The sequence below is a fragment of the Nothobranchius furzeri genome, chromosome 6 (assembly GCF_043380555.1).
Source record: "Nothobranchius furzeri strain GRZ-AD chromosome 6, NfurGRZ-RIMD1, whole genome shotgun sequence".
Lineage (NCBI taxonomy): Eukaryota > Metazoa > Chordata > Actinopteri > Cyprinodontiformes > Nothobranchiidae > Nothobranchius > Nothobranchius furzeri.
The window spans coordinates 61,920,160-62,143,300 of record NC_091746.1 but is presented as its reverse complement, the minus strand read 5'-3'; the positions used below and the strand labels follow the sequence as shown (position 1 = coordinate 62,143,300).

The 223,141-nt window shown below is 41.8% G+C and overlaps 10 protein-coding genes, 1 long non-coding RNA gene and 4 other non-coding genes across 23 annotated transcripts; 6 read left to right on the top strand and 9 right to left on the bottom strand.

Annotated features, from left to right (window-relative positions):
* Positions 1 to 691: 691 nt before the first annotated feature.
* Positions 692 to 3,722, top strand: st6galnac4 (ST6 (alpha-N-acetyl-neuraminyl-2,3-beta-galactosyl-1,3)-N-acetylgalactosaminide alpha-2,6-sialyltransferase 4). 3 transcript variants are annotated; one of them, XM_015943058.3, is made up of 4 exons: positions 692 to 1,143; positions 1,540 to 1,949; positions 3,146 to 3,253; positions 3,341 to 3,722. In XM_015943058.3, the coding sequence occupies exons 1-4, from the start codon at positions 922 to 924 to the stop codon at positions 3,525 to 3,527; spliced, it is 927 nt and encodes a 308-aa protein (XP_015798544.3). In that variant the 5' UTR covers positions 692 to 921; the 3' UTR covers positions 3,528 to 3,722. The 3 variants fall into 3 exon arrangements, with proteins under 3 accessions (XP_015798544.3, XP_070408516.1, XP_070408517.1); XM_070552415.1 differs by having other exon boundaries at positions 692 to 1,179; XM_070552416.1 differs by having other exon boundaries at positions 841 to 1,143; positions 1,581 to 1,949.
* Positions 3,723 to 8,887: 5,165 nt separating this feature from the next.
* On the top strand, positions 8,888 to 15,449 carry st6galnac6 (ST6 (alpha-N-acetyl-neuraminyl-2,3-beta-galactosyl-1,3)-N-acetylgalactosaminide alpha-2,6-sialyltransferase 6). Of its 3 annotated transcripts, none has more exons than XM_015943050.3 (6): positions 8,888 to 9,007; positions 9,287 to 9,347; positions 10,362 to 10,553; positions 13,011 to 13,423; positions 13,507 to 13,614; positions 14,659 to 15,449. In XM_015943050.3, the coding sequence occupies exons 2-6, from the start codon at positions 9,330 to 9,332 to the stop codon at positions 14,843 to 14,845; spliced, it is 918 nt and encodes a 305-aa protein (XP_015798536.3). In that variant the 5' UTR covers positions 8,888 to 9,007; positions 9,287 to 9,329; the 3' UTR covers positions 14,846 to 15,449. The 3 variants fall into 3 exon arrangements, with proteins under 3 accessions (XP_015798536.3, XP_054600484.2, XP_015798537.3); XM_015943051.3 differs by having other exon boundaries at positions 8,942 to 9,077; XM_054744509.2 differs by lacking the exon at positions 13,507 to 13,614 and having other exon boundaries at positions 14,659 to 15,058.
* A 246-nt stretch (positions 15,450 to 15,695) lies between these two features.
* spout1 (SPOUT domain containing methyltransferase 1) lies at positions 15,696 to 21,073 on the bottom strand. Of its 2 annotated transcripts, none has more exons than XM_054744508.2 (12): positions 20,810 to 21,073; positions 20,700 to 20,739; positions 19,564 to 19,677; positions 19,341 to 19,500; positions 19,169 to 19,258; positions 19,043 to 19,092; positions 18,642 to 18,772; positions 18,489 to 18,561; positions 18,315 to 18,413; positions 18,096 to 18,198; positions 16,333 to 16,480; positions 15,696 to 16,256 (listed from the first exon to the last, which is right to left on the bottom strand). In XM_054744508.2, exons 1-12 carry the CDS (start codon positions 20,855 to 20,857, stop codon positions 16,176 to 16,178), a joined length of 1,137 nt encoding a protein of 378 aa, XP_054600483.2. In that variant the 5' UTR covers positions 20,858 to 21,073; the 3' UTR covers positions 15,696 to 16,175. The 2 variants fall into 2 exon arrangements, with proteins under 2 accessions (XP_054600483.2, XP_015798534.3); XM_015943048.3 differs by having other exon boundaries at positions 20,822 to 21,073.
* A 74-nt stretch (positions 21,074 to 21,147) lies between these two features.
* kyat1 (kynurenine aminotransferase 1) lies at positions 21,148 to 26,754 on the bottom strand. The gene is made up of 13 exons (XM_015943047.3): positions 26,548 to 26,754; positions 26,407 to 26,465; positions 24,626 to 24,773; positions 24,383 to 24,532; positions 24,197 to 24,283; positions 24,001 to 24,123; positions 23,811 to 23,931; positions 23,599 to 23,675; positions 23,267 to 23,356; positions 21,776 to 21,962; positions 21,620 to 21,696; positions 21,453 to 21,539; positions 21,148 to 21,382 (listed from the first exon to the last, which is right to left on the bottom strand). The coding sequence occupies exons 1-13, from the start codon at positions 26,617 to 26,619 to the stop codon at positions 21,323 to 21,325; spliced, it is 1,338 nt and encodes a 445-aa protein (XP_015798533.1). The 5' UTR covers positions 26,620 to 26,754; the 3' UTR covers positions 21,148 to 21,322.
* A 578-nt stretch (positions 26,755 to 27,332) lies between these two features.
* Positions 27,333 to 31,749, bottom strand: surf6 (surfeit 6). Its single transcript, XM_015943049.3, has 4 exons — positions 31,521 to 31,749; positions 30,763 to 30,957; positions 30,092 to 30,162; positions 27,333 to 28,109 (listed from the first exon to the last, which is right to left on the bottom strand). Exons 1-4 carry the CDS (start codon positions 31,609 to 31,611, stop codon positions 27,420 to 27,422), a joined length of 1,047 nt encoding a protein of 348 aa, XP_015798535.3. The 5' UTR covers positions 31,612 to 31,749; the 3' UTR covers positions 27,333 to 27,419.
* Positions 31,744 to 36,185, top strand: surf1 (SURF1 cytochrome c oxidase assembly factor). Its single transcript, XM_015943054.3, has 9 exons — positions 31,744 to 31,905; positions 32,010 to 32,067; positions 32,387 to 32,514; positions 32,600 to 32,682; positions 35,000 to 35,191; positions 35,270 to 35,342; positions 35,597 to 35,759; positions 35,862 to 35,943; positions 36,016 to 36,185. The coding sequence occupies exons 1-9, from the start codon at positions 31,843 to 31,845 to the stop codon at positions 36,080 to 36,082; spliced, it is 909 nt and encodes a 302-aa protein (XP_015798540.3). The 5' UTR covers positions 31,744 to 31,842; the 3' UTR covers positions 36,083 to 36,185.
* Positions 36,186 to 36,573: 388 nt separating this feature from the next.
* On the bottom strand, positions 36,574 to 39,407 carry rpl7a (ribosomal protein L7a). The gene is made up of 8 exons (XM_015943055.3): positions 39,318 to 39,407; positions 38,468 to 38,588; positions 38,136 to 38,285; positions 37,776 to 37,916; positions 37,452 to 37,531; positions 37,077 to 37,207; positions 36,797 to 36,866; positions 36,574 to 36,713 (listed from the first exon to the last, which is right to left on the bottom strand). The coding sequence occupies exons 1-8, from the start codon at positions 39,318 to 39,320 to the stop codon at positions 36,609 to 36,611; spliced, it is 801 nt and encodes a 266-aa protein (XP_015798541.1). The 5' UTR covers positions 39,321 to 39,407; the 3' UTR covers positions 36,574 to 36,608.
* Positions 37,294 to 37,370, bottom strand: LOC129164502 (small nucleolar RNA SNORD36). Its single transcript, XR_008564071.1, has one exon. It is a non-coding gene; the product is annotated as a small nucleolar RNA SNORD36 (small nucleolar RNA).
* On the bottom strand, positions 37,610 to 37,682 carry LOC129164504 (small nucleolar RNA SNORD36). Its single transcript, XR_008564073.1, has one exon. It is a non-coding gene; the product is annotated as a small nucleolar RNA SNORD36 (small nucleolar RNA).
* On the bottom strand, positions 37,992 to 38,061 carry LOC129164506 (small nucleolar RNA SNORD24). Its single transcript, XR_008564075.1, has one exon. It is a non-coding gene; the product is annotated as a small nucleolar RNA SNORD24 (small nucleolar RNA).
* On the bottom strand, positions 38,354 to 38,426 carry LOC129164505 (small nucleolar RNA SNORD24). The gene has a single exon (XR_008564074.1). It is a non-coding gene; the product is annotated as a small nucleolar RNA SNORD24 (small nucleolar RNA).
* A 434-nt stretch (positions 39,408 to 39,841) lies between the features above and the next one.
* Positions 39,842 to 57,413, top strand: usp20 (ubiquitin specific peptidase 20). 2 transcript variants are annotated; one of them, XM_015943045.3, is made up of 25 exons: positions 39,842 to 40,068; positions 40,232 to 40,330; positions 40,482 to 40,535; positions 40,820 to 40,882; positions 40,985 to 41,125; positions 41,223 to 41,322; positions 42,035 to 42,104; positions 42,208 to 42,321; positions 42,425 to 42,503; positions 42,648 to 43,155; positions 43,248 to 43,397; positions 44,458 to 44,570; positions 44,810 to 44,982; positions 47,458 to 47,552; positions 47,629 to 47,662; positions 47,741 to 47,786; positions 47,868 to 48,048; positions 48,203 to 48,329; positions 48,412 to 48,581; positions 49,028 to 49,109; positions 51,481 to 51,589; positions 51,676 to 51,778; positions 51,861 to 51,929; positions 56,837 to 57,005; positions 57,185 to 57,413. In XM_015943045.3, exons 2-24 carry the CDS (start codon positions 40,253 to 40,255, stop codon positions 56,992 to 56,994), a joined length of 2,817 nt encoding a protein of 938 aa, XP_015798531.3. In that variant the 5' UTR covers positions 39,842 to 40,068; positions 40,232 to 40,252; the 3' UTR covers positions 56,995 to 57,005; positions 57,185 to 57,413. The 2 variants fall into 2 exon arrangements, with proteins under 2 accessions (XP_015798531.3, XP_015798532.3); XM_015943046.3 differs by having other exon boundaries at positions 39,876 to 40,068; positions 40,235 to 40,330.
* Positions 57,414 to 64,432: 7,019 nt separating this feature from the next.
* On the top strand, positions 64,433 to 68,715 carry LOC139070345 (uncharacterized). Its single transcript, XR_011520888.1, has 2 exons — positions 64,433 to 64,585; positions 67,128 to 68,715. It is a non-coding gene; the product is annotated as an uncharacterized lncRNA (long non-coding RNA).
* An 8,687-nt stretch (positions 68,716 to 77,402) lies between these two features.
* Positions 77,403 to 81,033, top strand: ptges (prostaglandin E synthase). Its single transcript, XM_015943044.3, has 3 exons — positions 77,403 to 77,601; positions 77,689 to 77,771; positions 80,213 to 81,033. Exons 1-3 carry the CDS (start codon positions 77,494 to 77,496, stop codon positions 80,460 to 80,462), a joined length of 441 nt encoding a protein of 146 aa, XP_015798530.1. The 5' UTR covers positions 77,403 to 77,493; the 3' UTR covers positions 80,463 to 81,033.
* A 10,203-nt stretch (positions 81,034 to 91,236) lies between these two features.
* garnl3 (GTPase activating Rap/RanGAP domain like 3) lies at positions 91,237 to 222,385 on the bottom strand. Of its 3 annotated transcripts, none has more exons than XM_015943039.3 (31): positions 221,854 to 222,381; positions 165,136 to 165,205; positions 129,736 to 129,810; positions 128,830 to 128,929; positions 125,776 to 125,894; positions 124,278 to 124,342; positions 120,928 to 120,991; positions 120,738 to 120,764; positions 120,423 to 120,498; positions 120,211 to 120,309; positions 120,019 to 120,122; positions 114,197 to 114,305; positions 114,067 to 114,112; positions 113,880 to 113,986; positions 113,687 to 113,802; positions 113,088 to 113,192; positions 110,685 to 110,759; positions 110,486 to 110,600; positions 110,356 to 110,382; positions 110,172 to 110,276; positions 109,417 to 109,533; positions 105,842 to 105,999; positions 104,956 to 105,114; positions 104,585 to 104,651; positions 104,355 to 104,462; positions 103,715 to 103,833; positions 100,991 to 101,126; positions 98,594 to 98,653; positions 95,065 to 95,283; positions 94,852 to 94,972; positions 91,237 to 94,785 (listed from the first exon to the last, which is right to left on the bottom strand). In XM_015943039.3, exons 1-31 carry the CDS (start codon positions 221,949 to 221,951, stop codon positions 94,635 to 94,637), a joined length of 3,117 nt encoding a protein of 1,038 aa, XP_015798525.3. In that variant the 5' UTR covers positions 221,952 to 222,381; the 3' UTR covers positions 91,237 to 94,634. The 3 variants fall into 3 exon arrangements, with proteins under 3 accessions (XP_015798525.3, XP_015798524.3, XP_015798529.3); XM_015943038.3 differs by having other exon boundaries at positions 113,088 to 113,210; positions 221,854 to 222,380; XM_015943043.3 differs by lacking the exon at positions 98,594 to 98,653 and having other exon boundaries at positions 221,854 to 222,385.
* Between the last annotated feature and the right edge of the window lie 756 nt (positions 222,386 to 223,141).

Genomic DNA, 223,141 nt, shown 5'->3' with positions numbered 1-223,141 from the left:
TCCGGAGCCGGTCGAACCTGCAACCTTCCAATTACTGGACAACCCGCTCTACCTGTCCAGTCCAGATTTCACATTTCAAACTGAATTTTGTTACACATTTGCTGGAGTGTTATTTGAAATTTTGTTATCAAATGCCTTTTTCTTTATCATTTTCATGCAGTCACAGAATAAGCAACGATGAAGAAGAAAATGAAAAGGCAGTTTTGAGAAATGCTTTTTCATTTTAATTGTGAGTCACAAAGTAAGCAGTTGTGTAGTGAATATGAAAAAGCATTTCTGCTAATGCGGTTTAATTTTCAAATTTGACATTTCAAATAGAATTTTGTTACATTTTTGCTGGAGCGTTGTTTGAAAATTAAATCTTAAATGTTTTTTGCTTTTTACTTTTCATTAAGTCACAGAATAAGCAACGATGATGAAGAAAATTAAAAAACAGTTTGGTAGATTGCTTATTAATTTTTTTACGAGTCAGATTTGGCAGTGGTAAAATGAAAATGAAATATAATTTCTGCTACTGCATAATAAAATGATTACACATACGCTTCCATAATAATTCACATCAACCTGCAAAATGTATTTGATGACTTTTGTTGTGAAAGGGCCTTTCCGGAAGCGGTAATCTGTATAAAGGAAACGGTGCAGCTGAGCTAACAATCAAAGCGGTAAAGTTTTTGGCGAGAGAAGATGGCAGCAGACAGGTTAATATATTGGGTTTTGTAAACAAACACAACAACAAAAAAAGAGAAGAAAAATGGACCTAATCTACCGCGCGATAAAACAAAAGTTATGACGAGTGGAGAAAAGGCTGCAGTGTGAGTTAACCCGAAGACGCTACGGACATATTTGAAAAACGTCTTCTTGACCAATGAAAGCCTCCGTTCCCCGTGATCCTGAGCGGTGGGCTTCCCCACATGCCTTGAAATGAGCACTTTGGTGAGAAAGTCTGGATGTACACCTTTCAGCCTGCAATCGTGGCCGACGCAGATTTTTCGCCGCTGGCTTTGCCTGCTGAGCCTGAGCTTACTGCTGCTGTTCTGGTTCGGTCTGCTCATCACCACACGGGACGATGCGTCCTCCACTGCGGCTGCACGCAGCTCGGGTCTCCGGGGCTACATGCGGATCAGCCCCGCCAAGAGGAGACTGGTGAGGAGGTCCCACATTCCAACAGAAAACAGTCAGGTCTCACGAAATGATCGTGTATTAAAGTAGAATTTTTTTAGATAATGTGTTAATATAATTTAAAATTCGATATCAGTGTGTAAATAAATGATATATTTAGTTGAAACCCCACATCTTTAGCACTATTTTTAGTCTGATCTAATACAAATCAATCACTTTACACTGTTTTTCATTCTGTCATTCACACAAAAGCTCATGTAGTTCTGCTTTTACTTTCCGGTTCAGCATCCACCCACCCTGAAATTCCTGCCTGCCTAGCATATTTTATTTATTTATTAATTTTAAAGCCATATACTAAGTTTAAATGGCATAATTTTATAACTTCAAACTCCATTTTCTGTAATTTTTTCTTATTAACAGTTTCTGAACATCCACTGTAACCAGTGTGCCTTGGTCTCCAGCTCGGGCCAGATGCTTGGTGCTGATGCTGGAGAGGAGATTGACCAAAAAGGATGTGTGATCCGCATGAACAATGCACCCACCAGCGGGTACGAGAAGGACGTTGGGAGCCGCACCAGCGTTCGGGTCGTGTCCCACACCAGTGTTCCCCTATTGGTAGAAAATGAGCAGCACTATTTTCATGAGCTGGCGGGCACAACATATGTGTTCTGGGGTCCTGAGAGGAATATGAGACAAGATGGGAAAGGAAAAATTTTCAATGTCCTCTTGAAGATGGCCTTGAAGTATCCAAATGCCAGATTATACGCTTTGACCAGAGATAAGGTCCAATACTGTGATGGCGTGTTCCAGAACGAAACAGGAAAAAACAGGTATGGTTTGGGTTTGTTGTCTACTGTGTTGGGAGTAGCAGAGTTTAAGTATAACAGCGTTATTTTTTGTAACGAAGCAGTGATGCACCGTTGTAATAATATCACTGTTATGGTTGATAATCGATATAGTGACACTAATGCGTCTAAAATCAGCAGATTTTGCATAGAATGAAAATTATTAAAGCTGAATTTACATTATGTTCACACACCACACACATCTATGCTTCTGAGGTGATTACAATCACTTGTCACATGACTAAACAAATACACATCACCCCTCTCACCATCTAAAATACTTAAACAAACCGGCCGGTTGAAGCTGGCTCTTTCTTGGAGGAGCCGGAGTGAGTGACACAGACTCGGACTCCCCATCCTACCCCGAGCCGGTGTTACAAAATGAACACAAGCACCGAACACACCAGGCTGTTTGCAGATCAGAGATACGTGTGAATTAGTCTTGTGGATCAAATCCACAGATTTCATATACGTAGACACCCTGGACTGGCGCTGCTTATTAGAGCTGGCATAGCAGCAGGCTGCCATCTTGGATGGGCCCCCATTTGCCCCCAGTGCATTTATTTCTACTGAGAAAGGTGTTTACCCAACTAAAAAACACATTTTATTATTATACTTTTTCCACAAAATCAGACATATGGTATGGTATAATAAAAATATAAATATAATTAAACAAAATAAATTAAATAATCCCTGTAATAATGTTTTCAATGGTGCGCTGGTGGTTGCAACCATAGTATGCACAATAAACGGGCATAGTTGCTCACTCTGCATTGGCTCCACTTGGGTTTGGAGAGTGAAAAACCCACCCAATATGGCGGCGATGCTGTTATCCTCTCCAGTGCCCAATGGAGTGTCTACGTATTCATGTTGATGATCAAATCAGCATTTTTTGGCAACATTCATAATATACCAACACAGTATACAGCTGAAAACATTCAAAATGTCCCCCATCTCTCATATCTTCGTTAGCATCTTTATGTTAATTTGAACCTTTTGAGCAAGAGCGTAGGCTTGGCGTGGACGGAGGTCACATAACCCCACCGATATCCAGCGATGACCAAATAGTCCCCACCAATAATTTGACCACCCCCGCTAAAAAGCAACCAGCAGAAAAATGGTGCGTTATTACCCTTCTATGATATTTTTAATAAAGAATATGTCACTGCTTTCTCCTTCAGAATGAAAACTGGGGCCTATCTCAGCACAGGTTTCTTCACAATGATCCTAGCTCTGGATATGTGCGACAGCATCAGCGTTTACGGAATGATCGACAATAACTACTGCAGGTGAGACTTTTCTTTTACTCTCATGTGTAATTGTAAAAAATTAATAATTGATCACTTGGATGTAAATCCGGTGCCTTCTCCTGACAGTCGAGCCAACCACAGCGTTGTACCTTACCATTACTATGAGCGAAACCGTGTAAATGAGTGCAGGATGTACAAATTCCACGAGAACGCCAAACATGGAGGACATCGCTTCATCACTGAGAAAGCCATCTATGCTAAATGGGCAAAGCACCACAAGATGCATTTCAAACACCCGTCTTGGAGCATATGAGGGAAACAATTCAAAATCTGTGAAGTACTTTATTAGTATTATTAGTATTACTACATTCGTTAAAATAATTTTATATGCTACTGGATTCCGTTTGTTGATTACAAATATGTAAGCGAGTACATAGACCCTGGATACGCCCGATGTGCTTCTTGCTACTGAATATTCCTCTCATGTGTAACGGTGTAGATGCTGGAAAACCCTGATAAGTAAAGTACATGTATGCCAAAGCTTTCAGGTTGAAGTTATATTAGTTACCCGTGCCTTGACTTTTAGTTTTTTCTCTGTTAAATGATTCACTTTAAGCTGCAGTCTGTCTTACCCCGGGTTTCCACGGGAGCCGACAGCAGCACGTTACTGCAGCAGCACGTCTTGCTCGCGTAAGCTGCTGCTTGGCCCTTCCCACGAGATGCGAAGCAGCAGGGGAGCAGCTGTCACCGACCGAGCACAAAGTCACACGAGTGACTTCGTCATTAAACACAACAACAAGCAGGAGAAAATTACAACATGGCTCCAAAAGGTTTGTGTTTTATGTTCTGTCCGTTTTATAATCGCCAATACGGACCTGAAAAACAGGAGATCGCTAGCTAGGTGATAACTTCTCACGGGGCCGCACATTTAGTAACCTTTTTTAAAAGTAAAGCAACCGGAAGGCAGTACGTTTCTTTATTCTGAAAATCTCGGAAGCTTCTCTCCATTTCCACGTCCGATTTCCTGTCTTTCCTTCCCCAAAAATGTCGAACTTGACCCGTTTCAGAGGCGTCGCGCGTAGAAAATAGAACCGGCGCGTAAAGGCCGCGACATGCTGCTCCTGAGACGCGGCCGACTCGCGCTGCTGACGGCTCCAGTGGAAAAGGTTCTGTTGACCACAGCGGTTCCTATCAGCAGCTATGACGTGCTGCTGCAGTAACGTGCTGCTGACGGCTCCTGTGGAAAGCCGGGGTTAGTCATTGCAATTTAAAGCTACAAAACATAGTGCACATGTACTCTTTGAGACGGCAAATGTATTGTACAGGAGGCTTGAGATTAACTACATGTATTATTTTCTGTGCATTTTTATTAGAAATATTTGAGGTCATAGAGATCTCTCCATGGAAGTGTACCGTTGGTGGGGAGAAAACTATACGTGCAGTAATTCGTAATAACACGAGTTTCTCGTTATAACAAGATATGGGTTGGGCGATAAATCAAAAATGTATCGTAATTTCTGACTATCATTTTTTTACATGTCAATACATTTGGTAGTAAAGAAGTGAAAAGATGTGTGTATGTTGGCGACGTTCATGTCCCTTCAGGAAACTGTACCACCTTGAGTCACATGACAACGTGACTCAACTTTTGTTTTTGAGCATACATGTAGGTATCGTCCATTTATCGTTATCGAGGTGAACTCCTCAATATACTGTGATTTTGATTTTAGGCCATATAGACCAGCCCTATAATGAGATATTCAGTTATTTTAATGTGAAACTATCTCATAATAATGACAGTATTTTTAAGTATTTTTAATTAGTTTCTCAATATAACTTGTTAAAATCTCATAATGGGCTCATATTGGTAAAACACACAAATCCTAAAAGGATGTTTGAATCTCGTCCAGAAAAGATGGAGTCAGAGAGGGACTATGCATTTTTACAGGGATTTTCCACCCCTTAGTGAAATGTGGTGTTTTGCCATATTCCCCAGAGTTAGATCATCAGTCCAGTGTGGCGGCATGTAATTTGCTGACTTATGCACTGTTGTTCAGCAGATTTCCCTTGTCGAACAATGCAACAACATTTAATGGCCATTTTACCACTCCGACCTTTCTCGTTATTAGAAGATATTAAACACGTTATTTGAAACACTTTCGTTAAAATTACTTATGTCGTATCATAAGAACGTTTTTCTTTTGTTGTAATATTTCTTTGACGTTATAACAAGAAACATTCTCATTTTTACGAGTTATTGGGCCATTATTTTTTTCCTCACACTGGCGGTAATATGTAGCCTAGTGAACTAGACCAAATTCTTGCTTTGCAAAGAATGGTCTAGGCATGCTCCATTGGAACCCCAGCAGCTCCTACCAGGACTCTGGCTAGCCAATCACAGCTCTCTAGAGGGGTTTCAAACACATAAAGAGCTGTGATTGGTCCATAATGGTGGGCCAATCATTGTGCTCTATCTGCTTAGTGAACAAATCACAGAGCTTTATCCGCTTTGTGGGCCAATCAGGGCACTCTATATGCCTGGTGGGTGGGATGATGCAACAGAGTGAAACAAGAGTATGTCACATTCATTGTCCAGTGGAATGCGGAGATCATTTGAAAGACAACGGTAGAACCCGCCCCACAACCGAGAGCTGTCAATGGAGCGTGGCCAGACTAAATAATACATTTATTTAGTCTGGCTTGCCAGGCTAGGTAATATGCTTCCGTACCTGGCTACGCAGTTACTACAGAAATCTATTTGTTTAATTTTTCAGGTGTTTTCTTCTCTTCTTCCTTTTGTTGTTATTTTGCCTCAAAAAAGGACATTTCTCTCAATGAAAAGTCAAATTTTAAGCTTGCCTAAATCTTAGGGCTGTTGCATTAGTTTCACTGTGAGCTTGAAACGATGATAGGATTTTTTTTAATTTTAACGGAAAAGCTGTTTATACTTGATCCTATCATTAGCATTTTAAATGGTGCTTTTGCTCCACTGGTGAAAACGAGTGTCTCCTTTCACCACTGCTCCCGTGACTGAGCTGATCAGTTTCCAGTGTGGATCCGTTTACCCTAAGTAATCACCACTAGAGCCTACGGTTATCTGGAATTCATCCAGCCTTTCTAATGAAGCTGGCATGTTCTCAACAGGCCGAACTGAACTAATTAACTCAACTACAGATCAGTCAATCCTGGAATTTCGTCTCTGTGTTTTGGAGGGGACACGAGAAGAGATCATAGGATTTCATTTAAGGGCAATGCAGTTTGTGTTTCTATGGTGATGGCTGTGAAACATCTTCTGGTATCGAAGGTCAAATAAATAGAAATGTTTGTGTCTTCATGGCCTTTTTATATTTAGCTGCCTGTATACAATTTAAAGGACAACATAGCACTGCCTCTCCATTACTGTTTTTTGCATTCAATCCAAAGTCCATATCCGTACTCACACTTAAAGTGTTGTACTATAAATTGTACTTACAGCTACTGGGTTATATGAACAAAAACATGAATGTACTTTTGAGCAATGGCCACCTCTAGAGGAAGAAAAGCGTCACAATAAATAAAAATATGCTGTCAAATAAATTCTTCTTGTCTCGTTCATTTTTTTTATAAACAAATGTTTTTAGATTAAAGGCTGAAGATTTGGCAAACAGACTTATTTTTTTATTTAGGTTGGAGAAAGGTTTGAGTAAAATCATAAAACCAAAGCAAATGTGTTCAATTCAAGTTTATTTATATAGCGCCAAATCACGACAAGAGTCGTCTCAAGGCACTACACGTAGTAAACATTCCAATACAGGTCGGTTCATTAAGCCAATCAGTAAAAAAAAATCCTCTAAGGAACCCAGCAAATTGCATCGAGTCATTGACTAGTGTCAGTCTACAGCAATCCTCATACTAATCAAGCATTTAGCGACAGTTGAGAGGAAAACTCCCTTTTAACAGGAAGAAACCTCCGGAGGATCCTGGCTCAGTATAAGCAGCCATCCTCCACGACTCACTGGGGATCGAATAGACGGAGCAGACACACACACACCTACACAACATACACTCACCTAAAGGATTATTAGGAATGTCGTTTAAACTTCTCATTAATGCAATTATCTAATCAACCAATCACATGGCAGTTGCTTCAATGCATTTAGGGGTGTGGTCCTGGTCAAGACAATCTCCTGAACTCCAAACTGAATGTAAGAATGGGAAAGAAGGGATTTAAGCAATTTTGGGCGTGGCGTGGTTGTTGGTGCCAGACGGGCCAGTCTGAGTAGTTCACAATCTGCTCAGTTACTGGGATTTTCACCCACACCCATTTCTAGGGTTTACTAGAATGGTGTGAAAAGGGGAAAACATCCAGTTTGCGGCAGTCCTGTGGGCGAAAATGCCTTGTTGATGCTAGAAGTCAGAGGAGAATGGGCCGACTGATTCAAGCTTATAGAAGAGCAACTTTGACTTAAATAACCACTCGTTACAACTGAGGAATGCAGCAAAGCATTTGTGAAGCCACAACACGCACAACCTTGAGGCGGATGGGCTACAACAGCAGAAGACCCCACCGGGTACCACTCATCTCCACTACAAACAGGAAAAAGAGGCTACAATTTGCACGAGCTCACCAAAATTGGACAGTTGAAGACTGGAAAAATGTTGCCTGGTCTGTTGTGTCTGGATTTCTGTTGAGACATTCAAATGATAGTCAGAATTTAGCGTAAACAGAATGAGAACATGGATCCATCATGCTTTGTTACCACTGTGCAGGTTGGTGGTGGTGGTGTAATGGTGTGGGGGATGTTTTCTTGGCACACTTTAGGCCCCTTAGTGCCGAATGGGCATGGTTTAAATGCCACGGGCTACCTGAGCATTGTTTCTGACCATGTCCATCTCTTCATGACCACCATGTACCCATCCTCAGATGGCTACTTCCAGCAGGATAATGCACCTAAAGCTCCAATCATTTCAATTGATTTCTTGAACATGACAGTGAGTTCACTGTACAACAACGGCCCCCACAGTCACCAGATCTCAACCCGATAAAGCATCTTTGGGATGTGGTGAAACGGGAGCTACGTGCCCTGGATGTGCATCCCACAAATCTCCATCAACTGCAAGATGCTATCCTATCAATATGGGCCAACATTTCTAAAGAGTGCTTTCAGCACCTTGTTGAATCAATGCCACGTAGAATTAAGGCAGTTCTGAAGGTGAAAGGGAGTCAAACACTATTAGTGTGGTGTTCCTGATAATCCTTTAGGTGAGTGTACATATGCTTCAAAGCAGCATATTCTTTTAGAATATTATATAGATTATAGAATACTGTGTCCGGTTCACCTGTCCTTCAGCTTTAATTATACCACACAATATCATTGATAACTCCCAGATAATTGGATTTTAGATTTGGATGAAACATTTTCTTCTCCCAGCAGGTCCCTCTGAAAAATCAAAGTCCAAAGGTAAACTTTGCAAAACCATCAGAAAACATTTTTTTAAAATGACCCAGAACAGTGCTGGATTATATATATAAAAAAAACTATTATTTGCCTAAACCCTTTTAATGTTGTTCCACAACTACAATATTGCAGTTTTATTGTAAATTTAAAAAGCCAAATCAGAAGAAACTGGACGGTGGACGTTGCTGCTGTTGAACTCTCATCTGAACACAAGTCAGCAGCTGGCGAGTCCTCGCGCTTTTAGAGCGTGCTGCAGTGGGAGAGAAGCGGTGGTGACGTCACTGAAATGGCGCAGGAAGATTGGGAACGAGAGAGAAGGTAGCCATCAAACCTAGACCTCCAACAACACGACGAGGTAAACACCGGGCTCTGTTAAAGCGCCGTCACACCCACGTGGAGGTGGTTAGCAGCAGGACTTTCTGCTGGTGAGAAATGTAATAAGTGTCGGTGGTGAAAAGAGAAATGTCGGATGCCGCAAGATGGTGATTCCGTTTACGTATACTGCCTTAAATGTACACGATCTTAAGCACCATCGGTATTAAAATAGCTCGAGACTGGATGATGCGGCTGTCAGCATGCTTTCATCTTCTGAGTGTTTATACGGTTAGATAAATGTGTGCGTGTGTGTCCACAGGTATGATGACAGAAGGTGACTCATCTGGTGATGATCGGACAGCATGAGGCTCAATGGGAAGGTAGGAAACGTGAAGCGAGGAGGGCGTAGCACCACACACCCCTTTATCGCGCAGAGTGACGCACGTGATGGAGAAAGTGATCAGATACTTTAGTGCGTACCAGCAGCGCATGTGTGTTTACAGTGTAGCTCATCAGCGCTTTGATGTCTTCTGTCTCAGAAAGACACTAGTGCTGCTCATTTACACATAAACATCATTAAGATGCAGGAGCACATCAGGGACTGGTCTACTGCCCCCTACATTTCTGTCCCTAAAGTGAAGCCTGAAATCAGTCTCTTACAGTCAGCAAGTCACCCCCAAATCAGAGTAGACAGTTCTTGAAAAAAAGCATCAAGCATAAAGCCAAAACTGTCAGGTAATAATAGTTTTGCTCATCAAGATACTTGCCTGTCCAAGATTAACCCTAGGCACCACAGTTTTTATCTCTTTGATAAACTGTATACCTGTAAATGAGAGTTGACAGTGCTCTAGACGTGTAGTAGTTACTTTGGCATTTTATTGCTTCGTATTTAAAGGTGTGGACAGTGAAAAACAGTTTCAATAATTATTTCTGATTATAGTCAGTCAATCTGAGTTTGTACTGCAAGCTGAACATAAAAATTGCAGCATTCTGAAACACCCAAAAGGTCTACGTCACTCTCATTTAACATTCATGGAAACACCCAACTTGACTCATGATGGGGAATGCTGTTGTTGCTTTAGCATCCGGGCAACAGCAGAAAGTAAGTATGTGTGTGTGTATGTATATATATATATATATATATATATATATATATATATATATATATATATATATATTTTTTTTTTTTTGAAGTGTGGAAATATGGCAAACATTTTCAGCTGAATTAAATCCTCCAATTCTTTTCTGAGCTTGAAACTTCAATCTACTAAAGTCTAAAACCTTTATTAGCTAATTACGACTGGGATGTCCAATCAGCCAGGTCTTAGGAAAAAGTAATAAAAAAGTGTCATATTAAAAATAAGATATTCCAACTGCTGTCATTCTCACTGCAGGGTCAGCAAAGCCACAGGATGGCGGTCCTCCTCGCCATTTTTGTTCTGATGACGGCCCTCATCTTCTACAGCTCTAACAGCAGTGAGGGCCTGTACAGTCCCTTCCATGCGGTAACAAATAACTTTGTCAAGAGCACAAACCTGAAGAAGTGGTCTGGGAAAGATGGCTACATACCACTTTACAGGAACAAAGTAGGTTCACTCAAATGTTTTTATTGCAGCTGAAATACACATGGCTAGCTGATGTAGTGTAGCTAGCTAAGCAACTTTAACCCAGCAATGCTAATTAGATTAGACTTTGAGTTGATCATGATGCACCTATGTAACCGTGTAAAAATTTTGCATGCTAGCTACAATAATTATTTGTATTATTACTATTTTGTTTTGTTTTTTAAATATTGTTATTTTTATTTCTAACATTCTAAGTAGAAGCATTATTGCGTAAATAGGGTAGGCATAAAAAGCTAGGCTTCAGCCTACACCTTTTGGGTATTCTACTTGCAATCCTTGTATTGTTGTGTTTTTCCTTTTCTTACCTTTAAAATAACCAAATAAACAATGTTGAATGATAAAATAATGTGGTGTTTTTAAGGGGAAAAAAGAGCAGCTCTGTGCCACTAACAAACTGGGAAAACCCCACGAACATTTCTTGACTACGTTTCAGAGGCGATTAAAATTGTCTTTTTTTTTTGACAATTTATAGATTTTCATTGGTATGTGAAGAACATTTCAAGTAGCTTGGCAAGCCATCCTATTATTTGTAAATGTATGGTTTGGCCACGACCCATAGACGGAGCTCAGTCGTAGGGCGGAATCTATGGTTCTCATTCAAACGGTCTTTGAATGCTATTAGGCAGCTCTAGGACCAATCAGAGCAACAAACAACATGATGTATTCATCGTATGGAAATCAGTCAATGAGGCAGTCTGCCATTCACCATCAAAGATTAAGCAAATATATCCTATTTTAAAATAAAGGACATAATTACCTCTATCTGCTCCAAGAAAAGCTCAAGACTAAACTGTCCAAAGATGATGCCAGAGCCGTTTCAAACGAGTATTGTTGCTGAGCCGACACCATCTTTGTTGTTTTTCTCCATCACAGCTCTGGCGCAAAGCCGGCCCAGCGTCTTTCTACACACGGAGTGCTGTGATTGGTCCAACTTAAAATGTAGACCTGCTGAAGCTACAATGGAGCGTGGCTCAACTGACATGCAGAGCAACATTTTTTGTTACTGCTACAGTTTGTCTAGATCTAGGCTACTTTTCAAGCCATATGGCAAAGAATGCTCCAGAAAAACTTCGGAGTTTCTTCAAATATGTCTCTCAGAAATTAAAACCTGGCTAGCTTCCAATTTCCTGATATTCAATTACAATAAGGCCAAGGCCATTCTTTTTAAACCAAAACATAATCTGCATACTTCTGCTGCCTTTGATCTCTCCCCCCTCAACCTTCTGGCAATGCTGGCACTAAATACATATGGCATACCAGACATGGCCCAATAGTGGTTAAGTTGTATGTGGCCCGGATCTGTGTGCCAAATGTGGGCCAGTTAGGGCTGAACCTATGTTGCCCATTGCGTGCAATTCACCACCAAATAAATACTTCATTTTTTTTTTACTAATTTTAGAGATACCAGCATCCTATTCAAAATTCTATTAACTGTTTTTATAATTTGTTTGCAAATACATTTAGGATACATTATGACAAATTTTGTCACTGCAAAAAACTTGGTAACTCTTAAAAAGATCGACTGATGTGGGGGTGGTTGAGTTGGTAGAAATCACGTTGCAGTCAGGCGAGCCAAACCATTGTGCCTCTAGAGGGGGACTCCTAATATTTAAAGAACTCACACTGACAACGTTTGGCCTAACTCTCTAAATTCAGTTCTAATTGGTGTAAATGTATCTGTCCTAAATCGTCTGCAGAAAGTCCAGAATGCTGCAGCCAAATTTCTTTCCAATGCAAATAAACGCTGTCACATCACTCCCATTCTGGCTGATCTACACTGGATTCCTGTGCTATTTCGAATACAACACAAAGTTCTAACTTTTACCTAAAGCCTGAATGGTCTAGCCCCCTACTTGTCAGAGATCCCCCCCCCCTCCCCCCAGGGTCACTAAGGTCTGCTGACCATCTACTGCTCAAAGTCTCTACAATGAAATATAGAGCTTGTGGGGAGCGTGCGTTCGCCTTTGCTGCTCCCAGACTCTGGAACGCACTCGCTCTGGTGGTACGCCAGGCTTCTTCACTGGCACAGTTTAAATCCAGCCTAAAGACCCATTTCTTTAATTTAGCTTTTGGTCAATGATCGGTCTTTTATGCTGTGCCTCTCATCTGTTTTTACTGACTTCTGTTTTTATCGACTTCTCTTGTTATTGGCTGTTTTAACTTTTTGTTTTGATTTTAGGTGTTTCTATTTTACGATAGTTTTAATCTGTGTTTAATGTGTATGTATGTGAATTTGAATGGCTTTTTAGGTTTAACTATGTGCAGTGCTTTGGTCAGCTGACATGCTGTTTTTAAATGCACTATATAAATAAAATTGGATTGGATTGGAAATATTGTTTAAAAGAATTTCCAATCCCTCGTGAGGGCAGGTTGTTTTAACTTTAAACATAAGGGTTTCATATTGTGTTTCCTTTCCAGAGTTTCACACTACGCTGTCAGAGCTGTGCACTGGTCACAAGCTCCAGCCATGTCCTGGGCAGTGGTGCGGGAAACGAGATCAACCGCTCTGAGTGCGTGATCCGCATGAACGACGCCCCCACCATAGGGTACGAGTCTGACGTGGGTAACCGGACCACCCTCAGAGTGGTGGCCCACGCCAGTGTCTTCAGGGTGGTCCGACGACCCAATGAATTCCTGCACCAAACAGACAACAACTCTACAATCATCTTCTGGGGACCCCCGAATAAGATTGGGAAGGATGCCAAGGGGACGCTGTACAGATTGATCCAGAGAGTCAGCATGACCTACAGCAACTTGTCTTTTTTTACCATCACCCCCAGCAAGATGAGAAAGTTTGACAATTTGTTTCAGAGAGAGACAGGACGAGACAGGTGCGTCTTAAATCCTTTCAACTGTTGCCGTCTTTGGTATTGCCGGTCACACTCTCTAAATCAGCTTACTTTTCACTGCACAGACAAAAATCTCACTCATGGCTGAGCACAGGCTGGTTCACCATGGTCATAGCCATCGAAGTATGTGATAACATTAAAGTATATGGAATGGTTCCACCTAATCACTGTGGGTAAGTATAGAAAGATTTATTGTCATATGGGACAGGAAGTAGAGTGGGAAGGTTGCAAGTTCGATCCCGGGTCTGACCAGAGAATTCTGCTGTTGTGCCCTTGGGCAAGACACTTAAAGCTGCTTTCCGGAGTTTTCCCCTTTCAGAAATGAGGTATGATTTTTCAGAAATCCGTAAAAGCGATTGTCTCATCATGTAATGTGATAAAATGTAAGCAATACTTTTTTTTTTTGCTAAGCACGCCCCTGCCCTGCAGAGCTCCATGCAGTAGGAAACTGAGCGCCGACCAGAACTAACCAATAGCGTTAAGACTACCGCTTATGTGCTTCAAATTTATGGAATACCTCGGCTGATGCAGAGTTGATGGACTTTTCATGGACAAGAAAGTCTCTAAAATATAAAATATATGAGAACACAACATGACATGAGAATGAATAACTTGTAAAACAGCATGTTTTAGTTGTTTGTTGGCCACAGAAGCACATTTATAAACAGAAACGTGAAGTCGCCATCTTAAACAAGCAAAGCAATAGACTTTTTGTGTGATATGCTTGTCAGCCACTAGATGGTGCCATCGGAAAAGAGAAATACTCCGGAAAGAAGCTTTAACCTGGTGGTGTTCGGAGGGACCGATGGCAACAGTGCTCAGCAGCCTCACCTTTTTCAGTGCACCCCAGGGCAGCTGTGGCTATAATGTAACTCATCATCACCAGCGTGTGAATGGGTGAATGACTGATTGTGTTGTAAAGTGCCTTGGGTGGTTCCAGGAATCTAGAAGCCAATACATCAAATACAGGCTATTTACCATTACCATTTAACATGTGTTCACATAATATCTGAAAAACACATTTTAATTTAATTAAAATGTTTTTTAGTAAAACACACAAAGTTGTTATTTTGAGATAGTTATCCATCATTTCTCCATTTAGGATGATCTTAGTGTAAAACTCTGGCATTAAAGGTGGGAGGTGATCTTATTAAAACTCAATAGTCCATTATTTTGAGTGAGAGTACATTTTGGTCACAAAATCTTTCTTTTTCTAGAACAAAGCCTGGATCTAAGAAGGTGCCATACCACTACTACAAACCCAGAGGGCCAGATGAATGTTTGATGTACACACAGAACGAAGGCGGCCGGCGAGGAAACCACCATCGCTTTATTACGGAGAAACAAGTGTTTAGACGCTGGGCAAAGCAGTACAACATCTCCTTCACTCACCCAGAATGGTGAGACACCTCTCTAAAGCCTGATCGAGCTCTAGAGTCAGACTTCAGCGATAAACGGTGGCTGTGTCCAGAGGCTTACTACTGGACCGCTTGATGGAGGTGGTGTGTGGGTGAGTTGTGTTGCAGAAGGGTGCAGGTACTGTGGAGCACTGTGATGCTGACAAGTGTTTTTGTAAATAGAAGAGAAAATGAATGTAAAAGTTCTGATTACATGTCTAGATTTTTAATATGTATTAAAATATAGATGTTTTGTTGAATTATATCAGTACATACATGTTTGTGTGGCTTAAAAATTACACTTAAAAGTATTCATCATTACCTGCCTTTGATCAGAGATAATATGCTAATGCTATTGTGGCCTAAACCAGCAGATTAATCCAGCATACTGGGGCTTAATGGGAGATTATATCGCAGGAACAATGTGTTTGGGGGCAAAAGGAGGATTATTTTACAGTTCTTGAAAGTGTCTTAAAGAAATACTCAGTTATAATTCCAAATATGACCCAATAGAAATGAAAAACTGAGTTTTGTTTCAGTGCATGTTTAAGTTTTCCAGAGAAGGGCACTGATGTCATGCTATACTTGGATAATTTATTCATAGGCCTGTGCAAACTTTCAAAATGTTTATCTGAACCAGAACAATTTTTTTAGCCTTGTAGAGGTCATTGATCTGCAGGGATGTTGAAGAAGCTCATTTTGGGAGAAGCTTTGATTTCTGTGATTTAATCGTTAATCTGAATTGTTCATTTTTGCCACATTTGTCTGCAACACGCAAGAAAGTAACCTGAACCGTGACAAGTTTCATACTACATCATCAGAATTAAACCTGTAAGATGAATGCAGATGAGAGCAAGAACATTTCACAAGATTGGATTTTATTCTGAAAAATAAACAACCTGAACAATATGATCTAAAACAAACACTTCAATAACAATCTTCCTTGTGTTTGCTGCACCTAATTCCAGCGAGGCCCACGGGACATGCAGATGGGGTCTGAGAAGACGAGACAATAATTTAAAGGGTAGATGCATGCTCAGCCGCTGGAATGGGATTACACTTTAATCTGTAACTTTTATAATCTCCGACTAGAAATATATTCCAGCTCCAGATGAACCGCTCCACCACTGCAGACATGTCTGAACTGTTTGCTCATAAAATGTTTCATTTCAAAAACCTTTTGTGTGCCTTCTTTCTTCCATTTACTCAAAGTAATTATGTGTGAAAAAGAGCAGAGGATGTAGATCTGTATTTACATGTGTACATTTAAAACGCTCCATAATTATTACAGAATACAAAAATATGCAGCATTTTCACTGAAACACCAGTTAGGAGTGTTAGCATGAACCACTGGACACATCTGGAAAGGTTGCTGTGATCTTTGGTCTCAGCGTGGCCATAGAAATAAGGATCGCTTCCTGTTGACGGTAAAGAGGAGTTAAACGGATGCTAAGAATGACTGACAGGATTCTAGAGGAAACGGTGCCGGTTTACCTCTGTTCGAATGGTCCTGCTGCCCTGACCCGGACACGTGTTTAGGTACAGGTCAAATAAAAGACTAGGATCAGTTGCATCCAGGTTCGGGTCAGAATCCACGCTGGCTTCCAAACCCCGAAGACCACCAAAAACCACCAAGAGATGCCTAAAAGGTAAGAATGAGAGGAAGCTTGGTTTGTTCTCTAGCAGAGGCATTCAGTCTTGGCTCTGGACGAGGGAAGTGAAACGGGCAAAGGTAAAAAAACGAGTTATTTTTTCCTTACAGGAGAAAGTAAACACATACGGAGACCAGAATTATTGCACATTGTGAAAACTGACTGTGATCCTGCATGTCGGATCATTTAAACAACTGCACATGAGAAAAGAGCAGCTTAGAATTACTGTGTGTGCCATGTTTTCATATGATCAGGTTTGCCAATAAAGCAGAAACGTGTTTAGCTCAAACTGTGTCCTGGGTCAGACTGGAGACTTCCTGCCAGCAGGACATGCCTGCAGCACCTTCCCTGGGAGGCGTCCAGGGAGCATTCTCACCAAATATCTGAGCCCTGCGTCTAGCCCAGACGCCTGACGGGGGAACTCGTTTCTCCAGCATGCATTCTTGAGCTGGCTCTTTCAGGCATTACCCAAAGCCTTTATTAGGGACGGGATGAAGATAGCCAAGTAAAGTGAGACCTTTGCTTTCAATTCAGTTTTAGATTTGCTTTAAAGTAAACATCCCATTAGTTTAGTTCATTAAGCCATCAGTAATCAGTAAAAAGTTTCCTACGTAAGAAACCCAGCAGGTTGCATCGAGTCACTGACTAGTGTCAAGAGTCTTTACAGCAATCCTCATACTAAACAAGCATGTAGCGACAGTGGAGAGGAAAACTCCCTTTTAACAGGAAGAAACCTCCAGAGGATCCTGGCTCAGTATAAGCAGCCATCCACCACGACTCACTGGGGATCGAGAAGACAGAGCGCACGCACGCGCACAGACACACACACAGAGCTTTAGGTGCTACACATTAGGGTCAGTACAATCGGAGGATATTATCAGTTTGGTCTCATACGTGCAGCGTAGTGTTCACATGTAGTTCCAAAAGAGTTCTCAGGAACTCGGAAATCCTCGTGCACATGGGCGGCGTTTAAGATGCGCGGTAAAGTCCGTGGTGTCCTTATTAAGATAAACAATGGTGGGGGTGAGCTGTGTTGCTTTTGGAGGCTCTGAACCAGATTATTTTATTAATTTTACTCCCTTTTCTCTCACTGCCATGCGTGTCCTCACACACACTCACACACACATGCACGCTCGGCTCACTGCTCTCTCTTCCCATTGAGCAGCTGTGGCGAGAGCTCTGAGCAGAGATGTTGGCTGCTCAGAGGATGCACACACATGGCTCTTTTCCCTCTCCCACAGGGCAGGAGCTCCATGCCATAGAGATGTTTACTCAACAGCATCCAGCATAAAAATGAATCGTGTATATGGGAACCCCCCGCTGGCTGACTGCTAATCAGTCTGTAATGTCACCTCGGTCTCAGTGGGGACTTCCAGGAGGAGGTCGGGGGGGGGGGGGGGAGTCCCCTCCGAACGGAAAGCACATATCTGACCTAGGTGTGAAGACATTCCAGTCCTGTACCCGACCACACTGACCCTACTGTGTAAGCGCCATTAGCTCCCTCTTCACCACAACTGGCCAGTTTAGTATTCACAGATTGGGAGGTGCTCTTTACCCCAACGTATTAACAGGACAGCTAAATGACTAGATCAGCTCTGAACCTACTTGAACGGTGACAGCGTAGCTTGGTCCACGCTGGTGCCCCTCTCTGACGTACCAACAGTCAGATCATATCCTTCTTTATACGGACTTTCTGTGAAAACTGAACCTGCATTTATAAAAATAACAGGAAGCATCAGTTAAAAGGGAGAAAAAAAACAACTTGATCTTGAACAAAAAGTAGATTGAGGGGTGGAGACTCTGGACAGAGAACAGGACACCTACTGAGACAGGACGCCAGGCGGACGGTGTAGCCCCAGTATAGACCACCTTCGGTTCTCGGCACGTGAGGAGCCACAACAACACCTTTGTGCAGTCTGCTTGCTGCGGGAATTCAGGGTTGACATTTATACACACACTTAACTCCTCAGTAAAACCACCAAGAGAGGGAGAACCTACCTTGGTTCCAGGTCTTATCGAGCTTCACTGTGACTCGTAGGCCAGGCTGCAACTGTTTATCAATCCGAACGTCCTGAAGAAGCAGATGAACTTTCAACTTTTACAAATACAGGAATCAAACAGTAGAGGTTCCTTAAGTGGAGTAATCTTCACCTTCCTCATTCCACAGCCAACTACGGATCCTTTTCCAGGTTTGGGCGGTTTGTCCAGGACTCGTCCTTCTCTGTAGTCGGACTCTTCATCTATCCTCATGTGGTGGGGGCTGTCCAGAGGGTTGAGCAAACCTGGACATGAAATATGTCTCCTTTAGTCCTGATGTATGTAAGAGTAACATGATACTCACATACTGCAGAAAAAAGGCGCTAAGGTAAAACGGAACCCTTGGGAACAAGCAGTGTTCCTGTATTCTGGAGGTGGGGCTTGTGTGTGTGTGTGTGTGTGTGGCTCATCTTCCCTCTGTTTTCTCCAAACTGTACTTATGCATTCAGTTTTGATAGTTTTAAGATGTAACAGCAAATGCATATACATTTATATGTAATAGATGTTTAAATTACCTGCATACTGCAAGTCTTTATGCACTGGGAAAAACCATTTGCGCAGATACCTCGAAGAGAAGAAAAGCTGTTATTTTCATGTGAAAAACACTTTACTGACACACATAATAGTAATCTGTGACTTACTGAGGACACTCCATGTACTGAAGTATTCTAGCAAGCTGAATACAAGCGTGGCCCTTCTTCCCAACACCACTAAATTCTCCTTCAACACTCCTGAAACAACAAGCAAGATGACTTGGTACTCTGATGGTCTGAGGGGAGTTTAACATCAAGTTGCATCATTAAAACAACTTACCGGACATCTTCCCCTTGCTCATCAAACACGATGATCTCATCAACACAGAACACAACACAAGCCCGAGCAATCTGCCCCGCCAGGTAAGTACGGAGCTCCGGGGACTGAGCGTTGTCCAGGACAGAGCCGGGCAGAGCTATACTCACTGTGTAAGACCGACCTTTAAAAAACAAAAGTTAGCTAAGCCACTTACGATATAGAAATCATAAAAATAGATGGTTACCGGCTTTGTTCTGGACTTCTTCATTCTTTGCTTTCTCTGCGGCCTCTCGCTGTTTCCGTTTTTCTAATCGTTTGATGAGTTTTTCCTTTTTCCACTGCTTCTGCGTCTCCTTCACTGTCATAACAGAATGACCATTGGCATAAGGAAATTAAAACAAATATATTTTCAATAAATTGAGTTACTATCTTTTATTATCGTGTTTGTTTAGTAATAACTGTGTGGGACCAAGCTTAGTTAAATGTAAATCCAGGTCTAGGTTGCACTCCAGGGGGTACAATAAGCAGATCTGCTAAAGTGTTTTACGTGTTTGTCGTTTTCAAGGATTCAATTATTTATTTAGTCACTTTCTGCAAATAAACTTGTGAAGCACATCAGAATACATTCCGATAGTTCTGCTAGTTTGATTAGATCTGAATATAGAAAACATGAGGCTGATGTTAGCTTTGATTTGGTAGTACTTAGGTTTTTTTTCCCCCAATCACTGATCATCAAAAACCAGAACATGGTAGGAGCTGAACTCACATATTCTACACTAAAAACTTTAAAAACACAGTTTGTGGCTTGAAAACACTTCATTTTATTTATGAAAGTTACAACTTTATTGGTTAGAACTTGCATTTGGGCCACCTTCAACCAGTAAAGACTACTGTAACAGGGCTATAGTCCTAGAGTGACGCTGTCCTGCAGGTTTTAGCTGTTTTACTGCTCTAATACACCTTATTCCATGATTTACTCATGTCGGGAGCCTGTCACTCACTCACTGGTTTAAAGCGCGTGTGTTGGTGCAGAGAAATGTGCAGGTATTAGCACCTGACCTAGCCTGATCCACTACACCTGTAAACTTTAGTTTATGAAGCCTTAAAATTGGCGTGTAAAAATTCAAGAAAGAGATATTTTAGTACTCTTTAAAAAAGGTCTTGTGGTGGAGAATCCATTTACAAAACGTTTGATCAATTTTGACAGGAGCTAAATCTGACAGCCTAAACCTCATGTGTTGTTACAATATACAATTCAATTGCTAACACTTTTTACTTTTGCTATTACATTTACATTTCCAGAAGTTAATTTAAAACAAAAAACATGCTGTTTATTTAAAACCAGCATTGACATTGTTAGCATGGTTAGCTTCGACTCACATTCTGCTTTTCTTTTTTTCCAAAGAACCTTTTCTTCAGCCTAAAAAAACAATAATCCCATTAAAACACGCATGAATTAACATAAAATATCATTTAAAAACACTAATTACATGAGAAATTACAGGTTTTGGCTCTTTTGCTGCACCGTCAGCTGGCATTTTCCACACAAACGCACGGGGTTTAGCTACTTCCGTATCCGGGTCAACGTTAGCTTTTCAAAATAAAACATAAACTAGCGGAATGAATGAATGAAGACGTAAAAGGGCTTTGGGTTTTTATTTTAGGAGAAATCTTAGCATGGGAAAACAAGATAAAACATGCTTAGATTCTTTCATGCAAACACTGTATTAATGGATACTAATACATATGAACGTCCTATTTATAAACAAGTTTACTGACAGACAGGAAACCATTCAGCAATGAATGTGATCCAGATGAGACAAAAACCGAAGAGTTTATAAACATTTTATTGAACTTTAAGCATTTTTTGAGCTCAGACAAATATTACTTCATTTAAGTTTTTTGTAAAATTTGTGGAACAAACATATTGAATACATATATACTTTTCCTGAGGAGGCAAACAAATTTCAACAGATTTATAAAATCAAAATGGACGGAAAGTTTTACTCTCTTTGGTTCCACTTCTTCAAAATGTTCTCTGCTGCATCCAGAGTGGCGTTTTCCTGTTAGTATAAAAAGAGAGGCATGTACTTACTAAGACTTTAATCAGCAAAAGAGCTCATTTCTTTTTACCTTAACAAAGCAGAAGCGGATGTATTTGTCAAACTCCTTGCTGTGTTCTGGGCTGAAGAAAGCAGAGACCGGGATTGTCGCTAAACCCTGAAGGAAATAAAATGGTTACAACTGTTAAAAAACAAACAAACAAGAAAATCGTAAACTTTCACTTAATTAAACTTTACCTTCTCTTTAGTCAGCCATTTGACAAATCTAAAGTCATAAGACTCATATTTGGTGCTCTCATCATTGAGATCACACTCTGTTAAAAACAAAACAATAGTGACTCAATGAAAACTGATTTTGAATGCATTCATTTCAGATTTATGTTTGTCACTTACTGACAGAGGAGATGTCTGTGATCATAAAATATCCTCCCTCAGGCATGATGGGCTGCAGGCCAACACTCTGCAGGCATGAGGCCAGTTTCTGCCTCTTGTGGTGCAGCATCGCAGGCAGCTGGTGGAAGTAGCTCTCTGGAGTCCCAAACAGCTCAAACTCTGTCTCAAAGCCGCAGGCGACAGCCTCCTGAGGAGCAGCAAGACAGAAGTAGTGGGCTCGAGTGTCTCACTTGGCTCTAAGAACTTTATTCAGACAAACAAATGTTCTACTCTCATTTAAATCTAATTAAAAACACTTTAATTAGAAAACAGAGCACAACTATTATTAAAAGGGACATAATGTGAAATGTTTTCATAAATTACAATAGTTCAATGGATGATACAAAACATGTTGACAAAGTTCTTTGCACTAAATCCCTCTCACATATAGTAATTTCAGCAGTTTTATTCTTGACCGTTTCAGTACCTTCCAGAATAAGTCATGCCCACCCATTCTCCACTCAAACTGCTATAAGCTGAGAAGCTCCAATGTTTAGGAGGGGCTCAAAGTAGAGCCGCTGCTTCTCCAGCAGCAGCTGTTTTTTGCACAAGAGGGTGTTCTGTTCTAATTGCCCCATTTATGACATCACAAATGGGGACTTTTTGAAACGGCTTGTTTTAAATACATAATTCCTACAACCAAACACTGACCAAAATTAGATGGATGGATGGTGATAATGTTTAGAGTGTTTATGGAGGCAGGACTGGCCCACATGGCAGCACAAAAATATGCAAAAGGAGAGTTTTGCAAATTAAGGTAAATTTTACTCAGATTTTTAACACATGTGCAGTGGTCTCTAGTAGGAATGAATGCCTTGTAATACATTCTCTGGTGAAAAAAAGCTCCGGTGCGCCTGACAGAGAAAACAGAAGTCAGCTGGAGGAGACGTAGCAACGGACGACAGGATTTGGAGTTTTATTTCCTGATATTTGAACATCTCGTCTCTGCTTAGCTAACAGCAACACATCTCTATCACTGATTCTGTTTGCTTTAAAATGTTGATGTTTTATTTCCACAAATAACACGAGCCTGAAGGAGCTCTGCTGTGTGGTGGAGTTGCTAATGCTAACGGTTAGCTTCTACTAGTCAAGAAGTTCTCTGCTGTTCCCTGCTTACATTTATCAGGATTTACCTTCTCAAACAAAAATAGTTTAATAAGAAACATCACTCCTTATCTATGTAGGGAATTGTAAGCAACACTGATTTTTTTGTATTTCTGAGGAACCGGACTTTAATATTGGAACTATCAGAAACTACGACAGAATCATAAATCAATGCTAAAGTTTTCTGGGTGATGTGTGCATCGGATTGTTTTACTACATTCATTTGAAGTTCAGAGGGTGTGTTAGCCGACACGTTTCATGCAGTGAGGCACTAAACCCTAAATAGTCACAATGGAGCTTTAAGTGAATGAAAGTCAAATACAGAAGCAATGGAGAGCTACTTTTTACCTGGGCGGCTGTTGCACAGTGATAAACGGAGTTCTGATGGACAACTTTCAAGTGTTTGATGATATTTCCAGAACTGATGGCCCAGCCAACCTGTAAATAACAACAATAAGCATGACTATAAACAACAGCTAATTAATGCAATAAGAATATGGGATTAACATCCTGCCTTTAATCAAGAGTGTATTTTGTCAACAGAGAGCAAGGAAGACATATTTGGACTCAAAAGAGACTTTTTGAGTGAGAACAGTGTTTTAAGAGAAAGCAGCACAAGATTTAAGCCTGACAATAATTAACGCTCTCAAATCGACAAAATACGCCCATTTGTGTTTTACCTTCCAACCAGTAGCACTAAAGGTTTTCCCAGCACTGCCGATTGTCACTGTGCGCTCCCACATCCCAGGAAGGCTGGCTGTCACACACACACACACACACACACACACACACACACACACACACACACACATGAACACACACACACGCACACACACTTTATGAATACCACTGCAGGTCTAGCGGGTGACGTTCTGCTGCTCTGATGCCTCACCGATCTTCACGTGTTTGGCTCCATCGTAGGTGAGCCACTCGTACACCTCGTCACTGAAGCACAGCAGGTCGTGTTTAACACAAAGATCAGCGATCATCTGGAGTTCCTCCAACTGGTAAACCTGAAACCGACACGTTTGTGTCCAAGCACTGACTTAAAAGTTTTATTTTGAATGCACCATAAACCTCACCTTGCCTAAAGGGTTGTTGGGAGTGTTAATGACGATGGCTTTTGTGCGGGGAGTGATTTTACTGGTCAGTTCCTCGGCAGACAGAACCCAGTCACCACTGGACAAGACGGCGCTGCCCTTTTTCTGCCAACAACAAGAAAAGTTTGATAAATCTCAACCGTGAGCCGGTCTAAACGGTTTTGGTTAAGGAACTCACAGGTCTCAGAGGAACATAGACGGCGTTCCCTCCAGCCATCAGCGCCATCGGCTGGTAGCAGTCAAAGAATGGCTCAATTATAATGACCTGGGAAGATGAATTATTATAAAAGTCACACGCTTCCTGAAAATCTACCTTTAATCTCACTTCCTTTATTAAAACTGATGTCACAGATGGATTCTGTACCTCGTCTCCATCATCAATCAGAGCCTGAAAAGCACAGAACAGAGCCTGATAAGCTCCAACAGTCACCAAAATATCATCAAGGGGGTCGATCTCATGGCCCACAGTCCTGCTGAAGAATCGGGCTAGACTTTTTACCAGACGAGGATGACCCTGGGGGAGGGGGACAAAGAGAGACTTAAGCAATTAAAAGAACTGAAACATCCCAGAAACAAGGATTTATAAAATAACTGGCTTTCCACTTACAAAGGCTCGAGTGTACTGGTGCATGGAGGGTCCCCCATTAAGAGCCGCACAAAAAGCATCCTGAATGAACTGTGGAGGCGAGAAGTCAGGAAAGCCCTGGCCCAGATTCACTGCTTTGTAGTCTGCAGCTAGCTGGGTGAACTCAACCCTGTTGGCACAAAGCAGGTCAGACTGTGTATTTTTACACATGCTTTATACTTGAATGCTGATTATTCATTAATTAGTTTTGATAATAAAGGTAGTGCAGGACTAACACAGTGAACAGATTTATGAAAGCTTTAATGAGGAAAGCAGTTGTGGTCAAAAAAGATGCTTAGTTAATTAAACGGTGTCATGTTTACGTGTATTCCCCTTGACCTGAACCTTCAGTACTTGAATGTAATTAGTTAACCTTTAAAATTAAACCAGCTAAGCATTGATTCCATCACAATTAGAAAGAGATGAATGTTTTACAGTTTGGAAACCTCAACTAGCATTAGAGAGAAGCCAGAATAGACTTTAATAGATCTACTTCCAGGGTCACCCTGGTTTACCTGGTTACTGACGATGTGACATGAGACAGAGTTGACTGAATGATACATACCGTTGGGTCAGATTAAATTATTTGTTGTTATTATCATTACTGTTACGCCCCTCTATTCAACTGGCCTGGCTGTGTAAAGTCCTTGACTGCACTGGCTGCACCTGTGGGTGCAGGATAAAAGCCTGCTTGGCGCAGATTCAGGGAGATCACCTTGATAGCTCCTGCCTGTGTGGCATTTGGTGAAGCTGGATTTTAACTAAAATACTCTTTAACTCACACCAAGTGTCCAGATCCCCTCCTCACGTTGCAATCCCAAGAGCCGGGTCAGAACAATTACTGATGAGCTATGACCCAAAAGTGAAATAAAGAAGTGAAATATTCTGCAACTGTCAAATAAACCATCTGAGTTAAACCAGAAGGATTTTACAAACAAAACCTAAACTAAAGCCAGAATTAACTCATTTAAGGTTTATTTCATTTGTTCATTAACCCTATCTTCCCCAAAAACTACTAATGGTGGTGGTTGGAGGGACCGGAGGCGCCCGTGTTCGGCAGGCCTTGCCTCTGTCAGTGCGCCCCAGGGCAGCTGTGGCTACATCGTAGCTCATCATTACTAATGTGGGAATGGGTGAATGACTGATTGTGTTGTGAAGCACCTTGGGGAGTTGTAGAACCCTAAGAAGGCGCTACACAAATACAGGTCACTTACCATTACATATCCTTTTAAATTTTAAACATTTCTTGAAATCTAACTTTAAATAGGTTCAATCAACAGTTCAAAACCAAAAATAAAGCTACCGTCTACAACTACATTTCATCCAATGATTTTCTTTTGTTGTGTTACAACAATGGCAAATATTTCACAAGTGAACAATTAACCACCCACCCTAATCTAGTTTATGTATTTTAAGGACTTTGTTCCAACAGCGGTCCACCCCACAGATCCACCAATCAGAAGGTTTTTTGACTTATGATCACAAACTTAATTTGAGGGTTTAAGTCAGTGGTTTCATGTTTTAATGACATTCAAAAGTCAGCATTTTTTTGGTTAGTGAAAAATAAACAAAAGATTAAATTAAAAAAGACAAAGGAGTACTTTTAGTGCAATAAACTTAGTTCATTTGAAATGATGACTTTTGTGTTAGACTCTTCTGATCACAGCAGTGGTTAAGGTTTTGTAAATACGTTCGTTAATGCGATCAGCATTTGTAAATAATATCAACTGGAAATCTCAGTCCTACTGCAAACAGGCTCTTACCAAACATTCTTATCAACTCCAACCGTTCTGTTGGCGTGAAGTTGTCTGGACATGATGATCTGAAATAAACACATCGTTTGTAGTGCATCAGAAATTCGTATCTAACCTTTACTCGCGTCCTAAAAGAACAGTATTACTCACCTTGTGATGGTTTCTTTGTGAATTGTTACGATTAACAGCCAAAGTAACAGCCAAATTCCTGATTATTCTCATAAATAAACGGTCATTATATTAGTTTAAAACTACACAGTTTAAACTATCGCCGCCACGTAGTTCTTCTATTTATATACCAGCAGAAGCGCTGCAAGACAAGCAAAGTTTCTGTAACTGCCCTTTAAACTGCTTGTTTTGATTTTTACTTCCGATGGGGGCGGAGCCAGATGTTTGACAAGTCTCGCGATAGGACATGCAATTATCGGCAGGCACGGAAAGACTTCTCGACAGAATCATTCCAGTTTACTTTGGTTCCTCGCAATTTCAAGCTTTGTTTTTACGCAAAAGATTTATGCTAATAAATACTTTATTCATTAGAATTTGTTTGAATAATCTAATTTTACATTACCATTTTAAAACGGGTAATTTTAAACTAATCTTGTGAATAAGAAAACAAACATCTGCCCATATAAACTCATTTAGAATAAAGCTCATTTATTTATACACTTTTGGTGTAACAGCAGGAAATAAGATCCTCAACTAGAATAAAGAAATTAAAAGGCTGTACAGTGAATACAAATTTGTAAAAAATACTCTTGATTTAAGGGAATTTGCCACATTCAAATATATATTTAAATATTAAATAAGAAACATATCTTAATATTGATTCATTTCAGTAAAAAATTTCTTTTATAACATTTGCATTATTCCCAACATATTCTTATATAACACCAAGTTATGTGTAGTACAAGAACGATGTCGCCACACAAAAATTTAGGACCAAAAATATCATTTTATTCATTACGACAGAATTAATTATATCTGGTGAACAATACTTGAATCATCAGAAACTTTCAAACTCAAACAGCAACTTTTTTCAGATCCTCGGGCAACACCCTGCCTTTCTTCCTCGCCCTGTCTTTCTTCTTCTCTGTTCTGACTTGCTTACGCTTCTGGATGTTCTTCTTCCTCTTGTCCTGCCTTTGCTGCATCTTTTCTACGACGTGTTCGCTTCGCTGCTCCCACTGCTTCTTCCTCTGTGCGTGCCTCTTCTCCTTCTTCTTTAGCGAGGCCCGCAGCATGTCCTCGTTATCTTTGATTTTTACGCCCTCGGCCTTGTAGAGCAGGTTGGTCCATTTGATCTTCTTTTCCATCTCACAGGCCTTCTGCTCATCCTTCTCTCTCAGCTTCTCCAGCTTTTCTTTGCGTTCCTCCACGCGGCTGAGCAGCTGCTTGTAGTTCCTTCCTGTGAGTGGCGTCATATTACCTTTAACGCTATTTTTCTTCCTAAACTTTTTCTGCATTTTGGTTTCATATCCCTCTTGCACTGTCTCGATGTTGTTAAAGAGAATGGCAGTCTTGTTTCTTTTACTTGAGACAGCAGGGGTCTGTTCTTCCTTTTTAATCTCTGCTGGTGGTGCCGGGTCATTTTGTTCAGTGTGTTTCTTCATCAAAAACTCCTTCCTCTTCCTCTTCTTTCGCTCCCGCTCCAGCTTGCGCCTTGCTCTCTTTGCTTTGATTGCCTCTGACAACGAATCACTCGGGGTGACCTGATAAAACACACGTTTAGTTTAGTTCAGTTCACGTAGGTATGGAGAGCAAAAGGACTGATAAAGAACTTTTAACCATTGAATGCAAGAATTATGACAACCTGTCAAGATTTTTTCCCATAAGTGTCATAATTTATAGATACAAATGAAAATTAAACTAATGATAAAAAAAATCAATCAATAAATATTGAAATAAATATTGGACTAAGGTTTTAATAACAAAATACAAGTCCATGGGAGTGTCCACTATGCACGAAAGGGTTAAAATAATTTTAAAAGTAAAATTTCCTGTTTTTAAATTATGTGCTCATTTTAAATGTGACACCAGTAAGAAATGCGTAACTGAACATTAAAAGAGCAAGTCATCCCCAAATCTACTTTTTCTGCTGATAAACTATATAAATGAGTCTAATCGTGCTGTTGACATATGCCATCAATAATTTGGCTTTTTTGTGCATCTTAGTGAAAATGTAATTATTCTGCCTAAGTGTTGCGCCCTCTTCAGGTTAAAACTCTGCACTACATTTGAATTTAAATCTGCCATTGCTATTGGCTAAGAGGTACACTATGACCTTAGCTGGTACCATATGATTTGGGCTGCAGCTTTAGAATACTTTAGTATTTGAATATTCTATCGAATCCTCCATCGATTAATTGAAGATTCTATTCGACGACGTGAAAAGAGACTGTGGTGTGCTGCTAAAAATATGAAAATAAAACTATAAAAGGATCAACAATATGTAATAAATTGGTGTTGTCTAGTTGCCTCTTTCCCCGCTGATATTTATAGTTAATAAACATTTCATTGTTTCTAGTAGAAATTAAGTGTTAACATACTTTCCAGTAGCTTACTACTGAACATGTTAATCCAGTCTGCATTGTATTCAAATATAGAAGCGTTTGGAAATTACATGCTACAACGGCTTGCCATGGCTCTGCTGCAGTGTGTGGAGCTGACTCGAGCTGCTGAATCTCAGTAGCAACAACCTGACTCCAGGTAGCATCCTCACATAAAAGGGATGGTGGGCATTTTTCTTCCGCTTGTAGAGTTACGTCGTTCACAACCATCACCATCCTATATATGTGAATGTATAATCTGGCCTGACTAATACACAGAACTCAGTCATAGGGTAGAATCAACAGTTGTCTTTCAAACTGTCTCTGAATGCAATTGGACAGCGCTTGGACCAATCAGAGCAACGAACAATACGACATGTCCGTCGCTACGGCATTCAGTCAATGGGAAAGTCCATCATACATCCTTTTATCTGCTCATGTCTCAAAGAAAAGCCCAAAGTTGACGCCAAAGCCATTTCAAGCGAGCGCTGTTCTCTGTCTGAGTCGACAACATCTTTGTAGTTTTTCTTTGTCGCAGCGCTGGTACTAAGCCCACCCAACATCTCTCTACAAGCATGGATTGCTGTGATTGGCCAGACCTAAAATTGTTCAGGCCAATTGTAGACCTGCTGAGGCTACAATGGATCATGGCTAGATCAACATGCAGAGCAAAAAGTTTTGCTAGTTCTACTGTTTGTCTACATTTGAAACTCAGGTTTGAAGAATCTAACTCTTGTAGTTTTATTATTGGAGCAGATTAAAAATGTGCATGGGAGTGGAAAAATGTTAGCCTAGTGAACTAGACCAAATTCTTGCTTTGCAAAGAATGAATACTTAATACATAATAATATAATAAGAATAAATAATACATTTATTTAGTCTGGCTTGCCAGGCTAGAAAAATGTTGGAATTGCCCTTTCTGAACTGAAAACCAAAAATGGGAACCAACATAGCTTCCTGTTTTTACATCCTTATGTATTAAATATGTGCTGCAAAGAATAGCTCCCAAGTAAAACTTTATATGTGAATGTAAAAAAATATATATAAAAAGACTAATTAAAAATGAAGAAGTCACTAATAAAGTACAGCCCAACATTTCAGTACATTTATGTTTTAGTCGTGTTTTGATTTATAAAGGAACATACCTGCCCTCTGGACTCCTCAATCTTTTCATGCAACCTTTTCCGTAACACGTTCACTGTGGAGAACGATGAATCTAAAAAAATACAATAAAATGAAACCAAGTGATGTGAAGGAACTGCCACATTAAAGCTTCCTTCCGGAGCATTTCTCTTATCAAATGGCACCATCTAGTGGCTGACAAGCGTATCACACAAAAACGCTGTTCCTCTGTTTTTTTTTAAGATGGCGACTTCACGTTTGTTATATAAATGTGCTTCTGTAGCCGACAAACGGAGCTGAAACACGTTGTTTTACGAATATTATTCTCATGTCATGTTGTATTTTCATATATTTATATTTTAGAGACGTTCTTGTCCGTGAAAAGTTTATCAGCTCTGCATCAGCCGAGGTATTCCTTAAATTTGAAGTGTCTAAGCGGCATTCTAACACTATTAGTTAGTTCTGGTCGCGCTCAGTTTCCTATTGCACGGAGCTCTGTCGGACAGGGGGCGTGCTCAACAAAAAAATTAATTAATTAATTAAAAAGACGTATTGCTTACATTATATCACAGTACATAAGATGATCACTTTTACGATTTTCTGACAAATCATACGTAATTTCTGAAAGAGGAAAACTCCGGAAAGCTGCTTTAACTAAGCCGACACCCTCATGAATCTGCAGTGTGTTGCTCACCTTTAGATGGTTGTGTTGTAGTGACAGTGGTGCTCTGAGTTTGTGATTTTGCTGCTGCAAGGCTTTTCTGAGCTCCTGGAGAAGACTTTTGTTGGTGTTTGGGAGGTTTCTTGGCTAATGCATCTGTAGAATTATTCTTTAATTTCTTCTTCTTCTTCTTTGAAGGATCGGTGTCACTCTTACTCTTGAAATGAACTAATGAAAAGAAACATGAGATAACAATTCCATGCTCAGATATGGTATAACAAGCTGATTCCAAAGACACGATGGAGCAAAGCCAGGTCAGATGAGATTCTGACCGTCACGTTTTATAAAAATAAAAATGATACCAAAAATAATCAAGTCTATCTGCTTTCTTTCATCTGGAGGGCAAGCAAAAAAAATTCTAACAGAAACAAAAATGTCTTGTGCAAAGAATAAGTTCAGATAAAATAGGCTAACTAATCTTTGCATCCATATATATATATATATATAATCTACTAAAAGAAAGAAAAACATTAGCATAAAAACATTTTCCAAAATATGGCTCTATAAATAATTCCAGTATGTTGTGTGTGGGAAAAAGCAAACATCTACAGCACGCAGAAAATAATGTAGCGCCCCCTTCCGGTGAGCTGTGTTTTAACAACTGAGGTTTGAAGACATTTCATGTTTTTTCCCACCTATCATCAGCCATACAAATATGTAGCGCGCTTTGATATTTAACACAGAAACGTGTACAGCTAAGTGTAAATATGCCAAGAGCAGTTCAATATTACCAAACGGTCTCTTCTTCGGCTCCTTCTCTCGCTGAGAAAATAGTTTACTTGCATATTTCTGAATGTACGAGTCTTTCGCTGCGAGGTCCATGTTCTCAGACTAATTACTTTCCGCAACTAAATCTGTTAAATTTACAATTAAATAATTTTGAGCTAAAAATCAGCTCATGGCTGCAAACACGTGCATAAGAAAACAAACGAGAAGAGGACTGTCTCCGTTGCACCGGAAGGTGTTACATTGAATTAGTCCCCCCGCAAGCCAAAACGACGGTTTTGTAAATAATTTATTTAGTCTCCCTTTTACGGTTTTTGTTTATTCAGGATGACTTCGCTCAAATTCCTGCTCACGTTTTCCACCAGGCTTTTCCCGACAACTAGGAAACAGGTTGGTTATAAGTTATAACTAATAAATTCAGTGTATTCGTCTTAACAGTCACCTAAAAAAGATTATATGCAAAAAAAATTTATTTTCGTTTCACGTGATTTCAGAATGTTATAAACATCAAGAGGACTTTCTTCCTGGACAGAATCATTAAACGTTCAGACGGTAGGTACAGTTGTTATATTAATACCGATGATCACCTGCTTTTAACTACCGGTAAATGTATTTTTATATTCATATTTAAGAAGTTAAACATGCATAAATACTGACCCACTCACCTGGATATTTTTAAGAAAATGAAAGTTGAAGAATTTGTTCCAAAAGGATATCTAAAATTTAATGTAGATTTTAAATATATAAGTACAGCACCTATAATATATAAGATACATAATATGTTAATGCTGTTACAATTTATTTTTCAGTATTACATGAAAGTGTGAAAAGTGCATCTATGAAGAATCAACCTGCAGTTTCTTATTTCCAGGCAGGTGCTTGGACTTCCAGCGGCTGTGCAGCTCTGCAGCAGCCAAGGCCGTGAAAAGCGAAGACTCTTTCCTCAAATGGTTCCTGCTGCTCATCCCCGTCACCACCTTTGGCCTCGGGACATGGCAGGTATGGCTTGTCTTCCATTATTCTGTTCTGAAATGATTTGTTTGATTTCCATTTTATTGACTGAAACAATATTGTTACTATGAAGGTTAAAAGACGGGAGTGGAAGTTAGGATTAATCAATGAGCTCCATAGACTGACCACAGCAGAGCCAATTCCTCTTCCTCCAGAGTGAGTAAACTCTTGTCTCTCTGACACGAATCATCATGAGCAGCTATTACCGCAGGTCGAATATAACATGGGGACAGCTGTGGAAAAAAAAAAAACCAATTTAAACAAATTCAGAACAAAGTCTCAAACCCCCTAGTCTGCAGACAGATGGCTGCTCATTCTGACCCAGGTTCTGCTAGAGGTTTCTTCCTGCTAAAGGGAGTTTTCCTCTCCACTGTCGCTACATGCTTGTTTAGTATGAGGATTGCTGTAAAGTCTCTGACTCAGCAAGTCAGTGACTTTATGCAATCTGCTGGGTTGAACTGAACTCAGTACACTGATATAAGTGGTTCAGTTGGGATGTTTCGTCTCGTCTTCTTCCACCTATCCGGGTCCGGGTCATGGGGGCAGCATCCCGACTAGGGAGTTCCAGACCATCCTCTCCTGGGCCACCTCCACCAGCTCCTCCGGTAGGACCCCAAGGCATTCCTGGGCCAATTTGCAGATGTACTTTCTCCTACATGTTTTGGGTCGACCAGTGGGCCTCCTACCGGCAGGACATGCCTGAAAAACCTCCCCGGGGAGGTGTCCAGAAGGCATCCTGTCTAGATGCCCAAACCTCCTCAACTGACTCCTCTCAATATGGAGGAGCAGCGGCTCTAGTCCGAGTCTCTCCCGAATGTCCGAACTCCTCACCCTACCCGTAAGGCTGAGCCCAGCCACCCCGAGGAGAAAACTAATTTTGGCCACTTGTATCCACGATCTTGTTCTTTTGGTCATTACCCAGACATCATATGACCATAGGCGAGGACAGGGCAGTAGATCAAATGGAAAATTAAATGTGATTATAACTGATAAAACAACAATAATAGCAACAATAAAGTACTACTAACAGACCGGTTAAGCGTCTGCATCACTGCAGAAGCTGCCCCAATCCGCCTGTCGGTCTCCCGCTTCCTCCTTCCCTCACTTGTGAACAAGACCCCGAGATACTTGAACTCCTCCACTTGAGGCAGGACCTCTCTCCCGACCCAGAGTTGGCAAACCGCTCTTTTCCGCTCGAGAACCATGGTCTCAGAATTGGAGGTGCTGATCCTCATCCCAGCCGCTTCACACTTGGCTGCGAACTTCCCCACCAAGAGCTGTAGGTCAGAACCTGATGAAACTAGGAGGACCACATCATCCGCATAAAGCAGAGAGGAGATTCTCCTGCCACCAAACTCCACACACTCCACACCACGGCTGCACCTAGAAATCCTGTCCATAAACGTTATGAACAGGACCGGTGACAAAGGGCAGCCCTGGTGGAGTCCAACCCTCACTGGGAACAGGTTTGACTTACTGCCTCACTCCTCTGGTACAGGGACTGAATGGCCCTTAGCAAAAGACCATCCACCCCATACTCCTGGAGTGCCCTCCACAGGGTGTCTCTGGGGACACGGTCATAAGCCTTCTTCAAGTCCACAAAACACATGTGGATTGGTTGGGCAAACTCCCATGACCCCTTAATCACCCTAGCAAGGGTAAAGAGGTGGTCCACAGTTCCATGGACAGGACAAAAACCACATTGCTCCTCCTCCTCTGAGGTTCAACTATCAACCGGACCCTCCTCTCCAGCACCCTGGAGTAGACCTTTCCCGGGAGGCTGAAGAGTGTAAACCCCCTATAGTTGGAACACACCCCCAGGTTCCCCTTGCCTCTGTCAGTCCGCCCCAGGGCAGCTGTGGCTACATCGTAGCCCATCACCATCAGTGTGTGAATGTGTGTGTGAATGGATGAATGATGCACTGTAGCGTAAAGCGCGTTGGAGTCCTTAGAAGCGCTATACAAGTGCGGGTCATTTATCATTGAAAAATTGGGACCACCACCCCGGTCTGCCACTCCACAGGAACTGCCCCTGATGACCACGCAGTGTTGCAGAGACGTGTCAACCAAGACAGTCCTACAACATCCAAAGCTTGGAGATACCCAGGTCCGATCTCATCCACCCCAGGGGCTCCTCCGCTGCGTAGTTGTTTGACTACCTCAGCAATTTCTGCCCCAGAGATTGGACAGTCCATCCCCAGGTCTACCAGCTCTGGTTCCTCCTCGGTATGCGTGTCAGTGGGATTGAGGAGCTCCTCAAAGTATCCCTTCCACCGCTTGACTATGGCCCCAGTTGACATCAATAGCTCCTCATCCCCACTGGAAACAGTGTGAGCAAGTTGCTGCCTTCCTTGGTCTGACGGAAAACCCTTGTGTCAGACATTAGTTGCTGCTGAAAAATACTGTCAAGAGTTCATGGACCTCACCTTATTGATGTACAGATTTGCTTGTCCCTTTCCTCCCTGGACACTAGTCCTCTTGAGGTGAATGAGCTGGAGTACAGAAGGGTAAAAGTACGTGGACATTACGACCACTCCAAGGAGCTATATGTCATGCCCCGCTCGCCCGTTAATCCGGAGAAGGAAGCCAGAGAGGCTGGAAGTCTGTCCTCGAGTGGAGAGATCGGCGCTAATGTCATCACCCCGTTCCACTGCACCGACCTTGGGTAAGTACGCACGACGGTGTTCCTAACATCACAGCTGATAGTTTAAGAACTAACCTGCAGCTGCTCGTTTCTCTGCAGCACCACAATCCTGGTGAACAGAGGATATGTTCCAAAGCAGAAAGTCAGACCAGAAACGAGGATGAAGGGGCAGGTTTGTTTTTTAGTATTCCAAGACATTTATTTTAGACAAGATTTGACTGATTTAGTTATCTTTACCCTATATTCACTGTAATTTAAAGGCACGCGTCTGAAACCTAATCTGTTTAAATCTTCTTTTGGCTGAAAGTGTCACTGTTAGCCTTCATTAATCTGGTTTTTAGTTTTATGCAAATTCAATTTAGCAAAAATTAATCCATCATTTGACATTTTTAATCCTTTAACGCCAGCTGTGCTGCTTTCGTGCAGGTGGAGGATGAGGTGGATGTGGTGGGAGTCGTTAGGCTGACTGAGAGTCGGAAACCATTTGTACCAAACAATGATGTGAACAGAAACCGCTGGCATTACCGTGACCTGGAGGCCATGGCCAGCGTCACAGGAGCAGCACCGATTTTCATTGACGCAGACTTCGGTAAGATCTCCATCACAATCCAAACAAAAGTTTCAGCTGGCTTCAAAACTAGTATTTCCATTGTTACAAAACTCATAATTTGAGATGTTCTGTATTGCGCAGAGAGCACAATCCCTGGAGGGCCAGTTGGTGGACAGACCAGAGTCACTCTGAGGAACGAACACATGCAGTATATAATAACATGGTGTGTTCAGTGAACCTTTATCTTTTTTAAAACCAGGAAACAGATTTATAAATATTCCTTCTCCTTTTGCAGGTATGGCCTGTGTGCAGCTACGTCCTACATGTGGTGGGCCAAGTTCATCAAAAAGATTAAAATGTAATTCAGATTGCAACAGAAATGTTTCCTACTGTATACCAATATCAGCTTGCTCAGTACTTTTATTTATCCAACAAGAAATAAAATCTTTGGTTGTGGGAATTTTATTTGAAGCTATAAGTGGCTAAGAGTTGCACCTGTTTTATAAAGAGCCAAATAAACGTAAACCAAGCTAGCTGGTAAAAAAACTTTCATTAGAAATTTAATTACAGTGAAGCTCCAGCTGTTCACACATTTATACAAGTACAGAACTAATGCAGGTTTAACTTGGATTAGTTGAGATCAGTTAGATTATATCAGACCCATGAAAACCATCTGACCTTTTAACTAAAGGATCCACAAAGTTTCTTCTCACCTTGCCTTTACGGTACAAAGAAATTCTGCTAAAATTGATAAGAATAAGTAAATTTAATCAAACTAACCTTTATACATTTGAGATGATTCTTTAACTTAACAGTTTGTACAACACTAACTTTAAATGATAGACAAACTCAGTAATTTTAGGACATAGATTTTTTATTCCAAACATTTTAACCAAGCTTGGTTGCCAGCTCCTTGGCCTTTGCTTTCTCCAACTTAGTGAAGCGGGCTGTGGATTTGGGGCCCAGGATGCCACCTCCCCAGTGACGACGGATCTGAAAAACAGGTTTAGGTTGTTTGGAAAGTTTGTTTTGAGACAAATTTGTAAAATATAAATACTAACATGATTAACTCTCACCTCTTCATATCTGTCATTGTAGTTGGTCTTGATAGCTTCCACAAGCTTAGCAAGTGCACCTTTATCCTCACTGGGAAGGAAACCAAAAACTATTTCAAGAATAATCACTACATCATTAGCAAAAAAATACAACAAATTTACAATACAGTTAATATATTTGAGCCCTCAAGCGACAGTATAAACGAAATTAATGAGTATTCAGTTGAAACATTAAAACTTAACATTTTTCAAATGTATGGGAGAAAAATTTAACTCACAAATAAAAAAACAGAAGACTTACGGGTTAATCTGTGTGAAGGCTACTGAAGTGCACGTTTTCCTGTGCACCAGTCTGCCCAGTCTAGCCTTGCCCTTTACAATACAGTATGGGACGCCCATCTTACGGCACAGAGCAGGAAGGAACACAACCAGCTAAAAGATAAACAGCAAATAGAGTTAGTGAAAATTTACTGAAAATGACATCAACCACAAATGATGAGCTAATTTAATCTGCGGTCTCTGCTCAGGGTTAAAAAGCTCGTATGTTTTAATCCACATAGAGAATTCAGGTGAAGAAATTCAGACATCATTGCCAGCGACCACATTTCACAAATTAAATGTTATTTATTTTATACAAAGAGCTCAACATGAATCAAAACGTCTAAACTAGTCTCACCTCAATTGGATCTACATCATGGGCGATGATCACCAGCTGGGCCTTCTTGCTCTCCACCAGGGAGGTAACAGTGTTCACACCTGTAGCAACCACCAACAGAAATTAACAGCTGATCTGGCAACACACAAGTCATACCACAACAACATAATATTGTGGCCAATGCTCAGGGTTAAAAAGCTCAAAAACCATCAAGGGAAGAATCAGGTGAAGAAATTCAAGTCATCACTGCACTCTGGCCAAGTTGGATTGGCTAAACACAATCCAACGAGAAACTTGGAAAATGTTTATTTTACGATTTTCCTGAAACCATTTGTTACACCTCACCTGCACGGAGGACAGGAGGCCTCTTAGTAGGGGTGTCTCCTTTTCCAGCTGCCTTCTGTTCGGCACGGGCCAGCAGCCGCTTTTTCTTCTCCTGCTTGGTCTCTGGCCGGTACTTGTGAGCCAACTTAAACAGCTGAGTGGCTGAGATGGAAACATGCATGATAAAGTTAAAACTCCAAACACAAAGCAACAAAAATTACTAGTACTTCAAGCAAATGCATCAGCGATCTTGATTTTGAACTTGTCATCACAACTAACCAGATGGAAATATTTCACATCACTTGCAAAGTGTCATTTGGTGGTTTAACACCCACACTTTTTATTTCAATGTAATAGGACCAAACCCTGCTCCAAGCTCACCAGTCTGGCGGTCCAGAGCCTGGGTGAACTGGTTGATTGCAGGAGGAACCTTCAAACGCTTGTAGAGGATGGAGCGCTGCCTCTGCAGGCGAACGTAACGAGGCCATTTCACGAAGCGCGTCAGATCACGCTTGGGCTGAATATCCTGGCCTGTGAAGAGAAAGACAAATGTTTTAAGTTTGTCAAAATGAACAGCTTCATGCCTTTGTCTAATGTTGTGCATCAGCGATCTTGGTGGAAGATTGTCTGCAGTGTTCTTAAGATAGCAAATATTCGTTTACATCATCTGCACAGCAAACTGTTAAAGGTCCTAAAACATGAATAATTCTTACCGATGCCATAGTTCTTTGGCCTCTTCTCGAACAAGGGGTTGACGACTTTCTTGGCCTCGTGTTTTTTGGCCACTGAAGGGGCAGGAGCCACCTTCTTCCCCTTAGCCTTCTTTCCCTTGGGCTGACCAAAAAAAAAAAAAAAAAGTAAAAACGTTAGAGACTAAACAAAGCTCAGGTTTCATAAACAATTTAGAGGCCAACACTCCAAAGTCTTAATGAACTAAAATGTCATATTTAATGGACAAATCTATTAATTTAATGAAGCTAGTTAATTTATAATTATAATTAAACAGTGTACAGTGTTTAAGTTTCACTGTAAACTGCATGACTTCCTTTACATCACATTGAACAGGAGTGGAGCTCAAACGCACACAAGTTACAATAAAGGACAATGCAATTAATTACAAATGTGGCTAACGTGAACTACTGTATGCTAAATGTAAGCGAAGTCAATGCTAAAGGCCCATTCTGCGAACCTAAACACCGCCGTTAAAACACGCGTATTGCATAAGCCGGTCTAAGAATTGTAAAACTAGTGACACTGGGGATTTTATGTAAGAATCAATCAGTAAAATGGAGCAAAATAACAGAAAACACTTTGAAACTAACGTGGTCGTGACTGTTAGCTTGCAACAAGCAGCTATAGCATTGATGGTACCGGCTACACTTAAAATCTAATTTCTATCATGAACACCACCGCATCAAGACCAAATATCGACTTAAAACAGAAACATTGTTTTAGGAGAATTCAAAATAACATTCTACAACGTGATAATAAGAACACAAAGCAAGGATGAAAGCAGATTCAACACCTTGGATATTTTCTCAAAAGGCTGAAATATGTACCCACCATGTCGGTTCAGGCAGAAAGGAAGACCGGAGGATCATGGGTAGGGTAAATACCGCGAGACTTGCAACGCGACGATGTGCTCATTAGTAGTGTGCTGATCTTGGGTCAGATTTTCAGCTTCTCATTTGCTACAAGACAACAGTTTGAGTTATGTATACACAGACTCGGGGTCTGTTAGAACTGTAGAACGCCTTCGTAAAATTTATCAGCGACCAGTTTGACATTCTGCATTATTTTTTAGTTATTTTTAAAAGTTTATTCAAAATGTCTTTTTCTGTATGACTATTTACTATTGAAATGTTTTGTAAATTATTTTTAAACAAAGCTAACGATAAAATTACATTGATAAATACAAGTTTTGACCATCGACATTAATATAGGTTTTGACACATAAAAAAAGTATTCCCATTATTTTTTACGAAACGTGTATTTTTTTCCAACTTCCCCTAACAGAGTGGGCGGGGCTTTCCGACTGACGTACTCTCCTCGTGCTTTGCGTCGTGCCGTTCCGAACCGTGCTCGTTCTTCGCTGCTTGAGAAGAGGGTTGGGGGGGCTGTTTTCAGGATGTTGGGTCGGTGCATGACGTTGCTCAGTTCTCATTTTTGCTAGCATACTATCATGTTTTTTTACGCTAACGTGAGCTAACGTTAGCCGTGACCGTTATGAGTCTCGGCGCTGCGTGTCTCCTGTGCGACTTGTTCATAGCAGCTGTCACCGGTACACACCGGAGGTTTTCCTCTCCTTTCGTAGGTAAACACCGGGCCTGTCTCCGTAGCTGAGCTGGGAGACACTTCTAAAATATAGTAACGTAGAATTGTTACAAAAATGTCAGAGCTGACAGTCCAGCGTTGGGTTTAGTGGTGGGATGACGAAGCTAGCCAGACTGATTTCTAACACAATCATGTCTCATTAGCAGAAATAGTGAGAAGCAAACATGGCAGAACAAGACGTTTGTCCCCACATGGACTCCATAGGCGAGGTGACAAAAGAGGATCTGATCCAGAAATCTAAGGTGAGTTTTATTATTTAATGTTTGAAGTGCTATTGTGTGTGTGCGCGTGTATTTGTAATTGTGTGTGTGTGTGTGTGTGTGTGTGTGTGTGTGTGTGTGTGTGTGTGTGTGTGTGACAAACAGTGACTTTCCGTGTTTTCATGTAATACAGGGAACTTGTCAGTCATGTGGAGCTGGGGGCCCAAACTTGTGGGCTTGTTTGCAGGTAGGGTAAGATTCTGCACCTAAACGCCTGCATTTAAATCCTCTGTAGTTGTTTTAAACTCAGTCTGGCTTCTCCGTTTTTCATAAAAGAGAGCCCTTGCAGCAGCAGGAGCTGCACTTATACATCATCTGAGATCAGGAGGTGTTTGTGTAATAATAAATGATAGAGCGAGGCCTAAACACAAATGCTGCTTTTTTCTAACAAAAACATTAAAAAACATTTTTTTGTGAGTTTGTCTTTGAAAGATGAGAAGAATGTTACATAATTTTGTTTCTGTTCTATAGAGTGACTGTCCTTATGTTGGTTGTGGGGAGTCCTATGCTGATCATAGCACCCTGCATGCACAGGTAACACTCGCACACAACCAAACATTAAATGGCTCACATCTTCAGCTGTGAGAGCATGAGCTCATTTATATCAAGTTATTTTTTTTTGTGTGTGTTTTGTAGACCAAGAAGCACAACCTGACCGTGAACCTGACAACCTTCAGGATCTGGTGTTATGTGTGCGAGCGGGAGGTGTTTTTAGATCAGAAACCAGCTCTGGTTCCTGTTCCGGCCGCTCCTCATCACTGCAAAGCCACAGAGCAGGTGGGTTATCTCAGGTTTCCTGATTATTTTTTGTTCCTGTCTGATCGACAACAAAAAGCAGCATAGAGCTTATATAATGTGTTAATTGTTTTCCCAGGAGGCAGTTCCTCTGGCAGCAAGTCACCCACTGAAAGCAGTACCAATCGCTGTGGCGGAAGAAGGGTCAGAATCAGAGGAGGATGAGCTTAAACCCAGAGGTACAGAATAATAAAAGGAGTTTGCAAGGATGACCGAGTGGAGCCCAATTTCCTAAATATCCATTAAAAGCGATAGACTTCAAGACTGATTTGTCAGGTCGCCGCTTCCTTTAACTTAATCAAAAACACTGCCATCCCCTCTCAAAAATAAAATAAAACGAGAGCCAAAGACATCTAGTTGCAGACACGGAGCAGCTTAAAGAACGCCTCGCGACAAAAGTCCAACGATATTAATGTTAATACAACCGTGGCAGAACAAGAACGCAGCAGACTTTTAATTTGTGTCAGGAAATTACAGGAAGTTTGAGTTTAGAGGTGGCGACCACATGAAGAGGTGGAGGACAATGAGGGGCAAATTCTTCAGAGTAAAAATGTCTCTGAAATACAGAAACGCAATGTAAACACACAATAGTAAACACGCTAGAGATGTGACTGCAACGATGGCGGGATACCACAGGAAAGTGCTACGCCCTCTGCTGTCTTGGCAGAGAATTGTTTCACAACACTGACACCAACGGAGACGTGTGGAAGAAAAACATCTCCGTCAGTGTGTGCGGGCACCAATGTGTCGACGGAAAAGTGGAAACCAGCCTTTAGAGTTTTACTTACAAGCCCCTAATTTAACGCAGTAGTTGAATCTTCTGATTTCTGCATCTTAATGTATGAAGAAGTCATCCCAGACCTTTGTGGGTCTTGTTTTTGTTGCTTTTAGGTTTGACAGGCATGAAAAACATTGGGAATTCCTGCTACATGAATGCTGCTCTTCAGGCCCTGTCCAACTGGTGAGTTCACCCTCTCCCTCTGTCAGTGGGGATGTGTCAGCTCCTCTTGTGTTTGTCCCTAAAGCAGCTGTATTGATGCGGTTTGTCGTTCTCTCTCCACCAGTCCTCCTCTCACTCAGTTTTTCCTGGACTGTAGCGGGTTGGTCCGGACCGATAAGAAGCCGGCTCTGTGTAAAAGCTACCAGAAACTGATCTCAGAACTCTGGCATAAGAAACGGTATCAAACACTCACCTGAGGCTATTCAGTTTTACATATATAAGATGATTTATTAATATATATTATATATTTATTTCAAACTCTCCTCTGACTTCTCCCTCAGGCCCAGTTATGTTGTTCCCACCAGCCTGTCTCATGGCATCAAATTAGTAAACCCCATGTTTCGAGGTTATGCCCAGCAGGTAAGCGCTCAGTACGTACCTGCTAACCACCTGACAGTGGAAATGTAAATGTTTCAATTAGATTTGTTTCATTTTTACAGCAGAAACGTCCCTGATCCTCTTTTTGGTCATATTTTTAAATGAAATAATCTCGTGTTGCTCTAGGACACTCAGGAGTTCCTACGCTGTCTGATGGACCAGTTACACGAGGAGCTGAAAGAGCCGCTGACTGAGTGCAGCCTGAGTGTCGAGGGAAGCGACGGGGAGGAGAGGAGAGACGGGGACCGCTCTCCATCCGAAGATGAATTTCTGTCCTGTGACTCCGGCTCCAGCAGTGACCGGGGGGAGAGTGGAGGGCTGGGCGACGGCGAGCTGCTCCTGCAGGACGAGTGTGACGGGTTCAGGCCCCCGTCCATGGGGATGGCCGGAATCGTCTCTCCAGCGGTGATCTCGGAGAAGGAGAGGCTGAAGGAGAAGAGGATGTCTGGCTCACCGCTGCGTGGAGGCTCACAGGAGATGGATGAAGATGCGGATGTGGACACATCAGCTGAGGAGCAGGCTCCTTGGAGGACAGAGGAGGAGCAGTCAGCTCCAGATGCACACACCGAAGTCCAAAGTCAGGAAAATAACCAGACATCTGCTTCAGGGCAAGTCCAGAGCAACAGTACCTCAGGTAGAAGACCAGCAGGAGTGTTACGTTTAGCTTCTTTCTTTTCTAAATTGTAACGTTAAACTGCGTGTACGTAATATGACGTGTGATTCTAGAACCAGATAATGAAGCATCAATGCCCCAACCGCAGTCCAGTCCCTGCAGTCCGGTACGGACTCTCCAGGAGCTGCATCCCAAACTGTCATCCAGTCCACCACGCTCCAGCCCCCTCCGCTCAGCTGGACCTGCATACTCCTTCAAAAAGGGTGCCTGATCAGCTACTTCTGGGGTTTCTGTTTTACACCTTCACACCTGTGCATATTTCACCCGCCAAAACAAATTATGGGCAGAGCAGCCATAAAAGCTGTTGAACTTTATCCTTCTTGTTTAAGCTGCAGGTGACAGAATCAGTTCAGATTGACTGTGGTTCATTAGCATTGCCTGAAGCAGAAGAATTTATTCACCTGTTAGTTGAGGGTGAAATGAAGACTTAACTGTGATGTTTTATTCAGACGTGGAACAAAAAAGTTTAAACAACACTTAATAAGTTTAACGTTCCTTCCTCCAGCTGCTCCTTCAAGGCTCTGCCGATGTTCACTCTGGTTTTAGCTCTTTGTTTTGCCTCCGTAGACATTACTCTCTTACTTTTACTTCCATGATGCCAACAAAAAAGCAAAATTCTTCTTCTTCCACTTTTTACCAACAGTCAGCGAACCGAATAAGCTAGCTGTTAGCCGTTATATTAGCTACTGGCACAGTAAACAGCTATTGCCGTAAAGCAGGCAGAGACCTCTGACAAGTGTTCCTGCCCAAACCACGAAACTGTTCTGCTCAGCAGAGGGTTACAGTGCTGTTCAGTGTGAAGTTGCTCATGTTTCTGCCTCAAGAATCTCTGAACCCAGTTTGAAAATGGTGTTAAAATCTCTTTAGTGTTGATTTAAATACAGAAAAACCTGCAGAAGACTTAGACGTAACTTGAAACTGATAATAATAATAATTAAAATTCAACTGATGAAAATCTAATTTCTGTTGAATTTAGGTTCATCAGAATAAGAATAAAAAAACTAATGAAACCGACTTAAGTAAATATTATGGTACTCCAATAGAAAAGATAAGCTAAGGGGCATCTTGTAACTGTTTCTGTTCAACCACAAGTCTTTGTGTTGTTTCAGTAACTACTGAGTATTTGTCTCCCGTAAGTGGAAGAGTCCTAACGATTTATGTCTGTAAACGAAGAAAAACTGTGATGTCGTTATACGATTAGATCTGCTTGAGACTCTGGCTGATGGCGTTGTTGGTTGAGTCTGTCTCCTTCGTGTCTTCCAGCTCAGCTGCTGCTCAGTTCCAGGAAGAAGAAGCAGTCTCACTATCGCAGCGTAATCTCAGACATCTTTGACGGCTCCATCCTCAGTCTGGTCCAGTGTTTAACCTGTGACAGGGTAAGATGTGCTTCATGTGTTACAACACCAGGGGGAGCTCCTCACGTAATCCAACTCAGAAATGTTCTGCGTAATCACAGATGAAGACATTTTATATAGATAGAAATTTGACTTGTGCTTTTTCATTTGAGAGAAATAATAGCTGTTATGAAATGAATAAAAATGTTGCAGGTTAACATTTTATCTTTCTAATGACACCGTCTCATGCGTTGTGATTCAGCTCTGTGGATGTGTGACAGGTTTCCACCACGGTAGAGACCTTCCAGGACCTATCCCTGCCCATTCCGGGCAAGGAAGACTTGGCGAAGCTGCATTCCTCCATCCATCAGAACCTGCCAATGAAGACCGGCGTCTGCCCCGACACCTACGGCTCACAGGGCTGGATCGCTTACATCATGGACTCCATACGCCGGTCAGTGAAGCACATTCTGTTTAAAGTGGTAGTCGCACGCGCAGTAAACTATGAAATGATGATGAAAACACGTGAAGGGTTTTTGTTTTATTGCCAGATGCAGGTTAGAAAAACAGGACTGCAGGGTTTGTGTTTCACTATGAATGTGGGCAAGTAGCATCTTGAGTTGTCATGTTCTCCCTATTTATTCGTAAAAGTTCGCTTCATTTTTCTGGAAGTCGACCACATTTGGAATTCCAAGTAAGTGATCATCCCGTGCGTTGAATGCAGCTGTTTTGGGAAAATGTACTACAGGTAAATGCAGGTGAGGACATGCAGGTAGCTCTGCCTAAACTTTAGAGGCAACAAATGCAGCCTTGCGCTCTTTTCAGTTTTCTCATGTGCTTACCTTTCTTTTGTTTTTAAGGCGTCTGTATGATTACCCTGCAATAGACTCATCACATCAGCAATGACGCATCACTTTTTTATTTACAGGAAACGGCCAAATGTAGCCGGTCATCGTGAAACCCAGACTCCTTTTAAATATTTAGGCGTTGCAGCTGAATTTGAGTTTAAGCCGGCTGCTTTAAAATAGTCTGAGTTTAGTTTTTCAGGGCCAACCTTGAATAGTGTTGGGATTATGGTTAAACAGTTGAGGAAAATAATTGTCCAAGGCAATGAGAAGAAAATGCATTCATTATCTATGCTGGGTGGTGGTTTATCATCATCGTCAGTTTGTGATGAAAACAGTTTTATGACATCAGTGAGTAGATTTCCCTTTATTTTAAATCAATGATGTACTAATTGAGACTTTCCCTTGCATTTGTCACGGCTGCAGCTCATCCATAGGTGGCGCTGGAGTTCCACCCTCAAATGTGGGGGAGAAAAAAGTTGTGTGTGTTCATTTAACAAACATCAATTATGATGATCTGCAATGTTTGTGGTGAATTAAAGACGCTATGAATTAGATTTAGCCTGGCAAGCCAGACTAAATAAATGTATTATTTAGTGTGGCCACACTCCATTGACAGCTCTCAGTTGTGGGGCAGGTTCTACCGTTGTCTTTCAAATGATCTCCGCATTCTACTGGACAATGACTGTGACATACTCTTGTTTCACTCTGTTGCATCATCCCACCCACCAGGCATATAGAGTGCCCTGATTGGCCCACAAAGCGGACAAAGCTCTGTGATTTGTTCACCAAGCAGATAGAGCACTATGATTGGCCCACCATTATGGACCAAATCACAGCTCTTTATGTGTTTGAAACCCCTCTAGAGAGCTGTGATTGGCTAGCCAGAGTCCTGGTAGGAGCTGCTGAGGTTCCAATGGAGCATGCCTAGACCAAACTTTGCAAAGCAAGAATTTGGTCTAGTTCACTAGGCTAAATTAGATTAGCTCCAGTTAGCCTGCTGAGCTAACGGAAGCTAACCACCGTTGGTGTGTTGTTGCTGTGTTGAAATTCTAATTCCATCTTTTAGTTCTTTTTAAAACACAGAACGGTTTTATTTACCTGCAACGTTTCGTTTGCGGCTGCGGACTTCGTCAGGCTGATGAACTGAGCCGCGTGCGTCTTTAACAGCCTTACTGTCATTTAGTTATTGTGCACTTGTCGTCATTTCCCAACTGTTCATTTCTTTGCTTTCGCTGATGAGCTAGCTGATTATTATTAGCACATCTGCCTCACCAAGAATCTTTCTTGTACCAGCCGCCTCAGATTTGTCATGTTAGGTGTTGGAGCAGAGACCATCAAGTTGTAACTAGTTATTATTCAGTAGCTTGCAACTTTAGAAAATGTCATCATAGGTGAGTCATGCCGAACTTCAGGACTTTAGTTAGGGTCTCACCCATCTTGACTCACGACGGGGAAGTGCTGTCGTTGGTTTAGCATTCAGGAAACAGCAGAGAACGTCTTAGCTAGCAGAAGCCAACCATTAGCATTAGCAACACAGCAGAACTCCAGGCTTGTGTTATTTGTGGAGATGAAACATCAACGTTGCAGCGCAAATGGAGTCAGTGGTAGAGTCGTTGCTGTTAGCCAATCAAAGAAGAGATGTCCAAATATCAGGAAGTCCTGCCGTCTTCTGCTCCACTCTCTGGATCACTTCTAGTTCCTGAAACAGGAGAGCCAGAGCTTTTTTACCTCTGAGATCGACTAACAAAGCGCTCATTTAGACCACCATTAATGTACTGAAAAATGAGAGAACTTGGTTTTATACAATTAAAAGTTGTTCCAGCTCTGGTGCTCTGTTTGCAGCTGATGGAAATGAACTTTTGTACTTTAAAAAAACTTTTTTCCCCATGAATTGAAAAGCTTTTGTTCTGCTTAAACTGGAACTCAACAGCCTGCTCAACATTTTACGGTCTTCTGTCGGGTTGTAATAAGTTTTAAATAGCTACCTGGACTCTTGGCTGCTTCACCGTTTAACCATCTGATTTGCAGAAGCCTTGGGTCTGATTTCTGCGTGCAGTGCTGATTGTTGTCTCATTAAACAGGTTTGTTGTCTCATGCATCCCCACTTGGTTTTGGGGGCCCATGGTTACTCTGGAGGACTGCCTCGCTGCCTTTTTTGCTGCAGATGAGCTGAAAGGTGAACAGAACTGAAATGTGATGTTCGCCCCATTCAATGTGCTTGAACTCACGTTTCTGTTCGTCATCTGTTCCAGGAGACAACATGTACAGCTGCGAGAGATGTAAGAAGTGAGTATGTACAACGATCCAGGCTTGCTTCGGATGAGAACACTGTGTTCTTTTATTAATTATTTTTGCCTGTAACAGGTTGCGAAATGGGGTCAAATACTGCAAAGTGCTAAAACTCCCTGAGGTATGTGTTTTATCTTTTGATTTCAGTCTTCCTGCAGATAAAAAGTAAGCTTTACTGAACGTGAGTATGTGTCTCGTATAGATTCTTTGCATTCACCTGAAGCGTTTTCGACACGAGATCATGTATTCATTCAAGATCAGCAGCCACGTGTCGTTCCCGCTGGAGGGCCTCGACATGCAGCCTTTCCTGGCTAAAGACAGCCCATCTCAAGTCACCACCTACGATCTGCTGTCAGTCATCTGCCATCATGGCACGGCAGGAAGTATGAGAATACATCATTTCCCACAAGCTGTGTTTCGTTTCTCTGTGGTTCACCAGACACTGACCAAGCACCTGCACGAGTTGCTTGATCTTATCAGTTTTTAGTCAGCAGAAAAACTGATCTTCTTGCATTTTCTCATCTGTTTTGTGTGCAGGTGGTCATTATATAGCTTACTGTCAGAATGTGATTAACGGTCAGTGGTATGAGTTTGATGACCAGTATGTGACAGAAGTCCACGAGACGGTGGTGCAGAATGCAGAGGCCTACGTTTTGTTTTATAGGTGAGCATAAAAGCATCGGATCGAAATGGGAACCGTCGGATCTTTGTTTAGGTGTGACCGTGTTTCTGACGTTTTAACGTAGGAAAAGCAGCGAGGAGTCGGTCCGAGAGAGACAGAAGGTGGTGGCTCTGGCCAACATGAAGGAGCCCAGCCTGCTGCAGTTTTACATCTCCAGAGAATGGCTGAACAAGTTCAACACCTTCGCCGAGCCAGGCCCCATCAGCAATCACACGTTCCTCTGTCAGCACGGAGGTCTGTCTCAATCACCTCTCTGTGGTCACAACTGCGTCTGGTGTAATTTACACAACACACACAGGAAGTTCACAAGAAGTTCAGTTATGTTTTCAGTCGAGAACTGCCCCACAGGGAAAAACCAAGCGTGTGATGGAGAGCGCTCCAACCGAAGGGAGTCATCATAACCGACCATTTACCTTAGAATAAAGTTTTAAATGTAAAATCCAGCCATAAAAAAGCAGCTTGTGTAGCTTTTAAATGTTTCAGGGTGACACACTTTATAATTATCTTACTGCCATTTACTGAAATGAATAACATTTCTGTAACGTCCTACAAGTAAATTACAATGTTTGATTTTGTAGTTAAGAATAGCTTATTTAAAGACACGGAGCTTTTGAGTTGTTCTACAGGAACCCAGATAAATATTTGCTCTAAACGTTGTTGTTGCTTTGCTCTCCTCGCAGGTATTCCTCCTAATAAGTACCACTATATTGACGATTTAGTTGTGATCGTTCCTCAGAATGTGTGGGAATACCTTTACAACAGGTAAATATTAGCCCAGTGGTGTACTGTCTCACGTCGGTGTTTTCCTCTGTTGCTTTTCTGTTTAGGACTTTTTTGAATCTCAGCAGAAAGAAAGTAGGGATTTTACCACCACCATTAGATTTAGGGTATGGGTGGAAATCATCAATGGTTGTGGAAAAATATCTTTATTTTACCTTTAACTCTACGCAGTTTAAATATTAGTGAATGGACACATTTAAAGAGCAAGTCACCCCCTACCAGAGTATTACTCCACTCCCACTTCCTGTTTGAAAAATGCAACAAATGCTGTTGCCTAGCAGACCGAGAGGACAGAGCCGCTAACAAATACACACACACACAGGCTCACAACGACATTGTGACATCATATGGTACCAGCTAACATTCTAGGGTACCTCTTAGCCAATAGCAATGGCAGATTTTAGTTCAAATGCAGTGCAGAGTTTTTACCTGACAACGGCACAACACTGACAGTTTTAGGAAGAAAATTAAAAATTTAACTAAAATGCACTAAAGTGCAAAACTATTGACTACACGTGTGTGCAGCACGATTAGACACGCATTTATATAGTTTATCCGGAAAAAAAATGGTTGAGTTGGGGGTGACTTGCTCTTTAAATTTGCACTCTGTAGATTGTGACTTATACACCAGTGAGTGTTTCGCTCAAGGGCACTTAGGTACACTGCAGAGGATTGACATGAAAATATCCAATCATTCAGTTAGAAGATGAACTCACTTCTGGGCCTAAATCTGCCCATTTTTACCTAAACATTCAAAAGTGCTGTAAATAATGTTAAATTCTATTAGAAGATTAAAGGTATTAATTGCATCTCTTGATTTAGGCTCTTATTTCCATTCTTTTCTTGGCCTAATCTGTTTAACATGACATCTGAAGCCAATTAAGACTTTCTGAACGTTTTAATTAAATCCATCCAGGGATATTTAGCTTATGAGACTCCAGCAGTTAATGCTAACATTTTCTCTTGTCTGATAATTGCATTAGCATCTGATGGAAGACGCTCGGTTTAGAGAAGTCTAGCAGCTCTACGTCACAGTGTCACTTAACGTTAATGGACTCACCCATCTTGACTCGCAACAGGGAAGGCTGTTGTTAGTTAAGCGTTCAGGAAAATGTAGAGAACGTCTCGGCTAGTAGAAGCTAACTGTTAGCATTAGCAACTCCACCACACAGCAGAACTCCTTCAGGCTTGTGGTGTTTATAGAGATAAAACATCAACCTTGCAAAGTGGCCGGTGGTTGAGTCGCGTTGCTGTTAGTCAATCAGAGGAGAAATGTACAAATATCAGGAAATAAACAGGCCCATTGGAGCTTTATTCCCCCAGAGAACGACTCACAAGTCATTCATTCTTACTACAGACAACTGCAAATGTATTTAAATATAAGTAAAGTTGAGCTAAATTTCACCATTTTCTAATAAACTTTAAAAAAAAACACTTAAGACGTTTCTTTCAGCAACTAATTTTATTTAACTTCAGTTCAAATTCAGAAAAAAACTATTGACCCCAGAGGGAAATTAAATGTGTTTATAACTGATAAAACAATAATAACAACAATAAAATACTACCAACAGACCGGGAGCAGGAGATCGACAGGCGGATTGGTTCAGCGTCTGCAGTGATGCGGACGCTGCCTTGGTCTGCCTGTCGATCTCCTGCTCCCTCCTTCCTAGGGCTGGACAATAAATCGAAAATGTATCGTTATTGAAATTTCTGACTCTTATCGAGATAATTGTTCCCATGTCAATACATTTGATAATAAAAAGAAAGATGTGCGTAGGTTAGCAACGTTCATGTCCCTTTAAGAAGCTGTACCACCTCAAGTCACATAAAAATGTCTCAACGTAATACATGTGACAGCCCCAGCTAGTGCATACCTGTAGTTATCGTCCGTTTATCGTTATTGAGGTGAAATCCTCAAAATATCATGATATTAATTTTAGGCCATATTGCCCAGCCCTACTCCTTCCCTCACTCGTGAACAAGGCCTGAGGAACTTGAACTCCTCCACTTGAGGCAGGACCTCTCTCCCGACCCAGAGTTGGCAAGCCGCCCTTCTCCGAGTCTGAGAACCATGGTCTCAGACTCGGAGGTGCTGGTCCTCATCCCAGCCGCTTCACACTCGCCTGCGAACCTCCCCAGCAACAGCTGTAGGTCAGAGCCTGATGAGGAGGACCACATCATCTGCATAAAGCAGAGATGAGATTCTCCTGCCACCAAACTGGTGGCAAACAACATGTTCTTTAAGTTGTTGTGGGTGTAAATAATTTATCTCGATTATTTGGTTCATGACTGCTTTAATGGTTGTTTATGGTTGTTGTTAAGTGCGTGTGTGTGTTGGTTTGAATGTTTTCAGTTTTGGAGGGGGCCCAGCTGTCAACCACCTGTACATGTGCGCCATCTGTCAGGTGGAGATCGAAGCTCTTGCGAAACGTAGGAAAACCGAAATCGACACCTTCATCAAGGTGAACGCCTGCTCTCCAAAAGGGTTCGGCTTTCTGTGTAAATGCATCTCCAGTGCTTTGTGTGAGAGCTGCTGTTGTTGTTGTAGTTGAACAAAGAGTTCCAGGCTGAGGAGGCGCCGACGGTCATCCTGTGTATCAGCATGCAGTGGTTCAGAGAGTGGGAGGCCTTCGTCAAGGGCAAAGACAACGGTAAAAACACCAGAGTTAGCTTAGAAATCAGGATCTTTATCTGTCTCTGTTTACTAAATGATGTATTTTCCTTTTCTCCCAGAGCCACCAGGTCCTATTGACAACAGTAAAATTGGCGTTATGAAAGGAGGACACTTACAGCTGAAGCAAGGTAAAACACTACTGACAGAGAGGATTAAACGTTCCTAATCTCTCAAGAAGATTCCTCTGGGATTTTCAGCAGGAACTTTTCTCGATAGGAACAGAAGAACAGAACATGGAAAACAAGGGAAAAAAATCATTGAGATTCAATGAATTTTAAAAATATAGTACAAAGGAGAAAATATGCAAATATACCAGATAATATTGCACATCATGTGACCCCCCCCCCCCCCCCCAAATACTGGTAAAAATTACTTTTGTAATTCAAATTCAATTCAAAGATACTTTATTAACCCTCTGGGGTCCATGGACGCGTGTATGCGTCTTTTGAACAGGTCTGATTTGGGACGCTGTAGCAGCAAGACTCCGCCTCCCTGAGTTTCGCTTTCAATTCAGCTTTAAAAAGGAGATTATAAACTACACCCCAGTTTTTAAATTTTGTTAATAGGCAACGTAAAAGTGGAGTTATACTAAGCTAAAAAACGACCTATTTTTAGACAATCTGACTTGTCAAAACAGCAGTTTAGTAATCCGTGAGAGGGAATGTGCTTGTGAACATAAAAAACCCCACAAAAGCTTTATGACACGTCTCTAAATAAAGTAAAGATTTCTAGTGCAGAGAGGAGACAACCCATAGAAGCACTGATTTGATCTCATTTCAGAGAAAAATAGAACAGGTTAGATGCACCTAATAAATAAAATCACTAACAAACTCAGGAATCTGTTTCTTTGCTTCACTGTTCTGGTGCTGAGAATATCACTAATGCGGATAAAAGGAGATACACAGATGAATGCACCTCTTATTTATTGTTTGGAGACTACATTTACTGCAGCTGGCAGAGGCAGAGATTGTTTCTATTGATACGCGGAGTTTACAGAATCATTTTAATCGGGGAAGACTGCAGGAGGGAGCGGTAAAATACAGGGGGTCCCCAGCAAAAACAAGAAACTTTACGAGTCTGATGAAACCCGCTGGTTTTCCATCAGGCAGTCATGGGGCAGCTCCAACGACCCAGTGGCTGTGCTGGGTCAATGTTATCGAGCCCAGTCCGGCTCGGCAGAGGGTGAACGAGCCGAGGCGACGTCGTGCTCTGCTTAAGAAGAAGTGTTATTTTCCCGCTTCAGAAGAAGCGTCCAACGTGTTTTTACGCTTTCTCTGAGACATGTCACGTTGTCTGTACAGGATCTGCTCGGGTGCAAGATTGGCTCGGGGTCCGTCGACTGCCGATGACGTCTAAGTAGTTGATTGGCTGAACATGAACCTTACGGAATTACGTAATCACGTTACGTTGTTATCACGTTACGTTGGTCCAGGCAAATCTTTCTATTGGAAAGATGGACAACTTTTACAAAGAAATCCATCATTACCTCTTTGAAAATACACTTTTAGCATAGAGCTGCATGTATATTAGGGCTGAACGATTAACTGCATGTGCAATTAAATTGCGATGTGACAAAAGGAGATTTTCTAGTCGCAAAGGCTGCAATTTGGCAGCGAGTGGTTAGCGCAATGCTAATATACGTGGAAAAACCCATAGGAATGCTAATGCTAATATCGCCAATTACATTATTACAAATTATGAATTAGAAACATGCCAAATGATTACATTTGGAGTCTAATAGAAAGTAAAAATACCATCAATCAAATAAGTACAGACAGGTATTTTAGTAAAGCCAGAAATCTTTTAACTCCAGAGTTTTGGCTAGCAGCTATGAGTGTAACTGAACTACGCATGAACAAGACGTCAAAACTCTAAACACAAAATACTTCAATAAACGGGACACACTTCTTTCCTGCATATATAATTTCACAGGTGTTGCTAATACCTGTGATCCTTCAAGGGATGTGCTCAAAGAGGAGTTCAACATTATGAATAAAATATAGTGTTTTATTTTACAAATACCATTATAAACACAAACTTACGTCTTAAGAAACATTATTTTAATAACGAAACTGCTAAATTCTTTCCAAGAGTATAGATGTGTAGTGGATTTTGTCCGAGTGGGTTTGCCGTACTTTGACGTCATCGGCAGTCGAAGGACCCCGAGCCGATCTTGCACCCGAGCAGATCCTGTACCGACAACGTCGCTAAGTTGTTAGCGCGCAGCGCTAACACTTCAATAGTGCAGCGTAGCCTGCTGGAGGTTTTAAGGGTTCAGATGAAAACACCCGACCTCTCATGCTGCTCACACATCGATCTTAAGTTGTCGCTGTTGCGCTCACATCGTAATACAGTATTAGATGCGGTTAAAGTCAGACATGAAAAAATAAATAAATTTTACTTGAATAAGTGATGATTAGCCTGGTGGAGGGAGGAAAACCTGGCCTAATAAGCACTGGAGGAAACCCTGTCAAGATTGTCAACACTCGTTTATCTTAATGCTGTTGAAACATGTAAACCAAAAAGCATTATATCCACCGCTACCTTTCTAATTTTAAACTCAGTAACTTATGCTGTAACTTCACCTTGCCCTGCCTGCTCCTCCTTGCTGCCCGCCGGCTGTGATCACAAGCGACAACATAGTAGTTCCCGCTGCTTCTTCGGGAAACAGCGCAAAAAAAATAAAAATAAAACTTGGGATCTTGTAGGCGTGGCGGTGGGATTTCAGCCGTGGCAGACCGTCACAGCCACGCCTATGTAAGGGAAACCCTGCTGCAGTTTAGTAGGCTTTTATTAGGCTTCAATAAAGGATGATGAGAAATGTCCACCAGGCAGTTAAGCTGTTTTTTGAACTGGAAGCAGAGGAAGTGGACAGAGACTCACAGCCGGAGTCTGAGGCAAATAGGGAGGATGTTGATGACGATGTGGCAGATCCATCCTTCCTCATAGAAGAGTTGGGTCATGATGAGGTAGAGGATGAAGGCAGAGATACAGCTCCTCGGACACCCAACAAGAAGAGTGGGTGGCGCCACGTAGTCGTCAGATCTCGATCTCCGCTGCGTGAGACAGAGCCACTCCCCACTCCAAAATGCAAGTACATTATTGTCAAATTAATAAAATAAGTATAAATTCAGATAGTCCAGGTTGTCCTGAAAAAAAAAAAAGATACCCCATAAGGCAATATTTATTGTTTTTATTAGAAAATACAAAAGAAAAACCAAAATGAGTCAAAAATGGTGATTTACACTCCGGACCCCAGAGGGCTAATCATTTTTTTTTAAATTTGTTATTTGCTATATTTATTCATATTTTTTATAAATGTACAGTCTAGATTACCATTCTAAATCATAAAAAAACATTCGTCATAAATGTTTGTTGGTTTCACAGTAAAATAAGCAACTTTTTTCCAATTCGGAGTTTATGTTTTTGAGTGATTTAAGGTCTAATATGCAACCCCTTTATGTCCAAATATAAAAAATAAGTATAAATTTATAAAGTCCAGGTTGTGCTGAAAAGATCGATACCACATAAAGCAGTGGTTATGGTTTTTATTTTGGAAATACAAAGGAAAACTAAATTAGTCAAAAACGGCAAATTACACCCTGGACCCCAGAGGGTTAATCCCAGAGGGAAATTAGAGTTTCAGCACACACAATTCTGAGATCAGACATACATGGGCAAAGACACCTGACAAGAATTGGTGACTGTGGTCATTCGCAATCCGAGTCGCGCTACATGAGGATTGGATCAGGTGGAAGAAAAAAAAGGCACTTCAGAGTTACCCTCCACAGGGAGGGCAGCTTTGCTATGCAAAAACACCTCAGACAGAAATGCAACAGACTTCAGACACTACACAACATAAGTGTCCACTAGGTGGGGTGGTAGGGTTTTGGGACTCTCCACACGTCGTCAGCAGCAGCAGTGATAAGCAGCGCTCTTCACCTCAGTCTGGAAGGGGGTGGGAGGTCGTTGGGTTTACAGAGCACAGTGACTCCTGGAACGATTCAGTGGCCTTCACAGCTCGCAGTCCCGCCCAGGCTGGCATAGGGAGACAGAGTTGCCATGGCAACAGCAGCATTCCACATTTCTTTTGAGGGGGGCTATTCATTTCAGCCTCACAGGCTCAAGGGCACCAGATTCAGATAAGAAATTGTTTTGGGGCCCGACAGAAATAATTTCTTCTCTGTCTCAGAGTTCCACTGGTCCTCAACTTCTCAAAATCCAATAATGGCGTAGATTAATCTATCCCAATCTGTGCTGATTCGTCCACTCGCTCCTTGATCGCATCCATCTTTTCTGCCAATGCATGAATCTCAGCCAAAGTTCCAAGCTTATGAATCATCTCGACAATTATATGAGTCTGTGAATTCACAGCACGGTGTAATCCATCCCTGGGCTCCGGGAAAGAGCCAGTATTCCTCGACAGCTCGTTAATTTTCCAGTAAGCCAGGTAACCTCCAAGGCCAAAGAGCGGGAAACCAGGCACCAACACCACGAATATCCAGACGTCTCCAGATTCCTCTACAGAGAGCTGAGAGAGGCATATCAGGTTCCACTGTTTCCAGGAGTCCATGATGCGCCCAACTGGATCTGTCCCAGTGGGGCACCCTGGAGCCCCTTCTCCCGTTCTCATCGTTGAGAAAGTTTTATCAATCGCGTTGAGAGACCAGCTGACCATATCCATTTTTAATAATTTCCAGTTTCCAGAAAAAATGTAGAAGCTCCGTACACCCAAAGACAGACAAAGAGCCTTGGGGCTAAGATAGGGAGGAGAGGAGGAAAAAAGCGTCTACTCTCCAAGAGCCGGAAGAAGAAAAAGAAATCCCAATAACGCACCCAGTAGTTCAACCAAAACTCTGTGTTTCTGTCTAAAGCTTGTATTTAATAATTTTAATCATTTTTGGTGAGTGTATGTGGGTAGGAGCTGGGGTTGGGGGAGCCTGGCTTACCTTGGTGCAGGAAAGGGGAATAAAGAAATAAAGGTTGGGACATGCTGAGTTAGATGAACATATTTTTGCTGTGCCTTTCACCTCAGGTGCCGATTATGGCCAGATATCAGAGGAGACATGGCAGTACTTGTTGGGCATTTATGGCGGAGGTCCTGAGATTGCAATTAGACAGACGGTGACCCCGGCTGACCCCGACAGTCTTCATGGAGAGAGGAAGATCGAGGCGGAGACCAGAGCACTTTGAGACTGACAAAGGTCATAATCCTCACTGACTGTCTTTCATCTGAAAGTAGAACGTGTAACTTAAACCATATAAACTCATAAATCCCATCTGTCCAGCAAGAGCTGTGCATCTGAGGCCAAGATTACCACCACACATCTGTAAATCCCATCTGCAGCTGGAGTTTATGCTCTCTCTCTCTCTCTCCCCACAGGTCTCCTGATTCCTTCCCACTCCTGCCCTCACAAGCAGCTGATGAATTTGCACCTTGGTGATGAAGCATTGTGAGCACTTTGTAAATGTAGAAACACATTATCTCAAAGCCAAGTTGCAAGAAGAGGAAACGGTACCTAAATATTACAGTTTTAGCTCAGAAATCTGCTGTTAAGGTTTAAAAAAACGACTTTGTGTTGCATCTCCAGAGCTGGTTTTGGTCACCGTGGTGTCTCAGTGGCTGCTGTAGTGGCTAGATGTCATGTACCGCTTAAACGGCCGCAACCGGCGGACAGCTGCCGGTGTCACAAACCAGAACGGCGCAGGCCGATGTTTAGCGTGGAGACTTTTCTTTTTCCTCACTGGAAGCAACAATTAAGATATACAAAGTGGTTTTCTGCTGTATGTCTGTTTGCTAGTTACTAGCATAGCAACAAACGCAGACCCGGAGTGAGAAACTCTTGTTTTCACCTTAAACACATCATGCACTGAGCCCTCAGGAATGGAAGTCTTTTTGTTAGTTTTGGCGGCTGACATTTTTATAGCAGGTTTGTTTAGCTCTAAAAACATGCATGTGCGAGTTATGCACAATTATTTCTGAGCTCAAACTGCATGCAGCTGCAAGTAAGAGCGTTCTGCTGTAAAGCTGAGATGCTGCGTTCTTGTTTTCTGAAACGGACAGTTTTGTTTGTTTACATGCTCAGAGTTATTTAATATAAACCTGCTTTTGTAAAGTTTCTTCCAGCTGGATGGGGAAATAGGCATAAGTGCATATATACATGTGAATATTAACATTTCATCAGTGAAACAAAAAGGAGAGAAAGGTAACGACTCATCAGAGGTGATGAGAGAAACTTTTTCATCAGTTCTTCAGTTGCAGGCTTTAAAGGTGTGGGTGCCTGAAAGAACATTTTTTAAATGTTTTTTTCTGATTATAATCTGTCACTCTTGAGTTTTTCATCCAGGCTGAACAGGAAAATGGTCTCCTACACCTATCTCCTGCATTAGCTTCTGGTAGAAAATAGATGATGAAAATCCCGGATTTGAACATTCTCACAGATCTACGTCACACTGTTAATTAGCATTCATGGACTCATCCATCTCGACTCACGACGAGGAAGGCTGTTGTTGTTTTAACATCCAGGAAACGGCAGCGGACGTTTCGACTAGTTTAAGCTTACCGTTAGCATTAGCAACATCACCACACGGCAGAACTCCTTCAGGTTTTGTGCTGTTTAAGGAGATAAAACATCCACGTTGCAAGTCAGTGGTAGAGTCACATTGCTGTTATTCAATGTGGGTCACTGCTAGTTCCTGGACTTACAAGGCAGAGACCACTGCATATGTAGTCAACCACTGCTCCGATGTTTGAGAAAGGTTTGTTAATAACAGGCCATTACGTCAGGTTTTTACCATGTTTTATTTTCTTATGTTTAGCTCTTCAGTGAATCAGGAATCCAAATATGTCCAATGAAACAGTTTTGAAAAACATATTTGTGCATCTGTGGATTTTTATCAACAATATGTTTGTTAGTGATCCTGATCATGAGTAGTTGCACCTTCATAACCTTTATACTCACTTTATTATCCTCGTGGTTATTCTCATTTCACATTGAGTTAGGAAGGGATGATGTAAGCGACAGTGAAGGATTTGGTTTAGGACATCTATTTAAATAATTTGAGCAGGATTTTTGGAGCTAAAGTATTAGTTCAACTTGTCAGCCCAACTACTTTTACTTTTGACTTCTTTTCCTCCTATAACATGCTGAGATGCAACATGGATGTTGAAACTAGTCACATGTGCACAATTGTACATTGGCACAGACTTTCACTGATTTAGTTGGGATCGTTTCTTGCCAAGTCAAGCTCTGGAAGTGGAAAACATTTCTTAGGAGGAAATTTATTTAGATTTAGGAAGAAATAAATGAGGCACCTTTTGGTCTGGAGTCGGGGCTGCATCAGGTTTGATGTGCTGTTCACTCTTTTTTTCTATTTGAAATTTACTCATATATTGTTACAGTTAACAATCAGTAAGGTTTTAAATTCAGTCAAAAATATTCAGGTTTAATTATGTAGAACTACTAAAGCTTGTCTGAAGTCCCGTCATTGAACCACGATGCCTTCAAGCCACAGACACACCCACCATATTCAGTTAGAGGTGGGACTCTGTTATATTCAGATCTTTCCACAATGCTTTAATTTCTAAGGAATCACCCATCTTGACTTTCTGTTGTTCTATTTTTGTTGAAACAAAACCTGCAAGACGTGTTTGACAGAAGACTCAAGTGTGTCAGGAAAAGCTAAACTCTCCAGAATCTGAATGAGTAGATATTGTAAATAGGAAAAAATGTAGTATAAATATTATATCTTAAATAAGTCGTACTTTAAGAAAAATAGATGAGGGTTTTTTCAGCAGAAAAGGTTGATTTTACGATGACATTAGCTAGTTAGCAGCTAGCAATCTTTGAGCTTGCTAGCTGCAGCTCCCTGATAAACTTAACAAACATCTTCTGCTCGAAATTTTAAAGTATACACTTTAAAACCTTGAACACAAACTTCACTGGAAAATAATTAACTGTTACCAACTAAGCTAGCAGCAAGTTAGCGGTTTTAGCTTTTGGATGTAGCATCAGAGTCTGTTTTCTTTAACTTTTACCCATTTAGTCTTGTTTTCAGACATTTATTTGTTCTCTTCGAGGCTTGAGCTGTCCCCCTGACACATCAAGAAGCGAGAACATAGCTCAAAAAATTTTACATGAACACAGTTCTCACCACATATTTGCTTTGGAAACGTAAGCTAGGTAAAAATTATTTTTTTTAAATCTAGTAAATTACTTAATGTACTTTTGTTGTTTTTGAAGCATTTTTAAAAGTGCATTATGTAGAAATGAAGTAAAAACACACCCTTTACTGCAACCACTTTAAACACTCTGGAGCTTTTTGCCGGCCGTTGTCAAATTACAATTGTCGGCGCTGCATTATTAGCTCGCAGGAGACGGCAGCCCCGCTCTCACTGGTAAACCATAGTTACGTCCCTCCTTACTTTGTTTTGAAAGGAGAACAACTGACAATCCCCACAGCCAGCTGGATATATGTTTAAGTATAACCATTCTTCCAAAATGACTGAAACATTAGACTCTTGGGATTTTCTCACTGTAAAATTCTACCTATATTCTTACATACTGCACCTTTAATAAAAAGGGATGTGTTCTGGCAGATGATGGATATTTTATTCAAGGTTAATCTTTTTATAGAGTAAAGTCCAACTTTCACATTTGTTTTTTTGACTGTGTTACCTTGAAACGTCTTGTAAATGGGACATGACTTAAAGTGACAATTTGTAGTTTTTAACCAATAATCTCTAAAAAAATATCCATCGAAAAGATTCCCCGTTGCTGAAAAACATTGGCCGTTTCAGAACATATAATCATAGAAATCCGTTCTAAAATACATGGGAGTGGGTCTAAGTCTCTGGGAGACGCCATATTGGAAAGGAAGAAAACTATCTTTTATATAGCGCCTCTCAAGATAAATTTGGATGCCATGTTTCCTTCTACAGAAACCCGTGAGGACATAATGCTTTTACTGATTTGTAACAAACGGTTTTATAACTTTCACCATTAATAAGCGCTGCCGCTTTACACATTTACCTCTTCAGTCATTGCCAGTGATGAAAGGGAATCTGATGATCTATTTATTTTGGTGGAGATTGCACTCCCAGGGTGTTTTGACCCTAATGGCCATCCGTTGTTAAGGTCTTATTTGAACACAAAAATAATGCTAACTTGCAATGATTTAGGTATGTACTGCCCCCTATCCCCAGGGAAACTACACACTGTCGCTTTAACTTAAAATGTCTTAACTGTTTGCTATTCCTCTCCATCATTGTGGGACCAACGCCGGTAAAGATAAGATCTTATTGGTATCAATTCTATTCAAAGATGTTAAAATCTATTCTATTTCTAGTTAATATTTTTGTCTTTAACTCCTAATTTTCCACACGTCCACATTTATTTTCTTTAATTTTCATAAGAAAAGGTCACTGATGGGTTTTGTTGCACAAGTTTGTCTTTTCACACATTACCATTCTTTATCAGGAGACTATTGATGTTGCAAAAGTATGTTTTATATTAGTATATAGATACATTTAGGGGGAACAAGTGCAATCCAAATTAGTGCAATCTTCGGAGACACTAGTATACTATTTGAACAGCTGCCAGTAAAAGCTGAGACAGTGCAGCCTGTTGTAGCCCAGTGTTAAGGAGTCCTTAATGATAATTATTTAATTATCTCCACCCTGTAAATATGTAAGGTCATGTTGCAGCATGCAGATGCGTGTGACGGATTTCCAACCTGGAAAAGACGAGTTACTGTGGTTGAACACTTTATTGCAAATATCACGGCTAACGAGGTTTTGTGTGACTCACGTTTTCCATGCATTTTACGAAGTGCGGCTCTTGTGGTCAAGCCCTTGGTGATTTTTAAGCTGTGGTCAACCATAGTTCAGTGGGATGTCTTGATATGTTACTGATGTAATTATTATGACCGATTTAATGATTAAAATTTCCTTCTCCTGGATCTGAATGTCCTTATTTTTTTCTTGTGTTTGGAAGCAGACAGGTTCATGTTAGAGAAGTGTTAAAGACAGGCTAATTTGTTTTGTCTGCCATCAGCTCAGTGGCCTAGTGGTAGTGTCCTCCCTGAGACTGGGAGATCAGGGTTCAATTCCTGGTCGGGTCATACCAAAGACTTTGAACAAATGGGATCCATTGCCTCCCTGCTTGACTCTTCTCAGCATTAAGGGGTTGGATTGGGGGGGTGGGGGTGGTGGGGGTGGTTAACCACCAAATGGTTCCCGAGCACAGCTGAGTCTGCAGTTCACCGCTCCCCCATGGGAGAACAAATTTCGCACACGCATCAGTGTGTGTGACAACTAATGGAGCTTTAACATTAAATGTATTTGTCCACTCCAGCGCCAAAGTCTTTCATGCAGAGTAAAACTGTTCTGACATGGTATGGCACCCAGACCAACCATTCTTTCTGCTTTAAAAACAGCAGAGAAACGGTTTCTTACTTGTTCTTTTTTAAATACTATTGGTCATTTTGAATTTCACAAATAGACAGGGAAACACTCAAGTTCTTCTACTTCCTGAAACAGGAGCATGGGAGCTTTTCCCCCACAGAGACTGACTCACAAGAAATTCATTTATAACAGGCATTACTTCAAATTTTTTTAAATTAATGTACAGCAATGAGTTAGCATGCATAGGTATTCTGCAGGTGCTCTGGTTTTTCTCCCGCAGACCAAATAACTGCATGTCAGGTAAAATGCAAGTGGCTGTTAATTATAGCATCTGTAAAATTAATAAACAAATATGTTAAAAGGGTTTAGACATAACTGAAGTGATTATTGTTTGTGGTTGACCTGCAGTGTAACAACAGCATGATGCAAAATAGAACAAAACAACAACTGAACTAATTTAAAACAATGGCTGCAAAAGTTAATTTTTTCTGCCAGAGTGGAAAGCACAACAGTCAGACATGAGTCCTTTTCTGAGAGTGGCAGATCTGCTTCAAATCTGACCTCCAGCCTCCCTTCTCCACTGGACTTGTTCACCAGCAGATGCACAACCACAGCTTCACATAACAAATACAGGACCCAACAGAAGGATGCATGGAATCGAAGCTCACACGTCACGGCTGAGCAACAGACTTTCCTTTAAGGTATAATAATGTTACTAAATTTATCTATTTGAGACGGTGTGGACAGATCATGTCTGAGAACCTGCTTTGTTTAATGATCACTTACCCAGTTATCCCAGCACTGAGACAGCAAGTCTGTGACAGGAATCCAGGAGTCAAGGGGAGTAGGTATTCTTTGAACCGTTATTTACATTCCTACGGAGTAAGGCAAGCTCAGTTCTACTGTCCAATTGGTTTTCTAAATGTGGACCTATTTGGGACAGTTGGGGGGAAATGATCACATCAAAGCACAAATACGACTAATCTGTGAAACTCCTGTTGTGCTAGTTTCAGTTTCTCTTCTTTTAGAGGAATCAAGTTATTGACAAAAACAAAAACTTGCATCAGAGTGATTTCACTTGTTTATCTTGAGTTTTGTGATGCAAAATTGATTCAGGGTATTCCTGAAAAAGATGGTCAACTTGACATAATTTATGGAACAGAAACACCCTTCAGGAGCTTTTGAATTCCCAGCCAGCTCCGAATCTCCAAAAACAAAAATGTCGGATCCTGAACAGGTTTGGTGGATGGGGACTTTACAGGCGAGGGATTCCTTGCTAATTTCCCTGACTGTGACATCACAATCGTTTGTGAAACGACTCGTTTTTAGGTATATAAACCAAACACAGAGGACATAAAGACATTTAAGCATTTGGAGAGTTTATACTTGCAGTTCCATATGACCGGTGTCAGAGCTTGGGCCCCATTACCAGGAGGAAGTTGGCAAGTCGGACCGTGTTCTTTAATTGGAATAGAGTGCCTTCTCCAGGTCAGGGAGAAGTGGAGAAGTTTAAGTACGTGAGGGATAAATGGAACGTGAGATCGAAAGCTGGATTGGCGCTGTACCGGTCTGTTGTGGGGAAAGAGAGAGCTGAGCCGGTCGATCTACGTTCCTACCCTCACCTACGATCTTTGGGTAGTGACCGAAAGAATGAGATCACAGATACAAGTGCCCAAAATGAGTTTTCTCCGCAGGGTGGCTGGGCTCTCCTTTAGAGATAGGGTGAGAAGCTCGGTCATCCGGGAGGGGTTTGGAGTAGACCTGCTGCTCCTCCACATCGAGTGAAGCCACCTACTGTAGTTGGGATGCCTTCTGGGCGCCTCCCTGGTGAAGTTTTCTGGACACGTTCAATAGGGAGGAGACCTAAAGGAAGACTCGGGACATGCTGGAGGGACTCTGTTTCTCGGCTGGCTTAGGCTCCTGTCCCCACGACCCTACTCCAGACAGGCAGACGATAATGAATGGATAAATGGGTAGTTGCAGTAGAGACATGGTAGCATAAAAGGATGCAAAGAGTCACATTTTCATAGTGGGTCTCTTTTTACAAGACAACTTAATAAATAGTGCGGTTCATTTCTTTAATTTTCATCGTAAACTCCCCAGATCAATGCCATTTTAAATCTCTGGAATAAGTAAAACATCCACTTTCTGGTATTTCAGTGACTCATTTCAGTCGACTTTCAGAGGCAAAGAGCAGGCTTCACCTGATTTAATTTTAGAAACAAAGCATCTCTAGGTGGAGAACTGTGATGTCATCAGAAGCCCCAGTGTGCTGGGCTGCAGTGAGCTCAGACAGAACCAGACTACGGAGGAACCGCACCGGACTGCTGGGAGGATGCGGCGCACACACAGACCAGAGCATCGACACACACTCTTCAGGTAAGATGCACAAAGAAAAGGGTGATAGATTAGCAGTTACTGAGAGCTCCCGGTCATCATTACACATTACAGCAACACTAGCATGTTTCCCGCAGCGTGTGTGTGTGTGTGTGTGTGTGTGTGTGTGTGTGTGTGTCTGAACAGGAGTGCACACACGTGCAGCTTACAAACTATTAGGAATTCCTGACGTGAAAATCATACTAAAGGTGGGGTTTTATGTGTGCTGGAATGACTGTTTCATGACTCAGCAAAGATGTTGACGAATAATTAAACATCCCTTAGTTAATGTTTTACAATTTGGGATGCCTGATGAGGCAACCCCCCCCCCCCCCCCCCCCCCTCAAACCCCTCTGCTGTGTCCTTTCCTCGAGATGGGATGGGTGTGGCATGCAGCAGACCACCTTCTGTCCTCTGGGACTGTCTCTGAGCCACAATCCCTTATTATTTTGTGATCTGCACTGGCAAAAGAAACACCAGATTCTGAGGCAGCACTAAAATTAATCTAAATACCCCTGAGAACCAGATTAGGCAGCATCCTAGCTCTAAAATGCTTTTATATAACAAAAAACTACATTTTGTTGCTATGTCACTACAAATATGGCATGAATTTTTAACATTTCATATTATGAACACTTGAGTATGTCCTTGTTTTTTGTCACTTGCATCCTTTTTTTGGCTGTGCCCATAACTCTTGCACTGAAGGCACACACTTTAGTTTTTCTGATTAGATGGATGGAGAATAAAATTAGACCTCTGAATTCTATATTGGCCTTTTCATTTATTGATTTAGAAATCGTTCGGATGAAAATTCAGCTGTGCAAACCGAAGATGTAATATGTTGTTATTTGTTTGTTGTTGTATTTGTTTGAACCACAATCTCAATCCTGGTGATTTTTAGGCACAACTATGCATGTACTACAAAAGATAAGCGCATACCAGCAGTAGGCAAAAAAAAACAAAACACAAAGAGTGAATCTGCAGAAGTCTGTTTTTTTATTAGGAAAATTTGCTACTCATTTATTTGGAAGAGGCGGGGCCTAAAACTTTCCTGCAGCCAACCACTAGGAGACACCAACTTTGATCCTAATTAAGTTTGTGTCCCTGTGTCCATTTGATAGATAGTCAGTATTTTATAATGCATACGTTTTTTTTCTGATTATAATCAGTTGCTCTGAGTTTTCCATGCAGGCTGAACATGAAAATAGTCTCCTACACCTTTCTCCTGCATTAGCTTCTGATAGTGAAACTCTAGGATTTGAAAAGCCTGACAGATCTACGTCACACTGTTAATTAACATTCATGGGCTCACCCATCTTGACTCATGAGGGGAAGGCTGTTGTTTGTTTAGCATCCAAGAAACAGGATCTCGACTAGTAGAAGCTAACCATGAGCATTAGCAACTCCACCACATGGCAGAACTCCTTCAGGCTTGTGTTATTTGTGGAGATGAAAAATCCGTGTTGCAAAGCAAACAGAGTCAGTGGTTGAGTCGTGTTGCTGTTAGCCAATCAGAAGCAAGATGTCCAGATATCAGGAAATAAGACTCCTAATTCTGTCGTCTGAAGCTTAACTGTGATGGGGCTCACTTAGGGTGTTTCTCAATGTCAAGGCGCCTTGCTTTGCGAGGCGATGTCTTGCGAGGCCAGGCGCCTTGCTTACGAGGACACTGTCCTTCCTTGGTCAAAGAAAACAGTTAAATGGAACAGACTTGCATCACGTGACTGCGGCTTCCACAGCGGTCATATAACGTCACGGGAGATAGTGTTATATTTTATATGTATTAGTTTCAATATAAATATGTAACAAGCCTTTTACTTTTTAAATAGTGTACATGTTTATTAAATTAAAAATGTAAGTGAGTTACTACCCGCTAGCCACCGAAGCTGCAACTAATAAGCAACTAACCAACCATAACTAACTTCTTTGGATCTAAAAAAAACATTTTAAATTAGTTGACTTACTTTTAAACTTGAAATTTGGCCCCAAAGCATCTGCCGGATTCTGATCTGCCATCCTTTTGAAAATACTGCGGTGTGTTCTGGGTAACTTTTGACCAAGGCTAGGCTACAAGACACCTCCTGTGTATCCTCGCTCAGCTAGCTAAACGGCTAACAAACACATGCCTCGGTAGAACATGAGCATTGGAACACATCTTGGCAGCTCCTAATGACGTATCTCCTAGGCAACCGGGGCGGGGCCAAGACATCAAGGCGAGGTTCCTTGGCATTGAGAAACACCCTTATAGTTCCTGAGACAGGTGCACCTGTGCATTTTCCCCCCACCGTACGACTTACAAGACATCCATTCCTACTAGAGACCACCAAATATATAGAGTGAGCCACACCTAGATGATGCAATGCAGAAACACATTTAAACCCTTTTGTTTAGTATTTAACCATGCATTAAATTTCTCATATAGTCTGCTCTCTCTTTTGACGCCCAGTTGATTCCATTACAAGTAGAATTTGATCAGATATTACAGAATATTTTTTCTGAATCCAAAATTGTTCTACTGACCTCTCTTGTGTGTCCTTTCCTCCAGCATCTATCAGATCTCTGCTGACAGACTTTCACCACAAAGCAAAGGAGAACACGACAAACACCATGCAGGAAGTAACTCACCAGAATGAGGCGGTGCGGTGGTTTTAGGACCAGAGGGGGATTATTACAAGAGCAAGGCACTTGAACGTTCTAAAAACAGGCTCACTGGACTGAGTGCAAAACACTAATACAACTACTGTCCCTCTGAACTCACTCCCAAATCTCTTTTTTCTTTTTGGAAGAGGAGCCTGTATAAATATTATTGTGTCTGGCAGCTGTGAGAGGGAGAACACCCTGAGAACGGCGCTTTATGACTCTACTTTCTAACCTCATATTTGCCCTGTGGGTATTTAAACAGAGTTCTTCTGATTACAAGCTAACAGAGGATTCAGAGTGGCTTAGCACATTTGTTGTTCGTGAAACTTTGAAGTGCACCTCCCATTTCTTTTTTATATTTTGTTTTTGAAAAAGAAGAAAAACACTTTTCAAACTCATTTCAGGCAAGTTACAGGCATTTATACTATAAGGACTGTACCTTTAAACTCAACAGTAATATCATACAAGCCCGTGCCCATTCCAACTCCCTGAAATTTGAATGTCATCATAAATTAGCCTTAAATTCTACTAATAATCTGGGACTTGGTTGTGTTGATTTAGATACATTAAGTTTTGATAACTAAGATCAATACAGCTCATTAGGGTCACCATGGTAACCACGCACTTATCACACACAAGAACACATGCACCGGCTAATTGTCTATAACTGGGTCTTAATTAAACAAACGTCTGCTGTGCAATACTAAGCCTACCTAAAATATTCTTGAATCATAACGAACAGAGTTATTCTGGTCACAACTTCAAATGTGTGTGTGTGTGTTCATTGTTTTGTGTAAGAGCCGTGACCAGTTAGACAGACTCTTCACTTCCAGTTTACTGGGCCTGGATGTAATGGAAATCAATGTGAGCGTGAGGGTGCACTTTTCACCTTTTGAAGACATTTTATAGAAAATTATTAGTCATAAAGCAACAAGAGGCACAAATGGCCTCCAACGCTTTCATGTGTAATTTGTAAATGTAGTAAAGAAACTGGGAGTAAGAAGAGCCTGTTTGCAAACATTTTGGAAAGTTTAGATCGCTCGAGTGCATTAAAGTGTTACCATTGTAATATCTTTGCACACACACACACACACACACACACACACACACACACACACACACACACACACACACACACACACACACACACACACACACGCACACGCACACGCACACGCACACGCACACGCACACACACACATTCACCATGGGCTGCACCATGTGTTCCCAGCTGGTTGACATGTGGACTGGAAGAGTGAGAAGGTCGGGCTGCAGGGCTTTTGAGCTCTCCTCCTACCCACAGACGCTCCAGGGAAGTTACCACCGCGTGACGGGCCTCCACTACATGTCTTCTTTCTCTGATGCCGAGGATTGCTGTGATGACACCAGTTCGGGCAGCTCGGTCACGCTCGACTGGCAGACACATGGGCCTGATGGCTGAGGAGGTGTTGTACCACAAACATGGAAATAAACATGGTGCAGTGTGCAGGAAATGTGGTGTGTTTGTAGTAAACATGACGATGATGCTTTTCTTCAAAATTCTCACTTTTGCTGAATATACATTCTAACTGAACACTGAAATTAGAGTCCATGTACAAAATGAAGATAACTGTGACGTGCAGAAATGCAGCGGTTCGGCGAGTTGTCCAATCATTGCTTTCGAACCGAAAGAAAAAAAACCCCGATTGGTTGAGGTTTTTAGACAAATCTGAAATAACCACTTTTTTTTAGTTTTTTTTTAAATCTCCATAATATCTTTATAGCTATGCTACGTTAGCATGTTGTTAAGAGGCATGAAAAAAAAAGTTGGAAGCTTATTTGTTTTCCAAATTAAGAAATGCAGCTTTAAAGCCTGATCCATTAAATAATCAGATTTTTTTTCAAGACATTAGTTTTTAGGTCAATGTCAATAAAGCTATTATAGAATAATTGAAAACATTTTATTGGGTAAATGTACAAGCTTACAACAGTGATAACTATGGATGTTTGATTTTTTATCATTATCTGATACACTAACAGTCTCTTAATTTCCTATAGTGATATAAACCAATACCAATATGTGTGGGGTCCGACACCTCATAAAAGCATGAAACTAAATAATTTTAGGTAACTAACATCATGTATCTCTTTTCATGCATTTGTAAACTTTAGACGATACCTGTGCAAAATATGACAACTACTTCAATTTAAGTTAGGCCAGTTGTTCCAAACAAACAGAAATATCTCTAAAGCTATACCTCAAATCTGTTCAAAAAGTAAAAACTGACTTTATAACCCTTTTTAATGCAGTATCAGCTGATAGTATCTGACACTTATGGTAATAACAAATATAACTGGCATGTATGCCCTGCAGTACTTAGATCTTCCACAAGGACGCTGACTTGTTCAGAATTCAATGGAGTCAAAGTTGAGGAATGTACTAATCCTGTTAAATAAAGGAGAATATGCCTAGGTTATGTTATATATTTGGCATTAAATGGTTGAAGTCAAAGGAGAAACTTTTATTTATTTGACCTTTATTTAATCTGATGAGTCGATTGAGAACTCATTCTTTTACAATGACGATCTGGCCAAGAGGCAGCAGCAACAGACACACAGTTAGCTTTACATCACAGAACAACAAATAGATAAAATAAAAATAATACTAACAGTTAGACATAAAGACAAAGGACTGTTCTCATTTATAATATGTGCAACCAATCAAAACAGACTTAAAACAGTCTTTAAGTAATCAGAAGCAGATTGAAGCACATTGATCAGAAGATATTGATTAAAATGAATTATTGAAGGTAGATGATGGAATGTAGGTTGTGAGCTTTATTGATTTTTGCAGCTCATTCTGTCATGTTGGGAGGAGTGGAGATGGTAGACCATGTGTGGTGGAGAGTTCAGGAGGCAGGAGAGCAGGCACGGATGAAAAAATAAAAATGGTTTTAATGGTGGAACGGGAGCGACAGGACAAAACAAGCACATGCACATACAATGATCCGACGAAGACTGGTACAAGGAGGGAGGCATAAATACACAGGGAAATCAGGAACACATGGGCAGGTTAACGAGGGGCAGGTGAGAACAATAAGGGCTAATCAGGGCAGGAGAGAGACACAGTCAGGAAGGCAGGGGCAGAACGTGACACATTCCAGTCGTTGGAAGCAGCAAACTGGAATGAGGAGCGGCCAAAGAAGATGCGAGCTTCGGGAATAACCATTGAGATTAAGTTACTGGAACTTAAATTGCACTGGTTGTTGGAAGGGATGAGTAGTGAGCGAAGATATGACGATGTTCTACTGATGAGTGTTTTGTACATAGACTGATACCAATGTAACAACCTGCGGGAATGCAGTGATGGCCAGTTAACGACAGATCACAATGATGAGTAGTGAAAGAGGCACCAGTGACGAAACGGATTGCTGAATGATAAATGACATCGAGTTTATGAAGAAGTTATTTGGAAGCAGTCCTATAAATGATGTCACCGTAATCTAAGATGGAAGGATTGTCATTTTGACTAAGGGTTGCTTTGCAGAATGAGTATAGGATGACCTGTTGCTGTATAGAATCCCAATTCTTGACTTGACTTTAGAAAGTAATGAATTAATGTGATTTTCAAATGAAAGTGTGCTGTCAAGCCAGATACCCAGATACTTATAAAAACTGTGTAACGTCCAGAAATGGTCAGTTTTCATATACAGATTGACCTACATGCCACTGGTCATCTACAGACATAAATTCCATTCTCTAAGGTGGATTTTACATTCTACCTTCCAACAAGCCCAGAAGGTTCTGCAGCTCTGAACACATGATAACGTATTGTCAACATCATGTTCCCTTCTCAAGGTTCTTCTCTGCCAAGTCTGTCTGCTTATCTAGGCTGTCCTGCACAGAATAAAGGACTGAAACATTATATTTGTAAATAATCATATGGTTGAATGAACAATAATGGTTGGTGAATAATAATAATGTTTGATTAATCTGTGCTTAAATTAATAAGGTTGATTAATCTGTGCTTGAATTACTGAAGTTGAAATGAATATTATTATAATGATCAGTAATGTTTGGTTTAACAAGTGAATCATTCTCTACACTCAGACACAATGTTCATTGGAGGTAAAATAAAGTAACATCACTGCACATAGATATTTTCTTAGCCACAAATCAGAGCATCCTGCATCTGAGAGAAGGCACGATGTACTGAGGGTTTGTTGTTAACACCCCCTTAACATGACACGTTCTGATTGGCCAAGTAAATCATAATATGAGAATATTAAAACGGAGTCACTGGGGAGTGATTCAGCATTCCAGCATTCTGTGAGATTCGGCATCCTGTTAGTTGAGATTATTCTGACTGGCCATTGGAGAAAATCTCTCTAGCCACCGCATCTCTTGACAAGCTTACGACAAGCTTAAAGCTGCCTACAGCTGACACAGCAAAACGGTTCCTTCAGCTATTCAGAAGCAGCTGCTCTAGATGCAAACTAGTTCCAACATGTGTGCCTGGCAACATCTCTGGACTGGAGCGTCGGTGCTGCGGTTAATCTACTGAACCTCGGTGCCCAGAGGTCATCCGACCTCCCTGACCTCTGGATCCATGAAGAGGGTCTCCAAAGAAAGGGTGAGGTAGACACACATGATTGCATCTGATGCCATTATCACGAGAACCTACTTCATAGTTTAATGCAAACCAAATTCTTTTTCACGCCCAGAACTCAGTTCTTCTAGATACAAGGTTCTGATGAACACACACCATTCAATCACCATACATCACATCCCATCCACTTAGATTCATCTATCACAGTATTCTTGGTCAACTTGTCATGTTTTTATTTGTTTTGAAAATAAATTAAGCTTAAAAGCAACAATATTCACCCCTCTACAACTGACAAGCTGTAGTTCTGTACCATCCAGGGAAACAATACTAGGGTGGCAAGTTGATTGCGGTAAGTTACAGTTGAAGATCGTGAACTTTGTTTTACTTGTGTTTAAATGAAGATGAAGGTTGGAGAAGGCATGCTGAAGACAAAGTTGTGCTGCAAGGAGGGCAAAGTTGCATTGAAGGAGGAACTGCATACATATAAAATGGTGTCGTCAGGATATAAATGTATATGAGAACTGTCAGCAGCATGAATAATGTTAATAATATAGATTTTGAATAAGGTTGGGCCCAGTATTGACCTTTGAGGAACGCCCATAGATGGAGGTAGAGGAGTAGATTGGTACCCAAGTCTTGAACATGAAATAAAATTGAAAGAAAAATTTTAAAGATCTGTAGGAATCCTGGCACTCTGTTAATTAGAACCACTTTAAAAGAATTCAAGAAAATCTTGCTCAGCTTAAGCAAAATAAAAGTAATAAGAGGAAACATTACTTATGGACCAGATTGTAGATGAGTCTTAGCTCTGTAAATCAAAATGTTGTACAATTGGATATTTTTTCACAGTAATTAACATAATTAATCTTAACTCAAAATCAAAGTTATTTCAGCCCCTTTTTCACTCAACAGAAAACATGAACAATTCCAACCCAATAAAAAGAGTCATTTACACTTTGATCCAACAATGACAAAGAAAGTTCAACTGTGTGAAATTTATATTTAGAAGCAGTCCATCATCATTTCAGTTGACTTTCAGAGGCAAAGAGCAGGCTTCACCTGATTTAATTTTAGAACCATCCGGTTCAGCTTATTCCACTTTAATACAGCTATGACACTGGGTAAAAGGTTGTATCTTGGGGCATCAAGTATCAGTGACGCACAACTTTTCTATTATTTTGAAGGTTGTACTTTTATTTTTGTTTTACCTTCTTTTAAGAGTCGTATTATTCTACAAATTAAGAATTTAGGTTTTAAAAGTGATTAAAGCACCTAATGAACTAAAAACTCATAAACTATTGTAATATCAGTGAGTATGGGGTACCAGGTCCTTTGATACGGGCTGTTAGGCCCCTGCATGATCAGCGTCAGAGCTTGGTCTACATTGCTGGCAGTAAGTTGGGCTAGTTCAAGGTGAGAACAAGGCTGCATCAGACTGTGATCTCCAATTTTTGCTGCAGTGGTTCGCAGCTGAGTGACGCAGCTGGGATGAGAATCAGCTCCTTACACTTTGAGATCGTTGTCGTTATTCGGAAAAAAACTAGAATGCCTTCTCCAGGTCAGGGATGAAGTCCTGCTTCAAGTGGAGGAGTTTAAACCTTTAGAACCCAACCCCTTTTGAATTAGAAAACAGATTGGATTGAATGCATCAAAATGTAGAATAAAATATAATAAAATATAGAAGTAGAATATTTTTCTATATACATATGGATAGAATGTCACTCGAGGTATTCCAACTTGAATATTTGTCTCAAGAAGCAATTTTGCAGATGTTTGAAATGGGTTGTGACACCAGTGTCACCACGGGTCCTTAAGGGTTTAGCATCTCAAGGTCTTTTTCACGAGTGAGGGAAGGATGGAGAGGGAGATCGATAGGCAGATTGGTGCTGTGTCTGCAGTGATGCGGGCGTTGTACCGATCTGTTGTGGTGAAGAGAGAGCTGATTTACCGGTTAGTCTACCTCCCAACACTCATCTTATGGTCATGAGCTTTGGGTAGTGATTGAAAATACAAGGTCCCTTTACAAGTGGCTATAATGAGTTTTCTCTGCAGGGTGGCTGGGCCCTCCCTTAGAGAAAGGGTGAGAAGCTTGGTCATCTGGGAAGGGTTGGAGTAGACCTGCTGCTCCTTCATGTTGAGACGAGCTAGTTGAGGTGGCTCGGGCATCTGGTTAGAATGCCTTCTGGATGCCTCCCAATACTGGCACTTCCATACTTGCACCCTTCAATTTGCGATCCCGGCCAGGGGTGCGAGTGCATATGGCAGGGCTATTTAATTCCAGGCCTCGAGGGCCAGTATCCAGCATGTTTTAGTATTAACCCTGCTTCAACACACCTGATTTCAATCAACAAGTGATTAACAGGCTTCTGCAGAGCCTGATGAGCAGCTGCACGGGTGAATCAACCACTGAATCTAGTGTGTTGGACTAGAGATACCACTATAACATGCTGGATACTCTGGCGTACGGTGTCTTGACTCTCAAATGCAGAAGTTGACCACTCCCCTTTTGCAGCTTTGATCCGCATTTCGCCCAAGTCCACCTCAATGCAGATTTGGGTTACGGGTATTACCCACAACCCGCTGCTGTGGAAGAAAAGGCTCAAGTGCCTTTTCTGAAACTATGTAGTTTCAAATGAAAGTAATTCATTTAAGGATGATTAGTTGATGCTCTGAATTTTTTAGACAAAGCAGCAATGAATGTAAATTTATTTCAAATAATTTTTTGGTTGTTTGTTTGAAAGTTGTTGATAAAAGTGTTTTTTTTTTTAAGTAGCACAGCGACCAGCATCATGGCATGCGTTGTGCACGATGACACAATGCTCCCTATCCCAATTCGGCAATATTTTTGCACACTTGTGTACCACGCACTCGAAGCCTAACTTTGCACTTCCTCCAAGTGCACTTCACAGAAACATGCAGGGCGCAGTGAGAGTAAAGGGATCGGGCTTTGTCTCTCCCCCGGATTCCCCCAGAGGAGCTGGCCCATGTGGCTGGGGAGAGGGATATAACAATTATGCTATAATGCTCAGATGGGAATCTTTTCGTGATTGATTTGTTACTGCCACAATGTTCTCTGTGTGTGACGTTTACAGTGTCTGCACACCTGCATGAGACGGGAGTGTTAATTACAATCTGTCAAAATGACCGCCTTCAGATTCCTCTGTCACTGTTAGAAAAATGATCATATATCTTGCTACAGACAGCGTGCACTGAAGCTCGGAGCGCAGTTGTGTTTCACAGGTGCAGTGGAAACATGTTATGATGCAGAATTAAGACGCAAGAGCACATGCGGGAGGATATATATATATATATATATATATATATATATATATATATATAACATTATATATAATATATAATATATATATAATATTTGTATACTTTTTTCTATTACATTGAAAACATACCATATTACTGAGCAAACATAATAGAAGAACGAGTAAACAAGAGGACCAACATACACAAAATGCTTTAAGGACCTGTGGATACCCAGCAGAGTCGTGGTGTACCCCCCCCTTCACAACAACAAACGACAACAGGAAGAAAAGAACAACCAAAACCCAAAGAGGGCGACAACGTCCTCTGCTGCCCGCTGATAAAAGGAGAAGGAAGTGACGCCGCCGTCACTAGCTAGCTTTGATGATCGCAGGAGTGGTCGAAACTGTCAGCAAGGTAAAAAAATAAAACCTTTCCTGTGTTGGAAAAAAGAACCTAAAAATGCCCACCCATGTTTTCTTAGGCCCACCCACTTTCTGGCTACGCCACTGGACCCGACCACGGAAAATCTGAGGAAAATTGATGGATGAATGAAAGAAACTAAATCTTTTGATATAAAAGCACCATTAAGGCTACCTGAGCAGTAATTAAAGCAATAATATGTAAAATATATGTATGACAACATTATGTCGTTAAAGATGTTGCTGTTAAAATGTTGTTGGTTTAACTTTAAAGTCCTGAAAGCTCAATATTTGTCCCTAAAATATGTAGAAGAATTGAGAGTATTTAGACAGAAATAGTGAATTAAAGCAAACATCCCCAGAATATGATTACATCCAGCAGTCAGTTGGAAGGAAGAGTGTTTTCACAACACTACGGAGCATGTAATGATGGCAGGGTATGGGTTTCAGCAGCTTTTACCACCGGAAGCCCTCCTTCCCTACAAATGGAAATCTTTTGCAACCAGTGTTTTGCCAGCGGACTCACATGAAATCATTTTTCCTGCATGATCATCACAGCATGAGTATGGACTTGTTGGCTCCAGAGACTTGACTTTGTGTCAGAATAAACAAAGTGGGAGAACGTTGTCTGCCAGTGACTTTACACGCTGTGTGTAATTTATTTTGCAACGATGTGATTCAAGCTGAAATATTGTTAATCATTTGAATTTGTGTAGTTAAGGTTGGGTAGGATCTCATTAAGAGATACATTAAGTAAACTAGTTAAGTTTCACATTTGTAATCGCATTTGCCAGAAATGTGATGTGTTTTTGTAGTTTTAGAGATGATTAAACCTTTTTGGAATATCCTATAGGATATATATATATATATATATATATATATATATATATATATATATATATATATATATATATATATATATATATATATAGATCTTCTCAGTCCCTACACCCCTAGCAGGTCCCTGACATCCAGTGAGCAAAAGCCTACTTGTTGTGCACACACACACACACACACACACACACACACACACACACACACACACACACACACACACACACACACATACACACACACACACACAACGGCAGCTCCGTGCTACAGAGAGAAGTTTACTCAGCAGCATCCAGCATGAAAATGAATTGTGCATGCAGTTTAGCCCATTTTAACCAAAGGGGAAATTTCCATTTGATCTATTTCACCAATAATGTTGGAATTTATAGTTGAAGATCTAGAAATGAAAGTAACTCATTTTATATTCTTTGTAATTTACAGTTGTTTCCCCATAAAGAACTAGATATTTGTGCATCTGAGGCAAACTCATGGGCGTAATCTTGACTTTAGAAGCAGGAGGGACACAACCGCCTTGAGGACCAGGGGAGGGGAATCTTTACAGTAAGTATACACAAATATGTATAAAACCACAGCCTAGAGGCTCTTTTATGCAATGTCAGGAATGCAGAACTGTCAAGTACACAGTTGGCAGGAACGGCCAATCACACGTTAGCAAGTATCAGCAGAGCCAATAGATGAGCTTTGGATGGTTCTAATGGGAAAAAGGCTTCAACACAAGTGGCTGTTTTCCATTTGGTCCTAGTGCTCAACCAGTGTCTATTTAATTTAGCGTATACTGTTTTAGGACGGTAACAAGTGCAGGGAACAAAAATTGACTATAGAAAAAGTGGAGGGATATGCCCCCCTGTCCCCCCAAAAACTATGTCCATGGGCAAACTACTGAATTTTAATAGACTTACAGAGTTGATCAAATTCTTCCTTAGAAAACTGTTGCTTAGTCATAAAAAAATACATAATTACTTTAACTTATGACGCCATAAAGTAAGGAAGTTTGTCATGAATGAACCATTTCCGCTTGCTCATTCAATCCCCCCCACCATCATCTTCATCACTGGCGAGACTCTTCTCCTGTAAAAGGCCTCCTCCCCCCCGGCCGGGCTGACTCTCGCTTTCAGCAGCAGAGGAGAGCAGCTGAGATTCCCGCTGCAGTCATGATAAGAAGCGAAGTTTTCTCCTGTTTTGTCTTCTACGCCGTCCTCCTGGTGTTTAAAATGTACGTTATCGCGGTCCTAACGGGACAAGTGCGGCTGCGGAAGAAGGTGAGAACTTGGACGTGACTTTTGGGGTAGAAATGAAACTTTTTTGTTTTTCTGAACCTTTTTTCTTTTCTTTCGTGTCTCTTAAAGGCTTTCGCCAACCCGGAGGACGCGCTGAGACACGGAGGGTTACAGTATTACAGAGAAGATCCTTATGTGGAAAGATGCCGGAGGTGAGAGAGGAAACACTGTCAGGACATGCTTTTCTGCTGTTAAAACACTCATTTACACTGATTATCTTCTTGCATTGTAGTTTTTCCATCCTTCAGTAGTGAGATTCTGCAGATTTCTGAAAAAAAAAAACAGTGAAAAACGCAGTTAGTTTCAGCTCTGGGGTGATGATTCCCAGATGTTTCCTGTTTCCTCCTGTTTCCTTTGGAAGTAAAGGCTACATTTGCTGTGTTTTCTGTTAGCTGTCAGGCTTGAACCAGCTGGATGGTTTGTTTTAACTTGTCAGAGAAACAGATAGATGATAGATTCACTTCTGCTGTGCTTATCTGAGTCCTGAACTTGGATAAAAGTGAATATGTATTCGCTTCGAAGTACTGGTACCAATGATGTCATGTGTGTGTGTGTGTGTGTGTGTGTGTGTGTGTGTGTGTGCCGGTGGGTGTCAATGATCCAAGTGATTTTGGACATTATAGTCAATAGACCTCCTTTATCTAAAGTACTACTGCAGCCCAGTTGAACAGGCGGCCCAAGGGCTGGAACTGGCCATCATTCACTTTAGACTGGCCCATTGCCCCAATACCTCTTAGTAAATTATTTCTTTAAGAGCTGTGATTTAATTGTTAACCACATTTTGTGAGGTTAGAAAGGGTGGAGCTCCACCATTTCTGCTGCTGGTGGAACGTTTACAACATCAGTGTCTGGGGAAAACAAGCTGCATCCAAAAGAGGAGACGCAAGGTTGACAGTGGAAATAGAAAAATTGTACACAAAATCCACGTGCCTTGTCCATCACGTCGTTTGTTCGATAGAGAATACAAGGGGATCAACAGACACAGAACCACCTACTACTACTACTACTACTACTACTACTGCATCTCTGAACTGCATGCATTCTGACTAAAAAGAAAAGACAATGGTACAACAAGTGAAGGAGTACATGGGAATGAGTGGCCGACTGGCAAAAGCCTTACGACAGTTTGGCCCAACAACTAATCTAATTTCTACCTCAGCCGTGCTGAATGGACCAAAACTCCCCCATGGGAGGCAGGCGGAGGGACATGTCCCACTGTGCCCCCAAACAAACAAAGAAAATTGGCATTAATCACTGGCACGCAAGGTAATCCGGTCATTTTGTTATATGTTTTTGGAACAGTGGGTAGAATAATAAAGGACATTGTTAAAAGGCTTCTAGTAATCATTGGGAAGGAAGCAACTTAGTGCTGTGCTAAAAAGTCACCCTTGCTGCAGAAGCAGAGAAAGTACTGAACACTCACTACTAGACATATAGGTGAGGAGCTATAAACAGGCTTAACTTATGAGTAAGTCACGTCCAGCTATTAAATCCTCATTCCTGCATCTCAAAGGGACTCCTAAAGTCAGAGTGAACGATATTTATCTCTGCTGCAGTCTTTGTGTGCTCCAATCAAGCTTATTTTGCTTTTGCCAGTGGTGGAATAAGTACTTGATTTTTTTTTACTTAAGTAAAAGTACAGAAAAAGGGTTTTTTTAAATTACCCAAGTAAAAGTACAGGTATCCAATGCATTTTTCACTGAAGTAAAAGTATTACAGTGCATTTTCATATGGTCTTAAAAGTAAAAGTGTGTGTGTGTGTGTGTGTGTGTGTGTGTGTGTGTGTGTGTGTGTGTGTGTGTGTGTGTGTGTGTGTGTGTGTGAATAGCCTGTTAAATTGGTTTTTAGAGAAACAATTACACTGAAAGTTACAGATTTTAGGCCTTAATTATTGCAGTAAAGCAGCTGCTCTTGTGTCTTTTCTTAATTAACAAAAATTCTGCAAAAACATGTTTATATTAATACTTTGTTGTGTTTAATGTGGTCTAGTGAAAGTAAAGTGTAGGTCTCAAGAAAATTACTTAAGTAAAAGTTTCCAAGACATTTTTCAATGAAGTAAAAGTATTAAAGTGCATTTTCAAATGTACTTTGGATTGGTGCTGGGATGGGGGTTGGACAAAACAGATTAAAGTACTTTTTAAAATGTAGTGGAGTAGAAAGTACAGATAATTGCTTTTAAATTGTAGTAAAAGTTAAGAGTAGGCCTCAAGAAAATTCTTTAAGTAAAGTACAGATACAGAAAAATTGTACTTAAGTACAGTAACACAGTATTAGTGCTTTGCTGCATCAGTGGTTTTTGCTTATGCAAACACAAGTTGTGCTTTCTTGCTACTGGCAGTAAAAATCATTTATGAAAATAATAATAATAATAAAAATCACAATAGAAATAAAACAAAAGACGGTTTTTCAGTAGGGCTCGTCTAATCCCAGGGTTCGGTGAACAAACAAGCCTTCAAAGTTCTCACGAACTCACTAAAAACTCACACAAAGAAGAAACCCAGTAAGACAGGCCCGGCAGGACGGTGAAACCGGAGCAGCCTTCATTCACTCAGTCATTCATTCATTCATATTCTAATACCTTCCTCTCCTGCAGGGCTCATCACAATGACTTGGAGAACATCCTACCGTTCCTCTTCCTGGGCGCCATCTACTCCCTGACCGGACCTTCGCTGTCATTGGCCCGCCTTCACTTCCTGGTCTTTTTCATCTGCCGTGTCCTGCATAGTATCGCCTACCTGCTGCCCCTGCAAGCGCCCGCCCGCTCCGTGGCTTACACCATTGCACAGATACCGTGCGTTTCCATGGCTGTGCAGATCCTAATTTCAGTCATGGCTTACGCCTGATACACAGAACTGGGCCTGAGGTGGTGTCTTAAAAAAAACTGAATTCCTCTAGAAAAGGCAGCAAAGGTGCAACATCGCATGTGTGATCACAGCCAGGGTGGCCGCAGAGATCCTGTCAGTATTTTTTGCTCTATTTGTGAAATGTGACAATGTCTTAAGAGGTATTTGAAGTATGGCATTAGATGTCCTCGTGTATTTAAAACGCAAATGAAGTTCGTCACCAGTTTGTTGGAATTGTAAACCTCGCCCTGTGTCGTGAGTCGATCCCTGCCCTGATTTGTGTTTACGCACAACACAAACCCTCGTCGGTGTGGCCCGGGACACCGATGGTGGCTTCATCTACTTCCTGTGTGGGTGTTTCCACAAAAGCTGTGTGGATCATTACGCTGACTGATGAGGTGTAACAGCAGAGAACACCACACAAGAGAAACGAGACATGACTTCCTGTTATTTTTTTCATATGCAATAATTTGACTCTTTTTTTGTAGTTATAATTTATTATTCAGCATAGAGTCATGTCTTTGCAGCAAAAAAATATTTTATACTCAAAGCAATAAAACAAATCCTAACCTCATAAAATGAATGTTTATGGATTTCACAGCCAGGCGGTTGTTGTTGCAGCCCGGCTGTGCACGGACTGGTTTCATAAGGGGACGGGGCCTCACTGAGAGATGAGATGATCCAGAAGTCAGAGGCAACGCTCCAGCATTCCTCCACCTATTACGTAAAAAAAGCTGAACTGGGCTGGAACAGCGCTGAATAGACAAAGGCTGAAATGCTAATTCATGCATTTATTCCTGCATAATTACAGCTGCTGTTCAGCAAAGTCCTAATCTGTCCTCTTGTTTTTGTCTCTGCTGTTCTCGTTACATAAAATACCACTTATGGTGATTTTCCAACCAGTAAAGGTGACTAAACTTGAATGCACAGAATCTTTTGTGAGTTTTTTAGTCTGTTTTCTTACAAAAGAACAAATACTAATACTTTTAGGTGGGTGGAATGGAAAACTCTGCTTTGAAAGAATGAACTCCCGCAAAACCTAATCTGGGAGACAAATAAAGCTGACTAACAAAGAGCAAGGGTGTGTCTGTCTATATTTAGTGGGTGTGCTTTGGCTTTTTGTAATTACATGCGCGACCTTATTTTTCTTTTTCTATTCTGCACACATGTAGTCTGATATGGGTTCAAATAGAGGGAATGTGTTTTATTTTCAAAAATAAATAAAAAAGTGACTTCAGCTTCATGAATATTTACCTCCACCTTGTGGCCAAACATTACCTGCACTGAAATGTCAGGGGTAGTTGGAGGCTGGGGACGGACAGAAACAGAAATGCAGAATAAGACGTCCAATGATCACTAAATATTCAGGCACTAAACTACAAATAGATTCAAATTTTAATGATAAAAGTGATGATGTGGCAGAAGAACATACCCCTGTATGCAGAATTCAATTCAATTCAAATTTAAATAGCCAAATCATGACAAGAGTCGTCTCAAGGCACTTCCACAGAAGAAACCTCTAGAGGATCTGACTCAGTATAAGCAGCCTTCCACCATGACTCACTGGGGATGGAGAAGACAAAGAAGAACGTGTTGCACGCTACAGCCGACTGCAAATGGTTCCTTCAGAACAAAGTTGAACCAACTTTGACTCCTTGAGAGTCCTCCATAGATGCAAATAACAACTGTCGTGACCTGGAGACATCTCGAGACCGGTCTAGTCGGCACTGCGGTTTCTTCTACGGACTTCGGTACCTTTGGGGTCCCCGGACCTCAACACAGTCCGGATCTTCCACGGGGGTCTTCAAATGGTACGTAGACTCGACAGATTGCGTCTGATGTGGTTTTAGAAACCATCACTATAGTTTATTGCAGACCAATTCACTCCCACTCAGAACTCAGTTTCTTCAGATACGAGATGTTCTGATAACATCACATTCACACATCATCACACCTCACATTCCATCCACTTAGATTCATTCATCACATAAAGTGCCCTAGTTGTTATGTTTTTAATTGTTTAGTAAATAAATGTCTTACTTTTTTATAAACTTGACTCTGTCTGAATTGAGACGAAGTGTCTTACGATCCCTGAATAAACTAAGAATTCTAAATCTTCTGGTTAAACATTCAAAGATCAACCAGACTGAATTTCCATGTTTATTCAGAAATTTACATCTTATTGGTCAAAGTGTAGTGCAGTATATTGAGATTTAAAAGCACCCAAAATACTATACTATACTATTCCTACACAGGAGAGGGAGAATGTTTAAGTGGTTAGCAGCAGTGTGCTAGACGATGGCCCCCTCCATGAGGCCACCACAGCTCAGCAGAACATCGTTGTAGCTTCTTCTGGGGAGAAAAACACTTAGAGCAAAAATAAAGTTGACAGCTAAAATAGCAGGAAATAATGCAGTTAAAGAGCAGATTGTAGAAGAAAGTAGTCGAGTGTGGAAAGTGGTCAGTGTGTCCTCCAGCAGTCTAAGCCTATAGCAGCATAACTACAGAGATAACTCTGGATAACCCTTTTAGATGGAGGCATGTTGGAGGCAGGGCAAGGGAGAGCCGTCTTTACCGACTGTACACTCCACCTCCCTCTACTCCCCCACTTGTCCAGATTTAGGCTAACATCAGATTTTAACTATAGGCCCTGTCAAATAAAAATGTTTTAAGCCTATTCTTAAAAGTAGACAAGGTGTCTGCCTCACGGGCTAAAGCTGGGAGCTGGTTCCACAAGAGAGGAGCCTGATATCCACATCTGCTGCCCTCTGAAACCACTGGTGAGGGATTTTATCAATGTTTTGGACTCATTTGGACTACAGCAATTGGTAAATGTTCCCACACATGCTGACTCTCACACCCTGGATTTGGTTTTATCTTTTGGACTGGATGTGCATGATTTATCTGTGGTTGCTGTGGCGTTTTCCAACCATCCTGTGATCACATTCAGCATCTCACGTCTCCTTCTTCCAGCCCGGCGACAGTCTGCCCATTACTCCAGGCACTTATCTCCAAGTACGACTTCCAACTTTTTGTCGGTTTTGGACACTGATGCCCTCGCTCCGCCCTTGTCAGTCTCCTGCATGGATGTAGATGGCCTTCTGCATCGGTTCAGTGTGACCTACTCTGCTGCTCTGGACGCTGTTGCCCCTCTGAGACCGAGGCGGAAACAGACAACATCCGACCCGTGGCTGAATGATTACACCCGTAGCCTCAGGCGACAGTGTAGGGTACTGGAACGGAGGTGGAAGAGAGACAGACTGTCATGCTCTCAGCTGCTCCCGGTTGATGCACTTTCACGCTACCAGAGAGCAGTTAGATCTGCTCGTAACAACTATTATTCTGCTATCATTTCACAGCATCATGGAGACCAGTCTTGGCTGTACAGTACAATCAACTCCTTTCTGCTGTTAAATGAGTCTGATGGTCTAAATCCCACTGTTGCTTTATGCACAGAGCTACAGACCTGTTTCCTAAACAAGATCCTTGATATTAGGCTTAGCCTCCAGCCTCAAATACACACTATCCATGTGGAACCGCCTGACCCACCTGCCTTCTCGGACTTTGCTCCAGTTCAGCTTGCTGACTTGATGAAACTGATTAGCTCCATGAAGCCAGCTGGCTCTTCGGTGGACTGCCTCCCGGCTAAATTGGTGCGCGACTCGGTGTCTGCACTGAGCCCGGCACTTATGAACATTTTTAATATTAGCCTCAGCACTGGAGTGTTCCCTAAGGCTTTTAAAGATGCGGTTGTTCAGCCGATATTGAAAAAACCTGGTCTGGAGCTCTCCACTGATGAGAACTTCCGCCCTATATCAAAAGTCCCGTTTCTCTCGAAGGTCCTTGAGAAAATTGTGCATGGTCGGATCTCTGCTCATATGAACAGCATCTCATTGTTGGATGTGTTTCAGTCCGCCTTCAGACCACACCATAGCACTGAGTCTGCTTTGATTAGGGTGCTAAATGACATTTTGGTGGCATCTGACTCTGGGTCTAGGGTACTGCTGCTCCAGCTGGACCTTTCAGCGGCTTTTGATACGGTCGATCACCATGGATTTTACTGGATCAGCTTGGGTCCCGGGTTGGGGTGACGGGGGTGGCACATAAATGGTTCCGCTCCTACCTATCAAAACGATTAATCTCTGTACAGATGGGTGACTGTGCATCCTCCTGTCTTCCACTGACTTGGGGGGTGCCACATGGTTCAATTCTTGGGCCATTGCTGTTTTCTATCTACCTTCTGCCTCTGGGCAATATCCTGAATCAGTATGGCCTGAGCTATCACATTTACGCTGATGACTGTCAACTATATGTAGAAATGGATGAGAAGAATGCGGGCTCGCGATTGGCTGCATGTTTAGATGACGTGAAGGGCTGGCTGGCATCCAACTTCTTAAAGTTAAATGAAAAAAAGTCCGAATTTATTGTTTTTGACCCCCGCAACCACCATGGCTCTCACCCTGTTTGTGACCTTTTAACCCTCAACCCCAAACAGTGTGTGTCAAGTCTCGGTGTAAAGCTGGATGCTGAACTCACAATGGCCCCGCAGATAAACTCCGTAGTGAGGTCTTGCTTTTATCAGCTTCGCCGCCTTACTCGCCTCAGACAAATCCTGAAATGGAGCCATTTGGAGTCAGTCATCCATGCCTTCATTACCTCTCGCCTTGACTACGCAAACGCCCTCCTCGTTGGTGTTCCGGTCTCTGCCCTGAATCGGCTGCAGGTCGTCCAGAATGCTGCTGCCAGGTTCTTGACGAATACACACAGACGTAGCCATATTACCCCTGTCCTGGAACATCTTCACTGGCTCCCTGTCATTTTCAGAGTACAGTTTAAGTTATTGACTTTTGTATTTAAAGCACTCAACGACCTGGCACCTCCCTATCTCTCTGACCTGCTCACTCCATGTGTACCCACTCGCACGTTGAGGTCGGCTGACCTTTTGCTGCTGTGTACGCGGCGGATGCGATACAAATGGCGGGGTGAACGAGCATTTGTCCATGCTGCCCCAAAGCTGTGGAACTCGTTGCCCATTGGAGTTCGGCAGGCTCCATCACTGGCGGTTTTTAAATCTCGTTTAAAGACCCACTTTTACGATTTGGCTTTTAGACAGTGACTTGTTTTAGTGTTTTATTGTGTCATTGTTTTAATGTGTTCTTAGTATTCATCATGTTTTATCTGCTTTGACTGATATTTTTATCCTCTGTTTTAGTTCCTTAGAATGGTCGCGTTTTGTTTTAGCCTGTGCAGCACTTTGGGCAGCTCCCATGCTGCGTTTTAAACGTGCTATATAAATAAACTATGGTATGGTATGGATAGCTGAAAGATCTGCCTCCCATCCTATTTTTAGATGTTTTGGGAACCACCTGTAAACCTGCAGTCTGAGAGCGAAGTACTCAGTTAGGAACATTACAGAACAATCAGATCATTGATGTATGATGAAGTTTGGTTATTAAGAGCTTTATATGTGAGAAGGAGGATCCTAAAATCTATTCTGAATTTAACAGACAGCCAATGCAGGGAAGCTAAGACAGGAGAGATGTGACCTCTCTTTTTAATTCTCATCAAACCAAACAAAGGCCCACTGAGAGGAAGATGATAAAACCAAAGATGCTGGAGCACCAAGGAGAGATGGAACACAGGAGCGTTTCAACAACAGGCATGAAAAAGAACAGCTCGGGTAATTTTAGTTGACATATTGGAATTAGTTTTTGTTGTTGTTTTATAGAGATAACTAAGTTGTTCTTCTATACTGCTTGTTCTGATAAATATCCCGCACATGTGTAGCACCTTTCTGAGTCAGAGGACCCCAAAGGGCTTTACACTACAGTGTATCATTCATCCATTCACACACTGATGGTGATGAGTTACGATGTAGCCACAGCTGCCCTGTGGTGCACTGAAGGAGGCACCACCGGTCCCTTCGACCACCACCAGCAGGCAGGGTGAGTTAGATGCAGTGGCTAGCAAAAGAGCTAACCACTGCACCACTGTGCAGCCCTACTCTTTAGGTGATCTCATGATAATTTTAGCCTAAAACTTGTAAAACACACAATTTAGTAATGAGTGCTACAAACCTCACTCTCTTTCCCAGTGAGTCGGTGGCAGCTTATACTGATTCTGTTGGAGTATTCCTTTCCACTGTCGCTACATGCTTGCTTAGTGTAGGGATTGCTGTAATGACACTGACACTACTAGCAAACTGCTTCTTTCCTTACATAGGAAACTTTTTACTAATTGGCATGATGAATTATGAGTGAAGGTCAGTGCACTGAAAAGCAGGTTCAACTGGAATGTTTACTTTATAAAGTGCATTGAGACGACACTTGTTGTTTTCTTGCGCTATATAAATGAACTAAATTGAACTGAACAGGTGAAACTTATTGGTATTTACAGTTTTTCTCAGTTGCTTTGGTGCATTTCTCACGACAGAATTGATCTTTGCACCACTATTAGGGTACCAGAGGTAGGCACCAGAGGGTTCAGCGCTTTGGGCTTCCTGACAGGGTTGCGGAAGGCGCTTTATAAATAAAGCTTTGATTGATTGATTGATTGATATTAAGGCTTTTCTCAAAACAAATAGTGCAAACTGCAAAACATGGTGGATAACTTGCAAAAGTGAGTCACTTCATCAAAAAGAAAAGACAGTTGCTCAAAAAAAGTAGTCAATGCTTCAAAAGCAAGTCCCTTAATCAAAACAGATAATATATTCATCAAAAGCAAGTACTTATATCAATCAAAGTGTCAGGGCTGTCCCAATTACGTCATTACACCAGCACCTTTGGTCACAAAATCAAATGGTTTGAACATGTTCTCATTGTGACGGATTTCTTTGTAGGTGCTTCCCAATGACATGTCAAGTCTGGACAGCCTGCATGGCATGTTGAAAAACATATTTTGTAAAGGAAAATCAAGACACTTCATATGCACTCTTGATAATATTTAATTGAAATTGTTAACAGCATTGTGCAACTGGGGAAATACAGTAAAAAAACATTTTACAGCAAACATAAACTCACTTAGACAGTAAACCTTACTGCAGTAGTTATGAAACAAACAAACAAACAAACAAAAAAAAAACTGAACAGACACTGCTGCATATCAATCATTGATGTCTAGCCCTTTGATGCATAATGGTCACTACAGTGGACAGGTACTCAAAATTGTTATTTATTTATTTTGCTATTAAGCACAACTGTAGAAGACTTTATTGTATTTGAGCCCCTACATTTGGACTTCAGTAAGTCAAGCCAACACATTTCATGTTCAGATTGCAAGCTGTCCACTGAGGTGGACAAGTAATAAACTATGTGTAAATTAAATGTTACAAAAATATGTAAATATGAAATTTGTTTCATTCACACCTGAAGATGAATGAAAAAATTGTTTAAAAAATCATGGTTGAAGATTTCATAATTCATGCATCAAAGGCTCCCGTCTGTCTGCCCACATATTTTCATCAACATCACAGGGAATGTCAGCTCTATCGATGCATCGGGGAAAGTATCTTCTGGAGTGTCGAATCCACCCTCTGCAGGACTCTGCTGTGATGTCATCACAAGCCGCATCCACAGCTGCTAGCAGGGCCATTTGGGTGTGTGGATGCCTGTCATATACCTTCCACCTCCAGGAAGAGAAAAACTCCTCATTTGGATTTAGGAATGGAGTGTAAGAAGGAAGAAACTCCATAAGCATCCTGTCGTGTGCTGCAAACCACTGCCTGACTACAGCAGAGTGATGGAAGCTAAAATTATCCCAACCCACTACATACACTGTCCGATTGTCACCAGGACACACACCAGTTTTCATTAGTGTGAGATAAGGTTCACCTGAGAAAAGTAATTTATGGAGATTTCCATGGAAACTCCTTAAAAATGGGGTTTTCAAAATGGGTTTACAAATTGTTTGACAAGATGTTCAACAATTTTGAGTGCAATGACACAATCAATGGAATGAAGACTAGTTGTAAGGACAATGACTATTCAGCCAATACAAGTGTAAATAATTGTGACATTCATGATAAAAGCAAGGAGATAGTGATGAATATTAAGTCAAAAGTGACCATTCTTTAGACATTTGTACCTACTCAACTGCTTCATGTCCAAAGGCATTTGCCTTTGGATGAAATGTACATGAAACCGCCACTAGGTTGTGCCAAAACGACTACATGCTGTGGAGGTTTAACTAACTGTTGTGCAAAGTTTAATTCTGTTGTGAGAAATGCACCAAAGCAACTGAGAAAAACTGTAAAAGTGGACGAGGAGTTCACAATCAAACAAAATCTGCCATTTGTTTTGGAACAGCACCATCTGGTGGAGCATTACTAAAACTACAGGATTTAAAAAGCTCATTTGGATGGACACTAATGATCCACACGGGAGAGGTCAATTTATTAGTTGAGAGGAAATGTGAAAATCTGAGCAGTTTAACACTCCTAAAAAAGAGCCACATGGCAGAAGCCTTTATCTAACAAGTCTAATGTCAACGAATGAGACCTGCTGTTTTTTTTATTGAAAAACACATCATTAACAATTAATAAACTATTGTTTTATTTTGATCTTTTATATTTTATACCTTTATGACAGTTTTCATGTTAAATAATCTTATTTAAAATGAATTCCTGTGTTTTAAAGCAGATGAACCTTTAATTTGAGTGTGATAATATTCTACTCAACACTGTTTTGTGCTGTTGAAGCTCATTTGTGGCAGCACTGACCTATAACCATTCAGAATGGGACAAAAATTTTCTCAGGTCCTCCAGAGTACCAAAAGACATTAGAACATGTTGATCTAGTCAACACTCACCTGTTAATTCTGACTATAATTAATTTTAGCAAATCCTATCCTGATTTCAGTACCAAGGGTCTATGGACCAAACAACAAACGGAATGGAAAATAGGGTAGCAGCGTGTCCAGGCAGGCTGGGAAAGTGTGATGTGTGATAAAAAGGTTTCATGAAAAAGGAAAGGTGTACAAGATCCACCAGGCAGGAGGCTGAGAGGAAGACCAGGATGGAGATTTACGAGTGAGGTGAAAGAGGACATGAAGTGAGTTGCTGTGAGGGTGAAGGATGTAAAAGATGGGGCTAAATGGAGACAGCCGATTCGTCGTAGAAACCCCTAAAGGGACAAGCCAAAGACACAGAACACTTTTTTTTTATTCCACTGTCATTTTGGGATCTTTTAAAATCCAGGTTGGATTTATTTATTGGAATAAAAATGATTGTGTCTTGTATTTGTCACGTTTAGAGCAGGAGGTTTGGACCCAAAATGCAGAAACCCAGACAACTCAGGCAGGAGCGGTTGAATAAATGAAAAGTCATTTTATTAGGATGATGAGTAAATATCCAAAGGGCAGGAAGCCAAGCCTAAAGTCTAGAAATACTGAATTACAAAAACAAAAGCTCATTTATGAGCAAGAACCTGGAGTTTCTATAGGGGCCAGAACAACACTGACAATATGGACCAACTAACACTGAGACAAGACAGGGTTATGCACACACACACACACACACACACGCACACACACACACACACACACACACACACACACACACACACACACACACACACACACACACACACACACACACACACACACACACACACACACACACACACACACACACACACACACACACACACACACACACACACACACACACACACACACAGGGTGATAAGGGAATTGCGCACAGGTGAGACTAATAAACTGAGAGGAGGAGCAGAACAGGGCAGGGGAGGAAACCAGACCTAAATGGGAAAGGAATCAAAATGAACTAAAGGGAGATGCAACCTAGATAATCTAACCATATAGAAAACTAAAGAAAGGTGAACTGATAAACCTGACACTAGAAACACTCGGGGTTAGAACTTAAAGAGACCAGATCTAAAGGAAGCGGAGATACTACAGGGGGTCTTAGTACTGAAAAATGGGTAAACTAAATAAGTAGCGAGTGCCTAGGGGGAACATGAGGGAAACCTGGAGGGGGCTGGAGACCACAGGGACACAGAACATGACAGTATTTACTTATGGGGGTTGGTGGGAATGAGGGTTATGCGGGGTCATTTTAATCTATAAGGCACTTTGAGTTGCATCGGTTGCAGAGGTGTGGCCAAGTCACTGCTTTACAAGTCACAAGTAAGTCAAAAGTCTTTCCAGTCAAGTCTCGAGTCAAGTCAAAGTGAAAGACAACCAAGTCCATGTCGAGTCCAAAGTCAATGATGTGGAAGTCCAAGTCAAGTCCAAGCCCTTACTTTGAATTTTTAAATCATAATCAAGTCATCTGTCCAACTTCAATTTAATGACAATGATAAATTCCAGAATTAAAGCTTCTTAAAGCTTCATTTATTTGCTCAAACAAGCAGGAAGTGCAACTGAAACTGATTAAAAACTAAGAGCTGCTGCATTTAGCAGTAAATCAAACCCAGAACGAAGAATGATTCATGATTTTTGTCCATGTCGCGCCACTTTTGTGCTAAAATATCAAACATGCTCAAGTCGTCATCAACAGATGCAAGTCAGTGGCGCTCAAGTCCAAGTCAAGTCGTAAGTCATTATAGATTTTATCAAGTCAAGTCAGAAGTCATTAAAATAATGACTCGAGTCTGACTCGAGTCCAAGTTATGTGACTCAAGTCCACACCTCTGAACGGTTGTATGACAAGTGCTTTATATATAAAGTTTGATTTGATTTGTTTTATCTTGAGCCACTCAAATGAAGATTTGTCATGTTTAAATTTTGGATTATCAGCAGCAGAAACACAGACAAGCGCTTAAAACTCCATAAATATTTATTACATATCAACAAACAGAATCAACTACCTTCACAGCAGTGGTCTACAGCACTTTTTAAAAAGAAATCTTCAAATAATAATAATAATAATAATAATAATAATAATAATATAGTTTGTTTCATTTGAGGCCACATTTCATACACAAACATTTACAAGTATTACTTGGCATTAAAAACGATGGCGGCACAATATTTTAAGACACTTGGTGTTTTTTTTGTACATTTTCCTTCATTTTGATATCACAGAGGGGTTCAGCAACAATCTAAACAGGAATTTAAATAGTTGGAAAAAAGAAAAGAAAGACAGAAAAAACAATGACCAGGATTATGAGGAAGGGGTTAAACTGAAAGTAGGAAAACGCGACTAACGTGCATTGCTCCCTTTCTCCCCCTTAGTTCAGGGTGATCAAGACTGAAGTAGAGTGTATTAGTGACTATTTCCTCCACCTTTCCTCCGCTGTTCCCAGGTTTAGTGTTGGAGGAACTCATGCAGGCGGAAAAACGGGAAAGGAGCGAGAAAATATGGAGGAAGAGAGGAGACCCATGCATCTTCTGATAGCTGTTGTGAAACCATGGAGGCACTCTCAAAGGAACCACAGCTCAGATTAAATTTACCCATTCACAATGTTGATTTGCACAGTTTCTCAGCTTTATATGTAAATTTTGACTGTTTCCACCATTTGAAAAATCATGTTATGTGCATGTCTATAGAAGGGCTGGTAAATGAACGTGATTAAATGTGAATTTAAATGAAATGTTTTGTCAAAAAAGGACACTTTATTTACCTTAGAAATATAGAAAACTGGAAAAACCTCATCCAGTCTATGGGAAGGTCCCATTCTTAATGACTGATCTTTCAATCAAACTGCCCTGTCCCCACAAAGTGGACGTTCTCGGCTTGGAGCAGCTGAACAGGAAGCAAAGCCAGAGCCGGGCTGCCTAATTTAACTCATTCACTGCCAGCTGTTTTGTGATCAGATAGCCCCAGACTGCCAGCATTTTTAATGTATTTTGAAGAGTCACAGAATATTGTGCTCCATGACCACGTAAACACCAAAATTACCAAAAGAAAGAGCAAACTCACATCTTACATCAGGACGAGTGTTTCCAGCTTTTTCTGTTCTTTCACAATCTGTGTTGAAGTGTGAGCTGCATAAGCTTTTCCGGTTAGCGCCTCGCTTTAGGCATAGCGGCGTCCCAAAACAATCTCCTAATTCATGGATTGTCTGCTTCATGATCACGTGACTTGTAACACACACTGATGAAAATCAACTTTATAATTCCATTTTTAGTTCTTTTTTATAACACAGAAAAGTTTTTTTTTTACCTTGCTGACAGTTTCATAATTTGTGTGTGTGTGTGTGTGTGTGTGTGTGTGTGTGTGTGTGTGTGTGTGTGTGTGTGTCTGCTCTGTCTTCTCGATCCCCAGTGAGTCGTGGAGGATGGCTGCTTATACTGAGCCAGGATTCTCTGGAGGTTTCTTCCTGTTAAAAGGGAGTTTTCCTCTCCACTGTTGCTTTATGCTTGCTTGGTATGAGGATTGCTGTATAGACACTGACACTAGTCAGTGACTTGATGCAATTTGCTGGGTTCCTTATATAGGAAAAATTATTTCTGATTGGCTTAATGAACTGACCTGAATTGGAATTTTTATTATGTGAAGTGCCTTGAGACGACTCTTGTCGTGATTTGGCGCTAGATAAATAAACTTGAATTGAATTGAAGTTTGCCGACTGCAAAACTTCCTCAGAGCAAACAAAACTGTCAGCAAGGTAAAAAAAAAAAAACCTTTTGTTATTACAAAAAAAAAAAAAAACAACTAAAAATGGAATTAGAAACTAGACACAGTAAGAACATACCAAAGAAATCAACTTTATAGCCGGGATGTATACTCTCAAGGTACACAAGCTTGTTCCCAAGCCTGCTCCGTTAAAAAACGGAATTGACAACTTTAGTCATCAATGGCAGTGAACAGTTATATTTAAAAGGACAACTTTAGTCGTTAATGGCAGCGACTGAGTTAACAGGCACAATATTCTGCTCTGTTTGTGTTTGCTAATTTTATTTAAGGAGTTGGTTTTTTACACGTTTTGTTTAGTCTGGTTTTGTTCTTGTAGGGAAACGTTTAGGTGACGGACCTGTTGACTGTGACTGCAGCCTGTCTTTCGTTGGTTGGCAGAGCTGTTGGTCAGTTTTCTTACCTCAGCAACATGTGTGTGTCTGGAGCCGGCGTTCTGTCGAAGCACCATACCTTGTCAGATTGGCATACCCATATTACAGAATATGCCAGTCTGACAGGACCGGGAATGTCAGACTGATGTAGCTGTAATCTTACCCTGCACCCGAACTCTTACCCTAACCCCAGGGACAGCATACCAGCAGATAAAGCAAATGTGCATTTTCTGCTGGGATTTCCCCAGAAGTGGCTGTGGAGAGGGAAGTTTGGGCTGCTGCTCCCACGACCCGACCCCGGTTAAGTGGAAGAGCCCATGCTTGCTTAATAATGTCACAGGAATGTGGCTTGAAGAGAGTGCCTCTAGGAATTTAACTCTACCAACTTGACTGGAGTTGACTGGACCCCTCTAAACTTCTGAGAACTACAATCATGGCTGCTAATGTCAAGACTATGGGATGTTTTAAAAATGGTAGTTCAATGGAGGATGCTGGGAAATGCTGGCACTTGTGGGATACGTTGCCTCCTGCCCTGTCAACCTGTGTGGTGGTGAATAAGGATAGGCCTGACGACTGAAATGTGAAGAGAGCATCGAACATCAATCTTTTACTAAAGGATGAAAGAAAATGGATTTTTATATTATATCTATAAATATGCATCACAGAGTGGACAGATTCAAGCCTGTCACCAAATGCAGCTTCATGTATAAACAGATGTACACACACACTTATGCATATCATACAACATTTGGAAGCGGATCAGAAATCAAATACAACACATAATTTACAACACATATTTAGCAAGATCAGAGGGAGCTGTGGACCAGCAGACCTGTGTGGTACCTCGGTGCACAGATTTACGTTCAGTTTGTGGTTTGGGGGCCAAACCAATCACTCGTAGCTACTGCAGATGTCCAAATACGCAACAACCTTACAGCCTCTTTGGGTTGTTTGCTGCAGGGCTACACAAACACCCAGCAAACAGCAGCTGAGGGACGGCTCACGACAACAAACATGCACACGGACGTAACTTCCACCGCACCCCGATGGCGATCCTGTCCAAGTGAATGGAAAAATCTCAGGATGTCGGAATCTCAGAAAGGGGTTGAAATAAAAAGCAACAGCAGAGAAATGAAAACTAAACAATGAAATGAGAGTGACGGCGCAGGAGTGGGCGAGCAGTGAAATGCACAACAGGGATTGTCTTCATTTTAGGTCCAGGACATCGTCTTCGAAGGAGGTGGAGAGTGGGAATGCACTGGCGAGAGGAGGACTCTCTGCCTGCAGCGTCTCCGGTTCGGCTTCGGGACAGTGCAGCTGGACGTCCAGCTCTGCTTCCACGGACTCCGAGGCCAACCTGAGGAGCACAGACCACTCAGGCCACGATCCAGAGACTGTTCCTGTAAGAGCTGCATGCTTGTACCTGTCACTGTTTGTGGACGTCAGCGGTCGAGCTTTGGGCTCCTCGTCCGTGTTCTTCTTGCTCATCTTTCTCTGTTTGACCGACCCACTGTTGGATTTCCCGCTCGGCTCCTCCGTCAAGCCTTGGTTGGTGACAAAACATATAAATAAGTTGATCAAATCATTACTCTGACAAAACAAAAGCCCTTTTTGAATTCAAAATTTCCCAGAATACCGAGCAGCTCCTTGCGTGTGCGGCTGGCTATCTCTTTGATCTCCATGCGGGACAATGACAGCGAGTGCGTGGCGGAGATCAGCGGGGTCTGGGCCATCATGGTGGGAGGCGGTGCTGCCAACACCTTATTAACCAGAGGGGACTTCAGGGGTCTTTCGATGCTGCGGCCCACCAGGTTACACAGAGGAATCTTAAAGATGTGCTTACATGTCACCTCACCTGGTGGGAAAAATCCCAGCAAAGAATCAGGAAGTTAAAGAAGAGAGGATGGACAACAAAAAAGATGGAGGGGGAGAATGCCAGTGGAGGGGTATGAAGAGAAAAGCCCGTGAGTGGCAGTGTAAAATCATCCCTGGAGCAGTGAGACATTTATCGGTGTGTGCGTCTTTAAGGCGTCATGCTGCAGGAGCGGTTTGTTTCTGAGACACGAGAACGTTTCTACCTCACTCAGAACTAAATAGAATTCATTCTGACTGTAATATTTAAACCAGTTTATCGTGTCACCCAGATGAATGCTTGTTTGTTTCTATGAATTCTGTAGATAATTTCTGTTCTGATTTGTCTTCAAAGCATTTTAAAAACATTTTTAATTTTAACATCTTTTACTCAAGAGCAATCATGGCTCTGAAACAGTAACCATTCATCCGGTGGGCATATTGACAACTGTACATGTGTATGTATAACGTGCATTTTACATATCTGCAGAGTTTTTCTTTTTTAAATCTCTCTGTTTTATGCATCGCAGTGAGTCGACTGCACATTCAACTTGATTGTTCCTGATAAAAGTGACAATAAAGATTTTTAAAATTTTATCTTAATTGTTGTTGATATAAAAATGATCATATTCCAACCCTAACCCTTTTGAGGCAGTGAGGCTAGCATTACACATTCACATCACTTGTTTATAAGAGAAATCGTTGATACTTTATCATAAAACCTAACCTGCTTATCCTCAGGTAAGAAGTGAACCATTTTGCAGTACTGACATTGTCTCAATGAGACCTCCTTACACACAGGATAACGATAACACAAGAACGTGTAACAGACACAGCACATGGAGAAGTGCATCCCGCCATCCCCTGCATAGTTTGGTGGAGCTGCATCCTTTAGACCAAAAGTCATGTCAGGATGGGACGTCAGGTCATTATCCTGTGTGAAGCGGGCCAGAGCACTAAAACGGTCTCGCTGTAGAGATTTGAGTGCAACTGAGTTTTGTGTTCAGCAATGAAAACCACAAAAGAAAAAAAAACATTTCCAGAAAATATGTATTTTTTATCTGGGGAAAATGTATTAAGAGCAACAAGTAAAAGAGTTTGTTTTTGTGATAATAATAGTAAGTTTCTTTTTTTTGTCACACTCACACACAAACACGGGTGCACTCTCATGTACATGCACACATGCACACACATACACAAACACACACACACACACAAACACACGGGCACATACGTACACACACACACACACACACACACACACACACACACACACACACACACACACACACACACATACACCCACACACACACACACACACACACACACACATTCACTCACACATGACCGCACAAACATGCACGCATACATTCACACACGGACCACACCCACACACAAACATGCATGCACTCTCATGCACACACACACACACACACACACACACACACATACAAACACACACACACACACACACACACACACACACACACACACACACACACACGTGCACATAAGTACACATGGAGGAACTCATGCACAACTGCAGACAAATGCACGCACACACTCACACATGCACCCACACACAAACGCGCATGCATTTTCATGCACATGCACACACGCACACACACACACACACACACACAAACACGCATGCATTCTCATGCACATGCACACACGCACACACACACACACACACAAACTCACACATATGTACACATGCAGGAACTCATGCACAACTACACACAAACGCATGCACGCGCACGCACACACACACACACACACACACACACACACACACACACACACACACACACACACACACACACACACACACACACACACACACACACTAGCCTGATCATTTAATATATTCAAACTTCCATATGCTGCTGATTAATCGTTCTATTTACCCCTAAAACGAATCCTCCTTTCAACAGACAGCTGATTTATTATAACTAAAGCTACTTATAGCACAGCATTTATTATTCAGAGACTATAAAGCTTAAAGTGCGTTTGGGACCTATTAAATGGATTTTTGAAGTTTTTCAAATTACCTAATCTGCCCACAACTGCAGCGTGCAAAAATTACAGTACATCTGGAATACCACCAGAGGACAGTGTTGATGCAGAGCAGCTTCACAATGCAGTTTTAAAAGCAGGTCTGTGAGAATGAATCAAAGAGATGGTTGAAAAGCTACACAAAGAAGACTGTCTCATTTGAAATGTCAGTGTGTGTGTGTGTGTGTGTGTGTGTGTGTGTGTGTGTGTGTGTGTGTGTGTTCAGTAAAGAGCCATGGACAGAGATAGAGGGCTACTGCTCATGTTTGACAGGTACATGGTGTTAGTGCTGCTCCACATGCACCTGCACTGTCACACGGCAAAGAGAGACTTAAAAAAGCCAAAATGTAAGACAGCATGCAGTCATCTGGAATATATAATCACACAGAGATAAACATATTCCACATGCATTTGGGGAAGTGTCGCTCTCCATCCATCTCACTGGGAGGTGAATGACACATTAATATTTGACTCTTTGTCTGGAATAAGTGAAGTTGGATTGTCCAGGGTGTTGCTGCTGCAGGTGTTAAGGCGTGTGTTTGAGCCAGTGGAGGAAGACAGTGGCCAGCAGCTGCCTCAGTAGCCACATCTTGGTCACATTACAGATGCAATTACATCAGATGAAAACCTCCCCAAGGAGCAGATACGGCAGGGCGCACAGGCAGTTAGAGGATGAGATTTTTGTCAGCAAGCCCTTCGGCCACCACCCCCTCCAACCACACCCAATACCCACCCACCATCAGACTGTGGCACCGCTGTTTGGACTCCCACTTCGGATCGAAGAGAGGGCTGACAAAAGTCTCCATGGCGACAGTGCAATCTGTAAATCATGCTGCGACAGACGTGTCTTCTCCTTCCCTCTTTGCCTTTTCCTCCCACCCTCCTTCATGTGCACACCCCCTCCCTTCTCCTGCTGCACTTGTGCATACCTTTCCTGTGCCTCCTCCCCTACAATTGGTGTAATTATGAAACCCTCTATCTGGCCTGACGTTATCACCTCCGTCTCGCTTCACTTTGCGCTTTAACACTTCTTTTGCCCTCTCCCCTGCTCTTCTTACACTAATGCTTCAATTAGCAGAGACAAAAAGGGGGGGATGGGGAAGACATGAGGTTCACTTAACATTCAACCAACGTCCAAGTCAACATGCTGCCTTGGAGCGGATAGGGCCATACACTGTGCACGTTAGTGAGGGGGGCAGATTTATGAGTGTTTTTTTATGAGCTGAGGACGAGTCGAGGCAGAATTCTGCAGTACCTTCAGTGTCCTTAGACATGTACTGGGAAAGCTTGGTACCATAGGGGATCCGTATAGAATCTGAACCAGGGATGAAGAAGAGGGTTACACAAACACACACACACTGAGGTTCACAGTACACACATGCAAACACAACTTTTCTCAGACTTTTGCACATAAACCCAATACAACAGGGCAGGAAAATGAAAATCCCCTTGAGAGAAATAATTACCCAGACCAGCCCAAGAGCATAAATCCCGTCCTCGGCTAATTGCAGGAGCAACAGCCAAAGCTTTTCTTCCTGTTAGCCCTAATGGGACCAGTAAATAGCCTCTTGGCTTGACAGCGAAGCAGCAGGTACGCAACCAATTTAATAATTGTGTTTTCTCGGTCTTTGTCCTTCATCTCAGTCACACACGTGTGTCACTGTAACAGCTGTATGAACAAAACAGGAGCTTACATCCCTCTCATCCGTCGGTCAGTCAGCTCTGAGTGATGGACAGAGCCGGGGTGCTGTTAGCAACATTCTGAACTACCTGGAAGAGGCCAGGAGATGGGGAGGGGGCACTGGAGAGGCTAATATATGATAAAATATGGAGGATCGAGTTCAAGAGTGAGGAGCTCATATTGATCCACATGTGTTCTCAAACGGTGCTGCTCAGAGGTCATTAGTCACGTCACGTTTTATTACCTAAAACACAGATTACTCAGAATAATTTAGTTGAAGATGTGTTTCTACCTTTGTTGGAGTTAAAGAACATGTCGGTTGGTATATTTGTACTGCATAAATATAAGTGAGGATTTTTTTGTTGAGGTTACTAGATTATAATAGCGGCCTAAATCTGGGATCTTCTTTAAAAGCTAATTAATATGTTAAAAAAACACTAAAGATCATCTCCTTAAAATGATTTTTTATCCACTTTGAAGTGTATTTTTGTGCAAAAGTTGTAAATAATTTCCTTCTTTGTTAGATAGCTTCCTGAACAACCTCAGTTTAGAGAAACAGATTTCACATTCCAAACGACCAACCCGCTAACTGCTAGTCCGAGTTATACCAAGGGCCAAGAGTATTCCTGATTTATTACTGAGGCCCTGTCCACACGTAGCCGGGGATCTGCCAAAACGTAGATATTTTTCTACGTTTTGGCCTGTCATCCACACGAAAACGGAGTTTTTTTCACACGAAAACGGATCTTTTTAAAAACTCCGGCCAAAGTGAAGATCTGCGTTTTCTCCGTTTTGGGTGTCTGCGTATGGACAGACAAAACCGGAGTTTTAAGGTCCGCAACGTCACTTTCCGCGACAAAAAAAAAAATGCTGACATCACGTGTGCGACCTGTGTTTACACTAGCCGACAGCATGGATGCCCTCAGAGCTGCGCTCGCTTTATCAATTGTCCAAGTGCTTTTTGCTTGTTTGTTTTTTGCAAGCGGAATTACTGCTCCTTGCGGAAGACCACAGACGAAGGACGAGGTTAAGAACGGGGGAAGTACTGCCGCCTACAGGTCTGGCATGTCCTTAACCACGTATTTATCCGGGTATGTGTGGAGAGTTTTTTTTTAAAAACAAGGTGGTGTGGATGCAAGTTTTTGGAGGGGCGGATATTCGTTTTTGAAAAAACCCGGCTACGTGTGGACTAGGCCTGATTCATGCAGCGTTGTTTTACAAAACCTTCACACTGTCATTCATTTGTATTAAACTGATAATTCCTCAGATTTGATAAGAAATTCCTGTTGGACTCATGCCCTGGACACACCAGATGTGCTACATTTGGCTGCATCTGATGTTTTTGTATTTATGTGACCATATAATGCAAAACTGATGGCAGATTTACAAAATGACATTGGTGTGCTCTGCTATGAAATGTAGGAGGTTGAAACTGTTTCAAGAAATTATCAACAGATATAGGTCTCGGCTGTATTCTGACTAGTCGTTAGCTCATCAATCTATTTTGTGAAACAAATGTCGTTCAGGAAGCTATCTGCTATAACTTTTCTAGATAAGCACACATAAAAATGGTTGAAATATACTTCCAAATGAAGAAAGTGAATTTTAACTCACTAAGTGGTTAAACTAAAGTCTTGTGTGACGTGATGGTTTATGGACTGGTTAAAGCAAAGTTTAAACTGTTGTGTTTTCTTACAATTGCCTCTTTTGAGTTATTCTACAGGATCAGATGAGAAAACAGTCATGAGAGCGATACTGCTGCAGAAAACTAAGCTGTGGGTAAGAATGGCTAAACTTGTAGGAGACGGGCTGCAGCTTTAGAAGTCCTTTCTGATCAGGCAGCTTGATGTAAATGGCTGTTAAGGTCCCCCCCCCCCAAAGTCAAACAGATCTGCGGGCGATCTTCACATGTCAAAATAAAACCCTTTAATACAACATCACCCTCCGGTGCTTCAGCTGTACTGGGCTTACCGTCACCGAGCGGTGAGGGAAACACAGGCATCTCATAGCCAGTGGGTGTCTGAGGGGAACTCTGAGAGCTGGTGTCTCTCGAACTGCAGTTGGAGGCTGAGCTCACCGGCGCCGTCGAGACAAAATAAATGTCCGACTGTGGGTGGAAAACCAGACGCACAGAGAGAGAGAGAGAGAGAGAGAGAGAGAGAGAGAGAGAGAGAGAGAGAGAGAGAGAAAGAGAGTGAGAGTGAGAGAGAGAGAGAGAGAGAATAGAACAAAATAAATATTAGATATGACAGAAAGAGGAGGATAAAATGGGAAAGAGACAGGTTCTTTCCTCGATACCTGGTGTTTTAAATGATGTGAGTGTGTTACGGTTTTGTAGCCATGCAGATTGAGAGCCACATTTCCCTCTGAGGTTATAAAAATTGATTGAAATGAGAGCTGAAACAGCAACAACAGAGTGGAGTCTGAAAGCAGGCTGCTGCAAACGTTCACGTGTTATATTACTCTGGCTACAGAGGAACCACGGGTACCTCGTAAACAACTTGTTTTTCAAGACACCCTTGGAATATAAATACAACATCAATACATTCATAGCAGAGAAATAAGAAGAAAGAGCAAAACAACAGACTGGGCTGTGGGGGTGTGGGATGCGGGGGGGGGGGGGGGGGGGGGGGGGTTAAAGGATCGGTGATGGAATGCTTAGAACATCTCAACTGTCACTTCTGAGGCTTTAGCAGGAGTTGATCTGAGACCAAGGGCTTAAGGGTTGCTCCACATCTTCCTGTTTCGTACGGCTATTATACAGATAGCAAAAGTTACCAGATGTACACCCTCTTAGCTCTTTTCGTACATTTAGACACATAACAAGCACCCTCTCTGCCAGCTTTTAAGAGCAGGTTGAAGACCCATTTTTACACCATGGCGTTCCACTAGTCTTCTTTTAGTCATTCTTATCTTGTCTTTTAACTAATATCTTTATTGCTTTAATCCATCTTGTTTTATCTTAGTCACTGCATGGTTGCTGTTGTTTTACTTTTTATACCTCAGTTGTGTGTACAGCGATTTGGTTCAATCTCTCATTGACGGAAAGCACTTTTGATGATGTTGATGAACATTTGTGTGTTTGCTTGGAACACATTCTTTATGTTTCTGTGGTCAAATTACTGCAATCCATTTTTCTAAACAAAAACTCACTTTCTCACTACCGTTCCGTGAGGTCCATGGCTGTTACAATCAGTGCCACAGAGTCATACACAGTTTAGTTAAATCTGGTGTTAGCACTCTTGGGTGTTTTACCATTGGGGGCACTTACTACACTTATTACGGTAATATGCCTCTGGCATTAAAGAGAATGCAGATATTTTGACTAATAATTCACTTAACGCAAACATTCCACTGTAATATTGAGTCTTTGATAATTGAAAATGTAGCTTGAGATATTTTAGAGCTGACTATTTGCGTCTAATTGACCATTAGCATTGTTAGCTCAACGCTAGCCTCTAATCTTCTTCACCCAATATTAGAGTAAAACAAAAAGAAGCTTCTGGGTTGCTCCTGTTTACTGGCTTTGTTTTTTTAAAGTTGTTACAGCAAATCTATGAGCTAGGTTTTGAAGGCAAACATGGTCACGGAACACATGGTCTCACTCCTGAGATGCTTCTGCCAGAACCAGAAACCCGCATTGCCAGAGGAAACAAGAGAGCGTTAAACACCAGTCACCATTTTCTACCTCCAAACGTCTTTGTTTTCCGTGACTTCAAATGGTGTTTTTCTTTTTTGCGACTCTGGTAGTTTGTCCTAAAGTTGAAGTGGTTGCTGCCGGCTGTTAGTCCTTCTTTGATACTATCGAGCAGAGAACCGCTCACACCAGTGGTGTTCTGTTTCTAAATTCCATCCATCCATCCATCCATTGTCTGAACCCACTTGTCCATGTAGGGTCGCGGGGGTGGGGGCTGGTGCCTATCTCCAGCAGTCAATGGACAATCAGGCAGGTTACACCCTGGACAGAGAGCAAGTCCATCGCAGTTTCTAAATACACGAGTGCGTAATTAATGTAGGACCAAGGGAAGTGCAGAAGTGCGGTGGTTTGGTGAGAACGACAACTGAATGATCCAATAATTAATTTCAATACGAAATGTGTTATTGGCAGCAATGGCACCCCCAAGGGGTGGCCATGGCCATCCATAGGAAATTGCTGCCCCCCCCAAGAAAAGCCAGTGTTAATCATATTATTGTTCTCTCAAACTATAAATTTTTCTTTTTAATTCAAGACATAATTGTAAAATTACACAATACTACACTTTAACTTACTATGTAATTACCATGTAAGTACTTAGTAATTAGGGGACTGTAAAAGGAAGCGTTACCACATTTTAAATAACTGAAATGTATTTTTCTGAAATGTTTGTGTTTGTAAAATTTAAATGAAATGTTTTGGATAAGTACTGATTCAGTGTAACTTTTCTTTCAGCACGATTGAAATGTTAGATTAGAGAATTTTACATATTGCTCTTTTAAAGATGGGATATGAGATATTTTACTGGACATTTACAACAATCCTGTATATCATTTAAGTAACATTTCTTGCCCCACGTTGGATCAAACACTAAAGACCCATGTTTTATGGCGTAAAAGTTTTTTTTTGATTTTGTATGATGACTTCTGTGCATCAAGATTAATGTAGTTCAGAAAATGTTTAAATCAAACAAAGTCATTGTTTATTTGAGTCATACTGACCCTAGAAGCAGCCAGTTGTAGCTCTGGGACCACAGCTGTGTAGACAAGGTTTCCGTTGACCACCAGTCGGATCTCAATCGAGTCTGTCGTGAAGGCCAGAATGTAGGGGAACGCACAAACTGCAGAGATAAGATGATGGAATAAAACCACAAGTGATTTTTTCCAACTTGAGAAACCATTTCTCTCATAAACTCTAATTTATCCAATAAACAGTTGAATGAATTTGACCAAAGATCCAGCAGCCACTGTCTTTGACGTCACTTGGAGAAAATTTACAGAAATCGTAAATTTCTGCTCCAGAGTCGATGACAACGTTTCAACATCTTAAAGGAAAATTCATGACCCAAAACAGCCGATTCTGGACGTTTAACACAACCATCTTTGATTCTGTCAGAACATTTATGACTTGAAACGCTCGATTAAAGAGAAAAAGGACCAAAACGAAAACAGAAATTTGGTTACATGCAGCTTCAGGTGTGTTTTCTTCCTAATAACATCGTCCACAAACACACACTGATGTAATCAGAGGCCAGCTGGATGCTTGTGGTCACACAGGGTGTTTCCATGGTGACAGCTAGCTCTAGCCAGGCCAGCAGCATGGGCAGGGTGGGGCCCAGGCACCGTTACCATGGTTACCTACCAATAGCATTGGGCATCTGGTTCCAGCTGAAGTGGAAATCAGAGGTGTTGGACTGGATCATCGGCGTGGAGCCGTTAAACGGACAAACTTTCTTATAGTAACAAATATCTGGAAAAAACAAACAGAGAGGATTAACTTGGTCTAATTTTATTCATTTCTCTGTCAAGGTAGGAGAATGATGCTGATGCAGAAAATGGCTGAATGAAAATGTAAGTCAAAAGGAGACTCACAGTTGTAACACAACAGCAGACCTGCTTCACCATCTTCATACACATCGATGGCTGCTACGAAGTTTACCTGCAATCAAAAACCAGTCACTTAAAAAAAATAACAACTACAAACACCAGAGTTTAGAAAGACTACAACGTTCTGATGTCTGGTTGTAGACCATGACTCTTTTTTAAATTTATCTGAAAGCACAATCTCCTGCTTTGTTAGACCAGCTGCACTGCTCTCCCCCACAGCTGGTGACTGACAGTGTGTTGATTTACCTGAGCAGGTAAATAAAGAAGCTAACAGGTCCAGCTGCAGGTCTCAGTTGCACCCACCACTAATCATGCAGAAACACAGATGGAACATAGCACACGCTCTTCTTCCTCACCCTGTTGGCATCTACGTGATGTAGCCGATACGCGTCCCCGGTGCTCTCGTTGATCAGGTCAAACTGATGTTTGTAGGCCACGCAGATCATGTTGTCATTTTCCCCCGTCGGGCCGTCCACCAGCGCCATCACCACGGGCGGATCACACAGGCAGATCTCCTGGGAAACGGGTGGGGTGGGGGGTGGGGGGGCTTGTTAACACTATTATTATCAGACAGCCAAAGAGTTCATCATTAGCTTACTTATTCACTGACACTGAAAATCAACAGAAGGAATCCTAAATCTATTGAGATGCTCAGCAGAATAAAAAAAACTTCCAGCATGGCCAGGGGGGAGCATGGCCACCCCTGGAAAAATTGTTGACCCCCCCCCCCCCCCCCCCAGGGGAGACCACCCCCATCTCACTTAACAAATCGTATTCATCTCCTTTAATCTAGACAGAAATGATAAAGCCAATATATATTTAGTTTATTTGTAGCGATTTATTAAATATATTTAATAGGTTTATGTGAAAACGTTCTAGGGGCGGACAGAGGAAACGTGGCTTTAACACCAAAAGTCGAGATTTGCCTTCATAAATACCTTTCAATAAAAGAATGCTGAGACTATTTCCTCCCACTTGTCCCTGAACTAGAGTTTTAATGTGGTCGTAGCTGAGAGTGATCCTCATCACAACATCCGAGTGTTGGCAGGTCCATCAAGATGTTGTGCAAAATAGTAAATAGTTTAAGATTTTACCCAAATTTTTCAAAATAAGATGATCTTAGTTCAAAATTCTTCACCATGAAAAGCAAAATCGTTGGCTTTTTACTTACTCCAGTCTTCATTCATTCATTTGATTTTCAGTCAAAACGTATTAATGAGTTTATTTTTGAGTCTGTCGTACCCGTATGTACTGAAACTCCTCCACTGGGGAGTCGGCTCCCGTGGCGACGGCGCTGAAACGAGGATGTTTTCTGGTAATTAGGAGGAGTTTGGTCCTGATGGCTGCTACTATTCTCAGCTCGGAGCCGTGGTGAGTGTTGATAGAGTATAAATGGCAACCTGGTCCAAAAGAAAAACGAAGAGATGGGTCAGAAAACACGAAGAGACAGAAATACAATCCCACTGGACGGTTGACAATGAACATGTACCGGTAATTAAAAAAAGTGTTAAAACTAAAAATGAGCCTGTTTAAATAAAAAAAATCTCATAACTGAGATTCTCATAAATATCTATAAAACGTTATGACTGTGAGTCCTTGACTGTGCAATTCACTTCCTGTTTTACTAAAACTGACATTAAAGTCAACACTTTGTTCATTAGAGAGACTTTTTAAACACCCATTAAAAGAAAACTTGATGGATTTCCACCTTCGGTAAAACAAACAACAAATATTTTTGCCATCTTTTGTACATTCGTCCTGTGCAATCCTTCCATTGCTTTAATTGTTTTCTAAACACAGTTTAGTAGAAATACATCATTAACGTAGTAATTATTGTATTTTTTTTTACAAATTTATTAATGTTCACAAAATGCCATTGTGATTCAAAACGTAGAATCCAATGATTAGAGACCAACGTGAGTGTTTCACATGAGTAAAGACAAAAATTGGAAATAGAAAAAACTGCTAATTGTTATTTTACTCAAGATTATTAAAATTCTTGCAGCCCAATAAAGCTAATTAAGCTTCCTTGATGTAGCCATTTTCTCACTGACATCTCATTAGTTGGAGACATTTTAATCTTAAAGACAAGAAATAACTATTTTACAATAAAAGCCAAACAACATTTATGTTTTTTTTTTCTTCATTCATATCATAAATAATTTATCTATAAACAAAGGAGAGACTCCTCTGAGCCATAATTATAGCGATCAATGTAAAACTAGAGATTTAATCAACTAATTATCACTTAAAGAGGCCTATCACTCGATTCAGTAAATCTGCTGTGGTCTCTAATCTGAATGCCTTTCTCAGTCATTCTATGTGGAAAAAAGCTCTAGCGCTGTTGTTTCAGGAAGTAGCCGGGTATCCCACAAAACGTACATATTTTCTACAATTTGGCCCATTTTTATTTTTTTATTTATTCTTTATTTAACCAAGAAGGTCCCATTGAGATTAAAAACCTAATTTTCAAGGGAGTCCTGGCCCAAAAACATCAAAAGTTACAGTTACAAATTTTTCTGCTCCACAGGCATGTTATGTACAAACTTACAGAAGGCAGTTACAACACTGTGAGAAGTTACACTTCTACTTGAGATTAAGTTACAGATGTAGGTGGGTAGTAATCCAAGCATGGCCTTATAGAGGAAAGTGTACCAATGTCCCAACTTCCTGGTGGACAAAGAAGGCCATCCCACCCCAGAATACAATTCACAATGACGGGTCAGTGGTCTGCAGGCCCATCATCCATGAAAGTGAAGAAATAACTCACCAAAAACAACTCCAACCAAGGTGGAGATTTGCAAATTCCCTTAGTCAGCATTTGCTCATGGACGGGGTTTTGTAATGTCACTGCTCGTGACAAAAACACTCTTACATCACATGTGCGTCTTGTGTTCACACTCGCTTGTTTTTACAAACTCAATACGTGCTCAATGTACGTAGAACACCACAGGCAAAAGACGACGTTAAGAACGATTATCACCTGCCACCTATTTATTCCACATCCCAAAAATGTTTTTTAGCTAGGATGCCGACAGTTTGGAGGACTACTGCCGCCAACAGGCTGGACACGCCTATGAATGTGCTCTGGATATTTTTTGCTGAAAACAAGGTGGTTTGAACCCAAGATTTCCTTGATAGACTGGGGAGGAAATTCGGTTTAATAAAACCCGGCTTTGTGTGTACGTGGTCTAGGTTGGAGGAGTGGGGACAGAAGATGGCAGGATTTTCATTCTTACGGGCCGAACACATGAGAGGCGACATTGTCTCTCCTCCATTCATTTTAAAAAAGACACGTGCGACTAAGCGATACTTGCGGGTCTCCCTCCTGCTAAGCGACACACAAAAAACGTGAATGTGAAATTTTGCGTTTGGGCATGAGCACAGGAGAGTCAGCGACGCGATCCCAGAAAGTTGAAATGTTTAAACTTTTCATCGCTGTCACTCAGACAAGGACCAATCAGTGGAGGTTTTGTTGACTGACCAATGAGCGGACAGGATGCTTCTCAGTACATCTCCGGGCAAGCATGAAGGAAAAGCCAATACTTGCCATGTCAGATTTCCCAGGGCTTTACAACATTTGTACAAAAGAATATAGAGATTTTTACAAAAAGGCAGCGGAATGGAAAATTGTCAGTGGGTTGGTTGTTGGTGTGCTCTCATATTCACGTTTCTTTTTCTGTTTGGGATGGACACATAAGCGCATTTTTCATTTTTTTTATAAAGTAAAGTCAGAAGTAAGACTTCACTTAACTCTAGTGAGACTTTATCAACTCTGAGCTGCTTTAATAACCCAACATTCCCTCCAATCTGACGGCCAATCAAAGCAACAGAAGACTTGCTATTTGCCCTGGAACAGAGTGCGTCGCTGGCTTTTGCCACTGGCCGCATGTCGCCTCACGTGTGTCAGGTTTTCAAAGTGACAGAAAAAAGTGTCGCTGATCACAGTCCTTTGTCACCTCCCGTGTGTCGAGCCCATTACTCATTAATATTCATGATATGCAAACATCTCTCCTCTGATTGGCTAAAAGCAACACAATTCTTCCACTGCATGAATTCGCTTTGCAATGTTGATGTTAGGGATGTGTAATGGTGAAATTCTGGCGATACGATACGTATCGTGATACGGGGAAACGATACAATGTATCACGATATATTACGATACATTCAGTCAGACGATGTTAGCGATTTTTTAGCCTGAATTTATTTTAGGAAAATTCAATAAACAATCCAAAATGATATTTAACATGTTTAATTTACATTTCAATGGTGGAAACAAAACCCCTTGTACACTGCTGCCAACTAGTGGTTGGCTTTAAAATGCACCAAAAGAAAAGAAAACACAAATGTTTGGATGTAAATTCTTCCAAAAATGTGATACACAGCTTTTGAATATAGATATAATATCACAGGAAAAAATACCCCGATATATTGCGTGAATGCTAATTTACAGTGTGACGTAGATCTGTGAGGCTTTGTCTGACCCGAGCGTTTCCTGGTCTGTTATTTTTATTTTTTTGGCGGTTAATGCAGGAAATGGAGGGTGAAGAACTTATTTACGTTCAGCTTGCATGTGAAACTCAGAGTGACCCGTTGGTTTTCAAAAATAACAAGTAATGTCTGCTTCCCAGTGACTGACAATAACACAGCTGAGCTCCAATAAAGGAACAATTGGCTAATTTAGCACACAGCACTTAAATTAATCAGTGTTTACATGACATGAGTAAAAAAAAAAACTTTGTGTTTTGTACTCAGTGTTTTTAGCTCACAGGGTGTTCTGTGTGCTTGTCGTGGAGATTAGTTAGCAGTCCGTGTACCTTTAGTTTTCTCCAGTTTGTTCTCCCTGCAGTCACACTTGCCTCTGACGAGCTGCCTTTCCTCCAGGTCTTTTTTGATCACGCTGAGCCTGAACACGTAAAGCCGAGCATCCTTTCCTGGAGAACAAAAGAGAAGCAGCTTCTGTTTATGCAAGAAGGTTACTCTTAATTTGCCATCTCTGCTTTAAGCATCCTCCCACGAGCAGACCGTGGCGCTGCGCTGAGGCGGGATTACTCGGAGTCTCTTCTTAAGGCTCGTGTTCTCTCACGGGGTTTATCAAAGCCCACACATGGTCGTGACAAATGTTTGCGCTGACATCACATAATCGCTACCAAATCCAAGCCGGCCTTGTTTGTCAATATTGGGGGTTTGACTAATCATCCGCAGAGTAATTAATGACATGCTTTCCCAGCTGAAGCAAACATTAGACAAATCCCACATTCTTCATGTCCAAAGTGATTTCCTGTTTATGTCAGGATTTTTTCCCCCTTTTATCATCATATCTGATCATTTCATCTCACCCCAGCAAAAGCTGACAAACAAAACCTCTACAGGGTTACCGAAGCCTCCGAGGAGATGGCAGAGTTTTAATAACAAAGGATAAGGAGAATAACAACGCCCCTAAGCCTAACCCTTGTACATATCGCTTTAATTAGAGGGTAGAAAAAGTGTAAAAAAGAACGGTGGGGAGGAAAGCTGCCTCTGATGTGCAGAGGGGAAGCATGTACCTGCTGTGTTTGTGTTCAAAGCTCACCTTTGTCAGCGCGGGTGATCAGAAGGTCCTGAGGCTCCAAAATGTGCATCTGCTTCACGGTGATGGTTTTGTCAAACACCTGCACTGGAGCAAGGGTCTGTGTGTCTGGAATACAACAGGAAAATCAGATCATTAAATCAGTGGAAAAAACAAATTGTAGAGTTACTGACTGGGTTTCGCTCACCACCACTGGACAAAGCTGGATCAGGACCTGAAACGTGGAAAACATCTTAATTGTGGCCTTGACATTCTGCTGCCGGGTGTTGGGTGCATAATTTGGACAGCAAATGATGTATTGATTGGGATTCTCTCACCATCCAGCAGCATGACCCCAGCTGTGTCGATGGCGACCAGCAGAGACTGACCCCACGAGTCGGAGCACACAATCTCATAGGGAAACGTGCTGCAGAACGACTGGGACTCCCATGGCTGCCGTGCACACACAACACTGGGAATAAATACACATATTTGCCAATTCTGTTACTGGTTTGTGGAGGATCGTGTGCAAGACACCTCTTTTCTGCACAGGCCTGTGGTAACGAGGCTAGTTGGTGCATCCCCTCTCACGATGGTCTTCAGCTTCAGAGCCTGGGAGACAAATCAAACCACAACACTAAAGCTGTTAGTTTAAAAACTAACACATGATCTGGGACTTCTTGAAAGCTGTAATCATTTCAAAATCTTAACAGGAAGTAGTCTGTATGAACATTTAAGCAGCAACCATCTGATCCGACTTAACATCACCAATCTGTGAGCCACAGTAAACTGATATCATTTACATAACTGCATAATCAGGCAATCTGGAGATGACGTCAGTCCCTGCCAACTGTACTGAGGCTTAGCAGTGCACTGTGGTGTGCCATCATTAAAAAAACACTAAAAAACACATTTCTGCATAATGAAAACAATGAAAAGTGTGTGTATCCCTATACATTTGCATTCTTGATGACTTATTGATATTGTCTTTTATTGTTTTGAGGTTACACAACAAGGAAATTACCAGGCTTTGTGCTTACATGGACCATAAATGCACTAAAGGTTAACTTTTAATCTATTTTGCTTGTGTCAAAGTGTGCAACACTACACAACAGTCGGCCAAACCATTTTGTTTTCTTCACTTTAACAAATAGAGAAACAGCAGCTTTGCTAACAGATTGCTTATTTGTGTTTAAGAGGTGTATTAGTCTGGTTCAGGTTTGGATTAATGAAGCAAGAGATCAACATCTCAACAAATAAATAACTTCTCAATATGACATTTTCCTAATAATACATTTTAGAAGCGGCACCAATATCTTCCACTAGACGGAAGAAGTACTAATCTTGTTAAAGAGGTAGACACTGTTAAAAAGTTTGACACTGTTGATCACAACGCCTTAATTAACAGACTTTGTGACTTTGTGACTTGGTGCAGATCTCTGGAACGGTTCCAGACTGGCTCAGATCACACCTTTCTAACAGAAGTGTCTATAAACCAAACCATGTCAGATTCTAGCAATCTGTTGTGTGGGGTACCCCAAGGCTCTGTTTTAGGCCCACTCCTTTTTCTTCTTTTCACAAAGTCTCCTATCACCTTTTCAATATGATTTTATGACCTTAGGATTTGTTTAGTTTTCTTTTTGGTCTATGTGAAGCACTTTGTGATTCTCTTTCTGTGATGAGTGTTATATAAATAAAATGTACTTACTAAGTTCATTTCACACAGTAAAGCTGTTTGTGACTCATCTGTTCCTGCTGCTAAAAATTACTTATGTTTTTTAAGATCTTGTGGTCTTCTTAACCTCTCCTGCACAGTTTTTAAAAATAATTTTAATTGCGTACTATTGATTCTGTTTGCATGGAAGTAAAAAAGTGCCAAAGAGAATTAGGCCTAGCTTATGGGAACAGCTGATGACTGCCAGCATGAGACATTTCGCCTCCTTCCTTCTAGGACCTCCTTAACCATTTGATTCATAATGGTCACTACAGTGGACAGGTACTCAAAAATACTATTTATTTAATTTTTTTTTGCAACTAAGCACAGCTGTTGACGACTTTATTGCATTTGAGCCCCTCCATTTGGACTTCAGTAAGTCAAGCCAACATATTTCAGGTTCAGCATGCACGCTGTCCACTGAGGTGGACGTGTAATAAATTATTTGTAAGTTAAATGTTACAAAAAATATTTGTTGAAATTTGTTTCATTCACACCTAAAGAATTGTTTAAAAAATCATGGTTGAAGATTTCATAATTCATGCCTCAAAGGGAATATTTATAAGTTTGTCCCCTTCTTACAGAAATAAATAGATCAATAAAAAAACTTTTTTCTTATCACTCGATTAGCTTAAGAACCTACTTGGACATAGCACATCAAATTCAGGAATAATCTCTGACATCAATCTACAGGCTGTTTAAGACTAGAATAGCACAGAAAATGTCTTTGTCGTCCCTCAGTGGGGAATTTTTGGTGCAACAAAAATACTTGGATAAAAGAGAGTAGGAGACTGTTTCCTGGACGTGAGAACATGAATGGAAAACTGTGCAAATGAGATATGAATGAGTGCAAATAGAATAACCACAGAAACTGTGTGAATCACAAAAAGCAGCAAAAAGCAGCAGGAGGATAAAAAATGTTTACTGGTTTTGTTGGGAGCAGTGGTGGTTATAGAGGAGGAAGGACCTACAATAATGCCCCTTCGTGCACCTAGGGTGTGACATCTAACATTTATAGATGTAAACAGTTACAGGCTCTGATTTTACACCCAGAAATATTAGAAAACACATGAATCTGTGCTTGTGTGATTGATGTTGACACCATTGTCACAATCTTTCCTCAGTTTGTTTGCTTGTTGTTTGTGTGTGTGTGTGTGTGTGTGTGTGTGTGTGTGTGTGTGTGTGTGTGTGTGTGTGTGTGTGTGTGTGTGTGTGTGTGTGTTTACCTGTCCTATTCTGACAAATTCAGCCTGCCGGGCCTCCTCTTTCTTTCGCGCTGACTTTGGAGACTCGGGCAGCACGTCGCTGAACGACCGTCGATTCAACATGTTCTGGGGAGAAAAAGGAACCTAAACGTGGAACACACAAAATGTGAAACACACACACACACACACACACACACACACACACACACACACACACGTACACACACGCACGCACGCACGCACGCACACACACATGAAGAGAGAGAAACAAAAGGGGGGCTTAGAGACTGACCCTAGCAAGGGGTGCCAGAAGAAGCAGCAGCCATCAATATGAACTTAAACAGGAGAAACAGTGAAAGAAACAAAGTGGAAAAAACCCAAGAGAGAAGAAAAAAAAACAATGTGAAAAGGGGGAGCACTGCTGAGCAAAGTCAGCATTGCAGTGGTGTCCCATCTGTGTGGTGCAGTATGAGGCGGTAGACTGAGGGCTGCAGATAGAGGCAGCAGAGCAGTGATTACGGTCACTGCTGCTGTCTGAAGTGACAGCAGTACAGAGGAAGCCAAAAATAACACTCATCCAGGTCTCTGCACAACACCGGTGGTCTGAAATGCTGGGATACCTTGTGCAGGTCGGGTGTAAGGTCCTGGCAAAGCGAGCGGATCAACATGTCAAGGGTTCGCTGGCGCTTCTGGGCAAAGGTTGGCGTCTCCAGCGTGGCTTTTTCTCCATTAATTACTGAAGAGGGACGATATTTAGTTATTAAACCTGCTGTCATCAAATCTGATGCATATACCTGTAGCGTTTCCTCTTACATTTGACTAATAAAAAGTCCCTGAATTCATGGTGGTCAGTAAACACCGGCGGAGACGGGAGAGGGGGTCCAAAGAGGGGGACGCTCTCCTCGGAGAAAATCTTTAACCTGAGGCAGACAGGACGCATGACACATTTTTCTAACAGATCAAACACATTCAGGTTTAGTGGGAGAAACTCAAAGCTCACCTGTAACTGTCATTCTGGCTATTATACTTAACTAATGCAAAAATATCTGGAGATAAGAGTGAAGGGACACAGGAGGAACTGTGTTGTTGTGGTTCAGCTTATACCCGGTCGTTGTTCGTGTGAAGGATACGGGTGAAATGGGATCGGATCATGGATGGTTTGAAGGATGACGACGCATCGTCCCCTTCCTGAAACACTATGGTAACGATGTCATTCCCAATGTGCCGTTTCCTCTCCACCTGGCAGACACACATGGAGAGAAAACCAACAGCTTAAAATAAATGAGCAAAGGGATTGTTTTTTAACCCTGATATTAGAAATGGAGCCTTAAAAGAGAGTGAAAACTAGATATAGACATTCAAACATCAAATCTGAAATTTCAGTGAATACTGGAATATTGTTTCAGAGCTCTGTAGGATTTAAACATGTTTTGCTGATTAAAGTTGTACAAATTTCCTCTTGTCTGTCTGGTTGTGAGAACTAAGCAGTAAATGAAATACACGTCTGGTGCACATTTTGTTTCACCTCTAAGTAAGCAAAAACAGGTAAAGGTTTAGTTTTATAACGGATCCAGCAGCAGGGAGGAGCTGTAGGTTGATCAGTCCGGAGAAATAAACGTGTGTGAAAGTGATCGGTGTGGTGTGTAGTTATGGGTGTGACCTGCGGTAACAGCCTTGTCACAATAATTACACAAAATGTGTTTTGTAATTGGAGCGGGCAGCTGGTGATGTTGTTCGTTTGTGTTTCTGTTTACGTTGCTCATCAGAATAAACGGAGCATCTGTTCATTTCCAATCGCTCAGCAATAATCCACAAAATGTAGAAGAGATCCGGTTACACCCTCGTTGGTTCCGCTATAAGAAGTGCAGGAGGCCGGTTCTGAGGACTCTTGTCTCAGCTTGAGAGCTATTTAAAAGGCATCTGGAAGATTTATGCTAACCACTATTAGCTTTGAGATGTTTCGTTCTTGTGTTCCACACAAAGTTGTGTTAGATGATCTAAAGTAGTAATATCTAAATCCCTAGGCTTTATTTAGTTGGCTTTTATATATATCTATATGAAAAAAAATAAGTTCAAAAAATTATATATATACTGTATATATATATATATATATATATATATATATATATATATATATATATATATATATATATATATATATATATATATATATAGTACAGGCCAAAGGTTTGGACACACCTTCTCATTCCATGTGTTTTCTATATTTTCGTGACCATTTACATTGGGAGATTCTCACTGAAAGCATCAAAACTATGAATGAACACATGTGGAGTTATGTACTTAACCCAAAAAAGGTGAAATAACTGAAAACATGTTTTATATTCTATTTTCTTCAAAATAGCCGCACGTTGCTCTGATTACTGCTTTGCACACTCTTGGCATTCACTTGATGAGCTTCAAGAGGAAGTCACCTGAAATGGTTTTCCAACAGTCATGAAGGAGTTCCCAGAGGTGTTTAGCACTTGTTGGCCCCTTTGTAAATGGTCATGGTCATGAAAATAAAGAAAACACATTGAATGAGAAGGTGTGTCCAAACTTTTGGCCTGTACTGCATATGGGATGGTCTAGCCAGGAGTCCCAATCGGTCCTGAAGGTCCACTATCCAGCATGCTTTAGTGTTAATCCTGTTAACACACCTGGTTTCAATCAGCAGCTGATTATCAGGCTTTTGCAGAGCCGGATGAGCTGCTGCACAGGTGATTCAACTACTGAATCAAGCATGTTGGAGCAGAAAAACCACTAAAGCCTGCTGGATACCGCCCCCTCCAGGACCAGGACTGGGCATCCTTGATTTAGGCCCTGTCCACACGTAGCCGGGGATCTGCCAAAACGTAGATATTCTTCTACGCTTTGGCCTGTCATCCACACGAAAACGGATCTTTTTAAAAACTCCGGCCAAAGGGAAGATTGCGTTTTCTCCGTTTTGGGTGTCTGCGTGTGGACAGACAAAACCGGAGTTTTAAGCTCCGCAACGTCACTTTCCGCGACAAAAAATGCTGACATCACGTGTGCGACCTGTGTTTACACTAGCCGACAGCATGGATGCCCTCAGAGCTGCGCTCGCTTTATCAATTGTCCAAGCGCTTTTGGCTTGTTTGTTTTTGCAAGTGGAATTACTGCTCCTTGCGGAAGACCACAGACGAAGGACGAGGTTAAGAACGGGGGAAGTACTGCCGTCTACAGGTCTGGCATGTCCTTAACAACGTATTTATCCGGGTACGTGTGGACAGTTTTTGTTTTAAACGAGGTGGTGTGGATGCAAGTTTTTGGAGGGGCGGATATTCGTTTAAAAAAACCCGACTACGTGTGGACTAGGCCTTAGAAGAAACAACTCCAAACTCAACGTTTCTATATATTAATGAGCACATTCCACTATTAATATCTTGTATAATTTCTTTTTTTGCCTGAGGCACATCCAGCCACAACAATGACTGTAAAACCACCACAGAAGTAGGGGTGATTTTCTTGTTACTCAGGTGGAGAGGAATCGTGCAGCACACAGCAGCCCCATCCAGAACAAGCACAGACTGTTCCCTCTTATTGACCGCCAGAGTGGCTGTTCTTTAAAAAATCCAATTATGTGTCAGATCCACAAAGCACCAACCCATCACAAATATTGACTTGACAAAAAAGAGCAACAATGTCCCTTTTTTCTCTCTTTCCTTCTAAATAGGTTGTCTTTAGTGGCTGCCATCATCCTTGTTTCCTGTTTAAATTTTCTTAAATGAAAGTGCTAACGACCTCAGCCCAGTATCTTCTCTGTGCTGATTACATGAAGGTTCATTTGTTTAATGAAGGTTGCAAAAAAGAGGGGAAATTATTATTCCAAGAAAGAGATAGGACTTGGTTTTAAGTGTTTCAAGTAAAAAGAAACTGAATCAATTATCTGTGAAGACGTGATTTCAATTAGAGTAATTAACAATGTCAACCTCAGGGAGGCATTAGAACAAAGGGGAAGGACATCACAAAGACCATAAGGAGCTTTCCTATTGAGTGTCTTGGATTTATTTTTTGTAATAAAAGTCAAAAGTCAAATTTAATAATAAAAGTGATTTTTTATCACAGCATTACTGATGTCTCACCCTGGACACAGTCTCTTCGACTCGCTCCCATCTGGCAGAAGGCTCAGATCCATTCGGACCAGAACCTTTCGCCACAAAAACAGTTTCTTCCCCTCTGCAGGTGGACTTTTGAATGAAAATCCTAGGGCAGCCCACTCAAGTTGATTGGTCCCAGTCACGTGACCCGATGCTGTGCTTGAACCATTCAACAAACACTCAGATAAATACCTACACGGAGTAGATAGCTGCTTCTCTAATTCTTGCCACTTTTTACATTAATAATTTTATCATGAGTGTTTTATTAGTTCTTATATTTGCTTATCTCTTAATAAAAATTTTTTTTCTATCTTACCTTCTGCACCAAAATATCGCAGCAATTTCCTAATGTTGTGACTTGGCACATATATGGCAATAAAAACTTCTGATTCTGATTCTGATTCTGAATAGTTGGTAAATAGTTAATAGGACATTCCAAATTATTAATAAGAACACTAAAATCCCATGTATATGTATTTCTTTGTACTTGAAGGACAATAAAATTAGCATTTTTTAATTAGAATAGCCTTTGGGTGTTATCCACACATTTATCTGTGTTTCTCATTTCACTGAAGCACAATCATTATAACGTATAGCTGCCAGTAAAGGTGACCAATCAGAAAAATTGGCATAACCAGTTGCTATTAAAGGTCAGCCTTATTCATATTTTTAATATTGTTGAATTGGTCTCTAGTAGGAATGAATACCTTGTAAGTCGTTCTCTGGGGGAATAAAAGCTCCGGTGCACCTGTTTGAGGATGTAGAAGTCAGCTGGAGGAGAAAGTAGCTTATTTCCTGATTGGCTGACATCAACAAGAGTCTACCACTGAGTCTCTTTGCTCTGCTACATTGCTGTTTTATCTCCACAAATAAAACAAGCCTGTAGGAGTTCTGCTGTGTGTTGGTGTTGCTAATGCTAATGGTTAGCCTCTACTAGTCGAGACATTCTCTGCTGTTTCCTGGATGCTAAACCAACAACAGCACGAGTTGTCACGAATAGGGTTGGACATTGTTTGATTTTGAACGATTCCAATTCCAATTCCAATTCCCCATTTCGATTCCGGTTTCTATCGATTCCCGATTCCGATTCTTTGAAGACATGACATGCTTTACATGAGCCAGCTAACCGCAGGTCCTACTTGATGAAATAATCTTAACTTCAACATGAATTTTAATTCTATGAACAACAACATCACCTTCATTTAGACAAAAACATGTTTTGGAGACAAAAAGAAAAAGACTTGCAGCACAACCAGTGTGTTTGTTTCTGACCACAACCAAAGTGTGGAAGAAGCCTCTGGGATGAGAGGCTAAATGTCTCCAACACATCCAGAAACGTCCAGCTGTTTTCAGCTAAAACTCTCAGGATGATCATGTCCAGGATGACTGAGAACTACACCTCCATGCTGCAGCAGCATTCAGTCAGAACAGGAAGTGAAACTTAAATGTAGCTGCTGTCAGTAACAACCTAACAGATTTTAAACATTAAAACTCTCAACCGAAAGAGTTCAGAAAGGAAATTAAAATGTTCACAGCTTTGTGTGTGATTTATTATTATTATTATAAGTATTTATTGTGGCAGAAGCTGGTGTGGTCCACCACAGATAAGCTTCTCCAGCATGATGACTTTAATTATTCTACAGGTTATTGTTCAGCCTTCTGACGCTCATGTGTCTGACTGCTGATGCTCCGTGTGTGTTTTCATTTCTGCAGTGAGACAAACTAACCTCACACCGTCCAGAGTTTGTTCTTTAAAGCTTCTATTAAATCCACCGTGTTGACATATTTTTACAAGTTTCCTCTACGCTGCAGGAGTTAAAGTTTACATTACGGAGTAAAAGTTCGGCAGACATGTTTGTTTAGATTTGGCCGCTGCGCGCCAGGTGGGGGCATGGAGGACTCGTGCTGCACACAGACAGCTGGTGTGATTAGCTCTGAAAAGCGTTGATCACAATTTGCAGATCACGTTTATTTTTCACGGAGATCGGCCGCGGATTCCTCCTCCGTCGGCATTCTAGGAATCGAAATAAAAAATGTTGAGCGATTCCGGGAAAAATGAACAGTTGGAACTTGGATTCTCGATGCCCAACCTTAGCACGAGTCAAGATGGGTGAGTCCATGAATGACAAGTGACAGTGTGACATAGATCTGTCAGGCTTTTTAAATCCTAGCATTTTACCGTCTACTTGCTATCAGAAGCTAATTCAAGAGATAGGTATAGTAGACTATTTTCATGTTCACCCTGCATGAAAAACTCAGTGACAGATTATAATCGGACATATTCGTTAAAAATGTCTTTACTGAACTGATCGTTTTTCTGTCTATTTTCTATCAGAAGCTAATACAGGAAATAGGGGTAGAAGACTATTTTCACATTCAGCTTGCATGTTAAACTCAGAGTAACTGATCTTTTTCAAAAGTAATAAGTAAGAAATTGTTTCTTTGTGAATCTGCTCTAATAATAACCAGACATAACTGAAGTCATGTTTTCAAATGTTTCTTGAAGTTTTTTTAATATCTAAAACACCCAGTTTTACTAACTAACTAACCAGCCAACTAAACCACCAACCAACCAACCAACCAACCAACCAATTGAACCACCAATCAACCAATCAACCAATCAATCACCCAGCCAACCAACCAACCAACCAACCAAACCAACCAACCAGTTAAACCACCAACCAACCAACCAACCAACCAATCAATTAAACAACCAATCAAACAACCAACAGATCAACCAACCAATCAATTAAACCACCAACCAACCAATCAATCAACCAAACAAAAAACATAAAACAGTGAAAACATGCAAACCCACCCATACAGATACACACCTGCTGTTTGTTGTCTTTAGAGTACGGTAACATGGTAGACACGTGAAACATGAGCTCATGCCCTTGATACACGGTGTAGATGGATTGGATTCCTGTAGTGTCATCTGCTCAAAGACACAATAGTAAACATGTCTAAAGCTTTTCACTGGAGAGACGATGCTGGTGCAGCTGAGAAGGTAGCGGTATCCCTACTCTTTGTGTCAAGCCCTCCGCGATATCCCGCCCATCCCTGCAGCGTGATGGTGTCACCCAGCAGTTTCAGAAACTTGTCAAAGCTCTCACTCCCCGTCTCTGCAAAATAATTAAAGTAAAGTTTGTTTATCCATTTCAAATGTGTTCACTTTAGCATTCATACAACATGCCTACATATTGTAAGTAGGTTTAAAAAGTGCAGAGGCTGTTACCGTTGCTGAACATCTCGTCATCTGTGAGCTGCCCATCTTTAGCAAACAGCACACCGAATTTAAAGTTGACAGAACCCTACCAAACAGTAATAGTAGTTGAATGTCAAAAAATATGAGTTTCAACAGAAAAGTGCATAAAATATGAATAACGTGACACACTGAAAGCAGGATAAATTACAGAATTTGGAACAATAAATATGGAATAACACCAAAAATAAGTTGACACTAAATTAGACAAATAGTTTATTTAAAAAAAAAGGATAAATCAACTTAATGAGAAAAACCCAAACAAGACTGCTGTTCAGCCTCTCATACCTCCTGCTCCTCTAACACCAGCAGGTCCTGAAGGCAAAGAGAAATAAAAACCGTCATTCACACAAACCAGAACTGCAGCTAGAGATGACACAGCCTGAGGACATCATGAAGTCCAGATGCTGCTGATAGGGCTTGGCATGAAAGGGACTTTTGCAATAGGAGCAGACAGATGCTCTGGTGTCCCTCTCACCTTCTGAATGTCTGGGTTGAGGATCTCCCTGGGGCCTTTCTCAAACCGGTCCATGTTCATTGCACTGTAATCAAAGAAGGAGGGGCGGGAAATGAAATGTTGGCAGAAGCAAGGAAACAAAAAAGAGAAAGGAAGAAAGGAGTGGGAGTTTAGAGCTGATTAAAGACAAATGGCCCACAGCCTAACACAGAAAAATGAGACCTGATACTGGGGATTTCTCATCTAGTTTGTTCCATTTGTGCTCATTTGAGTTTGAAGAGTGACGCTTTTACTTGGCTGCAGGAATTTATAATCTCCAATCTCCTCTGTCATGCATCTCCTTGTATCCTGTTTCTTTGCTCTCACGACATCTGCCAGTGGACATGTAATATCTCACGAGCAAATAAGTCTGTAATTTATAACACTTTGGAAAACTATGTGACATTTCACAGCAAAAGCATATTGCAGATTAAAGCGCAATAAGAAAGGCACTATTTGTGTGTATTTTCCCTAGCGACAGGGGGCAGTATGTACCTAAATCATTGCAATAAAGCAGTATTTTTGTGTTTGAGTAAGACCATACCAACGGATGGCCATTAGGGTCAAAAATCGCTGGAAGAGCAATTTTGAACAAGTACTTTGTCAGATGTTCAACCTCCTGCAAACTGGCAAGCACATCAGACTCTCTTTCCCAATAAATGGAGGTAAATGTGTAAAACATCAATGTTTATGAATGGCACAAGTTTTGTAACCACTTGTTACAAATGTGTAAATGTGTTTTGTCCTCACAGGCTCCCGTAGAAGGAAACATCATGTCTAATATGGCGTCGCCCAGAGACTTAGACCCACTCCCATGTATATTAGACCTGATTTTCATGGTTATGTGTTATAAATCCGCCAATATTTTTCAACAATGGAAACGAGTCAGAGGCTGCACAGTGGCACAGTGGTTAGAGCTGTTGTCTTGCAGCAAGAAGGTCCTGGGTTCGCTTCCCGGCCTGGGATCTTTCTGCATGGAGTTTGCATGTTCTCCCTGTGCATGCGTGGGTTCTCTCCGGGTACTCAGCTTACTCCCACAGTCCAAAAAACATGACTGTTGACAGTTGATTGGTCTGTCCAAACTGTCCTTAGGTGTGAGTGTGTGTGTGTGCAAGATTGTTTGTCCTGTGTGTCTCTGTGTTGCCCTGCGATGGACTGGCTCTCTGTCCAAGGTGTACCCCACCTGATTGCCCATTGACCGCTGGAGATAGGCACCAGCCCCCCGCGACCCTACGTGGACAAGCGGGTTCAGAAAATGGATGGATGGATGGAAATGAGTCAGTGGAAGAAACAGCATTGCAATCCAAATGCTCCTGGCACAGGTGTGCCATTTGAGGGAGCGCTGAAGTACTTTGTACAACTACTGTCAAAATGCAGGGCTATGAATTTATTGAAGTTTGAAGCTACTGATGAATTTTTCCAAAGAGGTATTCATCCTGAAATCTGACATTTTCAGGCAGCTAAGACAAAAATCTACTTTTTCCACAATGTTCCATGTCCATTTCCACTAAATCAGTGACACTTACTATACTATACTTTAGTATACTACTACACATCTCAACAAATCCCACAAGATTTTTCTTAGACATGAAACCAAAGCAATCAAATAGACCTTGTGGTTATAGAAATATACTCATTAAAGATTTCTCAAAAAAGACCTAGGATTCAACAGGTTTAATTCAAAGAACTTCATGAACATGATTTTTATTGAACATAGAACTATTAAAAGATTAAAGTCACATTAGTCGTCACACACACTGGTGTGTGGTGAAATTTGTTCTCCACATATGACCCATCCCCTGGGGGAGCAGTGAGCTGCAGACACGGCTGTGCTCTGGAACTATTTGGTGGTTTAACCAACCAATCGAATCCCTTAATGCTGAGTGTCAAGCAGGGAGGCATTGGGACCCATTAGCTTTTTGTTGTCCAAAATGCTGCAGCTAGAGTTCTGATGAAAATTAAAAAGAGGGATCTTATCTCTCCTGTCTTAGCTTCCCTGCATTGGCTGCCTGTTAATTTCAGAATAGATTTTAAGATCCTCCTCATAAAACTTAATAACCAAGCTCCATCAAACATCAGTGATCTGATTGTTCCATACGTTCCTAACCAAGCACTTCGCTCTCAGACTGCAGGTGTACTGGTGGTTCCCAGAATATCTAAAAATAGGATGGGAGGCAGATCTTTTAGCTTTCAGGCTCCCCTCTTGTGGAACCAGCTCCCAGCTTTAGTCTGTGAGGCAGACATCTTGTCTACTTTTAAGACCAGGCTTAAAACATTTTTATTTGATAGGGCCTATGGTTAAAATCTGATGTTAGCCTAGATCTGGACAAGTGGGGGAGTAGAGGGAGGTGGAGTGTACAGTCGGTAAAGACGGCTCTCCCTTGCCCTGCCTCCAACATGCCTCCATCTAAAAGGCTATCCAGAGTTATCTCTGTAGTTATGCTGCTATAGGCTTAGACTGCTGGAGGACACACTGACCACTTTCCACACTCGACTACTTTCTCCTATAACTTACAGTTGTTAACTTTATTTTTCTCTAAGTGTTTTTCTCCCCAGAAGAAACTACAATGATGTTCTGCTGAGCTGTGGTGGCCTCATGGTGGGGGCCATCGGCTTGAACACTGTTGCTAACCACTTAAACATTCTCCCTCTCCTGATAATAACACTTAACTTTCTTTGACATTGAATGTGCTACTACTAGTTTACCCCTTGAGTTAATTATAGATTCACTAGGATAAATACAATAAGGTTTATCTGTCACTAAATAGATTATTTACTAAGAAATCACAAGTAACCATAGCAACACTACTTGGTATATATGTTGTGTGTGTGTATGTGTGTTTGTGTATGCGTGTGTCTGCTCTGTCTTCTCGATCCCCAGTGAGTCGTGGAGGATGGCTTCTTATACTGAGCCGGGATCCTCTGGAGGTTTCTTCCTGTTAAAAGGGAGTTTTCCTCTCCACTGTTATTACATGCTTGATTCGTATGAGGATTGCTGTAAAGACACTGACACTAGTCAGTGACTCAATGCAATTTGCTTAGTTCCTTATATAGGAAACTTTGTACTGATTGGCTTAATGAACTGACCTGTATTGGAATGTTTACTGTATGAAGTACCTTGAGATGACTCTTGTTGTGATTTGGCGCTATATAAATAAACTTGAATTGAATTATAGTCTTTGGTATGACCCGACCGTGGATCTGAACCCACGATCTCGCGGTCTCAGGGCGGATACTCATACTACTAGGTCACTGAGCTGGTTTATGACTTTACCATAACTTAAGAGCAGTTACAATGTGTCCCCTTTAAAACTACAGGCGACACCACTCACCTTAAGATGGACTTAACTGACAGTGTTTTTGTTGGGCTGTAGGGAAGGCTGATCTTCAACGTGCCCTGAGCCAAAAAAGAACAAAACAGATCTGGGATTTAAAAACATAATTAACAGTGAGACTTAATTGTCTTGCTATAGCATGTTTTTGTTCAGCTAACTGCTATTTTTCAGCACAGTCAGGGAGAACTGTGCATTGGTACCCAATAAGAAATTCAAACTGCACACGTTTTCTTGGATTACAGACAGAATAATTACACAGCGGCTCTGTTGTATAACAACATGCAACACAAACATCCTGTACCAGTTAGAGCCTGACAGAAACAAGACAAATCAATGTGATCGTGCAGCGGAGGTGCACCTCCCTAATCAGGTTCCAGACAAGGCTGGAGGCCAAAATTAGATCCAAGCTATCTTGGTCATGTAACTGAATCACTAAGCAGCAAACACACATTAATGAGCAAGCATCTCACACACACACCTACACACACACTGACTCAAAAGTGTCCCTCAAGACAGAAGATTGTGCTTCTTTGAGTTAGAAAAAACAACATTTGCTAAACGGATCATCTAAGTACGTTTGATGGGATACACGTGTTTGAGGTTCAATGAAGGGTCAATCGTTGTGAATTTGTATATGATAACTATTTATCTGAGAATTTCTTCCCAATATTGGGGCGGCGGTGGCAGAGGTGTCCTCTGGCAAGACAGATATCCTGCTTTGTCCAGTGGTGGTGGTCGAAGGGACAGGTGGCGCCAGTGTTCAACAGCCTCGCTTCTGTCCGTGACCCCCAGGGCTGATGTAGCTACATTATAGCTCATCACCAGCAAGCGAGTGTGTGTGTGTGTGCAAGGGTGAGAAACCTTTTGTGTTGTAAAAAACCTTGGAGGGTTGTAAAACCCTAGACAGCACTGTATAAACACAGGTAATTTAACATTTACCATTTGATGAGGTCCTGCCCCAAGTGGAGGAGTTTAAGTATCTTGAGGTCTTGTTCATGTGTGAGGGAAGGATGGAGCGCAAGATTGGTGCTGCATCTGCAGTGATGCGGGCGTTGTACCGATCTTTCATGGTGAAAAGAGAGCTGAGTTGGAAGGCAAAGCTCTCGATTTACCGGTCGCTCTACATTCCTACCCTCACCTATGGTCACGAACTTTGGGTAGTGGAAAGGGTGAGAAGGTTGGTCATCCAGGAGGGGCTCGGAGTAGAGCCGCTGCTCCTCCACATCGAGAGGAGCCAGTTGAGGTGGTTCAGGCATTTAGTTGGGATGCCTCCCGGATGTCTCCCTGGTGAGGGTTTTTGGGCACGTCCAACCGGGAGAAGACCTAAAGGAGGACCCAGGACACGCTGGAGGGTGTATGTCTCTTGGCTGGTCAGGGAACACCTTGGGATTCCTAGAGCTGGCCCAAGTGGCTGGGGAGAGGGAAGGCTACTGCCCCCACGACCCGACCCCAAATAAATGGCTGAAAATGGATGGATGGCATTTGACAAACTTACCGTCCTTCTCCAGAGGATTGCTCTGTACTGAGGGACCCGCTGGTTGTTTTGGTCCGAGAGCACAACTGACAGGAAGAAAGGGCTTTTCTCTGCATCCGTACCCACATAATTCTGGTGGACTGATGGAAACAAAAACAAGAGACAAAATGAAACATGAACTCGTGATCATTTACAGCAGAATGTTCAACGTTACTGTAAATATTAGTTTAATACAAGTGCTAATTTTGACAAGATATATTATATATTTTAGTTTAGTTTTAGTCTTAGGCTTTTGACTAAAATAAAAAATAATTTTAGTCACAATTTAGTCGTCCAATTTGCTTTCATTTTAGTCTTATTTTATTCAATTAAAAGATATGCATTTTACTTCTGATGCAATCATTTTAAACATCCGTAAGAATATGTACAATTCACATTTCACATTTTGGACCAATAAAACTCTGTATTTATAATTGTTTCTATAACAATAATTAATGGAAAATACCAACATGAACACTGACAGTTTGAAATTGTTCCTTTCAATATAAATAAAATAAACCAATCAGTGTAATGTGCAGTAATATTTGCAAACATGACAGAAATGACATCATACCTTCAAAACATCAAAAGGCGTTACTCTAATAATGCGGAGGTAAACTCAAGGTAGGAATTGTTTTTATTATTAGACTGATTGATCAAGGTGGGACACCTGAACGTTTCTCCTCACAAAAGCACGGCTAGAACACTGGGTGATTTCATCGGACCTTCACAACAGGCACATTTCATCGGACTGGCCAGACAGGACTATTTTCTGGGCCATTCCAGGGACCAACCAAACTGGGGTACACACTTGAAAATGTCCCGGTAGAGTCGCTGAGTCAGATTTGTGGTTAACTCATGCTGACTGGTTGTAACTCAGTAGGACATGACATCAGCAGATGTTGTCAGACAACCAACATTTGTAAACTTGGAAGAGTTTCTGTTGAAGCCCAATGGGAAAAAAAAAAAAAAAAAACGAAGCAGCATGGATGCAGCTATAAAATCGTTGTTTCTGAACTCCCAGCATTGAAAACGTGGAGGAACCCCCCCACACCATTGGGATTTTGGCTGCTTCTGGTCATTGAACGCTGCTGTTTTACATCACACAGCCACTCCCCCAATGGATTAACTTCTAGTACACTTTGGCAGAATGAAACTTATATGGGCTGTATGGTGGCACAGTTGTTAGCACTGTTGCCTCGCAGCAAGAAGCTTGCAGGTTCGAAACTCGGCTGCGGCCTTTCTGCGTGGAGTTGCATGTTCTCCCCATGCATGCGTGGGTTTCCTCCGGGTACTCCGGTTTCCCCCACAGATCACAACATGTCCTATAGGTTATAAATTGTAAGTCGCTTTGGATAAAAGCATCTGCCATATGAATAAACATAAACATGTTGTTATTTAACAAACAGAAAATAGGGGTAGAGGGGTACCCCCTCCTCTCTACCCCCTGATGAGTCGTTAGCCTCTATTGAGAGGAAGTCTTTGTGTTGATTAGATGCAGGAAGGTGTGACCTAGACTGGAACTGCTAAAGCTGCATTATAGGTACTGGAAAGGTGAAATCTAAAGCAACTGTAAAAAAAAATGTTTTGTCTCAAAAAAAATTTTTTGGGGTGGGGTTGGGGGTGGGGGGGTGTAACTGTCAAAATAAAATGTTTTGTCTCAAAATTTGTGTGATGTCTAATGTTTGTCTCAGAGAAAAGTGGGCACTGTCATACATTCAGTGTGTAATTCATTGGGTTCCATTTAGACAATTGGGTTTTCAGTTTTGCTCTTCAGTGTTCTTTCCATGCTTGGTAGTGTTCACCCAAAGGCTACTTGTGTTAAAGCAATGAATGGTATGTGTGTGTCATGTGAAAATGTGGCTGTGTTTACCAAATGAAAACACGTGTTCCATTTTGGGAACATGTTACGATATGTGATGGCAGGGTTTTGTTGCAAAGGGAAGCCACGGTTTAGGAATTTGTGTGTTGTGTTTGGGGTTTTGTGTGTGCAGTTTTGAAAGAAATGTACAGTTTTGAAAAACGTGTTTTAGCAATCGAAAAAAAAAACTGTAATTTGATGCTTCAGATGAGGCCACGCTGCACATAACCACAATTTTCTTTTAGTTTTAAGCCTTTAATTTCTCCACAATCAGAAATATTTTTATCTAATATCTGGAAACAGAGAAAAGGATAAACAGTTTTACTTATTTTCTGCTAATTAACAACGACTAATTCTAAAACAGCAGGTGCTTTGTCACACAGGAAGTGGCTTTCCAATGGTGTGCTGAAGCTCTGCTCAGACTGTGAGACACAGATGGCTCAGCTGTGGTCCAAACAGGTCCAGCCAACTTACTTCAGACATGGATCATTTAAAACTCCATATGCAAAAACATCATTCGACTCTGCGTGGATTTCCCCCATTTCCGTAGTTGACTTTTTCTAACTTTCCTTCACATGTGGGTCTGAATCCATCCCAGGTTCTGTCATTTATCTGAACTTCTCAGTCCTCTGCGATCCTTCCCGCTCTGATAATGGTCAAGAAATACCGACTATTATCTTTTGTTGTGCCACTTGCATCACCGCCTACAACCCGAGTCTGAAAACAGGCAGGTTGATAATGAGGATCTTGAAATGATGACAGTCAGAAAGGTTGAAGGAGCAGGTGAATAATTCTAATTTATTTCTAACAATCTGCTTTCCTGTGATCTTCATGTAGACCGGAGGACTCTTCAGGAGCCAACAGAAGAGTCTTTACGGCTTTTACTTGTAGGCATTTTAATGATCATGTAACTTATTTCCTTCATGTGTGCTGGATGAGGCTTGGAGAAGGTTTGAGGCTCTCAGATTATATGGATTTAGTTGTGATTAAAGAACGTTGGATCAGTTAGACATGGCTGATAAGATACAAAGTGTCCAGTGGGTCGTGGACAACACTCAAGAAGTTGGTTTATTTCTGCACCCATCAGGTGTTCTTCAACCTAACCATGGATTCATGAACTACATCTTTGACTAAATGTATGTTTCTTAAACCGATTCCAACAGAGCACTACTGACCTTTTCCCAAGAAGTATTTAAAGTACCATCTGGTGTGGTACTCTGGGTTTTCCAGATGGACATCCGTTCTCCTCCATGTCCCCGGAGTGTATTCTGAAGTCTGTTTGTCACATGCACACACAGAGACATGCAACACAAGGTCATTAGGATGGCTGCAGCTGCTTCTTGCAGCGTTTTCCTGCAGAAAAGTGTTACACAATGCAGACATGCACAATTGTTATGCAGGGCAGGAAATCACATTCAGACAGCTGAACTTGGTCTTTAAAGTGGGTCTACACTCAGCACAAGAGAAAGCACTTGGAGTCTTAGTCATTATTGATGATATGCAAACACCTGCCTCTGCCTCTGTTTGCTCTGGAACATTGATGCTTTACCCCCACAAATAACACAAGCCTGAAGGAGTTCTGCCATGCTGTGCTAATGCTAACGGTTAGTTTCTACTAGCCAAGATGTTCTCTACTGTCTCTTGTCCGCTAAACCAACAACAGCCTACAAGCCGGTGTGACGCAGATAAGTGTGTTTTCTTCGGACCCGATCATTTACCCATCATAGTTCTTTCTGTGGCCAACGCACATCCGGCACGTGAAACTCCGAGTGACTGACCGTATTTCAAAACGAGCAACTGTTTCTTCTTGAGATAAAAAGAGGCAGATAGTAAAGAAACAGGGACACATGGAAGTTTTCTTTTTGTTTAATAATGTAGCAATCACTCTGAGCCAAATTAATTTTATTTGACCATGAGTAATAAATGTTTTGTACCAGCAGCTACAGGAGACAGGTTACAGAATTCTTCTGGAGGTACGAGCAAAATAGTTGCCACATTATTGAAGAACTGAATAGAGATTGGCTAGCCATGGTTTGATGTATGGATGGATGGATGGAATAGCATGGTAAAACTGTATTTACCTCATCTAATGAGCCATTCTCCACCCTGAAGCGTCCCGCCCGATGAATGGCCCCATCTGCATCACTGGAGATCAGCTGAGAGGAAGAAAAGTTTAAAATTAGACATATGATCAACCAGAGATTGTGACAGACAGTAAGAAGGAGGTGAGAATCATAAGACATGTTTACGTAAACACCTAACTGCACACTGGAGAGTGCAACAGCATCGCCGCCATATTGGATGGGTCTCTCACTCTCCAAACCCAACTGGAGTAAACACTGAGTGAACAACTATGCCCCTTTTTACAGCCTATGGTTTCAACAATCGGCGCACTACTGAAAACAGATCACATGGGATTATTATTAACTTTTCTAGCCTACCTGTTGGGATTTAATGTTTTCATTTGTTTTGTTTAATTATATTTATCTTTTTACTATCATAACATATGTCTGATTTTGTGAAATAGCTTGATAAAATATGTTTTTTAGTTAGGTAAGCAACTTCCTCAGTAGAAATAAATGCACTGGGGACAAATGGAGACCCATAAAATATGGCGGCCAGCCACTACGGCACCTCCAATAGTCCACAGGGCATCCACATATATAATGTCTGTGGTCAGAATAATATGGCTACACTTGAGCCCAAAAGAGGAACCACAACAGCATCATGTGGCAACATGCTGCAAACATGTGAGCAGTCACCTCCTTTGCTTTAATCAGCAAGTCTGACGAGTCCAACCTCAACTTATTACCCCGATTAGATGTCTCTGGTTAAGGCACCTCCACCACAGTGCTGTGTGGGAGGAGTGAAGTAAAAACAGATGAGGAAATAATGTATACTTGAAAAGGGTTGAACTCTTTACATCCTCAAAATGTGTCAGATACCTCCTCCTATTCGTAAATAAAACATGGGCCTTGGCTTACGCTTATTTATAGTTAATTACAAAAATATGTTGGTGTAATATTGGAATTGCTGCCCTTAAATGAGACTAGGTTCACATGCTGTTACGACTGATTTCAGTAACGCCATCTGTCCTCCTGGAAAGATTCTTTTTTTCTCAGATGAAATAACCTTGAAATTGATCTTTTCCCATGACAAACTAGAGCATGCATTAAGTGTGCTGCTCTGCAGTGTTCCAGCAGTTGTTCAGGGATATTGATTTAAACATAGGTTATATACCAACAGCTCACCTGAGGAACCAGGAGTTTAGAGAAAGAAATGTAGGGCCAGATTTAGCTTTTTGCTCCACGTTTATGCATGGACAAGTCATGGAGTAAGGCATGTCTGCATAATGTCTCTAAAATATGTGCACAGCCACAACTTGTCACTTTGTTGTGGCTGCTGTTGGATGGCATAAACAAACAAGACACTGCATGGTAATTGGGGAGTTGGTAGATTTGTCACCAGGTTTCTGTGTTTGTGTAAAGCTAAGTGAAGCATTTTGTGGCAGCATGTTTATTGGACAAGAAAGTGTGCTGAATTGATCTCTTCAACTTCCAAACTATACTGTCCTTTTTTTAAAGGTGTGGTTTACTCAGTTATTCAATACATTTGTAGTATTCTCCAATGTAAACCAATGCCTTATGAGTCATTTAAAAAAGCTATGATGCTCATGTTCTGGGATGCAAAGGTTTGCTGGTGCAGATGTGGGCTGAAAACAGCAGGATCATTCATGATTATGAATGATATTCACACACCTCGCTTCTGATTGGCTAACAGAACGCGTTCAGCCTTGTTGCGAAGTCACTATCACCACGACACTCTCTGCTCTCTCTCCTTGCTGCAAAAAATAATAAATAAAAGGTCTTCTTGTGGGCGGGCGCCAGCCGAGATGGGCGAGGCCATGAATGCAAATTCACAGTGTGACATAGGAATGTAAAGATTTTCAAATCTTAGAGTTTGACCATCTATTTTCTATCGGAAGCTAACGCAGGAGATAGGTGTAGGAGACTGTTTTCATGTTCAGCCTGCATGAAAAACTCAAGAGTGACCGATTGTAATAAATAATAACAAAAAAAATTGTTTTTAGTCAACCACACCTTTAAGATTTATACGTGCTGCTGAGATTAATCGATTAGTCATGATTATTTCAACAACCAAAATCGTTGATGACAAAATAACACTCATTGCCATTGTATATCTGTCGAATAAAGGAATATCACTTATTTGTTTTAAAGGAATAGTGTGCATTAATAAACATGTTAGAATTATAGCCAAAAGAGTAATTACCATTGGTTGTCTCCCTGCCCAAAGTCACATGACAACTAAAAGCAAAAGACTGTTGATGCTTTGTTTATCCCGGACACCTGCCGCTGTACTTTCCGAAGCTTCGTCTGCCTTTCTGCCCTTCACACACATGCAGAAGCTGCATTTTTGAGTCAGTCCAAACAAAGCCTGTTGCAAGCTCAAACAATCATGGCAAGCCAGCAATAAAACATAACATTAAAAAAACACATTGAATATGTAATGAGTTTGTTTGTTCAACTCAATGAAACCATCTTCAGTGTGTTCCTCTTACAACTGTTGAGCCCATAATTTTACTGATGTTGCTAGGCAACAGATCCTCTCACCCCCTATTTGCTCCTCCTCCCCATGGCTTTCTCTTTGCCCTTAGCTCTTTGACCCTCTTGACTGTCATGCTATATTTTGTTCCTGTTGCTGACAGAGGTCTCCATTCTGACAACATAAAAAAAGAGATTGGGTTGACCGAGGACCCTGCACACACCAGACAGCCTGCAATAGCATCTTAGCATAAATGGATAAAAATCAAGTTTAAATGAAACTGGTTACATAATTCGTCTCACTACTCAGCAACAAAAGTCTAATTTACGATTCAATGAAGCCGAATAAAGTAGGAAACATGACAGCTAATCAAAAACAATATTTTTAATGGATTTAAGAAGCAATCAACAGGCACCTAAAACAATGTTCTGGCTGACTAAAAGACACTGATGATCTGTTTAAAGAGCAGGGGTCTCATTTATCAAACATTGCGTAGAATCCTTACTAAAACCGTACTTAAGCTCAGCAAAAAAATTTACTTATGCCAAGTAGGTTTGTGATCTATCAAACATGGAGTACACACAGCTGCACGCAATCTCCGCTTCATAAATCGGAGACTAACGAGAATGTTTCTCAGCTGCATTTTAGTCACATTTTAGTCACATCCCGCCCATCCCCCACATCCCCGCCCTCACCATGCCCACTTACTGCTTAGTCAATGCAAAGTGCCTTGTGAATCTCATGCATATACAGAGCTGTTGCAGCGCTCCGCCAATGACATGGCAACCGTAGATCAAGGCAGATCAAGGAAGCGCTATTTCACAAGCAGAAATTGAGGTACTTGTGGGTGAGGTGGAGAAATGAAAGGAAGTGCTTTTGCAAAACAAATAAGAGAAAATCCACGGAATGGCACAGCGTTGCTGAAGCCGTCAATGTTGTGAATTCTTCAGAGAGATCTGTGGCGGGTATAAAAAAATGGTCCAGTCAGGATTTGATCCCCAGACTCCCGGGTGAAAGTCACGCACGCTAACCAGTCTTCCAAACAGAGATCTCCCCTGTACAAGTAGCCAGGGTGCATGATCAATTGGGTCACAGTGACAGGACACACACTGTCACAGACGCATGACATTCTGTCTCAATCTGTCCCCCTGCAGATAATCTGCATTCCGTATTCTGTGCTTCAGGCTGTGTGTGTGTGTGTGTATGTGTGTATGTGTGTGTGTGTGTGTGAGTGAGTGTGCGTGCATGTGTGTGTGCGTGTGGGGGTCTTGTTCTGTGTGAAAACGAAGCGGTACAAGTGGTAATGCTGCAGGATTTCTTAATTGTATCCTTCTCAGCAGCAGCACTGGAGGTGCTCTCCATGTCCAAAATGCGCGTAAGCAAGGTCAACTTAAAGTTGCGCACATTTTTCTGCTAAGTTTTCTTTCATAAATCCCAAAGTTTGCGTGGAAAGTTGCTTACGCAGTTTTCCGAACCCGTTTTGTGCGTAAGCAAGCTTGATAAATGAGGCTCCAGGTGTGGTTCTTTAAAAAAGATGCAATATAATAATGAAATAAAATTTTTATAAATTTAAAATAAAACATGACTAACAGCAAGAAATGATATATACATTGCTTCATCCATTACCCTTTATATAAATTAAAAAATCTAATAAATAGACTAAAATTTGCTTTAGTAATTGTTTTTGGTCAATTTTAACTTCTTAGAAAACAAATCTGCTCAAGTTCAACACAGATGAACCACATGTAATTCTGATGCAAATCCTCCCCTTTCCCCCATTTGAGTCAACTATTTCAACTAAAATGTTATTAAAAAAATTTGTACATGTTGAAGTGATTTTTTAATCTAGTTTTATCTCAATAACATGAAAAGTAACATGAAAAGTAACAATAATAAAAAATCATAGTTTATTTAAAATATGAATTCAAGGATTTCAGAAACTTCAGTGTGAAATTCTGTAAATAATTTTGGAATAATATATGGAAATATTGTAAAAAAACACTTGTTACCAACACTTCCATTTAAGTTTGTGGAGAAACAAACAGTTTAATCCGATTATTTGATTAATAGAGTCGAGACCCCATCCGATTCATAGATGATCCAAATAATCGTTTGTTGCAGCCCTAAGGAGTTCATCCTGATATTTAAAGGGGAACAAGGCAAGTTTTGGCTTGCTTTTAGCATCCCCTGATGTCTGTTAGTAGATTGCTGTTTGCTCCTATTTTTAACACCTTAATCTAGCAGCTGAAATGTCTCCCCAGCCTTGGTTAGTGTCTACACACTATTTTGGGGCAGCAGTAGCTCAGGTGGTAGAGCGGGTTGCCTCATGATCGGTGGGTCATGGGTACGATTCCAGCTCCCGCCAGGGGTATCCTGCTGTTGTGTCCCTGGGCAAGACACTTCACCTAATTTGCCTGTGTTAGTGGTGGTCAGAGGGGCCGACGGCGCCAAATGGCAGCCTCGCCTCTGTCAGACCTCCCCAGGGCGGCTGTGGCTACAAGTAGCTTACCATCACTAGCAGTGTGTGAATGTGAGAGTATGTGAAAGCATCTTTGGGTGTCTAGAAAAGCGCTATATAGGTTCAATAAATTATTATTATTATTATTATTATTATTACTACAGAAAGGATTCATCACTTTGTCAAACAAATCCACTGTGCTCATGATCTAAAACATGCAGGAAACATGCTGGAACCAGACTGAGGCGCCAGGCATGTCAGCTCCATTTCTGTAAGTCCAACAGAGCAACCCACCAGTCTGAAGTTGCAAGTGGAATGTTCTGACCATAGGGGTCAATAGGGCATTATTTCTGTCAGGGGTCATTTTAGCACATACTGCTCAAGAAAATGATTTCAAATATGAAAAAGTTGCCAAGTATCCCTTTAATGGCATTTATAGGCTTCTGCATCCCTCCATTTTGATCCTAGAATTACCGGGCCTTTCCACCGGATGCGTCAGTTTTAGACGTGTTGTGTAGTCTGAGGCGATGTACTGCATTGCACCTTTATTTGTTTTTATTAAAATAACTGGAGGTATCCAAAACATTTAACTTAAATTTTACAAACACAAGCAAACATTTAGAAAAATACATTTCAGTTATTTAAAATGTTATCCCAAATTTAGTAAAAAAAAATATTTTTTTAGGTTAATTCACCTGTTGCTGTGTTAAAAAAACTATGGAGATAAAAACTTATTTAAAAAGGTGAGCAGCAGAAACATGAATTATTTTAAAATTCTGATTATTTCTTTATGCATTAATTGTAATATTTTATTTTGTTTTACAATTATGTCTTGAATAAATAAGATCAATATATGGTTTGACTGAATATTAATATGATTTGTTAACACTGGCTTTTCCTGGGGGGGACAGCAATTTTTTAGGGGTGGCCCTGGCCACCCCTTGGGGGCACCCTTGCTGTCCAGCTCCCCTTGAGCGACTAACTCCCTGTCTCTCGGAATTTCCTCCATGCTCTTGAGACTGCACACTTTCTAAGAGTGTGATATATTAATATGTAATCCTGGTGAAGTAATATCGCCTGTGCAACCTCTGTAGGGTCCAGACTCACCCTTGTCAGATGCAAACTCTTGAAAAAAGATGAGAAATGCAACACTGCCTATTGCTTCCACATGCAAAGCTATTCATTGTTGCCACTTTTACTTCACCTGCTATTTTATTTTCACCAAAACAGCTGATGATGATTAACAACCTCTGCTTCGGACAAGATGAGTACCCCAGAGGCTTAGCTGAATTTATGCTGTATCCTCATTTAAAAGTGTTCCTTCAAGTCTACATAGATAATCACAACTGTTGTTTGTTCCAAGACAGATTTTGTGTTCGAACACACAAACACTGGGTTTCTTGTTTTGCTCCTCTGAGACCAGGCTGGTACCCAATCAAAGAACTTGCTGCTTTTACTCCCCGAGGTACACTGTCTGTAATAAGACAATAAAATCCAGCAGATTGAGAGGCAAGCATGTTTACTGCAGGTGTGAGGCCCTGAAAAACAACAGAGAGGTTTCTGTGCAATAATTAGCCACGTCTTAGGAGAGGCAGCAGAAAACACTGAGCTCTCTCCAGTCGGATGCATATTAATAGGACTGAAAGCAAACATGTTCCTGGTGTGGTGGTATGGGTCTTTATTTGCCTGTGCTCATGGGCGGGTGAATGAGGTTTGCAATTATGATCTGTGTGTGTAGAAAATGCAACATTAATGTTGAAGCTGTAGGCCTCCATCTTCCTCCGTTTCTCTTGTCTCCTGCAACATTAACTGTCCGATCTCAGCATAATGGAAGGGAAACCATTGCAGCGGTCCGGTAATGTGCCACCTCCGATGCTAGTGTTTGTGTGTGTATCTGTGTGTGTGTGTGTATGTGTGTGCGTTTGTATGTGCGCATGCGTGTGTGTGTGTGTGTGTGTATGCATGGGTGTGTCCTTGTCTATACATCAAACTGAGGACGAAACATCAGTGTGTGCACACGTGTGTGTGTGTTTGTATTTGTGTGCATGTGTAGCGTTATTAAGATCCTATTGTCTGCCCTTAACAGCTGCCCCTTCACACAGTAACAACGCCAAGGTCGGATGCTGGTTTCAGTATGTTTACATTCCAGGAGAAGAGACAGAAGAAGAGAAGAAGAACACTTTCCATTAATTAATCAAAGTACTTTATTTGTGATAAAGCTAATCAAAGCATATGTTGATCAATAATAATCAGGTGAATGATCTGTGAAGTAAAGATGTCATGAGTTATGTGTTTAATGAATAAACAGGACTGCACCAGACAGACTGATCTACATTAACATGGAAACGCATGACACATTGTTCTCAACCAATCAGAACTTTCGTCTGTCGTAGGGCAGAATCTGGGTTGTTTAATGAAGTTGTCCAATCCTGTTTACTAAGATTTGTAAACAACTAGGGGATATAAAACAAGGCAACGCCATTTTATACTCAGTTCACTTTTAACCTCAGTTCTGTTCAGTTGGAGATCCTAAGGATTCCATCGTCATCATTAAGAAAGTTGCAGACTGGCCAGCTGCACTTTCCTACTTTAAACTGAGAACTGTCAAGCTGGAGATTCTGAACACACACACACCAACACGAAACATCCAAATCCATATGCATCCATCACGGAGTTAGTCCTGGTAGATTGTAAGAATTTATAATTATAGAAATTAAAGATTCTTAAACGATCCCAACTCTCTCTTTTCTTGTCTCTCAGTCAATACAGAGTGTTTAAGTAAACTCCCTGATGATAAAAACAACCACTTCTGATTATAATATTTAGATCTAATTACAGTGTATAAATATACAAACTACAGATCCCTACACATGTATGCACGTTTGTGTGTGTGCATGTATGCATATGTGTGTTTGTGTGTCCGTGTCTATACATCAAACTGTCTGACGATGAAAAGTCTGGACATTCTGCCTGGTCTTCACTTTGGTACAGTGTTACAGACCTCTTTTAATTAGTTTTAGAGGTATGGTATGAATTAACTTTTAATTAGAGCCGTTTTAGCAAATCTACAGAACAAGCTAGGTTTTGAACACACGATCTTGGAACACTCACCACTCCCCTCAGGTGTCTTCCCCGAGACGCTTCTGCCGGAACCGGAAACCCACATTGCCAGAGGAAACAAGATTGTGCTAAACACCAATCACCATTTTCTAGGTCCAAATGTCTTTAGTTGTCCCTGACTCAAATGGTGTTTTTCTTTTTGGGACTGGTTGCTTGGAACACATCCTTTATGTTTCTGTGGTCAAATTACTGCAATCCATTTTTCTAAACAAAAACTCACTTTCTCACTACTGTTCTGTGAGTTCCATGGCTGTTGCCAGTTGCGATCAGCGCCACAGGGTCATACACAGTATTGTTAAATCTGGTGTTAGCACTCTTGTGTGTTTTACCATTGGGGGCACTTACTACACTAATTACGGTAATATACTTCCGGCATCAAAGAGAATGCAGATGTTTTTGACTAATGATTCACTTCACACAAACATTTCACTGTACTATTGAGTCTTTGGTGAAAATGTAGCTTGAGATATTTTAGAGCTGACTGTGTCTAATTGACTGTTAGCATTGTTAGCTCAACGCTAACCTCTAGACTCTTCTTTACCCAATATTAGGGCTGCAATAATTCGTCAACGTTGTCGACAAATATGACAATAGAAATGGTCGACAATGAATTTCATTGTCGACGTTGTCGCCAGGCGTGTTTTTTCCGACCGAGTGAGGCATCTCACTTCATTACATTCTCTGCCGAGAGTCGCACATGCGCATTAGCTTCTCTGCTGAGCTCCAACTAACAGAAATGGTGGCGTCCAAAACAGAAGCTACGCGTACCAAAACATCTACAGTTTGGGAGCATTCTAGCCTGGATTTGGCAAATAAAAAGATGACCTGCATTATTTGCAAAGCAGTCCTCGCGTATCATGGCAGCACCTCGGTGATGCATGAACACTTACGTCAGGCAGTTGAATGAAACAGAGTCTGACTCACCTCGGTAAGATTTAAATAACACGAAGCCAATACATTTTGTTTTGGATGTACATTGTACATTTTTTTAAACGTATTTTCACTTTTAAAAAAGAGAGATTTAATGTTATACCCGACTGTGCCTGACAAAAGTATTTTAATTTTATTCATGTCTACTATTAATAGTCGGTGACTAGCCGACTATTGAAATAGTCGTTAGTTGCAGCCCTACCCAATATTTTCGCTTCTGTTTACTGGCTTTGGTTATTTAAAGGGGACAAAGAATTTAAATCAACAGTTTCTTGTAGTTTTTGAATAAAGACAGCTTGGGTGGTCAAAAGTAGCATGCCAAAAAGTCAAAGATAGGTGTGACCTACTGTTTTAGTAAATTAGAAAGTTTAAAAATGCAAGCAAAATACATATTTTCTGAGATAAAACGTCCCAATGAGGAACCCTTCCTCCTCTGAACTGCAGTCTCCAGTGTCTGCGGCCTTCTGGTTTAAACCAACCAATCAGCAAACAGCTCATTAACATATTCATGTTCTGGTCAAGTGGGAGGGGTAAACAGCTCTTTTCACAACATGGTTGAACCAGAAACACACTATGCCAGAGGAAACGAGTGAGCGTTAAACACCAGTCACCATTTTCTACGTCCAAATGTCTTTGTTGTCCGCAACTCAAATGGTGTTTTTCTTTATGGGACTCTGGTAGTTTGTCCTAAAGTTGAAGTGGTAGCAGCCGGCTGTTTGTCCTTCTCTGGTAATATTGAGCCGCGAACTTCTCACACTAGTGGTGTTCTGTTTCTAAATACACAAGCGCGTTATGAACGTAGGACCCAGGGAAGTGTGGCGGTTCGGCAAAACCGACAACCAGATGGCCAAATGGTTGCTTTCAGTCTGAAGCCTGTTATTGGTGGAGGTTTTTAGTCTGAGAGAAAACTACTTTGTTATTTTGTTCATATTTTTAATCTCCATAATATATGTATGTGTTATAATGTTAAGAAGCATAAAAAATGTTTTAAGCTTATTTGTTTTCCAAATTTGCCTTTGCAGCTTTAAGGTTAGGGTTGATCCAGTCACCAAAATAAATGGAAGTCAATGACAGTCCTGGCAACGATTGCAAGACGATGATGTATGTGTGTGTGTGTGTGTGTGTGTGTGTGTGTGTGTGTGTGTGTGTGTGTGTGTAAATGGCTGCACAAACACGGAAATTATTCAGTAAAAAAATGTGCATCTCATGCGTTTGTGCTGCAGTGCATGAATGGGCACTCCTGTGTTTTTGGGGTGAATGAATAAAAAATGTCAGGAGAAAAATGATTAAGTGCTCTGGGGAGTCTGCGTGGGTGTCTGTAAGCACACACAGGCATCCCCCGCCTCTAAATCTTGTAGGCTAAGAGAAGAGTTACAAAGAAGGGAAAGCGGCACATCAACGAGTCCCCCCGGGCCAGAGGAGGCATAGGAGAGGCAACGAGGGAGAAGGGGTAGCCTGCTCTGCTTCTGTGCTTTCACAAACTGAAAAACACTTTGCTATTGTTGGAGAGCATTAGTGGGGAAAAATGAGGCACCAAATGCATATAAAAGAAAGCCAGATGATAAAAGACTACTATTTTTGAAGCAGCTTCAAGACGTAAAGATTTCACAAACACAGTCAAGTTCCAAACCCCCTCACGAAGCTTTCCGCACGAGAGAGGCGACGTGATGACAGATGTGCGAGTCGGGTGATAAATCAATACTTTTGTGACTGCTGATGGATAATTGATCTCATCATTGGGACTGCTCATGCACACTCACAATCCTCCAGGAAGGCAGGAAACATGGAGGGGGAAGGCAGGCGATAAGAAGAGGGGAGGAGAGAGGCAGGTGCACAAATATAAGCTGGAAAAAAAGGGCAATCAGAGCCGGAGAAGTGAAGAAGAGCGACGCTGAGAAAAGAGATAGGAAAGGAAATACAAAAACATGCTGAAGACTAAAGAGTAAAAAGCTAAAGGAGAGAATTAGAGGAAATCAATCTTTGACACCATTTTTAACTTGTGTGTTGTGTCGTGTTTCTATACTAGTGCACTCCAGAAGGGAAGCGGGAGAAGATACTTTAAATGCCTCTGGCTTTGGAAAATAAAAGTCCCTTTATTTGTGCCATAAAACTGTTACGTAAGGCACAAAATTAAACATTTCTACTTTTTGGATGAAAACATGGAATCCGATCCACCGGAAAAATCTGGTGCAATGAAAACTAGGATGTAGGAGCTAGGCTCAGAAACAAAACAGAAAAAAGACGTAAAGAAACTCTGTAGCCGCGAGAGAAAACAAAATGAAAAAGGATCTTTGTGAAGTGATTCAGGTATTTTGAACTTGAACTTAGTTTTGCCATAACAGTAAGAATGAGAAACATTCTTGATACATTATTTGTTGACATAAGGGCGTCAAATTGTTAATTATTTTCAGTCATAGGAAATAAAAAAGCACCACAATGGAGATAACAATCCCCATGTGTAAAACAAAACTGAGTTTGTTTTTCCATAAAGTAAAGCTAACCGTAGTAAGTTTTTATTCTAATTTCTTCATTTGTGATGTCACAAAAGGGGACTTTTTAAACGACTTGTTTTAGGCACATGATTCCTAAAACAAAGCACTGACGGACTTGGACGGATGGGTTTCTTTATATTTGGAGTGTTTGTAGAGGCAATAAAGATGCACATGGCAGCAAAAAATAAATAAAAAAAAGGTGCGAAAGGTGAGTTTTGCATATTCCATGCTGTAGTTCTTTTTTAAAACACAGAGCAGTGTTGTTTACCTGTTTTCCCGCTACCTGGAAAACAGGTAAACAAAACTGCTCTGTGTTTTAAAAAAGAACTACAGCATGGAATTAGAGGTACGACACAACAAGAACACACCAAAGAGTTTTGCATATTATGCCCTCATTCTTATTATATCATTTATGATGTGTTCATCACCTTGGGCTCCAATAACCCTAACCCATAAATAAAATGTTATTGAAATGAATAAAAAAGTAAAACAATAATGTTTCAGGTTAAAACTCAGAGAAACCTGACAGAACTTACGGAAAGCCATTTAATTCAAAATTAATTAACTAAATCCAGTTATTAAGAAACAATTAGTTAAAATTGTATCAAATAAATTAAGGCCCCATATAAAGTAAAAAAAAATATTTTTTGAAAATTATTTTTTAAAAGTGGAGCTTATTAGGGCAGTTACAATTTTTATTTATTTATTCGTGATTTTATCTTTTCACACTTTTATTTTGTAAAGTTACTTTATAGATCTCAATGAATTTTATTTTCTTAACTCTGTTTTTCTTTCAGGGTTTCTTTTTATTCCATTTCCTCACATTCAGTGAGGGGGCGGCGTCTTCTCTGTGGGTCAGAATGCAGCTCCATAGGAATATGTATGTAGGTTCTTGTCCCCAGCTGTCTGAAGCTAGACAGCAAGTAGGTGGATCCCGAGTTCAGAAGGGATATAAATATCTCAGATTGTCCAACAGACAATCCGGTGACTCAGGCAGTACGGGACATAAAGAATAATGAGCTGCTTTCAGAGGAAATGGCGTGTAGCAAATCAAATCACTGAGTATGAGAAACAAATCTCAAAAGCTTTCAGACTTTCCAATATCTCTGAATATATCTGCTGTTTATATATCTTCTGTATCATCTTTTTTCAGCTAACCAGTAAAGCTGCCAGTAACAACCAGTAATGTCTAATACAGAACTTTAAGTGCCAGTCTGCTGACTTACAATTTATAAACGTTTCAAGCCATGAGGTAAGAAGGGCTGACTCCTGCACATTATGCATGTGAGAATCTCATGCTGTGCAAATATTAATGCAGAAAGCACAACACTGCTGTAGACTTTAAATAACCTAAAGGAGTGAAAAATATAGATGAAATGAAAACTGCTTTGTAGGTGTTACCCGTTTAAACTCTGGCTGCCGCTGAGTAAAGCAACTTACAGGTGAAGAACTCCAGCGTCGCACTGATGTGTTTGCACTGACACAAACGAAGAAGAGTGAAAGTGTCAGGCTACCGACCCACCCAGCGTTCAGCCAAATGGGTGCAGCAACTTTAAGTGTGCAGATGCTGCAGTAAATTCTTGGATCACAGAGCTTAGCAGATGAGGACCGTGCATGATCTGCTTAAAACATAATGAGTGACGATCCTGGATAAAAAAGCATGAGCTCAAGGGGGACGGATGGAAAAACAAAGATGTACAAAAGTATTTTATCTGGACCGGGCTGGCTTGCTTATATGTAAATACCTTCTTGTTTACATGGCCATCTCCTGCTGGACCAAGGCCAACATTACCAGCATAGCCGTGTTTCCACTAGAGGAGTTCCAGGAAATTTCTAGGAGGGAGAAAAGTGACCATAGCTATGACAGCTTGGTCCTCTCAGCTGTGGAGTGTCCACACAAAGTCGGCCCTTTCAGGACTTTGCTAAGACATCAGCAACACGTGACATCACTGTTCAGTGCTGAAAAGCATCCACAACAATTAATAAGTATGCTTAAAACATAATGAGTTACGTTCCTGGAAAAAAAGCATCATATAAATCACTCAATACTGTGATCAACACTGGCTGATGCCTAATGACATGTCAGAGTCAAAATCAGCAGTCCAAAGAGGAAGCAAAGAAAATTCAAGAAAAATGAAATGACTGGAAAATGACCACCTCAACTCTCTAGTGGTTCATAAACAAGGAAGTTTTATTTCTTCCTTTGTGGTGTTGGGTCTCATTTACTATAACAGATGTAGATTTTTAACCATAAGGAAGCTAACAAAAAGGACTACTTTTGCTGGCTAATGCCAATCTTCACAGGTTGCTCTTGTATAATTTCCCAGATGTGTCAATGTTAATGAATAACATTTGAACTCCTGCATGCACCTATTGATTTTCCATGATTATAATATTGCTACTTGTTGCTACAGTTGCTCCTACTTTATGTGGCTATTGCACACACACACACACACACACACACACACACACACACACACACACACACACACACACACACACACACACACACGTGCACACACACACACACACACACAAGTGCACACACACACACACACACACACACACACACATGCACAAACATACACTGTGTGATGTGCAACATGCTGAGTGTGGGAATAAATTTAATGTGGCAGTGCAGTCAAAAGCCTCCGAGGCAGTGACAGTAACACTGGTAGGCAGGTGGGAGTGAAGCCGTCTGCTCACCAGTCACATTGAGAGACTGACAGCTAACTCACACACACACACACACACACACACACACACACACACACACACACACACACACACACACACACACACTAGCTCTGATGGCTGTCGCAGTTGCATTCACGGCTGCACACAGAGCCGAGACAAATGCACATGCCCACACAGAGACAATCAGCTTCAAGTGTGTGTTTCAGAGAGGGTTTACCTCCTATCACTGGTTTTGTTTTGACTGCTTCAGACAGCCAGTGCCCAACCCACTGTCACTGGCTATAACTCCAGGACATTTCAATTCAGAGCTCTTGAAGCTGTCATGTAGCTATGGAACAATTGTTACTAGCTTCAGCTTTAGTGCACATAACGGTAAAAGAAAAGTTAGAGACTGTGGACTGAGGAGCTGTCAGTAAACGATGAAACGGGGTGGGAGTTCCGTTTGAGTTGCCTCTGAACGTTTCTGATAAAAGAAGTTAAAGGGATAGTCCGTGAGTGTGTGCTGGCACAGTTTAACCACAACCTCACTTGTGTTAATGAGAGTAACTGGTGCATGTAATACGAGCCGACAGCCAGTTTGTGTGCAACAGAGGGTAGGGTATTGATTTTTGAAATTCTTTGCTGTATTTAGTAAATTAAACTCTCCACTTTCTTTTAACTTGTTCTGGACGGCAGAAAAGCCTTATGGCCCTTTCTAAAGCATCCTCACAGGCACTAGTTATTTCTGCAGATACAGTACATCACCAGCCTATAGAAACTGTTGTTGAACAGTTGATGGTTGTCAATTAGGGATGTAAGAAATTATTGACACCCTAAAAATATTGCAATATTTTGTGTTATAATACTAAATCGATATTTTAAAGTACAATGTGTAAGACTTCTACAGTGAATTCATCACAAAACAGTCTAATGTCCCAGTCATGTTGGAAGGAATGTTATACTAAAACAGATTTCCTCTAAGCCAGCTGGAAGGCTATCAATTTTTCTCCTTTCAAAATGGCCAAAGAGGGTTGTAGTCACCCACGAGGTTGCCAAATCTGTGCCTATTACAGGAGCGACCCAGAAGTTATTTAATGTACCCCTAAGAAACCACGGCTTCCTTTTGTTTTACTGGGCAGCGTAGCTCAGGAGGTAGAGCAGGTTGTCCAGTAATCAGAGGGTTGAAGGGTCGATCCCAGCTCCTGGCAGAGAATTCTGATGTGTCCTTGGGAAAGACACTTAACCCACATTGCCCACTTATGGTGGTCAGAGGGACCAGTGGTGCCAGTGCTCAGCAGGCCTTGCCTCTGTCAGTGTGCCCCAGGGCAGCTGTGGCTACATTATCAATCAATCAAAGATACTTTATTAATCCCAGAGGGAAATTAGAGTTCCAGTACACACAATTCACAGATCAGACATACATGGGCAAGACACATGACAAGAATTGGTGACTGTGGTCATTCGCAACCCTGAGTCGCGCTACCTTAATAGAGATAAGAGGGGTTTACATGAGGATTGGTTCAGGTGGAGGGGGAAAAAGGCTCTTCAGAGTTACCCTCCACCAGGAGGGCAGCTTTGCTCTGCAAAAAAACACCTCAGACAGATATGCAACAGACTTCAGACATCACACAACATAAGTGTCCACTAGGTGGGGTGGTGGATTGGGACTATCCCCACTTCAGTTCCTGCAGCCACGATAAGCAGCGCATGTCACCTCAGTGTGGATGGGGGAGGAGCATTGAGGGTTGGAGGGTTGCGGTGACCCTGGAACGTTTCAGCGGCCTTCCCGCAGTCCTGTCCAGGCTGGGAAAGGAGACAGAGTTTAGTTGCCATAGCAACGGCACATTCCACATATCTTCTGAGGGGGGAGTTTTCGTTGGAGCCTTGCAGGCTCAAGGGCGCCACATTTCGGTTAGAAATTGTTTTGGGGCCAGACAGAGATAATTTCCTCTCTGTCTTACAGTTTGTTGGTCCTCAACCTCTCAAAATCCCAATAATGGACATTAATCTATCCTAATCCGTGCTGATTTGTCCACTCTCTCCTTGATGGCATCCATCTTTTGTGCCAATGAATGAATCTTGGCCAAAGTTCCAAGCTTACGATTCATCTCGATAATTATGTGAGTCTGAATTCACAGCGCGGTGCAAACCATCTCTGAGCTCCGGGATCAGGCCAATATTCCTCGACAGCTCGTTAATTTTCCGGTAAGCCAGGTAGCCCCCAAGGCCAATGAGCAGGAAACCTGACACCAACACCACGAATATCCAAACGTCTTCAGAGCCCTCCACAGACAGAGATAAACAAATCAAGTTACAATGTTTCCAGGAGTCCATGATGTGTCCAACTGGATCTGTCGCGGAGGGGCATCCGGGAGCCCCTTCTCCCGTTCTCATCGTTGAAAAAATTTTATCAGTCGCGTTGAGAGACCAACTGACGAGAACCATTTTAGTGAATTTCTGTTTCCAGTTTCCAGAAAAATGCAGAAGCAGCCGTGCACCCAGCACACAGAGACAGACAAAGGCCTTGAGGATAAGATATGGAGGAGAGGAGGAAAAAAGCGTCTGCACCCTCCAAGAGCCGGAAGCAGTCACCACCAGGGAGTGAATCTGTGTGTACATGGGTGAATGACTGATTGTGTGGTAAAGCACCTTAGGGGGTTCTTGGACTCTAGAACTTGCTATATCAAATACAGGTCATTTTACTCTAATATTGGGTAAAGAAGGCAAGAAAGTAATGTTGATCTTACAATGATAATGGTAAATTAGAAGCAAATAGTGTCGTGTTTGTGGAAAGCAGTTTCACCCAAGACATGAAAGAATCACTCTACGGAGACAGGATAAGTAAAAATCGTATAATAATCTTTATTAAGAATGGTGAGGCTCTGCTCCAAACGGGAACGGGAAGAACCGGAATCTAAAACGAGAAGCAAACAGATATGAGATAAACCCGGAACCAGAGAACCAAGAATATGATTTGTTTTGGAGGTTATTCTTACGATTGATGACCAGGACTGGTGAGGATGGGCTAGGTCAGGTCAGGGAACAAGGAGGTTGCTGGGTCTTTGGGACCGGGTGGAAACGGATGAATGGCGGGAGTTCAGATCCAGGACAAGGCCGGGAAGCTGGCTGGGAGGCAGACTGAGAGGCTGGCAGTAAGGCAGGCTGTGAGGCAGACAGGACGATGGGCGGACAGTGGAGAGCAGAGGCCAGGGGATCTTTGAGGAACGTGACGTTGGCAGACAACTCCAGACGATGGTAGGTTCTTTCTGAAGACAAAAACGAGCAGGAACTATCAGGACTTGACAACAGGCAGACCAAGACTAAGACTGGAGCAGGCAGACTAACCCCTCCTTTCCACAGGAGCCGTCAGCAGCACGTTACTGCAGCAGCACGTCTTGCTCGCGTATGCTGCTGCTTGGCCCTTCCCACGAGACGCGAAGCAGCAGGGGAGCAGCTGTCCCCGACAGAGCACGAAGTCACGCGACATTAGCAAAATCACACATGACTTCGTCAGTAAACACAACAACAAGCAGGAGTAATCACTTCAGTAATCAACCTTTCGTCGTCCATTATGGAAAAACAAAGGAGACCGCTAGCTAGGTGATAACTTTTTTTTTAAAGTAAAGCAACCGGAAGGCAGTACGTTTCTTTATTCTGAAAATCTCTGGACGCATCGCTCCGTTTCTGCGTCCGATTTCCTGTCTAGCTGGAGTTGGCCATGTCCAAACTGCTTCGATCTTGTTGGGGTCTGTCTTCAGCTGACCGCTCTCCAGAACAAAACCCAGGAATTTGACGGAGGAGGCAAAAAACTCACATTTTTCGGCTTTAACGTATAGACGGTTCTTGAGAAGTTGTTGAAGCACAGCTCGGACATGTTGACAGGAACCAGAGAACCAAGAATATGATTTGTTTTGGAGGTTATTCTTACGGTTGATGACCAGGACTGGTGAGGATGGGCTAGGTCAGGTCTGGGAACAAGGAGGTTGCTGGGTCTTTGGGACCGGGTGGAAACGGACGAATGGTGGGAGTTCAGATCCAGGACAAGGCTGGGAAGCTGGCTGGGAGGCAGACTGAGAGGCTGGCTGTGAGGCAGACAGGACGACGGCCAGACGGTGGAGAGCAGAGGCCAGGGGATCTTTGAGCAACGCAATGTTGGCAGACAACTCCAGACGACGGTAGGTTCTTTCTGAAGATGAAAACGGGCCGGAACTTTCAGGACTTGACAACAGCCAGACCAAGCCTAAGACTGGAGCAGGCAGACTAAGACTACGAATGGCTAGTAGTTACCCAAGGTGAGAGTATCAACCGGCACTGGAGTTGTGTCACACCGCTCCTTAAATACCCCTGGCCCTCTGATCAGGGCGCTCAGGCACAGCTGGCCCTCCGACACACCCACCTGTGAACACAAACCTGGGACAACTGCAGCATATTGACTGTTACTGGGAATGATCAGGGCAGACCGTGACTAATAGTCAGCTATAAGCATTACTTAAGCTACTTTTAAAATGACCAACAACTTGATATTACAATGAAATTTATTTATCTACTGATCAATTTACTGTATACGACTTGTCTTTGCTTGTCCTCTAGAATCTTCTGCTGCTGATCTGTAGCTGGCTACAGCCATTAAACTCATGGAAAGGGAGTGAGAAAGTCACTTGTGTGTTTGGAAAATGGTCTGTAGTAACCAAATTTGACCACAAGATGTCATTCTTACTTCATCTTTTCATAAAGCAACTTAAAGAGCAGTGTATGTTTTTTTTTGTGTCGTGCAATCCAAACTCAACTGCTAGTTGACAGCAGTGTCTGTATGTGTCTTGGAAACATCTGTCCTGAGTTCTCCAATTAAATTCTTAAAGAGGGACTGCACACCATCAGAAAATGTAACTCCACCCCTAGTCAAGATCTGAAAAATGCCGCCATGAAAGTGGGCGTTGCTAGGAGGCACAGAGTGGCATGGCCAAGTGTGGGGAATTTCCATCCTGGGAGGGGGAGTAGGAGAAGACTGCACTACCGATGACGTGAAATTGTTCCTGCCCCAGTCAATCACAAATTTAAAATGCAGTAGCCGCTGTTCTGCCACAGGGGGCAGCACTAAGACATTTTTAGACCTAGACTAGATTTAATCAAGTTTACACAAACATGTCAATTAATGCACAGAAACAGAGATTGCATTTGTAAAGACACAATTATACAGTTTATAAGCAGAGAAATGTTATTTTGGGGTTTGGTTACTCTTTAAGTCCTAAATATATCTTAAAAATCTGGCTGTTATTATCAAAATATATAGCAAATACCCTGGTATTTTGGTATGTATTTTATAGCCAAATTCTTCCAAATACACGTCCTTTTTGTTAAAGCTCTTTATTGAATTCTGGTCAGTAATTGTTAAACACTGCTGTTAACTTGATTCACACGTAAAAACGTATAAATGCCAGCTAGTGATACCGAAACAACTAACAATGGTTATAGTGTTTCATTAAGTAGAAAACTGTGGCTGAAAGCAGCTCTGTGCAGGGTTCTGACAAGGATTGTAACAATACATCATTCTTCATTGATACGTAAATTATATTGCCATCATTTGAAATGCAAAAATTGATAGAATAACTATTTATCAAATGCACTTTTATCTTAAAAACTGCATTATTTTGAAATTTGCCTGACATGCCATATATGGCCTGTTCATGCACATCACAAAATGTGTTAAATGAAGTAGAGGCCTCATGGCGAGCAGTGAGAAAACTGTGTGTGAAGAAAACGTCTCTCCCCTGGGAAAATGATTGTTCTTTTACTTTCATTATCATTTTACTCCTTTATTGATCTGTGGAGTCTAAATCAAATCTAACTAAAATGGTACTGTGACTGAATTTGAGACGTTGGCCAACATCGAACAATCCAATGATGTACACCCCCGGTCCTGACTAGGGCTGCAACAAACGATTATTTGGATAATCGATTAATCGGATGGGGTCTCGACACGATTAATCGATTAATCGGATTACATGGGGAAATTTTTAAAAACTGCTAGGGAAACGTTATTTCTCTCCTTCCTTCACTTTATTTAACACAACATTATTAGAAAACAGTTCAATAGCAGAAAAACAACATGCCATCACCTAAATTGTCTTATAAGGTGTATAGACAGAGACCCTAAGCTACATCTATCTGTGACCTAAAATGCTTGGTCCAAGTTAAACAGCTTAAGGGCAATTCTCATCTGTTTTGTTTGATCTCATCTGTTCACATTTATTTTAAATGTAATTAAACATAGGCTGTGAATTAATCAAAATTGATCACTATTTCCAAAAATGACTGAAAAAATACCAAATAAAACAAAAGTAAATGAATGCCATCCTCCTTGCGATGATGCCCTGGGCAACTGCCATAAAGTCACATCAAGAAATGCTGCTGATCATTCCAATGATCCCAAATAGACTCACATTAGGCCACATGAAAGCAACTGAACCCAAAAATATATGAACCAGTATATAACTGCACTCTCACACAACACGCCTGCAGCAACAGTTAGGACTCCTCCCTCCCTTTTAAAAGCGTTTTTGCTTCCGAGGACATTGTGGTTGTAAAACCACATGCTAGTAGTCTGGCCCCGGTGTGATCAACCAGTTTCTGCGGGAATGTGACGGCGGAACCAGGGCCAGATTAACACTTTGTTGTACCCTGGGCAACAATATTCAAGGGCTCCATCATCACGACCCGAGGATCACCATAATGTGGTCACATACAGAATATTTTACTGTAATATGCAGTAAATATACTCAATACTTGAATGCCTGACAACACGTAACCCGCCCAGAGTAACCTTTGACCCACCTCGTGTGGACTGACCAATGAGGAGAGGGTCTTAACTTGAGGCCCTCTCTTCATTGGTCAGTCTGCATGAGACTGACTCTCAACTGACGTTCAGAGTCATAGGCAGCGAAGCGTCTCTGTGCAGCGCAAAAGCCCGGGTGGACAGTTTGTTTAATGTAGGGTGACCATATTTCCATTTCCAAACAAGAGGACAGGGGATCTGTGCCTATGACGTCACACTATGGCAACACCACACAAACCATGTTGGGACCCATTTTTTGTAAGAACAAAATTAATATCAGATTCTGCCAATTAAAGGGCTCTAAAACAATTCATATCTAAATATTTTGCATATTTAATGCAAAATCTCATTTTTATGCTTTAGTGCTGCAACAAGGTTTTATTAATAATAAATTATAATACCTTTTGTTTTACTACAGCATCGGTAAGCTTCCTGTGCACAGATTATTAAGGATGCTTGTTTCAGCTGTGAGATTAGACGATACGATCAATGATAAAATAAGTTGTCACACACTCCATGGAAACTTTCAGATAATCCACAAATAGTGGCTTTCAAATGGTTTTGTTACTTTTTGCAAGTTTAGAAAAGAAGCAGATGAGACAGCATGTCTGATAATTTAGTTTTCATCTGATAATATTAGAACATGTCAGTGATGTCTGAGGAGCTTTTATAAACACTGTATAACTAACACTCCTGGAGAGGGTATGAATTACACAGAGGCTTCTGGGGAGCCCAGTTATGGGGGGGGGGGCATTTTGCCTTGGCCCCCAAAATGTCTTGAAACGGCCCTGGGTGTGTGACTTGAGTTTTGAAGGTGATCTGAATTGTATCAGATGTATAACTATGACATGTGTATAACTTATTGTTTTTTACTGGTAAAAACGTGTAGTGGAGATAAATCTACCTACATTTTACTTTGTTTTCTTGTTTTTATTTAACTATTTCCTGTCCTGTCTGTCTCTCATCTTCCTGCATCTCCTCATAATTCTCCAGAAAAACTGCTGCCTGGATTCTTACTTTTTCACCTCATCAGTTACTTTTGAGCAGATCAAAGAGATCTCCTGACCGCAAAGCGGAGAGCGCGTTTTCGATGCTGCGTGAGGTGAAATCACCACAGCACAGGTGATGAGCTCCGCAGCAGAGCGCTTCAGGCACAAATAAGACAGAAAATAGAGAACATGTGCAGACAAGAACGATCGTGTGCTAATTATAGTTTTTTGGTTGCGCCACTTTGAGAATGGACCGTGCGCTGGAAGCAGCTGCCTGGATCGCTGTGCAACAATGCGGAACCGGTTCGCAGCAGCGCAAGTCTGCAGGCTCTCCCTGCGCTGATCTGCCGGTACCGGCTCTCCCTCGCGCTGATCTGACTTGCTCTGGTCTGCGCGCAACGGCGGGCGGGAAGGGGGGGGGGGGGGGGGGGGGATGGGGCGCTTTTGGAAGAGTTGTGCGACACAACGAATCGATGACGCAATTCGTTGCCAACGCTTTTAGTAATCGATTTTCATCGAATTGATCGATTCGTTGTTGCAGCCCTAGTCCTGACCCACTTTAACTATAAGAGTGTTTAATACAAATACTTGCAGAAAAATCAAACAATAGGTTTATTGTATTCACCACTCCTTTGACTTGATTTCCATGAAGAAGTGGAATATTGTGTCTTAAGTTAAATAAGTAATGGAACTTATCAGCACGGAGCTCACAACATGCCCTTGAGCCCGCCTCCTGCTACTGAAGAAAGCAGTTCTATATTCAGGTCCAGCAAAGAGATCGATGCCACATCACAGCAGGCCAGAAACCACAAACGGTAGCTCAACAATAATTGTCACCAAACCGATCTGACACCAATCAATCAAAAACGTCCCAATTCCATACATCCCTGAATACAACCCACATATCATAGTCACAAATGTGCTTCCCTTGAAACCATCACATCTATAAATCAATCCAAAAAACTTGACAACCTCATCCATCAGCACCTTAATTTCAATAGAGGTCTAAAAATTGTTTTGAAACCATCCCACCAGCACTTTAACCCCTCACTACAATTAAATAAACCTTCCAGAGGTGATTAAAACCACATTTACTTCCTGCAAGCTGCCCCTCTGATGAAGTTTTTAAAGGCCTTGGCAAAAAGATCCCTTCGAAGTTGCAGCTTGTCCCAAATGCTGACACCCAGGTCCTCAATCACACTAATAAAATAAACCACATTATGCTAGTTCTTAAATCACTGCCCTGAATCCTGGTGTGTCAAGGATCAATATTACCAGTCTGCTGAGCACTTCTCGGTCATAGGGACCAAATACATTTCTGGACTACCTGTGCCTTATGAGGTATCAAAGACACCTCACCTGAGACAAGTTTACGAAGGAATTCAGAGTCCGATTTGGGCAGTAAGCTTTTCCATCAAACTTCCTGGTTACTCGAGGTTGGTTGAAATTCTTAGTTCACTCAAAACAGAGTTTAAAATTTTACTGGTTGCAGTGACATTTTCTGGACACTCGTTCTCCTAATTTTTCTCAGTGCTGATCAAGATGAAGCAAATGATGTCTACATGTCACTACCCTCCTGAAAACTCTGGACTGGCTACCGGTGAAGAGCTGCATCTTGTTCAAAATCCTGCTCTTGATTTTCAATCCCTGTCTGGATCAGAACCACCATATTTAGCCTCCCTGCTGACCCGTTATGTCCCTGCAAGATCGCTACGTTCAGGTCAGAGTCCTTTTGGTGGTACCACGATCAAAGCGTAAGTCTAGGGGTGATCGTGCCCTCGGCTTTGGAATCAACTCCCACAAGAAATCAAGCAGTCCACATCGCTGCTCACTCAAGGCTTAAGCTGCATTTTAGATCTGTTTCTTGGTTGTTTTTATTTACATTTTTTATCACTATTTTTATTGTTTTTAGCTCTTTTTTGTTTTTAAATGTTTTTATTTCTTTATTTTATTATAAAGCTGTTTTATTGTGCTGCTTCTTTGCACTATGTTCAGGACCTTGGGCCCCCATGATTGGGGGTGGGAAGGGACTTTATAAATAAAATGATTGATTGATTGATTGATTGATTGACTGATTGATTGATTGATTGATTGATTGATATATTACTTTTGACAGTGACGTTCCAATAAATTTAACTGAACTGAATGTTAATTTCCCCCTTTATCTTTTCAAGGTCTACAGTTATTTAGCCTGGCCTGCCAGACTCCTCTTCTGTTCAATTCTGCACAGAGAAAGGGTCTGGGAACTCTTCTATTCAAATAACCCCACCCCCTGAGAATTCTAAGGTTGTCATAAACATGGCGACTGAAGCGGAGTTCGCTGCGGCTCTTTCCTCTGTTCTAAATGACTTGAACATGTCTTTAAAACCACAACAAGTAGAAGCCCTAAAAGAATTAAAACAAACAAACAAAAAATTTAAAAAGATGTTTTCGCCGTTGCCAGATGCCTTTTCTTCAAACATCTAAAACAACTACTGCGGTGGTACTCGTCATTTGGAATTCTAGGATGTCCAAGGAAGATTCTACCTTTCTCGTCTCTGATTGGCTAGAAAGGCTCTACTACAATTGGCTATTTCATTCAACAGCAAACTGGCTGTCCTCGCTAAGTGCTGACTGTGTCCTTCTGCCACCAGCAGAAAGCTGTTTTGGGAAGTTTAGTAAAGAAAATGTGAACTTAGCGCTATAATAAACATTCTGTCCTGGTTTGCAAAGTATTTTAGGTTTTATGTTTCATAAAAAAGCTGAAAAACGTTAAATGTGTTTCTTGCTAAACAGGAAAGAATGTTTATTATAGTGATGAGTTCACATTTTCTTCAAAAAACTCCCAAGATCTGGCTGTAAACATAAAAACCTGCAGCAACGGAAAACTGTTTCCTTTTACACAAAATAGCCAATCGTAGTAGAGTCCTTCCAGCCAAACAGAGGTGTTCTTTTTTGGATATTATTTGTACAATTGTTGGACAAAATGACTTGCTGTGGCATTAATTGCACTAAGAGAGCGTCCAAGGAGTCTCCACTTCATTTTTTTTCAGTAAGTAAAATTATATTTATGTATTTTAGGTCACTGCCGAGCTGAGCTTAGATTTTAACATGTACTGTTTAACCGTGAAATTTAAATGTAATAGGGTAAAACCCAGTGCATTTAACATAATGCTGCACTTTAGAAAATGGGTTGAAATATAACATGTTGGTGGAGCTGGGTTCCGACTATCGGTTTGTGGAGCTCTTGGGAGACCGATGTTTTCCACCCGTTTCTCCCCTCCCCGCAGCTCGGCGCATCTCTGTCTGATCGCGGCTTCTGTCTGCTGCACGGGCTGCCGGCCGGCTTGTGGTTCTCCCCTCCCCGCAGCTCGGGAGACCTCTGTGTTCCACCCGGTTTTACCCAGCGGTCAGCCCGACGTATCTCTGACTCAGAAGCTCTGGTGTTGTGCACAGTTAACTCCGGTTGTAGCTAGGTTGCTACCTCCGTTAGCTTAGCTCCCACCTCCGCGTTAGCTTTGGGTTAGCTTCAGGTTAGCTTGTAGCTAGTTCGACCGGGTGTCGTCAGTTGATCCCAGCCTTACAGCCCCACCCTCAGCTCCACCTCTATTCCCTTATGTGGAATTGTCTGGGCTTGACAGAACCTATGACATGGTCAAAATGGCGGTGGTGGCCACCTTCCATTTAGCCTCAAAAACGTGTTATTGGAGTCTATGGAAACCCGTTGTCCAATATTTATATGTCGATGGAGTTACCAGACTCTTTCTCTGCAGAATTAAACAGAAGACGAGTCTGGCAGGCCAGGCTAACAGTTATTACTTAGGGCTTGATAATCTTAAAGGTGTGGTTCACTGAAAAATAAATTTTTTTATGATTGATTATAATCGGTTACTCTGAGTTTTACATGCACACTGAACATGAAAACCATTTCCTACATCTATCTCCTGCAGTAGCTTCAGATATAAAATAGACAGTGAAACTATATTAGAAAACCCTGACAGATCTACGTCAAGCAGTCACTCGTGGGGACCGGGCTTTCTCGGTCCAAGCCCCATCATTGTGGAACCAGCTGCCACCTGCAGTTAGGCGGTCTACCTCTTTGCTGGTTTTTAAGAGTCGACCGAAAACTCATTTTTTTCGATTAGCGTTTCCAGAGTATGTTTGAAGTCGGCTTGCTTTGATGTTATTTTTAGTTCTTGTTTTATTCCTTGTTAGATCACTTTTATTCATTGTTTTATCTCTTTGCCTCATGCTCTACGTTTTACGTTCTATGTTTTAACTTATCTTTTTATGACTATATGTGTTTTTACAATATGTTCTAGTGCCTTGGGCACCTGAAAAGGGTTGTGGAAGGCGCTATATATAAATAAAGCTTTGATTGATTGATTGATGTTGATTATCCCAGATTTATGATCAGAGCAGTCCTGATGTGCTTCCAAGCAGACCAGAGTGCTCTTAACACACCACACATGTTAGGAATGTTTGACAAAATACATGTTAGAGCCATTACAGTAGATTGCTGGAAATGGAGAATCGGGCCACAAAAACTGACATGATTATCTTCACGTGTGAACTGGACCTTAAACATTTAGCAGGTGATGTCATGACAACTATGTTCATTACTGATTTACAGTCTGTCCTCAAATTTCCAGCACGGCTTTGATCAGAGTAACCACTGTATATACCAAATAACTGAAAATAATGAACCACATGAAGATTCAGTTTCATTCTGTATGCTACAGTAAATTAAGTAGCTTTGATCAAATTAAGTATAATTTTTCTACACATCCATCTTGACCAATAAGTAGATCTTTAGTTAATTAGTCCCAAAAAATGTGCCCGTTTCTCAAAATGTCCAAAAAAATAAATATTTGTGTAGCTTTGAATACTTAACAGGACACAATAACGAGAGGTAATACACTAATTTCTTTAAGTGATTACATTATATCATCTATTATTAAACTTTTCTTGCCTATCTTGCTTGGTTTTAATATGGCTCTGATTATAGCTTTTTATAAAATGTGCTTTCAAATGTTTCAGAACAACGAGGTATTGATTCAGAGCAGGGTCTTCCTATCACGAGAGACCGACAAAAGCCAGTCATGACTCACCTTGTCTGTTTTATTTTTGGCATTGCAGAAGCAGCAAAGGCGGTTGCCAACAGGAGTGATACCTCAGACACCACTGCTGCAGTAGGATTCACTCTATAGTCCACACATGCTAACTTTATGTGGAAATATATCTAAGCTGTGTTCTAAAACAAGTTTTATTTCTACTTCTTCAGTGTTTAGGGTCTGATTCACACGGCAAGATAATTATGCCAACCTTTCACCCAATTCTCGCCTTCCGACATTCTGAAAGACGTGCCAGATTACAGACGTAGTAGCGTTTTGTGGTATCTGCTGAATGTAACGTGTAAAGCAAGGTGGCGGAAGCACGCGACTCCTCCTCTGCCATGTTTGTTTACTTCAAAGTCACATTTGATCTTGAGAAGTTTTGCTAGATTTCCCATCTGACCAGAACGCTCGCGTGTGAAATCAGTTTGTGTGTAGTATGTATTTTTTGCCGTGTGGCCGCACACCACACACTTTAATACCACAAATGTTGTATCTGGAAAATTTTGTCGCCACTCGTGTGGTCTGTTTGAAAATCCTGCTGTGTGAACCAAGCCTCAGCTTTTCAGGCTTTCCACGGGATGAATAAGCGACATGTAACGTAAGACGCGTTTTCCCAATGACATCAGCAGTGTGTCCCTTCATTAAGGGCATCAGTGGAAGAAGATTTAAGTGCTTGCATTGAAACCGGAGGGTTGCAGGTTCGAGTCCTGCTCAGTCTGTCACAAGAACAAGGCACTTAACCCTCCTTGCTTGCTGGTGGTGGTCAATGATGGTGTCAGGGTACGATAGCTTCATCTCTGTCAGTGCGCCCTCGGGCAGCTGTGGCTAGATAGTAGCTAATCACCATCAGCATGTGAATGTGTGTGTGTGTGTGTGTGTGTGTGTATGTGTGAGAGAGAGAGAGAGAGAGAGAGAGAGAGAGAGAGAGAGAGAGAGAGAGAGAGAGAGAGAGAGAGAGAGAGAGAGAGAGAGAGAGATAGAGAGAGAGAGAGAGAGAGAGAGATTGACTAACTGATTGTTTTATAAAGCACCTTGAGGGGTTTCGGGAACCATAGTGGAATATTCTGGCCACAGGGCGGGATAGTGTCTGGGTGGCCTTTCATCAACCCTGTAAAGGGTATTTTTAGCACATACTGGACCAAGGAAAAGATTTAGAACTATGAAAAAGGTGCATAGTGTCTCTTTAGGAAAGAAGGTCAGATTAATACATTTTCTCAGTGCAATAATATTTATAACTGATGTAGAAAAAGCCTAGAACAGGGGTAGGCAACCATGGTATTTGAGAGCCACAATCCAGCATGTTTTTGTTGTTTTCCTGCTCCAACACACCTGAGTCAATGGCTGAATCATGTTCAGCAGCTCATCAAGCACTGCTGAACAATGTTAATCATCTAATGATTAAAAGCGGGTGTGTTGCACCAGTGAAAACAACTAAAACATGCTAGAAAGTGGTACTCGAGGACCCACACCTACCACTGCCCCACAAGAATAAGATCCAAGTCTACATGTTTCCATTGAAATAAATAAAAATACTGGAAATTCTTAGTAATATTTTACATTTTCCAGCAAAATCACTGTACAGTAGTGCATATCCAATATTTATGTCAGAACAATAACCTACAGTTTGTTTCTATAAGTGTCAAATCATATAAGCACTTGTAGCTAAACAAAATCTCCTAAATAATTATTTCCAGCCTGAGTCCGTTTTTAACACACGCCCATCCCGATGTGATAAAATGCCCTGAGATGAGTTTATTAGAAGAGGAGGTGGATAATGGAAAATTAATGACTGGGCTTTATAAGCCCAGGTTGGCCATATAAAACTCTCCAGGGAGGAAAACTACATGTTGTCAAGCTCCCATTTCGTCTCTCATTCTTGAATTTGCAGACAAATCAAATCTATGCTATTCTGAGCATGAGCTTAGACGTGAAAAGGCTTCTGTTAATGAGCTGGGTGCACATGCTGCTTTGGCTTTTATTGGTTCTGATGCATTTTGGCCAAGGAACAATTTGCTGTTGTTGATGCATTAAATTCTGTCTTCTTTGTGTGTTCTTGTGACTCACAGAACCACCCAAAGAGACGTTTGCCACAAATCTGACAGGTGACATGTTTGTTTATCTATGATGGACTTTAGTTTACCTCTGAAGAACTGTCACAGCAGCAGAGCCGCACCGGCTCAGTCGCAGCAATGCTGTTGTGTTTGTTTTTGGAGCGATGTTAATGGTAGCCGAGCAGCTTCCAGCAGAGACGATGCTGTTAGCCTCGAAGCCTTCACAGCTGCAGGCTGCAGGCTTGGACAGAGTGATAGCTTGTGCGGTTTTTACTGGCATAAATACACCTAAAATAACAGAACAAACGTAGTCTCTTATTTATATTAGTGAGGATTTTGTCAGACAACATTGAGCTTGAAGGGGTGGTTCACCTAAGTCACTTTTTAAATGACTATTTCTGATTATAATCAGTCACTCTGAGTTTTAAATGCAGGCTATTTCCTGAATTAGCTTCTGATAGAAAATAGACGATGAAAGACCTGACAGATCTACGTCACACTGTCACTTGACGTTGATGGACTCACCCATCTTGACTCGTGACAGGGAAGGCTGTTATTGGTTTTGCGTCCAGGAGACAGTAGAGAATGTCTCAACTAGTAGAAGCTAACCATTAGCATTAGCAACTCCACCACACATGTGGTGCAGTGGTTTTTGGTGAGCATCTTAGTTTTAGTCTCAGTCTTGACTATAAAAATTTATTTTAGTCTTAGTCAGTTTTAGTTGACTAAATCTCAAAAAGATTTTAGTCGACAAAGATTTTTGTTTTTTATGCTTACAAAACATTAAACAAAGTGTTATTTTCTAACAAATGCATTTGTACGTCACACATGTACTCTGAGCTAGTGAAGTGAGTTTCATACCAACATAATTTATTTTATGGCAATGGGACACAATCTCAGCTGCCCCAGATTTTGTAAAACGACAATCCCCAGACTGGTATCATCTTTTCTACTTTATTGATAATCAAAATACTGTATAACATTTATTGATGCAGATCTGTGCATCATTCTGTAGATTTCCACGGTGGTCAGGCTGTACTGCAGAGGCAAATTTCTGTGCTTTGGGGCGCTGGGGCACTGACAATAAAGCTGATTCTGATTCTAAAGAAATTCATGATTTTCTTTTCCTTACCAGAATGGACTCTTAGGGTGCATGCAGAGTTCCCGGGAAGCAGGGAAGCGCGGAGCCGAGCTGAGTGAAGTTGGCTTCCAACACACATCTTAAATCCATGCAGATAAGAGTGGTAAGTGCTCTCTGATGTGGGTGGGAAGCCAGCTTCAGTACTTGTTGAGGATGGTCTGCTGAGCAGAATACGCTTCAGATGGCAGATTATTTAATGCTGTGGTCCCCAGACTCTGGAACTCTCTCCCCCTGAGCCTGACATCAGTGGACTCAGTGGACTCCTTTAAACAGCAGCTGAAAACTCACCTGTTCAAGCTGGTTTTGTTGTGACCTTCATCACCCTCTCCTTGTTCTGCTCTCCCCACCTATTCCACCTTCCTCAGGATCCACTGATTTCCCTCTTTCCTATTCACTCTCTCTCTTTCTTTACATTTTTTAATCACAATTGTCTATTTTTTGCTCATTTTTAATATATTTTAATCATTTTCTAAATTATTTTTGATATTTTACATTTTTTGTTTTTGTGAAGCGCCTCGTGATTTTTATCTTGAGATGAGATCTTTTCTTCTTTCTTCTTCTGGGACACAGACAGCAGCAGCAGCGCTGTTACTTTTAACTTTTGAGAGACTGGCAGAAATGAGCATTTTGAGCAGTTTTCATCTAGTCTCGGCTCGTTGACGACTCGCTCTGTTCTAAGCCTGATTCATGCTTCTCCGTCAGCTCCAAAAGGGAGAGACACACACTCACAGACGGAGACATTTTGCCCTCATACTTCTCCGTCTCCTGGAGAGTGTTGCAAAGCAATTCCCCCCCAAGACAACAGAGGGCGTAGCGCTGTTCTGTGGTAACCTGTCATGTATCCGGTCCAAGATAGTGTGTTTATATTGTGGTTTTTATAAATAAGAGACTTTTTAACATGGACAAATTTGTTTCTCATCCTCCTCCACCTCTTCATGGGCTCGCCACCTCTAAACCCCCGTATCCTGCCATTTCCGTCGACTAATAAAACGCTTGCTGCGCATCTTTTCACTCCTCCAGTCACGGGGGAATTAAACGTTCATATTTTAGAGTTTTTTTGCAAGGTATTCTTCAAGCTTCTCCGTGTCTGCCGCTAGTTATTCTCGGCTCTCTTTATGTTTTTGAGGGCGCAATGGTGGCGGTGTAGACGACAGCCGCGTCCTGACCAACCACAAGCTTGCGTTCTCCGTCTCGACGGACGGATGTTTAGAAAAGAGAGCTCGACTCCGTCTGTCCTTGCGGGGGCTCTACAGCAGGCCCACAAGGACGGATAATGGCGTTGCGTGTCATTGACGCAGACGCAGAAGCATGAATCAGGCTTAAGTCACCATAGAGCTATTTTTGGCTCGTCAGCATGTCGTTTCCGTTATGAAAAAAAGGGACGTCAACGAAATTAATTCGTCATCGTTTTTGTTAAAGAAAACAACACTGATGTGGTGATGTGCAGAAAAAACATCAATGTTACAAAGCAAACAGAGTCAGTGATAGAGTCGCCTTGCTGTTAACCAATCAGAGTTACCCTGAGTACAGCTTACAAGTGTCAGCCTTGTACTGCTTCAAAAATGGCTGCAATCAGAAACGTTGCCTCACTGGGTCTTTTTCAGACAGAATGTAAGACACAATGTTGCTTTAGGAGGAAAACAGCAAAAAGCTGGAAAGCCCCTCTGCTGCTTACACTCAGGCTACAAAAATGCATTAGGATTTAGTGTGCTAGCTAATATAGCCTAGCATGGATCGGGCTTTGCTTCCTGATAAGCTGCTCCAAGCCAAGAAAATGCAATTCATGCACATAGAGGGGAATGTGCAGAGGGATGGTCCAAGGGCAGTTGGATGGATGGATCCTGATCCAATCATTTGGAATGGGACGTTCTAAATGATTGTGTTGCAGCCCCGGGGGTAAACCTGTGCACCTCCCTGCCCATCTTACCTTATAGCTGCTGTTCAGCTCTGCTGTTTTGCAGTAATTTTTCCTACCAGGTTCAGCTCCATGCTGTGAAGCCTGCGGAAGGCTCCACCCAGCTGCTCCCCATCCAGCTAATCAGCCGCAGCTGCTACTTAAGGAGCTGCTGCACTCTCATTGCTGTTTTTACAGGACCAAAGCGTTTGCAAAACGGGATTTGCCGCGGCTCCCTGGGGAGGATTTTGGCATTTATAGTAGCAAAGCTGAAGTTAGAATAAACTGCCATCAGGCACCTCTCAAACCAAGACGGGATAAAGGGAGGTCGCTGGGCGCCCCCCCAACCCCCCCCGCATGTGACGTACAGGGTCACGCATTTAGCGTCAGATGGAAGACACGTCAGACTGATGAATTTTCTTTTTCAGGACCTTTAGCCATGATGTGACCTGCTTTTTGTCCCGCTTGATGCCCCGCTCAGCCAGTGTTTTCACCACTCTGTCGAACAGCTGGCTGTCTCTCACTGTCCCCGTAAAAAGGCGACTAATCTGTTCATCCACTCGCATGGGCAAGAACTCCATGGTCTCCGTGCCTGTCCAGTTTGCCATGTTGTAGGTGGCTGAAAGATACTAGTGAGAGGCCATGTTTATGTGTTTATATCCCTTCCGGCCGGCACTCGCTGTGCAGTATACGTCACTAATGCGACCACCCTCTTTTGCGGGGGGGGGGGGGCACAGTTGCTCCAAAGGGATTAGCGGGGCTGACATGTCTTTAGCTGTCAGAGGCGAGGGGCTCATGCGGCAATATTACTACGAGGCTAAACGCATTAGAATCGAGTTTGATCACCTTTCCCCTTTGCTCCTTGCCGCATTTACGAGGCCCACAAATTCTGATTTATCACTCTGTAATGACGCGATGGTCTGTCTTATGAAAGAGGCTATTCAAAAAGGGGGTGAAAGACAGAGGAGGTGGTAGAGAGAGTAGGAGAAGAGGATGTAGAGGAATTGGTTCAGTGAAAAGGAGGAGTTGGTTGAGAGCTCAGGGATTGGATGAGTCCCCTTTTGAGTATTTGGAGAGTTTAGTAAACTTAGCTGTTTTTGCTGAGTCTCTTTGGCATTTTAGGGGACTTACTTAAAATAGTAGCCTTCATTTTTTCTCTTTGGCAAAACTTGAGAATTTGATTAATTTGCTCTTGACCTTTGAGCGCTTGATATCGTTAAGTTAGAAGCCGATAGTGAGGCCTTTGTTGTTTGTACTTCTTTTCAGACAGAGAGCGTTGTCTTTTGGTTGTATAAGTAGTACTACCCATTAGCTCTATTTTGAGAAGCGTTTCCTTTGGTAGTTGTGTTTTATAGTTGTTTACTCATTTTAGAAAAGAGTCACCTTCAGTTAGGCCCTTTTGGTTGAAGGCCTTTGTTGAGCTTCTCTGTAATTCTCAGAGATAGTAAGATGGCGCTGGCACGGGTGCACGCTGTGAGCTGCTCGTCCTCTTTATGCACTGGTACCTTCCTTTTTACTGGTTTTTATTGGCGTTTTATTGGCTTTTATGCATTTTTGTTGTCCCTGATGCTTTTTTTGAATGGTGTGGATCCTCTGCTGACATACGATCGAGCTGCGCTGCTGAGGCTTCGTCCTTCCGTTGATGTAGAGGGCTGCGCGCGCTGGGAACCGGGCTGCGCGAGCTGGGAACCTCACGGATGGCGCTGCTGTTTGGACTGCCTGTTTGCTCTCTCCCCCCAAGCCGTGATGTGTCGGCCCTCTGCCCGCCCCAGCTCGAGAAGGAAGCATCGGAGAAGACGGGGAAAGAGAGGTAGCCGGCGCGTGAGACGTTGGCCTGGATCCCTGAAGAAGCGGCTGGCCCGATTATTTTTTTCAGCGCCTTGGGCTTCCTGACAGGGTTGCGGAAGGTGCTTTATAAATTAAGCTTTGATTGATTGATTGATTGAATATGGCTTCCTCTCCTAGTTTGTGACCCCTGTCTTGGTACTTTTAAGTTTTTGTAGAAGAAAGCTAAGTCCAATTAGGACATTTGTGTAAACATTTTTGGGTTGTGGTATAGTTACCCCAGTGGCACTCCAAAACCATACAATTAGCAAACCCCAGCCATTGTTAACATCACAGAAGAGTCTAGATATTGAACATCCCTCTCAGAACCTCCTAGACTCCAGAGGGGGATGTAACAGATTGGATGAGGTTTTACCAGGCTTCTACCTTTCAGAGGCGATAACTACTATTCCTTTTTTCAGACAAAACATTAAATCTATTGTTAGCCAAAGGAATATGAAGAGCATTTCAAACAATACGGCTAACACGTCAAACTATTAAGTCTAAAGTTGTTTTTGTCTTCATCTTAGAACCTCATTCCTAATTCCTCATGATGATTTAACGAGGACCTCTGATCAGATTTCAAATCGCTACAGCGAAATGAAAACACAAGACACCAGTGATTACATCTAACTCATCTCACACATTTCATAAAAAAGGAGTAATCTCACTCAGTGTGAAGCGACGGTGACCTAATGCTGCCTCATTCTAATTGGTGTCTACTTTTACACACACATGTATACATACACACACACACACACACACACACACACACACAACAATGCTGTGTACAGTGTGTTTCTGGTGGTGCTGATAACCAACATGTGTTATTTATTTTTATTTTTTGAAACAGTAATCTGTCACACATGTGGTGTGTGTGTCACTGCTGGATAAACCCACTACACAACTCTGGTAGGAAGCATGATCATTCAGCAGACTTCCTGCCCCTGAGGGCTATCGGGACACACGCGCGCACGCACACACACACATATATACACACACACACACACACACACACACACACACACACACACACACACACACACACACACACACACACACACACACACACACACCCTTTATAGCAACGGTGACTCAACATCTTACTAGTTAACCATAAAAACATACAAACCAGCAGCATTAAAGCAAAACCCGTGAAGTTTGAGAGTTAGATCGTAACCAGAACCGTGGCGAGCGAAGCACCTGTTGTGATCCAGGCTGGCAGAACTCATCTCTGGACCACACCCAGTGTGTCGTGACTCATCCCACCCCCACCCCTTCCACTTATCCATGAGATCAGGCAGCGATAGGAAGAGAGATAGGAACAGAGGGAGATTGTGAAGGCGAGAACTAATTATGATTACGACACACAAGGAGGGCGATTCAGTGAGAAGTGCGCCGTGGGTGGGACTTACCAGCTCGACCGACCCATAGTGTTTCCTGCTGAAGTCTCCACGCCTGCAGCCCAGGTCCTCTGAGGCAGAGCTGCAAACAAAAACACATGGTCAGACACATGGCCTTAATGCCCAAAATCACAACACATACACGCTGCACGGACACAAATGGACTACACTCATACAGAAGTTGCAGCTGAAGCATCCGAGTCTCTCTTTATCTCACTTGTTGCACCCTGGTTACTCGTTCATGCTAACGATGCTTCTCTCTCTACGTTCTTTCTCTTTGCCTGCTTCCTGTGTGTGTCTTTGTTGGTGTGTTGAGGCTGCTGGTGGCATGGCGACTGGCCGGGGGAGCAGCAGCCAGCCCAGTTCTGATTGAGATGTCAGTCCTGATTGAATTAGATTTTAGTGATAGATGTAGAGCTGCTGGGAGAGCAGACCGTTGGGTAAAAAGCAGTCAAATTCACCTTGTTATCCGCTGCAAATCAGAAATCTACAAAACATCAAAAAGAGATTTTACTTCCCCAGTGACACGGTTTTGATAACTTGTACAAAAAATAAACATCATGATGTCATCTATGGCACCGCTGTCTTGTCTTAAACTATTTAAAGACATTTGCAAACTTTAGAAAAGTTTCCACCCATTGGACAAGTAGGAAAAACACTAATGTGCTTTCTGCTCCACATTTCAAAGACGCATGAAAATTGTATGAAGCTTCTAATTTGACACTCCGATTCATTCTCCTGAATATTTCAGCTGAGCCCTCTTGATCTTTGACAGCAAATTAATAAAAAAAACAGATTCAAGTAATTGATGTCCACTATATAAAACAGTCATGTGCACACAAGGACCAGGTCACCGTGACTCAACAAAAACCTCGTCAGCAGTTCTCTGATGCAAAGGTTTAAATTGAGATTCTACATGAGGTCAAAGGTCATCAACAACTAATAATGAGCACATTTATTTCAATAAATCTGCCAAATACTAACAGAAATGCCTCTCTGTTGGGTAATCATGCACCAATAAAACCGACAGAAAAGTTATTACACCAAACTATAGAAGCGTATTATTGTCAGTGCACGGCAAAAAAGAAAGGGTTTCTCATTTTACAAGATGATAGAATACGCTACGACAAGAAAGTTTCTCGTAAAAACGTAACAATGAGATAAAAGTCAGTCAGTCGTGGCAGATGGCTATTTATAACGAGCTCCCTTCCAGTCGAGAGTGTTTCAGATGGGAGCGAAGCCATTCAATGCAATTTGTCCCGTGAGGTCATAAAATCACAAGAGAATTGCAACACCACGTGTGATTTCGGAAGTTTACACAGTAACAAGCAAGGAGAAAGACAGCAGCATGGATCCAGAAAGGTCTGTGGCTCATTGTCTGTTTTGTTTACCTCAGCTATGGAGGTTTCACAGGAAATGACGTTTGTTTTTTTACTAGTTAAGCAACTGGAAATCGGCACGTGACTTTTATTTTGAACGTTCCTTAATGCTTTACAATGCTTTTGAGTTTGACTTCCTGTCCGGCCCGACCTGAACCGCGGAGTTTGACGTGTCCTGGAAGCGTAGCGCGTAAAAAATGTACTCGAAAGTAGAGATGTGTATTGGTGAAATTCTGGCAACACGATACGTATCATGGTACCGGGGAGACGATACAATTTATCATGATATATTGCGATTCATTCAGCCAGACGATTTTAGCGTATTGTTTTTAGACAACATTTATTGTAGGAAAATTCAATAAACAGCCCAAACTGATACGTAACATGTTTAACATGACGTATTTGAACCATGACAGAGAGATTTACATTTCGATGATGGAAACAAAACCCATTGCACACTGCTGTCATCTAGTGGTCGGCGTTTGAATTGCACCAAAAGAAACGAAAATCTTTCTATAGAAATTCTTCCCAAAGTTAGATAAACAGCTTTTTAATATCAATATAATATTGCAGAAAAATATATCACAATATATTGCCAAATCGATATTTTCAGACATCCATACTTGAAAGTTAAGCCACATGTCCTTGTGCTGTATTGTGTCTGGTGGAAAGGAGGAGTGAGCCAGCTTCTTCTGGAGGTTTCTTCCTGTTAAAGGGGGGTTTTCCTCTCCACTGTTACTACATGTTCTTAGTAGGAGGGATTATTGTCAAGTCTCTGACACAACGAGTCAGTGACTCAACGTAATCTGCTGGAAAACTTACCTAATTGGAATTATGAACTGAACTCAACACACTGATAAGTAGGTTCAATTGAAATGTTTACTTTGTGTAGTGCTTTAAAACGGCTTGAAGTGAATTGGCACTATATAAATAAACTGAATTGAATTGAGATAGCTTGTAATGGTGGAAAAAGCTAAATCCCACAGGATGTTTGAGTCTCAGTCAGAAAAAACAGAGGGAGAAGATGAAGGCTGTAATTTGTCAAGAGAAACATGTTATTCCATACTTCAGTCAACCAAACGGACAAACCAGTCCTCATGAGTATGTTTAGGCCAAATTTGCGATACAGTGATCCCTCGCTACTTCGCGGTTCATTTATGGCGGATTCACGACTTCGCGGATTTTTTCTTTGGAGCCTTATTCAAGGGAAATTCGCCGATTCGCGGAATTTTTCACCGATTCGCGGTATTTTTCTGTCATGTTTTGGGGTAAGTGTCTAACCCAAGACATACAGAATCAGACTCGAGTCGAGGTAAAAGATAAATAATTTTATTTCTTTAACGATGAGGAGAACTGAGGGCGCACTGGTGATCCAGCGGAGGGTAAACCAGGAAGCGGCAAAATGCGGAAGTTCAGGGTGAATGTGGAGTTGAGCCGGGGTGATATCCAGAGGCGAATTGTAGATTTCCAGGCGGCAGAGTAGACGGATGAGGAGGACGAGGTAACGGAGAGGGAGCGTGAGCACGGTGGAGAGCGGGACGGCAGAGCGGAGTTGGTATCCAGGCAGCGAACCGGTGAGTATCTAGAAGTCTCCAAGATGGGAGCGAATCCGGAGGAGAAGCGAGTCAGGCAGTAGTTAATCATCCGGCGTGGTATCTGGATAACCATCCTCCTTTTAAAGCCGTCCCGCTAATCAGGCTGATGAGGATCAGCTGCGCTCCTTCTCCTGTTGAATAAATACTGTAAATATGGAGTCCCTACTTCGCAGATTTTCACCTATTGCGGCCAGGTCTGGAACGCATCTACCGCGATAAACGAGGGATCACTGTACTTCTGATTTCTACCTGAGGGGCAGCTGTCAATGATAACATTCTCTTCTGGTTTGTGCTTTTCACATTAATGAAAGAGTATATTTTATAAAGATGTCCCAGTATTAAATAATGATAAATGACCTGCACTTGTATAGCACCTTTCTGAGTCATAGCACTCCAAAGCACTTCATTCATCCATTCACACTCGTATAGTGATGGGCTACCAGCCGTCCTGGGGCACACTGATAGAGGAAATGCTGGCGAGCACAGACGCCACTAGTGACCATCACCAGCAGCAGGTAAAGTGCCTTGCCCAAGTACACACCAGCTGACATGACGGAGGTACCTGGGTTTGAACCTGCAAACCAACGAGTACAGGGTAAACGCCTAACCTGTGCCTCTGTTACAGAGTTGAATGTCATTATATTCGTTCTCTGTGTGGGAAATGTTTGGATGTTTCTGGTGTTACGCGTCTGTTACACGTAAACACAACTTGTCTCTCGGTAAAAAGCAGTCTGTTGCCTTGGCAACGGGGTGTGTGGAGGAGTTAGTGGAGAGAGTTAGCAAGTGTTTTTGTTGAGTAAAGCACCCATTGACTTCCCCATGTTCCGTTGTGACACTGCGTCTGTAATTCTTAAAAATTAAACATCGAGATCTGAAATAACTGCCTTGTTTGTTTCGAGTAGAACGCCACAACATGCATCTCCATTTTTCTGTTAAGATCTTTCTCATTACTATGAGATACTAACTACGTTATTACAGACATGTTCTCATTAAAACAAATTTATGTTAGTGTTTTTCCTTTAAATGAGATGTTTATCAGGTCATAATGAGAAACACTCTCCTTATGATGAGATACTGCTGCTTTATCTTTTTTCCATGAGCTGATGAAAACATACTTCTGTACCAAATAACAGGCATTGTCTATAATGCAAATCATTTATGTAAACCTGCAGAACAACTCTTCTGCATTTCAGATCCAGACCAGACTTCGACACGGACTGAAAGGCTCATGCATCGCTCTATTTTCATCCATTTCAATCATATTACGGCTAAAATTAAAAACCAATCTATTAAGCTATCTGACCCAGTGCTCTTGAAGCTTACATAAACCAACCACATATTTATTTAAATATGAAATGTTTATTTGATTAATGACACGCATGAATGATTAAACTAAAGCTAGAAAGCACAGTACAAACCCACAGACTTGAGTTCACACATGTAGTGAACGTACAAAGTTATTCTGCCACATAAAGCTCACACCAGGAAAGCAGGAAAATGATGAAAGTTGTGCCTCCAGACTGTTAAGCTCTCCAATAACCTCTGATTTTGGCAAGATCTTTTGAACAGTTAGGTTTGACACGACTGCAAAAAAATATAAAAATAAATAAAATTGAACTGCTACAGATTTAGGAAGACAGCGGATAGTAAAGGTATGGGTTGACCGTAGGGGATGCTAGGGCACCACCCCACCCGTAGGGGGTGCTAGGGCACCACCCCACCAGTCTCACAGGAAGAAGAAGAAGAAGATAGGAATCACAAAATATAGACAAATAACATGAACATTAAACTAAATGATCTATACATCATCCAGACTATAAGTGCTTTGTTTCACATGTATTTAAGTGCAGTTTAAAAATCATGTCTCACTTTTACCACGACCAAATCGTCTGGTGACGTATTTCCTTTCAGGCGCAGCAATCTTTACCATAGACCTCCGCACATGCACGCTGGATCCCCCTCCAATACAATCAGATCACAGAGGTTTGTTATCGAATTATGCGCAGAAGACCGGAGTCTGAGATCAGGATGTTCACCTGGAACCATGAGCCAATAGAATCGCTTGATGAGTTATTTGGGCTGGTTTTTGTATTAGCCAATCACAGGAAGAGAAACTGATGGAATGTGGTGTTGTGAACACTATCCAGCTGGTGAACCCCCCCCCCCCCCCCCACACACACACACACACACACACACACACACGCACACGCACACGCACACACACACACACACACACACACACACACACACACACACACACACACACACACACACACACACACACACACACATTTCTGCAAGGATACTCAACCTCAGATTTCATGCTGCTGCTCTTTTCTGAGGTTGAAGGTAGCTCAGCAACATAACCTGCAGGAAACAGAAATGTGACCTTGTGATAACCGAGTTTTGGGTTCATCCTCAAATTTAAAAAAACAAGGTGCAATTAAATTTTTAAAAAAGGAGCATAGACAGGCAAGCTGTGGTCTAGCAATACAAGATCACAGCTCTCTCTCTGAAACTCTCAAAGACCCTCACAGGAGTCCAATAACAACCCTTTTGCAATGAACTCAATCGATGAAAGACGTTTTTTGGCTTTGGAGGGAGGAATGCTGTTATTTGGTGGTAAGTGCGTTTCCTTAATCAAAGGCTTGCAATAATCTGAAGAAAATGTATTTTCATGATGTAATTGTTACAGTTAACACCTCAATAAAAGCAGTAAAAATGATTTTCCTCATGTTGAATTCATTTTTTGGTACAGTAGGCCAGCAGGGCCGCTATTATCCACACACGTTGCATGTTTCCCATCATTTGGCATGTTGCATATTATGTTTGCATGTCTGTTTGTAATCGCCAGAGGTCCCTTTTGCTTCCTTTAGCTCTGTCATCCTCTGCTTCATGCCTCCACTTAACTTATCCCTCATTTCTCTGTTAGCAGAGGGAAGCTGTAATGCATAATTCATGGTCTGGCTTTAAGAACACATTTGTATGTGCAGGATGCAACCATCACTACTTCCTTACAGTATTCAGTCTCAATCACTGGCCCATCACAGACTATTGTTTCCTCTACACAGCAGCAGCCAAGTCTGACTCTTTCTTGTCATAAATGAACCATCAAATGGGTCTGAAAAATCTAATCAGCTGGTATAAACCCAAACAATTCCTTCAAGAAACTCATTTGCTGCAACTGGTTTATGAGTTTATTTCGTTTTGAAATTATTTGAGGAAGAAATGAAAGGTGACAATCTTCAACTTTTTCAACTTGATACTCGACCATATTCAACTTTAGACTTCAAGCTGCAGTACGTAGCTTAAAGTTTCTGAAGTAACATAAAAATGCTTAAATTTGACTATCTGACCCTCTTCAATGACGTAAAATTGGTCAACTTTAATTATACTTCCCCAACGTCCATCCCCGGTTTCCGTAGCAAAAAAAATCATTTATGCGAGTCTAGTGTGATGATCACGAGAGCTGCATTTCCTTAAGAGGGAGCTACCAATCAGTGGGAAAGTGCCACAGTTCCCAGACGCCTCAATTAGCTTAGCACACCAACCTAGCTTGAATGCTAACTTGACCTGCTGCATTAAATCTGTAAACTTCAAGCTAACTGTGTGGAAGAGGAGAGAGAGTAACGAAATGGGATTCATCTTTTGTATATTAGAGCTACGTGATTAGTTTAACATTTAACGTTCAACCTTATCAGTCTGTTTAGCAGCTTCTGCAGAACCTGATGAAGGCTGAGGAGAAAATTCAGCAGTTTGAATCGGGTGTTTCTGAGCAGCAACATCACGAAAATATTACTTGTCCGTTAGCGCTACAAGGCTATTTGTGTGTGTGTTCATTGTATGTTTGTGATCTTTATTTTACCAGGAAGTCTCACAGAGATATAAAATCTCTTCTCCAAGGGAGTCCTGGTCAAGATGGCCACTAAAATGGCGTGAAAGACTAAGGATGTTTCTCAATGCCAAGGAACCTCGCCTTGATGTCTTGGCCCCGCCCTGGTTGCTTAGGAGATACGACAACAGGAACCGCCAAGATGTCATGTTCTACCGAGGCGTGTGTTCTCCGTTTGTTAGCCATTTAGCTAGCTGAGCAAGGATACATGGGAGTTGTCTTGTAACCTAGCCTTGGACAAAAATTTCCCAGAATACACCGCGGTATTTTCAAAAGGATGGCAGATCAGAAGCCAGCAGCTACTTCAGGGGCAAATTTCAAGTTTAAATATAAGTCAACTAGTTGTAGCTATTGGGCTGATACCTGAAATGTTTTTTATATCCAAATCTGTGGTTGGTTAGTTGTTTAGTAGTTGCAGCTTCGGTGGTAGCGGGTAGTAACTCGCTTATATAACAAACATTTACACAACTTAAAAAGTAAAAGGCTCATTATATATTTATATTAAAACTTATGTATAAAATATAACATTATCTCCTGTGTCACATGATGTTACGTGACCGCCTGCCTTTGCAAGACATCGCCTTGAGAGGCCAGGCACGTTGACATTTGAGAAACTCCCTAAAATACAAACATAAAACTGATAAAATGCATCACTGACAGATCATTTACAAAAGTCAATAAAATCACATATCTCTGGTATGAGGAGTGGCTTTCAGCTCCGTCCAGAAGGGGAGGAACTACAGCCACTCAAATGCCAAAATCTCCTCCTCCTCTTCTGGATGACATCACGCTATGTACCCCAGCTTCAAGGTTTTATATTCCAGGACATAAACAAACCTCAGCTGCTCTTGACTCTGGCTACAAACGAGACAAAAACAACTACAAAATAAACAAAATGTGAAATATTAAAGCTGAGGTGAGATTATTCAACAGTCTGCAGAGCAACCTCAAAGGGTAATGACTTGAAGTAATCGTCTTCTGTGTGACCTTATCAATCTCATGTAGATGTGGTGGAATTATAACCACAACGCTGCTCTGGTTCAGTGAGGTTTGTGGGTATCTCTAAAACTCTTTTAAGGTCTTAAGGCCTGGTGGCTAACTGGGCCACTGAAAAAGCTATTTAATGTCATTTCCTTATTTTTCCAGTCATTCAGTTTTAGATTTTTCTGTATTTGTGTGCTCGGGATCATGGTGCATGGCCTGATGTGGGTTGAACAGATGGGATTCAAACGCAAACACTTTTTTACGCAAATGTTTTAGTTATTAACTTAACACTCCTTTAAAGTAGCATGTTAATGCCAGATGTTAAAGGAAGGACGGAGGGTGGGAGTAGATCTGCTGCTGACACCCGTCTGAACTGGGAACAGAGGCAGTTGCAGAGCCACACGTGCACATGAGGTGGGAGGTAGTTTGTTTGTGAAACACATCATTCTCACCGACACGCTGTGTGTAAATATAAACTGAGCTTAGATGCCTCGTGCACTCAAATCAGTCACCAAGACGTCAAGCAAGTAAATGTAAACGAGCTTAGTCTTAGCTGTGTGACAGATTCTGGGATGTCTGGAAATAGTTAAAAAGTCTAAATGCATGTTTTAACATCTGGTAGCTGGATTACATGTGCATGGTAGATTAGCATAAATTAAAACTTTCCAAGTAAAATAAAAACAATTATATTTCATTTTCCCTGAGTGTAATCAAGCTTTCAGATCTCCAAAATAGTATTATTAAAGTGACAGTGTGTATTTTTCATGGCGATAGGGGGCAGTAGAAACCTAAATTTTTGCAAGCAAGCATTATTTTTGTGTTGGAGTAAGACCTTACCAATGGATGCTCATTTGGGTCAAAAAGGCCCGGGGAGTGCAAACTTCAGCAAAATGACAAGCACATGATACTCCCTTTTATCAATGGCAATGAGTGACGAGGTAAATGTTAATTGCAAATCAGTAAATGTGTTTTGAACTCAAGGGCTCCCATAGAAGAAAACATGGCATCTAATATGGTGTCGCCCAGAGACTTAGACTTAGATGGATATATGAAATGGAGTTGTGTATTTGAGATTTCTGAAACAATGAACATCTAAACTCTACAAGCAGACGAAAAGTCCTCACCGTCCTGTTTATTCTTAGCTGACTGCAGCACTATGGAGTAGAACTGCTGCTGTCAGGCTAACCCTACTAAATGACCAGATTTATGATAGTTCTTTCCTCCTGTGGGAAGTTTGTTGAACTTATAGCCCTTTTCCCTCAGTTTTCTCCATGTCTGGTTCGTTCAAAATGAAGCAAGTTCTTGGTATCAAACTGCATCTTTAAAATTCACAGACATCATATGTGAAATCCATGGCACAAAACAAGCAGATTTAGAAAAAAGCGTGTTTAGCCCCGTTAACTTGCATTCATTGTTTCGTTCTTCCGGGGACCCATTGTCTGGAAGTTGGTGGGCGTGACTTAGGCTCCCTATATTCTGACATTCAGACATCTTGCCTCTGATTGGCTAACAGCAACACAACTCTTTTACTGCCTCCATTCACTTGGCAACGTTGATGTTTTATCTCCACAAATAACAAAGCCTGAAGGAGTTTTGCCATGTTGTGGAGCTGCTAATGCTAATGGTTAGCTTCTATTAGCTTCGACACACTCTGCTCTCCTGGATGCTAAAGTCAACAACAGCTTTTGCGCAGTAATAAGCCAAAAGGTGTGTGTCCAACAATGCAATGCTTAAGGCAGAATGCTACTCTTCCTCCTCTTGGTGCTTCACACCCACTATCTGTTCACAAGCTAAAGCAGAGGCACAATCACCCACTTCTGATCATCTCATTAATTGTTGACAGTCATTTAACACATAAATAAGCTGTTCAAATTTTGTAATGCCAAAATATTAAATATTGGACCATTTTGCAACACAGAGATCCCAGTTCCACATGTTAACATGTTATCAGCTGGTGTTGCTAAATACAAGCTGCACATCATTAGAAGATAGCACATAACTCACACTGATCATCCTCCATTCAAAGCTGCTCTCAGGTTTCTACTTGAAATTTTGCAGTCAAGTGTCCAGACATTTACTTTCCGGCAGCCTAATGGACGTTGGCCAAAGAAAAGTGACTCTGAATGCTCCGACCGAAGACAAACAGTTCAGAAACACAAAGACGGTGAGATAGATCCTCATTACCCAGCAGCTTCTAAATGGTACAGAGTACAAGAAAGGCTACAAATAACACATTTCTGTCTAAATCACACATTCCATTATAAAGAAGAGACTGAACCTGGAGTGGAGGGGATTCTAAACCAGGGGTGGGCAATTCTCAACTCAACGCAACTTTATTTGTAAATCGCGCCTTACAGGCAGAAAGATGCCACCAAGGTGCTACACTGATCAAGTAAAAAACATAAAACATTAAGTCCAGAAAATAAAAACATTGTATCACAAGATACAGATGAAAATACACTGAGTACACAGATTGTGATAAGTAAAACAGTAAAAACTAGTTAGAAAGGTTAAAAGACAGATCATAAAAGTAGGTTTTTAGCCTTGCCTTAAAAACCACAGCAGAGGTGGAGGCCCTTATGCTGAAGCTCATCATGAGCTTCTGGTTCTTAAGGGCTGCTACCCAGCAGCTTTAAGTTGTTTCTCTGCACCTGGTTTGTATCTGCTGGTGATTAACAGGCTGCTGCACAGCCTAATGAGCTACTGAACAGGGAATTCATCCAGGAATCTGGTGTGTTGGAGCAGGAAAACCACTAAAACATACTGGATAGCGGCCTTCGAGGACCAGGTTAGACCACCCCTATTCAAAACGTTCCAAAGCCACCAGCTGACCCTGAGATCATTTTAATGGTTTTCTAACACAATGCCTGATCAAACACAAAACATATGAAACTGGTTGTAACATTTCCATTAAGACATACAAGTTATTGAATGGTTTGCACCAGAGAAAATCAGATAATGTCAACATGGGCAATACAACTAGAAGAAGGAGAAGTTGATGCTTTGTCCCTGCAGCCATCAACAAGTAAGAATGCTTGTTTGATATTTATTTCTTTTTCAAATTTTCTGACCACAAAAAATGGAAGATCTCATATAAAAGGGCAAATAAACATGTCAGAGATAATTCTAGCTAGCTGGATGAAAGTGGAGTTTCTGTAGCAGATCAAAAGGCTCAGGTCATCATGCTGCAGCCACACATTGGTAAGATTATGTGGTAGTTGGGTGACATTAAAAATTATTCATTAATTAACATAAATTCCATGCATTTGATTACAAAATATGATGCTCAGAAGGGGACAGTTGTTTTCACCAGACTGAGGAGCTAACAGCTAGGCTGACTGGGGTCACAAAGTGGATTGTTGTCTTGGTACAACACCTGTAAACTATCATGGTGGTCACAGCACTTTAGAAGCCTTTACACCACTTTTCATTTCACATGACACAATTAATCTGACAGAAATATTGATATTACTGCAGGAAATGCCCCGAGCTGCACTGGAGGCCGCTGCTGCTGCAAGTAAAATGGGATTCAATGCACCACCGCTGTGCAACAAATTACTTAGCTTTTAAAGAGAGAAATTCAATTTAAAAAAGGCAAAACATCATCTAAATCATAATGTTTTTAAAGAATGAACATTAATAGCATCGGGAAAATGCCTCTCTGTGTGTTTAACTCTGACTGCAGTCTAGTTTTCCGGCTTTCCTGAGCTGCAGTGCTGGAATTATCAGGATGAGGAGTGGAAGTAAAAGCTGCACCTTTTCAGCCCCATGCCTGAATTCAGCGCCTTATTGTCTCAGAATTTGGTGCAACACCTGGCTGACTGCACCCCAACCCCCCACCTTGAACTGAAAAGCATGGCATGAATAATTCATATTTTTTCCGTGTGGACACATTGTCTCCTGTCCGAGGATAAGGACAAATCAGTTTAATCAACCAGCGCTGCTATAAAGCTTTAAAAACAGAATTTAAGACCATTAAGTGTCGTTCCCTTTTAACTGGAGACTTGTGGATCCACCGACGGTAAAAAAAAGGTAATAAAACGTTCACTTTGTATATAAAAGAACTAATAAAACTCCAGAAGCTGTCACATAATTTGCGTAACGACGCTCTCTGCGCGCAACTGAGGCTGTGCGCACCGGAGCAGGTGTTTAATCCGCTCCCGGTGCGCTGCAGACAGATTACCGACAGAGACAGGCATGCAACAGATGCATTCACACAGGTATGAGAAGGTTGAGTTAGTTATTATTATTAATTTTTACCGCTGATTGAAAGTCAACAGTTTGTTAGAGGCTGGATCCACACTGTTCATGTCCCCATGCGATGTCAGTCCAGTGGACGCGGCGTCAGCAACAACAAACCGGTGCGTTTCTGCCCCCCGGTTCCTCTCTCTCCTTCTCTCCCTCTGTGTGTGTGTGTCCGTTTCCACACGTAGCTAACAGATGAGGAACATCACTGCTGCGCAAACTCCACAGCTGATCACAACCCGGCTGGTGGTGGTGCGACTCCTCCAGGCTCCTCTCACCGTGCGCTCACTGCATGATGATGATGAAGATGATGAAGCGGAACGGCTCTGTCATAGGAGCTGAGTGTTTACTGTGTTATCTCTCCCTCTCTGTCCCTCCCTCTCTCACCAACATCAATGGTGCATTACAAGTCACAACCAGTTTTTGGAGGCTCTGCATGGGGAAAAGCCTCTTTCAGAGGAGCTTCCTCTTTTATTTGTAGCTGTTACATCACAGTCAATTAAGCGGATTGTTGTCAGTAACCTGGAGCAAAGTGATGACAGGATTAAACTATTGAAAACACAACTGGAAACAAAAGATGGTTTAAGTTTGTCCCTTCATTCGTTGGGGCAGATTGTAAAGTTTTACTTAAAGGTGCAATGTGTAAGAATGACATCCTGTGGTCAAATTAGGCAACAACAGTTCAGTTTCCTAAGCAACAGAATTACTTGCATGGCTGCTGCCAATTACGGATCAGCTCCAGAAGATTCTAGGTGACAAGCAAAAGAGTCATACACAGTATGCATTTCTTTTATCTGGTTTTGGCACTCGGTGTTTTATGGTAGGGAGCACTTACTACATTTAATACGGTAATATTTCCCTGACATTACAGGAAGTGCAGTAAAAAGCCACCATAGGGAGCCTAACACCCAGAACACACCAGCTGCGAAGCAGATCGCTCCCAAAATTTGCGCTCTGCCTGTTGCTCCTCTGTTTACATCAGGCGAGAATTTCCAATGAGCGCTTCTGCTCACGCCTACTGTTTTCCAACCCCCCCCCCCCCACACACACACACACACCACCCTATATGCCCTTGCTGTGTGTGTGTGTGTGTGTGTGTCTTTGTTCATTTTCATCTCTCTAATCTGTTTAGATACACAGAAATGATCAAATTTATCAATCGCAATGTTTTATTTAGAAAAATTTCGTTATTTAGTTTTATTTATTCATGTTTTGGTTTGACTTCCTGCCAGAATTGACGCAGCTCACTCACGGCTCGCGAAAAAAATTACAGCTCACGCCGAAAAGATCGCTGCATGACACGAGCCTTCGTGGTGCTTTGCAGCTGATGTGACCGAGAGCGCAGGTTAACAAGGACGCCGAATTGAAGCACTCATTGTTCCACGGCGCTTCACAAAGCATCGTAGCGCTTCCACGTCTGATGTGTTCCAGGCGTTAGTCCCCTCCCTTTCCAGTCGGCTTATGGGTCCCTAGAAGAACGTAAAAATTGAATGCAAGTCAAATGGGCTAAAAGAGCTATTTTCTATTTCGTTTTGCCTCACGATCTTAATCTCACATGTGTTGTACTTCTATTTAAATGAAAAGCAATGACATGTTTTTCAACCACGCCCCTCACATACTTTGAGATTCAGTTGAGTACAAATCAGACATTGGCACGTCGCAAATATGACATCACCACAGAATCTCCTCTGCTCTAGCGTAGCTGCTACTTACCACATGGCCAGATTTACGGTAGTTCATTCCTTCTGAAGGAAAAATTCAAAGTTTGCTAAACTTACAGCCATTTTTGCTTTGATTTTCTCCGTGTCTGATTTGATGACGTCACTTTGGTGATGCGCATTTGTAGTCCTGGACATATTTTCACATAAAACCTTAAATAACTCTTGGCCCCGTTTGAAAAATAAGCTCGTTCTTGGTATCAAAATGTGTTTTTAAAATTCAAGGCCATCATTTGAAATCCATGGCACATAACAAATGTGATTAGAAAATAGTATTTTTAGCCCCATTGAGTTACATTTATTTTTTTTGTTTTTCCGAAGACCCATGGTTTGGAAGTAGAAGGTCGAGACTCCCTATTGACTCAATTATTCGCTTCACACATACACTTCACTGTAATATCGAGTAAAAAAATTAGCTTGAGATATTTTTAGAGCTGACTATTTGCTTCTAATTCATTGTTAGCATTGTTAGCTCAACATTAGCCAGCTCCACAGAGCAAAACAAAAAGATGCAGTGGCTTCAGCAGTACAAGAAATAACTTCTGGGTCACTCCGGTTTACTGGATTCGGCTTTTTAAACAACTCTGGAGCTTTTTGCCAGCCAGCGTCAAATTATAAATGATGGCGATGCCATGTTAGCTTGTTGCACTTACGTTTGAGAGCCAAAAGAGCTGGTTCTTTTTAATCAGCTGAGCCGTAAGAACCAGTTCTCCTAAAAGAGGCAGTGTTCCCATAACTACTCAACAACTGTTCAAACTTGGCCAATAATTGGTGAAAAGTCTGTCACAGTCTCAGATATTGAGCTGAAATTTGGTGTGTAAAAGTCATTTACGGCACACGTCCTGAGCTCTAACTAATCACACAAGACTTAGTGATGTTAGTGAGAAAAAAATGATCATTTTGCAACATAAAATGATCTCAAATTAAAACTCTGAAATGGACGGAGTTCCTTCAAGGATTGCTTTGTTTTTATTACTAACCTTGCATCAAATGGAATACTGTTACTTCTCATATTGCCATTTTAAACTGCTTTAGTAACACACTCGTGTTATCTCTTAGAAGCATGCATGCCTTAGTGGGGTGACTCATGAGTAGGGTTATAAATCACCAAACAAGAGACTGAATCCAGAGTGAGACTACTATTTTACAACATGTTTAGCTTTGGATAAGTCCATATGTTGGGTTTTCAGGCACCAGAACTGCTGGGAATTAGGCAACAACTTTACTCGGATTTAAGAGCTTATGATGGGAGGCTCTTGTGAAACACATGCAGCTGCAATCCATCAAGGAGACTTTAAAATGCCAGGGTGAATCTTATCTTAGGCCATTAATATGGTGGACCAGTCGGCTTTTTACAAGAAACATTTGAAAGGACAGCCAAGAAGGTTTTGGCATATTGTTCATGAAATAACAAATAAATACCAGCTCCAGAAAATAGCATAAAAAATAAAAATATCTACAATTTATTTGTACCTTTTGGGTTTTGACATAAAATGTTAATGCATGAAAATATCAGGTCATATACAAAATAGCATCCATAATGAGGAGATTTCTTTAAAATTATTCATTTAGTTTAAGTTTCGCATTTTAAAAAATTGCTTAAAGTTGAAAAGAAAAAAATTATTTTGCAAATGAAATATGCAAATAGCATTTACTGAAGACAGAGTATTGACACCTTAAAGGGACTTAACGGAGTTTTGAATTTTTATGCTCGCGATTGCCCCCTCAGGCCAAAAACGTAACGGCAGCTTCAATAGTAGGCTCGTGCACGAGGCGTGCATGCTGTACGTGCACACTCCTTAACGAAAATACAGCTGTGTGTGTGTGGCCCGGAGGACAGAGGACAGGAGAACGCGCAGCTAATTAATTAAATAATTTGGTTCTGTACCTTTCTCTTCAGCACCATATGTCGATGTTCAGCACAGCCAACAAAGGTTTAAGATGGGTCAGTCCGTCAGCTTCACAGAGCTTCCCTTCCCTTGCTTGAAAAATTGTTCCAAAATGAAAGTTGAACCCACATCTTTTTTATCTGTGAATTCAAAACCGTTCGGCGAGTCTCAAATAAAATTTTGGGCATCTTACTGTAAAAAATGTACCACTAATGTAAAAAATAAACTATAAATAAATTACATTCACATCAAGAATAAAACCTAGATCTTCTGCATGAGAGTCCGAAATCTAACTATGTGAGCTACACTGCCAGTAATGTCATTTATATCTGTAACTTTTATATCTTTGATAACAGTTGAAACAACGTTCAAAGAACGGTTCGGAGCGAAAATGGCTATTTTGTTGCTAATTTGCTGGAAATATCTAGAAGAAAGTAGCTAAGGGTCCTCAGAAATGTAGCTAGGTTCATCACAAGGCGTTAGATACACCCGACGACTGCAGAGTCGTCTGAGTATTTCTGTAGGTGACAGGTCTCTGATTTGTACTGGAAGTCTGAGGTGTACAGGGTGAAAAGGAATGGTGAGAGTACAGTCCCCTGTGGTGCTCCAATGTTACTGATTGCCTGGTTTGATGTGCAGTTCTTCAGCCTCACAAACTGTGGTCTGTTTGTCAGGTAGTCTTTAATCCAGGCGATAGTTGAGGCCCCCACCTGTGTCTTCTGGAGTTTCTGGCAAAGTACATCAGGCTGGATTGTGTTAAAAGCACTGGAGAAATCAAAGAGCATGACCCTGACAGTGCTGCCTGCTTTGTCCAGATGGCAGTGGGTTGGTTGAAGCAGCTGGATGATGGCATCTTCAACTCCAACTCCATGGCGATAAGCAATCTGCAGCGGGTCCTGATATGTCCTGGTTTGCTTATTCAGGAGGACCAACAGGAGTCTCTCCCGGACCTTCATGATGTGGGATGTCAGGGCAACCGGTCTGTAGTCATCATTGACTGATGGGCGAGTTTTCTTTGGAACTGGAACAAAGCAGGATGTCTTCCACAGGACTGGAACCTTCTCCTGGGCAAGGCTGAGGTTGAAGAGGTGCTGCAGAATCCCACAAAGCTGCTCTGCACAGGCCTTCAGTATCCTGGGGCTGACACCATCCGGACCTGCAGCCTTGTTCCTGTTCAGTCTCTCCAGCTGCCTCTTCACCTGACTTCTAGAGACAGATAGTTGGGAGGGGGAGGTAAATGGGGCAGCAGCATCTCCTGACTTGGTTGAAGACAGATTTATAGAACCAGAAGAGTCCATGACTGCGTTAGAAGACAAAAGAGCTGGCGTGTGACAGGAAAATGTTGGATCAGAGGAGGATGGGATGTCTGATTGGCTGGGGACAGGCGAGGAGGATGCTGGGTTTGTTCCTGAACTGAACCTATTGAAGAACTTGTTCAGTTCATTGGCTGTGTCCAGGCTGGCATCTGTGAAATCCTTCCTCTGCTTGAAGCCTGTGATCTTCTTCATCCCTGACCAGACATCTCTGATATTGTTCCTCTGTAGTTTGTTCTCCAGCTTCTTCCTGTATGCCTCCTTACTGTCTCTGATCTTGATCTTCAGTTGCTTCTGTATACTCCTCAATAATTCCCTGTCTCCCTCCTTGAAGGCTTTTTTTTTCTCATTTAGCAGATTCTTCAGTTCACTGGTGATCTAAAGTTTGTTATTAACGAAGCATCTCACTGTTCTGGTAGGTATAATGTTGTCCACACAGAAGTTTAAATAGGCAGTGACACATCCAGTCATGGCATTGATGTCCTCTTCATATCCTTGGCAGAGAGTCATCCCATCTGTGGTCTCAAAACAACCCTGGAGGGCTTCTTCAGTGTCCTGTGACCATTTTCTCACAGTTCTTCTAGTCACAGGTTGCCTCTGAACAAGTGGTTTGTATTCTGAGCAGAGAAAAACAAGATTGTGATCTGATTGTCCCAGAGGAGGTCTTGTTTTGGACATGTATGCATTCTTTACATTTGCATAACACAAATCCAATGTCTTGTTTTCTCTGGTGGAGCAGCTGACAAACTGTTGAAATGTTGGAAGTGTAGCAGAGAGCGAGGCATGATTAAAATCACCAGACATAGCCACAAATGCATTGGGGTGCTGGGTTTGTAGCTTAGCGACAACGGAACTGATGGCATCACATGTATTTTCAGCAGTGGCTGAAGGTGGAATATAAACGGTTGCCAAGACAACACTGGAGAACTCGCTTGGCAAATAATATGGGCGACAACTTACTGCCAAGAGTTCAACATCTGGGCCGCAGAGAGGACATTTCACTGAAACCTAACCTGGATGGCACCATCTGTTGTTGACAAGCACTGCCACTCCACCTCCTTTTCAGATCTCTGTCTGCTCGTACAGTCAGGAATCCTTGCAGAGAGATTCTGGAATAGGGGATATGGTCCTGCAGCCACGTCTCAGTGAAACACAGAACACTGCACTGCCGAAACTCTGGCTGAGTCCTTGAAAGGGCTTAGAGTTCCTCCATCTTGTTGACCAGTGATCTCACATTGCACATTATGATCGATGGAAGAGATGGTTTGAATGTCCTCTTTCTCTGTCTCCGTTTTGCTCCCGCTCTGCACCCACGCTTCTTGCTTTTTAGCTCATTTGGGATTTGTGGCTTCAGTTGAGGTATTATTTCAGCCTTTCCAATGTTAATCAGCTGCTCCCGATTGTAAACCAGCTTGTTGCCATGGTTATGCATCATAACAAATGCTCAAAAAGTGAAAAAAGTGAAAAAATAGCAGTAAAAATCCTCCAAGCTTCACAGCACCAGAAACAGAAAAGTAAAATGTCCAAAAAATTACCCTTTTTCTTGAGAAACTAGAAGAAAAAATGTCCAAGAAAAGGCAAAACTTACATATAGTCAACAGAGCTACTCCAACATGCCGCCCCCCAGAGCAGCGCAGTTCCGGAATGATTAAAAAAGATTTAAAAGCATTACAAAAAATATCGTCGTTATTGTCGTCTTCTTCCGCTTATCCGGGTCCAGGTCGCGGGGGCAGCATCCCAACTAGGGAGCTCCAGACCGTCCTCTCCCCGGCCTTCTCCACCAGCTCCTCCAGCAGGACCCCAAGGCGTTCCCGGACCAGATTGGTGATGTAACCTTTCCAACGTGTCCTGGGTCGACCCGGGGGCCTCCTGCCGGCAGGACATGCCCGCATGTATTACAAAAAATATAAAAAAATAAAAAGGTGTGATTAAAAAAAACGAGGAAATGGAGATAGAAAAGTGGAATTAAGAAAATGCAAAATAAGGAAAGGGTGATGATAAAAGCCACGCAAAACCCAGCTTGAACAGGTGGTTTTTCAGCTGCTAAAACCATTCCTGACAAGACACCATTTGGAGATAGTAGTTCAAGCTTTTATTGTAACACAAATTGATTACTGCAATTCCCTCCTATTTGGGGTGAGCAGGGCAAGTCTGGCAAGGCTGCAACTAGTTCAAAATGCGGCTGCAAAATTTTCAGCGGGAAAAAACTTATTTGACCATGTTTCCCTGGTCTTGGAATCCTTGCACTGGCTGCCTCTGGATGTCCGGGTTCATTTTAAAATGCTTTTATTGGTTTTTAAATCATTAAAGTGACAGTGTGTAGTTTCCTTGGCAATAGGGAGTAGTACATACTTAAATGATTGCAAGCAAGCATTACTTTTGTTTTCAAGTAAGACCTTACCAACGGATGGCCATTAGGGTCAAAAATCCCTGGGAGCACAACCTCCACCAAAATAACAAGAACATCAGATTCCCTTTCATCACTGGCAACGAGTGAAGAGGTAAATGTGTAAAGCAACAAATATTATTATTATAATATTATTATTTCTTTCATTTTTAAATCGGCTTCTGAAAATAATTTCGGCCGATCTAGACAAAATTTAATATATCAGTCGGCCTCTAGTTTAGTTATTGTTTGAAATGGAAATAAGGCTAAACTTGGTTAGACAGAACTAACAAATATAGCAAATAAAATTAGTCTGACAATGCTAACTTTTCAGGAAACAGTGGAACATTTTAATGATGGAAAAAAGAAAACAGAAAGAACTTGTCGTGTTTCAGCATGATGAGATAAAGACGAAGACTCGTAATAAAAGGAGACGTGCAAAAAATGTCAGGATCGACTAAGACCTGGAATTATTTATGTCATTTTTGTCACACACACACACACACACACACACACACACACACACACACACACACACACACACACACACACACACACACACACACACACACACACACACAACTAAAGCAGCTGTAATGGGAGCCTAAAGGTGAATCTGATATCGTCACAACAGCCAGTGAGCCACGGCTTGTGTTTGCAGCTTTGTCTACACATCTCCACACAACAATACAGACTGCAGGAATGTTCATCTCTGGCTTCACAGCACTAAGCTGCTCATTAATTTTAATCAGTAGAAGCCCCCCTCTGAGCCCCTCCCCCCACTTGCTCACCCCCACGCCACAGAAACACCTACAGCGACGAGCACATGTGACATGTTCTGTTTTATTTTTCTGTGTAAATAATCTTTAAAAATAGCTGATGTGGAAACGCAGCTGTAATCTGTAATCTGCTGCAAAAATGAGGCGTTTCCAGAAGAAACACGAGACTCAAATCAGCGTCAAGTTACAAACTGAGCAACCTGAGACACCTGGACGCCCCCACACCTCTACCCGACTCTAATTAGTGCAGAGAGATGGAATACACACACACACACACACACACACACACACACACACACACACACACACACACACACACACACACACACACACACACACACACACCTTACAGAAACTAGTATGTCCATTAGGCTTGGGCGGTATTGTCGTATAGAGCCAGTGTTAAAAAAACAATGTCAGTTTAAATACCGTCATGAAAACATCAGTGCATGTAGGAGACCAGGATTACTAAAATAATAATAAAAGCAAATGAAAAATATAAATAAAGGTAATTTAATCCTCCCACTGTCTTTATGGGTGACCCCACGAGGAAAGTTGACCATTGAGCAGGATTGATGGTTTATCCCTTGAGATACACGTGGCAGAGGTGAGGTGGTGCTCACTCCTCACTCCTGCCACATGGACCCAAGGGATAAACCATCAACCCTGCTCAATGGTCAACTTTCCTCGCGGGGCCACACCCATTTGGACAGTGGGAGGGTTAATGTATAAAACGGATGCATGGTTGAATTTTCAGTCTTACCTAAATAGTTTTTAATGTTTTCTCCAAAATTTTGAGACATTCCATAAAGTTTATCATCACGTGATTACGCCGAGACGGCATGCCGAGAGAAAAATGGCAGCTCGCACACCAGCTGACTTGGTGTCTAAAAACCACGCAACTTCTGCAGTCTGAGAATTTCGGGTTTTAAGCAAACTTAAAAGGGAAGCCGGTAAACACTGATGAGGTAATTTGTGCAAACAACACTTTTCTGGTGGAAAATATGCAGCCAGCCTTCTCCAGATGTCGCGACTAGCCCCAAAGTACCCCTATGTTGGTGCCACGGGCTCATTGATGCAAGTTTTCAGCAGTCAGTCCACAATGTCCTATGTTGAAGCCGAAAAGGTAAACATGCTGGGGTGCGAAAAATCTTTTTATAAGCTGTGTTTTTATTAAGTTGTTAATATTATGTGTCATGTTGTTATTGTTTTAGTAAAAGTGTTTGTTATTCAGTTTCTGAACGGTCAAGGTCCAGACCAACTGTTTGATGATTCCACTTGAGGCTTACGTCATCATTTTTAAATTAGTGCCGGTAATACCGTCCACCATGATAAGATGTGGAGGAAGCTAGACGGTATTAACATTTGGATACCGCCCAAGCCTAGTGGCCATGGGGCCGTCACACTGAAGGCATCATAACCCACATCCTTGCAGAAAGAGTCATGGTTGTCATGGTCTGTGTCTGCGTCTCCCCTCATGTGTCTCCTGTTGTCCTCCATTCGTCTCTAGGTGCTCCTTTTGTGTGTTCTAGCACCCGCATGTGTCATGTCTGCGTCTTCCTCATGTGTCTCCTGGTGTTCCCCATTTGCCCTCTAGGTTTCCCTCCTCAGACTTCCCTATCCCAGGTCCTGTGCTCTCTTGGCCCTCTCTTAGCCACGCCCCTGTAGTTTCTTTCTGTAGTGTTTTCCTTTAGTGTCAGCTTCCCCTTAGAATATTAGTTATGGCTCATGCCTTCTGGTCTTTTGTTTTTCTCTTAGGTCATTTTCCTTTTTTACAGCCTTTCATCATTTAGGCCTAGTCCACACGTAGCCGGGTTTTTTTAAACGAATATCCGCCCCTCCAAAAACTTGCATCCACACCACCTCGTTTAAAAAAAAAACTCTGTCCACACGTACCCGGATAAATACGTTGTTAAGGACATGCCAGACCTGTAGGCGGCAGTACTTCCCCCATTCTTAACCTCGTCCTTCGTCTGTGGTCTTCCGCAAGGAGCAGTAATTCCGCTTGCAAAAACAAACAAGCAAAAAGCGCTTGGACAATTGATAAAGCGAGCGCAGCTCTGAGGGCATCCATGCTGTCGGCTAGTGTAAACACAGGTCGCACACGTGATGTCAGCATTCTTTTGTCACGGAAAGTGACGTTGCGGACCTTAAAACTCCGGTTTTGTCTGTCCACACGCAGACACCCAAAATGGAGAAATCGCAGATCTTCACTTTGGCCGGAGTTTTTAAAAAGATCCGTTTTCGTGTGAAAAAACTCAGTTTTCGTGTGGATGACAGGCCAAAACGTAGAAAAATATCTACGTTTTGGCAGATGCCCGGCTACGTGTGGACAGGGCCTTAGTGTGCTTTTTCCCTCCAGTGTTTTCTTCCTCCTCCCTGATTTAGTAATTGTGTTCACCAGGTCCCTCTCCCCACACACCTGCAATTCATCTCCCTTTTATCTTCCCAGTCTATATAAGCCCTGTCTTGTCTCTGTGTTGTTGTCGGTCCATTGTATTGTTGTCAGCATTGTTTCGTGCTCTATGTGAGCTTTATGTCTCCAGACTTTGGTGCTCTAAGAGAGCTTTCAGTGTCCTGTGTTCCAGGACTTTGATTCTTGACTTTGATGCTCTAAGAGAGCTTTAGGTGTCCTGTGTTTCCAGGACTTTGGATTTTTGGCTCCCTGCCTTGTGGATTTATTTTGTTTCATCCTGCCAATTAAAGGATTTTTACTTTTTACCAACTCCTGCCTCTTGTCATCTGGGTGATCTGCATTTTGGGTCCTAACCTTCCGCACAACGTGACAGTGGTCAAGAATCTGCTTCAGGTGATGAATTTAATCCAGTGTTTCCAGGAAAGAAGGGAAAAAAGACTCTTATAAAATCTCACCAAAAATGTATCTGTGATTAAGGATCACAACCACTTTATCTTCAGCTCTGAATTCTTGCAAATCAGTTGGATCTGTGATAAAGTTCGGAATATCGCACATAGGAAGTCATTTGTGGGGTTTCCAGTTGGAGAAAGAAAGTCTTTCTTTGCAAACATATCTAAAAATTCACACTGGTTATTTAGATGCCAGGGGCCTCGTTTATCAAGCTTGCTTACGCACAAAATGGGGTCGGGAAACTGCGTACGCAACTTTCCATGCAAACTTTGGCCTTTATCGAAGAAAACTTAGCAGAAAAATGTGCACAACTTTAAGTTGACTAAGGACCTGGCTTACGTATGTTTTGGACATGGAGAGCACCTGCAGTGCTGCTGCTGAGAAGGGTGAAATGATGAAATCCTGCAGCATTATCACATGTACTGCTTCGTTTTCACACAGAACAAGACCCCCCCCACACACACAGCCTGAAGCGCAGAATACAGAATGCAGAATATCAACGGGGAACAGATTGAGTCAGAATGTCATGCATCTGTGACAGTGTGTGTGTCCTGTCACTGTGACCCAATTAATCATGCACCCTGGCTAGATAATCAGGGGAGATCTCCATTTGGCTGACTGGTTAGTGCGCGTGACTTTCACCTGGGAGTCTGGGGATTGAATCCTGATTGGACCTTTTTTTTTTATATCCCCCACAGATCTCTCTGAAGAATTTACAACATTGACGGCTTCAGCAACGCTGCGCCACTCCGTGGATTTCCTCTTATTTGTTTTACAAAAGCACTTCTTTTCATTTCTCCACCTCACCCACAAGTACCTCAATTTCTACTTCTGTGAAATAGCGCTTCATTGATCTGCCTTGATCTACGGTCGCCACTGGCGGAGCGCTGCAACAGCCGGCTTATGTATATGCATGAGGTCCACAAGGCACTTTGCATTGACTATTTATGGCAGTAAGTGGGTGTGGTGAGGGCGGGATGTGACTAAAATGCAGCTGAGAAACATTCTCGTTAGTCTCCGATTTAAGAAGCGGAGATTACGTGCAGCTGTGCGTACTCCATGCTTGATAGATCACAAACCTACTTGGCGTAAGTACATTTGTTTTTTTGCTGAGCTTAAGTACGGTTTTAGTAAGGATTCTACTCAATGTTTGATAAATAAGACCCCAGATGATGTGGATCAGCATGTTGCAGCCATGTGAGGACAGAATCTCATTGTGCTGTAAAGAACCATTACCCTTCTCTTAGAGGCTTGTCAGTATTGATAGGGTACTGTACAGTAAGCTCTAAATCTTCATCTGCGTGGAACCTGGAGGTGCTTCTCTATCCCAGGCTCTCGGTTCCCCAGGCAAGTGCAACTTCAGAGGAGGAGGATTCCCTTGGATTTTCTAATTTGATGTGTGTGTGTGTGTGTGGGGGGGGGGGTTCTGTAGAAACATTATAAATAATTACCATACTACCCACTGTAGATTGCCTCCTGAACGGAGTCACTTCAGAGAAATTTAGTTCACATCAGAGGAATGAGAAGCTAATGGATAGTCTGAGCAAATCTACCAAATTGTGTTGCTTATCCAATCTTCTAAATGCCATGAAGGCTCATAGAAGTAATTTTTTAAAATAAAACGTTACACCATCATCAGTTTCATATTACACTTATACATGGAATCTCATTTGTTGCAGCAAATTTTAGCACTTCCTGTGCATCTGGGAGTAAAATGTTTCAGTTACTAGGGGAAATGGTAAATGGCCTGTATTTGATATGGAACCCTCAAGTGCTTTACAAAACAACCAGTCATTCACCCATTCACACACTAGTGGGGATGAGCTACAATGTAGCCACAGCTGCCCTGGGGCGCACTGACAGAGGCGAGGCTGCCGAGCACTGGAGCCACCGGTCCCTCCGACCACCACCAGCAGGCAATGTGGGCTAAATGTCTTGCTCAAGGACACAACGACAGCGACAGACTGAGCGGGGCTCTAACCTGCAACCTTTCGATTACGGGGCGAGTACTTAACTCCTGTGCCACCGTCGCCCACAAGGGGACTAGGGGAAATTCAGAACAGAGGTCGCTCAAGACAGAATTGAGGTTCACTGAGAAACTTAAATGACTTGTTCTTTTTGAAAGATGACCAGTCACTCTGAGTTTCGCTAGTTCATCAGCCATGAAGGATGTGAATGCCATTTCTCCAAACAGAGGCCATTCAGGAAGCTATTTACAATGATATAGTAACTTTTACACAGACACCACCTTTAACATGGCACAAAAATCCCCTTAAATTTGATTGAATAAGCATTACAGCTTCCATGTGAAGCTGTGGATTACAGGCAGTGCTAGCTGCGTATGTACAAGCGCCCGTCGTTCTGGCGGTTGCAAGAAGCGGCTGAGAAGCTTTGACTTAATTGTGTGATAATCCTTCAGCGTATGTGGCCTTATCATCAGACAGCTGCCACTCCAGCCCCACAAGCTTCCAAAACAAGCCGCTCCATCCTTCCCCCCATGCATTACCGACCTCAGTGCACATCAGACATGTTTTCTTTGAGAAATGACACAGAAAGTTAAATAAAGAAGCAAATCATGAGCACACAATGCTATGCAAAGCAAATGATGAGCTACGACAAGCTCGGACAGAGAAGGCTTTTTACTTTCGCACATGTGATGCAACATGCAAATTGCAAAGACCTGACATGATGTGTGTGTTTCCTAAGTGAGCTTTTGTTGTGTGTGTGTGAGTGTGTGTGTGTGTGTGTGTGTGTGTGTGTGTGTGTGTGTAGGAGTGATGTACACGTGCCTTCATTTGGTCATGGTTTAGTGTTAAAACTGAAACGTTGGCTGGAAAGTACAAGTTCAGGAAGATTACACGGGTGTTCTGGGCAACTTCATCCAGCTGATCTATCACAGATCAGTGAGTGATTATCATTTAATCAGCAGGATACTTGTTAGTGGAAATGTGTACAACTGATTTGTTATTTGCTTGTCAAAGTGTATATATTTTTATTTTATCTTTCCTGTAATGAGCAAATTATTTAAAGTTGATTTAAAGAAATAACTCTTCCAGCTGTAGTTCTTCCACCTGTTAACAACACACACATACACACGTACACACACCCTGGATCTGGACCCAGACCTCGACCCATTTGTTTGGACTGAATCTCAAATGCCAGCAAGTCACCATGTGGCCTCTGTGAAATGTCACCACGTCAGGTTGCAGCAGCTGATAATGGTGATCTCATTAAACGTGATCTGCTGAATTAACCTTTTGTTTTTAACAATCCATCGGCCTTTGATCACCAGTCCGCTTTCTCCTGATTGGCTAACCGTGTGCGTAAATATACCAAATTTAGTGGTTCAAACGTAAATCTTCATTAGTGAGAAACCACGGGTTGTTAAGCATGTAGAGTTATTAGTAACGTGTTTGTTTCTGAATGAAACTCCACCGGCTCTCCAAATGACCACCACTGCTTCCTGGTGCATCTGCTCCTCCTCCTTGTGGAGAGGTTGGACCAGTGTATCAGATGGCCCAGTTTTACTCCATGTACTAGAATTTATCATAAGTTTTAATCTCAGATGCTATATTTATTTCATGCAACATAAGAAAAGTTTAAACTGTAAGCTGAGAGGGTTCATTTGTTCTTTCTCCAAAAGCTTCATCGTACCATCACCTTAGTGTTTTCACAGGAACAGTCTGCCCTCTTGTGGTTTTAGTCTTTAATTACACATGAGTGAAAACCACAGATTATTGGGTTTAGAATTTGTCACATCAGCAGCATGGATGCCAGAAAATGATGCAAATGTCTTAATTTCTAGAGCTTTATAAGCTGGATGCGTTCCTGTTTCACCAGATCTCAAACTTCTCCAGCAGACCCAGTGCTGCTAACGTGGCAGGCTTCAAAAATCAACTTAAATATTTATTACTTTTTATAAATAAAACAAATACAATGCATAATGCATGTTTTTGTGATGTTTAATCAAAATCTAATCCAATACAAATTACTGTATTTTTTTGTAAATTTTAAATCTGACCTAAATTTGTGGAATTAAATAAAAATAAAAATATAATGTGCTGAAAATAATTTACTGATACTTTTAGGAGAGAATCAGACTAAATAAAGCTGCAGTTTGAAGAAATGCAATAATTATGTTATGAACACATTATGTGTTTTTACTGTTAACATTTGTTGCAGGATCTGAAACTGCCACATTGCTTTCAGTCCAGGACCAACATTGCAACTATCCAATCATGTTGCAGTGATGTAATTTCTTCACTGCAATTCCAGCAAGTGTGTGGAAGTGCAAATTTCACAGGTCACTACAGTCAAATACATTTGTAGAAAACAACAACAAAGCAACAAATCCTGTAATAAAGAACACGTTGGAGGGACTATGTTTCTCCGCTGGCCAGAGAACTTCTTGGGATTTCCCTGGAAGAGTTGGCCCAAGCAGGCACGTTGGGGGGTGGGGGTGGGGGGCCTTGAGCACCCGCCCCCTTTGTCCGAAGTGCCCAAAGTGCCCTTTTTTCGGTCTTCCGTCAGATTTTACCGTCCAAAACTGTCATACTTGGATACAGGTCAGGCACTAGGACCATGTGGAGGCAGCCTCCTCAAGCTGAACCCTTAGACCCGCCCACAAGCTCACTGATTAGCTCTGTCAACATGTGATTGGCTGGCCCTGCTGTCACTCTAAACCTGTCTCCATGGAGACGACTGAAACCGGTGTTTCGCTTGTCGGCAGGAGTCTGCGCTCATCTAGATGTGAGTTTTTTATTCTGCCTGCATCACGTCAGCTGGATGGATTTTAATATCAGAGCTTTAGTTTACATTAACATTTAAGTCCGTGGTTAGAGAGAGAGAGGGAGAGAGAGAGAGAGAGAGAGAGAGAGAGAGAGAGAGAGAGAGTGTGTGTGTGTGTGTGTGTGTGCGTGTTGACAGAAAAGAGGACACGAGAGATAACTTCTGAATAACTTATCGAATGAAAATAATTCCAACGGTTTCTAAAAGCACATAAAACGAGCTTTCCAACGCGGTATTACATGATCTAATTCATGTTATTCTGGAAATCGCTATAGAGCTCCGGACGTCACGTGATTCTCAGAGAGTAGACGCCATGTTGGCAGGCAACAAAGGTAAACAAAATGAACAAGATCGGCTTGGATTTTACTTTGTCAGAGTTTACTTCACACTTTAAAACCAAAGAAATCATTTTATATAGTCAGAAAATAAATAGACTAAACATCTCAGACCCTTACCGTGCCCCTGGGATACTTTTTAAAAATGCCAGAAGCTGTCGGAGCTGACTTCTTACTGAACCTGGCCGGGGAACCCCTTGGGATTTACCCGGAGGAGCTGGCTCAAGTGGCTGGGGGGAGGGAAGTCTGGGCCTCTCTGCTTAGGCTGCTGCCCCCGCGCCCCTTCTCCAGATGAAAATGGATGGATGGATGGATGAAAATGAATGGATGGATGGATGGATGGATGGATGGATGGACGGATGGACAGATGGATGGACAAATAACATAGATTTACATGTAAGAAGTTTAAATAGAGTGCTGTGCTGTTTGAATGTATAAACTGAACGCCAAGAGAAATCACTAGTCTGATTTTTTCCATAAATAAAATAAATATGTCAGGCAGGAGCGTTTCAGGATCTGTCTGAGATCTGTCTCGGTGAGACAGATAATAGCAATCCAAAGTGCTTTTTATGTGTGATCTGACAACTGATCAACCATTGCTTAAAAATGAAATACGGCTTAGCCGGTTAATTGCTGGGATCATAAAACACGTAAACGGCAGCACGCAGAAATCACGAGGCAACGTTTTACGTGATGTTTACTTGTTGCTATGAGTAATAAGACAGAAAAAGACATGCCAAAATACGTTTAGGAAGCCCACTAAGAATCGTAATAAAAGCATTTAAAATAAATACCATACACAGTTGAGGAAACGTTGGTTTAAGTACCTGATATGAAGTGGTCGCTGCATAAGTGAAAACCTTTACTCTCGGGATCCCAGTTTCATTTTAGCCCGGTCACCAGCGCGTTTTATTGCGATGATTCAATGTTTGCGAGATTCCAGATCTTCGGAATCCTGTAGAAGGCTCTTCCCTAATCTTGTCCGCGTCTGTTCTGCACAACAGGAATCTACCATATTTCCTGTTTGATTGAGTTTTCTGACAATAACAAATAGCCCAGCTGAGAACGGAGCAGGGGGCTCCCACATGCCCACAGGGGACACACCCGGTGGGGTATATGCTGGATTCCTGGAGGGAATGGAAGATCATCTCCCAGCTGTCCATTGAGGATGTCGAAGACGTGTGGATATTTGGCATGATGATCACTGGATTTCTCCTGATTGGTGTGGGAGGATATCTGGTTTTCTGGAAATTTGGGAAGACGGGAGCGATTGGAGGGCGACCCGCACCCACGGAAAGCACCGTCCGTGTGGAGACTTCACAGACTGGGACGTTACTCGAGGTGAATCGTAAGCTGGACAATGTTCTGGCTGCGATACCAGTATTAGTGCGCAAAATGGATGTCACCTCGGAGAGGGTCACCGGACGATATGGACAAGTTTAAAAACCCAAATTGGCTTCACTGAAGGACTGGAATGATCAGTTTAAAGACTGAAGGCAGAGAGGAAAATTATCTCAGCCTGACCCAAACAAAGTCTTGCTATCCAAATCTGACGCCATAACAGCCTTGAGAGGCTAGCAACAAACCCCCACGAAGGGATGCAGGCAGATGCTGTGACCCCCCCCACCTTCGGATTGGTGGACTTCAGCCTGGCGAGGTCATCAACCTGCATTAGTCAATGTGTTCTGCGCTTCTCCCGAGATATCCCTCCCACCTGTGGCTACAGTGGCTGAGCGCCGTAGATTGCTGCTCTCGCTGGGGGAAACAGGATCCCAGCAAACCCCCCACCCCCCCACCCCCCACCCCCACCCCCCCCGTCTTCCTATTGGAGTCTCATGTTGCGTTGTGTTGTCTGAAGTCTGTTGCATATCTGTCTGAGGTGTTTTTTTTGCAGAGCAAAGCTGTGCTCCTGGTGGGAGGGTAGCTGTGAAGTGCTTTTTTCCCCTCCTCCCGAATCAATTCCCCATGTAACCCTCTTATCTCTATTAAGGTAGCGCGACTCAGGGTTGCAAATGACCACAGTCACCAATTCTTGTCATGTGTCTTGCCCATATATGTCTGATCTCTGAATTGTGTGTACTGAAACTCTAATTTCCCTCTGAGATTGGTAAAGTATCTTTGATTTGATTGATTGATTGATTGAGTTTTATGGCAATAACAAATAGTCCCGCTGCAGGCTTCTGCATGCCAAGATGGCGCAGTTTCGATTTGAACTGTTGCATGCCGGGAGAAGTGACGTCAACTCCCAGAGCTCTATTAGAGAAACCAGCTTTTCAGCATCACAGGAAACTGAGCGAACCACGACGGGAAAGTGGAGAACGAAACGGAGGAGATAACTGATCATCTGCATCAGCAGCTTTTATAAAGTTATGGAAAGGTCTCAAAGAAAATCCACCTTAATCAGGTGTCCCAGAACTTTCTGGTGACATGAGGGACTGATTACTGTAAAACTTTTATCATCTATTTACTAAATGTAAGATTCCGCTTTATTCCAGCATTATTTATACGTACAATAAATATTTTTTTAGCTGAAAATATAATTTTATATCTATGCAGAATTTTATTAGTTGACCTTTTGTCATGAAATGTTTAGATTTCACCTTTTATTTTTACTTTTTATCTGGCTTATCAATAATTATAATGCTGGTAGAAATTTCCACGGTGATGTGTGAGAGTTATTTTATGTTACCTAATATTTATTTTACTTCATGCCGTTCTCTGAACCAGAGCATAGACCTACCTGTGGTCACAGACAGGGCTGCAGTCAGAAATTTAGAAAATAGAAAAAGTCTAAATTGATAAACATGAGGCAGGGTTCACGCTGCTTTCTGACTGTAACAAATTTCAGAGTTTAAACTGTTCATCTGAAATAGTTTGACCGAATCCTTTTGAGGTTCCCATTTAGTAATAAATAGCCCCATTCCCACCTGTACCGGGTCGGCCCGGGCCGGGTAGCGTAGGTTGTTTACATATCTGGGTGGCCTGGAATTTTCCCGGGCCAACCAAGGCTCATTCTCGGCCCTCTTCCCGAGGGGTACTGCTTCAGGCCGACCAGGGCCAACACGCCCACTGCTGACAGCAAATTCACACCTTCCATTAGAGCAAGCCTCTGATTGGTGGGTAGAATCAGCCCACATGGGCTTAAGGCAAGGATGTGTGGAATCAACCGGGCCAGGCTGGGGCCGACTGGGGCTACCCGGCCCGGGCCGACCCGGTACAGGTGGGAATGGCCCAAATGTAAAGAATTCAAATCTGTTTTTTTTTTCATTTAAGCTGCATTTTTACAGACTTTGATTAACATAAATACTAAATACAAACCAGACACTGAAAGCTGAGGTTGTTCTGAAAAAAGGAGCAGAGTTGCAAACATTTTGCACTTTTTGGTGTTATTTCACAGCCAGAAAAAAAATACCAGTTAAATTTAAGGTCATAAGAGGGTTAAACATGTGATAAATGTTCTGCCACCCACAAAGAGATGGTAAAAGTGAATGTGAGCATAACTGCATATGTTTTATTACTTTATTGTGTGTTTTTTTAAATTGTTGACTCTTATGTTATTATTATAACACTAGAAATAAATAATGAGGTAAATATTCTGTATGTGCAGTATTCTGGAAATGATAGAGAGAGAGAGAGAGAGAGAGAGAGAGAGAGAGAGAGAGAGAGAGAGAGAGTCATAAGGAGAGAGGGTGGTATTCAGTCTGATATTGTGTAAAGGATGTTGTTAGGTTGGTAGCAGAGCTCTCATGTTTAGTGTTTAGTTCGGAGTGAGATAATGGAATTGGATCAGGAACTTCCTACAGACAGGAAAAGATCTCAGCTAACATAGCTGTAGATCACGCTGGATAACTTTCTGTGGATGCATTTATTTTACTTATTTTATTTTATTTTATTTGTATTTTACCACCTCTTACATGAGCTGTCTCTAGTTAATTTCAAATACAAATACAGATAGAAGGACAATTTGGGACCAGCTCAGTGGCCTTGTGGTAGTGTCCTCCCTGGGACTGTGAGATCAGGTTCGATTCTCGGTCGGGTCATACCAAAGACTTTTAAAATGGGTCCCAATGCCTCCCTCTTGATACTCAGCTTTAAGGGGTTGGATTGGGGGTAAAACCACCTAATAGTTCCCAAGCACAGCGACTGCTGCATCTCACCACTGCCCTCCAATGAGATCAACCAGTATGTGATGATGACTATGGGACTTTCTCCATTTTTACTTCTTTTTTAATGCATTGCATCACCACCTGGTATCAAAACAGGACTCAGTATTGGAAGAAAATCAAAAATCAAACAACTTGGATTCAGGTCAGGGGCAAATATATGGTTGTAACATAAGTCAGCTTTAAAAACTAAAACAACTGTTTATGAACTAATGTTACCTTAAAGGGACTTTATGGACTTTTGAATTTTTATGCTCGCCATTGCCCCCCCAGGCCAAAAGCGTAACGGCAGCTTCAAAAGTAGGCTCGTGCACGAGGCGCGCATGCCGTACGTGCACACTCCTTAATGAAAATAACAGTTGAGACAGTCCTGTGTGTGTGTGTGTGTGTGTGTGGCCCAGAGGACAGAGGACAGGAGAACACGCAGCTAATTAATTGAATAATTTGGTTCTGTACCTTTCTCTTCAGCACAGCCGACAAAGGTTTAAGATGGGTCAGTCCTCCTGCATGCTCAGATCATTCCCTTCCCTTGCTTGAAAAATTGTTCCAAAATGAAAGTTGAACCCACATCTTTTTTATCTGTGAATTCAATGCCGTTCGGCGAGTCTCAAATAAAAAATGTGGCCATCTTACTGTAAAAAAATATACCATTAATGTAAAAAAGAAACTCTAAATGAACTATGTTCACACTCAGAATCAAACCCAGGTCTTCTGCAAGAGAGTCAGACGTTTTACAAGGTGAGCTACACTCTAGTAACATTTACAGTATCTGTAACTTTTATATCCTTGATGACACCTGAAACAACGTCAAACCAAAGAACGATTCGAAGCGAAAATGGCTATTTTGTAGCTAAATTGCAGGAAATATCTAGAAGAAAGTTCTACAGAAAGTAGCTAAGGGTCCTCAGAAATGTAGCTAGGTTCATCGTTTTTCTTAAATAAGATTACTGTAATCAGAGCTCAGATTCACCAAACCAACCATGTTCCAGATTCATTTATCCCCTCTCACGGGCAACTTCAAAGCTTTCAGCCCATCTCTTTGGCCTGTCTAGAAAAAACGGTTGCAGCCATGAAACCCTCTGGCTCCCCAGATGATGTTATCCCACCTCGACTCCTGAAAGAGGTGTTTCCTTTAATTAGCAATAACGTGCTACGCATTATAAATTGTAGCTTGACATTGGCTGAAGTTCCTCGTGCCTTTAAACACGCTGTTCTACAACCAATCTTGAAAAAACCCGGCCTCGATCCCACCGATTACTCTAATCTACGACCAATTTCCAAATTACCGTTTTTATCTAAGGTCCTTGAGAAAATAGTCTATGCACAGTTGGTGAACCATCTAAATGAATATCAGGTAATGGACACCTGTCAGTCTGGTTTTAGACAACAGCACAGCACTGAAACTGCTCACGTTCGGGTGTTTAATGACATTTTTCTGGCTTTAGATTCAGGTTTCCATGTGGTTCTGGTACTTTTGGATCTATCTGCAGCATTCGACACGATCGATCATGACATTTTGATCACAAGACTTCACACTTGGGCTGGCATTTCAGGCACTGCCCTGGATTGGTTTAGGTCATACTTTTGTAACAGGTCTGCTAGGGTCATGTTGGACGTCTGTTCATCAGAGTCACAGCCTCTACGTTGGGGTGTCCCACAAGGTTCAATTCTCGGCCCGTTACTGTTCAACCTCTATATACTGCCCTTAGGAGCCATTTTCAGAAAGCACGCTGTCTCATACCATCTTTACGCTGACGACTGTCAAATCTACTTTTCATTTAAGCCAACTCAGTCAACGCAAGTTCTGTCTGATTGTATCCTTGAGGTCAAGCAATGGCTAGCTGACAACTTCCTCCATCTCAATGACTCCAAAACTGACTTAATCGTTTTCAGTCCTAACAGTATCACGGCAACTCAACAACCTGACCTCAACTATCTCTCACCTAATGTATCCTCTGTAATCTCCAACCTTGGAGTAAAAATGGACCAGGCTCTGAAGATGGATGCCCAGGTCAATAACACAGTTAAATCATGTTTTTACCAACTAAGACGCATCTCAAAACTAAAGCACATCCTGAGTGTACGTCTTCTGAAATCGGTGGTCCACACTTTTATCACCTCAAGGCTGGATTACTCCAACTCCTGCTTATATGGCATCAGTAAAGCAGCTCTCTCTAGACTTCTGCTGGTCCAGAATTCAATAGCTAGGTTGCTGACTGGAGCTGACAGAAGACAACACATTTCTCCAATTCTGAAATCTCTCCACTGGTTGCCCGTGCAGTTCAGGATAAACTTCAAAATTATGCTTCTCACTTACAAATCCTTGAACCATCAAGCTCCTCCATATCTGTGTGAACTTGTCCATTACTACAACCCGCCGCGTGCTCTCAGGTCTGAAGATAAGCTCCTCCTAGCTGTTCCCAATGCACGTTTAAAAAGCCGTGGAGAGAGGGCTTTCTCTGTCTGTGCACCGAAGCTGTGGAACGCATTACCACTGCTAGTGAGGCTAGCACCAACAGCTAGCATTTTTAAATCACGCCTGAAAACTCACTACTTCAACCTAGCTTATACAACATGATTATGAACCTCACTGACACCTGGACTGTTTATAAACTGACTCCACAATTATCGACTTCCGTATTATTGAGGTTCTTTGTAAAATGTTTTTTTTTCTTCCTATTTTTACTTCACCCTGTGTCTTAATGATTTTAGCTGTTATTTTTGGGAATTTTCTTGTATTTCCTTTTTATCTTTTATCTGTGTTCGACATGTTTATATAACGCCTGTTTAATTAACCAACATTTTTAGTGTACAGCGCCTTGTTTGGTTGTAATGCCTTGTGAATGTGCTTTATAAATAAAATTGGATTGGATTGGATTCATCACTAGGCGCTAGGAACAGCGACAAAGTCGCTGAGTTGGCACTGCCTCTCTCTCTGCTGCTAAAGCTACGGATAGCAAATGCTACGGGTGATGCCTGAGCGTGAACGCGCATGAAGCAGCCTGCTCGACCCGAGCATCTCTCTTTTTCTGTGATTTTACAGAAAAACAGGCAATCACAGTAAAAATGCCAGGGCTCATTCTACAGGACCAGGGCATTGCAGGAGAATGTATGAAGAAGAAATGTATTATTTCTATACATGTTTTGGCTGTCAAACCTCCATAATGCTCCTTTAATTAATGACATATTTTTCTTAGTTTACATTATGTTGTTTGAAAACAAGGGTCTCATTATCTGAATTTTTTAACTTGTTGGATCGTGAATCTGTTAAAAAAAACTTTGCTCTATATTTAACCCTTTTTTTTACTTTGGGCACCCGCCCCTTCAAAGGTCTCTGCACGGCCCTGGGCCCAAGTGAATGGGGAGAAGAAAGTCTGGGCTTCTCTTCTTAGGCCGCTCTCCCCACACCCCGACTCTGGATAAGCGGACGAAAATGGATGGATTGATTATGTTCAGTATGTTCATCCTGCAAATGTGGTCAGAGGGACCGGCAGCCTCACCTCCGTCAGTGTGCCCCAAGGCAGCTGTGGCTACAGTGTAGCTCATCACCATCAGTGTGTGAATGTGTGTGAATGGATGAATGATTCACTGTAGTGTAAAGCACTTTGGAGTCCTCTGACTCTGACAGGCGCTATACAAGAGTGGGTTATTGATCTTTTATCATAATGACCACGATCAGAGGTCAGAGTCCCTGCCCTTTGGGCTTGAACCCTAAAAGGTGAACCTGCCCTTCAAAGTGATAAACACTCATATTCACTGCATTTGTGACACAGTTCTTGCTGAGAGGGTGTTCCCTCTCTAAGCTGTAAAATAATATATTTCAGTTCCTCCTTTAATCCCTGAAAAAATATGATGTGAAGTGGGGAGAGTAAATATTTATGAAAAAGGGGGTTATTAATTGCTCTTTAGGTGTACACCCATGCTTTTGGGAGTTTTCATTTAAGATGACTTTCTTTTAAGGACAGAAGGTTTGTAAAATAACTTCACATAAAACGGCCTTTTATGTTCATGAAAGAGCTTTTAAACCGCATTTCATTTCCCCCACATCTTGTTCTGTTGTTACCCTCTAACCAACAAAATATTTTTGGCCAGCCTCCTGTGAAACCACGGGGTAAAAAAATGCACAACAGTAACCCTTCGCAGGCTCCGTTTCCTCCTCTTGTTTCCCCTGGATCACCCTGTACTGGTTACAGTGGGAGACGAGGGTTAATATAAAGTAAAATATACTTCCTCTGAGCCGTCTGTTCAAATTTTTTGGACTTGTCTGTGCATCGCTCCAAATAGACATTGCAGTAGAAAAAGGAAGTTTGTACAGGCCTGCCCACATCATGAGTCTTGAGTGCATGTGGCTTGTGGCTCATCTTTGGGTGGCTGCATCCTAACCAGTGTGCAGCTTTAACTACAGCTCACTGCACTCGGTTGACTCCAGCCAGCCATAATGGCTGGAATTGACCCAGCAGAGTACGGTACACTGTAACATCTAGGCATGTCTCAGAGACCTAAATGGAAGCAGATGTTTCCAAGAGTAAAAGTTTACATAGGGTTGTAATCAAGCGAGACTTTTTTCTTCTTCTCTCTCGTTTTTTTCTGTTTTTCTCCTAGTGATTTGAGCCTATTTTTCCTTCTAAACTAGCCTGGTGCGCAGCACTGTGCTCTGCGTGCTGAGCTATGCAGCCACATATGGGAGTGATTACAGTCCAGTGTTTACCAGAACCCACCCAGGGGCCGACTGTACAGCTGAGCAGAGACGAACCAGCCTTGTGGACACCACTTCAGTCTCACCTTCTATGGACATAACTCTTAAGTCATCCAGTCATTCTTCTAAAGGTCAAAACTGAACAAACTTAGGTGGCAAACATGAAGAGACAGAGAAAAAAAAAATCTTCCGGCTCTTGGAGAGTACAGACGCTTTTTTTTCTCCTCTCCCTCCCTCCTCATCCCAAGGCTCTTTGTCCTGTCTTTGTGTTTGGCGCTTTCTGCATTTTTCCTGGAAACTGGAAATTATTAAAAGTGAATCTGGTCAGTTGGTTTCTCAACGTGATTGACAAAATTTTTCCAACGATGAGAATGGGAGAAGGGGCTCCAGGATGCCCCTCTGGGACAGAGCCAGCTGGGTATATCATGGACTTCTGGAAACAGCGGAGCCTGATATGCCTCTCTCAACTGTCTGTAGAGGATTCTGAAGATGTTTGGATATTTGTTGTTTTGGTGTCGGGATTCCTGCTGTTTGGCCTGAGCGGTTACCTGGCTTACCGGAAAATTTACGAGCTTTCGAGGAATATTGGCTCTATCCCGGAGCTCAGTGATGGAATGCATGGTGCTGTGAACGCACAAACTCATATAACTGTCGAGATGAGTCGTAAGAATTGTGTGTACTGAAACTCTAATTTCCCTCTGGGATTAATAAAGTATTTTGAATTGAATTAGAATTTGAAAAGAGATAAACAAAATCACCACTTTATCACAATTTGACTAAGTAGTTTTCTCCATGTTTAAATATCACTTCAACCTTTACTTTAGGAGGACAGGGGGTGCTCTCCTTGGCTATCGGGTATCCCAAAACTCCTAAAAGTCTCTAGAAGTTGTTAAATGAAGTAATTACCTGTTGTTCATCATTTGTCCTGTGTATCTAGATGCAACAAGTGCTGTAGGAGAGGAAGAAAGTCACGTGAGAGACAAAAATTGAGTAAAAAAACATGCAAAACATGTATCAACAGAGGTGCTGCATGCTGATAGGCAAGGCAGGCAATGATTTAGAGCCCCCAGGCCACAAGGCGCCCCCAGAGGGCAGACTAATTTTGAATTAAAACAGGACCACAACAGTAGGGAGACAGTGAAAAGCTGTTATTTTACAGCACTGATGGTCATCTCACTCTCCCTCCTGGTTGCTTAACCAGAAACCTGCCACGCACTTACTCATCCGACCCCAGCGCTGAAAACCACTACCACAGCCAAAACAATACAGGGATATCCTGCATGAGCTTTACAGGATGTGGTGTGACCAAATATGGTTAAATGAGGGCATTTATAAATGCAAATGACTGTGAATGGGCATGAGCACCTGGGTATACACACATGTGCGATTGCAGAGGAACATGGTTGTGATTGGCTAGTGGCTACTGTATGTTTCATAAATCAGAAATTTCATTCGTAGGAGGGAACAAAGTTAAAGCCCCATAGTCATCATCACACACTGGTGAAATTACATCTCCGCATTTGACCCATCCCCGTAGGGAGCATTGAACCCGTGTTGGGAGGTCGCACTTCAGGTTATCTTCACAACATTTGTGATTAACTTTTATAAAAGTACAGGAAAATGATGTAATGTAATGTTATAATGTCATGCTTGCGATGTTTTTATCTGTATTTCCTCCTAAAAACAATAAAAAAGATGCAGTAAAAACATTATTGTTCACTCTTTTGCGGCAAGCTTATTTATTACTTTTAAAAGTTATGTAAAAGGATGTAATCTCCCTCAGTTTAACCATCTTTTATTTGAGGTAGTTTAGTCCTCATAATCGACTTTAAGTTCTATGAATTTGGAAATATTTGCTCTTGACTGCCTAAGGGAAACAGAATGGTTTAGGTAAACTTAATAATTTCCCACAACACCCATTTCACGTGGATCGTGGTGTGCTCAATGTAAATAAACTGGCTGCCGCTACCAGCTAATGGATATGGAGCGACCACTGGCTGTTTGTTAGCCACAACTGGTGAAGGACGGTTGGTGAGCTGAGGACACGCTGTGGAGATCAAGTAAACAATGCTGACTTAGCCACCAGCTAATCGTGGCTCAAGGCTGACGTGGTGGAGATGCGCATCACAAGCTACTAGTCAGCCATGGCAAAAGCCGGGGGACACGCCGTGCATGCTGTGCGTAAACTCTAGTGATGGGATTTATGGCTCTTTCATGGGAGCCATTCATTAGTCGGTCATTTACCTCAAAGAGCCGTTCAAAAGACTGGCTCCTTTGAACAAAGTGAAGCCAAGGGAGCGGTGGGTGGGTGGGTGGGTGGGGGGGGGGGGTATCAAGAGTAACGTCTTCCTGCGATGTCCGTGAGGGCGCACAGGGTTGGTTAGCGTTCCTCCCATAGATATGTATATAAACACGTGTTTATACACATATCTATGGTTCCTCCTACGTCCGTCACAGCAGTAGGTGGGGTTTGAGCGGGTGAGTTTGACCGACTTCCGGAGAGGTTTGTTAAGATGAACGGCTCTCTGCAGGGACTCGGCTCTCATCATTCACTTTGAAAACCCGCTCAAAAGATTCGATTAGTTTGTGAACGTCACATCACTAATTAACTCCCACGGATTTCCAGCCAAAGGAGACTCAAGTATAAAGTTAACGTTTGAGAAGAAGCATGTCATCTCTGTAACGCGTGGAGAACTACATCGACATTAGTAAAGTGTTGTGGAGATCAAGTAAACAACGCCGATTTAGCCACTGGCTAGCGGACGAGCGCTGGAACGTGTTGGGAGAGACAGCAGGCTGCGGGAAGAGAGGAGACTTAAGAGGAAGGACTTTGGAACGGACACATTGGGGCCGGATCAGGAGTTCTGGTAGCAGGAAAAGACGGATGAGCCACTTTAGGTGAATTTGGGAGTCAGAGACATTAATCAGAGGCTGGCATTCAGCTAATAGCGGGCAGGGATCTGAACATATGCGGCTTCCTTGTGTTGGACATGATGAGGAACTGAAAAATTTTATGTGCCTTTTGATTTAATTGTTTATTATGCAAACTAACAAGTACAGCAACAATGTAGGAATTATTTTCTATTTCTTAGTTGAATTAGCAGACTCCATGCTTCCAGGGTGCCCTCTGCTGGTTCTTTCAGGTTACTGTCATAGTCCACACAGGTAAAAATATTACACACTGGGGGCTTTAAAGACAGGAAGCAGATGGGTTCATTTTCCTCAATCTGACAAAGAGACAATCAGTAGTTTTTACCTTTTGTCTCTGGAAATATCCGTCAAAACATTGTTTAAAATGAATAAAATGATGTCCAGTTGTTGAAAAATATTGGTGGCTTCTTACCAGATAACCATAAAAATCAGGTCTAAAGTACAAAAGGTGCAGGTCTAGTCTCTTTGGGGGACACCATGCTTCCTTCTGGCCGGTTTGGGGTCCTGCACCTATCGATGATATCACACCAGATCACTGGCTGGAAATACAACTTTGGGAAGTAATGTTACGTCGTTCAAAATCATTTTGGCAGTAAGAAACACCAATTTAATAACAAAACTACGAAACTCTTTCCAAAACATACATAAAAGAACAGATTTGAAAAAGAGATGCAATATATTTTGGCCAAGTGGAATTACTATAGTATGATGACGTCATCGGCAGGTGCAAGTTGTAATTCTGCTTTCAACCAGTGGGCGGGAGAAGCTTATTTAGTGTTGCTTTAAGATATGAAACTACACAAACTTGGTATTGTTACCTGTCTGATTTAGATGTATGTTTTCTAAATGTTAAATAATTTCTACATTATGCAGAGCAGAGGGTGTTTTAAGCCTTTAAAGTGTCCGTCATGTCACTGACGCTCCCTCCTGGCTGCTTTTTGACACACTCAAACACAGCCCAGCAGTCTGGCCTGCTACACCTTCAACTCAGTGTGTCAGAGAACACATAAACTTGTTCCCCCACACTGAAAGAGCACACTGATGTGTTTACAGAACTAAAAACAGATCTGACATTAAGACATATGTTTTTCCTTAAATACAGCTTTGAAGCGCCTTTAAAAGCTTGCCCAGGAAACCACAAGAGTACAAGCCCTAATATTTCAATCCCTGTGAATCTATTCATATGCCTCTGTGTTCATTTACAAAGAAAAGGAACACTCCTGATGCATCTGCATTCAGTCTGGTGTCGATCTGACGAGTGGCAAGCTAGAACAAAACCCCTGACAGATGTGGACACAAAACCTGCCAGTTTAGCAGCAGAGGAGGTTAATGAAGAACGTACAGTGGTGTGAAAAACCATTTGCCCCTTCCTGATTTTTTATTCTTTTGCATGTTTGTCACACAAAATGTTTCTGATCATCAAACACATTTAACCTTTAGTCAAAGATAACACAAGTAAACACAAAATGCAGTTTTGAAATGATGGTTTTTATTATTTAGGGAGAGAACAAAACCCAAACCTACATTGCCCTGTGTGAAAAAGTAATTGCCCCCCTTGTTAAAAAATAACCCAACTTTGGTGTTTCACACCTGAGTTCAATTTCTGTAGCCACCCCCAAGCCTGATTACTGCCACACCTGTTTCAGTCAAGAAATCACTTAAATATGAGCTGCCTGACACAGAGAAGTAGACCAAAAGCACCTCAAAAGCTAGACATCATGCCAAGATCCAAAGAAATTCAAGAACAAATGAGAACAAAAGTAATTGATATCTATCAGTCTGGTAAAGGTTATAAAGCCATTTCTAAAGCTTTGGGACTCCAGCGAACCACAGTGAGAATAGGGATGGGTACCTTTGACATTTGAATCGATTCGGTACTAATTCCCGGTACCAAGGAATCGATACCGGTACTTAACGGCACCAGTTTTCGATACTTTTGAGTGTTTATTATTTTAATTCTCTTTTATAATTAAATATATATTTTTCTCAATTTATAACCATATTTGATAAATATCACGATAAATAACATTCAACTGTTTGTATTTTAACATCGTCCTTGTAGTTTTGTAAGCTGATAATTAAACTGAAGCAAACATCTTTACTGTGAACTAAATTTACTGTGTATCTTCATTCCTTTTGCCGTCTTTTTTCATTTGATTTTTCCTACTGGGAAGTTAGAATTTCCGAGGAGAAAGCGAACGCACCATCAGCTGATAATGGTAGCAATGGAAGCTAATTTATCAAGCTAACATTATCTTAACAGTTTTTTTAGCTGCTGGAGCAGATTAAAACGATGATGCCTCACACTTAGATCGTTGTCACTGGTTTCATCTTCACCCAATCACCCGTTGCATTTAGTAAAGTGAAGCCAAACTTTAGCGTGCATTCTTTCTACCATGTTGCTCTGTTTACAACTGGCTCGCAGCAAGCCAGTTGTAAACAAGTTCTTCTAGTTGGAAAATTGGAGTTCCGAGGAGAAAGCGAATGCACCATTAACGGAACGGAAGCTAACATATCAAGCTAACACTATCTTAAACATTTTATTTACCTACCGGTGTCATGACTCCCATCCTTCACCCTCCTCTGCCTCCTCATTTCACCTTCATTCAGCTCACCTGGTCCCTTCACCAAGCTCCTGACAAGCCCTGTTTCCCTGGCAACCACAATCAACTCCATTCTTCTCACCTGTTCCTGTCATCAGCTTCATCCACTTCACCTGCTCCTGACTCCTCAGCTCATCTCACACACCTGCTTCCCCTGCTATAAAAGAACCATCCTGCTATCCAGTCTCTGCCAGATTATTGAAAACATTTGCCAGTAAATTCTCCAGCCATCCACCCTGCCTGATCTCTGCCTCCAGACCTTGTTTTTTTCTCCTGACCACTGCCTTGAACTCTGCCTGCCATCACGACCCTCGCCTGTCTTCTACCACGTCTCCAGCCTGCTCCCTGTACCTGCTTGTGCCGATCTGGTTTTGACTACGCCTGCCCTCCGACTGTCTCCTGCCTCGCCCATCTGGTAACTCCACCAAAAATAAAAGACTTTTTTATATATACATCAACTGTGTTTGGCGTCATTACGGGTCTTCTGAGTTCAGCTCGTGACAACCGGAGCAGATTAAGATGAGGTTGTCTCACTTAGATCGTTGTCGCTGGTTTCATCATCACCCAGTTACCCATCACATTTAGTGAAGTGGACCCAAGCTTTAGCGTGCATTCTTTCTACCATGCTGCTCTGTTTACAACTCGCTCGCAGCGAGCAATGACATAACTCTCTCGCACATGTGCAGCTGTATTGGCAAGTTCTCGTTATGGACGGGTACCGAAACGAGGCACCGTTTGAAATGCCGTGAATCTGTGCTCAGTCGGTACTATGGAATTCAGTCGGTACCTTAAAAAGTACCGAATTCGGTACCCATCCCTAAGTGAGAGCCATTATCCACAAATGGCAACAACATGGAACAGTGGTGAACCTTCCCAGGAGTGGGCGGCCGACCAAAATCACCCCAAGAGCGCAGAAACATCTCATCCGAGAGGTCACAAAAGACCCCGGGACAACTTCTAAAGAACTGCAGGCCTCACTTGCCTCAATTAAGGTCAGTGTTCATGACTCCACCATAAGAGACTGGGCAAAAATGACCTGCATGGCAGATTTCCAAGACACAAACCACTGTTAAGCAATAAGAACATTAGGGCTCGTCTCAATTTTGCTAAGAAACATCTCAACGATTGCCAAGACTTTTGGGGAAATACCTTGTGGACTGATGAGACAAAAGTTGAACTTTTTGGAAGGCAAATGTCCCGTTACATCTGGCGTAGAAGTAACCCAGCATTTCAGACAAAGAACATCATACCAACAGTAAAATATGGTGGTGGTAGTGTGATGGTCTGGGGTTGTTTTGCTGCTTCAGGAACTGGAAGGCTTGCTGTGATAAATGGAACCATGAATTCTACTGTCTACCAAAACATCCTGAAGGAGAATGTCCGGCCATCTGTTCGTCAACTAAAGCTGAAGCGATCTTGGGTGCTGCAGCAGGACAATGACCCAAAACACACCAGCAAATCCACCTCTGAATGGCTGAAGAACAACAAAATGAAGACTTTGGAGTGGCCTTGTCAAAGTCCTGACCTGAATCCTATTGAGATGCTATGGCATGACCTTAAAAAGGTGGTCCATGCTAGAAAACCCTCAAATAAAGCTGAATTACAACAATTCTGCAAAGATGAGTGGGCCACAATTCCTCCAGAGTGCTGCAAAAGACTCGAAGCAAGTTATCACAAACGCTTGATTGCAGTTATTGCTGCTAAGGGAGGCTCAACCAGTTATTAGGTTCAGGCGGCAATTACTTTTTCACACAGGGCAATGTAGGTTTGGATTTTGTTCTTTCCCTAAATAATAAAAACCATCATTTCAAAACTGCATTTTGTTTACTTGTGTTATCTTTGACTAAAGGTTAAATGTATTTGATGATCAGAAATATTTTGTGTAACAAACATGCAAAAAGAATAAGAAACCAGGAAGGGGGCAAATAGTTTTTCACACCACTGTAAATGACCTTTAAGTGATGTGATGAGAGGGGGAGTGGCTGATTCGGAATGTGCATGTGAAGTTACTGCTGCTTCATTCTGAGAAGCTTTTAGTTTAATGAGTCAATAGAGGCATGTGTTTAAATGAAAACAAGCATGAGTATTAGCAGGCGGAGCAAGCTGATTAATGAATAGCACATATTTTCCAAGCTCACCAACAAACATCTATTTTCCTGCCAACATTTTCCATCCCAACATGTTATAAACCATAATATCTGATCACACATTGCTAGCTTAATGATGAGTTTGCATTTCTTCACTGGCGGTTCTGCTCGCTGCCAGCACATGCCTTTCCTTAAATGAGCCACAAATGTTCAGAGAAAGACCGATGATAGTCCAAAAGACTCAACACGGTGAGGTTAGTTTCCAACATGTCTGGATTAGCCAATGCTGCTGCTCTGATTCTGGATACTGACTCTGACAGAGAACATGTTCCTCTTGGTTTCCTGTCTGGGTTTTTGGCACCGTCACTCAGAGCTTGATCTGCTAGTTTGTACTCAAAGTGGAGCTGAGCCAGAATTTTCTACCAAGTGACACCACATCATCTAACTCCACTCACAAAGCCAAGAGGCCAGTGACAGACAGCTTCCATGACGAGACTTGCTGCACTTGTTATGGCAAAAGAAATGGAACTAGTCTTTAATAAGGTTATGATTTGTTGTTCCTGGAGGAGGTCCAGGTTTTATGTCAAAATCAAGGCTCGAGGGCAAGGAACTTGCTTTGTGGATGTTTGCTTTTGCAATAGTGTAATAAGATGGCATTTATTAAAAATGTTCCTCTGATCCGTGACACTGTGTGACTCTTTCAACATAAAAAGCTAAAGCTAATGGCAAAAGGCAGCCGTGGCTCAATGGGGGGGGGGGTGCAGTTTTCCTCTGAGGATCCATCCCCAGGCCCCTTAAGCCTCAAGCCGAGGTATCCTTGGGCGGGATACTGAACCCATAAGAAGTTGTCCCCCAGGTGTGACCATTGCTTGGCAAGGATGGGTCAAATGCAGAAAACAATTTATATAAAGTTAAAATATATACATATGTTTTATTCAATCTCATAATAAAATCTTGTTTCAAGTGAACTTTTTCAGTTTTTTTTTAAACTTCTACGTTACGGTGAAAGTTCTGGGCAGCTTAAAGCAACGGTGTGTATTTTCCCTGGCGATAGGGGGCAGTACATACCTAAATCATTGCAAGCAAGCAGTAGTTTGGTGTTCAAGTAAGACCTTAACAACAGATGGCCATTATTAGGGTCAAACATCCCTGGGAGCGCAATTTTTGAACTAGTACTTTGTAGGGATGGGTACTGAATTTGATACTTTTTAAGGCACCAAACCAATTCCATAGTACTGACTGAGCACCGATTCGCGTCATATGAAACGGTGCCTTGTTTCGATAAGGTTGTCAGTCACTGTGGGCGAGCTGTAAACAGCAGCACGACAGAGAAGAAGCGTTCTGAAGTTTGGGTCCGCTTCACTAAATGGGATGGGTAACTGGGTGGTGATGAAACCAACAACAATGATCTAAGCAAGGCATCACCATTTTAATCTGCTCCGGTAGGTAAATAAAATGTTTAAGATAACGTTAGCTTGACATGTTAGCTTTCATTCAGATAATGGTGCGTTCGCTTTCTCTTCGGCATTTTGAAATTCCGACTAGAAGAAAGCGAACATGCTCTAAAATTAGGTTTCACTTCACTAAATGCGACTAAATGGACTATTGAGTGATGATGAAACCAGCGACAACGATCTGAGTATGAGGCATCTTAATCTGCTCCAGTAGCAAAATAAACTGTTTAAGATCACATTAGCTTGATAGTTTAGTTTTTTGATTACATAGCTAACGGTGCGTTTGCTTTGTCCTCGGAAATTCCAACTTCTGAGTAGGAAAAATAAACGGTTTAAAAATGAATGGCAAAAAAAATTATGATACACATTTAATTTAGTCCACAGCAAAGATGTTTGCTTCAGTGTAATTAGCTGTTGATAAAACTACAAAGACCCACCATCACACAGTTTGTCCAGAGGAGAAAGGAGAGAAAAAGGAGTACATGGAGCTGGATTTAGTTTGCAGCGTGATGATTTATGATATGATTGACACTACATATTAATTATGACCAATAAGATGTGATGATTCCATATAAATATGAAATATCAACCTGATTGATCTTTGAAGGTTTAATCAGAAGATTCTAGGGTTCTTTGCTTCTTCGGGGACCATAAACACACTCTGTATTAATTCAGACAGAGTCAAGTATATAATTATAAAATGAATTTAATTCTTTTTCCTAAACTAATGATTATACATGATAAGATATGAATAATGAGATGTGGTGTAATGGATATGGAGTGACTTAATGTGATGTGTGAAACGTAGTAATGGAAGCTAGATGTTTTAGCAAAACCGTTCTTGGTATCTGAGAGAATTTGTGAAGCCTGGGTTGTAAAAGAATTTGTTGTTTGGTTATAAACTAGAGAGTTGTTTATAACAGTCATCATACTCCAGTATTCAGGCGTACGATAGCCTTGGTATGAGTTGCTCTTGGCGGTCCGGGGAAGGGGGGGGGTGGGGGGGGTGGGGGGGGGGGGGGGGTGCGGTCTGAGTGGTGAGGTCACAATACTCAGAGATTAGTGGCTTTCTCTGAGTCCAGCTTCCCCGGCCAGTAAGATGCAACCCGGGGTCTGCAGGTTAGATGTCTAAGGTGTGACGTAGCTCTTAAAAGAGCTGTTTGGGCTGTATCAGCTTGCAGCATGCACAGAGGCTTTTGACTGAATGTCAAAAGAGATGGTCTCAAAAATGCTTGTTCCCGAATTGGCTGGTTCGAGAGTCAGCTAGAAACTGAATTACTTGGGAAGTAATTCTTGTTTTAATAAACCACAATGTTATGAGTTTAGGGCAAGTTTGGCAAATCAGAGTTTGACACGTTTTTGAGTCTTTGCCAACATCCCTCAGAAAACCACGCCTTCTTCAGATACAAAGAGTTTTAACACTTTGTGAATGAGAATGTTCAAACTCTAATGTGAGGTGAATATTACCTTAATGAGTATCTTATTGTAATGTGTATGAGTGTAAACATTGATTAACTTGTTAAATCAACCCATACTGATTTGTGAAATAAATGGATCATTGTAAGAACAATATTCATTTTAAATTCATTGATTTAAGCACAAGTTATTCAAACATTTGATTTAAACATCTTGTTCATTCATCACATGAGCTTGTAATGGAATGAAATGACTGTTTTCCACCTAAAAGTCATTTTCCATCTCCTCTGACACAGAACTAATCTGCATGAGATATTGCCTCAAGGTCTCATGCATTTGCTCTAAGCTGCTTCCTTTCCAGCCCAAGAGAAGATTGAAGAAAATGACTCTCTCCTCTTAATAAATCAAAGAACTCTATTTTTAATAAAGCTAATCAAACAAAGTGTTAGTAACATGTGACCAATCTGTGAAATCAAAATATTAATTACTTTATTATAATCCTATAGAATATAATAAGTAATATGACTGTTACGGCTGTTGCCGTTTGCCTCAGAAATCTGACACTGCAGAGGACAATGAGTGCTTCCTCCACCTCCTACCTGCACAGCTGCACTCACTTGGGCTGATCACCTCCTGAGCAGCATAAAAGGGAGAGCTGCCAGGAGGAAGGGAGAGACTGGATCTGTGCCAGTTCTCTCATGTGCTCCATTTGTTTGTGTTTTAATGGCTTTTAAATGGGTTTTAGTTCTTTAAGCTTAGTGAAGCTTAAGAGCTTTTAGAGGTTTTCAACAGACGAGGGACCAGAGTGCTGGTTACCTCTTGGCTCCCAAACTTGTGTTTAAGTCAGTGGACTTTGTTTTGTGAATGTTTGGGAGCATTTGATGTCTGTTTTAAACGTGAACCCTTGGCCATTTTAACAATGTGTTTAAGTACTTTTAGATTTGGAGCTTTTTGTCATTTTAAAATCCTTTTAATAAATCTGTGTTTACAATTTCCACAACTGAAGCACATGCCTCTGTGTTACTCCCCGTCCTTCTCCATATCCACCAATAGAGGACGTAACACAATGGGGGCTCGTCCGGGATATCAACCATTCCATGAAGGACTTTTAATGGCATGTGCTTTTTGCAAACAGGTTTTATTCATAGGATTTTAAGATGTGTGGTCAGCTGTGTCCTCTCAGGTATTGTAAGTATGTCCTTTTTGTTATATTCTGTTGTGCTTGTTATATTTTAAAGTGAACAGAGTGAATTCCCTATAGGCTATTGGAGCGCACCCTCTTTAGGATGCGTTCTGGTTTTTGTTTTTCTAGAGTTGGGGTTATGGAGGTTAGTGTTGGTGATTCAGTTCATCATCTCGGGAGCACCCCAGGAAGGGCTGTGGCTAACCCCCTCCCTTTGTTGGTTTTGAATGTGCCTCGGCACATGTGCTTAATCGGCCCATCTCTACGCCCCATGAAGACTAGGATGGAGATCAGCTAGACTCCTTCAATTAGCTAGAGGGAATTCTTGTTGGAAAAAAAAAAACCTGGGAGTGTTTGTGATAAAAGCCATGGAGGACAAAGGTGAAAGAAAAAAAAATTGTGGTTGAACGTGTTTTAATTTTTTTTCTTTCTTTTAAGGGAGGAAGTGTTACGGCTGTTGCCGTTTGCCTCAGAAATCTGACACTGCAGAGGACAATGAGTGCTTCCTCCACCTCCTACCTGCACAGCTGCACTCACTTGGGCTGATCACCTCCTGAGCAGCATAAAAGGGAGAGCTGCCAGGAGGAAGGGAGAGACTGGATCTGTGCCAGTTCTCTCATGTGCTCCATTTGTTTGTGTTTTAATGGCTTTTAAATGGGTTTTAGTTCTTTAAGCTTAGTGAAGCTTAAGAGCTTTTAGAGGTTTTCAACAGACGAGGGACCAGAGTGCTGGTTACCTCTTGGCTCCCAAACTTGTGTTTAAGTCAGTGGACTTTGTTTTGTGAATGTTTGGGAGCATTTGATGTCTGTTTTAAACGTGAACCCTTGGCCATTTTAACAATGTGTTTAAGTACTTTTAGATTTGGAGCTTTTTGTCATTTTAAAATCCTTTTAATAAATCTGTGTTTACAATTTCCACAACTGAAGCACATGCCTCTGTGTTACTCCCCGTCCTTCTCCATATCCACCAATAGAGGACGTAACAATGACTTAAAATGTTTCCACTAGGACTGATCTCACGCAGCGTAAAGAGACGACACATTGCATTTACTGATCCAATCAGAATCTGCCAGATCTGACCGAGGCGTGGTTTTGGTGGTGCTTGGTAAATCTGTCACCTTTTCATTCGACCATAAACCAAAACATTCGAAGTATAAAACTATGCCCACGTCATCTTTAGCGCCAGTTCAAAGCGTTCTAGAGAAGTTGATGGATTGGCCAATCCGTGACTCTCCTCTTCAGCCGAAAGAACCAACGACAAGCTGGATAAACCTACTGCCGTTCCACCTGCTGCAACGGTTCCTTTCAGAATAAAAGCTGAACTCGCTGACCTTCTGGGTCCATCTGACGCTGTCAACCAACTGTCGCTTTTTACCTGGAAATACACCCTCCATCATGTGTTTTCATGCCACAGTGTGGCATCAGTTCTAATCTGTAGAAAGACTGACTGTAGCACTAATACAGTCTTACTGAAGTGACACATCACATATCTGAAGATGTCTTCATGCATGAGAACCTATACACAAAAGGAATATTTGTACATCTGAAGAAGTTTTGCTTGCTTTTAATTTCCTGACAAACGTTGAGTCCATCTGATGCACCATCTAATGAACAAACATCCAGCCACTTGCACGTCTCAGCCCGTAAATCTGACACTGCAGAGGAAAATGACCCAATAATTGCTTCCAGGGGTTCGTCCAAGTTTTGTGCTCCCACCTGCAGCTTTGCAGCTACCTGCTGTCAGTGAGAGAATCCTCCAGCTGGCAGGCTGCTCGCTTTGTTAGATAAGGCTTAGTCACGATGAAATGTTGCAAATAACACAGCCGTACGTAATAACGTGATGTGATCTGTTCTTAGGAAACCAGCGTAATCCCCAGAGATTAGAATGGATTTGGATGTTGTTTTACCTTTAGCGTGCAGCTTCTGAAGGTGAAAATGTTTGTATTTTTATTTTGAAGATTAAAGCATAAAACATTTATTAGTGACTTTTTCTGTTGCAGTTTTGCAAATCATTCATTTTTCTTGGCATTTTGGATAATTTCTTCCTCCAAACAAGGAATTATATAGATTTAGGACATCAAGATCACTCTTTTCTACAGTGGCATGAGCCAAACACCTAATCAGATCTGTAACGAGACAAAAACCAGCTTCAGCACTTTATTTAAGGTCCACTCACACCATTTGTGTCCAGAAGGAGAAACAAAAAGGCAGACTAGTGTCTAGATGAAGCTGCTGCTCCGTGACATAAATCCACACGCAAACATGTGAAAGTTCTTAAGCGTGTGTATGATTTAAACATGCACTCCTCCATGCAATTGATAAAGCACTTCCGAACTGAAGGGTCTTTCCCATCCCTTCGATATATGGCAGAGAATCTGTTTCCCCATTCAGTGGCACCTCACGGCCCGCTCTGATTGATCTGTCTGTTAAACCCCCTGAGCCTGAGGGACAGATTGCCAGGAAGCTTTTCAGTGTGACTCCAAACAGAAATGGAACAAGCTCTTTCACTGTAGATCTGGATGATTAGATGGGATGTGTAATCTGAAAGGTAATGCTTGGCACTAAGCTGGTCATTGGAGTGAACATCTTGTATTCATCCTGAATGGAAACATCCAGCGTTCACATTTTAAGGATTCTGCTGGCACAGATTTAAATCGGCAGGTGGCAGGGCTGTGCTCTTAAGCAGTGAGAAAAAAGAAAATGATTTTTTGAGGATAAACTAAGCTGTGGATCTATCTGTCTTCATTTAAAGCCTGGATATTCCCAGTATATCCTGGAATGTATTTGATGCTCCAAGATTCTTTTTTGTTCATCCAATAAGGACGTTAGAGGTAGCTCGGTCTAGCGTTGTTCTGCGGTTAGCATTTCCTTCACCAACCTCCACACTATCCCCCCAGATTTCTAGCCTGGCCTACCAGACTCCTCCTCTGTTTAATTCTGCACAGAGAAAGGGTCTGGGAACTCTCCTAAGCCCTTTTCAGACTGACATTCTGGAACATTTGTGGACAATTCAATCCGTTTTTTAACCGGAACTGTGTTTTCAGACACACCACTGTTGTACCGGAACTTGTCCTTTCAGCTGCGTTCACACAGCAGGGAAAAGTTCCAGATGTCTGACGGCGGCGGGGGGTGGGGTGGGGATTGGACTCATGTTAAGAGGAAGAAGAAGAAGAAGAAAAGATCATTTCTATAGCGCCTCTCAAGATAAAAATCACGAGGAGCTTAAGCATAATTCTGCGCACACGAAGACGCATAAGAGACCTGGATGATGAAGCTCAATGGTTAAAAGAATCACTGAAGCGGTGTGAAGCGCTCCGTCGCACGTCTAGGCGGTACCGTAGGAGGCGAGCTGCCGTGGTTCGCCGCATGCTACAGCAGCGGGCTATCTAGGAGCGCACAGCGTCCCCCGGTCCCCTCCCCCTCCCCCTTGTCCGGAACTCTGCCTCACCAGTCTGAAGCAGCCACCTTGTCCGTAACAAGTCCGGACCTGTTACTAGGGGCTTCATCCGGTTAAATTCCGGAACACGTTATCCGGATGTTTGTATTCAGACACAAAGGTCTTACGGACAGAGTCTGGAACACTTCCGTTTTTCATGGCCTGTCTGAAGGGGGCTCTATTCAATAACCCCACCCCCTGGGAATTCTAACCGAGCCAATCAGCGATGCGCAGAGTACGTCTGGTTACTCAAAGGCAGAGAGGCACATGAGGGGCGGGACTAGCCAGCTCAGAAATAACCAATCAGAAAAAAGACGGAAATGCCGACTGTACCACGCAACGCTGTAGGTTTTTTTTTGTTGTAATTTTTTTTAAAAAGGTGTCTGGCGACAGCGCAAGCATCTTTTTTTAATTTTTTTTTAGAAGAAAGGCTTTTAGCGCTTTTACTTGTTGTGGTTTTAAAGACATTCAAGTCATTTAGAACAGAGGAAAGGGCGAACTCCGCTTGAGTCGCCATGTTTATGACAAACTCAACATTGTGGTGTGTGACGTACGCTACGCAGCGCTGATTGGCTCGGTTAGAATTCTCAGGGGGTGGGGTTATTTGAATAGGAGAGTTCCCAGACCCTTTCTCTGTGCAGAATTAAACAGAGGAAGGAGTCGGGCAGGCCAGGCTACCAGGTTTCCACCACAACCATCTTGGCCGCATCATCACTCCAGGAAAGTACATAAATGGAGCTCAGAGTGGGGTGGGGAAAGTGGGGGCAGATCTTTGACAACCATCGATCCCTGAGCCCATGTAGCTTCAAGCTAACTGAAGCTAACAGAGGTTGGCTGGTGCTTTCAGCCAGAAAACTGGAGTTGAGTGACTCTGCTACCCTCTGCCCTCTAGACTGTAAAACATTTAACATGAGGTCGAGGCTGAGGTCTTCCCTGGAACAAAAGGGGGGGAGCAAGCTGCTAGTGTTGACAGCTCACCTGCTACCTGTCAATCAAAGGACACTACCTACGTATTTGTAATTTCAAGCTTTAACTACATCTAAACAAATGAGTGACAAAAATTCACACATTGGCCCACCAGAATGCTGCTAGGGGCAGCGGAGGTTCCAATGAAGAGCCTCATGATTTTTATCTTGAGAGGCGGTATATGAAAGATTGTTTTCCTTCTTTCTTTCATTCTTTCAATGAAGCATTCCTAAACCAAATGTCGCAAAGCAAGAGTTTGGTTTAGTTCACTAGTCTAGGCATTTTTAAAATGGGAGCTAATGGTAACTCTCTCCTTTCTGGAGGCTGCCCCTAGTGGATGAGGGAGGAACTGCAGTTTTATCACTTCTGCGTTGGCTTCCTTTTTGGCAAACGAGTTTCCACCTTAGTTGGGACATGTTAATTTAAGGGTGTGTGTGTGTTTTGACATGTTAAACCAGCTTTTCTCAGACTGAACCGGTCACATCACTAATCGCCCTCTAAAAGCAGGTCGGAGACGGCGCAGACTTTTTGGTATGCTACATTAGACACGCCAGGCTGCCTATATTCAACAACAAGGTAATTGTGGCATTAATTTCAAGGATGCCTTTAAAGCCCATGCAGACATGAACTAATCAATTGAATTTCCTTCTCTGTTGAGTAGTCAGATGAACAAAATGTGGAATACTGTGATGCTATGAAAGCAGAGAAGAGCTTCTATGGAAGCCTGGAGCAAGCAAGTGTTCAAAACCAACAAAATTTACTTTTTCATGAGCTGCACACTCAAAAATAGAACCGTTTGGAAATATTTAACTAAAGCTATAAATGAGAATGAAGGAGAGATGTTTTCATATCGCATGTGCTGCCACTATGCACATTTTCCAAAATTTATTTAACTGGCTATTGACACCCCTTAACAGGTAATAGCTGGAAACCAGCAATGAAAAAACGAAGAATGAACTGCTCCAACGCAATGCTCTTTGCTAACCGCTCTGTGGCCCAATCTGTATACTCGCACTTGCACCCTTGCACCCTTCAATTGCGCGTTCCCGGCCAGGGGTGCGAGTGCATAGGGTGTCCCGATTCTCAAGTGTGGAAGATGACCACGCCCCCATTGCACCCTTAGGGGCTCGACACACGGGAGGTGACAAACGACCGCGATCAGCAAAATTCGGAGGCAACCCGCGGCAACCCGTGGCAGCGGCAAAGCTGTCTACGCGTTCTGTTCCATGGCGAAATTGAAACTTCCATTGTTTTGTTTGGCTGTGTCAGGTTGGAGGGAATTAAGGTTATTTAAGCGGTTCAGAGTTAATAAAGTGGTAGATATGATGTTTCACAAGGTGCTGCTAGAGTTATGTGAAATCTTACTTCTGATTTTACAATATAAAACATAATAATAATCAACTTCTCCTCCATGTTTGCTCGGAGATGTACGGAGCATCCTGCCCGCTAATTGGTCAGTGAATGAAACCTTCGTTGATTGGTTCTTGTCCGAGTGACAGCGATGAACAGTTCAAAATATTTCAACTTTCAGGGATCGCGTCGCTGGGTCGCCTGTGCACGACACGTGCACGAGCGCAAAATTTCACACGCACGTTTTTTGCTTTTCGCTTGGTAGGAGGGAGACCCGTGATCATCGCTTTGTCGCGCATGTCTCATTGAAAATGAATCGAGGAGAGGCGATGTCGCCTCCCGTGTATCGAGCCCATTACTCTGCGCTTCACCCAAGTTCGCAGCGATACAAACCTCGGGAAAGGGTATTACCCACAAGTCATTGCTGCAGGAGAAAAGTTCCTATTCTGAAAATATGTATTTTCTAATGAAATTAGTTAATTTTAGGATGATTAGTTGATGCTCTAAAACTTTTAGACAAAGCAGCAATAAATGCACATTTATATCAAATAACTGTTTGGCTGTTTGTTTAAATGTTGTTAATAAAGGTTTTTTAAAAAAAGTATCACAGCGACCAGCATCCCCGCATGCGTTGCGATCGATGACACAATGCTCCCTGTCTCAATTCTGCAATTATTCGTACACTTGTGCACTACGCACTCGAAGCCTTATAGCACACTTTCTCCAAGAGCACTTTGCTGAAGTCCGCAGGGCGCAGTGTGAGTATTGAGATTGGGCCTGTGTTTGAGCATTTGTATGGTCATGAGGAGCTAATTTCTTCTTCTGTGGTTGCCTTGTAAACATACTTTGATAGCGGCGCTCTTGTGCCATCTACTGGCACAAAATCTATTACACCCAGTGCAGCAGAAGGACTTGAAGAGGCTAACTGGGCAAAACAATTTTACTCAGTTACAACATTAACAGCAATTAACCGGTTATCTATGTACCTCCCTAGCTGCCATTGTGTTTTGCTCTTGTTCTGGCACCTTTACTTGCACTGACTTTTTAAGTCATCACAAAATGAGTTGGAGGAGAGGATGAAAGCTTCATTTACAACGAATGACAAAGCAAAAGATGTCTTAAAAGTAGAATGGTGTTTTGTCAATCATTGGAGCCTAAATGAAAATAATTATGAAAGCACAGCCCCACCTCACGCACAGATTATCTGAAATCGCAGGATATTAGAGTACAGGCAGGATATTAGAGTACAGGTGGGGAGGGATGGGATGAGACAATAATGTAAAAGCAAAGAAATCAAGATGATGAGAGCAATATCAGCGTCCCAGAACATTAAGCTATGACGTTCTTTTCCTGTTTTATTCAGTCTTGGGCTATTAAACATTTTGGCTCCTAAAGTTGTACATCAGATAAAACACGTGTACTGTTTTATGGAACTAACAGAAATTTATTGAATGCACTGAAAATTGCAACAAGCACATAACATTCTCAATATTCACCTGAGAGGATGCATTTTCACAAAAAGGACCACACAGTTTCTAAAAGAAATGTTAAGGAAGGGAAGCAGTAATGTAAAGAAGGAAAAGAAAAGCTTGGCATCAGTGAGAGTCTAAGACGAACACATTTGACACCAAAATGTGAGATTGACTTTAACCCTGCAGCGATCAGGAGCTGGAGTTGACAACAGGAGGCAACAGAAACCCAAATCAGCTGGAGGGTCTGATGGTCACAAAGACCCCTGCCTTGATGAAGTCCCAGCAGGAGGATTAACCCACAGCAGCACAGAATGACCCAGCTTTTGATCACTGGGTAAAAGGAAAATAATGAATGAAGGCTTTTCTGGCATGAAGGCGAACGGAAGACCTTGTTGGCAGGCTTCTGCTTCTAAATATGGCTGCGCGCGCACACACATGCACCCACAGCTCTTGCCTGCCATTAACCGGCTCAGATAATATTGCAGAGTCAGGTGCAGAAGACATGTATCCGTGCGTAACGCGTCCGTGGAAGAATGAACGCACGGCGCAGAGATAAAACACAACAATAAAGCCAAAGGGCAAATGGGGGGCTTTCCAAACCCTGATCAAATAGTATTAATAACCTGAGAAAGGGCATGGTATGAACGCGGGACATCCCGCACCTCTGCGCGCACACGCACAGCAGACCTGGACAAATCCAATAAACAACGCTGATTGTTGGTGATGCGTGAGTCTAGTCCCTCTGACCGCCCTGTGTCCCAGACACACCACACACGAACAGACCCCCTTCAAAAATAGATCCTACCTGGTAATTTCAAAGCTGCAGCCCTTCCGAAGGAGGAGAGCTCTCTTCCGCATGATGCCTTTGTCCCTGCCGAGGTACACATTTTTATCTGAATTCATGGGTGCTGGACGAGCAAGTCGCCTCCGAGGAACAGCAGCGTTTAGGACGTACGGCGACAAAAAGAGAGAGGGGGAAGAATAAAGTCAAAAATCGAAAAATGCGCTGCGAGAGGCGAAAGAGGAGATAGAGAGAGATCCTCAGCTGAAAGGGAAAAGTAAACTCCCGACTTTTCTGCAGCAAGCTCAACACAAAACAGCTATAGAGGGTTTGGGCATGTCTTCAGGTTGGTGTTCTACTTCCATCTGGTCTCCTGCTGCAGCTGTCACCCCGAGCAGACTGCGCCAGGAGTCTCCTCAACTGTGTGGAGCGCAGCGGCGCTCCTTCAGACACGCAGAGGCTGCTGGGCAGTGACTTCATGAGCCCGACCATGGAGGAGGAGGAGAGAGAGAGATGGGAGATACAGCGCGAGGGCGCGCATTTATGTGTTTGGGGTTAAATGAAGTCCGCACGCGTGCGTGAGCTGAGAAAACGGCAAAGTGAGAGAAGAACGCGTGTTCTGTTTTATACTCGTGAAGTTAAAGGTTTATGGGTTGTCTGAGTTTGGTGTCAGGCACGGCACGGGCGTAGAGCGGGGGAATGGCCATCTAGAAGTGGCACCAGAAGCAGATATGATTAAGTTAAAGTCGATTTTATAATACATCTGCGGTGGTCTCTAAAGGAATGGATGTTTTTTTTTAACTCTGGGGGGTAGAAGTCAGCTGGAGGAGAAAGTGGCCGAAGAGGACAATAAACAGTCTACTGGAAGGGTTGCACGGAAACTGGTTTTATTGTCAGCCGGCTGGGGTGTTGTCAGTTTTTCTCCTTAAAAAGACAAAAACAAAAGAAGGGTGTAGTTACTGTTTATGGTCTAATATGAGGTTACGAAACATGGGCAGACAAAAAGCCTCAGAGTGGTTTAAAGGTGCATTATGTAGAAATTAAGAAAAAATGACATCCTGTGGTTAAATTGGGTTACTGCAACCAACAACTCTGGAGCCTTTCTTTTCATCAGCTTGTAACTGTTCGTAGTTAGCATCACTACAAATCAGACGTCAGCATGTTGCATCTTTTTGGCCGTAGTCTTGAAACGCCTTGAAGACGTCACCAAAGCATCTCCTGTACCCTAGCGTAGCTGCTATGGTCAGATTTGTGGTGGTTCTTTCTTCTTGAAGGAAGGATGTGAAGTTTGCTGAACTTACAGCCATTTTCC

Coding starts and splice junctions, on each gene's coding strand:
- usp20 (XM_015943045.3), top strand. CDS start 40,253: ATGGCAGAACAAGACGTTTGTCCCCACATGGACTCCATAGGCGAGGTG. Junction 41,126..41,222: donor ACTGCAAAGCCACAGAGCAG/GTGGGTTATCTC, acceptor TTGTTTTCCCAG/GAGGCAGTTCCTCTGGCAGC. Junction 44,983..47,457: donor ATCATGGACTCCATACGCCG/GTCAGTGAAGCA, acceptor CTCATTAAACAG/GTTTGTTGTCTCATGCATCC.
- st6galnac4 (XM_070552415.1), top strand. CDS start 922: ATGAGCACTTTGGTGAGAAAGTCTGGATGTACACCTTTCAGCCTGCAA. Junction 1,180..1,539: donor TTCCAACAGAAAACAGTCAG/GTCTCACGAAAT, acceptor TCTTATTAACAG/TTTCTGAACATCCACTGTAA. Junction 1,950..3,145: donor AACGAAACAGGAAAAAACAG/GTATGGTTTGGG, acceptor TTTCTCCTTCAG/AATGAAAACTGGGGCCTATC.
- surf6 (XM_015943049.3), bottom strand. CDS start 31,611: ATGGACCTCGCAGCGAAAGACTCGTACATTCAGAAATATGCAAGTAAA. Junction 30,958..31,520: donor GCCGAAGAAGAGACCGTTTG/GTAATATTGAAC, acceptor TCTTTTCATTAG/TTCATTTCAAGAGTAAGAGT. Junction 28,110..30,091: donor TTGAGGAGTCCAGAGGGCAG/GTATGTTCCTTT, acceptor GTGTTTTATCAG/GTCACCCCGAGTGATTCGTT.
- surf1 (XM_015943054.3), top strand. CDS start 31,843: ATGACTTCGCTCAAATTCCTGCTCACGTTTTCCACCAGGCTTTTCCCG. Junction 32,068..32,386: donor AATCATTAAACGTTCAGACG/GTAGGTACAGTT, acceptor TCTTATTTCCAG/GCAGGTGCTTGGACTTCCAG. Junction 35,343..35,596: donor AAACGAGGATGAAGGGGCAG/GTTTGTTTTTTA, acceptor GCTTTCGTGCAG/GTGGAGGATGAGGTGGATGT.
- spout1 (XM_054744508.2), bottom strand. CDS start 20,857: ATGCCAGCTGACGGTGCAGCAAAAGAGCCAAAACCTGTAATTTCTCAT. Junction 20,740..20,809: donor CAAAACCTGTAATTTCTCAT/GTAATTAGTGTT, acceptor TTGTTTTTTTAG/GCTGAAGAAAAGGTTCTTTG. Junction 19,259..19,340: donor GAGCAAGGGGAAGATGTCCG/GTAAGTTGTTTT, acceptor TTGTTGTTTCAG/GAGTGTTGAAGGAGAATTTA.
- garnl3 (XM_015943038.3), bottom strand. CDS start 221,951: ATGAATTCAGATAAAAATGTGTACCTCGGCAGGGACAAAGGCATCATG. Junction 124,343..125,775: donor CAATCCTCTGGAGAAGGACG/GTAAGTTTGTCA, acceptor TTTTTGGCTCAG/GGCACGTTGAAGATCAGCCT. Junction 114,113..114,196: donor GATCCGATCCCATTTCACCC/GTATCCTTCACA, acceptor TCTTATCTCCAG/ATATTTTTGCATTAGTTAAG.
- ptges (XM_015943044.3), top strand. CDS start 77,494: ATGATAAGAAGCGAAGTTTTCTCCTGTTTTGTCTTCTACGCCGTCCTC. Junction 77,602..77,688: donor AAGTGCGGCTGCGGAAGAAG/GTGAGAACTTGG, acceptor TGTCTCTTAAAG/GCTTTCGCCAACCCGGAGGA. Junction 77,772..80,212: donor TATGTGGAAAGATGCCGGAG/GTGAGAGAGGAA, acceptor CCTCTCCTGCAG/GGCTCATCACAATGACTTGG.
- kyat1 (XM_015943047.3), bottom strand. CDS start 26,619: ATGAGAATAATCAGGAATTTGGCTGTTACTTTGGCTGTTAATCGTAAC. Junction 24,124..24,196: donor TCTATGTTCCTCTGAGACCT/GTGAGTTCCTTA, acceptor TGTTGTTGGCAG/AAAAAGGGCAGCGCCGTCTT. Junction 23,676..23,810: donor AGCCAAACACGTGAAGATCG/GTGAGGCATCAG, acceptor TGTGTGTGACAG/CCAGCCTTCCTGGGATGTGG.
- st6galnac6 (XM_015943050.3), top strand. Junction 10,554..13,010: donor TACCACTTTACAGGAACAAA/GTAGGTTCACTC, acceptor TTTCCTTTCCAG/AGTTTCACACTACGCTGTCA. Junction 13,615..14,658: donor GTTCCACCTAATCACTGTGG/GTAAGTATAGAA, acceptor TTCTTTTTCTAG/AACAAAGCCTGGATCTAAGA.
- rpl7a (XM_015943055.3), bottom strand. Junction 37,917..38,135: donor GGCTCTGGACCGCCAGACTG/GTGAGCTTGGAG, acceptor TTTCCATCTCAG/CCACTCAGCTGTTTAAGTTG. Junction 37,208..37,451: donor ATGATGTAGATCCAATTGAG/GTGAGACTAGTT, acceptor TTTATCTTTTAG/CTGGTTGTGTTCCTTCCTGC.